Source organism: Carettochelys insculpta, chromosome 24, assembly GCF_033958435.1.
Source record: "Carettochelys insculpta isolate YL-2023 chromosome 24, ASM3395843v1, whole genome shotgun sequence".
In the NCBI taxonomy this organism is placed as follows: Eukaryota; Metazoa; Chordata; order Testudines; family Carettochelyidae; genus Carettochelys; species Carettochelys insculpta.
Window position 1 is genome coordinate 15,823,091 of NC_134160.1, and position 287,642 is coordinate 16,110,732.

A 287,642-nucleotide genomic window follows, 5' to 3' on the forward strand; every position below is an offset into this window, starting at 1 on the left:
AGATCTCTAAATGGCCTCCTCAAGGGCCAACCTCACAGCCCCAGGGTTAACAGGCCAATGTGCCCACCACTGAGCTATCTCTCCTCACTGCGTTTAAAGCTTCGATGGCAGCATCACGACAATCAGGGACATGAGGATGTCCAAGGACAGTTTGCTGAGGGACACAGTGAAAACCAATTCTATTTTTTGTCCGGTGTTCATGGGGCACTTACAGATGGAGGAATAAGCACACAGAGTGGGATCACATCAGAATGCACATTTGGGATGATGGGCAGTGACTGCAGAACTTTCAGGTGAGAAAAGACCACATTCCTAGAGCTGTCTGCCAAGCTGAAGCTCAAATTGCATTGGCAGTGGAGAAGCAACTGGCGATTGCAATGTGGAACCCTGAAATGCTGGGTTGCTAGTTGTCAGTGAGAAATCATTTTTAAGTTGAAAAATCCACTGTGGGGTCTATACTGCAAATGCATAGGGCCTTTAATCATCTCCTACTGTGCAAGACTATAATTCTCTGCTGTATGAAGGGCATAGTGGAAGGATGTGCAGCAATGAGGTTCCCAAATTATGGTACAACAATAGACAGCAGGCATATCCCTATCTTGACATCAGTCCACTTTGCCATAGAGTACATCAAAAGGAAGAGCTCCTTGTCTCTGGTTATGCAAATGTTGGTGTATCAACAGGGACACTGCGTCGACATCACTGGGGCTAGCCAGAAAAAGGGCCAGATATTCTCATCTTTAAGAGCGCAGGACTTCTTCAATAAGATGCAAGAGTGGCCATTCTTTCATGACCAGCAGATTATCTCTGGCAATACTTACATGCCAATAGTGATTCTGGAGACATAGACTGACCACCTTGACAGTGCCATGGAAATATTCAGCTACTGACTCAGCAGTTGTAGGATGACACATGAATGTGATCCTGGTAGATTGAAGGGACTCAGGTAGTGTTCGCTCACTTGTTTGGATCTCAGTGAGAAAAACATCCCAATGGCAATAGCTGCCTGTTGCATCCTGAATAATATCTGCGAGGCAAAGTGGAAAAGCTGCCACCAAGGTGGAGGTGAAGCAGATGTCACTGACTTTGAACAACTAGACACAAGGGCCATTAGACGAGCTCAGTGTGGAGGTAGCCAACTGAGGAATAAATACATTAAGAGGCAGCCACAGGAGCATTCTCTCCTGGGGTTTCGCTAGGACCTTTGAGCATTGCTAAGAATTGTGTAGTGCTTGCAGTACAACTATAAATATGATTGAGTGTTTACCCAAAGCTATGAATTCTATGATGCTGGGTGTGGATTTACTAGTTCTATTTGCTTTGACTATCACTATGTATTTGGCAATATTTGTTGTAAGCTAATAAAGATAATTTAATTCTCCAAAAATAGAACTTTATTGAGTGGGAAACAACAGTGCAGAAAATCAATGTGCACAAAAACCAACAGACAATGGTACACATTTTTAACAAGCTTAATGGGGTGAAATTTTAAAGTTAGAAAGCAATAAACATTTCTGTCCCTCTGAGGACTAGTAGGGTTCACATAGGTTATGTAGTGTCTACACTCACGCAGCACCAACCACAGTCACTTGACTGTGGGTCTACAGCATTAGGGAGATGGTTTTACTACACACTGTAACTTATGCTTGGACAGAGACAAGTTTGAGCACAGACATATGTGTGAATAAGTTAACACAAGGCTGCCTATGTTGCCCTAACACTGTGGAGTAGACCAGGTTAAGTAGAAACGATTCTCCTTGTGAAAGGTGATGCACAGTGTGGAGGTCTCACAGGAGGAAGCAGCTTCCTAGCAGAGAGAGTTCATCAAAGCCAGCTAGCCACAGCTGGCCACAGTTAGCTTATTTCCACCTTATTTAAAACACTCAAGCTACTGAACAACTTTCTTTGCTCCGTTTTTTATTACTGTTTCACCTATCTGGAAACAGGAACTGCAGGCGCTTTGATAAATGGAGTGAAGGGTCATCTGGTCTCACTCTCTCTCTGGAAGTGCCTCTGGGTCTGACCATGAAATGTTGGTTTGTAACTTCTTACGGCCCAGTTCCCCCATAAATCACAGCAGCTATCCAGATGCCGCCTACAGCAAGAGGGCGATGGATGTGTGTGTCTCTGTGTGTGTGAAATGCAAACCATTTGCTGCTACGTGACACGTGAAGACAGAAACACACGGTCTGAGATGCTCTCACCTCACACATATCCACAACTCACAGAAACGCCCACTGCAGGAACCCAGGCAGAAACAGATGAACACACTGTCCCAGAGACACACATGTAGATGCACATCGCAGGGAGTCACACTGACACACAACACACACACAGACACACATAGGCATCCTCCCACCAGAACCATAGACCTAATGCACACAACACACCCTTTACATGTAATCACTCAGGCAGAGACCAATACAGCCCCCCACCTCCTACACCCAGATGACCATAAATAGAAGTCAGCTCTACGACCCTCACACAGGACTGGAGGCACATGCCAGACACACAAATAAACACTCCTGTTCACACGCAAACACACTCAGCATACACACACAGGTGTACACCAAATACTCAGTGACTTATTTCCTCCTGTCATTTTCAGCTGATATTAGTGAGTGAATTAACCAATCAGCAAAGTCAGTATAAAGGGGCGTGTGCATGTGAGTGTTTCTGTGTGGTGTAGCTGTTGTCACTGTGTGCATTTCTGTGTGATGTATCTCTTTCTCTGTGTGTGTATGTGTATTTCTGTGGGGTGTACTTCTATCATAGTGTGTGTGTGGGGGGGGACAACATCTATGCAGCAGAGGCTGTGCATGGCCTAGCCTACCTGAGCTGCTTGGTGAGGTTCACACTGGCCTGTCTACACTGCAGTCAAAGCCAGGCAGCCCACGTCTCAGCACCTGGGTAATCTGACTTGGACTCAAGCTATGGAGGTACCAATTGCTGGGTGGTGTTCAGGCTTGAGCTGCCCCTCAGCCTGAACCCTGCAGCCCAAGTCGGATGACGGGTCAGCCACAGCTGTTTGGTGGGTCTCTGGTGGCCACCTAGACACACTACAGAGCAGGGAGGGCTGTGCAGCTCCAGTTGCTGAGCGGGCTGGCAAGCTGAGGCCGCAGCAGAGCCTGTGCTGGGTCTGTGCTGCCTGCAGAGCTGGCGTTCCCAGTGCTGCATTTGGCCGAGCTCCGCCAGTGCCCAGCTAGTGCTGGGTGACTACTCCTCAGGGCCTCGGCCACCACACTTTGCTGGTGCCAGCACCTTGCCCACAGCCCAGTGGTACCAGCCCCTTCTCACTGCTAGCACAGCAGCCCCTGGCTAGCCTGTGGGTGATGGCTCAGCTGCTAGCAGGCAATCCATACAGCCAGGGTTCAGTGTGTGGAGCTCTCTGGAAATCAGGCCTGCGTGTGCTCTGTGTGCCCTGGCAGGGGATGCAGCGTGTATGGAGCCAGGTCCGAATGCCCAGTGAGCTGAGTGCTTGTGGGGCACCCCAGGAGACCCTGTGCTTCTGGCACAGCAGGGTAGCAGCCGCATTCCCGGGAGGGATGGACAAGTAGGGGGAGATTCTCGGGAGAGCCAGGCTGTGCATGGCAGCTGGTGGGCTCACTGGGAGCAGTGGCTCCTTTCTATCGGGATGGAGCAGTGCCCTGGTATGAGCCACCACAGGGAACGGCCTGCAGATGGGTGGCCCTGCAGTGGGGGGAGAAGGAAAGACAGGGAGGCACCAGTGCCTGTAGGACTCTCAGGCTCTGCGGGGAAGTGCTCCCACACTCCTGCCTTTAATCCAGCTACACTAATTGGGAACTACAAAAGAAGGTTTAATTTCACAGGCTATTAAGGCAGCCTCTGTTTGCCTGCAGGCTCTCCCCGGCTTCATTTTGCCTTAATAATTCCTGGGGGCACCATTTACCAGCCCTGCGGGTGGAAAGTGAATTAAGCAGCTTTGTAACTTTCATGTGTTGCATCTGTCAAGGGAGCTGAGATGCTCTCATTAAAAAGACAGAAGCTTCATAACCCCGGCCCTTCCTCTCACCCCCACTTCCTGCTGTGCCGCTGGAGGTGCCTCAGGGAGCCCGACTCTAGCAGGTGCTGCAGCCGTACACAGTGATCAGCTTTCATAGGCAACGACCTGCTTCATCAGATGCATGAGTGGGTGAGGGGTTCAGAGAGGGAGTCTCAGTCAAGGGGAGGGCCAGAGTTGACGACTCCCTCTTCAGATACAGACTAACTCGGGTCTCCCTCTGACACAGTGATCAGGCTATAGACCCTCACACAGCAGGGCCATAACCTCTCTCCAGGGCATACGCTTGGCAAGTCTGTGTAGCTGTGCACCACCCTGCTCACTCATTACAGCTGTCTCTGGGCTGGGTGCTCTGTAGTGCACTTAACTAGCTAGCGAGGAGATGAACGTTAATGCTCAGCAAGCTGCTAAAGACTGCCAGGTGGATCAGTAGCGAGAGCATTCCCTCTAGGAACAGAACCTGCTCTGCCATGCACATGCTGCTTCCAGCATTCAGAGTTATCAAGCCTCAAGCTTCAGGGCATTAACTTTGTCCCTGGAAGGGTCTGGAGGGATGCTCCACCACCCCTGCAGATGCGACATTGCTGAACTGGCTGGGTGCATGAATGGGGGTTGGGGAATGGGACCAACAGGGTGACAACTTCCTTTGACTCATCAAGGTTTGACCACAGGAAGAGGCAGGGTGCTGCTGGCCTGACCTGCATGGCAGGAAGACGGATATTGGACAGCATGTGGCAGGTGTGATTCCAGCTTGGATCACTGGCTGGGCCCATCTCCTGCACTTTCCAGACATCCTTCTAGGTTGGTCAGAGCCTCCTGGCTCTGGGGCTGTTGGTTAAGAGCCCTGCTCATGTGAGGAAGCAGCCTGTGACCCCAGGAGTCAAAAGTCGCTGCAGGGTGGAAAAGGAGAGACCTTCCTCACTGCGGAGAGAGGCTGCTTCTCTGCAGTGCCCACCAGAGAGATCCCCACACTGATTCCTCATCTTATTCAGGGCCTTGGGGTGCTCTGAGGCCCAGGCGAACAGGCAAACAGCCTGCAACACTCCTGGAATCAGCCCCTCTAGACAGTTACGCTGCTGCCTCCTCTGTGCCACTGGCCTTTCCCCAGCTACAGAGGAGCCGTGGGTTAGGAAAGACCTAGCCTAAGAGGACAGAGTCCAGAAGAGAGCAGCAAAGACGATAAATGTGTTTAGAAAACCTGCCATGGGAGGAAGGGTTAAGACCCCACCCCTCCAGGACGTGTTTTGTGTGGAGAGCAGAAGAGTGAAGGTGGACCTGATAAGTCTTCAAACAGGCTAAAGGCTGCCGGAGGGAGAATGGCGGCCACCTGTTCTCTAGTCAGGGGTGCGCAAAGGGGAGCGGGCCCCTTGGGGGCATGCAAGCTGCTAAGGGAGGCACAGCACGACCCCCTGCTGGTCTCAGGCTCATCCATCTCTCTACAACTGTGGAAATATGCTACTGGGTTTATGAATTTGTAGTCGCACGTATACACCGATGCAGAGCGATTCTGCACTCCAGGCACTTCCTCTCTTATGCATGTATACACCGATGCAGAGAGATTCTGCACTCCAGGCACTTCTTCTCTTACGCGTGTATACACTGATGCAGAGCGATTCTGCATTCCAGGCACTTCCTCTCTTACGCGTGTATACACCGATGCAGAGCGATTCTGCACTCCAGGCACTTCCTCTCTTACGCGTGTATACACCGATGCAGAGCGATTCTGCACTCCAGGCACTTCTTCTCTTACGCGTGTATACACCGATGCAGAGCGATTCTGCACTCCAGGCACTTCTTCTCTTACGCGTGTATACACCGATGCAGAGCGATTCTGCACTCCAGGCACTTCCTCTCTTACGCACGTATACACCGATGCAGAGCGATTCTGCACTCCAGGCACTTCCTCTCTTACGCGTGTATACACTGATGCAGAGCGATTCTGCATTCCAGGCACTTCCTCTCTTATGCACGTATACACCGACACAGAGCGATTCTGCACTCCAGGCACTTCTTCTCTTACACGTGTATGCACCGATGCAGAGCGATTCTGCATTCCAGGCACTTCCTCTCTTACGCATGTATACACCGATGCAGAGAGATTCTGCACTCCAGGCACTTCTTCTCTTACCCGTGTATACACCGATGCAGAGCGATTCTGCATTCCAGGCACTTCCTCTCTTACGCGTGTATACACCGATGCAGAGCGATTCTGCACTCCAGGCACTTCCTCTCTTATGCGTGTATACACTGATGCAGAGCGATTCTGCATTCCAGGCACTTCCTCTCTTACGCACGTATACACCGACACAGAGCGATTCTGCACTCCAGGCACTTCTTCTCTTACACGTGTATGCACCGATGCAGAGCAATTCTGCATTCCAGGCACTTCCTCTCTTACGCATGTATACACCGATGCAGAGAGATTCTGCACTCCAGGCACTTCTTCTCTTACCCGTGTATACACCGATGCAGAGCGATTCTGCATTCCAGGCACTTCCTCTCTTACGCGTGTATGCACCGATGCAGAGCGATTCTGCACTCCAGGCACTTCTTCTCTTACGCGTGTATACACCGATGCAGAGCGATTCTGCACTCCAGGCACTTCCTCTCTTACGCGTGTATACACCGATGCAGAGCGATTCTGCACTCCAGGCACTTCTTCTCTTACGCGTGTATACACCGATGCAGAGCGATTCTGCACTCCAGGCACTTCTTCTCTTACGCGTGTATACACCGATGCAGAGCGATTCTGCATTCCAGGCACTTCCTCTCTTACGCGTGTATACACCGATGCAGAGCGATTCTGCACTCCAGGCACTTCCTCTCTTACGCATGTATACACCGATGCAGAGCAATTCTGCACTCCAGGCACTTCCTCTCTTACGCGTGTATGCACCGATGCAGAGCGATTCTGCACTCCAGGCACTTCCTCTCTTACGCGTGTATGCACCGATGCAGAGCGATTCTGCACTCCAGGCACTTCCTCTCTTACGCGTGTATACACCGATGCAGAGCGATTCTGCACTCCAGGCACTTCCTCTCTTACGCACGCCAAAAGGGTTCCCCATATGAACGTAACCAAAATTTCGATCGGCTTGGATGACATTAGCCGGGTGAGGGGAGGGGCAGCTAACTGCAGGGATGAAAAGTGGGGCCCAACGTAAAATGTTTGCTCACCCCTGCTCTAAGTCCGCTGAAGGTGGAACAAGAAGTACTGGGCTCTGATCTGCAGCTGAGGAGATTTAGGTTAGATAGCAGGGAAAATGCTTTAGCTATGCGGGGAGTTAAGCTCTGGAACTGGCTTCCAAGATAGGCTGTGGAGTCCTTGTCATGAGAGGTTTTAAAGACAAAGCTGGCTGAACCTCTGTGGGATGGGAGGGGTGCTAGCCTCGGCACATGGGCTGGACTAGGTGACCTTTTGGTGTCTCTTCCAGCCCCATGTATCTGTGATTCCATGATTTCCTTGCACAAAGCCACGCCAGTTTTTGTTGCAGTTTTTTCCAGTGGCAGCGCGATGTAAGGGGTTTATGAAGCTGTTGCTGCTCCAGGTGACCGCGCTTATCCTTTAGCTGAAGCAATGACCTGTTCCTGTCTTTAGATCTATGGGTCCCACATGTAGCCTCTGCTCTTGATCCAGGCAGACAAGGACTGGCACCCTGCACTAGCCCCACAACTAAGAGCACCCAAGCCAGATCCCACTCAGTGGTGCTTCAGAGACCAGTCAAGAGGCAAAAGCTGTCTGTGTCTGCGTCTGCGTCTGTGCTGAGCAGCCTGGAGCTCACAGCTGCCAAGAGCTGCAGCTTCCTTCTTTCAGCACATGCTTTGAAGATGCCACTTGAAATACTCTCCACCTGCTCTTTGACACCCTGGGTGCCCCACAGAGGGGTGAGGATGTCAGCTGGCAGACAGTCAAAGACGAATGAAAGCTGCTTCCTCCAGTGCTCTGCCTGTGCAATTCAGCTCAGCTAAGGCTGTTCCCAGAGCCCCAAATCAGAATGAAGCTTCTCTCCCCACAGGGCAGGTGATTTATGGAGATTCTGGGTATGTGGCTCTATCTGCTAACCAGCTTAAAAATGGGCAATAACTCTCGTGTTCCCTCGAGGTTAGAGACTGGGTACAGTCCCCACAACACGTTGTTAATGCAAACCCAGAGCCATTGAGATTGAACTGTGAAGTCACCAGTGCTCTTTAGCTTATTGTCTTCTATATGCGTATGTCAGAGAATCAGAGAAACAAGGGATTGGAAGAGACCCCAGGAGGTCATCGAGTCCAGCCCCCAATGAAAGCAGGACCAACACCAACTAAATCATCCCAGCAGAGCTTTGTCAAGCCAAGACTTAAAAACATCCAGGGATGGAGATTCCACCACCTCTCTAGGCAACGTGCTTCACCACCCTCCTGGGGAAAAACCCTCCCTGACTACTTTTTTGTTTAGATAGTTTATAGACTAGCACGGCTTTTTCTCAGTTACTACTGGGGAAATAGTTTTTCCTAATATCCAACCTACACCTCCCGCTCTGTAACTTCAGACCATCACTCCTTGTTCTGCCATCTGTCATCACTGAGAACAGTTTCTCTCCATCTTTACAGCTTCCCTTCAGGAAGTTGAATGCTGCTACCAAATCGCCCCTCAGTCTTCTCTTGTGTAAACTAAATAAGCCTGGATCCCTCAGCCTCTCCTCATAGGTCATGTGCTCCAGACCCCTAATCATTTTTGTCACCTGTTGCTGGACTCTCTCCAGTGCAGCCACATCCTTTCTGCAATGGGGGGCCCAGAGCTGGATGCAATACTCCAGGTGTGGCATCACCAGTGCCGAATAAAGGGGAATAATAACTTCTCTAGAGCTGCTGGCAATGTTCCTCCTAATGCACCCCAGTATGTTGTTAGCCTCAGCTACAAGGGTACACTGTTGGCTCAAATCCAGCCTCTCAACCACTGTAATCCCCAGGTCCTTTCCTGCTGCACTGCCACTTAGCCAGTCGGTCCCCAGCCTGTAGTAGTGCTTGAGATTCCTCCATCCTAAGTGCAGGACTGAACTTGTCATTGTTGAACCTCCTCAGATGTGTATCTACAGCATCTCTTCACTTACAGATACCCTCCTGTGTCGCTGCAGCTGGCCCTGTATTTGGGAAGAGGCACATGTGGTCAGTGGTTATAGTAAGAGATGAGAAAATCAGGGTCATGGTAGTTCCTCTGCTTGAAGGACAGCCAGTGGCATGGCAGCCCACAGTCTGCAATAGCTCCGTGAGTGTAGTGTCCATACGCCCAAGGGAATTCTGCCAGGGAGCTGTGGGCAAGATTGATCAGAGGGACTTGTGACCAGGGTGTGCTTGGGAAAGGAGGACCGTGGCCTATGATGTGCTGAAGGATTGGCTCATTGCACAGCTCTCTGGACAGAACTCCAATGCCAAGAGTTCCTAAGAGCAGGTCTTGGAAGGGATTTTCTGCTTCATTTGCTGCCTAGTAAGGGTGAAGCAAAAATTCTCCCGGGGCAAATCATGCCACAGCTGCTTACGGCTGGCACAACACAGGTCTGATCCAGCATGCTCTGGGGAATAGTTTGGGGCTAAGGGGCAGCCTCCGAGACTCTCTGTGCCCTGTGGAGACAGCAGTGCCCAACCACATGCAGAAGGTACTGTATATGATTGTCCTGCACATGCCTGGGCCTGGAAGCACATTGGCACAGAGTCTGGAAAATGCCAGCAGCTGAGGGGTTAAATCTACTCAGTGCCTTTTTTGTGTCATTACTTTGTGCCATCACACCTTGGCAGCTCCATCCAGGGGATTGGCTAGGGGCGGAGGATGGAGAGCCAGATGAGTACCAGCTCCTCTTTTTTTAACAAAAAAAGGCACTGAACCTACTCCAGCCAGTTCTTCTGGGGTTGTTTTCAAGTTTTTAAGCCTCTGGCACAGCTTCTGCCCTGAGAGACAGCATTAAGAAACGCAGAGAGACCCCATGCATTGCAGCAGAGCTGCTTGGCTTTCCCAGCGGTGTCACTGAGAGAAGAAATTGGCTGTGTGTTACTAATCAGAGCTGATGGAAGTCCCTGCAGAGCCCTCACTTTGTCACCGATTGTTTCAGGCTGCAGCGGGAAGGCGGTTTAATGTAATTCATATCATGTAGTGGACGCCTTGTAAACTCCATGGATTTTCTTGGCTTGGCATTGTTTGCAGGCTGCTCTGATCAATCGTGTTTGCTAACTACGTGCTCAGTGGGTGTGTGAGAACATGGACTTGTGGTGAAAGCCCAGGATTGGGCCTCAAGAGACCAGGTTTCCCCTGCCAACTGTGCACCTCTGGCTTGAGGTGTGATTGCAGACAAGTCACTGGCCCTGTCTATGCTCGCTTCCCCACCTGTCGGATAACAAAGGAGGGCAGAATCATGATCCCTGTTTCACAGGTGAAGAAACGGAGGCATGGTGGGGGGGCTGTGACTTGAGCAGGCCAGTGGCTGTGACAGAAACAAAACCCAGGTTTCCCGGAGTATCAAGTCAGCGTGCAGCCCGCTATGTCACCCTGTCTCCCCAGGACAAAGGACTGCAGTGACTGGCCCTTGTCCCGACATGCTGGGAGTCCCTGGCAGCTCAGGGCAGGGGGAGCACTCTGCCCTGACCAATGCCCTTCGGCAGGGCTGCACCAGCCACGGGGGGAGGGATGAAGAGGCAAGTTGCCATGGCAGCCTTGAAGCAGATGGAGCCTGATTCAGCTCTTTTGTGCTTCTGAAGGAGCTTCTCCCACCACGGTGCTGGTGGGGGTGGTGTCTGGATGACAGAGGCCAGCTCCACCTGACTGCAGCTGTGCGTGGCAGCCTGGCCATCCAGAACAGGGCTACTTGGATGCAATGAGCATGAACCAGCTTGTGTCGGGATGATGGAAGTCAGACAGGCTGTGCTGTAAATAATACAAGGAGTAATTAGGTCTCGGGGCAGTAATGTGTTGGGTTGGCAGGGGCACATGAAAGCAACATGGTCCCGTGACCTGCAAGCAGGGCCCTTTCCCAGGCCACACTTGCAGGCATGCTCAGGCAGCTGCTTTATGATGCACCTGGATGGGATGTCTCGGAAAGCCCCGGACGCTCTGAGATGCTGCTTCAGGTGAGGCCGTGATGGCTTTGGAAAGACAGTATGTCCAACGGGCGAGCTTCCCAATGACAGCGTGTGTGTCTGTTCTAGGCAGGTTCTTAAACTGCCCTCGCCTCTGGAGTATGTTAGGCTGTTAGGTGGCATGCCCTCTAATTTCTTCCATTCATGTGTGGAATAAATTTTGTTCCATGCACTGAGACACACATATATGTGCCCCACCCACAGAAACACAGGCTGGCAGTTACAGGCATTGTGGGCACTCTGCTAATCAGCAGGGCGGCACTTGAATCTCTCCTGGGTGGTCACCTAAGTGCTCTGCTTACAGGGAACGCTGGTCTTAGGCCATTTGTAGGTAGCAGGTTATGAGTTTGGCGTTCTCAGTCTAGATTCAGGTGAATGGCTGCCAACATCATAAAGCAATCAGTGGATTCACCAGGATGGGCAGCCTGTACTTAAGAGAGGCCCAGGGCTGGCCTGGCTGGGAGATGCTGTAGGTTGGTGGATGGCAGAGCTGGGTGGAAGTCCAGGGCTGGTGTAGCAAGGGAGGCTGTGTTTGGGAACTGAAGGGCTTATAAAGTTTCTCTGCCCTACTCCTGATCTCCTCTCCCTTCCTGATTCACTAACAACATCCCAGAATTCACTGGTCCATGACATCTGTCGCTTGACAACCTGCGCAACCCTCCCTCTGCAGCCTCCGGCCCTGGCACGGTGCCAGCAAAGCAGCAAGAAGCAGGGAGAAAAAGGTGTCAGAATCTTCAGGAGGGTGAGACTTACCGGCCTATCCCCAGGCGTAGCCTGTCTGCTCCCTCGAGAGTCCCAGATTCAGCTCCTACCAAGGACAAGTCAGCCTGAATGCCTGGAGAGGAAGTGAGTTTTCAGTGCATCCCTGGTTCAGTCCAGGTTCTGGGTGGGCCTGGGTTAAAGATCTCCATGGAAGCTCTCAGAGATGGGGAGGAGACGGTCAAAATCTTTCACGGACGGGTTCGGCATTGACTGCCATTCTCCCGCTGCCAGAGTAAGCAGCAGCCTGTTCCATCCCTACAGAGTCCAGGCTGGTGCTGAAGGGGGAGAGGGGGCACGCAGTGCCAGAAGGAGACCCCGGGCACAGCAAACCCAGGGCTTACAGAGCAGAAGAAATCAGAATGTTGCCCATTTTAAAAGCACGGTCTTTGCAGCTGGCCTGCTCAGCAGAATCACATGGGCATATAGCTTGCTCCCGGTCATTTGCTTGAAACCTCAGAATGGTCCTGGCTCTGAGAAAACAGCACACGAGTAAGGGCTTGTCAGTTTCCACGGGCAGGTACTGCAGAGTGCAGGCCCAGGGAGGCAGTTATCATGGCCTACCACTGTACTTGCAGGATCGCAAGCTTTCAGTTTTGTGCAACATGGATCCATTAATGCGTGAGGAACGAATCTTCTCCCAGGAGACTTGCGAGAGGCGGTGTTTGTTTGAGGGGCACTTTAGGAAAACATTTCATGAGGTTGGGCTTTGTTTGTTTAGGAAGCCTGGGGCAGAATCCCAGCCAGCTCATCTGGGTGAGAAAGGTTAGGAATCTGATCGATCACTAATGCAGATGACTCGTGCCCTAATACCATGGCCAGTCCCTGCTGATTGTAGTAAACAATAGCTTTGGCCAGGCACGAAGACTTCCTTTGTGGGTTTGTCAGTTCCCTGATCTGCTCCAGGGCTCCTGCATGGCCTGGCGAAAAGTCTCTGAATCTCTGCAGGTGTGACCCAGCCTCTTTGCGCAGCGAGGCTGGTGCCGAGGGCTTCAGGGCAGTCCCGAGACCCTGCCCTTGCTCCGAGATGGCCCCCACAGCCTGGGGTGCAGGGGCAGCTCTGGGAAGAATGGAAGGCGAGAGAGGTTGTCCTGGAAGAGGGAGTAGCAGGAGCAGTGAAGGAAAGGGCTACAGGGCTAGGGACCTCAGCCATCTTCGACCAAGGCCAGCGCAGACACCAGCCCAGGGATGAATCCTGCCTCTGGGGCCTCCATTCTCCAGCCATACAGTGGCCACAGTAAGAATGAAATGGCCATTCTGGGTCAGACCACTGGTATCCTGTCTTCCAGCACTGGCCTTTGCCAGACGCTTCAACCAGCAGAGCAGGGTAATCGTTGAGAGATCCATCCCTGACCGTCCAGGCTCAGCTTCAGGCAAGCAAAGGCTCACCAGCACCTGGAGCGAGTTGCTCTGTCCCAGGGCACCAAGAGCTAAAGCCATTTGTGCATGAGAGGTGCTCAGGTACATCACCAATGATGGGATCTCAAGAAGCAGGGAAAGCTGAGGAATCCTGGAATCACCAGATGAGCAGCAAGTCCTCGGTCTGACCCTGACAGACACTCTACAGTGTTTGCTCTCACTGGGGATACCCACTTCGTGCTGTTGGCACCTGAGTGCACAAAGCCACCAGTGTGGCTGGAAAACCCTCGGGCTCCACAATCTTCTCAAGCAGCTCAGTGCAGATGAGGAGAAGAGAGTCACAAACAGAGCGAAGGATCATCTCTATCTAACTCCCACCGGCTTTCCCACAACCCAGGCACCTGATGTGTCAATGACAATGGGCAGAACCATTCACAGTAACACACAATTTGACTTCAAAACAGGGATTAGAACCAGGAGCCAAAGTTTTGCAGTGCACTGGGGGAGATAAAACTGAAATTAACCAAGGGCCACATGCAGCCTGGGGCTGATAGAAAGTTAAGGAAGTCAAACGTGTGGAGCTCATTCTTCGGTAGGCCTTGCTGAAGGCAGGGAGGGACATAGCCCAGCCCAGGACATGCAGCTCAGGCAACCTCTCACCTTCATGGAAAGGAGGAAGAAATTTAAGTGAGTCTGCACACCGATAAAGCGAGATCGCACCCAGCTGCTGCTTCTCTAGCGCAGAGAGCAGATAATGCGCATGGCCCCTCATTTCCCACCATGGGAGGGTCCTCGGGGCATGTGTCCTTGTTAGGGCAGTGCAACCAAGGGCCTGATTATTACAGATCCCATGGCACTTTGTTTAAGGGAAGGGATGATCTGGTTAAACTCTGTGTCCTGGTTAAAACCCCATCAGGACATGACATCCTGCCTGATGCTATCCTCCAGCGCTGTACAATCATTCCTGCATTCCACCCCGAATCACCAGCCTGCCTGCTTTGCCCAAAGGAGGAACGATTGGACAGAGAGTGGCATGACATGCCCAGCATCACATAAGTCAGTGCCAGAGCACAGACCATGTTCACACAGCCTACCTTCGCCTCTAGAAACTGGCCATCAAACTGGTTTTTAGTCCCAGTTCTGACTGGTGTTTTTTATTTAATCTCTTTGTTCCTCAGTTTCCTCGTCTGAAATACAGTGATAATGTTTAGCTGCCCCACAAGGCCTTTGCCTGAGGCTAGAGTCATTAACGTTTTGCAAGCGCTTTGGGGTTCAAAGATACAAGGTGTTAGAGGAAGGCAAAGTGTTAGTCTTGGCTGGTCTCGGCTGCTCCCTGGCTCAACCCGCCAGACCTCACAGCCTACCTTGAATCTGCAAATAATAATCTTCTTTGTGCCCAGCACTGCACTGTGAGCTGTTACACAGCTGCCATCTCCACCCCAGACACAGCCCCATTTCGTTGGCAGGCAAAACGCCCCCCCCGCCCACGTGGATTCTTTGGTTTGCTGCTGTGCATTCCCTGTCCCAAAGAAATTACAAGACAAGGGCAGGTGTGCAGGAGCCAGGGCAGGATGGAGGCACAGTCCCCTGGAGACTCTGTGCAGGATGAGAATCATCATCATCAATAACCGTGGGCTCAGCGCCCGTTGGTGTCTGATGCCTCTCTCACTATTTCCTTCCATCTTTCCCCATCCAGTGCGGAGTGGCTTAGTTTCTGTAGACTAGCTCCGCACCCATCTACTGTATCATCTATCCAGTGTCTGTGGGGTCTGCCTCTCCTAGCTGAGCCATCCATTAGGCCGAATACCAGGGTCTTGATTTTTCGTTCATCGTTCATTCTGCAAATATGTCCAAAAAGTTGTAGCTTCCGTTTTATAAACTTCTGCAACAGGTTCTCTTTCGGCTGTATCTTCCTGTATAATTTCTCATTGGTGACCTTCTGCATCCATCCTATTCTCCGAATCTTTCTATAACAACTCCTTTCGAACGCCCTTCGTATCTTTTGTTCTCATCCATGTCTCACATCTGTACAACATGCTGCTGAATACACATGTTTTCAAGACACTCAGCTTTGCTCTTAAGCTAATCACTTTGCTTTTCCAGATCTTATCCATTGCCTTCAAACTCACTCTTGCTTTTGCTATTCTAGTTGCTATTTCCTTCTTACAGTCTAGATCATATCATAGAATCATAGAATCATAGAACACTAGGACCGGAAGGGGCCTCGAGAGGCCATCGAGTCCGGTCCCCTGCCCCGACGGCAGGACCGACCACCATCTACACCATCCCTGATAGACATCTATCTAATCTGTTCTTAAATATCTCCAGCGAGGGAGATTCCACAACCTCCCTTGGCAACTTATTCCAGTACTTGACCACCCTGACAGTTAGGAACTTTTTCCTAATGTCCAACCTAAACTTCCCTTGCTGCAGTTTAAGTCCATTGCCTCTTGTTCTCTCCTCAGAGGCCAAGAAGAACAAGTTTTCTCCCTCCTCCTTATGACACCCTTTAAGATATCTGAAAACCGCTATCATGTCCCCCCTCAATCTTCTTTTTTCCAAGCTAAACAAGCCCAATTCTTTCAGCCTTTCTTCATAAGTCATGTTCTCCAGACCTTTTATCATTCTAGTTGCTCTTCTCTGGACCTTCTCTAATTTCTCCACATCTTTCTTGAATTGGGGTGCCCAGAACTGGACACAATATTCCAGCTGAGGTCTAACCAGCGCAGAGTAGAGCGGTAGAATGATTTCTCGTGTCTTGTTCACAACACACTTGCTAATGCATCCCAGAATCATGTTTGCTTTTTTTTGCAACAGCAACACACTGTTGACTCATATTTAACTTGTGATCTACTAGAACCCCTAGATCCCTTTCTGCTGTACTCCTTCCTAGACAGTCTTTTCCCACTCTGTAGCTGTGTCTACACGTGCACGCTACTTCGAAGTAGCGGCACTAACTTCGAAATAGCGCCCGTCGCGGCTACACGCGTCGGGCGCTATTTCGAAGTTAACTTCGACGTTAGGCGGCGAGACGTTGAAGTCGCTAACCTCATGAGGGGATCGGAATAGCGCCCTACTTCGACGTTCAACGTCGAAGTAGGGACCGTGTAGATGATCCGCGTCCCGCAACGTCGAAATTGCCGGGTCCTCCATGGCGGCCATCAGCTGGGGGGTTGAGAGATGCTCTCTCTCCAGCCCCTGCGGGGCTCTATGGTCACCGTGGGCAGCAGCCCTTAGCCCAGGGCTTCTGGCTGCTGCTGCTGCAGCTGGGGATCCATGCTGCAGGCACAGGGTCTGCAACCAGTTGTCGGCCCTGTGTATCTTGTGTTGTTTAGTGCAACTGTGTCTGGGAGGGGCCCTTTAAGGGAGCGGCTTGCTGTTGAGTCCGCCCTATGACCCTGTCTGCAGCTGTGCCTGGCACCCTTATTTTGATGTGTGCTACTTTGGCGTGTAGACGTACCCTCGCAGCACCTATTTCGATGTGGTGCCGCGCAACGTCGAAGTTGAACATCGACGTTGCCAGCCCTGGAGGATGTGTAGACGTTATTAATCGAAATAGCCTATTTCAAAATAAGCTATTTCGATGTTGGCTTCACGTGTAGATGTAGCCTGTATGTGTGAAACAGATTATTCCTTCCTAAGTGCAGCACCTTACATTTATCTTTATTAAACTTCATCCTGTTTACTTCAGACCATTTCTCTAATTTATCTAGATCATGTTTTGTTATGTTTTGTTGCTCCCCAGATATGTGAACTTCTCTACGTTTTCTAGTTCAATACCATCGACACTGATCTCCAAATACCATTGTTTTTGTTTTATCGATGTTCATAATCAGTCCATTCTGCTTCCCTTCTTTGTTTAATACCTGCACAGTTTTCTCTAGCTTCTCCTCATCTTCCTCAATGATAACTATATCATCTGCAAACACTCAAGTTGTTAATTCTTTTCCCAGGCACAGATACCCCTTCTACCTCTTCCTTGATCTTGTCCATCGCTCTGTCCAGGTGTGCGATGAAGATACTTGGCGATATTGGATCTCCTTGTCTCGTACCTCTACTTGTTTTAAACCAACTTCCCAACTCCCCACATATTCTCACCGCTGCCTCTGCATTGTCATTGATATCCTTCAACAACCGTATCAGTCTGCTATCCACTTCATATGACTCCAACACCACCCAAGTCACTTTCTGATCTATACTGTCAAATGCCTTTTGAAAATCGATGAAGCAAGTGTATACGTTCTTGTTCTTTCATCGAGCTTTCTCCGCTATCAGTTTTGGTGCCAATATCTGCTGTATGGTACTTCTATCTTTTCTAAACCTTGCTTGCTCATCTGCTATATGTTCCTCTATCTGTGATCTTAGTCTCTCAGTCAGTATCATCATCAGCACCTTGCCTAGACGACTCGTTAGGGCAATTGTTCTGTAGTTCTTGCACTTCAATGTACTTCCATTCTTGGGTATTGTCATTAGCACAGATCTTGCCCATTCCTTAGGCGCCTTCCCTTCTTTCCATGCTATCTTATATAGTCGGTGTATTTCTTGAATCATGCTTTCTCCGCCATATTTGATCATCTCTTCTGTGATCTTATCATTTCCAGGGCTCTTGTTCTTTAGTCGTTTCACTGCTTTTTCTACTTCCTCCTTCAAAATATTGGTCTTGCTCTCGATGCTTGGTGGAGATATCTCTTTCAGTTCTTCAATCAGTCCCTCTGAAACACTCGGGTCCAACTGTGCTTTGTACAGGTCAGTGCAGTATCTTATCCATCGCTGCACAGTCTTTTCCCTGTTCATGAGCACTTCTTTGTTCTCATCTTTGATCGACATCTGCTTCAGTTGCCATTTCCCATTGATATTTCTAATTGTCTTATACACCTCCCTGGTCTTACATTCGCCATAATAACTCTTCTACCTATATCTTCATAATACGTATATCTTCACACTGCTCCTCTAACCATTTCTCCTTATCCTTTCTGGCTGCTTTCCTTACCTCATCGCATTTCACCCTATATTGCTGTTCTGCCATCTCAGAAACATGCCTTCTGATCTTCAACACTCTCTTCTCTTGAACCAACTTCAGTGTCTCCTGGGTAATCCACTTCTTATTGATCTTCTTCTGGAACAGTCTGCTCAATTTTCTCTTCTATAGCGATGGCTGTCCCTCCGACTCTCTTATCTAGGTCTTTCTCTGTGGCGATATTCTTAATCTTCTCTTCAAGCACTGCTCTGTATGCATTCCCTGTTTCTTCCTCACATAGTCTCGCCACATCTCTTCTTTTCTTAAACTGTGTCTTACACTTTCTTTTGAGTTTTATCTTGATGTTTGCTATCACTAGACTGTGGTCTGAATATATATCTGCTCTTTGGAAAGTTCGGCACTGCTGTACTGATGTTATTCATCTTCTTCTTATCACAGTCATATTTATCATATTCTTGGACTTCCCATCATTCGATCACCACGTCCATTTCCTACAGTCCTTTTGTTGGAATCTCGTGTTGCAGATCACCATCTCATACTCTGCAGCAAACTCTAGCAGTTTCTCACCTCGTTTGTTTCTTTCTCCATATCCAAACTTTCCTTTGACTTTCTCCCTACCTTCGTTATCCGTTCCAACCTTTGCATTCCAATCTCCTCCGATGATCAACACAACTTTCTTTGGTATCTCCTCCACTGTCTTTGTCAAATCTTTATACAATAGGCCAATCTCTTCCTCCGTACTGTCCAACTGGGTGCATACACCTGAATGACTGAGATGTTGAACGGTTTTGCTTCGAATCTCACTACCATCATTTTTGCACTCACCAGTTTGTATCCTAATAATGCTCTTCTAGCTGTTTTGCTATGAAGGAATCTGACTCCTGCTTCATGCTTCATTTCGTTTCCTGACTAGATGACTTCACAACTGCAAATGTCTCCTAATCCCATCCAACGCATCTCTGCCAGTCCAAGTATATTGCATTGGTATCTCTCCATCTCCTTCCAAAGCAGCTCTAATTTTCCAGGTGTCCACAGTGTTTGGACGTTCCATGTTGCAATGGATAGCATATGTGGTAGTTGTAATTTTCTTGTGGTAGCCAATTTATCGACCCAACCCAGACCGCTCGATTGGTATCGCGGACCTTGTTTATCTGGGCGACGTCCGAGCCGGCATCTTTTATCATTTGGTTGTACTGGCATCAGATTTCATTCGTATTGTTGTTTGATGGTCAGTGCATCAACACACATCTGACCAACCCTCCCCCTTCATCCAGGCTTGGGACTGGCATGGAGCTCATAGAGGCTTCACGGCGGAGTTGCAGGATGAGAGGCGCAGTGTAAATCCTTTTTTCCAACGCTGCCATCTCAGGCCATTGAGGGACAGTGCAGCATGCCCTGCCACAGTTCCAGGGCTCAGAACAGTAAACCCAGCCCCACTGACATGGGCCAAATGGAGGGGTCTGAGAATCCTCTTGACATGCCTCATTTCCAGGCCCTAAACAGAGCAAAATCCTTTGCAGTAATGGGCCTGATTCTGGTTTCGGTGACTCCAGCATGAGTCAGGAGCTGTGCTGCTGAGGCCAGTGGAGTGGTGAGGTATAAGAAGGGCAAAGAAGAAGTGTGAGGCTTGGCGTGGCAGCACCACGAGCACCCAGCTGGTAGGACAGCTACGCTTTGCAGCTGAGGCATGAGCCTGTCCCTACAGGAGAACTGGGCTCCACCCTCAGCTATTCCTGGTGTCCCCTGGGTGATTCTACTATCCCTGGGTGTGTGGAAGAGCTAATGGGGCTTCTTAGCCTCCCATGGCTTTGTTCAAGCTTAATCCTTGGCAGGGACTCAGCTGGGCCCACACGGGGATCCATGTGGATTCTCCATGGTGCTTTTCTTTCCTGGCTCTCCAGGTGCTTCTTAAAGGTTGGCCGGGCGGGGGGACATGGGGGGGACTCTGTCAGGACCTCCAGTTTGCAAAGGGACATGAGAGGATGCACGTGTTTTGAACAAACTGAGGCAGGTGGTGGGTGTGCCAGGAAGAACCCCCAGCTCCCAGAACCAGGGCCCCCGTCGCGGTTAGCAGAGTACAGGTGTAGCAGAGTACATGTCGCCCTGAATGTCTGGCCACCGAGGGTATAATGGGAACAGTCACCAGCTGCAGAGGGTCGGATCTTCAGCTCAAGTTGTAGCAATGCAGGCTGAGGTCTCAAGACGATGGCCGTCAAAGAGTGACTTACTGTGACAGTCCCTATCTGCTATCCCTCCCTAGGCCACGCTGCTCCTGAAGCTCTCCTGGTCCTTGTTCCTGGGATACATGTCAGTGTCTTGTGGCATTTTCCTCTCTGTAGAAGCCTTTCCTGAGCACATGAGGGACCTGCCCTGCAGCTCAGACCTCTAGCATTAGCCTCTCTGTGATGCCCTGTCAACCTTTCTAGCACTTCCTCTACCATGTGGTTGTACCATCCCACAGCACACCCAACCTTCATGTTGGGGTGCTGCTTCCACAATCCCTCAGAGGGTGCAGCACCAACTGCCCCATTGCCAACCCCACATGGTGCTATATTTTAAGTGCTCATTGGTGCCTCCTACCTAGCTCAGCCCTGCTGAGTTTGTGAAACCTGACCTGCTCCCAGTGCCAGCAGGCACAGCTTACCCACCACACAGAAATGAACCCATAGTAAAACAGAATTAAAGCCTTCCCATCTAGCTGAGGTTTTTCTGCAGTGCCTATCGCCACAGCATCTAAGTGCTGAGTTCCCTTGTAATCATCTCTAGAGTGCCCTGTATCTCTCATGGCTTCAATAACTCTCATGAAACGCTGCTGCGGAAATCTCTGGCAGTGTTTCCAAACGCTGCAGCTCACAGCTCTGATTCAGCCGACTTTGGGCAATTACTGCAGCACACTGCTGATCTGGTATCTCGGGGAGTCTTACAGCAGGCTGCTTTTGGGTTGGGGTCATCGCTAAGTAATCAACCCATCAATGAGCAAGTGTAGCAAGAAAGAATCAACCTCCAAAACAATCCTCTACAGGGGGATGCAGGCGTCTGACTTTAGCCACTCCGACGAGCTGTGGAGAGCCCTAGTGCTCCCTGTTTGATGGCAGTGCAGCCTCCTGTCGAAGGAGAACCCCCTCGGGCTTTTAGCATCATCCCATGTTGAGAGAGTGGGACACGCTTGAGCTCCCTGCTCCATGCACTGCCGTTCTTCCCACAGGCTGTCACAAGAGGGGAAGGGCATTAGACGGCTGCAAGTGCATCTGGGCAAATTCCATTCACCACATGCTGCTGTAAGGCCCCATTCTGTTGACTGTGTGTCACTGGGGAATCTGGGCCTGTTCCAGCCACTCTACACTGTTGACTTCCCAGTCGGAATTCAGTGCATTAGGCTGGACTTAGAGGCTGTGCCCAATAACACTGTAATACACGAGGTAAAAGTACAAGAGGGGGCCATTACTAACATACTGGATCCTGAGCAGCTCAGCTGGTCCCTGGAGGCTAAAGGAAGCAGAATCCCAAGGTACCCTGTGAATCTGGGGTATGTGTTTGGTGCCTACCACCCTGAGGTCTTGATCCCCCTTTAGGGACCCCATGTGCTTCTCCAATACCATCCTCCCGCCAGTTGTGAGCCAGGCAGTGATCTGAGCTGCTTGGAAAGAAATCTGATCCTCATTACAATTCCAAGAAGTACATACGGAACTCCACAGTCAGCTGATGCCTGTTTGACTAACTGCCCCAAAGCCAAGGCAGAATCTGCTCTCAGCCACAACAGCTCATTGGCCTCCTCTGCCATCCTATGTGCTCTACCAGTGTCATGTACCTCTGCAGAACACCACATGGAGCTGGGTCAGTAACCCCAGAGACCTGTCCTCTACAACAGCCAGGCTGGTGGGATTACTTAGCCAGCAAAACCACGGCCAAGTGCTGAGATTCAGTGCCCCTGTGCAGAGGGTCTCTCATCTCTGCAGGCAGGGAGGGCAGCATGGGACCCTCTAGTGCCACGCTGGGCAGCTTTAAGGCCAATGTACTCCACACCTGTACCTGTACTTGTGTGGCTGCTCAGGAAATATTCAGCTGATTAGCAGAGTGCCCACGGCAGGTTTTGTGTTCCTATTGGTGGTGCACATTTACATATGCCTTGGTGCACATAAAATTTATTCTGCACATAGCCAGAGAAGATTAGCGGGACCATTGCTCCACACCAAAACATCGTGGATCTCTGCCCCTAGAGCTTGCAGCACACGGGGTGGAAGAGACAGGTGAGCGGCGAGTCTGCAGGCCTCCAAGTTATTTAACATTTTTGCTGCAGCTGTGCCTATGGTCAGCCAAGCTGGCTCCTGCTGGGCTACCACTGTATGGTCATAAAGTAAATAATGGGCCCTGCTCCAACGAGTTTGTCTGAAATAACATTGAGAGCAAAGCTGAGTCATTGCAGAAGCCAGGTAGCAGCCTTCATGTGGAACTTACGCGACAAAACACTTATCTGGTTCTCTGTCATCTCACCACTGGGAGCTGTGGACTAACTCAATCCTTGGCATAGCACCACTGGTTTCACACCGCACCGCAATACCTTCCCCCTCTTTGTAACAGCCAGGTCCCTAGTCATCTGCTATGGGCTGTTTCCCTTTCTAGCCAAGAGTGGGGCTCAGAAGAAAAGAGGCCTTAGTTCTGAAGGTGAGAAGGAGTCTTGGACAAAGTGTGGAGGAAGGATACAGCAGCCTTCTGGATGTATCTGTCTTAGGGCTGCCTTCTCTCTGCATATGTAATTGCACTGCATGCCCTTGGATTTACATACAAGACTTAAAACACAATTAATTATTGGCAGCCGGCAAAGCCTGAATGAGGCTAATCCCTTTAGATTTTGCATCGTTATCTCATTTTAGCATTTATCTAGTTAAGCTTAATGGGCAGGGAGAAAATGAGGTTGCACTTATCTGAAGAGATGCTGCTCCCACTGGCAAATCATCAGTATTTGGAAGGCCTATTGGCTGCCCAAGGTAGACTGGAAAGCCACAGAGAAGGAAATGGGATTTTCTGCACCATCCTCTTCCTCTTGGGGGCTCTCAGTGCAGAAGGGAATTGGGTGGCAGGTGAAAATGAAGGTGACAATTCTGCTTTTGTTTCTATTGATCAAAGGGCCTGCCCAGCCCCGATGCCACTGTCAGTCTCCAGGTGGCAGAAAGCACCCATGGTTAGCACCGCTGGGGAGGAGGCTAAAATTGCATGAGCTGGAAGTGTGGCAGTGGGGTGGGGGGTGCTCGGGACAAGAGGGTCATGGGTCAGGTTTGAACTGCGCTGGGACAGCTGCATGGGGACTCAGGATAGGAAGAGCTGAGGTCTTCCTGCAGGGAGCTGAGGTCGAGAGGGAGGTGGTCCCCCATTCATAGCAACCAGCTGATGCTCACTCCTAGGAGTGAGGTCTCAGTGTCTCTCTTCACACAGCACAACTCCCTGGTTCCGAGTCTGACACCCTCCCCCCAGCTCCTTAGTTTACTGCTAGGCCAGAGGATTCTCATTTGCAACAGGCTCCCATCCCCTGAGGAGTCAGTCTGCATTGAAGGACTAGACCCCCGGGGACATCACTGAAGCCCTGACAACCAATTAGCCATCTCACAGGGAAGCAGGAGGACCCATTGTCCCGCATGGGTCCCCCAGAGCTTGGCTGCATGACACATGAACTCTCCCACCAGCCGTTCCGCGCTGCCGTGGCATCATTGCAGGCTAGGCTGCAGCCCGTGTCCCTCCTCGTGCCTGGGCTTCTGGAACCACTGGGCCCCGCTGGTACGAGCCCCGCTAGGGGTGTGAGACAGGCCGGCATTGTGTGCACGGAAGGGAGCCGTGCTCGTGTGTGTGGGGGAGCCCACAGCTGCATCCCCAGTCACCATAGTGACCAGGTCTCCATGGGCTGCTCTGGAGACAGGCATCCTGGGTTTATGGAGCAGCCAGCCCAGGGCACCCTGCTCCCTGCCCTGCCCCTCCCTGATTCGTAGGGAGACCCTGTACAGCCATGAAGGCAGCTGGGCTGCCAAAGGCCCGTTCAGGACTCTGTGCTATGGGGGCCACTGGAAGCCAGATGTGCTGGTGGTTTGTGGCCTGCTAGGAGCCAGGCTCCACACCATTGCATACCCACTAAGTGGCAGCCCCAGTGCCATCCTGCCCCTCATGGGACAGTGGCCCCCACTCACCGCTCCCACCAGGCGAGACTCACGTGTACAAAGGCTGTAGCTGTAAGTGTGATGTCTTCTGTGGGGCCTGGTAGCCATAGGAATCAAAACCTCCAATGAAGTCAACTGGGGAGAGAAAAGACCAGGAGGGGGGGATCAGCAGCTGCTGCAAGGAGATGCGGCTGGAGCAGGATGGGGCTGTGGAGTTCAGGCTCCTTCCTTCTTCTCTCTCCTTCCCTCTCCCTCTCCACGATACCAGCCCAAGCTACAGCAACAGGGTGCTTCCTGTGGTAGGGAGCAGCAGGGCCCGTGTGGGGGTGGCTGAGCCGTGTGCCAGATTGTGTGAGTACATGACAGGCAGGACAGCGCGCTGGCACCCAAGCACGACCCCTTGGGCCTGCAGGAGGTGGAAATCCACAGTGACCCCCTCGGAAGCCAGTGCCACGTCCCAGCAGTAGAGTCCAGGTAAGCGAAAGGGGACCCAGCCCAGCACGGGAGCACATGGCTTGCGAGCTGAGCACATGCATCCCAGCCACCTTCCCACTGCCTGGGTGGAAGATAAATGCAGGAAAGGAGCCGGACTGACCTTAGAAATCCCTCCAGCTCTTTTCTACTCAATACACCAGAGCTCGCGCTTCATGCTGGACAAGTGGGTAGAATTACCCTCTTGTTGTATCCAAAGTAGGCATTTAAGGAGAATTATGGGTGACTTGAGTCTCATTCACAGTGTGTAATTTAGGGGAATTACAGACACTGATAGATCAGTTTTCATTTCTGTGATGGCTGTGATTTCCATCCGACAGCTTAATCCTCTTTTCAGCAGCATTAATACAAGGAGCTCGGTTATTGTTTTAAGAGTCCATTACTGGTCTACGAGCCCTGGGGGCCGCCCCAGAATACACGCATCTGCTCTGGAGAAAAAAGGAAATGCAAACATACTCCAGCACAGACCAGAGGCCATGCAGAGCACAAGTGCCCAGAGGCAGTGCAAGTTGGCTGTTCCCAGGGGAGAGGCTGCAGCTGGCTAAGTGGGCAGACAGCTACTCCCTCCTCCACAGAGCAGATCTTACAACCATAGAACATTAGAATGGGAAGGGACCTCGAGAGGTCATCAAGTCCTGTCCCCTGACCTCATGGCAGGACCAGGCACAGTTGAGATCATCCCCGATGGATGCCGAGCCAACCTGCTCTTAAATATCTCCAGAGGTGGAGATTTTACAACCTCCCTAGGCAATTTATTCCAGTGTTTAACCACCCTGACAGGAAGTTTTTCTTAATGTCCAACATAAACCCATTGCTCCTTATCCTGTCCTCAGAGGTCAGTAGAACAATTTTTCTCCCTCCTCCTTGTAACCCTCTTTTATGTACTTGAAAACTACTAACATGTCCCCTCCGTCTTCTCTTTTCTAAACTAAACAAGCCCGGTTCTTTCAGTCTTCTCTCGTAGCTCATGTTCTCTAGACCTTTACTCATTCTTGTTGCTCTTCTCTGGACCTTCTCCAGTTTCTCCACATCTTTCTTGAAATGTGGTGCCCAGAACTTGATTTGGTTATTCTGGTCCCCCTGCAATGTGGGTGTCTCTTACTAGGACAGCAAAATGTTGCAGTTGAGATCTTTCTTCGCTGCCCACTACTTGCAAGTATTGTTGGTTACAGGCTAGCAGTGCGTGCCTGCCTGCAGCCAGATACCTCCCCTCATGTCTCTTTCTCTCACTCCTACATAGGGATTACTGGAAGGTGTGAATCCCCAGCTGGGAAAGAGCCAAGTGAGTTCTGCTGATTTACCAAGGCAGTTGGCTTCTGATCCCACCTCGATACAGGGGAGGAGCTTTCTGGGGCAAGAGGATCGAAGGCATGGTTTCCCAAACTTGGGGGCGTGCCACCCTGAGGGTGTGAAGAAATTCCAGGAGGGGGTCATGAGGCAACCCACCCCCCATCATTTCCTCCCCCCAAAGGAAGAGCCGGCCTTTTCTTCTGGCTCTCAGCCCCTGCCATTTTACATGGGTGACCTGGGGCAGCTGCTCTAAAAAGCAGGCGGGGGCGAAGACCCACATGGAGCTAGCTGCCTCCTGCAAAGGGGAGTGAGTGTGGGTTGGGGAGGGGAGGGGAAGGAGAGGAGGATGGGGTTAGATGTGGGGCTGGGGTGCCTGGCTCGGGGGAGGGCGATAGGGTCAGAGTGGGAGGTTAGTGGTGCCTGGCTTTGGGGGAGGGGAGGGGCTCAGGCAGGGGAGCTCGCAGGGCTTGGGCAGCTGGCTTGCAGGGCTCAAGAGGCTTGGGGGGGCTGGCCCTGGCATCACGAGGCTTGGGTGGCTCAGGCTGGTGGGCAGATGGCTGGCCCCTGGAAGTGCAGGGCTTGGGCAGCTGCTGGGCAGGCGGCTGGCCCCGGCAGTGTCGGGCTCAGGAAGCTGGTCTGCGGCTGGTGGTTGGGCAGCTGGTGGGCAGGCGGCTGGCCCCGGCAGTGTCGGGCTCAGGAAGCTGGTCTGCGGCTGGTGGTTGGGCAGCTGGTGGGCAGGTGGCTGGCCCCGGCAGTGTCGGGCTCAGGCAGCTGGTTTGCGGCTGGTGGTTGGGCAGCTGGTGGTTGGGCAGCTGGTGGGCAGGCAGCTGGTGGGCAGGCAGCTGGCCCTGGCAGTGTGGGTCTCAGATTGAATTGAATTTTTTGTTAAAGGGGGGTTGGATGATGGTAAAGAAGAGATGGTGGGGCCTGAGGGTTTCTCAAAAATCAAAAGTGGGGGTGTGATGTGGAAAGGTTTGGGAACCGCTGATCCAGGGTATAAGCTGAGCTCTCAGGAGGGAAGAGTCCCTAGCAGCAGGTAAGACTGGGAGAAATTTGAACTGTACTTTCTTACCTGATTGTTGTCTAAATTAATAAAAGACAAATCCTAGGGCTGCGTGGATGTGGATACTGTCTGCGGGGGGGGTGCGTGTGCGTGTGCACGTGTATGTGTGTGCGCGCACGTGGATTCTGTCTACAGAGGTGTGTGTGTGTGCATGTGCATGCATGTGGATTCTGTTTGCAGAGGTGTGTGTGTGTGCATGTGTGGGTTCTGTCTGCAGAGGTGCGTGTGTGTGCACGTGTGCGCGTGTGTGGATTCGGTCTGCAGAACAGGCTGGCAAAGTGCTATCCTAGCAAAAACTCATTATTTGGTCATGCCCTTTTTCCTGCTCCTGACCATTAGTGTTTATCTAGCCACATCCAGGAACTGAAAGTGCTCTCCAGATGGTCCCTAACGAAGCTATGCCCACTCCCCAGATACAGGCTGGTATCCTAGGCCCATATTACACAGGGAGGGGAAGGATCTTCTCCAAGCTCATAAGGCAAGTTATGAGGACAGCCAGGAATCTTGTCTCCCATCCTTCTCCTGTCACCACCTCACTGATGGCAGGGATGTTGATGATTACCATTTACCATTTATACAGCAGGAGCACTGTGGGGAACCCCTGCCCCGAATCAGGCAACCCTTGTGTTAGGCAACTTGTAAACACCCGACAAAGGCAGTTCATAGAATCCAGGGTTGGAAGGAACCTCAGGAGGTCATTGAGTCCAGCCCCCTGCCCAAAGCAGGATCAACCCTAATTACTTCATCCCAGACAGGGCCGTGTCAAGCCTGCACTTAAAAACCTCTAGGGATGAATATCCCACCCACTCTCTGGCTAACGCATTCCAGTGCTTCACCACCCTCCTCGGGAAATAGTTTTTCCTAATATCCAGCCTACTTCTCCCACTCTGTAACATCAGACCATTGCTCCTTGTTCTGCCATCTGTCACCACTGAACACGGCCTCTCGCCATCCTCTTCAGAGCCCCCCCTTCAGGAAGTTGAAGGCTGCTATCAAATCACCCCTCACTCTTCTGCAAACTAAATAAGACCAGATCCCTCAGTGTCTCCTCATAGGTCTTGTGCTCCAGCCCCAAAACCCATTTGCCCCAGACGTTTAAGTGGCCCCATCAAGGTCTGAGCTCACCATCCTGGACTTAACAGGCCAATACACTAACCATCAAGCTATCCCCTCCTCACAGGTCTTACCTCAAAATACATACAGCTGAAGGCCTGACATGTGCCTCTGTGGTTGGCAAAGCTCTGGATATGTTTTGGTAGCTCGGTTAATGTTCTCTACTGACTACAGCAGCCCCAGTGGTGCCCAGGGATACTAGCATATCTGGGCTGGCGAGGATTCACCTCCACAGTGACACGTTCACAAGGGGCTCTGACTATTTCACAAATGTCATGCAGGGCAAATACTTGCATTTCCCACCCATGAAACTGCCTGCTCCATGGTGCACCTGTCTGTGTTACCCCCTGGGCAAAGCACTGTGGGTGGTGAAGGCAGGGTGTTAAATCATGGGTTATGGTGACTCTTTCTGCTTTTTGCTCTGGGCCAGCAGCCTTTCTGTCCATCTGTCCTGGGCTTCTGAGGCAAAGGGAGAAAAGGCTCATTTTCTGCAGAGCTTGCAAAAGCAGCTTCTGTGCGGTGTCTTGTCCCAGGATTAGCTCTTCCTGCTTCTCTGCCCTGGACCTGGGCTAGCGGGACCTCCCTCCACCCCTCGCATTGACTCACCACCCATTCTCCTCATCTTCCAGCAAGTTCGCCACCTGTCACCCTTTGTCCCCTCTTGTGGAACCTTCACTGCTTTCCTGTCCCTCTCTCCTGCCAGCCTCCTCCTCCCTCCCACTCTCCAACAACCCTTTCAGTGGCACCTTCTTCCTCCTCCACCCTCAGTGCCTCCTGGCCCACTCTGACTCTAGTGCAAACCGCCTGCTGGGTTTTCGGAACAGCCCAGGAGCTTGCACCTCCTGACGTCGGCCCCCACTCCCTCCCACCTGCTCCCCCAGCTGCTCACTGCAGCTCCAGCGATTCCCCCCAGCTGGGCCAAGGGGCAGGTGCTCCATCCCTGGCAGGGCTCCAGCCCTCTGGAGCTCCCTTCCCACTGCTGCTTCTGAACCACTGAGTTGCTTCACCCCTCTAAATCTCCCTTGGCAAGTTCCCTTTCCCCTCATGTCCACGATTGTCTGCCAGGGCCAATTGCCAGCTGATGACGCCTGCTGGTGGCACCGCAGCAAACTAAGCTGCATTGTGCCACTTCTCTAATTGCTCTCAGCGTTGCCACTTAATTCTTCCACTGAAATGCTGGGAAGGGATTGTACTCTACTGTCCTCTCTGCATGTGAGGGCTAAGCCCTTCTACAGACTTCGCTGGCAAGAAATAAGTGATGAGATGCCTGTGACTCTCTGCAGGGACACCAGGCAGATTTTGGACAGGAAAACTATTTAACCAAATGAGATTCTCTCCCATCTTTACCTGCACAGAGGAGTCTCCAAGACTCTCTGGTCTCCTGGATATATATAGGGTTAGGGTTACATATAATCACAGAAGCATTGATTCCCATGAAGTCAGGGGGCCATCTACCAGGTCTATTTGTCTTTCTAACTTAATATTCAACAAGCTCTCAGTTTTTACAGCATCATCCATTTCCTAGTCTAATAAGATATTGCATTAGAAAGAAGCATTTGAATTTCAGCCACAGTGGCATTAATATTAAAAGTGTATTGAATGCTTCAGTTTGTTTGAATGCTGTGTGCTCTGTGGAATGCAAACAGAGTTCAAAGACAGCTGAGGCAGATAAGCTGCTTGCCAGATTCCAATACCCATAAGCAACTTATTGCAACAGGCGGTGTCCAATTTCGCACCGAGATTTTTATTTTCTGCTATGTGGGTTGGAACGCTGGCAGAAGGGAAATGGAGAGCGGGAGCTGGCATGTAGATGGCTTTCCTCCCCTAAGGAAAGCCAGGAAGCAATTCCCTCTCAGGCTGATACTAAGGCAGAAGTGGCCTAAGGGGGGGTCAGGGTCGAGTTGCACTGGGATGTGGCTGGTGGCTGCCCAATGCAGGTGTCACCCTCTGTGACTACCGGGCTGCCTGCTTGCCAGCACACTGCCTCCTGGGACCCATAGTTGCCTCTGGACACCACTTTGTAATGAAAAAGGAGGGCAGCTGCAGTCTACTCCCTTTTTGTAAGTGACACCCAGCAAGGCGTCAGTGTGCCTCTCTTTGCCTTGGTGTAGACACTTCTCTCCAAAGCGGATGTCAGAGGCCAGATGAGGCAGCTCATCCTGCACTGCTGGGTTCCAGCTCACTCCTTGTACTGCACATCTAATTTAGGCAAGGCTAGACTTGAAATGCTACAGCACTGTTGTGCTTCAGGGCAGACACTTGATGCCAATGGGAAAGACCATTTCATTGGAGTAGGTAGGGTATGGTAGCTAGGTCACTGGAAGAATTTTTCAGTCAACTTACTGCTGTCTGCATGGGGACTTAGGACTTGACTACATTGCTTGGGGTGAGGAACATAGTTAAGCCAACCTAATTTTCTAGTGTACACCAGGCCTTAGACACCACTGTTAGTAACTGATGCCCAGGTACATAACTAGCCTGGAAAGAGAGCCACCACCAAACCACACATGAGACATGCACACTTCCTGGGAAATGTGGGAATTGCATGTGCCATCTGGGCAGCCATTTTGGAACCCAGGCTCTCCCAAGGCGGCCATTTTAGAACCACAGAAATGTGGGTCTGGAAGGGATCTCAAGAAATCATCTAGACCAGTGATTCTCAAAATCTAGGTCAGGATCCCAAAGTGGGGCTGCAGCTCCATTTTGATGGGGTCACCAGGGCTGGTGTTAGACATGCTGGGGCACAGAGCCAAAGCCCGAGCTCCAATGCCTGGGGCCAAAGTCCAAGGCTTCAGCATGGGTGCTGGGCTCAATTTACAAGCCCCTGCCTTGGCTGGAAGCCCTTGTGTTCTGGCTTTGGCCCTCCCCCCCGACACAGGATGGCAAGGCTCTGGCAGGCTCAAACTTTGGTCCTGCTGCTGGGGTCATGCAGAAATTGTCCTTGTCAGAAGGCATTACAGTGCAATGAGTGTGGCAACCTTGGGGGCTGAGGTTGGGTGTAGAAAACCTAGACCATCCCTAACAGGTGTTTGTCCAAGTGGTCTTAGGAACAGCCATGGATTGCAATGCCACAACCTCCCTTGGAAGCCTATTCCAGAGCTATCTACCCTTGGTGTTAGGCAGGTTTCCAATTATCTAACCTCCCTTGCTGCAGATTAATCACATTACTTCTTGTCCTGCCTTCCTTGGACATGAAGAACAACTGATCACCGTCCTCTCTGCAACAGCACTTAATATATCTGAGGATTCTTGTCAGGTCTCCAGTTGGTCTGCTCTTCTCCAGACTAAACATGCCCAGATTTTTTTAACCTTTTCTCATAAGGTCAAGTTTTCTCAACTTATCATTTTTGCTGCATTCCACTGGATTCATTCCAATTTATCCAACTCCCTCCTGACATGCAGCCCCTAGAATTAGACCCATTACTCCAGCTGAGACCTCACCTGGGATGAGTAGAGCTGGACAATTCCCTCCCACACTTTTACATATGACACTCCTGCTATTACACCTCAGAATGACATTAGACTTTTTCACAACCTCCTCACACTGGTGACTCATATTCAGTTTGTGACCCACTACAACTCCACACCTGTCTCAGCAATGTTACTGCCTTGCTAGTTTTTCCCTCATTTGTAGTTGTGCTTTTGATTTGCCTTTTGCATTTGTCTTTATTGTGTTTCATCCACTTGATTACAGACCAATCATAAATCTGGCAATGTCATTTCAAATTCAAACCCTGTCCTCCAAAGTGTTTGCAACCCCTCTCCTCTTGGTGTCATCTACAAGCTTTATAAGCCTACTCTACACTCCATTATTAAGTCATAGAATCATGGAATCCTAAGGCTAGAAGGGACCTCAGGAGATCATCTAGTCCAGCCCCCTGCTTCAGGCAGGATCAACCCCAAATAAGTTATGCCAGCCAGGACCTTGTCAAGCCGGGACTTGAGGGATGGAGAATCCACCACCTCGCTAGGCAACGCATTCCAATGCGTAACAACCCTCTTAGTGAAGTAGTTTTTCCTAATATCTAACCTACACCTCTCCCTCTTTAACTTCAGACCATTGCTCCTTGTTCTGCTATCTGACACCACTGAAAGCAGTTTCTCACCATCCTCTTTAGAGCTCCCCTTCAGGAAGTTGAAGGCTGCTACTAAATCACCCCTCAGTCTTCTCTTCTGTAAACTAAACAAGCCCAAATCCCTCAGCCTCTCCTCATAGGTCTTGTGCTCCAGACCCCTAATCATTTTTGTTGCCCTCCGCTGAACTTGCTCCAGCACATCCACATCCTTTTTATACTGGGGGGCCCAAAACTGGACACAGTATTCGAGATGTGGCCTCACCAGAGCCAAATAGAGGGGAACAATGGAAATATTGAATTGTACTGGACCCAGGACTGAGTCCTCCCAGTATGACTACCTCTTAGTTACCAGTGCCTACCCCTGCGTAGGTGCCAAGTGCTTCCTTTCCCCATTGCTTTCCTGCCCAGCATGCTGCAGACAGGGGCTCAGGACCATTTGGGGATGCTGCAATGGAGCAGCTAAAGTGTGGAAGCCCAAACACAAAGTGCCAATGTCAAAACACAATGTGAAACGAGTGCACCACGGTGTGAATGATTGAACCATTTAGCGGCATCAGCTGTCGTGGCGGTCGTGCCGGGGAAAAGCATTCCCACCAGGATTCTTCCTGGCTTATTCACCCTAGGCAGGCCTGCACCTGGGACATTTACCATGCCCAGACTCTGGAGAGCAGAGACAGGAACTTATCCCCTAGAGAAAATCTGGTTACAAACTGGGGTGAGCTCAGAATCCAGTGACTGAGTCTGGCTGCAGTGGCAGCTGTGGGTGAGGAAAGGAAGGTAGATAAAGCAGGGGGAAGGCTGGCCCCCAAGCCTGTGCATCAGCTTCAGGGTGCGAATTGTGGTTTATGTCCCGGCTCCTTCTCTTTCTTCTCCTGGGGCCTTTTGCAAGTCACGTGGCCTTTCCGTGCCCCCACTTCCCATCTGCGGGCCCATCGATGGGGAGCGCAAAGGGGACAATTGCCCCAAAGCCCAGCTGCTGCCATAGCTAGAGCAGCCGTGGCTGGAGCCGCAGGGCCCCTGGGACTGCTGAGGAAGCACTGCGGAGCACCCTGAGGGTCGTGCTGGCTGCCCCAGCCCCACCCCTTGTGGCTGAGGCTCCCCCACTTCCAAGTGCATGAAGCCCCCGCCCACACATTGCCCAGGGGCCCAGTCATCCTGTCAGCTCCCCTGCCTATCGGTATAATGGGGACAAGGACACTGCCCTGCCTCCCAGAGCTGGGTGAGGCCAAATAGCTGGGAGGCCTTGTGGCAATGGGAGCTCTGCAAGTTCGTGAAACAGAAGGGAGCTATTAGTGGCTCAGCAGCCACTCCACCCAAGTCCCTTATTTGGTGCAGCCTGGGGGTGGGTGTTCCTGGCTGGGGCTTTTTAGCTGTTTTACTGGCAGGCTATGGTAGCCCCCGGGCTCCGTTTGGTTACTCCGTGCTGCCAGCTGCTGCTATTAATTATTTGCAGATGAGCAGTAAATGCTGCTGGATGGTTATCGGTGTGACCATACGGTTAATTAGTGGCTGTGCACTTAGCACTTGCGTGTGGCTGTCGGCAGCATTGTTCAATGGAAATAAATGACATTGATTGTTTTAAATTCGCCCTGAGCTGCGCTTACATTTCCTTTCCTCTGCCAGGTTACAACAAACGGAGTAGGCTGGATCAGTAACCACGTGTGATTAGGGCTCTGTGGGTACCTGTCTTTCTGCACAGCACACTGCAACCCCCAGGTTATCCCGCCTGCTGGTGCGGCTGCCACCATTTCAAAAGCAAGTGCAGGAGGTAATATTTCATATTGTAACTGAGTGTTGCCTGGAAGGGAGAAGCAGGGTAAAAAGCCCATTCCAGAGGAAGCTGGAAGAGAGGAAGGATTGCTCAGTGGTTAGAGCACTGACTTGCATTCAATTCTTGCTCCGCCATAAACATCTCGGCCATATCATCTTACGCCACGCCTCTAACATGGGGAGAATGTGTCAAAGATGGGGGCCTTGCTGATGCTTAGAGAACTGGGAGTGGTGTAAGTGACAGGACAGTGCGTCTAAGGCTGGGGGGGACAATAAATTCTGAAGGCGGCCAGTCCAAGAATTTGGAAAGTGGTCAAGGGCTGCACTCATCCATGGTATTAATGGAGGAGGTGTGGGCTCTGGGATGGAGGTGGGGTGCAGGAGGGTATAGTGCCCAGGAGGGGGTTTGGGTGAAGGAGGTGGCTGTGACCTAGGGCAGGGGACTGGGGTGCAGGGACCAGGAGGGGATATGGGTGCACAAGATTATTCTGGCCTGGGGGAAGAATGCTGTAGGGGTGGAGGGTCTGGTGGGGAGTTGGGGTGCTGGAGGAATTGGGGTGTCAGAAGCTAGGTCTGGCTGGAAGGTGCTTACCTAAGCAGCTCCTGACCAGCAGCACTCTCAGGCAGGCTTCCCAGCCAACCAGCATCCCCAGCCCACTGGCTGTTCCATGCAGCTTCAAGTGCTGGTTTCTGGCCAATAGGAGCTGAGAGATTTTGCTGTGGGTAGGAGCAGCAGGTGAAACAAGCCAATGGGAGCTAGGGGATTTTGCTGCAGGGAGCGCCCAACACTCTCCCCTCCTCCACAACCCCAGGGGCCAGACACCGGCTGTATGAAAAGGCTTGCTGGGCCAGATCCAGCCCATGGAATAAGGGTTGCTTATTCCAGGGCTTCCCTGTCATGCAGACACATTATCCTGGAATATCCGATTTTGGAGTAATAACTCCGGAATAACTCTGCTACGTAGACAGGCCCTGACTGTCTGTCCTCTTCATAGATGCTGGAAGTAGATGTGAGGGCAGGGCAGGTGCTGCTGCACCTCTGGCCCAAAGTGGTTTCCATTATATCAAGGGCGTAAGGCGCTCAGTGCCCCACTCTTCACATTGTTCCAGCCCCCAGACCCACCCCCCCGCCGGTCGTCTTCAAGGCAGAGACCTCTTGTATTCCATGTGTAGGAAGCACTCAGCGCTGCAGACTCCCAGCCTTGCTGGGGCTTTTAGAGGTGACCAAAACAGAAGGAACCACTTCCTCACTGGGCACAGGCCCTGGTGTGGGCTAGGCCCTGGCCTTCTGGCATCATTTATTAGCTAAAAAACTGTTCAGTGAAATACAGTCATTGCTGGGGTCTAGTGTAGCATTGGTGGGGTAGTGATGAGCATGGCTGCCTTCCCCGCAGTTGACCTGGTTTCGTTCCCCACCAGTGCAATGTTGTGTTTGAGCGCTTCTGTAGCGCAGTGGTTATGACGTTTGCCTAACAAGCAAAAGGTCTCCAGCTCCGATGCATGATATCTACAAGGAGGGGTTTGGGTTTATATAGTTTGCAGAGGGGTGGTTTGATAGCAGCCTTCAACTTGCTGAAGGGGGCTCCAAAGAGGATGCAGAGAGGCTGTTCTCAGTAGTGAAGGATGGCAGAACAAGCACCAATGGTCTCAAGTTGCAGTGTGGGAGGTGTAAGTTGGATATTAGGAAAAACTATTTCAGGAGAGTTCTGGAACGTGTTACCTAGAGAGGTGGTGGCATCTCCATCCCTGGAGGTTTTTAAGTTCTGACTGGGATGATTTAATTGGGGTTGATCCTGCTTTGGGCAGAGTGCTGGACTCGATAACCTCCTGAAGTACCTTCCAGCCCTAGGATTCTATGACTCTCTGCCTGCCGCTGGCCGCTAATTCTGGGCTGGGTCTACACTTGCCTCAGAAGATCAAACGCTTAGGTTTGATCTTCTGGGGTGCTGTTTCGTGCATGTGTAAAATTGCACATTCTGGGGTCAACGTTTAACCCCAGAACCCCTTGTGAGCCACAAGGATTAAGGAATGCCGGCAGGAGGAGCATTCCCGTCAGCATTCTGCAGGGACAGGGACCAATATCAACGGCTGCAAAATCCATTTTTGATAATGCAATTGGTGTACCTAAAATTGTGCAGCAACCGTCGATATTCAAAGTAAGTGTAGACCCAGCCCCAGAGGGTTTTCCAGGATTAACCACAGGAGTCTTACTGTCCCCTGCAGTTCTCACACTCCAGCCATCTAACAGCTCGGCTCTTTCCCCTGCAGCTCCAGATAACCAGTGGCCACTAGTCCTGTTTTGCTGGCCCCTATAGGGGCAGGATCTCTTCAGGCTATCAGGTACCCTTAGGCTAGGAGGCAGCTGATCAATCATAGTGTGGGGCCCAACCCATCTCCCCTTAAAGGGGCCAGTCACCCATTAAAATGGAGTGGTCTGGGAAAGGTCTGGATGGGAAGGACCCTGGATTTTGTCTTTGGATGGATTAGATTTCAGTGCTGCCACTGGGACTTCCTGGGAAATGGAGCCCAGAGGAGCAAGGAGCATGGTGAATTTCCCTTCACAATTCCCGACACTTTGCTGTGCCCAGTGCTGGCTGTGCAAAGCAGCGTACCATGTTAGCCCCAATGATTGTGAAACGCTGCCACCCCCGCCCTGTGACTAATAGCAAAAGCACTTACAGCTGTCTTCTTCCTCCAGAAATACTTTGCTGACATAGCAGGCATAGACGAATCCAAAGAGCTTCAAAACAAAAAGACAGAAAAGCCTGTTATTTGGAACTGGAGAAATGTGAAACCAGAAGGAAAGCCAGGGTCGGGAGTTGCAGCAGTGGCGGCTGGCAGACTATCCAGAGTGAACAATCTATCAAGTCAATTTAATCTCCTTATCTTGCTCACCAGTCACCTGCAAACAGATCTAGAAGGTTACAAATTCCTTGGGAAATTTCAATTTCAGAAGCTCTTGGTGTTGTCTGAAATTCACAGACCTATGCTTCCTTAACACTGTGGGCTAAAGTGAGATTAGCTATTATTAACTGTGTTTATTACAGCCATGGCCTGGGACCAGCTGAAAATGGTGCCCTACTGCTAGGGACAGCCTTAGGATTTATAGGGCCCTGTGCAGTATTATTAAACTTTAAATTAACTTTTAGAGCAGCGATTTTATAATCTTCAGCAACACACCGATAGAATATTTATAAAGCAAATTTTAAACAAAGGTCCTGAAGCCCAACACAGTAAATTCAGAAACTAACAGCATGTACCTGGGGTCAGTAAATGCCTGTTAAGTGGGTTCATTATCACTCGACTGGCTATTTCACAGGTTCCGTGTTCTACTAGTAGCTCCGGCAGGTGTTTTAAGTTAGCCAGATCCTCTCCTGAGGAAGCAGAGCCACCGAACAGGAAAAGGAAGAGGCAGATGAGTGGACACTGAGATCCCCAGACTTACAGATGCCCTACACAGCTGTGCATGCTGCATATGGCAAGGACGGCCCCGCCCACTGTGCTAGGCACTGTACTAAGGTGCATGTGGTGCACAGGAGTGATGCAGGTTCTTTGCAAGGGAGAAAGTTTTACTCTTTGGCCTGTTTGCAGCTCTGTTCACGGTGACTAACAGGTGACCTATGTCACAGAGCATCAGCCCGGTGTCCAGAAACCATTCCACACAAACCAGCACACGCTGCACGTTTAGACAAACCCACAGCATGTGAGTGGCCAGGACTTGTCCTAGACCTTGGCTAGCCGGGCTCCGTGCCATCTGTCCACATTGGTGGTGGCAGCCTTGGGGGTGTTCTTCTGGGAAACGATTGTGGGGCTCTGTTGGATCGGGAGGGGCTCTGCACCTGCCCTTCGCTCTGAAGGACACACCCCTCATTTGTCCTATGGAACTGGAGAACAAGGGTGGAACTCTCTGTAGTTCCAATATTCACTTGTCCGAGGCTCTGTCTGGAGGAGACCCCACTGCCTGAGTCACTGACACCTAGGCTGGACCAAGCACTAGGGTTCTGCACATCTCATCATTAACCCCAGGGTCTTCCCAGTGGCTCGCAGCCCAGACATGCTTTACTCCACGGCCTGACGAAGGCAGGAGTAGATTTTCTCAAGCAGCGCCAGGTTACTATGCAGGGGAAGTTATCTCTGTCCTTGCTCCCCTGGCAGACCCGGTCAGGTCACACACCTGCCTCCATAGGGGAGACCAGTTGACCCAACAGGACGCCTGCTATGAAAGCTCCCACTGCTGTTATCCCAGAGACATCAAACTCCAGATGCTGGTGGGAAGCAGGTTCTTCTCAAAGCCCACATGCCTGGTTCCCATTCCTGCCCCATCCTGGCCCCACCCTGAATCAAACACTGCTGCTGTCAAGGCTGGGAGGAGCCATCCCAGGTAATGTTTGATGGCTCTTGAGTGTTCCACTTAGCGTGAGTCAGCCCTGTTGCCAGAGCCCATTGGCTCTCCTTTGCCAGGCGGCGTCTTAATTCAGTGCTTGAGGCCCTCAACTTTTTTTTAATCGAGTTGTCAGTCAGTCCCGGGGCTGCCCCAGGGAGCACTGGGGTTATTTATTGGGATGCGCAGGGTGACAATGTAACCGCTCACAGGCGGACCTAAACCTGGGACCTCTGGAGCTAAGTGCGGGCACCTCTACAGTCTGTGCCAAAAGCCAGCAGGCTCACAGCAAAGGCTGTAAAGGACACTCTTTCTGGGAGTGGGCTTGGTGCCACTCCATAGAACAGTAATAGGTGCGTGGGTTACTCACTTCCTGTAGCTAAGCAAGGGCCTCCCAAGCTTCAGTGACCCAGCTGAAATCCCATACAAGCCCCCAGTTGTAACTGCTCACAGGTGGACTAGAACCTGGGACCTCTGGAGCTTAGTGTAGGAGCCTCTCTAGTTTGAGCTAAAAACCAGCTGCCCCTCAGCTAAGGCTGTGGAAAAAAGCTCTTTCTTTCTCTCTGTAAGCAGCCTGGGTGCCACTCCATGGGACAGTGACCCACACCCAGGTGTGTGGGTTACAACTGCATGCACACGTTCAATAAAAGTGCACCTGGGATTTTAAACCCTGCCTTGCAGCTCTCTGTTAAAACCTACCTGCTCCAGCATCTCCTGAGCAGAGAGCGTTACACTGGCAGTTATTTCTGCTTTCAGCCCAGCCGAGGACACAGTCCCAATTCCTTAAACTCCGGACACCTTTCTGCCCGCCAACAGTCACTAGCAGCCTCTGGTGCAGATAGCTACCAGACAGGGAGGTGAGTCCACACGGCTCAGCTCTTTTGCTGGCTCACATTGTGAGCATGATTTCTGAGTCAATATCTCACACACACGAAGCAGCTGCTCTCTGGGGGGCGCTTCCAGGAGCGGAGTCTGTCTGCTCTGCTCCTCAGCTGTTCACACCTCCAGCAACGCCAGCCCAGAGATGAGCTGATGTGACACATTCTATTAGCAGCACCTCCTCTGCAGCACAAGGCGCTAATGTACGATAAGGCACTGGGAAGTCAGCGGCTGGAATGTGCCAGCTTCACTCCCCCAGACATATTAGTGCCTCAGCTGCCCCCTTTTCTTCCACTCATTTCACAGCTCAGACCCATGGGAAAGGGGCCAAGCTGGTGTTTTACAGCCCTTGAAGCTGAATGCTCACGGCTCCGGCATCTGCCAGGGTGAAATTCCCGGGGTGCAGAGGACTTCCATGCGCTTTGTGATGGTTGCCTACCGGGCGGTGAATTTCACCCTACATCTTCAAGTGATTCCCCCACCCCTCGAATACTGATCATTCTGTTATTGATTTAAAAACTGGAGGTCAATGTACCCGATCAACACTCCCCGGGTTTGTGTTTTACTCTTTCCCCACAACTCCCCATCTGTCCTTTGAAAGTAACATGGTTCTCAGAGCCTCTAATCAGTGGCTTTGGGGAGCAGCAAGTCATTGGAATAACTTTGTCCAGTGCTGCTGGCCTGGAGTACAGGCACTGACGCTGGGTGCTGCCAGCCTCCAGCATCCATGGAAAAAATATAGTGGGCGCTCAGCATGCACTGGCCACAGCTGTTCAGCAGGGCTGCTGCTCCGCTGTTTGAGAGTTAGGGCAGGTTCTTGGGAGGGCAGAGAGCAGGCAGCCAGGGGCGGGTCTGGATAGGGGCCAGGAAGAGGTAGAGTGAGGGCGGAGCCTTGGGGTGGGGGCGGAGCGCCCTGGAGAAAAATGAAAGTCAGCGCCTATAGCCCAGATCCTCAAAGGTAGGTGGGTGCCGAGCTCCTCCTGATCCCCATGGGAGGGAGACGCCTAAGTACAGCTGAGGTTATGGACTGAGGGCTCTGCAGCATTTTCAGCTCCTCGAGTGGGTTCTGTGGGTGCCACAGATGCCAGGGTATCTACAACAGCCAGTGCCCCAAAGGTACGTCGCAGCGGAGAGGAAATGGGGGGTTTATATTTTTTTAAATAAAAAGACGAGTTTTGAAAGAATGCACAAGGCTTCTCTTGATTTTACTGGACATCCATTAAGAGCGCAGCCCCTCTTGGCCATCCCGGGGCATTGAGCTTTGCTGGGTTGGTCTGTATTGACTGGAATCGCAGCTGCATGGTGCACATGTGAGTAGGGATCAAGAGAGACAGGCACAGAGTCCCAAAGCTGGAGGAAAAGGTCTCCTCAGGTCTGATCCAGACTTGGCTTCAGCACAGACCGGAACTGCAACCCATGGAATCCAAGCACTCCAGAACTTTGGGGAAAATTTGGATTTGGACCCAAATCCCATATCTCAGCCTCCTCCACCTTCATAACTAACACTAACCTTGTGTTTCCATAGGGGCCCCTCTCCCGTCCACAGGGAACGCCGGAAATGCAGCTGGCTCCGGGCTGCCGTGTGATGGGCATTCGGTGCTAGTGATGGTGCACAACAATGGCTAGGACAGGCAGTAACAGGCCACTGGCCGGAAGATGCTCTCAATCGGCGGCTCCGTCTCCCCTTTGCCCTGCACTGCAGGTAGCAATCTAGGAACACAGGAATTTCCCTGTGTGTGGAGTCTGGGACGGGGTTCGCTTTGCAGTAGTGTGCAAGCACAGGGGAACAAAGGGCCGGGCCACTTGGGGCACGTCTACACTGCAGTTAGAGGTGAGAATGCAGCACATGTACACAGACCTGTGCTAGCTCTGAGCAGCTGGCTGGAGTAACAACAGCAGTGCAGCTATGGGCCCAGGCTAGCCTCGCCCACTCCTGCACCCAGAGCTTCACTGCTAGTGGGGTCGGAGCTTGTGAGATCAAAGCTCTCACAGGCCGAGCCCCACATGCTGTAGTTGCACCAGGACAAGCCCTTATGCTGGTGTGCTCTGGGATTCTCTTCTCACTTGAAACTAGGAGCGAAGCCTGTGGCATCAAAGCTTGCACATCAGGCCCAGTATCTTCACTATTCCCCACCCCAGCACCCTCAGAAGTCCCATGGAGGGACGTGGAATCTAAGACAAACTGGGCTGCCCTTACCGCAAGGAATATCTGCATGGCGCTGCTCACCACCTCAATGTACTGGTAATCAACCAGGCATCCCGTGACTGTGATGACGTGGTGGTCCTCGGGGGCCAGGTTGGAATTCACCACTGGCGTCACCAAGCAGCCAGGCCCATTCTCCATCCACCATGAGCGGTGCAGTGAGGTATTGAAGGTCATGATGAAGTCCCGGTCCTAGGGGAGAGGAACAGGGGAACACAAGCACAGAATAAGGCATTGCCTGTGTGTAGGAACTGTTCCCCAGTAGAGGGTGTTCCTGAGTCCCAGGACATGGCAGTGTTCGTTGTGAATGTTTAGAACCACTATTCAGGGTGGCCACTAGGAGACACACAGCAAGGAATTAAGGGTCTCTGAAAACAGAAAATAATGAGAATCCAGCATTTGCCTTGACCCTGGATCCCAGGTCTCTGTGACCTCTAGTGGTGTGAGCAGTGGGATGCAAGCCCCTGTCTCCAGACGGAGACCATGTCATCCAAATCAAACCATTTTCAGAGGTGTAGCACCCTCCCAACTCTTGGTGAAGTGCATGGGAGCTGCAGGTGCTCAGGACCTCTTAAAGCCAGGTTGTCTGCTCCACAGGGCAGCAACAAGAGCAAGCAGGCTTCACAGTGAAAGGGACATGTAATTCACTCAGTGTAGCACTCTGTCCTCTCCTGCAGTGGCTGGGACTCAGATGGGCTGATAAGCCTGCAGCAGCGTCAGCCTGCAGGCAGGGGCCTTTGAGGCCAGGCAATAATGCCTCAGCATTCAGATCAGAAATCTCACTTTCCTACCCCAGAGATGTCTCACACACACACACACACACACACACACTCCCAGAGTGTGGCATTGCATTAGAGATCTCAAAGCATTGGAGAGGGGCTGGAGTTTAGCCTTGTAACCCCTGTCAGATGAGGAAACTGGCCATGTTCTGCTCTCTGTCCCATCAACAAAAATCTAGTTACTACCCCAGAGTGACTCCACATACAAAGATGTTAATGAGAGTAGAGCTGGTCTAGAGGGGTTCCCTGACTTGCCCAAGACACACCAGGGCACAGCAGAAATGAGAGCCAGGGACCCCAGCTTGTAGGGAGGCCAACCCACCCAGTTTGGCCAAAAGCCTCCCAGAATCAGGCTCTATCTCCCAGAGGCCACTGAAGCCACGCCAGGAAATTAGACCACTAAAAGTGCAGGTCATGTGGAGGGGCTAAGGTGGGCTCCCTGCCTGCTCTGGTCCGTGCCACTCCCAGAAGCGGCCAGCATGTCCCTGGGGCATGTAGGCTCCCTGTTCTGCCGCGTCCCTGGCCAATGGGAGCTGCGGAGCTGGCACTTGGGGTGGGGGCAGCGCGGGGCACATGCCTGCCTGGACACTGTGGGCAGGAGGGGCAGAGGGCTGCCCAGCAGCCAGCAGGGCCAGTGTCTCCTCACTGGGCAATCGGGCACATGGAACGTGGGGTTTTTTGTGGGGATTGGATCGCACTTGTGCCCCCAGTTGATTTTTCCCAGGCTCAGTTGCCACTCACCCTACGAAGGTTCCCCACCCTGATGTGGAGCTTTCCTATAGCCTAGCTTCCATTTCTGCTGAGCTTCTGCACAGCCTGACTGATCCACCACAAAGGCTGCAAGGGCTGGACCAAGGCCATCCTTAAGCATACGCAGTGTGTAGGGCACTGCTACATCTGGGGCACTGGGGCTCCAACGCTAGTAAAGCCCTGTGCTGCGTATGCCTGGGGCCACCCCCACCCTCGGGCAGCCCCCAGTCCGCTGTCCCCCCACCAGCTCAGCCACCTGACCCCGTCAACCCCAATCTTCCTGCCTCCCAGACCCATCAGACCCAATCCTCCAGCCCCCTGGGCCTGCTCTGCCTCCCAGCCCCGTGGGACCCAGTCCCCTGGCACCCGGCTCCCTGCCCTGCCCCACCCCAACCCACCCCACCCCGATTCTCTGCTCCCCCAGCCCCCCCTCCACTTGCTGGCCCACAGCAGCAGATGGCTGTGCCACTCAGTCCGCCTGTTCTCCACCAGCCTCCCTGTCCTACTCCCCCACCTCCACAGCTCCTGCCCTCTCAGCCCCACCCCATGGAGTGGATGCCCCTCCTCCCCAACCCCACAGGGGATGGAGGGTGCAGGTTCATGGGCTGCACAGGGCACCAAAAATCTTAAGGGCGGCCCTGAGATGAACTATGCCCAGAAGGCAACAGAGACGAGGGAGAGTGCCCCAGCCAAGCACAAGGGGAAACAGTAGAAACCTCTTTACCCGAACGGGTTAACAGCCCAGCTGTGCAGACTCAAGAGGCTCAGAGAGTTTCAAACAAGCCTCCCACGTCCACGTCCTCCCACGTCCACGCGCCAGTGCAGCCCTACAAGAACAAACAAGCCCGTGTACTTCCAGAGGCTCATGGGCAGCCAGTCCACCTGAGGGAGAGAAGCTATCCCACACAGAGAAAAATCGCACCTCCCTTTCTCTAAGGGGCACGGACGGAACACCTGGAGCGTAACAACATCGACATGTGAGCTTGGCAGCATCTTCTAGCCACTGCCAAAGGAGAGGAAGGCTCAAGCGGTGCCCACCCTTGTGGGGTAGGGGAGCAAAGCTGCTTCCCTGAACACTCCCTTCCTGGCCACGTGCCTATTTCGCTGCATTCCGGCACTTTGGCAGCACTTTGGCGGCTCACCACTTTACAGCTCTCCCTGCTGCCATTAATTTGAACAACAAACTTTTATTCGTAATTTAATGTTCTCATAACGTTTGTGCTGAGATTTATTGCTCCAGCCCTGGGAGCCTTCTTGGGAACAACAGCAGGGCCATGTCTTTGCACAGTACGCGCTTTTATGTTGCTCCTTTGCCTCTTTGTGAGCTCCCAGGGCCTGATTCGCCTCTGCCTTGTGCCTTGTGCTGTCATTTAAAGCAGAGCAAAATGTTACCATTGTGACCCGGTTGCACGCCCACTTTGCACTGATGTGAATAAGGACAGTAGGGTCAATACACTAGAGAATCAGGCCCTTGGAGCCGGAGGCTCACAATGTTCCAATCTCCCTCATCCCACTACAAGTGCCTTTCCTACTTTTAGACCAAAGTCATTTTAACGCGAGACTGCATCAGCCTTAACTCTGCCTCTGTCAGACCTACAGCTGTGAGCTTCCTGGGTTCCGTCTCCCCATTCCGTTGTGGCCCTGGTCTGATCTCTTCAGTCACTCAAAGGGCCGCTCGCTTGCCTGGTTTTCACTAAGCACTGCTCTCTGCGTTGCTCACTCCCCCCTCTGACTGTCCTCCCAGCATTGCTCATCAGCTCCAGGCCTCGCTCCTGGTACCGGACCCTTCCATGATCACCAGTCCCCCCAACCTGCCCTCAGCTCCACAGGTGCCAACCTCCTCCTGGCTGCGTAAGTGCTCCACCCCATTGTGTCATGAGGCCCCAATCCTCCTCCCATTCCTTGAAAGCTCTACCCTTGTTCCCCCACTGCCCTCCGCTTGCATCTCCCTCCCGTTGTGGCTAGCGGGGGATCTTCAGTTGGAGCCCCAACGGATTCAGCACCTGTGTTCAGCCCTCTCTTCCCTCCTCTCTCTTCCACTGCGAGGGCTGGCAATTTTATCCAGGTCTTACTCTCCTGCAGCCTTGACTCCCCTTTTCTGCCCCGACCTGTCTCCTGACGGCCACCCTGAAGTCTAGGCCCGATAGCTCCTCTCGATGTGTCCAGCCATCTGCTCGAGCTGAGCGGATAAACCAGAACTGCTAATCTCCCCACCAAGATCTCCCATCCCTGCCTGCCTTGGAAACTGCAGACAATGCCATCATCTGCCTCTCACTCAGGCCCACAGTCAGGGCACCATCTTCCACTCAGTCAGTTTGCTAGGTCTTCCCAGCCAGCTATGCCTAAGTCTTGCCAATTCTTGCTGCTTAATGACACCTAGATGTGTCCTCTCCTAGCTATCCACACATAAAACTCTTGTCATCCGCGGTCTCAGGGCAGCTCCCTCCTCTCCAGGCTGGACCAAGGCCACCTTGCACAGCTCACAGCCACTCAGAATGATTCTGAAAGATCATTCTCCTGTTGCTTTGTCCCACACCACATCTCTCTTTGTAGCCCTCCCTTTCTGCAGTACATCAAACACGAGCTACAGGCTCTTTTTGTGACATTTCCCCACCCGTCCTCCCATCTCTCAGTCACTAGCTGGTCTCCAATCAACCTCTGACCTCAGCCTCCATTTCTGACTTGCCACGTTTTCAACTGAGCCCCTTGGTGTATCCACACTCAGAAAGGAATTCGTTTTGACTCTGGTACCCCTGGAAGACTGTATGACTAACTGGAAATCTGGTAGAACCAGGGCATGAGAAATACCATGCAAGTGGATAAACTAAGACAAGTTATTCTTGTTCAGTCTGTTTAAAACTCTTTGGAGTAGAGTGGCCTTGACTGTAAATGCATACTTAATTCCAGTGCCTAAGAAACTCTGAGGAGGATTTGCTAAAGTGTCGGTACTACTGCCATTTCTGATAAGGACTGGAGAATCTTAGAATCACATCCCCAAGGTCTTGACTCTATGAAAAACCAAGGAAGATTTTACTTGAGATTCCTGATATTTAGGTAACACTGCGGGGGAGGAAATATTTTTACTGGATCAACTTTTGTTAGGAGCCAGAGACAGGCTTTTGAGATTACAGTGGGGTGGGGAACCTTTCCTGGGTTGGGGGGTCACTGACCCCCAGAGGAATCAGTCAGAGGCCACACAACTGAGAAAAAAAAAAAGAAAAAAGAAAAACCTCCAAACCTCCCCTTTGAGGTGGTCCCCAACTGAAAAAACAGATAAAAAAGACACTCCCTTCATTCCCCTCTCATACTAGCCCCAGAGCCTGGGGGACCACAGCTAGGCGATTTTGTGAGCCCCCTAGGTTCTGGAATGAGGCTAAATCACAGAATCCTAGGGCTGGAAGGGACCTCAGGAGGTCATCAAGTCCAGCCCCCTGCCCAAAGCAGGACCAACCCCAGCTAAATCATCCCAGCCAGGACTATGTGAAGACGGGACCTAAAAACTGAAGAGTTCAGTGTGGGAGGGGCCTGCCAGGAAGCAGGCTTGAGACTTGAGGTTTGGGCAGGAGGGAGGGTGCAAGAGCAGACTGTGAGTTGGGTCTGGATGTAAGGGGGTGCATGGATGTTTTGGGGGTGCAGCATCTTGGTGATGGGGAATGGAAGCAGCAGGGACCTCGGCAGCAGCCTGCAAAATTGCTTCTCCGCTCTGCTGCCAAGCAGAGCCCGTGGGCTGGATCTGGTCCCAGCTTGCCTGAGTCCAGATCCAGATGGCAGACCAAGAAGCAATGGTCTGAAGTTACAGCGGGGAGAGAGAGGGGGAGGTTGGATATTAGGAAAAACTATTTCTCCAGGAGAGTTACGTCTCATGCATTACCAGGCCTGCTTTGCTTCCTTTGATGTTTGCAATTATCTCAGACAAGATACTTAACATGCACCACCCTTCACCCGCCTCCTTCAGTCCTACGTATTTGATTTGTCAGTTTTTATTGCAAATTGGTTTTGGACCTCTGTACTATGTAATTTTCAGTCTGTACTGGAAATGCTATTGATCTGAAAAAGTGGGTCTGTCCCACGAAAGCTCATCACCTAATAAATCATTTTGTTAATCTTCAAAATGTTACCTGACTGCTGGCCTTTTTTTTTTTTCCTCACCGGGAGGGTGGTGAAGCACTGGAATGAGTTACCGAGAGAGGTGGTGGAATCTCCATCCCCAGAGGTTTTTAAATCCTGGCTTGACAAAGGCTGGCTAGGATGATTTAGTTGGGGTTGATTCTGCTTCAGGTAGCAGGGGGCTGGACTTGATGACCTCCTGAGGTCCCTTCCAGCCTTAGGATTCTATCATTCTACGAAACAGTGACAGAATGTCCCAGCAGAAAGAAGCAGAAATGTAGCACTTTAATGACTAACAAAATGATTTATTTGGTGATGAGCTTTCATGGGACAGACCCACTTCTTCAGATCAATTTCCAGCAGAAAGGGTTAACAAATGCTACAAGAAACTACTTCAAATGAAGTGTGCAATTAACACCTCTGCAGCTGCAGGACAAAGGACAATTAGCAGGTTACAAATTGTTGTAATGAGGCAAAAGCCAATTCTACTTAAACCCTTGTACTCCGAGTGGAGCATAGGTCACCCACAAGTCCCCTCCACTTCACTCTGTCCAGGAAAAAACCTCCGGCTGGCTCCATGAGCACCCCATTTGTTGTCCTTCAGTCTCAGTATATCTTCTCCACGTTGTCTGAGGTTTCCTCTTCTGCGGTTTCCTTGAGGATTCCATTTGAGAGCTGGACAGACTCAAGCCAATTCAGAGTAAGACTATTAGTGTCTACCAGAGTTCTGAATTTAAATTCCCACTCTCGAAGTAAACTGGCCACCAGCAAGCTCCAGCTTACGATTAGACAAAGGTTTCTAACCAGGAGAGGCGTGGAGGTCAGAGCAGCCTTCCAAGGGGAGCAGTGGGGAAAGCTCCCCGATTTCATGAGCTTGACAGGTTTATGGAGTCGGTGGTATGATCAGACTCCCTACCATGGCATCTTGCCAGTCTGCTACTGCTTGGAACAAACATCGTCAGAGCCAGAGATGGGACTCCAGATGAGGGAGGGTGCTGTGAGTTCCTACCAGGAATTCTACCCCAGGGGCCTGGTGGGTGAGTCTTGCCCAGGTGCTCGAGGTCTAACTAATCACTTATTTTGTGTTGAGAAGACACTTTCATAGTTCAGCTTGCCAGAGAGGCTAGGTGTGGGTCGGGGGGGCGCAGGTGGCAGGATGGTCCTTCCTTCCTTCCTCTGCAGCATAGTGCAGGAGATCATGGATCCCTTGCTAGTTTAAACTAGTGGTATATGGTGGAGTGTCTGTAACCTGAAGTCCTTAAAACATGACCTGCGACTTCAGTAACTCAGCCAGAGGAACATAGTGTCAGAGGGGCAGCTGTGCTAGTCTGCAGCTTCACAGGAGTGGGATGGGTCTGTGGCCTGCAATAAGCAGAAAGTCAGATGACCACGATGGTCCCTTCTGCCCTTAAAATCTCTGAGTTCTTTGAAGGGGTCACGCAGGTTCCCTTTGAGGATGAGGTCAGACACAGAGTGATCGCTGTGAGAAAAGTGCTGGCCCATGGCTGAGCGAGCGCTCTGTGTGATCATTTTCCTAGGTGAGCCCCTCCAAGGGTGCAGTGACTGGTTTCATCCACACAGCACTTTGCGGGGATCTGATGCACTGAATGTAGGACCAGAGATCTTGACCGCGGAATTGGGGAGTGAGAGTTGATCATTGTGGCAATGGAAACATGTTGGCCAGTTTTACATCTGCTTTTCTGGCAGGGACTGGTGCTGCTTTGAGCTGGGGTGCACGCTGGGCACCTTGCTTCAGCTGATGAGCTTGGCAAGGCTGGGGGTTGGTTGAGGCCAAAAGGGGAGGCTCCCCAGTCCCCCAGTTTCATCACCAGAAGCACAGTGCCCTCTGTTGGAGAACCCCTGCTCTGCCCTGCTGCTCTGCTCTGTGCTCCCAGCAGTCTCCTTTGCGGTTGCAGAATCCCTGAGCTTTTCCACCTGTCAGGATGTGTCTGACATGCACCCAGCTGCAAGCCAGGCAGCAGCACTCCAAAGCTTCACATAAGCCCATGGCCTGGATCTGGCCCCAGTGTGCCTGAGAGCTGTCGTGCCAGGGGAGGCTGGCCATAGATCTGTGACAGGCACCAACACACAGCAATGACTGCAGCTGGCTGCTGGAAATGGGCCCGGCAAGCTACTAGCTGCTGGTTTCTCAAACCCATTAAGATACCCAAAATTAATGTACCGCTGATGCTGCCAACTCTCCAGGCTGCTGCCTTGTCGTGTCTACCAGTGCTACCAGAGGGCTGTGAATGTTCAGCTCTCCACGTGCTCAATTCCCTCAGCTGCTCTTCTACAGCACCAGCACAAACTGGGTAATTACTGAGTATTAATTAACTGGTTCTTTATGATGGTCAGTGTAAGTAACCAAGATCTAAGGGTGCCTCTCCCTGCAAACAGAAACCTCCTCTGGGCCCACAGGAAATGTCAGCATGCGTAGGATCTCCCTGGGGCAGGGCTGGGCAAGGATTTTGGGAGGTGGCCGCTCACTCCACGCTGCTGGCAAGTGGCCAAGAGCTGCACTGTCCTATGGAGGGGTGCAGGATCTGGGACGGAGGCTGGGTGCAGAAGGGAGCTCGGGGCAGGGACTCGGTTGCAGGAGAGGCTGTGAGGTCTGAGAGGGAGTGTTGGGGAGGAAGGGGTTGGTGATCTGGGGCAGGAGATTGGAGCCAACAGCCACCGTGAGCCTGGGGATAAGGTGTGCGTGTGGGGCCCACTTGGTGCCCCAGAAGGGGGGCGCCTCAGGTGGAAGGGGTGGGTGGGGCTGAGGGCGGTGAGGCCTTAGCCTGCGGTGGAGCACAGTGCTGGGCCCTTCCGCAGCCCACAGAGCAGTGAACTGCACTTCAGTCTGTTTCGAAGGGGCCTGTGTATCCAGCTCCAGCTGCTGCTGCACGAGCAGGGGCGGTGACCAGGAGGTCTAGGCCCCTTTGAAATGCCAGGCCCTGTGCAACTGCCTGCCTTGCCACACCCTCCCACCACCAGCCAGTCTGCGGCAGAGTATTGGGGTGCAGGGTTTGGGAGGGGGATGGGCTCAGGAGGAATCCGGCCTGGGGGAGGGGCTCAGGAGAGGAATCTGGCCCGGGGGAGGGGCACAGGAATCGGTGCAGGCTCTGGGAGCGGGGTGGGATGCGGTGCCAGATGCAGGCTCTGGCGTGGAGGCACAGGTATCTCTTGGGCAGGTAGCCCAGCCCAAAGGCTCTCTGCCCTGAGGGAGGGAGGGAGGGAGGGCTTTGCCCGCTGCCCAGCCCTCAGCAAAATCTCTCAGCTCTTGTTGACTGGAAAATGGCCAATGGGAACTGAGAAACTGTCCTGTGCTATCCCTGTCCTCAGCAAAATCTCAGTTCCTATTGGCTGGAGGCGGCGACAGCACGGGAAGATAGCCAATCGGAGCAGAGAGATTTTGCAGGGGGTTGGGCAGCACAAAAGCTCTCCCCACTCCACAGCAGCCATGGGGTCTGGCCATGGGCCAGATTGCCCGGCTTGTGAGCCATCTCTTGCCTGTCCCTGCCCAGGGGGCTCTCCTGTGCTCCCTCCAGCTCTCACTCATCTCAAAGAGTCTCATCACAGCTCTTCTGATTCCTGCCTGCACATACGCTAGTGAGACCACCTGTTCTGACTGCTGGATAAGTCAGCTGAGTGGCCTTGCATGGTCCTAAACACTGACACCTGCTATATCAAGATCAAGCCTTAGTAAAAGTTGTACATACAGCATCTTAGGTGCATGCATGGTACATTGCAGGGGGAATTAAGACCCATCCCACATCCCAAAGGGTTTTGTCCCACTGCTTGCACAAGAGGCACAGCCCGAGGTCTGAAATTCCAAGCTCAGTTCATGCCATTTCCCCTCTGGAGGCAGCATCAACACTGACAAAGGGGTCAATCTTCACTGCACTGCAACCTCATTCACACCAAAACCACTGCCATTCTGACGGATTCCCACCCCCTTGAGCTCACTCTGCCCTCAGGTAAATGATGGTACAAAGCTCAGGGTGAGGGAGAATTGAGCCCAGGGTCTGGGCACATTGAACAGCATGGATCAGTCTAGACTAACCGATGTATTTTTATAAGATCTAAAGGTGGCCTCTCCCTACAAACAGAGGCCTCCCCTGGGCTCTAAGGAAATGACAGCACCCGTCACTAGCTCTAAACAAATAAATATATGATGAAGTGGGTCTTTGCCCCTGAAAGCTTATGCTACAAATATATCTGTTATTCTATAAGGTGCAACAGGACTTCTTGTTGTTTTTGCAGAGCCAGACTAACACAGTGACCCCTCTGTTACATGTACTATTCTCTGGCTGCTGGCGTGCATGGCACAAGAGACTCCCATGCCACTTGGCGTAGACTGTGACCACACTGGTCAAATGAGAGGCGTTTGTCTACCCTAGAAATGGTTTGTGGGTATAACTGTACAGCGGGTTCTACCAATATAGTGAAACTGGCACAGCCAGCTAGGGGAGAAGGAGTTTATATCAGCAAAAGGGCAATTTTGCCAGGATCGTTTAGACAAGATCTGCAAAGAAATAAGCTCTTCCAGGCAGCTAAAGGGTTTTGGTTGCCAGCACAGCTGCGTTTACACCGGGGTTTTGCTGCCATAGCTATAAAGATTGGTGGCAGTTTTTTTCACACTCAAAGTCCGCTCTACACTTCAAATTTTGATGGATGTAGCTGGGTCAGTCCAGGGTGTGAAAAATCCACCGCCCGAGGGACATAGGTGTGCTGATCTAATTCCCAGTGTAGCACAACTGGGTCAATAGATGACTGATTCCCTGGATGTAGCTACCACCATTCAGGGTGGTGGTGTCCCCCCACCCACTTCCCTCGCTGCAGGTTGTGTCCACACTAAGAGGTTATGCTGGCATAGCTCCAGCTCTCTGGTCACATCCCACTGATGGAGCTGTGCCAGATAAGGAGCTAGAAGTAGCCCTGGCCTCAGAGCTGGCCAGGGAGTCATTCTGCCGAGTGACAAGGCGGGAGAGTGACAGACCCTTTTCTAGCGGTAACCGCTTAAAAGCCTGCTTCTTGCTGCTGTAACACACAGCTGAATCCTGCAGCAGCAGCACTGGTGTCCCTGCAAACAGCAGTCATGAGAACCTCAACCTCAGCTCATGAAATTGTGTTGTCTGATTTCTGCAGTCCATAAACAGAGGCAGACTAAGTGAGAGCATGTGATTAACGAGCACCCTGCAATTCCCAATTAATCAGTCCCATTAATTTTGCTCTCCTGCGCTCCACTTTAGAATCAGCAGTCTCATTCCCTTCCGAGCCACCCACTCCTTTGCTCTCACCTCCCTGCCCTTCCCGGGACGCTGATGGATCTGAGTAGCCAAATGGAAAGCCAGCAGCACCATCCATCTCTGTCTGGTGGGTAAATGGAGCTGGTGTTTCACAGGGTGATTTTGCCATTGCCGCTAAATGTGCACATCCCTTCAGATTTAGTGAAAGTGTCACTCGCTTTCTTTCAGGAGAGGCTGAGAAGGGGGCGCCACAGTTGTTCCGAAGAGATAAGGAAGCAACAGTGGCTGTACAAGGTGTACATGGAAGATTTCTCTTTTTGCCTCCCTCCATGCACGCTGCCAGCCAATGTGTAGGTGTTGTGCTGTCAGACTAGCACAACGCTGCCGTGTTGGTGGCAAGCAGGTTTCCTTGGGGCCCTTCTAAATCTACTGAGTTGCCTCCAGGCTTCCCTGAGACCCAGAAATGAGGGCCCACAGAATACCATGCGAGTCACCCCATTGGGTGTGGCTCTCCAGATGTCATTAGACAAGGCATCAATGAGTACTGAAGAACAGCATGTCCCAGTTGCTCTTTCTGAGGTGTGAGCTCTTTGGTCATCTCAGTGTGGGGTGGAAATAACCAGTGGCTACGTCTACACTAGCTGGCTACTTCAAAGTAGCTGGCACAACGTCGAAATAGCACCCGTCGCGTCTACACGCGCCGGGTGCTATTTCGACGTTGAAATCGACGTTAAGCGGCGAGACATCGAAATTGCTATTCCCATCAGAAGATGGGACGTTCAACGTCGAAGTAGGGTGTGTGTAGATGATCTGCGTCCTGCTACTTCGAAATAGCGGAGTCCTCCATGGCACCAATCAGCTGAGGGGTTGAGACGCTCTGTCCAGCCCCTGCGGGGCTCTATGGTCTCTGCACTCAGTGGCTCTTAAAGCCGCAGGGACCCAGAAACCCCATAGCAGGAAGCTGGCAGCGTGCATGCAGCAGCCCTGCCACGTGGTGTCCCTGCACTGCCAGAGGGACATCATGGCAGCCAGCCAGCCTCACGAACGCCCTCAGAGCTCCCCCTCTGGGCCATCCCAGGGATCCCAGGCCTCCAGCCGGCGGGGTAGGAAGCGGGGCCCCTCCTGGACAGACCCTGAACTCCGAGACCTGCTGGGGCTCTGGGGGGAGGAGGAGGTGCTGCATGTCATGGGGAGCAAGCGGCGGAACGCGGAGGCGTTCGCCTGGCTGGCCAAGGGCCTGGCTGCCCGGGGTCACCCTGCCCGCACTCCTGACCATGTCAGGAGCAAGGTCAAGGAGTTGCGGCAGGGTTACGCCCAGGCCCGGGAATTGGTCAGCCGGTCTGGGGCTGCCCCTGCCGCTTGCCCCTATTACCGGGAGCTCAGGGCTATCCTGGGCCCCCGGGGCACCTCCTCCCGCCCCAGCCACCCTTGACACCACGGCTGATGAACCCCAGCTGGCCTCGGAGACAGGGTCAGGACCAGAGGGCAGCTCTGCCCCCCCAAGCCTACAGCTGGGACCCTCCACCCCAGCCACAGAGTCGTCCAGTGAGGAGGGGGAGCTGGTGCTGGACATGCCGTGCTGCAGCTCCAGCCGGGTGTGTGCCTCATGGGCATCTCTGCAGCCTGGCAGTGCACCATCACGTACGTACCCCACAGGGCACAGACTCCCTGAGCATGGGGTGGGGGCACCACTTGACCGGGGGGCCCCCCACATCCCCACAACACCCCAGCCTGACATGGCCCGGGCAATCCACAGCACGGGGATGCTGCCACAGCCACCAGTGCCCAGCAGCACCTCCACCCATGGACAGTGCCGTGCCCCAGCCCTGGTGGGAGGGGAGAGGGGAGGACCACTGGAGGGGGCCACCCACAGGATCACTGCACGCACCAATGGGGGATGGATGGGGTGGAGACACAGGCCCTTGGGGGGATGGGGGGGTGGGCCACGGGTCAAGGCTGGGTACTCATGGCCTCCCTTCCCCCTTTCCCCCTATTTCTGCAGCTGCACCATCTGTCGTCCCCAACAGCCCTCCCAGACCACCGGAGCACCAGCTGTCGGGAACACCGCCTGCTCCAGTCCGGGTCCACTCCCGGAGATGACACCGCCGCACCACCACCACCTATGACCCAGAGGTGGCTGCCGCCCTCTGGCGCCAGGAGGACCTCATGGAGTGGAGGCTCCAATTCGAGGAGCGGGAGGCCGCCTGGCGCCGGGAGGCCTGGTGCGAGTTCATGGCCACCTTTAACCAGGTGGCCGATACCCCTGAGGAGCTGGTGTCCCGTCTGCCTCCCCCCAATGTCCTCCGTCCTGCCCTCCCCGCTGCCCCACCCGCTGATGTCCCGCCCACTGTTGTCCCCCCTGCTGTCGTCCTGCCCGCTGTCGTTTTACCTGGTGTCGTCCCGCCTGCTGCCCCACCCACCAGCTCCTCAGAGCAGGAGCCACCCGGGGCCATGGACCCACGTCGGCCATACCTCCCCATGCTCCCGGCCCCCAGCCAGCCTCGCCAGGGACCCCGGCTGAAAGGGGGACCTGCCAGCTGAACACGGCGGGGGTCGCGCCCTTCCACCCCCACCCCAGAATGATGGGCCGATGGGTAGCCTGCCCACATCTCCCCCCCTGTAAATAGTTGTCCCCACCCTTGTATATAGTTATTTATAGTTGACCCCCCCCATTATAGTTTGTAGAGATGTCCCCACTTGTACATAGTCATTATTTTCATTAATCTGTTCTTTTTGCTAATATTATTATTTATTTGCCAAAAAGAGGTGACATTTTTGTTTCTCTTGTAAATAATGACAGTTTTATTTTTCCCAAAACCTGTGTCCCGTGTGCTTTTGGTGAGGGTGAGGTGTGGGTACTGCGGCAGGGTGCAGGGATGGCCGGGGGTGTCGCTCACTGGGCCCCCTGGTGAAAGTACTCCCTTAGGGCCTCCCGGACCTGGACCCCGTCCTGGTGGGCCTGGTGGCTCGGGGCGGCGGCTGGCTGGGGGGTAGCCTGTTGCAGCCTCCTGTGCCCAGCCCTGCACGAAGGCCTCCTCCTTGCTTTCCACCAGGTTGTGGAGTGTGCAGCAGGCCCCCACAACCTGGGGGATGTTTGGGAGACCCAGATCTAGGCGTGCCAGGAGGCAACGCCAGCAGCCTTTCAGGCCCCCGAAGGCTCGCTCGACCACTTGTCGGGCATGGTTGAGGCGGGTGTTGTAGCGCTCCTGGCTGTCAGAGAGGTGGCCTGTATAGGGCCACGTAAGCCAGGGCTGGAGTGGGTATGCCGCATCCTCCACAAGGCAGAGGGATACGGTGGTGGTATCCCCCAGAGGCCACGTAGATGTCCTGGAAGCAGCCACGGCTGTTGACCATGGCCTGCAGGACCACAGAGTGGTAGCCTTTCCTGTTGACATAGCGGCCACCACTGTGGTCTGGGGTGTGGATGGGGATATGGGTCCCATCAAGAGCTCTGAAGCAGTTGGGGAATCCCATGGTGACGAATCCCTCCACGGCCAAGTCCAGGTCCCCAGCTCAGATGACCCTCTTCAGCAGCAGGGCATTGAGTGCACGCACCACCTGTGGAGAGGGAACACGGGTGCCTGTGAGGGTTTGCAGAGTGTGACCCCCTCACCCAGGCCCCCCTCCTGAGGCCCCCCTCACCCAAGCCCCCTCCTGAGGCCCTCCTCACCCAGGCCCTGCTCACCCAGGCCCCCCTCCCCAGCAGGGAGTTCAGCCCCAGGCCTCCTTACCTCCATGAGGACAGCCCCGACTGTGGCCTTTCCCACTCCAAACTGCTGTCCCACAGAGCGGTAGCTGTCTGGAGTGGCCAGCTTCCAGACAGCTATTGTGACCCTCTTCTCGACGGGGAGGGCGTGCCGCATCTGGGTGTCGTGGTGCCTGAGTGCAGGGGTTAGCCACTGGCAGAGCTCCATGAAGGTCTACCGGCTCATGCGGAAGTTCCACAGCCACTGGTCATCATTCCATTCCCCCATAACCAGGTGCTCCCACCACTCGGTGCTGGAGGGGTAGCTCCAGAGTCGGCGGGGCACCCGGCAGGGGAGGGCGATGAGGGCCCGATGGTCGGGGGCATCTCCTGGTGCTCCTGGGGAGGGCTCCCATTCCAGGAGCTGGTGGGCGGCTGCCCAGGCAGCATCTAGAAGGGTGCCTGCTCTGCAGGAGACAGCTTGTAGGGCTTCCAGCTGCTGCTGGAGGTCCATGTCTGCGGGCTCGAGGTCTGCGAGGCTTGTCTCACCAACGCAGGGCTGCTCGTGCAGTGCAGGCTGAGTGTGTCTGGGAGGGGCCCTTTAAGGGAGCGGCTTGCAGCTGCCCCAGAAGGGCTAGTGTGCTCTGTGACCCGGTTTGTGGGCTTTCCTGGCCCCTTATTTCGAAATAGGGGGCTTATGTGTGTGGACGCGCCGCGTTTCCCTGTGGGGCGGCTCTTTTCGATGTTCCCCAGTGCTACTTCGACGTTGGATGTCGACGTTTGCCAGCCCTGGAGGACGTGTAGACGATAATCGTCGAAGTAGCCTATTTCGAAGTTCTTACTTCGAAATAGGCTACTTCGACGTTGTGTCCTAGTGTAGACATAGCCAGTGTGTGGCAAAATGAGGAGGAGAGGCTGAGAGATTTGGGCTTAGTTCGTCTGCAGAAGAGAAGAGTGAGGTGGGATTTGATAGCAGCCTTCAACTACCTGAAGGGGGCTCTAAAGAAGATGGAGAGAGGCTGTTCTCAGTGGTGACAGATGACAGCAATGCTCTCAAGTTACAATGTGGGAGGTGTAGCTTGGATGTTAGGAAAAACTATTTCACCAAGAGGATGGGGAAGCACTGGAATGCATTGCCTAGAGAGGTGGTGGACTCTCCATTTCTAGAGGTTTTTAAATCCTGGCTTGACAAAGTCATGGCTGGGTTGATTTAGTTGGTCTCGGTCCTCCTTTCAGCAGGGGGTTGGACTCGAAGACTTTCTGAGGTCTCTTCCCACCCTAGGATTCTGTGATTCTATTCTTTGATTCTATATTCTGTAGACTGAATCCTCATGAGCAGAAGCCATCACTGGCCTAAAAAAATCACAGAATGGATGGTCCGAGGAGAAACTATTGCAAGACAAAAGGTATAATAAGCAGAACACTCCAAAGAGAAAGAGTTACAAGGAACAGGCATTGTGAGAAAAATACAGTGCATACAAATCACTGGGAGGAGAAATCATTGTCCTCTGCATGTCAGGAGATCAACGTACCGTAGGGAGAGACATCATGCCCAAACCTCTGAGGAGAAAAATGGTGACCAAAACAACACCCATGAGCAATCCTTGAGCCAAGACCACTGCCTATCATACCATCCACTATCATCTCATTGTTCCCAGGCACTCCCCGTCTGTCATCTGTTGTCTTAGAGTGAAAACTCTTTGGAGTGGAGACCAGCTTTTTGTTCTGTTTGCACAGCACCTGGCACAATGGAGTGCTGGTCTGTAGCTAAGCCTCCCAGCATCTACACTAATAATAACCATCCAGTAAACTCTTTCGTATTCGGCAGCCCTGAGACCAGGAGGTTGCCAAATATTCCAACATTCTGAATCATACAGAAGTGTATCTAGCAATGTGTAGCACTAAAGAAAAATAAGATCAGATATTGAGACAAACAAAAATGTATGCAGAGTACTTTAGTTGCCTACAACAGCAGTACTGCGCACTGTACACTGTTACTGTATTTGCTGTATTTATTTGTATTTACTTTCACTATACTGTACTTACGGAAAATGTAATTAAATTTTACTTGGGGTTAAAATGCCAATTCTTTGAGAGTTCTGGATTATAGAATGCTGGATAGGAAAGAGTTTCCTGTCATTAATAATAACATCAGAGGGCACTGCCCAGCCCTTACAGCCAGCTCAACAAACACAAACCAGCGTGTGCTACCCAGTCTACATGAGCTACCCCAAAAATTAGTGTATGCAGCTCTGTGCTCAGGAGAAACCCTGCAATAACAAGCCAGTGTATGCAATCTCCTCTGCTGCATAGCGGGCCAAGGGCTTAGCACGCATTCCTGTACAAAGACTGAACCTTCAAGTGGCAGAGACTTTCCAGCCCTGTGATGGGAAACTCTAGCCAATCTGCCCAAGACTTGCCCATTGCTCTGAAGTCTGCCATTTTCACAGGTCACCATAAGAAGACGGGGCGCACTGAAGATAAAAGGGTGTAAATGAGAGGCGAGGAAGGAGGGGAAACACACCAGCTCTTCATTTCTGAAGAACTGTATTGAAATCTGGTCTCCTTTGAAGTAAGTGGCCACACTCCTTTTGACTTCAGTGGAGGGAGGAGTTCAGCCAGCCTTTGTAAATCCGGGCAAAGTTAACAGCAGAAACCAAGTGTGGAGCCTTGGCACATTCTCTCCTCCCCCCAGCACAACACCCATCCACCTCCTCACAGCCAGAAAGCTCTGCTGAGAGTGACTCGGAACACAGCTGGCAAAACCCAGAATTCCCAACCCTCCGGACATTCCAAGAGCATGAAATTCACCCCAAAGAAAATACGAAATCTCTGAGGCTGTGGGCACACTTGGCCAAAACTTCGAAATGGCCATGCAAATGGCCATTTCGAAGATTACTAATGAGGTGCTGAATTGAATATTCAGCACCTCATTAGCATTAGGACACTTCTGGCTGTGGCACTTCAAAAGTGCCACTTTTGAAAGCGCGTGGCTTGGCGTGGCTACACGGGGGTCCTTTTCAAAAAGGAAGTCAAGTCACGCGCTTTTGAAAGCGGCACTTTTGAAGTGCCGCAGCCAGAAGCATCCTAATGCTAATGAGGCGCTGAATATTCAATTCACCTCATTAGTAATCTTCAAAATGGCCATATGCACGGCCATTTCAAAGTTTTGGCCAAGTGTGGCCACAGCCTGACTGTTTTACAAAAGGAAATATTTTGTGCCGACCTGCTCAAAATCTAAACAGTTTTGACTTTATTGTTGTGCCTGATGTGATATGAAATGACATTGAAACAAAACATTTTATGTTGAAATGAAACATTTTGTTCCCACAAAATTTCTGACACAATCACTTCATTCCCATCAAATGTTTCAAATCAATTGACTCCCCATTTGCCAACTGCCATTTGCAGCATTGTTGCAGCTGTGCTAGGGCCAGGATCTGAGGGAAGTGAAGTGGCTGAAGAAGTATCATTTATTGGGCCAACATTGGCTGGTGAAAGAGTGCCAGGATGTTCTTCAGGTTTCCCAGACTGGAAAAAGAGTCCTGTGTAGTTTGAACGCTTGTCTCAGGATATTTCCTCCCCCACCATGTCCTTCTCATTTTCCAGCAGAAATACGTTCTGCTGGAAATGTTTTGACCAGTTGCAATGGAGGGCTGGGCCAGCTGGCAGTGCACCAAGGGACACCAGCAGAGCTGTGTGAGAGGAGGCCAGGTGATGTTGTAGGGAACAACTGAGGTTCAGCTAAACCTCATCCCAACCTAGTCTGAACACATCCCCACCGTCAGCGGACCTTTATCCTCCCAACACTGCGTGTGGTAAGGAAGTCCTCTCACACTCTACAGACTGGGACCCGAGGGACAGAGCAGATTCAGTGACTTCCCCTAGGTCCCACAGGAGTGCGTGGCTCACGCAAGAGCCTAGGTCTGCAGTCTCAATGGCCAATTCATTACAGGTTGAACCTCTCTAACCCAGAACTCTCTTGTCCAACAGTATCCATAATCCAGCATGATTTTAGTTAGCCAGATGATGGTTTATACTGGGTGTGGCCAAGTTTCCTGTGGTCCCATAAAGTTTGCTTACATCCACGAGTCTTGGCTCCCTATGTTTTGTGCTGTTATTGAGCTGTAATTTACCCCTAAAAGTCTTCTAAGAGCCCAGTAAGCAGGGGAAGTGTTAATGTGCTAGACAATATTAACCTCCCATGGTCCAGCAGATTCCATCACTCAGAACCAGTCAGGTCCCAATGGTGTCGGATGAGAGAGGTTCAACCTGTGCACCATCCTTTGAACAGCATGACAGCTGCATTTGGGGGAAGCCTGCAGACCACTAAGCCACGCTACCTCCCGGGAAGGAAGGAAGGGTTGCAAACAAGCACCAGGAGTGGAGATGCCCTGTGATCTCTCACGCCAGTGCTGCTCCTTCCTGGCACTGTGACCTCCATCTGCATGAAGAATGAGAGCAGTGATGGGACGGATGTCAGGCAAGGATGCTAGGCTGAGGAATGGCTCTGGAGGAGGCGGTGCTCAGTGTCATTACAGAGGTAATTACCTGTGACAGGTGTCCAACTTCCAGGTAAAAGCAGATGATGAACGCGTTCCATCCAACCCACAGCACTAGCCACACTGCGTACTGGGGAGAGAAAGAGAGAGGCTCAGAAATGCCTTTAGCAGCAGGATAGAGAAGCAGGGGGATGGCATAGGGATTTGCAGGAGGGCTCTGCACTCAGGAAGAGTGCTCAAAAAATGTAGCAGATTTGAGATGCCTTCTGCACCCACTGACCCAAATCTCATGCAGGTCAATGGGAGTCTGTCTGATGACTTCAAGGGGGTTTGGATAAGGCCCTATACATGTTGGCCTCACAGAAAGAGACAGCATGCATTTGGACATGCAGAACCTGGCTAGGTGCATGAGCTCCCATGCAGATACCCAGCACACACAAGCAAATGCATTGTTTAATGAGTAACAGACCCAGCTCTCCTTCCATGGACACCAGAATCACGCCACACTTGAGTGAGGTTACTCCTGATTTAAACCAGCCACAGGGACAAAGTGATCAGGCTCGGTGTTTGTAATCTGTTGGCCCCCAAAACATACGGGCTCTGGAAATGAAAATCTCTTCCCATTCATCACATACCTGCAGCACCTTATAAATATGAGCTAATTAACCCTATAATGCCACACACACTCCCAGGAGATGGGTGCACAGCAATTAAGAGCTTCATATTATAGATGGAGAAAGAGAGGCACAAAAGCAGAGACTTGATCAGGGCCATGCAATGAGCCGGTATCAGTCATCACATTTACTGGTTCCCTAATCTGCTAGACCAATGGTTCCCAAACTTTTCACCATCACACCCCTTTTCTGATTTTTGAGAAACCTTCATGCCCCTGCCTCTTCTTTACTAGCATCCAACCCCGCCTTTAACAAAAACTTTAATTTGTAATTGAAAATTTAAAATAAACACAAAAACTTGGTAAAAAAATGTTGTTTAAAATTAAAAAATAAGCACAAGTAGTTTTTTCTGGCTCAAAAATTTAACACAGCAGTGGTCTGCAATCTTTTTACCCCCAAGATCACTTTTAAAATGTCAGGGCAAGCCCCAAGACCCCATCCTGTTCTTGAGGCCCCACCCTCTCTGTTCCCCTCCTCTCCATCATTTGCTTTCCCCAGCCCTTACTCACTCTCACTGGGTTGAGACAGGCGGTATGGGCTCTGCGTGGGAAAGAGGGATCTGGGTGTGGCAAAGAGTGAAAGGTGCAGCTCTGGGAGGGAATTTGGGTGCAGGAAGAGGTGGAGAAGGGGCTGCTAGGACGGGGGTGCTGAGCAAACCACAGGCTTGTGGAAGTGGGGGTGCAGGAGTTCAGGTTGGGGTGTATGAGGGGCTCAGGACACAGAGTTGCAGTGTGTGGATTGTGCAGTGGGGATGTGACAGGCTCAGGACAGGGGGTTCCGGTGTATGACAGGCTCAGGACTGAGGCGTGTGTGGGGTTGCAGGGGTGTTACGATGCTGTGGCCAGATGGGGGCTTGGCCCCAATATCAGGCTTGTTGGGCAGGCTTCGTTTTCAAATAAAGTATGTCCAACACAAACGTTTCAGCATTGTCTTTATTTACGGGAGGGCGGGGAACCTGTACTCATGGGCGTCTGGGCAAGGGAAGGGGACAGCTCAGCCGGTACCTGGGGGTCCCGCAGCTGTGTGCCAGGTCCAGGTGTCAGGAAGTGCGTGCGCTGCTTCGCCTCCCCAGACAGCCAGTGTGTTCCTGGAACGCCGGGTCTGCTGCCTGCCAGTGACTTCCTCCTGCCGGCTGCTTTCCTGCGGGGGGGGTGGGAGTCCCAGGTCCACGCCCGCTCCAACTGCTCAGGCAGTGCGCAGCCTGCTCCTTGCTCCCACAGCAGCCACACACTGCCTGAGCAGCTGGAGCTGGCGCAGATCTGGGACTCCCACTCCCCCACGCCCCCCCGTGCAGGAAGGCAGCAGGTGGAAGGAAGTTGCTGGCAGGTAACAAACCCGGCTTTTCAGGAAACGCACTGGCTGTTTGGGGAGGGGATGCAGCACACGTGCTTCCTGGGATGCCGGCTCTGGCGGGTAGCTGTGGGACTCCCCCCGATGCTGCAGGAAGCCGGCGCTGCCTCCATTTTTGAAGGAGGTCATGCCAGCCTGGGCTTTCTTGGGATGGGGTGGATTGACTGGGGGGAACTGGGTCGCCTCACTCCCCACCTCCAGAATTTCTTCACACACCCCCATTGGTCCACGGCCCCCCATTTGGGAACCTTTGCACGAGACTAAGCCACTTGCTATATGCCAATAAACTGTGATGGAATCAACCAGAGAAGAGTTCTGGGACAGTTCTTTCCCCCAGCATTGGCCTCTGTCCCATTTAAACATGCCCAGACTTCAGGAAAACCTGAGTGGGGTCTGAATGTAGAAGCTCAGCCCATTTCTGAAAGGACGGAAACCAGACAAGGTCAAACCAAACACTCTCCTCCATCCGTCCCTCCGTCCCTGGTGCGAGGTGATCACAGGCAGGGTCTAAAATGGGTTAAAGCAGAAAATCCCAAAAAGACGAAGTGATGCCAGTGGGTAAAGTTGATGCTGAAGCCCGGTTTTTGCCAACCTTGCCCTTGTAGAGCACAGTGCCACATGACAGCATTTATGGTGCTGTCATTTGGACCACCAGCAAAGGATGGCAGTGCCACAAATGGCCTAGATCGACAGCTTTGTTCTCATCAGGGTGGGCTACAGATTTTGGGACCTTGGGTGAGTCGCTTCAGTTTCCCCATCTGCAAAGCGGAAAAATAAATCCTACCTCCCTTGATAAAGTGTGTTGAGATTGACAGCTTATGAGACCTAAGCGTGCTATTATTCCCAGCTGTGCTTGAATGCTTCCCCAGAGGAAATCGTCTAGTAGCAATTGCAGCTGAGAACAGAATTTGTTCTACAAAACTTCCTTGCATGTCTATAGCATCTGCCGGCTTATGATGTTGGAGCACTTCAAGAGCATTGGCAAGATCCTCACTTTTCCCCCTGGGCATCAGAGCAGGACAGTTCTCCCTGTCTTGTAGATGGAGAAAAGATTCACAGAGCATTGTCTGTCAAGATGATGCAGGAAGCCAGGGTAGCGCTGTAACTTGACCCAGGAGTCCCCCATCCCAGCACCTGCACCCTGTGTAGTCATTCATTCAGTAGTAAGCATCCTTCAGTCTGCAAAGACTATGGATCGCGCCCTTTATAGTTTCAATTGAGGACTTCATTTACAGCATCTACTGTGACTATGAAGACCCACACGAGAGTGACAGTCCTTGCTGCATCTCTTGCAGATGTGGTGGGTGTCTGGCAAGTCCTTATTGTGCTTTCTGTGCGCTCGCTTCTCCTCTGCTAGCTGTCTGATCCTCATCTCGCCCTTCTGAAGGCCCTTGTGTAACCCCTGCCACCATCTGCTGCAGTCGTCTGCTAGTTCTTCCCAGTTGTCCAGCTCGATGTCCACCTCTCTGAGGTCTCGCTTGCAGACATCTTTGTAACGCAACTGGGGGCGTCCAGGAGGTCTTTTGCCAGAGGCTAGCTCACCATACAGGATGTCTTTTGGAATCCTTCCATCATTCATCCTGTGGACGTGGCCAAGCCAGCAGAGCCGACGCTGCCTGAGGAGGAGAGAGTAAGCCGTGCTAGTCTATATACTATCAAAACAAAAAGCAGTCAAGTAGCACTTTAAAGACTAGCAAAGTAGTTTATTAGGTGAGCTTTCGTGGGACAGTCTTTAAAGTGCTACTTGACTGCTTTTTGTTTTGCCTGAGGAGGGTGTGCATGGTTGGGATTCCAGCTTGCTCAAGGACGGCAGTGTTGGTCACTCTGTCCTTCCACGATATTCCAAGGATGCGCCTGAGGCAGCGCAAGTGGAAGACATTCAACCTCTTTTCCTGGCGGGCACACAGGGTCCAAGTCTCGCTGCCATAAAGGAGGGTGCTGAGGATGCAGGCTCTGTAGACTTGCATTTTGGTGTGAGTGTACAGCTTGTTGTTATTCCACTCTCTTGCTGAGTCTGGACAGATTTGTGGCTGCTTTTCTGATCCTCCTGTTTTGCTCAGTGTCCAATGACAGGTGTCAGTCATGGTGGACCCAAGGTAAACGAACTCGTGGACGACCTCTAATGTATAGTTGTCAATGCTGATTGATGGGGATTCAGCAACATCCTGACCAAGTATATTTGTCTTCTTTAGGCTGATGGTAAGCCCAAAGTCCTTGCACGCTTTGGAGAACTGATCCAGCAGTTTTTGAAGCTGGTCTTCTGTGTGAGACACTACAGCAGCATCGTCTGCGAACAGCATGTCTCTGATGAGGACTTCCCGCACCTTAGACTTAGCTTTCAGCCTTGCAAGAGTAAACAGTTTCCTATCAGATCTTGTGTGCAGCAAGATGCCCTCTGTTGAAGATCCAAAGACATGCTTCAGGAGGAGTGCAAAGAAGATCCCGAACAATGTCGGAGCAAGCACGCATCCTTGTTTGACGCCGCTCCTGATTCTGAAAGCATCCGATAATGCGCCGTCATATTGGATGGTTCCTCTCATGTCTTCGTGGAACGACTGGATCATCTTGAGTAACCGTGGAGGACAGCCTGTCTTGTGGAGCAGTTTGAACAGACCATCCCTGCTGACCAAGTCAAAGGCCTTGGTCAGGTCGATGAAGGCTATGTAGAGTGGCTTCCTCTGCTCCCTGCACTTCTCCTGCAGCTGCCTTAGAGAGAAGACCATGTCAACAGTAGACCTCTCTGCGCGGAATCCGCACTGCGATTCGGGGTACACCCTCTCAGCAATCTTCTGGAGTCTGCCAAGGATGACGTGAGCGAACAGTTTACCAGTGATGCTTAGGAGGGAGATTCCACGGTAGTTGTTGCAGTCGCTTCTGTCTCCTTTGTTCTTATACAACGTTACAATGTTAGCATTGTGCATATCCTGTGGAACCTCACACTCTTTCCAGCACAGGCACAGTAGCTCATGTAGGGGTTCCAGGAGTGTGTCCGCGGCACATTTGATTACCTCTGGTGGTATACCATCCTGGCCAGGGGCCTTTCCTGCTGCACTGCTGTCGATGGCTCTCTTCTGTTCATCCACAGTCGGTTCTTGATCCAGTTCATCCATTACTGGTAGGAGCTCGACAGCATCGAGGGCTGCGTCAACCACAACGTTCTTGCGTGAGTACAGCTCGGAGTAGTGCTCAACCCAGCGCTCCATCTGTTTGGCTTTGTCAGCGTTGACTTCACCAGATTTGGATTTCAGAGGTGCCATCTTGTTCTGGGTGGCTCCTAATGCCTTCTTCATACCCTCGTACATTCCTCTGAGATTACCAAAGTCAGCACAGGTCTGGATGCTGCTGCATAGCTGGAGCCAGTGGTTGTTGGCACAGCATCTGGCTGTCTGCTGTACTGTTCTTTTGGCCGCTGTAAGTGCTTGCTGGGTACTCTGGCTCGGTGAGCATTTGTACTCCAGGAGTGCAGCGCGCTTCTTTTCAATGACTGGAATCATCTCATCGGAGTTAGCTTCGAACCAAAGCATCCTAGAGGAGGTTGGGTGAGTGTGGGATTTGGGGGGCTATGTGGTGAGCTGGTGGGTGAATGTCTGTCTGTGCAGCGAGGTTACTTTGCAGAGAAGGGCAGTTTGATCATCTGCCTGTGTGCCTGAGCTTGTGTTGTGCAGAGAGGAGCAGTTTGCAAGGTGTGAACTGGGGGAGTTCCCTGCCAGGTGAGCCTTCAAGGGCTGATTAGACTGGAGGCAAGGCTTTGAGCCAGGCCTAACCAGCTAGCAGCTCTCTCTATAAGAAGGGAGCTCCCAGCGAACACTGTGAGCAGCGAACAAGGGGCAGCAGCTAACAGGGAAGGGAGTTTGCCTCTGGGAGTTCGCCGAGGGAGGAGCCCCGTGTTTGTTGTCCTTTTCAGGTATGGTGTTCCACCTGTGCCCTGCAAGGCAGCACTATCAGTAAAAGGAGTCTCTGAAGAGAAGAGCCTGAAGAGTGATGGGGGAAGGTGGACCTGGGGGCACTGAGAGCAGCTGGGGGGAGAGGGGCCAGTGCAGTGAGGAGGGCGGACATGGGAGCAGATGGGGGTAGTGGGCTGGGGAAGGTCCTATGGTGAAGGTAGCTGGGGGGGGGCGAAAGGTGGGGAGGAGGGTCCCAGGGATATGAGGTCATTGCTCCACAGGGAGCTATGGTGACTCATGGTGACAGGGAGGTATGAAGTAGTGGGATCCTTAACCACATTCTCCACACCCCACTGCCTTGTGGGTTATCCTGGGAAGGAGAAAGGCTAAGGGAGTAAACCCTGACAGAAAATCCGGAGTGGAGTCCGAACGCGGTTCGGTGTCAACTTCTGGCACTGTTTCGGCAACTCCTGCAGCTGAGCTGGTGCCAGACGTGGAGGTTATCCTCTCCTTTGGACTATATCAGTAAAGCCGAGAGGGGGACACTGGTGTCTGGGCAGCCCAGAGTCTCCATAATAAGTGCCCAGGCTCGCGCCCGGAGAGGTACTCCGGCATCGCTGAACAGTGTTGCATCAACACAGGAGGCAACAGATACCGGTTATAAGCCTTGCTCGATTGGCGTAGAAAATGAACACCAGGGGTTGCCTTCGACTGTGGGAGAGACCCTTGCATCTCACTGGACAGTCACCGCCTGCCTCAAGCTGGGCAGCCCCCAGCCAATAGGGTACTGTCCCTCCACAGTTCACCTGCCTCGCTGGGTGCGTGAGGCTTAAGGTTCCTGAACCTGACAAGTGACTGAAATTTGAGCATCAGGCAAACCAATAAGAAAATCAACAAGAAATGAGAAACATTAACAATTTAAGCATGCTTGCTGGAATGTGCGGACCATGCTGACCGGCTTGACTGAAGATCTTCAGACCATCAGTGACATCCGAAAGACCACTGTCATCAATGAGGAACTGAAGAGGCTCAGAGTTGACATCGCTGCACTGCAAGAGACGGGACTTGCAGATTCGGGATCTCTAAAGGAAAAGGACTACACCTTTTTCTGGCAGGGTAAAGCCCAAGAAGAACCCAGAGAGCATGGTGTTGGCTTTGCTGTCAGAAACACCCTTCTACAAATGGTGGAATTAGTCATGGGCGGATCAGAAAGACTTCTTCGGATCACGCTTCAAACTTGCGCCGGTCCCGTCCACCTGATCAGCGCTTATGCTCCAACCCTGTACGCCACACCAGAAGTAAAAGACAAGTTCTACGACGTGCTTAGTGCTGCTGTAGCACAAATATCTGCTCGTGAACAACTGTACATCTTGGGTGACTTCAGTGCAAGAGTTGGAGCTGATTGGGCCTCATGGCCTTCCCGCTTAGGACACTTCGGTGTGGGAAAAATGAATGACAATGGACAGCGTCTCCTTGAACTGTGCAACTACCACGATCTGTGCATCACAAACACATTCTTCCAAACGAAGCCACAGCACAGAATGTCGTGGAGACACCCACGCTCGAAGCACTGGCATCAACTAGACATGGTCATCACTAGGCGTAATAACCTCAAAAACGTCCTTCTGACACACAGCTATCATAGTGCTGACTGTGATACAGATCACTCGCTAGTTTGCTCCAAGCTCAAGCTGAGACCCAAGAAGCTGCACCGCTCTAAACCCGCTGGAAGGCCCTGCATTGACGCCAGAAAGACGGCAAACTAGGAGAAAGCTGAAAAGTTCAGAGAGACCCTCCAGGAAAATCTGCGCAGCGGCCCTGGGGGCGCCGATGTGACATCCAAATGGCAACATCTGAGGGATACAGTTTACAACACAGCCTTGTCGGTGTTTGGAAGAAGAGCTAGAAACACAAACGACTGGTTCAAAGCTAACTCGAAGTCATTCATTCACACAATGAATAATAATGGTGGTTGACCTGTCCCTGAGGACAGACAAATGGGAGATACAGAATGACTTAGCTCCTTCTATAGTCTTTTCACCAGATAACTGGCTGGGACTTACAGCATCACTGAGAAAGGCTGGGGGCTTGTCAGAGCTGAGATTGTGGATACAGGGCCTTGCCTACACTCGAAAAAGTTTGCTGGTACAGCGATGCCAGTTACCCCACTAGGGTAGATGCAATTTACATCAGCAAAAGAATTGTTGTGCTGGCCTAGCTTAAATCATGTCCCTGAACCTGTCTGGACCAGGTACTTTTCCCCTTTTCAGATGGGCAACAGCTTTTCTGATTTCTTTCTCTGTACCTGCTGCTGTTAATTTGCAGCGGTACATTTGCAGGTGTTAACTTGGGAGGTTCCATGTGGGCAGGGCGGTTCAGTAGCTCTTCAAAGTGTTCCTTCCATCTACTGAGCTGCTCACTTGGGCTTGTTAGCACACACCCCTCCTTATCCCGTACTGGCTGATCCACTGTATGCCACAACTCAGCTAGCTCCTGGGTGATGTCATAGAGCGCTTTCATGTTTCTCTGTCCATCAGCTTGTTGTGCAAAGCTTTCCACAAAGTTCTTCTTGTCCCATTTTACAGCCCTTTAAATGTCTCTGTTGGCTTCTGAATACAGTCTCTGAGCTTACACTTTGGATGTTCTTGTTTTGCTGTTGTTGACTGCTGCTTTTCTGTCCTTTCGTTCCCTCACTTTTCTCAGAGTTTCTGCTGTGATCCATTCTTTGTGATGCCTTGTTCTCTTTCCCAATGTTTTATCACAGGTTCCAAGCTGTTTTGGCATCTTCCCAAATTTGTTCCATGGTGGCATCTTCTGGGATAGGATTTGTCAGAAGTGCGTATCTGTTGGACAGCTCCACTTGGAAACTGGCTCTTGTCTCTGTATATTTCAGCTGCTCCTTGTCGAATCTCAGTCCTGGCTTGGTCACTTCTGTGGCGTACCTCTTGAGCTTGAACTTGAGTTTTATCATGACCAGATGGTGGTCTGAACCTACATCTGCTCCTCTTCTAGCACACATGGCCTGCATTGATCTGAAAGAACTGCTGACACTGATGTGATCAGTCTGGTTTTCTGACTGGTGGTCTGATGGAACTCAAGCGATCTTATGAATTCTTTTGTGTGGAAAAACACTACCCATCGCTAATCTGTTGAAAGAACAAAAGTCACTGAAACACTGTCCATTTTCATTCATTTTGCCTAGGCCTTCTTTTCCCATGATCTGTTCTCCGCCTGTATTTATGCTTCCAATTTTCACATTGACGGTGCCTATCAAAATCAACATATCCTTTGCTTTCTGGTTCACCACACTTTGTAGTTGCTCATAGATATCTGTGTTACATTCCTCAGCTGCTTCACTGGTTGGTGCAGAATCTGGCTGTGATGACCTGTGATGATACTGCTGCCCACTCCATTCAAACACGAGATGCGTCTCCCTTGATAACATCAAGCCCTCACCTCCTGTGTGGGGTGCGCCCTCTTCTCCATGTCCTGATAGATGAGGGTTTCACTTATTGCCAGGTGTAGCTGCCCAGATTGTGTCCATCTTGTGTCATACAAGCCCCAAACTGCAAGTTTGTAGTGTTTCATCTCCACTGCAATCTGTGCTGTCTTCCCCACTTACCGAACTGTGTGGTTGTCCTGGGTAAGAGAAGAGTCATCTGTGGGGCAGCTTCTTTTTGGCTTTCCCTATGGCGCTTCGTACTCAATCCGTACAGATTGCCAACTCCTTCCAAGACTTGTGTAGATTTCTTTGTAGATGTTCCTGTAACTTTCAGGGTTTTTTTTCATGGATTGGCTTGTTAACCCTAAGCCAACCCCTTTTGCCTCGGGAAGAGGTGATCCAGATTGGTCTGGGCTCTACCATTTGACCTGGCTGGTTCGGGTGACCCTTCCAGGAGCTGTAGTTCCCATTGGCATAGCTCTCTGGGTCATTGAGACACACAAGCCACCTCACCATGACAAGGAATGGACCGGTTAGGGGCATGAAAAATCACACCCCAGACCAGCCTAGCTGTGGTATCATCATTATTAGGTGTAGACCAGGCCTGAGGTAGCTCTGCCTATGCAGCTGCACTGGTGTAAATCCTTTGGCTAAACGCAGGCCCATATGCAGGAATTCCTGCGGGGGGAGTGGTGGTGGTGATGTTTCTTGCAAATGTGGACAACTCCTCTCCACAGCGGACCCTGCCTTTCACCTGCCCACACCAGCTGTCCAGCTCACTCTGTTCCGCCCCCCAACTCCCCCGCTGTCCCTACGGCTGGTCCGGCCCTGCTCCTCTCCCTTAGAATCCCTGCTGTCAGCCACCATGCCTATGCACGCAGGGGCCCCTGCTGCCCTCACGCTCCCCCCACCTGCCCCACGCACTAGCGTCCTGGCTGCAGCACATCTGGTGCTCTGCTAGCAGAACCCAAGGCCATGCATGCCCTGGTCCCTCCTAACAGCATGCAGGGCAGGGGAGGGGTGTTCCCGCTACGGTTTTCCATCCTTGGATGGGTTGAATTTTCTTTTGGATGGGGTAAAATTTCTTTCGCACCACACCAGTACCAAGGGAGTGCATAGCTGTGCACCCCCAGTACAGACAAAACACTGAGTTTAAATACATAGTGGAAACAGTCTGAAGGTGGGGAAGAAAATATATTAAAATAAGGGCAATTAACAAGGAGCAATGCTGATGATGGCTATTTAATGTGAAATCAAATAAAAAGAAAATGACCACTGCTCTTGGAGTACCCGTATAATCATCCTTATAACAACCCAAGCTAATGAACACACCAAAATGCACATATGCCACAGGTAGCTCAGCTTCAAGACGCTAAACAAATCTATGAGTCAATTTGAAATACTCCAGAGATTATGGGCTGGGGTGTGGGAGGCTCAGGGCAGCAGGCTGGGGATGTGGGCGTCCAGGAGTCAGGGTTGGGGTATGTGAGGAGCTCAGGGTGTGGAATGTGTATTGGTGCAGAAGTTAGGGCAGGGTGCTGGGGTCACGGAGGTGCAGGAAACAGGGTTGGAGTTCAAGAGCGGCTCAGCGGAGGGGGTGCAACGCGCGGGATGCAGAAATTAGGGTAGGATACGGGGGATGTCGGGGTTCAGGAGTAAGGGTTGGGGTGTGGGAGGGGCCCAGAGCAAGACACCAGTGTTCATGAGGGGCTCAGGTCAGGGCACTGTGGGGATGGGGTTAGCAGGCAGGGCTGTGGGGGTTAGAGTACAGTGGGGTGGGGGTGGGGATGACCTGGGCCTGGGTTATCTTACTTGGCCACTGATTGTAGATCAGGGTGGCATTTGAAGAGTTATTTTAAAAAAGCCGTCTGAAGGCCCCGGCACTTAAGGCTAAAGCTGAATACGCAGATTGTGCATCTAAATATTGATGAGGTTGAGTGCTAAGAGCCGGGGACGCACGGCCTGGGGGCCGGGGGGAGGATCACTCGCAGCCTGCCTAGGGGCCTGAGATGTGCTGCACCAGTGTGCAAAGTGGCTTGTGGTGCAGTGGGCTGGCTGCCCCCAGCCCAGACAGAAAGAAGAACATTGTTGCACCCTGGTGGGCCGAGCCAGGTCGCACTCAAGCCGTCCCTGGGAACCAAGGGCGAGGCCGGGACTCTGACAGGTGGAGTAGGAGGCTCAGTTGGAGCCCAGGCGTTGAAGGAGGCAGACACATCCTCTGAGCTCCTGTGCTGGGCAATAGCAGTAGACCCAGAGGAAGGTGGTGACTGGCCTGGACCACCCAGGCCCCCAACCCACCTGCCCTCAGAAGAAGCTGACAACTGCCCTGGATTGCCCATGTAACAGCAGCAGGCTTAGTGCAGGCACAGCTAGAGGGACACAGGTGACCTGCATGGGTCTGTGCTGTTATCTGGGCCGGCCTGAGATTATGACACACCTCTGCTCCTATGCAGAGAGCAGCCAGGCCACTAGTGGTGCTCAGGAAACAACAAGCCCTTACAGCTCATTCTCTTTGCCTCATCCCCTTTCCTCCTGTCTGTAGTGCCTCCACCACCTCCTCCCACAGCCCCGAACTTCTGCCCAGTTTCTGGCCAAAGGGAGGTGGGAAGATGTCAAACAAACCCCCAGGCTTAGGCGGGTGAGGCGACGAGGTTCCTGGGGAAGGAGGAGGTGGAGTGGTTCATAAGCACAGGCCAGATCCCTGTCTCCCTGGACCCATCAGAGGCTGAGCAGCTGGGGGTGAGGCTGGGCCTGGGCACAGCACTAAGGGGGTCAGTAACACGTTAAGGTCCCTGTCACTATTGATCCGCAGCTGGAGTTGCCCCAGGAACCGAGCACGCTGGCAGGAGAAGCCAAAGACAGCCACACAGAGCCAGCAGAAGTGCAAACCGGCCAGTCCTCCAGACTGGAAGGAAACATCGGCATTTTGAAATTTCCCACCAAACATCAAAAAGAGCATGTTAAAATGAAAGAGTCAGAATGCGTCTCCGTGGCCCGCTTGGGGGTCAGTGTCATAGGGTACGGGAGCCCAAACCATCCAGGGGAACCGGAGCCCTGGGACTTTAACAAAACAAAAAGCTTTCGATATATTTTTTGTCAAAAATTTCAGCAAATTCAGCCAGTGCCCGGGAAAGGTTTTGATTTTGTTGCATCAGACATTCCGCCAGCAGCTTCTCAACCATCAGCTCTGCTGCATGGCTGCTTCCTCAGCTGCCTCTGTGTCTGCCACCCCCTCCCAAGGAGGGTTGCAGGAAGGAAAACCCCACCCCCACCATTTTATTCCCACCCTGCTCCACATTCACCCAGCCTCCCCTGGCTGTCGCCTGTCCCAAACCTCTCCCTCCCACTCCTCTCTCTTTCCTCATTTTCTTTGTGGCACTTCACAAGGGGTCACACTCCCTGAGTTTCAAAGGAGCCTCCAAACCTCAGAAGAAGACCATTCAATGAGCTGGTTTCACCCACTTTTCTGTCTATAGCAAATGAAACAGGCGGTCTCACTTGGAGCCTGTGGCTCACTTGAAACATCACTATCACTCAGCTTGGGGTCACTTGAAACCACACCCTAACTTGACATGGAGTCACTGGAAACTGCCCCCTACCTCAGCCTGAAACCACCTGAAACTGCCTCTAACTCACACTGTGGTTACCTGAAACCGCACCATAACACAGTGTGGAGTTACTGGAAGCGGCCTCGTACCGTGGCCAATGGTCACTCAGAACTTCTCATTAAATCATCTGGGAGTCCCCCAGAACTGCATCTATGGCCACTGGAAGGACTGGAAAGTCTTAATGAGGTTGCTAATGACCTGGCCTGAGCCCTGAATGTGCAGTGAAACTCCAAATCAGGCTGCCCATCTCTGCTGCCCGCTCTGCTCTCTCCAGTGCGGACACCAGAGCCAGGTGACGTGGCCCAGCTCTTCCTCATCCCAGAGGAGGCCGGCCTGGGGGAAACCGTTAGACTGAGACCCTTCTTGCTGCCTCTGTGACCCAGTGAGGGAGATCTTCCTGTGGCTTGTGACCAGTCTCTCCAGGATCATGCAGGCTCCCTGGCCTGTCCCCCCGTTTCACCCTCTACCCTTGTTGGGAGGCCAGGAGGAGGGAACTGGGGAAAGAGTAATCTGACTGACTTCCCTGTTTCTCATGGGGCACGCAGGACACTCTCCAGGCATGGATCTCCTTGGCACAACCTGCTCGTCATTCCTGCTGGTGCCATCTGGTACCAGCCAATAGCCCCTGAGCAGTAACGCCCTTCGTCGCTCTGCTCACTACAGTATTAGCAGGGAGTCTGGCGGAGTCCACAGTGCTGGAAGTGAAAGAGCTGCTTTAGCAGGCAGGGTGCACGGGCCTCTTGGGACCTACCATTATGAGGTATTTGGATCGGTACTGGATGGTCCCAAAGATGCCCAGGATGACGGCCATAATGTGTAAAAAATTGGCCAGGATGGGCACCCACTGATAGCCCAGGAAGTCAAAGATCTGCCTCTCCAGCGCTGCTATCTGGAAAAGAACAAAGGGGAGAGAGCAGAGAATGAGTCATTGCACGGCAGCTCGCGGGACATTACAGGCAAAGTGTGTCGTGTAATTAATGGGAAATCCCATGGACAATTAGTTACAATAGACTGAAATGTCTGCATGATTCATTGTTCAGCATCAGGCAGATACATCACGGCAGGGAGGATTTATTAGGAAAAATCACCAGCTGGAGTTGGAGAAGGAGGGACTTGAGCCGGGAGTGGGGAGCCAGCTGCTGGGGCAGCAGATAGGGATCTCTCTCCATGCTGAAGTGCAGGTCTCAGGCACCTACTTTGTTAACGGAGACCCTGAGCAAGGGCCTCCCTCGCAAAACTGCAACAGCAAAACCAGTGGACTAATTTACACAGGGCCATGGCAAATGCTCCATCACTGGCTATTTAAACTCAGGACTGCGAGAGTTGCTGAAAGCTCAGCTCCAGCAGGGGCTTGGGGCAGTTCTCTGGACCATGTTGTACAGGTGGTTGGGCTAGGGAAGTGATCTCAAATTTCATTGCACTGCAGTCCCCTTCTGACAATAACAATTGCCACATGATGCCAGGTCAGGAGCTTGAGTCCTACCGCCCCACCCAGAGCCCAAGCCCAAGGTGGGGTCTGTAACCTGCTCCCTGCTACCCAGAGCCACTGCCCATGGCCTTGGGCTTGGCCCCAGGACCCAGTAAGTCTAACCCCAGCCCTGACAACCCTTTAAAATGGAGTTGTGACCCACTTTAGGGCCCCAACCCACAGGCTGAGAATCCTTGGACTAGATGACTGCGACGGTCCCTTCTGGGCCTGGAGTCTCGGAATCTATACGAATAAACTGCAGGGAGTCTGTGCACCTTCCCTGGGGAGTCATTCTCCCTGGCAACAAGCCAGGTGCACAGCCACACTGAGCTGACGGCAAAGACGGATGCTCCAGAGTGCCCTCTGGTCTGCCTGGAGAGGAGCTGGAGCTTGCCCCAGCCAGTGAGAGCAGAGGGATGGGCTGGAGCTTGGCCGTGCATGCCTGGGTCCAAACTTGCCCAACACTGGGAGGCTCAGGTCCAATGTTCTGACTGCAGTTTGCCTGCAGTGAATTGCACTGAACAGCAATGGGTCCTTGCAAAGAAAGATGCTCACTCTCCATGGGGCGGAGGTTTGTAAGGAGGCCTGGAATCTGCGTTCCATCTCAGAGCCAACACATCCCTGCTCCTATGGGTGCCAATGGCAAAGCTGCCTTGGGAGCAGGCCCGGGCCCGCAGGGGCTCAGGGAGCAAAAAAGCAGCATAGACAGAGAACAGAGGTTTGGGCTTTGCCTGTGACTTTGCCTGTAAGCTGACCACTTAGATTCAAAGGCTGCCCAGCCGATTTGCAGAGCGCCCACAGGCAGCAGCCTGTGTTTCTACTGCTGGTGCGCATCTGCACGTGCCTCAGTGAACGTAACAAAATTTATTCTGCACATGGGTAAAACACTCAAGGGAACATTAGTCAGGAGTAGGGCTGGGCTTTGGGTCAGCACTGGAGACTCAAGCAAGGGGATAGTAATAGGAATGAAACTTGGCACGGTAAACTCAGTTAATTCTTCTATTTAAATAACCTTCAATTTGACACCTCTCCACACCCCTGGCGGAGCAGCTGCTCTCCCCAGCATCCTCCAGTGCACCGGGACTAGGGTGTCTCACTGAACTCACCTTTTTGGCGCAAAGGAATGGCAGACCCCTGAAAAAACAGCCATGGCCAGATTCATCCCTGAGTTTAATTTGCTTCAGGGACAATTTCCTAGGCCAGACTGAGAGAAACTCTGTGAAATCAATACAGCAGAATAGATGATATTTTTCAAATGGCTTTCCTGGAGTCTTTTACAGACGTGTGGGAAATTCAAGCTGTGCCACATTTACCTCTAAATGAGTCTGTTATCAGATCCGTTGTGGATCCATGACTGGATATGATTTGATCCGCACCCATTTTTTATAAATCTTTTACCCTTATGTCCAAAATTCTCTTCGTTTACTGCCATGACTTTTTAAAGGCAGTTGTCTTCCACAATCTGTAAATAAGGCTTTGGTGAAGTTTTAAATAGTGCACAGTGATTCCTGTATCCACGTAAAATTAAAGACCACTTCTGTATTTGTTTCTCTGTCTGCAGTCCCATTCTTTATTTCACTCTGTAGTTGTTATTGGCTTCAGGCCTACTATCCTTAATTACAGAATTCATTTTAGAAAAGGTTTAAGAAAGATGTGAAAGCTTTGTCAACTCCCTCACAAGATATTTAGTGTGTTCTTAAAGCACCAGCATCTGGAGTCATAGGACTAGAAGCAAATCACGTTTCATAGACAGACAGACATAGGTGCACAGAAAAATGTGAAAACATGGTCCCTAAAAGATCAAATACCAGCGGGCAAGAAAAATACACACTTTGCTAATCTTAAGACAGTCTCACGTCTTTTGCTTAATGATTTCTGATGCTTGGTGTTGGGTATGTGTCTCTATCTCTCGCTCCCAGTGTGCCCACTGGAGCTTGTACATGTTCGCAGCAATGCTGGAACTCCTGACCCTGCAATGTCTTACATCCTAGAGGAGCGCTGTGCCTGCATGCAAAAAGTGACAGGAGTGGGACCTTATTCTTCAGCTGTGGGGCAGGAATCGGGCGCCAATGCTCTCGACCTCGACTGTGGTATGGAGAAAAGGACATTTGGAAATGTGTTTCCCTGAGCTCCATCCTGAGATTTTGAAATGCTAGACCCTGGATCAACCCCATCACCTGGGGACGCAGCTGCACAGCACCAACCAGTGCCTCAGTTTCCCCAGCTGTAAAATGGAGACACTGGGGCTGCCTCTTTTATGGAACCCTGTGAGATCTACTGATGCACCATGCCAGATAAGAGCTAGCGATTATTATCATTAATCTACAACTGTCCGTGGGGAAGCTAGCTCTGTGTACAGGGCCCAATGCTGCACAAGCTCTGCTAGCCAGTTGGAAAGACGTCTCCACTTCCCACACCCTGCAGGGCCGGTGCTTTCTCGCATGAGGAGAGCTTAGAGCAGGTTGAAACTGTGTGGACAAAGATGTTTCCCCCTCAGAAAAAGGGACGTTGTCACAAGCGAAAGTTACACACACCTCCCCTCATGTTCTTGAAAAACGTGTTGGGATTGTCACTCCATTTTTGAGCATGGGGGCAGGGATTCATCCTCTGGAAAATACACTTCAGACATAAAGTGGACTTAGCAATTGTGGATCTAACGGTGAGTGAAGTGTACAGACAATGTAAAATGCACACAGAGGCACTCCCGCCTGCCCAGACACAGCCCTGGATTCCATCAGAGCTGCACTGAACTTACTGGAGACCTGCCTTGTTCCATAAATGACATATAGCACCTGGTAGCAGGGACACACAGGGAGCTGACTCTCCAAGCCCAGCTCTTCTGGTTCTGCGTTTGTGTGGGTCTTAGCTCAGCTAGGCCCTGGGCCACGACCAACGTGCTCATCTCAGGGATGGAGTAACAGGGGGCGAAGATGGTCCCACTACAAAAACCTGTTGCGGTGAACAAGCTGCATGCGGCTGTGCAGGGCACTTGCCAGGTCTGCTCAGGAAATGGAACCAGGAAGGCTTCTGCCCAGGGCCTCTGTTCAGACAGGTTTTGTTACCGTGTCCAGGAACTAACTGGAGCTTGATGCTTAGAATCAACCAGACAGATTAAATAAACTACCAGGATCTCTCACGCCCCCTAGCGGCTGGCTAGAGACCCCGCCCAGCTCTAGTCCAACCTCCTTAACACTGTCACTAACATTCACTGTTTTATCACAAGTGTTGTATTAGGAGTTGTTCTTCAAGAACCGGCTTTGGGCTTTGTTGGTAAGACACGTTCTGTTTCATTGCAAAGGTAATCAAGCAGATGGTCCATTGAGGACAGGCACCTGGTCAGATTTGCAGAAGGGCACCTAGTGAAATTTACAAATGTATAAACCAGTTGGGGACTTATTTCTCATTGAAAGTCGATTAAAAGTAGGTGCCTAACTCATATAGGCACATCTGTAACTCCCACTAGGCTCCCGGCGGACATGGCTGTTTCACAGAAATCAAAACAACCAGCAGGAATGTGGCAATTTCAACAAAAAAAAATTGATTTTTTTAAAGCATTTCAAACATTCCATTTGGATATTTTTGACAAGGCCCATTTCAACTATTCATTTCAAAATGACATTTTGTTTTAAACATGCCATGGCAAAAAACAAAATTTCTTGATTGACCTAAAAGGCTCTTTTCCCCCCATTTCACTTTACAAGGAGCTTCAAAATTCTTTGTAGTTTGTTCTGCTCAGAATCGGAAACAAATTTAGCAACGGCAGAATTCCCCCTGAAACAGCAATTCCATTTTCTGTCTAGCTCGACTATACCCCTTTGTGGACCTGACCCCAAGTTTCTAGCCCTTGTGGCTTCAGAGTAAAACTGTCAACTATGAATGTTAAAGGTTCAGAAACTGAAAAGCAAATACACATACTTAGAGAGAAACATATTAATCTTACGATTTTAAGCCAATTTCAGGGATGTCTGGGGCCAGACCTGATGTCTGTATGACCGGAGCTGGCGACACAGCAAAGGATTTCCCTCTGCCTTTCTCTGCTGCCACTTTGGAAAGACAAAGTACCCTGGGGTCACTAGATGCTGCTCTGTGACTTTCCTTCATACCAAATCCATCTCTTGCCTGTGGTAGAGTGTTCCCATCACAGAGAGTCCAGGCCAGAAGGGTGGGTCACCCTGTGAGGTGAGGGAGAACCACAGGATCTAACTATGTCCAGCAGCCTCATTAAAAAATCCTCTCTACATTTCTATGTATCCATCTTTTCACTTTCTCAAGTACATCTCACTGCAGCTCATTTCACCCTGCTCTGTATCTCAAGCTTTGATCTGTCTCAGTATGGAGCTATATCACATCTGTATAGCAAGCTATGCATGGAGGCAGTACTGCCTGGTGGTCAGCACACTGTCCTAGGACTCTTGGGATCGATTTCCAATAGACGGTCTTGGACAAATCACTTCCTTGCTCTGTGACTCAGTTTTCTCAATGGTAAAATCAGATGTACCTCCTTTACAACGTGTTTGCAGCACTCTCGATGAATAGCCAGGGATTCTTGTTGCTCTGCACCACATGTAACTTCTCAAACCAACCCTTCCAACCTCCCCAGCTCTTGGATCGTGCTTGGCTGGAGTGAGCATTTTCTATACATGAATTACAACCTTGCAGTAAACAACAAGTTTATCCTGAAAAACCCAGTAGGCCATGGGCTGCCAAATCTCCATCAGCCTCTCAGTGGCCCCACCAGGATGTCTTTATTTAACTGCAATTGCTCCCAGCTCAGTCAAGCTAAGCAGAGGAATGATCAGGGATGGTGCTGCTGAGCAGAATTTATTGCAAACTAGAACAACTCAGACAACCCCACCCCTCAGAATCTTGGCCAGTTTCCTGAGCTGGAGGGGAGCAGGATTGCTGCAGTTAAGGGGCTGAGTGAAATGTGCACGTCACCATCTAACAAGAGTTATTTATGCTCAGGTTGGCGGTACCTTTATCTGCTCGGCTGCTGGGATGTAGCCCTGCTCCTGGGCCCCAGCAGCCAGCGCACACCCATCCAAGCCACTGGAGTGTGTGGGAAACAAAGTCATCTGGGAGGCCCCCGTTAATTTGCAGTCATTGGTGAGGAAGGAAGATTGCCTGGCGTGCGGGGGGAGGTTGCTACCTTTCTAGGGGTGGGTAAAGGAACCCTCCAGACCCATCCCTCTCCTCTACCCATTCTCCACCTCCTCCCTCAAGGTCTTGCCCCTTTTCCAGCCCCTCCACCCCCGGGCTCTGTCCCATTCGCCACCTCTCCCCCCACCACCGATAAAAAAAGACATGTGGGCTTGTCAAATGGCCCACAGATACACGAGCCAAACCCTGACTGTCCGGGTGGAACCCGCCTGAGGTAGGGGAGGAAACTCGCATGCCTGTAATGGTGACTCCCAGCTGGGAAGAGAGCCTGGTGGGTGGAGCCTGGCACTTTGAGCAGCTGGGTTCTGTTCCTGGCTCTTTGCTGGCCTGTTCTGTGACCCTGGGCAAAGCACATCACAGTCTTGTGTCTCTGTCTCCTCAGAGGATGTCCTCTTGGGTGCAGGGACAGGCTCCCATTCAGGGCTGGCCTTTGGGATAACAGTGCTCTGGGTGAACATGTATTGTGACGCCCAGACCCCCATGGGCATGTTACCCCCTTATCTCTCCTGCCCCCCAGGGGCTCCCCAACCGCTGCACCCCATCCTGCACCCCTTGGCCACTGACCACTACACTGTGCTCCCTACACTTTGCCCCAACCTCTGCATAGAGCCTCCTTCACCCCAACACCTGCAGTTCCTTCCCGGCTGTGCCCGCAACTGCAGTCCTGCACTGCCAGCATGCCCTGCCCCCTCCAGTGCCACCCCACCCCTTATGCTCAGCAACCCCTCGTCCAGAGATCTCCACTTCAGGGCTTATGACCAGTGCCCTCATACCACAGCCCCACACTTCCCAGCCCCCCAACTGCCCAGCACCCCATATTCTTGAGACCATTCCACACCAAACACTGAAACTTTGTGCAGCCAGTATTTTAAACTTCTGCAAAATTCTGCCAATTTTGTCAACACAGAAATGCAGAAGCTTTAGTACAGCAGCAGCAAGCAGAGGCCACTTCTGGCAGGAAGATGGGAGATCCCCTGCCTCCTTCCCCTCCCCTTGCCTCCTAGAGCAAAGACTTGGCAGTGAGGCTACATCTCCCCTACAACAGAAAGGCGACACCGTATGCATCTCCTCCTCCCTGCCTTAAGCTGAGTGACTGTGGGGTCTGCACCATGGCAGGATGACGGGAGAAACGCTCCTGTTGACTTCCCTCACTCTTTTCAGCTGGGTGAGAGTAACAGGGATGACTGGAGTGTTATCTGCAGTCAGTTTGACAGGTCTTCACTAGACCAACTAATTCAACTACCAGTGAATCAAACTCAGACTGTCAATCTGTGCTGTATTATAACCACAGCCTCAGATACTCTGTGTGTGGCAAAGGTCACGGGGAGGCTTTTACATGATGGCTGGGCTGCTAGCCATGACCCCAAATCCATTTGAATGACCAAAAAAAAAAAAATTGCTGTACCCAGAGGTACTGAGACCTCATCTGGGGTGAGTGAATTCTCTGCTCTACAGCCTCGGCTGAAAGCAACCTGGTCTTTAGCTCATGTGGTAAAGTGCAGAGCTTTAGACCTTATGATCACAGGTTCTATCCCTGGTGCCAGCAACCTGGGTCTATCAGCATTACAAAAGAAAGAAATAGGAGATACCAGGTGAGTCCAGCACTCATGAAGTCTCTGTCCTGCCATAGGTCTGTGCCATCACCTCCCAAATGGTCTTCCACTCACCCTAAAACAACATTTCCCTCTGAAGTAAGGTGTAAGTAAAGAGGAGCTTTGGGTGTGCAGTTTAAAAGGAACTAATTCTTGACTTGCTGATGTGCTCCTTAAGTTAAAAGGGTCAGTACCTTCACAGCCCCACCCACCTGGCTGTGGCTCCAATCATTGCTGCCAGTTTCTCCTTTTTCCCCACAATAACAAGCTTGGAGACTTCCTAGTAGCCTAGAATATCCAAGGAGCTGATTGAGGAGATACATGAACCATTAGCTATTCTCTTTGAAAAGTTATGGAAGATGGAAGAGAGTCCAGAAGACTGGAAGAGGGCAAATCTGGTGCCCAACTATAAAACAAAAATAAGGGCAACTGAGGGAATTACAGACAGCTTAACTTCTGTACTAGGAAAGATACAGGAGTGAAAAATTAAGGAATCCATTGGCAAACATCTGGAAGATGATAAGGTAATAAGTAATAGCCAGCATGGCTTTGTCAGGAACAAATCATGTCAAGCTGACCTGAGAGCTTTCTTTGATAGGCTAATTGGGGAGTGGTAGATGTGGTACAGCTAGACTTTAGTAAAGTATTTGATACAGTGTTGCATGGCTTTCTCCTTAAGAAAATAAGAAAATACAATCAAGATGGGGCTGCTATAAGGAGGATGCAACTTCCACATTAGCGGTTGGAAGTGGGCCACATCCTCCCTGACTCAACTGACCTTGTCAACAATGGCCTTCCTCCTGACTGGGACTCCCTCCTTTTCATGAGCCTGTATGATTAGACCTGCCTCTGGTATTTCCACTATATGCACCTGATGAAGCAGGTCTTTGCTCATGAAAGCTTATGCTCCAAAAGAGCTGTTAGCGTAGAAGGTGCCACAGGACTTCTTGCTGTTGTTCCCAGAGGGTAGGTCTACACCACAAAGTTATTTTGAAATAACTTTGCTAACAGCTACGCAATGCAACCAGTACTCCAAAATGATTTTGACATAGTGGTTGGCTTATTTCAAAGTAGGTAAACCTCATTGCACAAGGAATAGCACCTCTTTCAAAATTGCTGTTTCAAAAGTGGTGCTGTAGAGCCTATTTCAAAATAAGCCATAGCGTGTCCGATGGCTTTATTTCAAAATAAGTTCTATTCTGAGTAGATGCTCTAGTTCAAAATAGCTGAGAGCTACTTCAAAATGCATTTTGTCTGTAGCAGCACTAAAAATCTCTGTCAGGAGGGGTCTAGACCAGCGGTTCCCAAACTTTTCGGCATCACGCCCCCCTTTTGATTTTTGAGAAACCCTCGTGCCCCACCTCTTCTTTACCATCATCCAACCCCCCTTTAACAAAAAAATTCAATTCATAATTTAAAATAAACACAAAAGCTTGACATAAAAATAGTATTTAAAATTAAAAATAAGCACACATAATTTTTCTTGGCCCTTTGTGGTTGCCTGGTGCAGCCCCAGCTGGCCAGCTGCCTGAGCCCCATGCCAGCCTCCAGAGCTGCCCGTGTCAGCTGCCTGCCCACCTGAGACCTGTGCTGCCAGAGCTGCCTGACTGAGCCCCACACTGCCAGGGCCACCCATTCACCTGCCAGCTGCCAGGGCAAGCTGGCCACCTGCCTGCCAACCACCCAAGTCCCATGCTGCCGGGACCAGCCACCCACCCCAGCTGTAGGCCAGCTTCCTGAACCGCCTGCCCAAGACCCATGCTGCCAGGGCCAGCTGCCCACATGCCATCCCAAGTCACCTGAGCCCCATGCTGCCAGGGACAACAACCTGCCCACCAGCCCGAGCTGCCCAAGCCCTGTTCTGCCTGGGCCAGCTGCCTGAGCCCCATGAGTCCCACAAGCTGGCCGGCTGCCTGAGCCCCACAAGCCCTGTGAGCCTCCCACCGAAGCCCCTCCCCTGCCTTCCTACAAAGCCAGGTACCCCCAGCCTCCCATCTCACCCCATCCTCCTCCTCCTCCCTCCTGCCCCCCCAACCCACATTCACTCTTATTTGCAGAGGCAGCTACTCCACATGGGTCTTTGCCGGCTCTCTGCTTTTTATAGCGGCTGCACCAGGCCACTCATGTAAAATGGCAGGGGATGAGAGTCAGAAGCAAAGGCCGGCCCTTTCCTCAAGTGCAGGGAATGATGGGGGGGCGCCGGGTCACCTCATGCCCCCCCCCGGAATTGCTTCACATCTCCCCCATGGGGGCATGTCCCCCAGTTTGGGAAACCACGGACTAGACAATGCTTGGACCTGCTGTGCGTGCCAGGGACTGGACTTAGTGGCCTCTAGAGGGTTCTTCCAGTTCTCTGATTCCCAAATTCACCACCCTGCCTTTCTCTCTTGCTCTCTTTTTTGGGTTATATCTCCCTCTTCCCCACATACACACACACACACACGTGCGCGCGCGCTCCCTGGGTTCACCCAATCTGCTATCACATTTTGAAACCACACCAGATTTCATTAATGTGTTTATTAGCAGGGGTCAGCTAAAAAGCAGTGAAAAAATATTGTGTTGTCTGTGAGAAACAAGGCGAGGCATTTGCTCTGAAACAGTCACACGTGGCCGGCCACTGCTATTTATTCTGTACAGGTTTCTATACCAAGCTCATTGCCCCAGTTTCTGAGCATCTTCCAGTACCACAGTAAACAGCTGGGACTAACATCTATCTCATTTTATTTGTTCTCTCTGGGTTCTCTAACCTGGGCAAATCCCCAGTGCAGAGAAAAGAGGAATTACCCACTTACTCCCAGGTCCAGACTGAAGCATGAAGTGCTGGAACTTATGCCTGCAGGGCATCTTTCACCAAAGCCAAACACATACAAGCAACAGTACAAGGAGAATTTTGTATCAACATTTCCTTGAAAAGTTTTCTTCTTTGAATGGGGCAAATACTGGCTGCAGAATATTGGAAATAATAAAACCACATGCACTGCATTTCGTAAAAGTTTTAAAGAAAAATGCGTACAAGTTTGTATCATTCCAAAACCTCAGTAACATGTATGTGGTTAACCTATTTGATCCCATGACTTCCCATTGCCCCTGCCGTGCTCTCGTTTATTTTGTTACGTCTGAGATTAGCTGGCTTACTGCTGGACAGAGAAATAACGCAACCAAACTTCACAGTTTCACCCGTCATTTTCAGTCCCCTTCTCTTTTAGACTTCACTGCCCAGCCTGGCTCTCCCCAGCTGCCCCAGCCTACTTCCTCCTCTGTCCCCCCACAACTCCAGGAAGTCCCATGCCCAGCTCAACCCCCCCATGCTTGGCTCTCCAACCTCCTTCCCAGCCTGCAACTATCCCTCCCACACCCCAGCTCTGTTCCCAGTCTTACCCAGCTCCCTCCCTCCCATCATCCCCTTGCTCACTCACATGGTCCTGGCCTGGCCCTGCTGGTCCCTGCCCTTCCAAGCAGCCCATAGTTCAGCCTGTTCTGTGCAGAGCGTGATCCAGAGCCCATGGAAAGGTTGGTCAGAGATATTCACTCAGTTGTCTTAACCTGGCTTTGGATCAGGGCCTTTGCAAACTCTTCAGGGCAGAACCTGTCTCTCACTATGTGCCCACACAGCCCCTGGCACAACGGGCCTGATCTCACAGGGAGTGTCTGGCCCTCGTGGAGTAGATAAGAAAATAAGTGTCAGCTGCCTTGCTCAGCCAGGAGGGTTTATCCCCTCTGACCAAACCCGGCTTCCCTGCCTTCTCCCCTTTCACTCACCACAGCTCTCCTGTGTTCTCCCCTCACCGCAAAACCAGCTTCCCTGCCTCATCCCCTTTCCCCAAATCCGGCTCTCCTCCCTTGTCCCCTCTCTCCTGCCCCAGCTCCCCTGCCTTGTCCCCTCCCTCTCTCTAAATCCAGCTCCCCTCCTTTACCCTCTCCCCAAACCCGGCTCCCTGCCTTATGCCCTGTTCCCAGTCCCTGCTCCCCTGCCTGTCTCCAGCCATGTCTCTCACCTTGTTTGTAAAATCCTTGAGCTGCATCCTCCGCTCTGCCTGTCCTTGCAGCGTGTCAGCAAGCATGCCAGCGACCCGCTTGTCTTCAGCTTCTCTCATCTTGTCCACTAGGGCACTGTCCTTTGGCTCTGGACACACATCCACGTGCCCTGCCCCTGCCCATGCTGTGGTGCCCCTCCCTTTCCCCAGAGGCTCCTGGCATGCTCCCTTCCCTGTATGCAGCTCCCCAAGAGGGGCCAGGCCCCAGCTGCAGGAAGCCCCTCCCGCTGAGAGTCCAATGTTTACGGGGAGTGGAGAACGGGTCAGAGAAGGAGTCCCCTGATTCCATATCTCACACCCAGGTGAGCTGAGGGGTTAATACTGCTGCCTGCCCAGCCTGGCTCATGCAGGGAGGGGGCAGAGCGTTGGTACCTGCCAGGGGAGCAGAGAGCCACACATGTGCAGCCAAGCAGCTCTCAGAGAGGGTGACAGCTCAGTGCTGTCCCCACAAGCATCCAGCTAGTGCAGAGACAACAGGATTCCTCCAGCCTGGCAAACCAGCCCAGCGCTGGTCTTTGCATCTCCTCGGGGTGCCAGGCTGCTGCTCATGACTCTTCCTTTCATGGTCAAAGTGCACCTGTCACTGAGGCTCTTGCTAGGAATGACTCAGTGCTCGTGGGTCCCGGAGCTGGGCCAGCCTGGCACAGACCGGCTGTAGGGAGAACAATGCAATTCCCCCAGTAGCTCACCTCTATCCCGGCTGTCCCTAAGCCAGTTCCTATCATAACACACTGGGGATCACTGCTACCGGCTAGAGGAGGATGCAGGAAGTGGGGACTCCTGGGGTCTCGTCCTACTCCTGCCTGTGACTTGCACTGGCCACTTCACTTCTCCAGGCTGCAGCTTCCCCATCCACACAAGGTAATTCTCCCTGTCTCACACGGGGCAAGGCAGAGTAACTGTTATTGCCTGAGAGTTACTAAATGCCTCAGTTTATTGGTATCTGAGACTGTCAAGCCATGGGACAGGGCCTGGCTCGGTGCTAAGTCCTGTTCAGCATTATCCAGACAGTCGGCTCTTGACCAAGTGTAGTAGGTCCTGGTCAGAGGCATGGGCGTAGGAGTCCCATTTACAGTGAGAAACAGGGAAGTGAGGTGACTTTCCCAAGGCCAAAGAGGAAGCCCATATCAGAGAAAGGAACATTACACCGCCTCCCCGCCCCCCCACCCGCTCCATAAGCAGGAGTGCTGGCTTCCCTAGCTATCAGGCAGCCCAGTCTTCCCAGGTATGGCACGTGCCTTGTGCATTGCGCCTGTATTGCCTTGCAGGGGCGACGGAGATTGCAAGTAAATGGCTGCTGAGCCAGCTTGCAGGCAGCATCCCAAACCAGTGTTCTTGTTCTGCCTGGGCTGTTTGTGCTGTACCAAATTCACATCTGCCCTGGTTAAGCTTGCAGCAGAAGGGGCCGTCGGATACACTTACAAATGGGCTGTAAATCTTTTCAATTGAGGAATGTAAATAATAAATGATACAAGGAGTGTGGCGCTCACCGGTTTATAGCCATCCATCCATCTGGGGGCTGCTGACTGTGCTGCTTACAAGCAGCTAGAGCAAAAGGCTGCCAGCTTTTGGGGAGCATGTCAGCCTCCAAGGCTGCGGATGGAGCTGGGAGGTGCTTCCGAGGGAGCACGCTATGATCAGCTAGGCTAGGTGAGCATGTTTACATGGCGCTGGTACAGGCTCCTTTCCAGCAGAACTGCTTAATTCCAGCCTGTCAAGCTGAGATAGTTCAAAGGAGGCAGAATGAGATTCCTAGGGAGATTGGAAGCATCTAATTGAAACTTGCAGCAAAAATCCCTCTTCATTACAGGGAGAGGCAAAATTACCAGCTAATGAGACCGTCTCCCAGTGGATGGGTGAAGGCTCTTAATTGCATCTACAAATTTTTCCAGTGTATCTGCCTGGCAGGTAAATGCTGAGTGGTATGCAGTGCAGTTACTTGGGGTTATTGCGCAAATCATATGTCTTTCAGGCTGGATAAATTCTGTTTAAGATTAAGGAAACTAACAGAGGAAGAAAAAAATATAAAGTCTTCATTAGAGACTGTGCCTGGGTTGCTCCGTAATAGGCTTCATAACAAAAGGAGTAATCAGCTCCTCTATGACATTTTTCACCCATAGGTCTCCGAGCATTTTTCAAAGATGAGGGCGCAGCATCACCCTCATTTTACAGATGACAAAACTGTGGCATAGACACAGACAGCAAATTGTCTACCACCAGTCAACAAGCCAGCAGCATGGCTGGGAATACAATGGAGGGAGGCCCCCTGAGGTGCATTCTAGTGCCCCGTTCCCATCCATCAGCTGCCATGGCATCCTGCACAGGGTGAAGCAAAATAAAACATGGCCACAGGCCCAGCCAAGCCCTTGGCAATGTGCAGGCCTGGCTCACAGCGATCAGAGGCAGGGCAGTTCTGTGGCTAGCTCCACCATGCTCTAGAGACAGGAGCTTCCTGGCTGGAAATCCCCTACCCTGCAGAATCTGTGGGATTTCACCCCTGAGCAGAGTGGAGCTGCCCAGCCAACAGCTGCCTGCAGCTCAGGTGCTCTGGGGCTGGTCTGATCTCTGCAGGGGCCCATGCAGGAATAGAGAGAAGGGAGATGGGGCTCTCTGCCAGGGGCACCTGCCCTTATTGCTTTCCCTGACTATCTGCAGTTCAGGGTGGGTCACGAGCACTGGCCTGGTCCAGGCCAGCACATACAAGCTGGTGCTGCCGTGGGACTTGAGCACAGGAGCATGTGCTGATAGGAACCTCCCAGCTGCTGCCTGGCTGGGACCAGCTCCCATTCCCCAGCAGCACTCAGCTCTCCAGCCCTGCCAACCGATGCCGACCTGGCTCAGAATCAGACATTGGTGTCCCCTCCATGTCCCCAAGATGCCAGGGGAAAGATGGAAATCTAACCTGCTGCGGGGGGAAGAACGCAGTGAGGGGCAGGAAGCCCCAGGAGTTGGCTGAATCAGCCTCTGAACACAGCCAAATCTGGGGTCAGGGAGGGGCAGCAGCTGCAGCGGGGGAAGAGGTGGTGGCAGGGAGCTGGTGATCTTCTGCAGCACAAGCCGTGCCTCAGGGACTGTCCTCCACTGCCAAATGTCAGCCTGGGCAAGGGTAAGCCTCAGCACCCACCTAGCCAGACATGAGCCCCAGGGTGCTGCTCTGCAGGGCTGGGGTGTGGCTGCCTCTCCAGGACCACGGAATTCAGGCTGTGCAATGAACTCTTCTGCTTCCCTAAGCTTGAACACCCAGCGCTCAGTGAGCACCAGCCTGGGAATGGCTTGGAGCCAAGTCAGCACTGCCCTATTGCTGGCTAATGGGGCATCGGGTGAGTCTGCTCCAGGGTGCTGGAGCACGAGTTCCCAGTAAAAGTGACTTCATGCCAGAGTGATCATTCAGCTTGTAATTGTGCTGGGCAATTTCCCCGTGTGGACAAGCCCCAGGTAACACCGACAGGCAGGAGACGGCGGCAGCCTTCTGAGCATCCAGTGCAGGGTTTTCAAAGCTGGACTAGTTAAGCAACTGAGGCACTAATGAGTCTCAGGGTCCCCTGTCCCTTCCCCCTCCCTCTCCTCACCATTTATCACTCTCTCCCACTTTTTGGAGTGCCCAGTTTAAGACACCTTAAAGGGGCCCATGAAAATCATCAGTCCCTTCTAGAGTGTCTGAAACCAGGCCCCCAGAACCAGGAGTCACTTTTGCAGCCAGTAGTTTGTATCTATACACACGATACCCCACACTGCAAGGACCCCACGCTGCAAGGGGCCAATACCCGCCACTGCGAGGCAGGCTAGGCTGGGAAAAATTCCTGCCAGACGGAGCAGACCGGATGCCAAAGCCATAACCCGACCGTCATAATCAAAAGCTCCGATTTCACCTAGGACTTCTGTGTCATGTGAGTGTCACTCTCCAATCACAGTTCAGCAGCCCTCAATGGCACATCTCCTGGCACTCTCTGCATAGGTTCCACTCGTGGCGTACTTCCTCCTTTCGAGGGATACATGCAGTGAGCCACATTTCTAAGCGCTACGCACCTCCCATCCTGCCGATTGTGGCCCAACCTTCTCCCACTAGGCGGCGCTTTTGAAATCTGGCCCAGGGTGTCAAATCTATCGCTAGCACACGTATCATTTCATTTGACTGCAGTTCCCTCCGCACCCACTCCTCCCGGCTTGAATGCTGGGCAGTCAGTAGAACTCATTCTTTTCCAAAATTGAGCTCATTTATCTTGAACAGCCTTGTTCTTTAACAGAGATTTCCACTAGTAAATTACCCTCTATCTCCCCGTGAGATCCCTTCTTCCTAGTGACAGCCTGCATCCTCACACATATATGCACTCAGGCTAAACGCACTGATGCTCCCAGGCAGCCTTCAACTCATCTCCCTGTTTATGGATTTTAAAGATGGAGGTGGCAGATGCTGGGGTGATGCTGTACATTGGAGACAATGTCCTGTAATTTCTGGAATGGGTGCTAACATTTTCTCCTTGCAGCAGAAACCAGAGGCACATGGGTGGGAAGCAAAACACATCCCTATGTCATGTCTGGCTGGATGGGATGTGCTTGCCTGTGCTACTATCAAGAGCAACTCATCCAGGGGCCTTCGGGGGCAAACCTCCCCACTGCAGCAGACTTGGGAAATGTGCGGTTTTTCCATTGTGCTCCCTTTGCTAGTCCTGGAGAGATGAGTCTTCGGAGAAGAAATGGGTGAGGTTAATAACTGAATGCACAATGTAGAGTTCCTGTACTTTGCACGTCCACAGGGTTAGATTTTCCATTGCCTTGTGCTGGGTGTCATCACGGGTATCCATGAAAAGTGCACATCAACTATTTCCAGTCTGCCAGAGGAGCGTGTTGCATTGGCGTAAATGATGACATGGGGCAATGGAGCATCAGGGTCAAAATGTTTTTCCTCGGTAAATCTCAATGTACTCTCCAAAGGTGGGGAAAGGATCATTATCTTTGTTTAACCAATAGGGAACCAGAGGCACACAACACCATCTGGCCTAAGGATACACAACAAAGTCATGGAGGAATGGTCTGCACTAGGAGATTATATCAAATTTAGGTGACTTTGGTCGCTTTTCTAAGCAATCCGTCCACACTACAGGTCCATTCTGCTGACTTTAAGGGCTCCTAATGTCGACTTTTGTACTCTTGTGTGGTCGACTTTACAGTAGTACAAATGGGGTGTTGTGAAATTTGACCTTCTTGGCCTCCTGGAGGTGTCCTGGGAAAATTTGAATTTCATTTCCTTTTTGGCCAGCATGGGCTACGTCTACACATGAAGCCTACATCGAAGGAGCTTATTTCGATGTAGCGACATCGAAATAGGCTATTTCGATGAATAATGTCTACACGTCCTCCAGGGCTGGCAACGTCGACGTTCAACATCGATGTTGCGCAGCACCACATCGAAATAGGCGCTGCGAGGGAACGTCTACACGCCAAAGTAGCACACATCGAAATAAGGGTGCCAGGCACAGCTGCAGACAGGGTCACAGGGCGGACTCAACAGCAAGCTGCTCCCTTAAAGGGCCCCTCCCAGACACACTTGCACTAAACAACACAAGATCCACAGAGCCGACAACTGGTTGCAGACCCTGTGCATGCAGCATGGATCCCCAGCTGCAGCAGCAGCAGCCAGAAGCCCTGGGCTAAGGGCTGCTGAACACAGTGACCATAGAGCCCCGCAGGGGCTGGAGAGAGAGCGTCTCTCAACCCCTCAGCTGATGGCCGCCATGGCGGACCCTGCTATTTCGAAGTTGCAGGACGCGGATCGGCTACACGTGCCCTACTTCGATGTTCAACTTCGAAGTAGGGCGCTATTCCCATCCCCTCATGGGGTTAGCGGCTTCGACGTCTCGCCGCCTAACGTCGATGTTAACATTGAAATAGCGCCCAACACGTGTAGCCGTGACGGGCGCTATTTCGAAGTTAGTGCCGCTACTTTGAAGTAGCGTGCACGTGTAGACACGGCTATGGTGAGTGGAGCAGGCAGCAAACCTCAGCAGCACATCTGGCCATGAATACCCAGGGTCGCAGATGAGCTTCAGCATGGAGTGTGCAGGAGATCCAGGACCTTATTGCTGTGTTGAGGTATGAAGCTGTTCTGGCAGAGCTACGAAACAGCAAAAGAAATGCAGACATCTATAGCACGATCTCCAGGGCATGGTGGCAAAAGGATACAGCAGGGATGCCCAGCAGTGCCATGTGAAAATAAAGATGCTCAGGCAGGCATATCATAAAACGAAAGAAGCAAATGGGTGTTCTGGGTCGTCGCTGAAGACATGCTGCTCCTATGAGTAGCTGCAAGGGATTCTAGTGGGAGACCCAACCGCTGTCTCCAAACAATCCACTGATACCTCCCAAGCGATTTCTCAGGCAGCCTCTGGCAACAGCTGGGAAAACTGGCTAGAGGAGGAAAACAATGGTCAGCAGGTGAAGGGAGCATCTGATCTCACAAATAGCCAGGAACTTTTTTTAACTTTCAGTCTCATCCCCTTCACCGGACGTTTTCAGCTGGACCCTGACCACAGGGAGGGCGCCTCTATTTTTAATCATGCTCGAGTAGGTTAAGGCAATTAGGTGTGATCTGCAGCAGACTCTGTAGCTACACAGCCCAGGCCCAAAAGAACAACATGTTAATGTATCTGGGCACGGAGTGCTGGTCCTTCTTGCGCGGCTCTATAGAGCTCTCAGATAGGTGCTCTTTAATGCTTCCCACAAGGTTTCTGGGGAGGCGCCTTATTCCGACCTCCTCGGTAGGACACCTTTCCTCGCCAAGCCGTCAGTAAATGATCTGGTGTCACTGCACCACAGAGCAGTGAAGCACACAGACCAGCCTTGTGCCCACATTCAGTCAGCCACATCTGTTCCTTCCAATGTTTGTTCTCCTAAGCAGGCTGATATTGCACATACAACTAGAAGAAGCGGGGAAGGAGCATTAAGCTGTTAAGATAGCACAGGCTGTTCTGCCAGGTCCAGACCACTCCCTTCCCTTCCCTTCCCTTCCCTTCCTTAGGCTCCAGGGAAAAGAGAAACTTTCAATGCACCAGCTGGAGGGGCGGGACACGTGACAGCCTTGAGAGGCATACCCCTAGCCACAAGGAGGAAAACACAAGCCACACGGCTATGCCCTGTCTCCCTCCCACCTCTCTGTGTGACTGGGAGAAGGGAAACTTTCACTGTCCCAGCAGAGCAGGGAGGAGAAGCAGGCGGTGACCACAAGAGCCACACATCCCCTATAGTGCAAGCTGCACTGCCATTCCTTGCCCTCCCTCTTCCCTTCCTTTCCTCAGGCCCCTGGGAGAAGGGAAACGCTCAACATCCAGTAAAGTGGGGAGGAGAAGCACAAAGTGACCACCACTACCACAGCCCTGACCCCTTTCCTCCCTCCATACCTGCATGTAGCATGCACAGCTGCAAAAAGTGCTTTTGGAATCACAGGCTTGGAAGCTTGCCCCAATCTGTGCCTTACCATGATGGGAAGTGAACTGAGTCGAGCAGGTCCCTTAAGATCTCTGTGTAGTACCTGCTACACAGAGGATGCTTAAAAGGCAAAATTTGTCCTTGCACAGAACACATCCCTATTGTGTTCCACAGAGGTTCTTTCATGGAATTCCTCTGCGTGTTGTAAAACTTTTCTAATCTACTGTAAATGTATCTCCCTAATGTCTAGCGTTCACTTCTGTTTTGTTGCAGTTAGCTCAACAGCGAGCTTATTGACTTCTGCTCCATACACCACCCCCGCCCAACCTGTTAGATTGGCACAGATCTGAAGGAGAAAACAAACATGGGAATATATGTTCCTGGAGCACATGCTAGCTGCCACACATCATAGAATCAGAGAATTCTAGGGTTGAAAGGGACCTCAGGAGGTCATGTAGTTCAGCCCCCTGCCTAAAGTAGGATCAGCTTCCTCTAAATCATCCCAGCCAGGACTATGTCAAGCCAGGACTTAAAAACTTCTAGGGATGGAGATTCCACCACCCTCTCTGGGTAATGCATTCCAGTGCTTCACCACCATCCTGAGGAAATAGTTTTTCCTAATATCCAATGTACACCTCCCCCTGTGTACCTTCAGAGCATTGCTCCTTTTTCTGTCATCTGTCACATTCTCTCTCCACCCTCTTTAGAGCCCCCTTTCAGGAAGTTGAAGGCTGCTATCAAATCACCCCTCAGTCTTCTCTTCTGCAAACTAAATAAGCCCAAATCCCTCAGCCTCACCTCATAGGTCATGTGCTCCAGACCCCTAATCATTTTCGTTGCCCTCTACTGAACCGTTTCCAATGTGTCCACATCCTTTCTATAGTGGGGGTGGGGTGGGGCGAGAACTGCATGCAATGGTCCAGATGAGGCCTCACCAGAGCCGAGCAGAGGGGAATAATAACTTAGCTAGATCTGCTGGAAATGCTTCTCTTAATGAACCCTAATATGCTATTAGCCTTCTTGGCTACAAGGACACACTGTTGACTCTTATACAGCCTCTCATCCACTATAATCCCCAGATCCTTTTCTGCTGCACTGCTACTTAGCGAGTCAGTCCCCAGCCTGTAACAATGCTTGGGATTCTTCCATCCCACGCACAGGACTCTACACGTCTCCTTGTTGAACCTCATCATATTTCTTTTGGCCCAGTCCTCCAATGTGTCTCGTTCACTCTGGACCCGATCCCTACCTTCCAATGTATCTACCTGATCCCCTACCTTAATGTCATCTGCAAATTTCCTGAGGGTGCAATCCATCCCCTTATCCAGGTCATTAATAAAGATGTTGAATAGTACTGGCCCCAAAACTGATCCTTGGGGCACTCCACTTGAAACCCACCGCCAACCAGACACTGAGCCATTGACCACGTTGGGCCTGTCTCTCATGCCAGTTGTCTATCCATCTTACAGTCCATGTATACGATCCACGCATCCTTAACTTATGAAAAAGAATGAGGTGGGAGACTGTATCAAAAGCTTTTCTAAAGTCAAGGTATATCACATCCATTGACTTCCCCATGGCCACAGAGCCACTTACCTCATCATAGAAGCTAATCAGATTGGTTAGGCATGACTTGCCCTCAGTGAATCCGTGTTGACTACTCTTGATCACTTTCCCCTCTTTCAAGTGCTCTAAATGGATTCCTTGAGGATTCCCTCCATGATTTTTTGGGGGACTGAGGTGATGCTGACTGGTCTATAGTTCCCTCGATTGCCCTTCTTTCCTTTTTTAAAGATGGGCACTACATTTGCCATTTTTCAATCATCTAGCACCTCTTCTGATGTCCAAGAGTTTTCAAAGATAACAGCCAAAGGCTCTGCAATGACATCTGCTAATTCCCTCAGCACCCTTGGATGCATTAAATCCAGATCCACGGATCTGTGTGTGTCTAGCTTTTGTAAATAGCTCTAAACCTGTTCTTTCCCCACATCCTTCCCATATGTCATTGCCTAGTGTCGTAGTTGGGGAGCTGACCTTGTTTGTGAAGACTGAAACAAAAAAAGCATTGAGTACTTCAGCCTTCCCACATCATCTGTCACCAGGTTACCTCCCTCATCCAGTAACAGCCCCACACCCTCCCTGATAATCCTCTTTTTATTAACATACCTGCAGAAGCCCTTCTTGTTACCCTTCACATCCCTTGCTATCAGCAGGTCCAATTGTGCTTTCGCTTTCCTAATTACCCCCTGGCATTTTCCAGCCATATATGTATACTCCTCCTTACTCATCTGTCCAAGTTTCCAATTCTTATGTGCATCCTTTTTGAGTTTAAGCTCACAAAGGATTTCCCTTGTAAGCCAAACTGGTTGCCTACCATGTTTGCATTTCTTACTGCGCATCAGGATGGTTTGTTCCTGTGCCTTCCATAAGACCTCTTTAAAATACTGCCAGTTCTCCTCAACTCCTTTCCCCTTCATATTAGCTTCCCAGGGGATCCTGCCCATCAGTTCTCTCAGGGAGTCAGTCTGCTCTTTTGAAATCAAGGGTCTGTATATTACTGCTCACCTTTCTTCCTTTTGTTAGAATCCTGAAATCTACCATCTCACGATCACTGCAGCCCAGGTTGCCACTCACTTCTATTTCTCCTTCTATTTCTTCCCTGTTCATGAGCAGCAGGTCAAGCTGTGCGCGGCCCCTGGTTGGGTCTTTCAGCACGTGTACCATGAAGTCATCCCCAACATTCTCTAAAAACTTCCTGGATTGTTTGTGTGCTGCTGTGTTGGTCTCCCAACAAATGTGTGTGGGTGAATAAAGTCTCCCATGAGGACCAGCACCTGTGATTTGGAAGCTTCTCTTGGTTGTCTGAAGAAATTCTTGTCTACCTCATCTCCCTGATCTGGTGGCCTAGAGCAGACACCAAACACTACATTGCCTCTGCTGCTTCCGCCTCTAAGCTTAACCCAACTGTCTCTTCTTCCTCCATAAACTAGAGCTCAGAACTATCATATTGCTGTCTGACATAAATCGCAACTCCTCTTCTTCTCCTCTGCTTGTCCTTTCTGAACAGTTTATACCCTTCCATGACAGTGCTCCAGTTATGTGAGTCATCCCACCAAGTCTCCATTATTCCAGTCACCTCATACTCCTTTCACTGTGCCAGGGCCTCTAATTTCACCTATTTGTTTCCCAGGATCTTTAGATAATAAGCTGATTGGCTGCGTTCTCCTTTCGAATGAGTGGTCCTCCTTTGTTGTACCTTCCTCCTTCCCCACTTACCTCAGGTCTTGGGTCACCATCCCCTGATGAACCTAGTTTAAAGCCCTCCTCACAGGTTTGCAAGCCTGCCCACAAAGATTCTCTCTCCTTTCTTCGTAAGGTGGATCCCGTTACTTCCTAGAAATCCTTGCTCTTGAAACAGAATCCCATGGCTGAAGAAACCAAATCCCTCTCTCTGACACCACCTGTGCAACCCTGCATTTACTTCCAGGATTTGACGATCTCTACCTGGACCCCTTCCTTCAACAGGGAGGATGGACAAGAATACCACTTGCGTTCCATAATCTTTGATCTTCCTTCCCAGAGTTACATAATCTGTAATGACGCGCTCAGGGTTGTTCTTTGATGTGTGTTGGTTCCTACATGGAGAAGTAGGAAAGGGCAATAATCCACAGGTCTGATGATTTCTGGAAGTCTTTCTGTCACATCCTTGATTCTAGCTCCTGGTAAGCAGCAAACTTCCCGAGATTCCAGGACTGGATGGCAGATGGATGACTCATTCCCTCATTCCCATCTTCTTCACTTGGTGGTGGTGGTCGTAGAACTACCATCCCTAGGACTACTCATCCTACGCCTTTCAGCCAGTAGGATCGTCTTCTGATCCCTTCTCTCAGAAGTCTCTGCCACAGAATTCTCCACTGTATTACCCATGCAGAGAGCTTGAAAGCGGTTGCTTACCTCTACAAGAATTGGAGATAATTGGATTGGCTTTTGTCTCCTGGAGGTTACATGCTTCCAGTTTTCTTCCTCAGTTTCTACTGCCCTCATCGGTTGCTCAACCTGCTGTGCCTGCAGTACTAAATGATGCCTTCTATCTACGAAGTCTTCACCTTCTGTGATGGACCAAAGGGTTGATATTTGTGCCTCAAGTTCTCTAACCTTTTCTTCCAAGATGGTGACCAGTTTGCACTTGGTACATATGAAATCCTGTCTATTTTCCAGGAGGAAAACAAACGTAGTACATGCGGTGCAGGTCACAACAGCTGACTTGTCAATAGAATTGTCACTATCCATTTTCCCCCTTTCTTCACAGAATTTGCTCAGTAGATATTAGAGCTGATTTGAAGGGCAGAAAAGAAACAAAACTATGAAAAAAGAAATCAAGTAATAATATGGAGCTCCCCCCAGGTCTGACTCCCAGGGAAACTGCCCTGTTAGCAGCCTCTGTTTGCAGCTCCCAGTTGGTCACTCTCCTGCTGGTCACTAGCCTCTGGCTTGTGAAGCTTTCTTTCCTTTGGTCCCTCGTACCCCTGGTGAGTCACAGGGAGAGGGGCTCTCACACACACACACACACACACACACACACACACACACACACACACACACACACACACACACACACACACACAACTGCCACCTACCAGGCACAGTTAAATGAGTGGAGGTGAACTTAAATATTGAGTCTGTTCTGGTCTCGCTATGGTCTGAAGAAGTGGGTCTGTCCCACGAAAGCTCATCACCTAATAAACTATTTTGCTAGTCTTTAACGTGCTACTTGACTGCTTTTTGTTTTGATAGTGTATAGACTAGCACGGCTTCCTCTCTGTTACTATGTTGGAGGAGAGGAGGAAAGATTGGAAAGACAGGAGGTGGATTGGGATGGCTGGAGTGCACTTGGAGAGCATGAAGTCCAGACCGGGGTCAGCAACTGAAGTAGCAAGAAGAGCTGTTTTTTTCCAATTTAATAAAAAACTCAGTAATTCAAGAGCTGCAATGCATGTGAATATGAGACGGTCCTTAATAAATAATGTCAAACCGTACTTTTTGTAACCCTATTTTAAGAACAGCGCACACATGATTTGTGACGTGATACATATTTACTGCAGGACGGCCACAAGCTTTTAACATATTCTATTTCCTCACACTTTACATGTATGTTTTTATCACTGTCTTCCTGGCTTTCACTCCCAAACCTTCTCTCTATCTGGAGGATGCTAAGGGAGTTATTCAATGTTTCAAGGCCACATATTGCTTGCTATTTAGATATGAGCTGTTCATTGTAGGGGTTTTAGATGGTCACCATTTATCAAAAATAATCAGGAGGATTTTTTACTTTGCAATTATAGCACTGGGAATCACAAATAAGTCTTTAAAGAGCTGCAGCTCTGGAACTGCAGGTTGAAGACTCCTAGTCCTGACCCAGGAGGAGATATTGCTGCTGATGATGCAGTAAACAGCTCCTGAGATTCATGGTACAAGAGCACAGAGCCCCACTGCAGCCCATGATGAACTTCATGCCATCTTAAGTATGTGAGGGTGGGCGAAAGTCAAAGGCAGCCTTGCATTCTACTTCCAGGGATGCTTCTCAGAGCAGAAGGCTGACATTCCCCTATCTGTGATGGCAAAATGCCTCTGCCCTTGCTTACCCATCCCCAGAAGCTTCTGCCATGAAGGCCTTTACGGCCCCCTGGATAAAAACAATTAAGCTCACACAAACAGTGTCTTTATTGCTTGTGTTGCATGGGGGGGGCACTTTAAAAGTTTACAGATCAGCACACCTCATGCATTGGGCATCGCCTTAAGAGCAACAGACATAACTGTCATATCACTGTCTGATCATTCATAAAGCTGTTTTTCAAAGCCTCCCTGATTAGCAGTGCCCCTTCCTGTGCTCTCCTTATTGCCCCAGTGTGATCTGCCTCTACCCTCCAGCCTGGCGTGAGAATTTCCCTCTTGCTCTCACATAAGATATGGAGCACACAGCAGGTTTCCATCACAAGGGGAATGTTGTCTCTTTTAAGGTCTAACTGAGTCAGGAGGCTCCTGAACCTGGCTTTTAAATGGTCAAAAGCACATTCTACTACAATTCTGCACCTGCTCAGCCTGTAGCTGAACTGCTCCTTTCTGCGGTCCAGGCTGCCTTCACGAGCCAAGGGAGCAAGGGGTAAGCTGGATCACCCAGAATTACTACTGGCATCTCCATTTTTCCACTGGTGATTTTCTGGTCTGGGAAGAAAGTCCCATTCTGCAGCTTTCTGAACAGGCCAGAGCTCCTAAAGGTGCACACGTGTCATGCCCCTTGCCTGACCATCCCACACGGATGTCAGTAAAATTACCCTTATGATCCACCAACATCTGCAACACCACAGAGAAGTATCTTTTGAAGTTTATGTATTCTGTGGCAAGGTGGTCCGGTGCCAAAACAGGGATGTGCATTCCACCTACTGCCCAGCTGTGGAAATAACATCCACTATGTCCTGCACATTTCCCAGAGCCATTGTCCATCATAGCAAAAGGGTATCGATTGCTTTCACTATATGAACCACAGCAGCCCTCTCTGTAGATTCGCCCATTCTGAATTGATTGCCCACTGAGCAGTAGCTGTCTGGCATTGCAAATTTCCACAGAACTATTGCCACTTTCTTCCGAATTATCAGGAAGGTCTCATTTTAGTGTTGCTATGCTTCAGGGTGGGGCAAAACAATTCACAAAGTTCCATGAAAGTGGTCTTATGCACGTGGAAGTTTTGCTGATCATCCCATACCTGCCAAACCATATGGTCCTCCGACTCTGAGCTTGTTTCACAGAACCAGAACCGGCGCTCCACTGTGTCCAAAGCACCGAGTGGAGCCAGCACCTCCCCGTTCCTCCTCTCCAGTATCTCACATTCCTGTATGTCTGTGTCCTACTCAAAGTCTTCATCATCTGAAGGTCACTTAGGCTCTGCGCATACTGCAGCACTATGTGTGAGGTGCTCACAATACTTGCCACAACAGTTTGATGCTGGCCAGGGTCCATGCAAGCCTTGCAATGTTATTGGCACAGATATGAAAAAAGGGCTCAAAAACACTTTTTGCTGTTGCTTTCCAAAGGGGAGGAGGTGGAGAGAACTGCACTATGGAAGGCTGATGGAGCCAGAACCACTAGTGGCAATTTTTTTACCTGTCAGATGCTGGGATCTTAACCCACAATGCAAGGGGGCAGAAGGAACTGTGGGATAGGTACCCACAATGCCCTGCTGATAAAGTCAAAGCTGCTCACCCTAATGCGGATGCATTCCATCAACTGCAAGTGCCAGTATAGACACACACCCTTGACTTTACAAAAATTGGGTGCTACAAAATCAACTTTAACAACGTCGACCTAATTTCCTAATTTAGATGTACCCTAAGATTCTTCCTTGCCCAGCTCAGTGATCACTCTGCTGTAGTGTGCAGCAGAGCAACTGAAGTTTATCTAGTGTGGCAAAATAAGTCTTGCCCACCCAAGTTCTGAGCTGCAGGTTAGGGGCATAACACAGCAGTAAAATGGCTGATTTGGTTTCATCTGCATTCCATTGTTATCATGGCAGCACATAAAGATCCCTCCTGAGAGCAGAATTCATCATGCTGGATGCTGTAAAGATATACAAGGTAGCTGGCAGTCCCTGCCCCACAGAGCTAATCATGGCAAAATACAGGCAGCAGGACTCAGTGGAAGAGTTGGGAAGAGACTACACAGCTGCAGATGGCTAAGCCAGTGTGCTAAGCAACAGCACATGCTACTAAAATGTGTTGCCTTGCAACAGCTAAGGAAGAGGAGGGCACTTGCTAAGCAGATAGGCTCTCACTGGACATGGCTGTGATTGCAGAGTCACATATAAACTTCATTGCTCTGTTCAGGGTGACTGAGGTGGGAAGTGACACCATGGGTTTGAATACAGCAATGGTAAATCCAGGCCAAAACCCAAGAAAACCATCCCAGCAGTGAGTCTGGGAAAGCAGAGGGTGGGAGCCTGGGACCTGCCACATCTGGCTGGAGCGAACACTTGACTATGGTCAATGACTGCAGCACACTTTTTGGCTGGCTGCAGGACTCAGAGGGTGGCATTCGCCAGACTGTGCTCTGCAGGAGGTCAGATGAAAGGACCTTAATGGTCCCTTCTGGCCTTAGTGTCTAGTCATCCGCTTGGTTTGGTCCTCATGGATCAGAGCACCTGGGACAGTGAAGGGCAACCTAGGCTAGTGAGTGGACCGTCGGAGAGGCCCTCCTTCACCTCAATGGGCTGCAAGACTGTTGTAACCCAGCCTCTGGGTGTTGTTGTAACCAAGACGTTCGCCTGATGTCCACCCCCCAGCACACTGGGGAGCCCTGCCTCATCCCCTAGTGGAGCTCAGTAGGCCTGGGGCTACACTGGCCGACAGTGCCAGGTTTCCTAGCTTGGGCAGGAGGGGCTTGGACCTGGGGTGCCTAGATTTCGTTCCTGTGGTGGAGGGCCCCCTTCAGGGGTAACTTGACACCCCTGCCTGCTCTAGTTTCCTGTCTACCTAATGGCAGCCTCTCTGGTTGTGCTGCGCAGAGCTCTGCACATGAGTGGGACATGCTGAGTCTGGAAAAGGCAGCTGGGGATCTTCTACCAAACCCAGGGCTGGATTAACATTTTGTGGGCCCAAACATTGCCCCCGCTCCGAGTGTGGCAGTGCTATAGTGTCCCTGGCACTGAGTCTCAGAGGCATTTTTTCATTTTGATCACACTTCTGCAAGATTGTGTGTCTGGCCACACGCAGCTTCCTCAGCCCCCAGTTTATCTCACTGAGCCGTACATCGAGGTGGGCTTGCCAGTGTCCCCGGTGAGCAGAAATTTCAGCGGAAACTCCCCACAGATTTGTCTCCTTCTGTATCCAGACATTTTATAGCCATGTCTCCAGGACCCTGTTTCACCAGTCACTGGATGTAGGCCTGGTCTCAGCTCAGTTAAGCCCCGCAGCCAGCAGCTACCTGGTCATTCTGAGAGATCCCTGTCAGGGCTGATCTGATGGGTTTGGTCCTGCCTCGGGCAGGGGGCTGGACGTGATGGCTTTTTTAGGTCTCTTCCAGCTCTATCGTTCTATGATTCTATGACCCCTACACCAGCCCTAACTAAAGTGGAACCCTTTTCAGGTGGTGTGACGGGAGGAGATGGGAGATTGGGATCTGTATTTGAAGACTGTCCAACAGAATGAGGAAACATTGAGGAGCCTTTGTTGTTCTTTTATTCCACTCTGTGTCTGTGGGGAAATCACCTGTGCAATATTACTGTCTGTTTTTTAAAAGAAGAAAGCCTGACAATGGTGGTTGAAAATAGCACCTCCAGTCCCAGTTAGGCCTGGGAAGAGGCTGGCATTTGTTGCTCAGTTTTAACCTACTTTTTCCTACAACAAATCGCAGTGCTGGATTTTGGAGAAATGATGCAATTTGAGCACTTCTGTTCAAAGCTAGAAGGCAGGTGCTCCAGTCGCTCTCTCAGTACTGGGTAACCCTGGGAAGGAAAGGACCATTTCTGCTTCCTTGGCTGTGGAAACAGACTCAGATCCTCCTGCACGCCTGGCATTGTACCTACAGTGCCCAGGGCCCCCACAAGAGCCTTCCCTACCTTACATATCATATTAACCTCTCTCGCTGGGGTCCACATAGCCCCTTGCCAGGCTGCACCTGAGGTGCACTGTCCACTCAGTCCACTCCATTCCTTCTTTGGAGGCCAGGAACCAAGGCCACTAGCAACCCTAACACAGTCTGGGGAAGGCCTCTGAGTGTGACATCTGGGCCAAAGCCGCCTACTCTTGCGCACACGTTCCCCCACTCACTCGCCCTCCCTTTCCTGGTGCTAGTGGCCAAGGGTAATGCTGGGAAATGTAGTCCTCTCCCTGCTCCACAGTCAGCTCTCTTCCCAGGGAGCTGACCAACAACTTAGAGAACTGCAGACAGGGCCCATCTGAGCTTGGCTCTGCTGCCAGGGAACAATTGGCCCAGTGGTAAATCCACCACTGAAAAACCCATTTTCCCTTCACAGGCTATTAATGGCCTATTCACACAGCACTGCCCCCGCCTTATGAAAGCCCCAAGTTACGACCCACTGTCCATCTTCTGCCTTTACTGCAGCTCTGACAGTTAAGGTGATCTCCCGGGTCCACACAGGACTCCAGAGCAGCCAGGCAGTTGCTAATTAAGATAATCCTGCAGTTGATCAATGCAGTAAGTTTTAGGGCTCCCTCTTAATTAAATGCTCCATAGTGTATCGATTGGCCCAAAAGTTCTCCTTGCAGCAAATCATATCAATTAGTCAGGACCAACGTGCATTGAGGTCATGCTAATTGAAATGCATTTGCTGCAATGATTTTATTTTAATCAAGAAATGGAATCAGACAAGAACAAAGCCCACATGCTGGGAGTCTCTGCTGTCTATTACCAGGACTGAGGGAACTGCAGAAAACACAATGAGCAACCAGTGTCTCAGATTCTGTCACTGGCCTAGACAGCTGGTAAATGTTATAGCTGGGCTTTAAAGGGACAAGATAAGTTTAATCACAGAGGATAAAACCCTAAGCACCTGCCCTGTCTACTGGCATTCACAGAAGCTAAGCACAGATCCAGCCCATTTGTAGGTCTACAGGCTCAGTTCAAGGAGAGTCAAAACTTAGGATGCAGAATGTAAATGGAACATGGCAGCTTGTTAAGAATATGTGGCAACTCTGCAGAAAAGTTAGATAAGGCCAGGAAATTAGTGTTTCACCCAATCCAAACTGGAAAGGGAATTCTAGGTAGTTGGAATTAAATTAACCAACCTGAGCTTGAGCAGAATATTTGTTTTAAAGGACTGCTCAAGCCAAAATATAATCAAAAGCTGTTCCTGTAATGACACTTGCCCTCAAGATCCCCTACCAAATGTTGTGGTTTTTTCTTCCTATGTGCCTATGATTGAGAATGTTTTTCTCTTTCTTGGGGCACAGATATCACTTATAAACTAATGACACAGGAAATACAGTGAAATTGACTCTATGCAAAATTTGTCAGCTACAGGGGGTGAGAACAAAGATTTTCTCTTCTTTCTGACCCCTTCCAGTTAAAGCTATTGGAGGTTACAAAAGTCACAGACATAAGTAAATTTGCAGCTGACACTCTCCCATTAATACCCTGCTAGTGCCATGGCTGTCAGGCAGTGTTTAAAGGCCACAGGTGGCCAGACCTTCAGTTTTACAGAGCCTCCTCAGAGGGAGTATAGTGTCCTCCTAAGCCACAGATTCAAGACTAGGGACAGGATTTTTAAAAGCACTGAAGTCCTATTTTCAAACGAGACCAGGCATGTGGAACTCCAAGACCTTTGCTAGTAAGAGCAATACAACCCCATCTGCAAACACAATTTCAACTCCCATTTCTAGGCTGCAGACTCACAGCTCTACCTCTCTGTTCCAGACCCGTCTCCTGTTCCAAACTAGAATTGCAGCCCTTCTCTCTGACAGCTCCTTCAGGGGGGTTAAGCCATCAGCTCAAGCAGAGCTTGGCTAAAACACAGCTTGCAATCTTTCTGGCAAGCCATCCCAGCTAATAACTTTCCTTTATCAGAGACAACATCAGGCTCCTGCCTGTCACTAAGGCCGGTAACTTGGGCATTGTCTGCCATTTGCATCTCTTTCTAGATCTTCCCAGCCAGGCTGTGCCTCAGCCTCACAGACCCTGTCTCCCTCAGATCTCTCAGAGAAAGCTTTCTTATCCATCACCCAGCTACAACTCTTATCCATGCTGTCATCATCGTGAGGCTCAGTCACTGCAATATTTTCTGTGGCCTTGACCAAAGCTCCTCCCCATCCTGCGACCTGCTGCAGGGATCATTTCCCCAGCCCTGTGCTCTGACTCTCACTCCTCTTTTCCCTTGCTCCACTGGCCTCCTTCTCCAGCACGTCAGACATAAGCGTCTTGTCTTCACTTTCAAGGCCTCTCCTCAGCCCCCTCTCTTGCCTCTCATTCACTAGCGAAGTGTAGCTCGCGCCTCTGACTGGCCAGTGATGCCAGCCGCCTTTCCCCCCGCTAAACTTTCAGACAAGTGCCTTGCTGGTCCACATGTGTGGGATGAGTGCAGCCCAGAAGGGGCAGGGCCTCAGGTGGAAGGGGCGGGGCCTGTGGCAGCCAGCCCTTAGCACCAACGGGAGCACAGCGCTGGTCCATCCCCTCGTTGATGCTCCTGCAGCATTTCAAATGGCAGCATCCAGGAGCTCAGGGCCCCTTTGAAACACCAGACCTCTGTGCAGCTGTCCCTCTCCCTCTTACCCTGTCAGCAGGCCTGGACCCTGTAGCCAGCTGCAGAGTGGCCACATTATCGTCCTTCAAATCTCTTCTTAAATCCTTCCTTTGCTGCAAGGGCAACGGGAAGCTGGAGAACAGTTTGCCCAGTAGTGCTCTGAGACCAGCGCCTGTCATGCCAACCAACACGGCCTCACTGTTTCCTTATGCTCCACCTTAGTCTGTTTGTCTGTCTCTGCCTGGTGAGTCTTTGTCTTTTCTACAAGGTCTGTAAGCTCCTTAGGCAGAGACCATCTTGTGTCCTGTGTCTGCACAAATCCTTGCACAATAGGGCCCTGGTGCAGGACCAGTTACACAATACACCTGGGGCAGGGCTGCACTAGGCAAGTCAAATGGACATCACTAGTTCAGTTACAGCAGGGGTCTCACACTGGGGGTTGTGACTCTCAGGGGATGTACAGGTTATTTCATAAACGGGTGGGGGGTGGGGGGTGGGGGAACCTGTCAGTCTCTACCCTGAAGCCTCTAGAATTTATAATAGTGTTAAACATTTTCAGTTGTACGGTGGCTGACACTCAGAGTCCTGCAGTGTGGAAAGGGTCCTGCCCCAGAACCAATGTTTGAGAACTGCTGAATTAGAGGTTTGATTTTTACCAGGACAGCTGTACTGTCTCTGGCATGGACCCAGCCATACTGGTATGAAGGGGCCTCCTTAAACCAGTCGAGCTATTCCCCTTCCCAAACAAGAATACCACTCTGGGCAGTACCCACCTTTATACCCACATAACCATGGGGACACAATGGGGTTTTACTATGTTAACAGTATGAATCTAGTTAAAGCAGCGAAATTTACTACATTGGCAAATCCAGTGTGAATCCCACTGGTAACCGGACGTTATCCTGGTGTGACTCTGTGTGGAGCTGAGTTCTAAGTCTCACTCGCTTTCAAAGTGGCTTTGAATAAGTGACCCTGCAGCTAGGAGACTACAACACGGTTGGAAATATCCCCTGAAACAAATCCCAGGCCCCCGACTCAGGCACCTTTAGTCTCTGCTTCCTGGGAACATGCTGCTAAGGAACAAGCAGTCCTGTAGCACCATAGACTAACAAATGTCTTAGGTCCTGAGCTTTCATGGGTAAGACCCACTTCTGCAGCACTGCTTGCTATTTGTGAAGCTACGGACTAACGCTACCATGCCGGGCGCTGCTATAAGTGAGGTTGCTGACAAGGGTCCTTGTCGAAACAATAAACTTGGAGAAAAGGCTGGGGGAGTCGCAGGTTGATCTCATAAATGCCAGTGCTGCTCCCCTTGGAAACCAGATGCTGCTCTTCCTGTGGGATGGGTGGAGGGTGGGAACATGACATGTGACCATCATATCCAACCCAGACTAAGCACTGCAGCTTGAACAGTGAATACTTGCAATGAGAAGCTCACATTCAATGCACAGACTGAGCCTAGTTCATAGGAACCATTTGGCCAACACCATCCAGTAACCAGCACCCTGGAGATAGCCCTCTATTGCTTCTGATCAAATCCCACTCTGTAGCAAAGCCTTCCCATGCAGAGGGCAGCAGAAGGACTTCAGCGGTGCACAGGACCCGTGCTGCCCCTCTGCCCAAGGGGGATTTCACTCATGAGAGAACAAGAACCTAAATTTACAACACAGACATTGGCTCTTCGCACACCAGCTGCATTTGCCTGCTCCTGTTCAGGGGAAAGGCACCACCTACAGAAGCTGCGTCTTCCTGGCTTTTCCCTGGAGCCTTCCCAGTGCAGATGGGTTTGGAAAGAGCCAGGCTGAGACGTAACTGCAGCAGGGGAATAGGTTCTTCAGGACCACCCGTCCTTTACTCCCAACGGAGCCACTTCATTAAACCCCAGTTCATTTTGCCCACCAGCTGCAATTGTTGCTGTTTTATTGGCTTTGACCCTCTGTTTTTGAGATAAATGAAAATACCAGCCTGCTAGGTAATAACACGCCAGACAGACATCTCACTACAGGGGTGCAGATTCTAACGTGGAAGGATTGAATCCTTCCCGACTGCCGAATGCCACCGTGGTGCCTGCCAGCACAAAATGCCACGGAAAGGGAGAACCAGATCATTTCAATGGGGCAGGAAAATTAGAGAACAATTCTGCAGCCATCTCCAGCTCAAGCTGAGGTCAGACTAGATCACAGGCACTGACCAGAGTTCCCCGTAAACCGAGCACTTGGGCGGCTGCCCAGGAGGGATTCAGGTGCTGCCCAGCTGATTAGCAGAGTGCCCCCAGCCGGCAGCCTGTGTTTCTATTGGTGGTGCACATCCCCACATGCCTCGGTGCAAATAACAAAATTGATTCTGCCCATGGATGGAAAAAATTAGAGTGAACCCAGGTGCTACCTTCTGTTTTGGCCCCTCGCTCCCACTGTGAGCACAGCCTTGAGGGAAAGTGGCAGACCAGGCAGAGGGGGCTTTGAGCTCTGCATTGTTCTGACTGCCAGGCTGAGCAATGGGGCTGCAGGAGTGCCAGGTCACAGCTCTTGAGCTAACAGGGAGAACTCAGAGAGGTGCTAGCCTATCTGTGCCTGCACACTGGAGGACAGCCTCTCTTGTACGTGCACAACGCACCACGGACGGCCCAGCTTTTGAGCCCCTGCCCATTAGAGCTGCCAGACATCCCACAATCTGCAGGACAGTCATGAATTTCCACGTCCTGCATTGCTACAAAAATGTCCCGCGGGGCTGCTGAGGTGTCCCTGCCCCGGGGACCCAGTTGTCAAGGACTCCTGACCCTGGGTCCCCTGTTACTGAAGGTCCCCGGGGGAGTGGGGACCTCCGCAGCCCTGAGGGACATTTGTGCGTAAATGCAGGACATGGGACTTTTCCTAGAAATTCCCCAGCTGGGGACCCCGTGGTGGGGGCTGCCAGTCAGGCATAAATTTTCAAAAAAATCTGGTAACCTTAGACAAGCAGTTGGCCCAGAATGACCCCCAAGGCCAGAGCCTTGCAACCTTGTCTGTTTCAGCCCCACTGCGCTCACGACTCCCCTCCCACCTCGCCATAAGGGGAGGACAAGTCCCACCCCTCCTCCTCACAGCCTTTGCACTGCCCAACAGCAGCTGCCTCTCACGCCCATCCACCACCATTCAGGGGCTGCTTTTTTTTGCCTGGGGCACCTGAGATTGAACTGGGAGCTGAGAGACAACCAATAGGAGTGGCTACAGGTGGGCCCTCACCCAGCCCCTGGCTAGGCCTGTAGCAGCTCCCAGCCCCTTTCCCTGGTGACCTGTCTGTGAGCTCTCTAGTGAGCCCTGTGTACAGTAGTTGCTGAGGCCTGTGATTCAATCAGCGCGAAAGAATGCGACAGGTCTGGGTGCGACATGAAAATGCAGGTGCCGCCCCAGCAGAGCGGCAGTCATCCAACATCATGACAGGGTGACCAGCCTTCTAACGGGACATAATAGAACAGCCTGGGCCTGCCCCGCCCCTGCGCAGCCCCAAGGCCCTATCCCCCGCTCACGCCACCCCCTTGCTCACTTGCCTCCACCCTCACTCAAACTTTTTAATGGGGGTGGGGCAGGGATTTGGGATCCAGGAGTAGATGAGGGCACCAGCTGGGGGTCTGGGGTGGGGCAAGAAATGAAGCCTCCAGGGTGTGGTGGGGGGCTCCAGGCTGGAGCAGGCATGTGGGGTGTGGGGGGCGGGTTCCAGGCTGGAGAAGGTGTGTGGGGTGGAGCGGGGGTTCCAGGCTGGAGCAGGCATGTGGGGTGTGGGGGAGGGTTCCAGGCTGGAGCAGGTGTGGTGGGGGGTTCCAGGCTGGAGCAGGTGTGGGGGGGGTTCCAGGCTGGAGCAGGTGGGGGGGGGTCCAGGTGGAGGTTTGGATATAGGAGGGGCCCCACACTGGGGCAGGGAGTGAGGGAGGAGGGTAAGCGTGCAGGATCCAGGCAGCACTTGCCTGGCTGGCGTGGGGCGGGGTGATGCGCTATCTGGGACCAGTGACACGTCTCTCAGCTCCTGAGCATAGCTGCAGCCGGGAGGCTGTGCATGGGGCTGCCTCAGTGCCCAGGCACTGCCCCACTAGGTCCTATTGGCTGTGGTTCCTAACCAATGGGAGCTGCAGAGCTGATGTATGGGGGAGGGGAAGTGCACAGAGCCCCCTGGTCAGCCTGTGGGGAGCCTGCCAGCCTCGCCAACTGGTCATTACTGGCCCAGTCAGCAGTTCTGCTGGCCAGAACCAGCCGAGTCCCTTTCTGACCAGCTGTTCCAGGTGAAACTGAGCACTTGGCAGCCTGACTCAGGTGCCTGTTGGCATCAGGACTTAGAAAGGGGAGCTGCTCTCTGGAGAGCTGTCCACAAGCCCCAGCAGAGACCTGGGGTCACTTGGTCCCCTTGGCATCCCACTGCAGGTGCTGTCGGAGAGTCAGAAGGGGGGAGCTCTCTGAATACAGAACCAAAGCCCCAGTGGGATGCCCAAGGCTCCTGTGCTAGGGATCTATCCTTGAGCTAATCAGCACCTGACCTCCTTGGGTTGGTCACACACACACACACACACACGCACGCACACACACAGAAACGAATCAGCTCAGAAAAATTAGCAGTTACGGAGGGGCCAATTGTTCCCAGCCCTGCTGTGCTCCGGGAACATTTTGGAGGAGATCTGAACTTATCCCAAACGCCTTCCAGCTCAAGTGGCGACACTTCCTGCCTCCTTGCATTTCCCCTACACTTCCAGTGGTGCTCTGCAGCTAACAAACCACTGCTGTGTCCTAGCCCAGAGGTGGCTGCATTTCTGTGCTGGGATGTGATGCCTAGTTGCTACCTACCCACCTCACAGGTTTCCATGGACTCCATTCCCCAAGTGCGCTGAAGTCCCTGGGGCAGGAAATGAAGCGCATTATTATCCATTATGTATTAGTGCTCTTGTCCTCTGCGGGGGGTGTCTCTCTGTTCTGGAGGACCTCGCTTCGGCCAGCTGCACAACAGACACTTCTGCCCTGCCTCTGGCAGAGATGCATCTGCAATACACTGCTCCCCCTCCCCTCAGAAGCTGCGTTCCTAAGAGGGTGGTTGGGCAGCAGGACCCCTCGCCTGCCCTGAGGCAACACCCGCCCCTGCCCCCAGTGAGCTCCCATCTCGCCTGAGCTGTGATTGAGACGACACAGGTGCCAGCAGAGACACATTAATATATGATCACAGCCTGGGAGCCTCAATAATTAACCAGCAGCCATGAGATGGGCACTTTCCCTTCCGGGGCAAAGCATCTGAGCAGTTGCCCACAAGGGAGGCGGGAAACGGAGCAGTCTCCTGTAATCAGCATACCAGGGAGCGCCAATCGTCCCCACGTCCGTTGTGTTCATTTGCATACATTTTTAATGATGAGCATAACTCACCACTGGAACAATTTCCCAGGGGCCGTGGTGCCAACTGGCTGCTTTTCTGCCAGCTCTGCTCTGGGGATTGTCTGAGCCAGGTCTGAGCTGTCCTGGACTCTTGCGCAGACAGGTCTGTTTGTGTGTGCAAATCTGGAGGGTGTCAGCAGGTGCTTTGCGGGGTGGTGTGTGAAGGCGGCAATGCTGCCTGGGAGAGGGCTGGGCTGCTCAGCTCTCCAGAGGCCCAACAGAGCCCAGGCTACCCGGGGCACACGGTGGTCGGGACATTGCACAGCTATGGCCTGAACTGGGACAGAGTGTTCACCTTCCCTGCCTATTGCCCTTGTGTTAAACTGCCCAGGTGACTCACTTCCCGGCCTGGCTGAGAGACCAGCTGGCTGCTGCAGGAAAGGTGGGGGTGAGTCCATGCTGTGAGCCTGAGCTGAGCTTAATGCCCCAGCATGATACCTGGAAGTGGGTCTTACCCACCAAAGCTCATTCCTGAATAACGAAATAAATGCGTTAATCTTTAAGGTGCTACAGGACTGCTTGCACCGTGCAGATGAGATGCACACCTTCAGCCTGGGGAGCAAAAAATCCACTTTGCCCTAATACACAAATGTCACTTGTGAACAATTACAGCCCTGTGATCTCAAGCATCCGCCCGCTCATCTACCACCCCGATTCTCCTTCACCCCCATCCTAACTGGCATTATTACCTGCTGTTAGAGGGGTGCTGTGTTTCACTGCAGCAGTGGCTGCCTTTCCCTGGGGCGTAGGAGTCCATGTCATTCGTGATGCTCTTTGTGACCCTTCTGCTCCTGAGCAACGTAACTCATTGCTGACCGGCCTGTGCCAGTCATGGGAAGGCGGCGCTATGCTTCACCCAGATAAATAACATGCTGGTTCTTTCTCCACCCGCAGTCAATGGGTTTAAATTTGCCTGCCTGTCTTTATTCCAGTTCCAAGGAAAATGGCAGCTACAGAGAAAATAGCAACAATTTTGAAGTTGTGTAATTCTGTATTTATGTACTTCTTAAATAAAGGAGCAAACAAACTGCCACAGTCTGACGGCTGTTAAATCCCAGCTTGCTTGGCTCTGCTCATCTGCCTGAAGCTGCCATGCCCCCTTCCCGCTGATGTGCTCCCTGCTCACCCAGCTCTTCCCCTCCTGGGAAGTAATTGATCAGAGCGGAATTTGTGCAGGACATTGGGTCTAATGCTTCCCATCCCCGCAGGTAACCTTATTGCTCTTGCAGCTGGGCTAGCTGCATGGCTACCTCCTAGGACTTGCAGGCAGGACTCCTGGGTTTGGCAACTGAGAGCAGCCTACGGCAAGTGTCTGCCTCAGTTTCCCCACTTGTAGAATTAACCTAGGGACAGTGACCCACATTAGCAAAATGGTTGTGATCTCCCAATAGGCAGCAGGTTTGGAGTAGATTTTCTGGCCCTCCCAGCTCTTGTGCAGCTCTGGCCAGGTAACTGTGCAGCACCATTATCACGGGAAGAGGGGAAGAGTCTGGCCCCAACCACCCACTGAAACACCATCAGAGCTGGGAACAGGAGCCATCCCCCCTACCCCCCTGGCCACCATTCTCCGTCCTCTGTTTTCATTCTTCCTTGCTCTTCTCCCTATGTCCCCCCGCCCCCGCCCTGCCAAGCTCCCTTTTTTGCCCACCTCCCTCATTTTTCTCTTATTCTTCGGTTGTTTCTCAGGATCTCCGTGGTGGAAAGGTGCTTGTTTCCATAAAGAACCACTGGAGTGGCCCACACAGCAGAGGAAGGCCAACCTGGAGCACCCCATGCTGCAGTGGTGCCATCAGGTACTTGGCCTCGCCAAGGGTCAGCACATGGAAAGCTCCCCAACCTCTGAACCTGTGATGCTGGGGATGGGGCCTTAGGACTCTGTCCAGAAGGGCTGGTCCCACCAGCTCCCGGCCAGGAAATACTCAGGTTGCCCTGGCTCCAGCAGACTTGAAGGGCTGAGCATTGGCTGACATAAGCGAAATGCAATTGAATTTAAATGGAGTGAATAATTTAGGCCTTTTCCCAGCATGGCCCCTTTGGGACACTTAAGTGAGTAAATTCTAGGTCAGCTGCTTCCCAGCTCTGTGGTGTTCCCCAGCCCTGGCTTACCCAGGAAAGGGCCTGGGACATACAGAAGGTGTGGCTGGCTGGAAGAGCTGCACATGGGCTGGAGCTCGGGCTAGCAGTGGCCCATGGGACAGTGAGCTGGAAAGCAGCACAGAAGGAAGTGAGCAAGGCAGACTGGCTCCATTCTTGTCAGCCTCTCAAAGCAGCTCCCCTTTGGGGTGCTGAGCATCTCCATTTTACAGGTGTGGAAACTGAGGCATGGAGAGAGGCAGTGACCTTCTAACGGTCACCCAGCAAATCGGCAACTGGGGCCCTGGTCCAGCAAATCACTTCAGCATGGGCCTAACTTCAGCCCTACCAAGGTGAATCACACTCCTGTGGCACTCAGGTACCTTACTGACACAGTGCCCAAGACGGACGGGCACCCAAGAGTCCTGGCTCCCAGGCCTCTGTTGTAACTGCTGGGCAATGCTGCTTCCACTTCCCTTAGCAGCTAGAAAGATTAGAAACCAGCACCTCTGGCTGCAAGAAAGCCGACCGACAGTTCCCTGCTTCAAACTCCCTGGCCTGCACTGGCCAAACCCTGGGTACATGCAGCTGTGGGAGGCAGATGGTTTAATGACAATGGAGAAACCTCTTCCCTCAATGTAAATGCACAGATGCCACAATGTCCAGCTGCAGCCCCAGAGCACCTGGTCTCTGCTCCAGCTACGAGACAGTGCTCCCGTTCAGGGCCGAAGGGAGAATCCCGGAGTGCTGACGCCAGCCCTGCTCTAACACACACGGTCACGTGAGCCACGCAGAAGAGAGGGACGTTAGGGGCTCTAGTTTTGCACGGGGCGGTGATGACGAAAGGAGCGGGTTGCACTGTGGTGTGGCTGAGGACAAGCCACTGCAGCCAGCGCTCCAGTCCCTGCTGAGAAGACCAAGTTGTCCCCTCCTGCAACCTGCCCTCCCTGGAAGCTGAGCCCTTGGGCAGCTGTCCAGGAGAGAGTCAAATGCCGCCCAGCTGATGAGCAGCGCCCACATTCAGCAGCCTGTGTTTCTATTGGTGGTGCACATTTGCACATGACTGGGTGCACAGAACTCCACTCATTCGGCACACAGGTGGAAAAACTAGAGGGAACACTGCTCCAGTAGGAGGGGTGTGGCCTGGGGAACCCCTCTTGCACAGCGCCCCAGAGGTGAGGCCTGGGCCGAACCCCCATGCTGCAGGCCCCTCCCCTGCTCCACGCACACACTGCCTGCTTATCCCCTCCCAACCAGACGGGCCGGGGATTACCTGTGGTAGGGCACAGCGATGGGTGGTGATGGCAACAGGGGGGTCACCTCCCACTGCTGGCGTTTTCCACACGGGCAGCATGAGTGGCAGCCTGCCCCTCTCCACTGGGCCCTCCCAGCCTGCTGAGCCAGCCCCCCAGCACCTTCCTGCTTCATTGGTATTCTCCAGGCTAACCCAGAGTGCACTCATTTGTGCTTAATTGGCCAGCTACTAAAGAGCTTTATGCCTGAACAATCCCTCGGCTCTGTTAGCATTTGAGCATGGCCAGGAGCTCTCGTAATGCTGCAGCCAGGACCATTCCATGCCACAGCCCGGATGTCTGGTCTCCTCCCAAGCGGGCCCATTCAGGAGAGACAAGAAAGGTGGCTGCTGGCATGTGCCACTCATATTTCTGGACCGGTAAGTCTGCCTCCACCTGGCTGACTGCAGGTGAACTGCATCATTGAACCCGTTGTTGGCAAGGGAGGAGCAGGCCTGGGTACCCCCATTCCTGCTGTGCTTTGGGAGGGTTCCCACATCTGGGCAGACCTGTGGTCACATGATCAGAAGGTCACATTCAAACTCAGACAACCACCATGTGTCACAAGGGATGTTTCCCTGGGGAAGACACTGTTTCCGCAAAGCAGGCGTTTTTCCCGGGAAAGTGCCAGTGATTTTTCTCATCAGAGGGGAAATTCCCCTGGCAGGTCTGAAGATTGCTGCTTCGGTTTTTTACACCGACCCGGCAGCTGCAGTCAAACCAGAAGTTTCCCTTTCCCTTTTGATTTGTCAGTTCCAGTGTCCCCCAGGGAAACCAGAAACATGCAATTGTCCTTCGGAACATCCCATGGGGCGAGGTTTGGGCACTGGACCAGCCCTTGGCTCCAGCCAGCACCTCGCTTTGTGGGGCCTGGGCCATGTCCTACTGCAGTAAAACCATGTTCATGTTCAGAGCCGGCCCAATGATCCCTAAATGCCCGTGAGGCTACGGGGTCCGGCAGCTGCGCACTTTGGCTTCCACCTGAGAGAGGCAATGGGATTCCAAAGCTGGGAGCAGATCCAGTTCCATAGGCACATCCTCAGTGCGTTGTGCTTCAGCCTCACTGGGCTGCCCTGCCGTCCCTCTTCACCCCCCATTCTATCGTAGGGTCTTGTCTGGCCCCTGCACTCCGGCATCTGAGCATCCCACCAGCTTTAATGTGCTGCTCTTCAGAAGCCCCCCGGAGGCAGGGCAGTGATGTTATCCCCATTGCCCCACAGCTGAGACCGGCCCCGTGCCACACAGGGCCTGAATGCAGGTCTCCCATGCAGCACCTGGCCCCTGTGCCAGCCCTGCCTTGCGGCTCGTCAGAAGTCAGTGGAACGAGCTGTTCACACATTGCACCGTGCTCCCCCGCGCTGCTGGAGATTCCCTCTGTATCAAACAGTCGTCTGCTGCTGCCACACACACAGGGCACCCCTCCAGAGCCCACGGCTCCGGCAATATTGGCACACAGGAGGCAGGCAATGGATCCCACAGCAGGATGGCGGGGGAGGGAAGAGCAGTTTCCTGGCCATTTACGGGAGCTGCAATGCTTGGATCAAAGGCTGGTCAAGCAAGATCCAGAAATATCAGCGAAACCTGCTGACAAAAGCAAAGCAGCAGCTGCGAGGAGCCAGCAGGCTCATTAAATTGCAGAGGGCAACAAAGCAATCCTCAGGCAGACACCACACACGCAGGCGTCCTGCTGCACCCTCCCAGCTTGGGCTGCTGATGAATAACCAGCTGCCTCGGACCAGCACTGAACTGCTCTGTGGAGGAGCTGGGCAGGACATCTCCTGTGCTCCCCCCTGGGTAAGAATGTAAGAATGGCCATACTGGGTCAGACCGAAGGTCCATCCAGCCCAGCATCCCGTCTGCCGACAGTGGCCAATGCCAGGTGCCCCAGAGAAGGAGAACAGAAGACAATGATCAAGTGATTTATCTCCTGCCATCCATCTCCTGCCCTTGTTCTGAAGGCTAGGGCGCCATACTTTACCCCTGGCTAATAGCCATTATGGACCTAACCTGCAAAAATTTATCAAGCTCTTTTTTAAACCCTAATAGAGTCCTGGCCTTCACAGCCTCCTCCGGCAAGGAGTTCCACAGGTAGACTGTGCGCTGTGTGAAGAAAAATTTCCTTTTATTAGTTTTGAACCTACTACCCATCAATTTCATTTGGTGTCCCCTAGTTCGTGTATTATGGGAAAAGGTAAATAATTTTTCTATATTCACTTTCTCCACACCATTCATGATTTTATATACCTCTATCATATCGCCCCTCAATCGCCTCTTTTCCAGACCGAAAAGTCCCAGTCTCTCTAGCCTCTCCCCATATGGGATCCGTTCCAAACCCCTAATCATCTTAGTCGTCCTTTTCTGAACCTTTTCTAATGCCAATATATCTTTTTTGAGGTGAGGAGACCTCATCTGCACGCAGTACTCAAGATGTGGGCGTACCATAGTTTTATATAGGGGAAGTATGATATCTTTTGTCTTATTCTCTATCCCTTTTTTAATAATTCCTAACATCCTATTTGCTTTACTAACTGCCGCTGCACACTGCGTGGATGTCTTCAGAGAACTATCCACTATCACTGTAATTCCAGCCTGAGCCAGGGTGAGGGTCTGGATGCTCCCTGCCTTGGGGATCCACACTGAGTTGGGGTGGCTCCAGGGACGGGCTTTCCCCTGAGCAGTGGCAAGCCAAGCAGCCACCAATACACTCCTCTGAGACATGGGGGGACCCTGTCCAGACAGCATGGCAGGGAGAGCTGTGAGTGCACATTCAGGCCCCAGCCTCTGCTGAGCCTGCCCACAGGGGAGCCAATCAACCTCGGCTGCAGTGGAGTTGGGGTGTCCTGGGCATTGTCCCCTCAGAAAGGGGATTGTGACAGCCCAATGGGCAGTGCTGAGCCGCTGCCAGCCAGGACAGACTTCCAGTCAGAGCTGGGTGAGCCAGGAGCCACCCCTCAGAACCACGGGGCTCCTTCTCCCCTTTGCTTCCCAGGACTCCTCCAGCCCACCCAGGCTGGCTGGGGTGGGGGCAGGGGCTGCTTTGCATAATCAGGCTGGATGGTCTTTCTGGAGGTGGCAAGTGGCACAGAGCAGCCCTATTCCTAGGCCCAGGCATGTCTATCACTCACCCAGCCAGGGCTGCTGCTTTCTGCTCCAGGCTCATGAGAGAACCCACCTGCGGCCTGGTCCAGAGCCCAGAGTCAATAGCAAGACACAGTAGCGCCTGGGATGGGCCTGGGCTCTGCTTCCCACACCAGTACCCCTTGCGGCGTGCAGCACCATGCACTGACATCTTGACCTCCAGCCATGCACAGCCAGAGCCTCGCACCTCTCAGGGGCTGACAGAGAGTGGCCCTGGGTGTCCCAAAGGGCCATTATTGGAGTCTCACTCCAACTCCCACCTCCGGAATCACCAGGGATGGGGATTGTCCCCTGGCAAGAAACAAACCTCCCACATACTGAACCAGCCCCCACTTCCTGCCCCAGGCTCCTGAGCTCAGCCAAGGGGCACTGAGGCACCGACACAGGAAATGTCCAGAGCAATGAGGCAGAGGGGCTGGTCTCCAAGCCCTGGAAGGCCTAGAAGAGCCTTGGACTTTGTCTGCACATCAGGGTGGCAGAACAGCTCCCTAGACTCTGGGGCCTGGTCTCCTGAGCACTGGTGGGCCAGAGACGAGTGAGTCAGCTCAGCTTACAGCCACGCATTCATCCAAGGGCAGTACTGGAGACAGCCAGTCCCAAAGCAGCTTCTCAGCCTGAACTCAAATCTGGGTCACCCCAACCAGCCCAGGTGCAAATGGCCCCACTCGTGGGCAGAGTGAAAACCCAGCCTTGGGCGTGTTTGAAACCTGAGTCCCCAGGTGGATCTACACTTTGCGTGTCTGTGTAATGTGTGGGAGTATGTGGCCCTGTGTGTGAGTGTAGCTCTGTGCGTGTGTACGTGCACATCTGAACAAGTGTGAGCACCCCTCCCTGAACACGTGCACGATAGTGGGGTCCAGATTTTGCACCCCCAAATCCCAGGAACGCAGATGCCTGGGAAATCTCTCTGGTCTAGTTTAAGGCCCATTTCCAGCTGCATGTGTGTACGGATACATAACCGGCGCACACACAGCGGCACAGGCACACGCAGATGTACCGACACACACACACGCCTGGCAAAATCTGCCCGGAGTGACCACTGACGGGACCTGTGGAGATCACACGTCAGAGAGGTGGGTGATCTGCCAAAGAGTGGAGCAAACTGTGCCCAGAACCACAATGGCACCTCCCAGGACAGGACAGGACAGGTCTGACTCTGCCCGGCCCCAGGGTGGAAGCCTGGGTAGATACAGGCAGGGGAGCAGCCCCTGGGCAAAGCGTCTCCCACCTTACAGTGATGCTGCCCTTGATCTCTGAGGCACCGGGTGCTTGTCAGGGGCTGCGGGGTAATTGCCCAGATCTCTCCCGAATCCCTCAGAACGATGCAGCTTCACGGGAGCCCATCTGTATCCAAGCAGCTCGTTCGCCTCCGCATTGTCTCTGCCGTACGGCATAAGAAGAGCGCACAGATTAATAGCCCCCCGATGGGCCATTATCCTTCAGTTGGGCTATTTCATTTGCAGCACCATATGCCTGGAGCTCACTGGGGACTTGCTTTCATTTAGCCGCTTCTGAATAGAGGTTTCGTAGACTCTAGGAGCCAGGGCAGGAAGGGACCTCAGGAGGTCGTCAAGGTTTGTCCACAGAGACGAAAGGGCCCATGTGTGGCGCTCTCTCAGGCTCCAGACTGCGGCGCCTTTGGGGTTAGCCCTCAAACTGCCAGGGGCTGGGAGAAAGTCCTTGGTGGGCCAGGTGGGTCTCTAGCAGGAATTCCCCTGCCCAAAGCACGGAGGCTTTCAAAGCAGGCTGAAATCTGGCAGCTTGGCTTGGCATGCCACAGCCAGGAGAGGGGGCTGGCCAGCTGCCAAGGACTCTCCTCTGTTGCTGAGCAGACAGGAAGGGGGATTTGTGTGTACAGAGCAGATGGCAGGGGCTGAGTGTCTGTGGAGCTAATGAAGTGAGCGCTGCTCCACAGCCATCCTGAGCGGAGCTGGGTCTGTGCCACTGACTGCCAGCACTGCCCCTGGGCCTGTGCCCTCCCAGCAGCTGGGGAGGTGGCTGGGAAGAGTCATGTCACTTTAGGCTGGGCTGGGGCACTGACAGAGTTAAAGCCCCTTTGGTGGCTGGAATGAGCCCAGCACAGGCTGTTGCCTCGGGGCTTGCTGCCTGCCCCAAGAATCCAGCCAGCCTCCCCACCACCCCGCAGTCTGGGAGAGGAGAAGCTGGCTCATGCAGTTTTGCCCATTAGACATGGGTCCAGCGCTGAGCAGGCCTGAGCCCTGGAGAGTCCAAGACCTGGTTGAGCTACAAGAACCAGAATCTTAGGGCCAAAGGCCCCGATGCACAGCAATGTTCCAATCACCTTCCAGGTCCAAACACAGCCCAGCCTCTGGCGCTCCTGCCTTCCCCTCTGCACTGCAGCAGGGAACAGGTCTATGGGTTGGTTGTCCTGGTGGTGTAACCCTGTGTCAGCAGAGGAGCCACTGGGTGTCTGAGAATATTAGAAATATTCACTAAGCCGTGCTGGATAACATGGTCGGGTCCCCTCACTGAAACAGTGCAAGACAAGAGTGTTTTTCTACAGTGGCATAATACTTTGAGCTTCAGAAAAGTGGGTGAGCTTTACTGACCATGTTTTACAGAGGACAAGACTGAGGCAAGGAGTCAGGACATGAATGTGATGTGCCCAAGCCCACTCAGTGAGTCAGTGGCAGAGTCAGAAATGGAATCGAGGAATCCTGTACTTTGCTCCCTGAGCTGTGCTACCTGTTGTTGTAGAAAGCTTCTAATCCGTCCAGTCATCACTGGGTTAAAATCCTGTAACTTCCTGTAAGCTTTGTTTTGTAGCAGCTGCTAGGTCTATATTAACTGTTATAAGTTAGCAAGAAATTGTTTACAGTGACCATAAGTCTGGAAGAAATCCTGGCTGTTCCTTTGTAAAAGGAATTGCTTCCTCTGAAGTGAGCTTTCCTTTGTGGGAGCGAGGAAAGTTTGAATGTGGGGACATAAAACGGAACAAGTCCCTGAAGCCAGCCTGTTCAGACAGCCAGCTGCCAGCAGTACCTGGATGGCCAGAGAGTAATAGGAGCTGAACCTTGCAAAAGAATCCACCCACGAAAGAGAAAGAGGGTCCATCAAGAGAACATCAAAGGCCCATCTGCTGTTAGCTGATGACTCATGGTCATACTGCATCCTAGGCCAGTGGTGACGGCTCTTGGTCATACAACCTCCTGGAGCAGGGGTGATGACTTATGGTCATACAGCACCCTGGATCAGTGGGACAGGACAAGAGCTATGGACTGAAAAAAAAAAACCCAAAAAAGATAGGTGCAATACTGTATGGGGGTTCTTCTTGTGATCACCACTTAGCAGGAGTTAGTCTTGGCTGGGTGGGGAGGCAGATAGAGGCCCAGGGCCTTGGCTATGGCCCCGCTCATCCACAGGACAGATGGTACTGATTGCTCCTGGACAAGGAGGTCATACAATCAGCTGACTGCCCCGGATTCATGACTGTAGCCAGACACACTTGACCTGCTGTGCATTGGCTTCCTTGGCTGTCCCTATGCATCTCTTCACTTGCATGAGTTCACCTGTTTACGGTGAGAGAGCAGCAAGATATTAGTGTGGGAGGTGGGGTACCTGAAAGCTCGGTCCCCTTTTCCTTTAACCCAACAGTGACATTTAATAAAACACACAAGTCTAACCCTGGGCTGGTCATTGTGTACAATACGGTAACACTGCAGACGGTCTGAGGCACTGGTGCAAAGTGTGTTTTCTTCTGTCACCCCTCCAGCCTGCCAAGCCCCCTGCCTGCTGTGCCGTGCCCCGATCACAGCCTGTGCCTGTGATTCACCTCATGCTCTGCAGCGGGCAGCAAGTCTGTGCCAGCCAAGTCCCAGCTTCTGGCTGTCAGGAGTGCTGCTGAGATCAAAGCAGGACACACAAAGGGACTCCTGGGGACTCCCTTTAGCTCCGAGAGAAGAGGACTGGCAGCCCATGGGCTCTGAGCATGCATGCCCCTCTGCCATTTGTGGCTGGCTGCAGAGGCCAGGGACAGGGGAGGCGGGATGCAGAGGGAGGAGGAAGGGGCTGTTGAGAGAGGCAAATCTCCCGCCAGGCTCCAGGCTGTTCTCCCACGCTGCCTGGCCCTCTGGCTGAGACAGCAAGTGGCAAAGGCAGGAGTCCTGGCTCAGCTAGCGACACCACGAGCCAAAGGCTGCATCCCTACCACACAGCCCAGGAGGCTTCACATGGAGCTCACTAGCTCGCTGTCAGAACGGACAGGCAGTAGCTGAGGTCAGCCCTGGCTGTGGGGGGATTGGTGCTGAGCTGCCTCATTATGGCGTGGTGGGCGTACCAGGCAGTTGGAGAAATGCTGTCGCCTGTGGCAGTAAAATTAAGAGCTCGCTTCAGTTGGCCAATAAAATCCATGCGTGCCACGGATTTTGCAGCTGTCACCCTGCTGCACCCCACAATTCCATAGCAGCAGTGGGACTAGAACTCTGGTTCTTGTGTGCTGGAAGCCCAGGACTGAGCTACAGAAGAAGTGCTGTGATTGTTTAGCAGTATAGGGCCTATGAGGCACAGGTGAGTGGAAAATAGAAAGGACCATAAACTCTGCCAAGTGAAGTGCAAAAATATAATTAGGAAGGCCAAAAAAGAATTTGAAGAACAGCTAGCCAGAGAGTCAAAAAGTAATAGCAAAAAAAAATAAAAAAATTAAGTACATCAGAAGCAGGAAGCCTGCTAAACAACCAGTGTGGCCACTGGATGGTCGAAATGCTAAAGGAGCACTCAAGGATGATAAGGCCATTGCAGAGAAACTAAATGATTTCCTTGCATCAGTCTTCACAGCTGAGAATGTGAGGGAAGATTCCCAAACCCGAGCAATTCTTTTCAGGTAACAAATCTGGTGAACTGTCTCAAATTGAGGTGTTATTAGAAGAGGTTTGGAACAAATAGTAATGTCACCAGGACCAGATGGAATTCAAAAAGTGAAATTGCAGAACTACTAACTGTAGTTTGTAACCTGTTGTTTAAATCAGCGCCTATTCCAAGTGACTGAAAGATAGCTAACGTGACACCAATTTTTAAAAAGGGCTCCGGAGGTGATTCTGGCAACTACAGGCCAGTCAGCCTGACTTCAGTATTGGGCAAACTGGTTGAAACCCTAGTAAAGAACAGAATTGTCAGATACGCTGATGAACATAATTTGTTGGGGAAGAGTCAATAGGGCTTTTGTAAGGGGAAGTCGTGCCTCACCAATCGAGTAGAATTTTTTGAAAGGGTCAACAAGCATGTGGGCAACGGGGAATAGTGTACTTGGATTTTCAGAAAGCCTTTGACAAGGTCCTTCACCAAACGCTGTTAAGCAAAGTTAACTGTCATGGGCTAAGAGGGAATGCCCGCTCTTGGATTGGTGGTTGGTTAAAAGATCAGCAACAACGGGTAGGAATAAACTGTCAGTCTTTAGAATGGAGAAAGGTAAATAGGGGTGTCCCCCAGGGGTCTGTACTGGGCCCAGTCCTATTCAACATATTTATAAATGATCTGGATAAAGGGATAAACAGTGAGGTGGCAAAATTTGCAGATGTCACAAAACTACTCAAAATAATTAATGCAAAGTAATGCACATTGGGAAATATAATCCCAAAGATACATATAAAATGATGGGATCTGATTTAGGTGTTACCACTCAAGAAAAAGATCTTGGAGTCGTGGATAGTTCTCTGAAAACATCCACTCAATGTGCAGCAGCAGTCAAAAAAGCTAACAAAAGTTGTGAGTCATTAAGACAGGAATAGATAATAAACCAGAAAATGTCATGTTATCTCTATATAAATCCATCGTACATCCACACCAGGAACATTGTCGCCCCATATCAAAAAAGATATATTGAAATTGGAAAAGGTTCAGAAAACGGCAACAGAAATGATTAAGGGTATGTACCGTCTGCCACATGAGGAGAGATTAATAAGACTGGGACTCTTTAGCTTGGAAAAAAGACAACTGGGGGGCTATGACAGAGGTCTATAAAATCATGACTGGTGTGCAGAAAATAAATAAGGAAATGTTATTTACTCCTTCTCACAACACAAGAGCTAGGGGGTCACCAAATGAAATTAAAAGGCAGCAGGTTTAAAACAAACAATAGGAAGTATTTTTTCACACAATGCACAGTTAACCTGTGGAACTCCTTGCCGGAGAATATTGTGAAGGCCACGACTATAGTGGAGTTTAAAAAAGAACTAGATAAATTCATGGAGGGTAGGTCCATCAATGGCTATTAGCCAGGCTGGAAATGGGTGACAGGGAATTGATCACTTGATGATTGCCTGTTCTGTTCATTCCCTCTGGGGCACCTGCCATTGGCTACTGTCAGAAGACAGGATACTAGGTTTGATGGACCTCCGGTCTGACCCAGTATGGCCGTTCTTATGCTGCTGAGTGGCAGGATGCATACACAGATGCACATACATGTGGTGGCTGGTGTGCCAAGACCATCATGCTCCAGCAGCACACAGCATCATTTATTGCTAAGACATTTCAAAGCACAGCAGAGAACAACCTTACACTACAATGAGGCCTGAGCCTTAGTCCAGGAACGAGGGCTGAATGTTAAAGAGCAATGCAGCTGGGACAGGTTTGGTCACAGAAATCCTCAGGAGGCTGTCACCTGATGGGCCAATCATACACTGAGCCCTTCATACCTGCCCTCTGGGGTGCCTCACCACCCTGCCTTGCTGAGCCACAGCTTCTGGTCTCCCCCAGCAAAGGCACAGAGTTGGGGTCACAGCCCAGAGCAAAGCAACACACAGGTACTGAGCTCAGCTCTAGCAAGGCTCAATGAAAAGGACTTGCCACAGATCCCAGGTGCACAGCCCAGTGGGAGCAGAGCCCCGGAGAAATCCATCTTCTGCTGCGTAACAGGTTTATACAGAGCGGGTTCGGAAGTTGTGTGCTCCCTTTCAGCACACAAAGACAGGAGTTGCAGCCCTCTCCATACATCCCACATGCCCTGCTCCAGAGCTGGAGAACCTCTCCTCTAGTGGCTAGCACTTAGGAGTGGCTATTTTGGCTGCCTACCACTTTTGATTATAAAAGGCTCTTCGGACCTCTTTTGACCCGGGAGCTCTACAGCACTGCCACTAGTATGGTGGGGGTGTGCGTGGGGGTGTGAGCCCATGTAGTCTGGGAGCCCCATTCAATAGGAATCAAGAGCCTCACCCCAGGGTAAAAGGAGCAGGGTTTGGGGGCTGGGCTCACAGACCCAGTGTGCTCTGCAGAGCAGAAAGGCTGAGAATGTACCAAATTCAATTTCCTTCACTCCTTGGTCATGAGAGCCTTTCTCTGCAACCGCCTCAAGTCAGGGGTTGCTAGGTGGGGAGAGTTAGACATTCCAGCCTCCCAAGGACTCTTCTACCAGGGCCCCAAGCAGCCTTCCCCAGAATGGCCACATCCCCATGAAGGGAAATTGACTGCTATCTAAATGAATGGCGAGTGAGAGAATTGGCTATTAACAAGGCGAAAACAGCGCTGTCATCTCAGGGGCTTCAGTTAATGACTTGGAAACAAATTCTTGACCCACTTCCAATTTGCAAAAGCATTTGCAGACTGTCACCCTTAATTGCACAGCCTAATTAAAAGGAAGCACCCATCCAGCTCCCCAGGACAAGAGGGGTGGGGAGGGCAGGAGAAACAGCCCTGCTTTCACAGTTGCAGGCAAATTGCTTTCTAGCTGCTCAGTCACTGTGCAGCAAAAGGGTGAGGAGGAGGGTGTGAAAGCCTTGCAGGTCTGTGAGTCAGGCCAGCTACGGGGGCGGGGGGGTGCTTGCGCATCACAGACTGTGGGGAAATGAGGGGCCATGCTGAGCTGTAATGACAATAACGGGGATGCTTTGCTGAGGCTATTGCTTTTAGATGCACCCTGCAGTTTTGCACCCTGGAGACGATACCTGCTTGGCTGCAGTGGTGCAGCTAAGCCAGCATAGCCCTGCAGTGTAGGGACACCGTCTCCCTGCACAACGGAGGCTCTGCTGATGGACGCATTCGTCCGTTGCTGCATCTGCGCCAGGCACTGGGTCAGCATCTGTCTGTCATCTCTGACCAACACAGCTCTGCCAATGGGACTTTCAAGGGGGGGACTAAGCCTGCGATCAGGGCCAGGGCCACACCTGGTGTGCATGACTACTCTGTACGCCCAGCAAAGGGCTCTTAGTGCAGACACAGGTTACAGCAGCAATGCTGTGATTCCTTGGGTATAGCCCTGTCACTCCAGCCCTCTCCAGGTCAGGTCAATGGAGGGCCAGTTCCAGAGACTGATGCCCCAGATTCAGTCTGCCCCAGGGCAGCCACTGGAAACTGGCAGCTGTGCCATTGCTTCTGCACGTTGCTTGAAATAACATGGTGCCTCCGAGGAGCTGCATTGCCCAGCCAGCGTTGGGCTCCTTGCACTCCCCCTAGCACCCCCATCCCCCCGACAGAGCTCACCTCACAACACAGCCTCTGCTCTGCACACGGGGTCCCTGCGATTGCCCTGGGTCTGGGGAAGTAACTCCACTGCAGTTCTCATTTCTGGCCACTAAAGGTTGCTGCTTATGAGGCTGGTAAAGGCTTTTGTCTTCCTCAGCCACCAAAGGGTTTGGGCGGGGTGAGGGGCACCCCCCAGACACTAGAGGAGGGGGCTAAGATGGGGGCCCCTTCTCCAGTGCCATGCACTAGTATAACCACCAGCGCACTCAAGGAATGGAACATGACTAAAAGCTTCACCCTGCAGCTCCATAGTCCAAGCCTGTAGCCCAGGAATGGGACAGGACCACCTCTGCAGCGCCTGCTCCAGGGCTAGGCTGGCTACCCCGCAGCCCTGCACACCAAGCTGGCACAGGCTCCCAGGGCACAGCCAGAGGGCTGCCAGTCCTGTGTGCCTCCATAGTGCCAGCTAAGCAAACACATAGGACGTGACACAGAGCAAGCCGTTGGGGTTCTCCCGTTATAGGGCTGGTGGCTGCTGCTCATGGACAGGTTTGCACTGGGGCTATTGATCTGTACCTGCCCTGGCAGCTATGATACATTGTGCTCGTTTTCCAGGCGATTCCACTGGCACCGGCTGGGGCTGCAAGATGCTGCCCTTAGGCCCTGGTGGCGGATTTTTAGAAGAGGCACAGAGGGAGCCTTGGCCTTTGATGGGCTTGGCTGGTTCCAGGGCTAACCTCGGCCTCTGGCTTGCGAGCAGTCTGGCCTCTCGACCATTTTCCTTAATCTCTCCCATTGCGTCTGACATTCCCCTCCCAGGGCTCCAGCTCCCTGGCAGCATGTGGGCAGTGAGTGCCTGTCTCTTGCTTGTTCCGGCGTCCCTCCCCTGGGCATAAGCCTGGGGTGTTCTGGGCAGGAACTGCTGGGTACCTTGTCCATTACGAACAATCAGGCCCACACGCTGCAGGAGGACCAGCTGCCCCTGCGCCCAGGAAGGCTCTGCTGCAATGCCTGGAACTACGTGCAGTGCCAGCGGTGGGAGGCCAGCAGAATCGGGCCTTTCATGATGAGATACGCAGGCTGGCCATGCCCACACATGCTCTCACTGAACTCCTCTCACCCTCCTTCCTCTCCCTCACTGGGCACTCTGACCCCTCCCACGTGTGGTTCCCCACAAAGGGGATGCAAGCAATCAGTGCGGGATTCTAGTCCTGGCTCCAGGAGAAGGGGTGTTTGCTAATTAGAGCAGGGGCTGGGAGTCAAGGCTGCTGGCTGCTACTGATTCACTGCCTGGCATTGGCTCAGTCTTTTTACCACCCTGTGCCTCAGTCTCCCCTTCTGTAAACCTAGGCTGATCTGCTGCCCTCTGCGCCCAGGGATGTTACAATGCTGAATTTGTTAGCATCTCTGAGGTGCAGAGTGCTATAACTGGTAACACATCAAGTGAGGTGGGTGTGTTTGCCCAGTTTTTTGCAATGACACCCTCTGACAAGCTGCAGCAGCAAGGCCAGCCACTCTGGCACTGAGATGGCTCCTCCTGATGCATGAAGGGAACAAATGGGGGCTTGGCAGGGCCCTCCCCACTTGCCTGCTCCCTCCTGTACTGCTGTCAGACATGGGGCTTCTGGCCATGAGAGCATCCTCTGCCCCTGCTTACTCACTCTGTGCCATGTGGCCTGATGCTCGGAATCAATCTGCCGTGTGGCACAGTGTCAAGCCATCTCCCCAAGACCTGGGCTAATTCCACACATCACCCACCCTGGAAACAATCTGGGAAGGGGAGCAAATTCGTGGGCCTCGCAGGCTGAGCTGCAGATGTCATGTGAGGCCTTAACCCTCTGCAGTGCCCTGATCCCTTTCCTCCTGGACAAGCTCCCATTCTCCAGAGCTGAAGCTGCCCAGGAGCTCACAGGGAAAATAGGAGTGAGCCATTTCCAGGCATCCAGGCACTAGAGTGAAGCTGGGGAAACTGGCTAGCAGAAGGGATGGGAGAATCACATGGTAACCACATCACCCTTCAAACCTTTTCCTCACTCCTGCACCTTGTCACTGATTTCTCACTAGTCATCAGAGAAGCACTAGGCTCAGACACTGAAGCCCAGCTGAGAGTTTCACCTAAAGAAGGACGTCAGCCTCTGTCCTGTGCAAAGAATCCCAAACGGGCGGCACAGGGTGGGTTTCCTGAGAAGCCACCAGGAAAGCAGCCACCCAGGTCAGGTGTTACTGGGAACTACGGAACACGCTATTGTTCCCCCAGCAGCATGCTGCGACCCAGAAGACAGGGGTGGTTCTGGCCCTGACTGGTGAAGAAGCTAAACAGTCAGAGGCAGGCCCTATTATCCTGCTACAACCAGAGCCAGATCCAACGTGTTCTCCGGAGCATATTCTGTAGAGCTCTCCCGCATCTGCTCTGAAGCAGCCCTCGGCCTGGACCCTGCCCTCTGAGGGGACCATTCCATTGTCCAATGGAGCTGGTCATCAGAAGGCTTTGCCTGGGTTTTTGTGCTACTTAGCTGGATGCAGGGTGCTTCGCCTTCCAGGCTCAGGAGTGGGCACCTGCGTTGTGTGTCCCTGTGTCACTGGCTCAGACCCTGCTGAGGCTCGCTGTTAGGTGCTGGCAGTGCAGGAGGTGGGGCGCTGTGACACATTTGGCTTCTGCCTGACTCCCAGGAGATATGACAAGAGGCTCCCTGCCGCTTGGCCCAAAGAACCCTGGCGGCTGACTGTCCCATGGACGGTGGCTCTGGGCGAGGCTTGCCCTGCTATTGGCCACGCATACGGCTGTCAGCCTGGTACAGCTGCTGAACCCACTGTTAGGGCACACGGGGGTCATTGCACTTGTGTTGCCAGCTGTGCTGGGGGAAGGGCTGGGCTCTGAGATGCGAGGGAACAAAGGCCACGGTGCTCCAGGACAGGATGATCTTTCCTTTTATTGCTGCTGCGGAAGGACATCTTGGTGCCAGAAGGCTGCGCTGCAGCCAGCCTGACGCCTCTCTAGGCTGGTGCCACAGGACCAGCAGGCCTAGAACTGCACTGGCCCTAGCAGTCATTACTGGGGGGGCTGGGGCGGGAGTGAGGAATACCCCTGGGGGGGCAGGGGCTGAGGGTGGAGTGCTGGGAGGGGGAAGGAGGGTTTGAGGAGGGAGTACTGGGGGAGGCTGGGGTCAAGAGAGCCCTGGCGCTGAGAGCAGGGAAGAAGGTGAGGGTGTGAAGTCCTGGGATAGGCCAATACCCTGCGTGGCCCACTGGACTGTGACACCCCAGAGCTGAGCGCAGGGGCAGGACCCAGCTCCGTCTGGAGGGCGATTGTGTCCTGAGCCAGCGGGCCTGCACTGCCACACCAGTGTGCACAATAGCCAATCTCACCATTCGCTCTGAATGCCACAGCTGGTGAGCCGGGGTCCCCGCTTCTTCCTGCGCCTCAGCTGTCACAGTGTAACTGAGCCCCACAGCCTGGGGCAGAGGAGCTCGCAGGGCTTTCATCTGCCCTTGCCATTTATTCACAAAAGCTGGTGACAGCTCAGCCTACTCCCTGTCCCCAGCACAGGCTCCTTGCACGCGTCCCTGTTCACCCGCCCTGGCATTGCAGCAGAGTGGGCCGGGCCTTTAGCAATGGGTGTGTCATACACACTGGGTTTGGTGCAAACTTACATCCCTTGCTGGTGTTCACTGTGCTGTTAACTTCAGTGCAACCAAACCCTCCTGCCTGAGCTGTCTCGTGAGCGTGGACTTCCTAGGCACTCCCACAGCAGGGCCTGTCTCAGCCCCTCAGTTGCAAAGGCACAAGCCACCTCTGTAAGCTGCCTCATCAGAGTGAACAAGCAAAGATAAATTTGTAGCTCTGCTCCGGGGCCCAGTGTCTGATGTTCAGGACAGGCGACAGAGGAGTGCTGCATTTCTTCCCAAGGCCCTCTCCCCATTGCTTGAGGGCTGGTTCTCAGATCAGGATGCAGCATCATCAGCCGGGAGCAGCACCTTTAGCCACACCACTCAGGGGAGCCTTGTTTTCCTAAAATCCTGGTTTCCAAGTGAGGTCTCCTGGGGGCTGGTTCCTGTTCCTGGGCAGGGCCTTTTTCCTCCTGGGCTGTGGCCACACGTGGCCAAAGCTTCAAAATGGCCATACTAATGGCCAAATCAAAGGATACTAATGAGGCGCTGAAATTAATAGTCAGCACTTCATTAGCATGCTGCCAGTTGCAGCACTTCGAAATTGCTACGTTTCGCCCGCGCGTGGCTTGGCTATGTGGAGGTCCTTTTTGAAAGGACTCCGCAGACTTTGAAATCCCCTTACTCCTGCCAGCTGATAGGAATAAGGGGATTTCAATGTTTGCAGGGTCCTTTAGAAAAGGACCCCAGTGTAGCCAAGCCGCTCACAAGCAAAACGTGGCACTTTGAAAGTGCTGCAAGCAGCAGCATGCTAATAAGGCGCTGAATATTAATTTCAGTGTCTCACTAGTATCCTCTGATTTGGCCATTAGCATGGCCATTTTTAAAGTTTTGGTCAAGTGTGGCCACAGCCCTGGTGTTTGAGGCATGCTTTTTCTGGCATTAATAGGGAGACTGGCCAACCTCGTATGTGTGTGTGTGTGTGTGCACGCGCGCGTGCCCGAGGGTGGCCGTGCACAAGGGAAGGTTTATTTGCAAAATTCTATGAGCTCCATGAATTAAGGCCCTACGTAAACACAGAGGAGGGCCAGATCCTCAGCTGGCATCAATTGGCACGTCTCTAGCTTTGAGCTGACTGACACCAGCTGAGATCCTGGCCCAGTGCAGCCCAGACTGGCCTTACTCGGTCATTCTGCACCCACAGACTTTGTCAGGAGAACATCTCGTCTGTCGCCAGGGCTGGTCAAGCACCAAGGCCATGGAAAACGTATCACTGCCCCTCTACTAGAAAGCAGGCCACCTGCCTTCCCAGCCTATGGGCATCCCCATGGGCAAGGCCTGTCCAGCAGAGAGAGGGACAGACCCCAGCCACCCAGAGCCAGACCCACTTCTCCTTGCACCAGCATCTGCAGCCCAAGTGAGAGCCATCCACTCGGACCCATGGCCCCAGCAAGCCCACAAATGAGACCTCACCACTGAATTTCACTGCTTGAGCTGGACAGACCCCTCACTGCTGCCTCCCCACCAAAGCCTGCGGGCAAGAAGCCTTCAGCAGCAGTAGAATCGTGGGTCCATTTGGTCTACCTAGCCCCGCACACTCCATATCTAAATCTGTCTGTCTGTCTGTCTGATCACTGGACAGCTCTTTGTCTCCCTCCCTCCCTTGTATCCCCGGCATGTCTAAGGGCCCCACTGCCACATGAGGGACAAAACACTGCCTCTCCTGGCAAGGGACTGCGCTAGGGCTCATGAGCCCCATGCCAGAGCTCTAGGGCTGGTGGGATTAGCTGCTTGGCGGCTCTGGAGCCCTGCTGGGTAATCCCCAGTCCCTCCTGCTCTTCACCAGCAGCCCCCTCCTCCTCTGGTATTACTATTTTTTTTTCTCACTGGCTGCTTGGTCTGCCGACCGTTGCCATGGGGATGACAGCAGCCTGGAGCTCCAGCCAGGCGGCCCACTCAGTAGGATGCTCTGTCTGTCTAGACGCTGAGCCCCAGGAGCCAGGGTAGGGCTCACATTAATTATGCAGATTGCGGCTCCGTGGGAGCAGGGAGCATTCTGCCATGGCGCAGAGCCGCCCCAGCTCCTCCTGGCCCCGCCAAGCCAGGCCCCCGTGGACCTGCCACCAGCTCCTCCACTTGGCCTGATGCTCCAGGCAGCCCCTCCCCTCTTCCCAGGGCTCCCAGGTTAGCTCAGGGAGCAGCTGGCTGGGGTCATCCAGAGACCTTTGCCAGCCATTTCTGCATGCTCAGTGCCCCATGGCAGCTACTGTGCCACCAGGACAGCTGCTCCCAGGGCTCCAGCACCTTGTGTCAGCTGTACCTGTGTGATCTGGGCCCCCGATCTCAGTGCCCTGGGCCAGCTACTCCTGGGTGCCCTGGGCTTGCTGTTTGCAAGTACTCGCAAGCATGTCAGCTGCTCGTGTGCACGCAAAGCCAGTCTCCTCTCTGGGCTCAGAACCATACCAGCCATTCCATCACCAGCCCCATCCCTGCCCAGCCCCACACCGGCCATCCCACCACCCTGCCCCCATGCCGGCCATCCCACCACCCTGCACCCACGCTGGTCCAGCCCTGCCACCCTGTCCCCACACCGGCCATCCCACCACCCAGCCCCCATGCCGGCCATCCCACCACCCTGCACCCACGCCGGCCATCCCACCACCCTGTCCCCACACCAGCCATCCCCACCACCCAGCCCAGCCCCACGCCGGCCATCCCACCACCCTGCACCCACACCGGCCATCCCACCACCCAGCCCCCATGCCGGCCATCCCACCACCCTGCACCCACGCCGGCCATCCCACCACCCTGTCCCCACACCAGCCATCCCCACCACCCAGCCCAGCCCCACGCCGGCCATCCCACCACCCTGCCCCCACACCGGCCATCCCCACCACCCTGCCCAGCCCCACGCTGGCCATCCCACCACCCTGCCCCCACACTGGCCATCCCCACCACCCTGCCCCCACAGCGGCCATCCCCACCACCCTGCCCAGCCCCATGCCGGCCATCCCACCACCCTGCCCCCATACCGGCCATCCCCACCACCCTGCACCCACACCGGTCCAGCCCTGCCACCCTGTCCCCACACCAGCCATCCCCACCGCCCAGCCCCACGCCGGCCATCCCACCATCCTGCCCCGACACCGGCCATCCCCACCACCCTGCCCAGCCCCACGCTGGCCATCCCACCACCCTGCCCCCACACTGGCCATCCCCACCACCCTGCCCCCACAGCAGCCATCCCCACCACGCTGCCCAACCCCATGCCGGCCATCCCACCACCCTGCCCCCATACCGGCCATCCCCACCACCCTGCACCCACGCCGGTCCAGCCCTGCCACCCTGTTCCCACACCAGCCATCCCCACCGCCCAGCCCCACGCTGGCCATCCCACCATCCTGCCCCGACACCGGCCATCCCCACCACCCTGCCCCCACAGCGGCCATCCCCACCACCCTGCCCAGCCCCATGCCGGCCATCCCACCACCCTGCCCCCATACCGGCCATCCCCACCACCCTGCACCCACGCCGGTCCAGCCCTGCCACCCTGTCCCCACACCAGCCATCCCCACCGCCCAGCCCCACGCCGGCCATCCCACCACCCTGCCCCCACACTGGCCATCCCCACCACCCTGCCCCCACAGCGGCCATCCCCACCACCCTGCCCAGCCCCATGCCGGCCATCCCACCACCCTGCCCCCATACCGGCCATCCCCACCACCCTGCACCCACGCTGGTCCAGCCCTGCCACCCTGTCCCCACACCAGCCATCCCCACCGCCCAGCCCAGCCCCACGCTGGCCATCCCACCATCCTGCCCCGACACCGGCCATCCCCACCACCCTGCCCCCACACTGGCCATCCCCACCACCCTGCCCAGCCCCATGCCGGCCATCCCACCACCCTGCCCCCATACCGGCCATCCCCACCACCCTGCACCCACGCCGGTCCAGCCCTGCCACCCTGTCCCCACACCAGCCATCCCCACCACCCAGCCCAGCCCCACGCCGGCCATCCCACCACCCTGCCCCCATACCGGCCATCCCCACCACTCTGCCCCCACACTGGCCATCCCCACCACTCTGCCCCTACACCGGCCATGCCCACCACCCTGCCGCCACACCAGCCATCCCCACCACCCTGCCCCAATGCCGGTCCATCCCCACCACCCGGCCCCCCCTTGCCGGTCCATCCTCACCACCCTAATCCCACGCCAGCCATCCCCACCACCCTGCCCCCCAGGCTGGCCAGCCCCACCACCCTGCCCCAATGCCGGTCCATCCCTGCCCCCAATGCCGGTCCATCCCTGCCACCCTGCCCCCACACCGGCCATCCTCACCACCCTGCCCCGACGCCAGCCCAGCCCCGCCATCCTGTCCCCACGCCAGCCCAGCCCCTCCACCCTATCCTCACACCAGCCATCCCAACCACCCTGCCCCGACACCAGCCCATTCCCACCACCCTGCCCCACAGCGGTCCATCCCAGCCACACAGCCCCATGCCAGGCCATCCTAACCCCCCAGCTCCCCAAGCCAGCCATCCCAACCACCCTGCCCCATGCCAGCCCATGCCACACACCCATACCTAGTCACTCATCTCATGGAAGTCATGACAGAGTCCTGGCAGACGCAGCTATCCCCAGTTAAACACCTACTCCATGACCACTACCACACAACCAGGAGCACTCCACCCTCCCGTTATCCATGCTACCCCCCTGATGTCCCATGCACAGGGTCTGAGACACTGGGTCTCCCAGACAGCGTAGAAATCAGCCTGGTCCAATCAGCGTGTGTTCGGGATGCTGCTGGTTTCATTTCTTACATTGGGAATCCAGTGCCACAATGGCAGCCCCAGAGACTCAGCTGCAGCATGAGGGTGGCAGTGCCAGCAATGCCCACACGGAGCCACCGGCATCGTGTGCCAGGCTGGCACAGCCCCATTTCCAAGTCTCTGCGGCCTCGTCACTGAAAGCCACCAGCAGCAGGTGCTGGGGAGAGACACACCCGGTGCTTGATTGTAGTGAAAGAAGTGTGGTGCTCAAGGAGTTAAGTGCCAGGCCTATGAAGTGCCAGGCCAAGAGGTTTGGGGGTCTGAACTGCTGGGCCCAGAGGTGCTGGGACTCAGCCCTGGCAAACCCTGGTGCAAATTAAATACTGGGCCCATGGTAATGTCAACCCCTTTGTCTGCTGGGACTGAGATCCCACCAGCTGCTTTCATGCCGTGCCCCTTCCAATAGCTATCTGATCTCACTGGGACAGACACCATCTTAGCCAACGTGCAGGAGAAGGACCGGTTTGGAGCCGGGTAGGCTAGTTTCCCTTTGTTGTATTCACTGCTACTGTAACCCAGCTCCATTACATTCACTGCTACATTGTACTTTGATTTGCATTCGATTCAGCAGGAAGGCAAATAACCACGAACCCTGCAAGACATTAGCTTTGGCCAGTTCATATAAATCTTCTGGCCAGGCCTATAATCTTCAAACAAATGAGCTTTGCACTGACTAACAGCCCACCAGAAACACCCCTGTATTTTGTATTTCGGGAGCTGAAAAAAGAGGGGAACTACAGCTGTCAATGTAATGTCTGGGACAGGCACTGTGATGTGAGAACTACAAGGAGAGGAGTAAGGAATAAGTCACTCCTGATGAGGCTGACCAAGGGGGGCACTTCAATGGAGTGAGTGACCTAAGAAGAAAAGAGCCATTTGAATGGGAACTTACCAAAAGGTACAAGTAAGATCCCTAGGAGTGTCCTGTCCTCAAGTTTGTTTTACTCCAAGACAACCGCCTTTGATAGGAAATCCCGTAATTTGCCCTATTCCCACTTTTGAACACATCACCACCATCCAGTCAGAACCAGACTGTCAGGGTTTAATTATCTAAAGTACATCCATGTTTCTTGTTTATGTTCCCCTGCTAGGATTACAATTAAAGTCATTGTTAACTCATAAAGGCTACGTCTACACGTGCCCCAAACTTCGAAATGGCCACGCAAATGGCCATTTCGAAGTTTACTAATGAAGCGCTGAAATGCATATTCAGCGCTTCATTAGCATGCGGGCGGCCGCGGCACTTCGAAATTGACGCGCCTCGCCGCCGCGTGGCGCGTCCAGACGGGGCTCCTTTTCGAAAGGGCCCCGCCTACTTCGAAGGCCCCTTATGCCCATCAGCTCATGGGAATAGGGCAAATCAGCTCATGGGAATAAGGGGACTTTGAAGTAGGCGGCGTCCTTTCGAAAAGGAGCCCTGTCCGGACGCGCCGCGCAGCGGCGAGGCGCGTCAATTTCGAAGCGCCGCTGCCGCCCGCATGCTAATGAAGCGCTGAATATGCATTTCAGCGCTTCATTAGTAAACTTCGAAATGGCCATTTGCGTGGCCATTTCGAAGTTTGGGGCACGTATAGACACGGCCAAAGAGAGCCACCTCTCAGAAGTTAATGATGGGGATAAAGGCAAACAAGCTATTCCCCAGTTAATGAAGGAAGGTGATATGTCTTTAATGATCCCCCATATGGACATTGGATTAAAAGTCTAGGGTATAGCCTAGGGAATTGCTATTGGAATTAGTTTCATTATTCTAGGATACTCATTGTCTAAACCTAACAGGTACAAGCAGAGACCCAGACAGGTACTGAAAGCTGATGATAATGAATGCGCGTATATAGTGCACATCCCAGAAACTCATCAGGGCCCAGAGGATCATCTTTATGATACTCTTCCTCTACCCTGTGTGGGGGAAAATAGCGTTGAAACCATCCCTACAAATGCCTGACCATTTACCTCTGTAACCCTGTGATGTGACCCACTTTACAAATCACCTCATCAAAGGGGCGTGCAGCCTTTAGCAGTAACCAGCTTTCTTGCCCATACATATATTTTGATATAGATTTCTTATTTCCTTATGGTTTGATTATGTGTTTATTATAACAGGTTCTAATAGGTTTATATTAAAGTAGTTTGGCGGTAACACAAGTGATGTAAAGGCCACATTCTGTTTGCTGAGCTAAAGCAAAGTTGGCATCTCTGTCTGGGACTGTTTATCCAGGTAACACAGATTGCTTATGTATGTCTGGGACCTTTCACCTAGATAGCAAAGTCAAAGAGCCTATATTATGTACTTCACCTACATAGAAAGTGATAAAATAAAGCAACCTTTAATAGCATCAGGGCTCCCAAGTATACTCTCAAATGTAACAGGTACACCACAACCTGGAAAACCCCCAAATAACTGGTTAGGACCAGACCAAATAGCCAGTTAGGACAGAAATAATAACTGTAATACAGAACTGTGAAAGGAGACATGGTAATGAATTGATGTATGTGACAATACCTGGAGATCAATAATATATTGACCCATTGAAAAAAAAAGACATTTAATCACTAGTAAGGTGACAAATGAGGAGAAAAGGAAACATCCCTACTGAATATGCATCAAACGCAACACCACCAATGTAATGTGTGATAAAACTGGCATCCCAGTCTCAGGGCAGTCGGAGAAGGAGATGTAGTCCTTGGGAGGGGCCAGAAGGAGGGCCACTGATGATGAGGAGGAAGATGATAGATAACACTTCAGGTTGTTCCGCAAGGGATGGTGAGAATGCAGGGCGGAGGAGAGCTACTTCCCTGTCTAGCTTAAGTTGGGCTGGCTTTGACTGTGCTGAAAGTATCAATAAACTATATTTGTAAAAATACAAGCATTCCAGTGGTGTGAGTGTTGTGACTGTGCACATGAGGGTTCCTAGCCACAGAATCATTTAAATGCTGGGCCTGATCCTGGGATAGGAGCCCAACAACTCTCAAAGTAATAACTGGACACACGGGCAATCGATATAATTAATATGCAAACTGAGGATCAGGCGAGAAAGCTCAAACCACAAGTAGCTACAGTGTGACCTAACGCACTGCGATTCCACAGCTGGGGGCTGTAACAGGCTGGGATGCTCTGTGCACTGGCACGGTGGGGAGCTGTAACACACACTGACCAGGGACTACTCAACAGCTCCCAACCCTCACCTGCCTGGGCAGGACTTGAGCCAGGTTCCTGCAGGGAAGGGGTCCAGTGCCCAGCCCCTCCCTGAGCCCCCAGTGCTCCTGAGGCAGGAGTTGAGTCCATAAAATTACAAAGCAGGGGCGCAGCCTGTTGCTGGCAACTCCAGGAGTGCTGGGGCCTGGGGAAGTAGAATCCCAGAGCAGGAGTGGGGCCACTCCAAGGCAAAGGCTGTGAGAAAGCCAGCAGAGAGGGAGGCCTGAGGGGATGGTGACAGCTACTAGCCACCCTTGCCAGACACAGGGTAGCAACAGGCCACATGACCACCCCTGCAGCACTGAACCCCTTTGTTAAGGTGACCATCCACCCCATATTGGGTGGGACCCATCCCGGCGTCCAGATTCCGTTTGCCAAAGGGGCTAATTGCCCCATATTCCACTATTTTACTAGCTCTCGGCTACAGGAAGCCGGAGCCGGAGCTGGACCTGCACAGTGGTACATTTGCTGCCAGCTTCCACCGGCTGTGTGGGAGCCAGAGCTGGAACCGTGCGGCGGTGCGGCTGCTGTCCGGCATCCCCCAGCTGGGGGCCAGCCAGGAGCTGCGCCGACCCAAGTCACCCCCAGCACAGGGCATCCACCGCCTGACTCTCAAGGGGTGACCAGCTGTCCCACTTTGGCCAGTATGCCATCATTACCCTGTGTCCCATATTTGGCCAGGGGAGATATGGTCACCCTACCCTTTGGGGACAATACGAAATACAGGTACTCAGCTTGTCCCTGGCGTTGGCCCTGGCTCAGGCTCTGAGTGAGGCACCAAGCACTCTTCAGCCAGGCTCAGAGAGCATCTGCTGTGGTGGGCCAATTACAGGGAGCATGGGTGGCTTAGGGGCTAGTTAACAGGCTGTGAGCCCTTTCACCTCTAGGTCAGTGGATCTAATGCAGGGCTGGTGATTAGGCAGGTAGTGCATTCCAGTGCTTGTGCAGACAATGCTCTTCAGAGGAGCTATATATCTATAAGCAGGTGTCCACAACCAAAATAGCAAGAAGCACCATTTTTTTTCAAATTCAGTAAAAAAAAAATCAGTAATTTAAGAGCCACAATCCATGTGAATATGAGATGCTCCTTAATAAATAATATCAGACCATACTTTTTGTAAATTCTATTTTAAAAGCAGCACACACACGATTCGTATTGTGATACACGTTTACTGTAGAATGTTCCAAAACTTTTTACATATTCTATTTCCTCACACTTTATATGTGTGTTTGTGTTACTGTCTTCCTGATTTTCATTCCCAAATCCATTTTAATGCTGACAATTTTACTTCACATTCAATTTCAGTTTTTTTCCAGAAAATGTGTGCTGCCTTCCCAGCAGGAATACCTCCAGCTTCCTTTTCCTCTCTGAAATCAAGACTTTATTAGCAACACAATCAAAACACGGATACAGTATCATATTGGACAATGCACTGCACATATTAAAAGGGGAGTTATCCAGCGTTTTGAGATCACATGTCATTTGCTGTTTAGATATGAGTTGTTCATTGGGCTTTTCGAAGTTTGCTGCTTGTGTAAATTAATCAGGCGGGCTTTTTTTTTTTTTTTTTTACTTTGAAATTATAGCATCAGGAGCCACAAAGAAGTCCTTAAAGATCTGCATGCAGCTCTGAAGCTGCAGGTTGCAGACCCCTGCCTGTAAGGAATGTGGAAGCAGGAGCTGAAGGAATTTAAGGAATGGATTCTTTACAGATCATTTACATGGAAGTGGGAAGAGTTTCAGGGTGTGTCTATGCAAATAATTACTTTGTTTGCAAGACCTGCCAGGTAGTCAAATGAAGCAGTGGTGTTTTGCCTATTATAACCAACTTTGTTGTAAAGTCACAAATTATATAGGGCAGTCACCATTACTGCACAGCCTTCCTTCAGCAAACCACTGTTGAAGGGGGTTGAGTTAGTTGGACAGGAGCTTAGTGGTGCTACAGTTGCAAATCTACCCCCCCCTTCAGCTCCTGTTTGAAAACAGACTTAACCCCTCGATCAGTTCTGGGGTCTAATTATTCTGTGAAAATCCACCTGCTTGGCTATTGAGAGTCTCTGGGGGTGGGTACAGAGCTGAACCTACTGAGAGATGAAATTACAAGCACCCAAAGCAGCAGGTGGGTAACTGGCAGAGCAGCCGGTGGCCCCGTATGGCAAGAGCCTGCGTGCTGACGTACCAGTGAGCTCAGGGTTGGCTGGAGCCAGACTGCACTGTGAGTGGGGTATTGAAGCGTAGGTATGCTCCATAAGTGGGTGTGTGCAGATAAAGAGCTCTAAGCAAGGCACTGGGCTCAGCAGACTCTGGGGACAGTGCCTTGCTTCACAGGACTTTTCCTTTCCTTTGTTTAGGAATACTGCATGCAATGCTGTGCAAATTTAGGTTAGGTTACTGTTATCAAACCGACTTTCTATCTCAGACTCTGTGCTTGTGGGAGGGGAAGAACCGCCTTCACAGACACCCAGCAGGTAAGGTGAGATTGTCCCAGGTTACTGGGTGGGGACTTGAGCCAGTTTGGTTGCATTATTGATGGAATCCCCTAGGAACTGAACCTGGCCCTTCTTGCAGTCACCTGCCATTAGTAGAAGGGTTACACACCTATCCACCAAGAGCAGAAATACTGGGTTCTCATAAATCTAACCAGTTGCTGTCTAAACACACAGGCCCCTCTCAAGGGGCTATTCCAAAGACAAATTGCATTAGCCGAGAGGCACACACAGAAGAAGCCCTGGGGGAAGAGTTTCAATAGGCAGGTCAGCCAGGTTTGCAAAGGTCCAGAACAGGCAGACAGGGACCCTGGGCCCAGGTGTTTAAAGGTGTTTGGGCCTTGCAGTGCACAGCACTGCCACACCTAACGGAGCCAGGCACCTAAATCTATTTTCAAAAGTGACGGAGACGCTTATGAGCCTAAATCCCACTGGTGGTCAGGGAGAATTAGGCTCCTGAATGCTTAAATTGCTTTTGAAATCAGGGCATAAATGACACTGAAAATCTTACCCCAGATCTGCCCCTCTCCTAACAGAAGGCAAAGGTCTGATAGCCTCTGGGTAAGTCTGTCCCTCCCTAGCAGGAACACTGTCCATAGCTCCAGCTGCTCTCCTGCAATGTCCTTGACCATCTCCACAGCTAGGAGCTCCTCACTGCTAAGGCAGTTTACTGAAGGGGCTCTGAGAAGCCAAGCCCAGGGATAATCCCAGCATTGCACCTTCCACCTCCACAGCAGCACCGCAGGCGGGATCTCAACATTCCAGGCAAGCAGTGACTCAAACCTCCTCATGAACGTCCTCCGCCGTAGGACAGTGTTTTCCCCACGACGCAGGGGAGGTGAAATGATGTAGCCGAGGTGTCGTGTGCCCTGATTTTCCAAAGAGGGGTGCCGAGCCCTTTGTGAAAGCCAACGCCTGTGCTGGAGCCCCAAATCACCTGGTCAAGAGTTTTCAAAAGCTCTTCTGAGTGGCTCCTGGCGCCATCATCTCAAAGTTAAAACAAAGCAATCGCCCGTGACAGGGGCCCTGCCCCCTTACTCCCCTCAATCTGCTGGGACTGGGGATTACCTGGGGCAGGATGCGGCAGCTGTGGTGACCGCAGTGGGAAGTCGCCTCCCCTCACCCCTCAGCACTGCACCCTCCCAGGCCCCGAGGCCTGCTTCTCCACAGCTGGCAGGGAGTGGGGGCCACTTCCCACTGCCGCAGAGAGTCAGGGCTCAGCAGGCCGGGAGGCCGTGGCTTGGCAGAGCGCGTGCAGTGAGTGAGTGAGTTCAGGGGGCCTTGGAGGGAGGCAACCCCTTGCTGCTGCTATTGTTGCCCATGGCTGCTCCCTGCCCCAGGTAATCCTTGCTTATCCCATCCATTGGACAGCTGAGGCAGCCACCACGGGGCCCCCAAAAACATAGGACTTGGGGCAGCCGCCCCACATCATCCCACCACCAGAGCACAGGCAGTGCAATGCCCAGCATGCCCAGCCCAGCCTCTGGCATCACAACAATAGGCTGAGGGAAGGGTCTGGGGGGCGCCAGTGGAGCATAGGCCGGGTGAGGTAGTTTGGGAAAACATTACCTTCCCCTCACTATGGCTACGTCTACACGTGCCCCAAACTTCGAAATGGCCACGCAAATGGCCATTTCGAAGTTTACTAATGAAGCGCTGAAATGCATATTCAACGCCTCATTAGCATGCGGGCGGCCGCGGCGCTTCGAAATTGACGCGCCTCGCTGCCGCGCGGCTCGTCCACACAGGGCTCCTTTTTGAAAGGACCCCGCCTACTTCGAAGTCCCCTTATTCCCATGAGCTGATGGCACCAGCAGGCCAAGACTGCCAGCTTTTCAGGGGCATCAGGCATTCATTTAACTCCTAACCGTTTATGAAATACCAGACTATGAACTGCCAGTCCAGGGCCACTTCCTGCACACTGGCCAAGGACTCAGTATCCAAGTCACAGACTCTTAATCAGTGAAATTTCTATTTCTTGGAGTTTTCATGTGTAACCCCAACACCTATTAGCTGTGGGTCACTGGCCCATGGAATGGCACCCAGACCACCTGCACAAAGAGCAAGAATGAGTCTCCTCTGCAGCCCTAGCTGAGAGCAAGCTGGCTTGTAGCCTGAACTATAGAGGTGCTAGAGGTCCCAGGTTCAAGCCTGCCTGTGGGCATTTGTACATGCAAGTAATAACTTTCCCATCTGTGTATTGGAGGGGTAGCCATGTTAGTCTGGATCTGTAACAGCAATGAAGGGTCCTGTGGCACCTTATAGACTAACAGAAAAGTTTTGAGCATGAGCTTTCGTGAGCACAGACTCACTTCATCAGATGCTGGTCTTGGAAATCTGCAGGGCCAGCTATAAATAAGCCAGAGCAAGGGTGGGGATAACAAGGTTGTTAGCTCAGTCAGCAAGGGTGAGGCTTGCTACCAGCAGTTGATCTGGAGGTGTGAACACCAAGGGAGGGGAAGCTGCTTCTGTATTTCCTATCTCTGAAACTCAGTTGCCCCTGGCTGTTCTGGGCCAGCACTAGCAGCCTCTGTGAACTGCACTTCAGTCCTGGGAATAGTTTAGCTGTCCCAGACAACATGTGCCGCCACACAGTTATTGCAGAGCCCTGGCTGTACCTGGATTACTGTGCGGGGTTTCTCCAAGAACTCCACCATGAAGCCTCTAGGGGTTCCATGCCAGTCCCAAGCCTGGATAAAGGAGGAGGGTTGTGCTGATCATAAAACAATAATATGAATGAAATCTGATGCCAGTAAAACTAACCGATAAAAGATGTCAGTTTGGACGTTGCCCAGACAAACAAGGTCTACGATACCGATCGGGATTGGGTTGATAGGTTGGCTACTGAAGGAGAATTACAACTAATGCATATACTATCAGGTGGAACATCTGAAAACTGTGGGCAACTGGAAAGTTAGGGCTGCTTTGAAAAGAGATGGAGAGATACTGATGTGATATATTTGGACTGGCAGAGATGCGTTGGATGGCATCGGGAGAGATATGCAGTTGTGAAGTCATTGGGTCAAGGAACGACATGAGGCAGGAGTTGGCATCCTTCTTAGCAAAAGAGTTAGAGGAGCATTGTGAGGATACAAACTGGTGAGTCTGAGAATGATGGTAGCAAGATTCGAAGTGAAACCATTCAATGTCTCAGTTGTTCAGCTGTATGCATCCACATTGGAAGCATGGAGAAAGAGATTGAGCTATTCTATAAAGACTTGACAAAGACACCGGAGGAGATACTGAAGAGAGATGTGTTGATCATCGGCGGAGACTGGAATGCGAATGTTGGAACAGATAATGAAGATTGGGAGACAGTCGTGGGAAGGTTTGGAAACAGTGAAAGAAACAAACAAGGCAAGAAACTGTTAGTTTGCTACAGAGCACGAGATGGTGAGCTGCAACAAGAGATTCCAACAAAAGGACTGTAGGCAGTGGACATGGTGATTGAACAACAGGAAGTCCAAGTCCAAGAACACGACAAACATGATTTTGATAGGAAGATTGGTAACATCAGTACAGCAGTGCCGAACTTTCCAAGGAACAGATATGGACTCAGACCACAGTCTAGTGATTGGGAACATCAAAATGAAACTCAAGAGAAAGTATGAGACACAGTTCAAGAAACTAAGAGACGTTGTGAGGCTAGGTGAGGAATCAAAAAGGAATGTGTACATAGCAGCACTCAAAGGGAAGATGAGGAATGCAGGCACAGAGAAAGATCTAGATAAGAGAGCCAAAGGGACAGCCACAGCGATAGAAGGGGCAATTGAGCAGATGGTGCTGGAAGAAGAGAAGATCAATGAGAAGTGGCTTACATAGGAGACAGTGAAGTCGGTTCAAGCGAAGAGCACATCGAAGATCAGAAGGGATGTTTCCGAGATGGTGGAACAGCAATATAGGATGAAATTCAATGAGGTAAGGAAAGCAGCCAGAATGGATAAGGCAAAGTGGTTAGAGGAGCAGTGTGAAGATATAGACAGGTATTACAGTGAGAGTAAGACCAGGGAGGTGTATAAGATGATCATGAATATTAATAGGAAGTGGCAGCCAAAGCAGATGGCAATCAAAGACAAGAATGATGAGGTGCTCATGAACAAGGAGAAGATTGTGCAGCGATGGATGAGTTATTGCACCGATCTGTACAAAGCACAATTGAACCTGAGTGTCTTGGAGAGACTAATCAAAGAATTGAAAGAGATATCTCCTCCGAGCATCAAGAGCAAGACTGATATTTTGAAGGAGGAGGTAGAAAGAACGGTGAAACAACTAAAGAACAACAAGAGCCCTGGAAATGATAAGATCACTGGGGAGATGATCAAATATGGTGGAAAAAGTATGATTCAGGGAATACACTGACTATGTTATATAGTATGGAAAGAAGAGAAGGCACATAACGAATGGACAAGATCCGTGCTAGTGACAATAAACCAGAGAGGAAGTGCACTGGAGTGCAAGAACTACAGAACGATTACCCTAATACACCATCTAGGCAAGGTGCTGCTGCTCTTGATGCTGACAGAGAGACTGAGACTGCAGATTGAACAGCATCTAGCAGATGAGCAATCGGGGTTCAGGAAAGATACAAGTACCATACAGCAGATAATGGCACTAAGGTTGATAGTGGAGAAAGCTCAACAGAAGAACAAGAACATCCACACTTATGTCATCAATTTTCAGAAGGCATTTGACAGTATAGATCAGAAAGTGACTCTGGCAGTGCTGGAATTGTACAGAGTGGATAACAGACTGATATGGTTGTTGAAGGATATCAGTGATAATGCACAGACAGTGGTGAGAACATGGGGAGAGCTGGGAAGTTGGTTTAGAACGAGTAGAGGTACGAGACAAGGAGATCCAATATTGCTGAGTATCTTCATCACACACCTAGAGAGAGCGATGGACAAGATCAAGGAAGAGGTAGAAAGGATACTGGTGCACAGGATGAGAATTAACAATCTGAGTGTAGACAGGCTCAAACATAGAGAAGTTCACATATCTGTGGAGCAACACGATGTATGATCCAGACTGCAAGAAGGAAATAGTGACTAGAATAGCAAAAGAAAAAGCAAGTTTGAAGGTGATGGATAAGATCTGGAAAAGCGATTAGCTTAGGAATGAAGCCGATCAGCTTGAAAATGTGTGTATTCAACAGCATGTTGTATGGCTGTGAGACAGGGTGATAAAGATTTGAAGAGAAGGATATTGGCATTCAAGAGGAGTTGATATAGAGAGATCCTGAGAGTAGGATGGATGCAGGAGGTCACCAATGAGGAATTATATAGGAAGATACAGCCGAAAGAGAACCTATTGAAGAAGATTATACAACGGAAGTTACAGCCTTTCAGGCATATCTGCAGAATGAACAATGAGCAAAAAGTCAAGACCCTGGTATTCAGCATAATGGATGGTTTGAATAGGAGAGGCAGACCCCACAGAGAATGGGTAGATGGTATAGTAGGTTGGTGCGGAGCTAGTCTACAGAAACTAAGCCACTCCACACTGGACAGGGAAATGTGGAAGGAAATAGTGAGGGTGGATGATGATGATGTTTCTCTGGGCAATCTGGACCCTCCTTACAAACACTTGAGCAAAAGGACACAGTCCACTAGAAAGAAAATGAGGCAGCTGCACTGTCCACACACCTTTCCATCAACTATCTTCCCCTCTCTAGACACTACTGTTCCTGTAGAGTTCTTCGCTGAACTCTGCCAAGAAAGTCTCGAATGAGCACAGCCCCAAGGAGCCAGGCAACCGCTGAGAGACAACGGTGTTTGCAGGAAGAATTGAATTTAAAAGAGGAGAGCACTGCCATCATCTCTCCGGCATGCACCCACCTACGATTGCTCTGCCACAAGACCCAGGTGTGATGGAGCTGCTTGTTTCTTCTCTCGTGTCCACTCTACCACAGTGTACCAGCACTGCTAGCAATGGGGATTGTTGCTGGTGCGCTGGTCAACAGAAGCAGGCCCACGCAAGTTACATGGGCAGAAAATTTGCATTGAAAATAATTTCCCAAACTCACAAAGCAAACCAGGGAAAGAAGGAAATCAGGTAAGGACACAGTGACCATTTGAATAGAAAATTTGCTCAGTTTTCCAAGCAGGTACACATATGAAGCTCTTTCAATGTCAGATCCAGGCCCTGGTTCCCCTGGGTTCTTGCCTCTTGCAAAGGTCCTTATATTCCTGAAATCATATCGCAGCTCTAGAAAGGCCATGGAGAAAAGCTGTGTCTGGGACCCCAGCCGCCTAAACTGTCATCTCCAGAGCCCGCTGCAGGACTCAACTCTTGTCAAACTGTCTCCTAAGGTGTGTGCTGGAGAACAGCCCTGGCTCTTGGGAATACATCCCCTACGTTTGGTTCCTTAAATCCACAGGAAACGCTGCACTCGTAATTGTATAGACCACACCTAAATCCTGCTGGGTGACCCCGCAGGGCTGCATAGCTGAGCCTAGTCACCAGGAGGGCTCTCCTGGGCTAGCAGCCAAACAGCCATCTCATTTACCATTTAGGAATGTCCTCACAGTAAAAGAAGACCCATGACAGCCAGTCTCAGAGCCTGGGTCAACTGACGGGCCTGCAGGGCTCCCGCTGCCGGGCTTCAGATAGCAGTGTATAGGCTTGGGCTGGTGCCTGAGTGCTGCAACCTGGCAAGTGGGGAGCTCACTCCATACCTCGAGCCCTGGGGGCCCAAGTCAGTTGACGCAGGCACCAAGACTTGCTGTTGGAAGTTTTTGGCTATACAGCTTGGTTCTGTTTGTACAGCGCCTAGCACAACCGTTCTGGCTCTACAGCCTGGTGCAGCCAGGGAGAAAGCTGTGGCCAGAGGTAGTATCTGCATGCCTGCCACAATAAGCTACAGGGACTGCAGGGAAACAGCCCCCACTCTAGAGTGGCCATAGGGCCTGATCCTGCCCAATGTCGGTGCCTCCAGGAGAGATGTGGCTGAGCTCTGCAGGAACTATGGCACTGTAATGTTAACTAGAAATAAGGCCAGCTAGGTTGCTACTGCTCTCTCACCAAGTTCTTTCTCACTGGCACAAACTGTAAGCGTAACTCAGCTGGTATGCAGCAGTCCCCTTGGGTGTACATGGGTCTGTGTAAGGGTGCCAGAGCTGGAGCAGCTCAGAAATTGGAATTTCCACTCCCCTGGAGATGCCAACGCTTCAAAATCTGCTTTTATTTGAATTGGAAGAGGAAGACAAAATGTCAGAGCTGACCCCAGAATAAAAATTCAGAAAAATAATTTATTCAGAAGCACTGAAATGTTTTGGTTGAAGAATGCTGAATCCTTTTGTTTTGATGTCCAAACGTGATAATACAGAATCTAGACTGCAGTGTTGTTATAGTTATTCAAATGGTGCGGGAGGCATCCCAAACGTTCAGGCTACTGGGTGCTAAGATAACAGTCAGTGATTAATTAGCCTAGGGCTACATGGGCCATGCAGGAGTCATAAGATTAGGATTTTTGGATGAAGAAAATTTAGGTTACTAGAATTATCCAGTATTAAATCCAAATCTGATATATACATGGCACAATGTTAAATTTAATGTCCCTCATATAAAAGATTAAACTTTTTATCTAAATGAGAAAGTCAAAGTGATTCATTTAATCATCTAAAATTTAGCAGAGATTTTGTAAATCATTTTGATTTCAACAAAACTGCAGTTTTCTGACAAAAAACTGTTCCCCCGGAAATCTTTCCAGCAGCTCTAGTTCTATCTATTGAGTTGAAGTCCGAGATGAATCAACTTAAGCTAAATCAATTGAAAGCTCTCACAAACTGATGGAATTGTCCCACAAGGGCACTGTGCTGATTTAATGTGACAGGTGTGGGCAGGCTCTCTGCCTCCCTAGAAGGCTCTGTCCTCTCCATAGCAAGCTTATTCCGTGAGAATAGCCATGAAATGGCTCTGACATGGGGGGAGATGCTGCCAGGCAGAAGTGAATCAGTGACTCAGGCTCTGCTGAGCTGTCCCCTGACCAATCTGTCAGAAGACTCTGTGCACTCTGAAAGGACAGGCGGTTCTCCCTCAGCTGGGGCGCTGCCCTGCCCTCTCACGCAGCAAAGATGCTAAGCATCCCTAGGCCTGGGTGCACGCACTCAGAAGGCCACCTGCGGTGCAGCCAGCCATTGCAGGAGCATCCACCTCTTCTGCTCTGAGCATCTGTCTCCATAAACCAAGGGTCCTGCCCTTCCTTGTTGCTTGTGGTTAAGCTCAGGGATTGTGGCTAATGGAAGAAGAACAGGTGTGATGAGGGTCCCACAGCAAATGGGGTGAGAACAATCTCCCATCACACAGACCCCAGAGCCCTTGGCAGGTGGGGCATGGCAGGACCATGCTGAGGGCACAGGTGATGGATGCTGGGTGGGAGGGCAGCTGCCAATCAGTATTGTCTGGCCTGGGGCCTACCCCTGCACAGGCCCTGCCACTTTGCGCAGCCCTGGGTTTGTCTGAGGCAGGCAGGCTGCGGCTGCGGCTGCGGTTGGGGGAAGCTATGGAGGCATGTGCAGAGACAGATAATCCCCAGCACGTTGGGCTCTTTTCTCTCTCTGCAAAGGTCCTTCTCTGCCTCCCTGTAGGACAGGATCTGACTCTCCCAGAGGCCAGCGTTCTAACTGCACAAACCCAAACCCCCTTGTCACCCATGTCCAGCACCTTCTCTGAGCCTGGCCCCTTCTCACTCCAGCCCCCTCCCTCCATCGTCCTTATGGCCTCTCGCTGGGCAGGGCCAGGCGCTGGGACGCAGGAGGGGTGAACACTCAGCTGGGGGGCTGGGCTCTGGCGTGGGGCTGGACATGGGTGGTTCAGCGTGTGAGGGGGCTCCAGGCTGTGGCAGGGGCTTGGGGTGCAGGAGAGGTGGGTCCAGGGCCCAATGGTTTGGACTGTGTGAGGACTTAGGGCTGGGGCAGGGGTTGTGGTGCAACCAGGGGGTTACATGCAGACTCCGGGGGCAGTTTGGGTGCTGAAAGAGGCTCAGGGCTGGGGAAGAGGGTGGTGATGTAGGAGGCAGGTCCAACTGGGGCGGGGGATCAGGCTGTGGGCTCCAGCCAGTCGGTGCTTACTGGTGGGTGGTGCAGCAGGGCTAAGCAAGTTCTCTCCCTGCTAAAAGTCAAGTAAACACAGTTTGTTGGTGCTTTTTCAGACAAAAAAATTCCTTCCCCTCTGAGAGACACACATCTCATAGAACTGGAAGGACCTTGGGAAGTCATCAAGTTCAGGCCTGTGCCCTCTTGGCAGGGCCAAGCACCATCCCCTTCCCCACCATTTTTTTTCCATCTTTTTCAAATTTGTCCCAGATGGTCCCCTCAAGGATTGGCCTCGAAGCCCTAGGTTTAGCAGGCCAGTGCACAACCCACTGAGCTATCTCTCCCTGCTTTGCTGAGAGGAGAGCACAAGAAGGGGTGGGGCAGGGGAGAAGGTTGGGCAGATCTTCGTGGAAGGGGTGGGGCAGGAGGGCGCCGGGCTGGGGGCATAGCAGGGGCAGGGAGAGCTGAGGCCTAGAGTGGAGCCGTGGGATTGTCCTGGGCCCTGCATCCCACTAGGGATGGAATGTCCCAGCACAGTACACCACGTTTTTGCCTTAAAAGGTGCAGGGATTTTTTTAATACTTAGAAAAAGTAAGTTGTTAAAAAGCCCTGGAATTTGTTAAACTGCTCAAGCACCGATTTTAGAATTTGAAACCTGACATTGACATTATTTATGTGCAAGGATTATTACTGCTTTTTGAAAGAGATTTGATGGAAAAACTGCTCACAGCACTAGGTTTTTGACAGAAATTAATTTTAAAAAGCAGTTCAGATTAAGTGATCGATAGTAAGGTCACTGGAAACAGCTGGTGTCACTAAATTTGCATTTTGTTTCCCTGCACATTCCTGCAGTGTGATTATTTATTTCTTTTGGCTCACCCAGTCCCTCTTGCAACAAGGTACCCATTACCTACTCCCTCTGTGAGGCAGTGGGCTGCGGAGCACGCAGGGTCTCCCAGGCGTCCCACTGCTGGGCTCTACTCCCAGGCCAGATGTGAGGAGAGATGTTCAAACTGCGGTAGCCAATTTGGGCTGCCTGTAAATCAACTGAGGAAGCACAGAGGGGGCTGACCAAGCTCTACTAGCCTGGGACAGTCTGGGTCCAGATACCCCAACAGAAGAACAGAACCCATCAAGAACTAAATGAGTCAACTGGTTGAGGAGACTGTGATTGTGTATATACAATACTACAAACAAGGCCTGTTATGAAAATTGTAATGTCCTGAACTTGATGGCCGTTGGGAGGTCTGTATCCAGGTTATGGCTAGGGATGCACACCTATGTGGAGGTGTAGCAAATTGTAATTGTAACTGGGTGTGGGGAGGCAGTCAGGTGATCACATGCAGCCAAGCTCCACACTCCTAGCATTCACCAGTCAGGAGGAGACAATGGTGGGCCTTCAGATTAAAGGGAAAACACTGAAACAGCGTGAAAGGCAAGTGAAACCCTAGCCTGGAAAACCCACCTGGCCAACACAGCCAGGAATGAGCACAGCTGGAGGAAAGGGGCAGGGGCTGCAAACCCAGTTAAGAGGGGAGGGGCTTGGAGTGAAAGCTATTTAGGGCCAGCGTCTGAGCAGGGTGCTAGATCCCCTCTGCGACAAAGGCCAGGCTGGGAAACCATCCCGAGGCAACGGACTGTAGCTACAGCAGATGTGGGGAGTCTGAGATGGCGTCTTTCTGTTCATAGGAAATAAACTGTTTCTTTCCTCATCAAGCCGGTTGTGCAAACTGTACAGTGTGGGTGTGCCCAAAGGAGCAGTTAGCTGGGGGCGCAGCTCACACCTTGGGGGCCGAGTCTTCGGTAGTTCAGAACTCCAGGTGGTGACTCTGGGGAGCTCGGGATGAAGGGGGACTGTTGAGGCTGCTCCCCCCCCCCCCCCGCAGGACGTAACTAGCTGCAGGAAGCCAGGGCAGGACCTTGTACTTGTTGGCTGGCTGCTGGTCTGTGAGCACAGAGCCATGGCGGCACAGCATCCAGCCACCCCAAGTGTTGAGGCAAGTGGTGACAGAACCTCTTATTTACCTGGGTGATCCCTGAAATGTCACACCAGCACCCTAGGACATAAGACAGACTGCGTGTTGGGTGAGCACGCTCCTCTGACGCACAGCTGCGCTGCCCTGGCTCGACCATCACAGAGGCACAGAACATGGGCTGGAGGGGAATCACCAGGGGTGGGCTGCAGATGGGAGAACCACACAGTGGCTTAGAAGCAAAGGCAGTGGAGCTGGTTGGGACCTGTGGTGAGAGGTGCAGCTCCCAGCTCTTGTTCCTTTCCTGGAGTAGCCATGAAAGGGAAGCAAGTCAGACTCTGCTCCAGAGCCAGCTTACTTCCCCACCTGCCGCTCCTATCCCACAGGGGGTAGCCTGGCCTAGTGGAGAGGGGCACTGCATGGCACACCGGGGCTGCTGGGTCCCAGTCATGGCTTTGTCACTAGCCCATTGCGAGAGCTTGTCTGAGATGTTCCCCTTGTCCTCTCTGCTAAGGGAACTAATGGCTGATCCCAGTGACATGGCTTATCTCAGTGTTAACCATGCGATGTGACAAGCAGCTTCTGACTCAGTGTGATGGCAGAGGTGGCAGGAGCTGGCCAAGCTGACTCCCAGGAATAAGCAGCCTCACTTCCCTCTCCTACCCACGGCTTCATCCAACAGGAGGAAGGTCACTGCTATGATCACCCACACTGTGCTGCTGGGAAAGTGAGGCGAGCCCATCCCCCTGCAATATCTTAGAGCAGAGCTAAGAACAGGCCCCAGAAGCCCTCCTGCAAGCTCCACCTCAGCCATGAGGCAGCAGGCCCACTGCAGGGGCAGGACTAGAACCCAGGAACCCCGGCAGCCAGTCTCTCATTCACACCCCACTCACATACCCCTTCAGCTGGCCACAAAGCCACTTTATTAGCCTGACAGACCAAGGGCTAAATCTTGCCCAGACCGCATGAGCATGGCCCTGCATGTGTCACTTTCTTTCTGCAGCCAGCCCAGTGCCTGTTTTCGGCTGGCCTGGGGACCAGGGAGGCTGCCAGCTGAGGTTGTCTCGCTGTCCAGTGTGAGGCACACTGATGAGGCTAGAGAACGGGTGGTCAGCACTGTCTGGAATCCAGGCGTTGCTAATGGCCCTCGCCTGCGGTGCCTAACAACAGAGGCGCCCAGACTCATTAGTCACTTGTGAACATGTCAGTCTGCAGAGACACCACATCCAGGAAGACAGTGAATGGACAGAACCTGCAGTCAGCTTGGCTTTGCTAATCCTCCCTGGTGCAGCTCAAAACGGGAGCTGTCTCCACTTGAGCTCCAGGACCAGCATGGGAGGCTCCTTGTTCTTCTGCACGCCCACCTTCCCTCCTGCCCACTGTGTGGTTGGGAGCAAGGCAGGGGAGAAGCATTTGAGGGGGCAGGGAACCGATCACACATCCACAACGTGAAACAGGCATCTATCTGCTGGTGGAACCAGCTCCACTCCCAAGGCAGGAAACTTAGGCGGAGATTCCACTCTCCAGGGTAAAGCCAGTGCCAGACAAATGAGATTCCATGTAAATAAGGTTGTGACTATTCAAGGGCTTCAATTAAGTACGATGAGCTGCAGCACATGCTGAAAGCAGAAACTCACAGTGGAAAGCACATTAACAGCGCAAGCACTCAGATGCTGGGAATTAATTAAGAAGTAGCTAAAACCTTTAAAAGTTGCTAACACAGGAGTTGTTTAGCTCTTCTGTGCTTCCTCTCTTTGCAAGCAGGGGATGGCAAGTGCCTGGCTCTGATTCCAGTGGCTCTTGCCCCAGGAAAGAGATTTGCACCAAGCAAAGTGGGTATGAAATGGCAGCCCCAGAGTGGGTGGAGAGGCCTAGCTTGGCAGCCTTTCACTCCTTCACTGCACAGGTGTAAGTGCTGACCCAAAGGTGAGGCACGGAGGCGTCCGCAATGGAGTCAGACCAGTGCGTAAGAGATGAGAATCAGGCTCTCCCATGCCACTGTGAGAGTTTCCTTTGTGAGCTGGAAATTAGTTCTTTGACCAAATGCTCTTCTGGGCACTTTCCCTCTTCAAAGATCTCTTCCCCCCCCCCGTGCATAGGGCACTAGAGCAATTCAGCAAAGGCTTCGCCTTCAGCTGCAGGCCGCACGCAGGAATTTCTGCAGCTGGGGGAGGGGAGTGCTTTTTTTTTCAAATGTGGACTACGATTTTGTAAGTTTAAAGGAGTTCAAAATAGTCGTGCAATGAATGTGCATAAGGGAGGGGAATGAAAAATTAGAGTGGACACTGTGATTGGTAAAATGATTTTGTTATAACAAACTAAAAGTTTATACAATACTAAAGGTTTCATGGAAATTACCTTCCGGGATCTTCTGTAATGTCATAAGTAAAAAAGCAGTAACCCAAAATATTCAGCCTCCTCCCTTTCCTGTTACTAGCAGCCATGGGCATGCTGGGAAATGTAGTCCCTTCCCTGCACCGGGGCCAGCTCTCTAGGCAGGGAGCTGGCCAAGCAACTACAGCTGCCAAGGTGCCCTGAGTTCCCTTATCAGACTCAGTCCCATGCGTGCACCACCACTGCCTGCTGGGAGAGTGGGTCAAAGCTCACAGGCTTTAAAGGCAGACAGGGCCATTCAGGATCAGGTACTCTGACCTGCCCATTGCAGACCACACAGCCTCACCCCCCACTCCCGCCATAGACCCAGCACGTCTGGCTGAGCTACTGATTTAAAGATGTCAGTGTGCAGAGAATTCACCATTTACATCACTTTAAACCTGCAAGGGACCTGTGCCCCATGCTGCAGAGAAAGGGGAATTCCCCACCCACGGGGTGTCTGCCAATCTGCCCTCTATTGAGATAACCCGGAAAAGTCTACGGGGCAGCTTTCATTTCCAGCGGCTGTGCCCTATCCTAGCTCTTGCATGAAGGGCTCCCTTTGGGTCTCCCTGTAGTCAGTCACTAATATTTAGTCTAAGCCCACACCTACATTACCTGGAAGATCGACCTGCTCAGGGCCTATCTTCTGGGGTTCAATTTTCACGTGTCTGACGGGGTGTGGGAAATCAACATATCAGGGGTCAGCCATTGACCCCTGTACTCCTCGCTATCATGAGCAGTAAGGGGCGTTGATGGGAGAAACTCTCCCATCAACCTTCCTCAGTGAGGATGGCCAGGAAGTCGATTTCAGATAAGTCAATTCTAGCTACACAATTGCCACCAGCCTCATGAAATCAAACCCTGGAAGATAAACCCTAAGCGGGTCGATCGTCCATGTAATGGCAACACACCCATAGCTTTGCTCAGGTTAGTTTGGGTAGTTGGGTACTGAAGCCACAGCAGAGAGCTGTCCAAACTGCCTGTAACCCTGTATAAGTGCTCAAACGTAGTCCATGCTGAAGCACATGCTGTTGCAATTTCAGTCTTCTGGTACCTAAGCTGACTGGGCTAGAGCTAACTGGAGTTTATCTACATGATCTGCAGTTAGACCCTGTGATTATAATCAGGCCTAAATGGGACTTCGGGCTGCTAACAGACATGGCTGGAAAATGGAATCTCCATCTCTTGATTTTTTTGTGATTTCTCTCAAATTTAAAACTAGCAAGACAATTTTTGCTGGTTTATTGGACAAAAATGCCAGGAAGATTTTGTTTCAGATACTTCAAAATGTTGCACATTTTGGAACCAAAATGTTTTGCTGCTTTTGAAACATTTGGAGACAGAAATATCCAACTGAAATGTTCAGGGACATTTTAAACCTGATCTTGGAAGTCCACTTGTTCCAGTTTGGAAGTCTAATTTTACTGTGCTGCTTCAGGGCTAGACCTGAGGGGGGAGTGGGTGGAGTACGCCAGGAAAAAAGGACATAGAACATGAAAGTTCAAATGAATTGGGGAAGTTGAGTGAACTTCTAAACCAGAACGAAGCATCGATGTTAAAACTCAATAAACTGATTGATACTTTTGTCAAATTGTTCTGAAAGATTTTCATGAAAATTTGATTCAAGTCAACACCAGTGCGTAAGAATGTCTGGCTCAATGAATCAGAATTTTCTAATGTCAGAAGCTTCTGATATAAAATTCCTAACCAGCCTTGGAGCTGACACCTTTAGAACCTGGTCCTGCTAGTCTGAGCCCTGCTTCCACCATCAATGGCCCAGAGACAAGTCTTAAAGGCTACGTCTACACGTGCACACTACATCGAAATAGCTTATTTCGATGTAGCGACATCAAAATAGTCTATTTCAATGAATAACGTCTACACGTCCTCCAGGGCTGGCAATGTCGACGTTCAACTTCGACCTTGGGCAGCACCATATTGAAATAGGCGCCGTGAGGGAACATCTACACGCCAAAGTAGCACACATCGAAATAAGGGTGCCAGGAACAGCTGCAGACAGGGTCACAGGGCGGACTCAACAGCAAGCCACTCCCTTAAAGGGCCCCTCCCAGACACAGTTGCACTAAACAACATAAGATCCACAGAGCCGACAACTGGTTGCAGACCCTGTGCATGCAGCATGGATCCCCAGCTGCGGCAGCAGCAGCCAGAAGCCCTGGGCTAAGGGCTGCTGCACACGATGACCATAGAGCCCCGCAGGGGCTGGAAAGAGAGCGTCTCTCAACCCCTCAGCTGATGGCCGCCATGGCGGACCCCGCTATTTCGATGGTGCAGGACGCAGATCGTCTACACGTGCCCTACTTCGACGTTCAGCTTCGAAGTAGGGCGCTATTCCCATCCCCTCATGGGGTTAGCGACTTCGACGTCTTGCCGCCTAACGTCGATTTCAACTTCGAAATAGCGCCCAACACGTGTAGCCGTGACGGGTGCTATTTCGAAGTTGGCGCCGCTACTTCAAAGTAGTGTGCACGTGTAGACACGGCCAAAATGTCCCACATGAAGCCGAGGCCTGGCAGAAGGATGCTGAGTGTGAGGCTAGTTGGATGTGGCAAAGGCCCAGGAGGGAGCTTCAGAAGATGCAGTGCCAGGACATGGCTGGAGAATTCATCCTGCTGCGACTGCTGAGGGGCAGCTCAACTGAGCCAAGCGTGCCAAGAAATGAAGCTGTTGTTTGCAGCTGCCCTCTGCCCCTTGATTCCCTGCTTCCGGCTGTCTTTATCAGGCCAGCACCACACAAAGTCCTGCAGCTGCCAGAGCTGGTCTAACCAGGGTCACAGGAGGATGAGGCAGGCAGGGTTGATTCCAATCAGGCCTCCCCTGCCTATTGCCTGGACCAGTCTAAGTGGCTGTGAATGACCTTTGACTCATGGGAACGGCAATGAGCCCATTCACCCTCATTCCAGCCCATTCACCAGCTAGTCACATTTCAAGGGGCTCCGTTGAGCTGGGCTCTGTGGACTGCTTTGGCTCATCTTAGGTGAGATTCAATCTCTGGATTGTGGGCATTAGGGATTCTCCTGGCCTGGAATCCATTAACTGTGCACTGATCCCCACCCATTTGGAAAGGGAGCCTGTTTCAAAGCCCTGGGAGCCATCTGCCCTGCAGAGCCCAGCACTGAATAGCAAGGGGGAGATTTCCCACTCACTTCTGGCTGGTAATAAAAGGGGCCTTTTGGACAAGGATTAAGCTGCAGACAATTTTGATGCTAATTCTTCTGGTTAAATTCCTTAGTCCAACCTCTGCAAGCCACGCAAGGTAATTTCTCCTCGCTCTTGAACAGCACCTCAGAGTCAAAGCCACCGTTAATATAATCCGATGGCGGGGGGCAGGGAATCCAATTTACTGACTTATTTAGTGACACCTTTTGCAATCAATTCTCCCAGGAAAGAAATACTGATTAAAGGCAACCTTATCGCTATGGAAACTGGCAGTCCCTCCTCCTATGATCAGAAGGCTGAAAAGAAAATTGGGTGAGGAATCTGCCTAGTAACAAGGGTGCTAATGAGAATGGGAAATGGAAAAAAACAAAACAAAACAAAACAAAAACCTAAACCCAACCTTCCCTTGCCGAGGAGCTGTGAGACAGTGCAACCTGGGCTGCTGGGCCACAACTGGCAGTGAGAATCCCAGCCTGGCCTGGGGGGCTCTGCAAATATTTGTTTTACTCAGGAGGAATGAGCTCGATGGAAATGGAGGAAGTAGTACCATCATAGAACCCTAGGGGTGGAAGGGACCTCAGGAGATCTAGTCTAGCCCCCTGCCCAAAGCAGGATCAACCCCAACTAAATCATCCCAGCCAGGACTTCATCAAGCAGGGACTTAAAAACCTCTAGGGATGGAGATTCCACCACCTCTCTAGGTAACCTTGTTATCATCTTGGCCTTCACAACATCCTCTGGCCAGGAGTTCCACAGGTTAACTGTACATTGTGTGAAGAAATACTTCCTTTTGTTTATTGCCTATTAATTTCACTTGATGATCCCTACTTCTTGTGTTAAGAGAAGGAGTAAATAGCACTTCTTTATCTACTGTTTCTACATCAGTCATGATTTTATAGACCTCAGTCATATCTCCCCTTAGTCATCTCTTTTCCCAGTCTTATTAATCGCTTCTCATTCAGAAGCTATTCCAAACCTCTCGACATTTTAGTTGCTCTTTTCCGAACCTTTTCTAATATCTCTTTTTTGAGATGGGTCAACCAGATTTGCATGCAGTATTCAAGATATGGGCATATGGTAGATTTATATAGAGATAATGTGATAGTTTATATGTTATATATTACTTTCTTCTTTAATGATTCCAAACATTCTGTTTGCTTTTTTGACTGCCGCTAAACATTGAGCAGATGTTATAAGAAACTAACCACAATGGCTCCAAAAACTCTTTCTTAAGTGCTAACAACTAATTTAGACCCCATCATTTTATATGTATACTTATGATTATGTTTGCCAATATATACTACTTTGCATTTATCAACATTACATTTTCTTCTGCCATTTTGTTGCCCAGTTACCCAGTTTTGAGAAACCCTTTTGTAGCTCTTTGCTGTCTCCCTGGGACTTAACTATCTTGAGAAGTTTTGTTTCATTCGCCATCTCTTTATTTACCCTTTTTCCAGATAATTTATGAATATTTTGAACAGTCCTGATACATCCCTCCACTATGAGAACTGTTTATTCCTATCTTTTGTTTCCTATCTTTCAACCAATTTTCAACCCATGCCCGCTTTCTTTGCTTAAGAGCCTTTGGTGAAGAACACTGTCAAAGGCTTTCTGAAAATCCAAGCATACTATATCCATTGAATCCCCCTTGTCCATATGCTTATTGACCTCCTCCCACTTAAAGAATTCTAGTAGATTGGTGAGGCATGACTTTCCTTTACCAAAACTATGTTGACTCTTTCCCGCAATAAATCATGTTCATCTATGTGCCTGACAGTACACTTCTCTACTATAGTTTTAACCAGTTTGCCCAGTACTGAAGTCAGTAACTGTAATTGGCCTGTAATTACCAGGATCACCTCTCTAGACCTTTTTAAAAACTGGTGTCACATTTACTATCTTCCAGTCATTTGGTATAGAAGCTGATTTAAATGATAGGTTACAAACCACAGAAGTTCTGCACTTTCACATTTGAGTTCCTTCAGAACTCTTGGGTAAATCTCATCTGTCCTAGGTGACTTATTACTGTTTCATTTACAAATTTGTTCCAAAACTTTCTTTAATGACACCTCAGTCTGGGACAGTTCCTCAGATTTGTCACCTAAAAAGAATAGCTCTGCATTTGGAATCTCCTAAGCTGTGATAACTGATGCAAAGAATTAATTTAATTTCTCTACAATGGCCTTATCATCCTTGTGTGCTCCTTCAGCATCTTGATTGTCCAGTGGCACCACTGGTTGTTTAGCAGGCCTTCTGTTTCTGATATATTCACTTTTTTTTCCTATTACTCTGAATTTTTGGCTAGCTGTTCTTCAGATTTTTTGGCATTCCTAATTATATATTTACACTTAATCTGTTAGAGTTTATGTTTTTTTCTATTTTCCTCAAGGGATTTAACTTACACGTTTTAAAGGATGCCTTTTTGCCTCTCACTGCTACTTTTCCTTTGTTGCTTAGCCACAACAGTCCTTTCTTGGATAGCCGCATTTTTTAATTTGGGGTATACATTTATTCTGAGCCTCTATTATGGTGTCTTTTAAAAGTTTCCATGCAACTTGCAGAGATTTCATTTTTGGCACTATAACTTTTAATTTCTATTTATCTAACCTCATTTTTGTGTTGTTCCTCTTTCTGAAATTAAATCTTACAGTGTTGGGCTGCTACGGTATTTTTAGTGTCTCAGGAATGTTACATTTAATTTTATTACGGTCACTGTTACCAAGCTGTCCAACTATATTCACCTCTTACACCAGATCCTGCATGCCACTTAGGACTTAAGGTAGGTCTACACAACAAAGTTATTTTGAAATAACAGACATTATTTTGAAATAACTATCCTAGCGTCTCAGCAATGCAACCACTATTTCAAAATAATTTCAAATTAGCAGTTGGCTTATTTTAAAATTGGTAAAACTCATTCTTGCTGTGTCTACACATGCCCCTCCATTTTGGGATATGCATATTCAGAACCTCATTAGCATAACAGAAGCCAGCCGCGCATCGAAAGTGCTGCTTTTGAAATGGAGACTGGCTGTATAGATGTGGATGCTTCAAAATAAACGCGACTTCAAAATTCCCTTCTTCCCAAAACTAATTGGGAGGAAGGGATTTTCGAAGTTGGGTACATATTTCAAAGCACCCATGTCTTGACTTCCTGTCAGCACTTTGAAGTTAGCAGCTTTGAAATTCATGCAGCCACCATTATGCTAATGAGGTGCTGCATATGCATGGCAGCACCTCATTGGTATTCTCTGGTCTGTGTCATTTCTATGCCCCCTTCGAAGAAGGGGTCTAGTGTAGACACGGCCCATGTGTGTAGCAGACTTATTCTGAAATAAGCTCTTCTGGAATAGCTTATTTCAAAATTAGTATGCTATGTAGACATTACCCTAAATCAAAACTTGTCTCTCCTCTTATGGGTTCCAGGACCAGCTGCTCCTAGAAGCAGCCATTTAAGGTGTCAAGAAACTTTATATCTGAATCCCAGCCTGAGGTGATATGTACCCAGTCAATCCACCATTATTACTGAATTTTTTATTTTATTAGCATAATTTCCCTAAGCATTTCATGGTCACCATCACCATCCAGGTCAGGTGGTCAGTCATATATCCCTACTGCTATATTCTTATTATTAGAACATGGAATTATTATCCACAGCAATAACATGGTGCAGTTTAGTGCTTTTAAGAGTTTCCACACTTCCTTTCATGTGCAGTTGCACTCTCCTACCAACACGAACTGTTCTGTTTTTCCAACACATTTTCCCTTAATATTACTTCATCTAATTGATTATCCTTATTTCAACAAGTGTCTATGATGCCTATTATATCAATATCCCCACTCAATACCAGGCACTGTAGTTCACCCACATGATTTTTGGACTTCCAGAATTGGTATATAAGCACTTTAAAAACTTGCCACATCTTTAGCTGCTTTCTGTAATTGAAATGGGCTCTTTTCTTTTCATTTGACTGTTTCTGATTAGCTCCCGCCTGTGTTTTATCATCTTCCATCCTCTTCTCCTTACTAAAACATAGCTAATCTCCATTAATAGAGACTCCCTTAGGGATATTTCTGTCCAAATCATGTGCACTTCTGCACCTGTCAGCTTTCCCTCAGCTCTTAGTTTAAGAACTGCTCTGTGAGTTTGTAACAGGGTCCACCCACTCCTGAGCACCCCTCTACGGCCAAGGGTACCACGTAAGGTCTTGTCTGGTTGTCTTCAGGGTTCTGAGGATAGGATCTGACTAGCCCTGTCCAAGGTGCTGTCAGTTCATATATTATTGTGGCCAATCTCCAACCACAGGGCCTGGGTCTTGCCCAGCTATAGGTTCTGCTCACACTCAGAGCTTTCCATAGGGCTGCTAGTCTCCCAGACAGTATACAGACCTGCCCAGCTCAAGCTCCTTTGAAGAACTACCAGGCTGTAGCCCAGCAGTTTCTTTTATATTGGCCTGCTGGGCTCTGATTGGCTTCAGCAGAGACAGATGCTCCATCCTGCCTGGAGGACCTCTTGTCTGCTCCTCTCACTGGAATGGGGTGTGGCAAAGCCTCTGGCCTCCTGTAGGGGACATTGGGTCTTAGTCCACCCGATCACAGAGCTTTTTAATTTTAAAGGTCAGCAGTCTGGTTCCATTTTGGTTTAGGTGCAACCCATCTTTCCTGTATTGGCTCACCCTTTCCCAAAAGTTTCCCCAGTTCATAATAAATCCGAACTCTTCTGTTCTACACCATCGTTTCTTTCACAGATTGAGACCTGCAGTTCTGAGGCCTTGCACATGGAGTTGGAGAACACTATCATGGAGGTTCTGGACTAGCAGCATAAATTTGGCCTCCAGAACCTCTCTCCTGTACTTCCCTATGTCATTGGTATGACCACCAGCTTCTCCCCAGCACTACACATTATCTAGCTCTCTCAAGAGATCTGCAACCTTCACACTAAGCAGGCAAGTCACCATGCTGTTCTCCCAGTCATTGCAAACCCAGCTATGCTGCTCATGATCGAATCCCCCTTAACTACAGCTGTCCCTTCCTAATACCCGGCGTTCCCTCTCATGGGCAAGGGGCGGTGCCAGGCACGGGATTGTTTCCCTCTGCTCCAGTTGACAATAGATACCAGGCCCTCAGGTACCACAGGAATAAGTTATAGATCTCAGACTCTTGGGTACTGTAGCAGTGGGCATGGGAGAAACCTGAACAGAATAGAGCATCTCCCCTCACTATCCCGTAACTGCACACAAGAGACATGTCAAAGGCCAAATCCCCTCCCAGATCATGTCCCTACTACGCCTATCACACCTAAGGCAATGCAGCTCTGTGGCTGCAGTACTGCTGTGTAGATGCTCCCTCCAGCCACAGAAGTGGGTTTTCCATCACTGTAGTCAGGGCATTTTCTGGACGTCGCCGTTTTGGAAGCTGGCTGGGAGATGCAGCTCTGAGCTGCATGTGGCTCCTACTCCCCACGCTTCTGGCTCCCTGCCCTGCCTGCTGTACTGAAAGACTAGCACTCGATTTAATTGGTTTAATGGCCAAGAAGAGGGATCTGCAGTGGAGTTCCTGTGAAAGACAGTAAGTGGCTTGGGGTTGGTAGTTTTCAGGCCATGGGGGGGAGGGGGTTAAACCCTGGGCATTGGTGGAGGGGCTGGAATGGTCCCCACACATGGAGGGCTGGTAGGGCCCCACGTGGAGGCAGCTCGGGCCTCATCAGGGCTGGCTGGACCTGATGGAGGGTGGCTCAGGGGCCACACAGGGAAGCTCAGATCCCATTGGGCTGGCTGGGCCCCACGCAGGGAGCAGATTGGCCCCCGGGGGGTGGGTAAGCCACCGGGGACAGCTTGGACCCCATGCAGGGCAGTTTGCACCCCCTGGGAGTGGTTAAGCCTTGGGGGCAGCTTGGGCCCTGCTGGTGGTTGGCAGAGCCTCGCATGGTGGGTGGCAAAGTGGTCGGGGGGCAGATTGGGCCCCCCCAGGGGGTGGTTAAGCCTTTGGCGGGGCAGCTTGGGCCCTGCAAGTGAGGGGTTAATGGGCTGGGGAGGCTGGGCCTTGGAGCAGAGGGCGACAGTTTGGGGCTAGAGTTCCACCACCTTTCTCTCTCGAAAAAAAGCACTGCCTGTGGTCAATCCACCTCTCTGAGATGCCATAGCAAGGTCACTGCAGGAACCTACCACTGCCCTAGCTGTGTCTGCACTGGAAACCAACCTGATCTAGCTGCCGTGCGTGGGGTGCAAAATCCTTCACAGCCCTGAGTGACGTGGCTGGGCTGAGCTAATTATTGCATATAGACCAGGCCACGGACGGTGGTCAGTCGGTCACTGGTCTGAGGTGTTCCCAGCACAGGGTGTGCAATTGTGAAGCAGGAACATGCAGAGTCCAGCAGCTGCCCCAAGCCCCCCCACCACCCATGGTTCTGCAAACCTCCTACCGAGCGCTGGGCACTGAGCTGCTGCGCTGCACCAGTGAGTCCAGCCCCACTATGTGCTCGTGTTCCCACCAGCATTTATCCCACTTTCAGCATTAAAATACAGGATAAAACTCCTCTTCCACATGGGCTTAAGAGATTAACTCACCCAATCCCAGCACAGGTCTCTGTTACGGCCGGCTGCAGGAAAGGAACACACACTATAAACCCCAGCAGCTTTCGCGCTGCTCAGGGCGATTGCGTACAAAGCAGGGGCTCAGACGGGCTAGCAGAGGGCATTTCTACCAGGCTGGATCGCTCAGGCACCTCCACTTTGTATTTCAGCTTTCAGACATGCAAGGTCCTCAAGGGGCTTTCCCGGCTCTGCCCCAGGATTCCTGCAGTGTAGCTGCTGTGGGGCCAGCACAGGGCCTGGCCAGCTCTTCCCAGCTGCCTCACCTGTCCCTGGAAAGGTGCTCTCAGTTGCTCCAGGCCAGCCCCGGGCTCAGCTGGCCTGGACTAAGCAAGCACAAGGAGACCCCTATGTCCAAGCTGCCCAGAGCACTCTGCAGCCTCAGGATTTGGACACTGGGTGCCAGCCCCACTGCCCTCTTTGTGGGACCCTTACCGGGCTCTTGGGTTGGATGGATGCAGCCATTGAGCATTTCCTGCCCCCGTCTGGGCCTCAGTTTGCCGATCTGTACAACAGGGATAACTGTAACCCCAAACTCTTTGTGGACGTCTGGCACAGGCCATACAACTGCCTAGAGCCAGAGGCCATCTTACACCTTGTGTCATTCACAGCCGGGGCACATGGGGAGGACACTTCCCCCTGACAGCCCACTGGGCACAGCCCCAGGCTGGGGCATCTCACACGCAGGTAGACAGCCACCCACAGCACTGATGGGAAGGGCAGGAACCCAGGCCTGCCCGTGCACCTCTTGGGAACCTGCCACGCTCTCGGGCAGCACACTTGGATTGAGCTGGGGCTCTGGAGCGACACCCCACGCTGCAGCAGCGCGGGGGCATTGCAACGCCGCACCAGCATGTTACAATGCACACGGCCAGCACTCCCGTTCACCGGGTACGACTTCACCAGGGCGGTCCAGGCAGAGCTATTTTTCATTTATCATCTTGCCGCTGGGAACCTCAGAGGAGCCAAACACCCTCCACAGAGGGCTGAGGAGGTTCTAGCTGGGTATACGCGGCCGCTGAAAACCTGTGGCTGCTCCGTACCAGCTGGCTCAGCGAAAGGGCTGGTTAATTGTGCCACAAGCCGGGAAACTCCCCGAGCGGGCGGCCCCCTTACCCCAGCTCATGGGCGGTTACAAGCAGGCCTCTGGAGCTCAGCGTGGGAGCCTCTCTCATTGGAACTACAAGCCAGCTGGCGCTCAGCTATAGCTGCAGAGGAGCCTCCTTCTTGCTCCTCCCTTTCAAGGCGAGGTGCTGCTCTGTGGCACAGTGAACCTCCCCAGGTGTGTGGGCTGCACGGTGATGTCCCTGTGCGTACTGAAGCTGGTACAGATGCTGGCGTTGCCCCAAGACCACGGTGGCACTGGACGGAGTCCCCTGCCCTGCCCATGGTTATCACGTGACTGGACACAACGGGGGCGGGTGTCTCTGCTAATGACTCACCTCAGAGACCTCAAAACCAGCTGGAGTGGCCCAGGCACATGGCGCTGGTGCCTTGCAAGGGGCAGCTGTGCAGGGCACCTCCACATGTCAGTGGCAGGAGGACTGTCTGCAACAATCCACCCTTGATTAGCCAGGAGGGTTGTCCTCCAGGCTTGCCCTGGCATCCCCAGGAATTACAGGTTAAATTTTCATTCACAAAACTGAAAAAGTCCGAAGAGTCTGTGCACAAACCATCCCCCTCTTGATAATTTCAGCGGTCTGCTTCCAGGCCTGATTCAGCCCAGGTGGCTTGTTACAGCCAGCATGGGGTGCTGGTGTTTCTGCCTGATCCCAGCTGGTTGCCAGTTTTGCTTCCTGAAGCATGAGGGCTGTCAGACAGACAGGCAAAGAAGAGAGTTATCTGACTGAGCCTTATGACACCACAACCAACCAGAAGGAGGAGGTAAAGCACAGCTGGGAAATCCACCCAGGCCCAGAGGGAGAATGACTGACTGCCACCTCTGAGACAAGGGGGATGAGGTGCACCTCCCAGCTGAACATCCACCACCAAGTCCCATGGATCCCAGCTGTTAACAGAAGAGACTTACAAAACCTGAGCCACAGAAGCAGCAGTGTCAAAAGAGCCTAGGACACACAGACTGCTCAACTCTCTGACACTCTGTGTGTCCTACTCACACCCCTACAAAAGCCCCAGACAATGCTCGGCTGCAGTTTTCATTCCACGAAGAGGTACCTTGAAGCTTCTGGTCACTGGCTTCTGGCTGGGAGCCTGCCAGCCAATCTGCACACAAGACGGTAGTCTTGAAGGCTCATCAGCCGATTGCTTTAGATGCCTCTGTTCATCACTTCTTTCTTTGGTACAACCACATCTGGAATACTATGTACAGATGTGGTCGCCCCATCTCAAAAAAGATATATTGGAATTGGAAAAGGTTCAGAAAAGGGCAGCAGAAATGATTAAGGGTATGGACCATCTGCCATATCAGGAGAGATTAATAAGACTGGGACTTTTTAGCTTGGAAAAAAGACAATTGAGGGAGGGTTATGACAGAGGTGTATAAATTCATGACCAGTGTGGAGAAAGTAAATAAGGATACGTTATTTACTCCTTTTCATAACACGAGAGCTAGGGGGTCACCAAATGCATTAATAGGCAGCAGGTTTAAAACAAATAATAGGAAATATTTTTTCACACAACGCACAGTTAACCAGTGGAACTCCTTGCCGGAGAATGTTGTGAAGGCCAAGACTATAGAAGAGTTTAAAAAAAAACTAGATAAATTTATGGGGGATAGGTTCATCAATGGCTATTAGTCAGGCTGGCATGGAGGGTGTCCCTGGCCTCTATTTGCCCGAGGCTGGAAATGGGTGATAGGGGATTGATCACTTGATGATTGCCTGTTCTGTTCATTCCCTCTGGGGCACCTGGCATTGGCCACAGTCAGAAGACAGGATGCTGGGCTTGATGGGCCTGTGGTCTGACCCAGTGTGGCTGTTCTTATGTTCTTAGATGGAATCCAGCATCAGATGGCTGGGACTAGTCTAGGTGAGCTGCTCTCCTGCTGGGGAGGAGACCTGCACAGGGAACTCTGGAGCGCCTTAAAGCTCTCCTGTGCCAGCGTGCTGCTCTTCTACAGGCAGGCAGTGGATGACAGAGGATGGCTCACTCAGTAGCTGCCCCGTTCTGTCCGTTCCCTCTGAAGCATCTGGCAGCATCTGCTGTTGGAAGCCGGACTATTGGGCTGGATGCACCATTGTTCTGACCCAATTTGGCTGTCCTCCTGTTTACCTGCCGCCCAGGTACTGCCATGGCCACCAGGAGCAGATGGTGGGACACAGGGGGAAGCTTTTGCTGGATCATGCCCTTGCATAGGGTGACCATATTTCTCCTGCCAAATATGGGACACGGGGGAATGATGCCTTCCTGGCTAAAATGGGACAGATGGTCACCCTTCCTGGGAGTCGGGTGGTGGCTGCTCTGTGGGGGCTGCTACCCTGCCGGGTGGGTGCAGGGGACAGTTGCGACTGGTAGCTGTCCCATGACTTGGGGCACTGGGAACTAGGCTGCCACCCTGCCAGCAAAGCTCCTGGCTCCCCGCAGATGGGGGAAGCGGGGCAACGGCCACCTGCGCTAGTAAAAAAGTGGAATATGGGGCAATTAGCCCCTTTGGCAAAATAAATCGGGACGCTGGGATGGTGCCTGAAATATGAAGTTGCCCCATCCAGAACGGGATGGATGGTCACCCTATCTAAAAGTTAGCCCCAGTGCTCAGGGCTGGGGAAAATGCCCTGGCTTACGTGACGCAGCTGGGGTCACCTGCCTCCCTGCTGTCAGCGTAGCTTGGCGGAAAGATCAAGCTCCTGCTTCGCAGGGGATGGATTAACGACCTCTCTGGAAAACCCCATTGGTTACTGGAGGCAGCGCCTGCACCAGGACGCTACAGCAACCCCAGAGCAGAGCAAAAGCTGTGCTGCAGCGCGGCTGTCATGTAGATTTCAGTGACCTTACTCAGATTTGCACCAGGGTAATGGAGTGTGAGATCCGGCCCCTGGTCTGACCCCGCTCCTCTACTCAGCGCACTCCCCTGCAACACCCCACGGGCCCTCCGGGTTCCTCTGCCAGGTTTTCCTTCAGCCCAGAGGCACGACATGCGTCCTGCTTGTGCATGGGACCCCAGAAGGCCCTTCCAGCTGTTGTGGTATTCACACATCACTCTGCTGTTACCTCTTTGGTCTGAGGGCATCTCAGACACCCAGGGCCACATCTAGACCAGTGCCCAGAACTAGCCTCTCCCCCCGGCACAGCACAGCCTCCTGCGGACAGGCTCTGGCCCATCAACTGGGCAACAGGACAGGTCAGTGTCATCCCCCTTATTCCACCGATGGGGAAATGGAGACACAGAATAGTGAGGGGACTTGCCCCAGGGCTCCGAGCGATACAATGGCAGAACCAGGAAGAGGACTCGGGACTCCTGGCTCTCCCTCTCCCCCTGATTACCAATAGTGAGGCCATTCCCAAGGAGTGCTGACTTACCAGCCCCTCCCCCCCACTACCCACTCTCCCACCCATTGGCAGGAAACGACCCAGAGCCCTGACTCCCAGGCGTTGCTGCATCACCTCCAGCTGCCTGGCCAGTGCAACATTTCCTCCACAGCTGCTAGCTCAGCTGTCGAGTCCTCCCCCTTAGGCCATTGCAGCCACAACCAAGTGGATGGTTTGTTCTGCCACTAACCTGTCAGCTCAGCCCTCCTACTATGGCCCAGCCGCCTTCCCTGCAGCCTGTTCCCGGAGCTGAGCTGCCAAGCACCCGAGCTCTCAGCAGAACCCCTGCCCCGGCACGACACGCACAGGCACGTTCTCCAGTGCTGCTGTGCTCTGCCCTTTCTGGCAGCATGGGATCATTTGGTGAACGCGGGAAGAGGCTCACTTTTAACCCAGGATTCCTTCCCCCCACCTCCTTTTGACTGGCCATTGCCCTGCACCAGTCCCCAGCAACGTGACCAGGAATGCCACAACACATCCAGCACAGCACAGCACAGCACAGCACCCGAAGTCCCAGCTTCCCTGCCCAAGCAAAGGGCATCTACCCTTATGAGATGTGCTGAATCCACAGCGAGATGCAACAATCACATCCATACCCACACACAGACACATGTCCAACAGGAGGGACCAACCGCCGAGAAGCATGCAAGTCCCCCACAAGCCAGACAATGCCAGGCCTTACCATCCAGACCGCAGAGGTAAACTCCAGGGCCTGCAGGTAGCACTCCCAAAAAGGCATTAAATTCTAGCCACTCTTGGGCCAACTCCGACATTGTTACTTTGTTACTGGGGGAGACAGACTGAGCCAGCCTATTACCCTGTCCCTATCAGCTTTGGAACCATTGAGCTGAACCATCATCGGTCATGTACCCAGGCACTGAGCCTTATACTAGGGGCATGGGCCATGTACCCAGGCCATGAGCGATGTACCTGGGCCATGCAGGGCTCTACCAAGTCACAGTCCATTTTGATCAATTTACACAAATTGTAAATTTGGTGGTTGCAGCTATTTAAGACTGAAATGTGTCGGTGTTATAATTGAGCGGTCCTGACATAAAACGGTCTCACTGCTACCCTTACTTGTGAGCTGCTGCTGGCAATGGCGTTGCCTTCAGAGCTGGGCTGCTGGAGAGCAGCAGCTTCTAGCTGGGAGCCCAGCTCTGAAGGCAGCGCTATTGCCAGCATGAATACAGAAGTAAAGGCGACATGAGTATGGTAGTACCACTTACTTCTGCACTGCTGCTGGCAGGGTGCTGCCTTCCGAGCTGGGTGTCTGGCCATCAGTCACTGCTCTCTGGCTGCCCAACTCTGAAGGCAGTGCAGAGTAAAGTTGGCAATACTGCAACCCCCCTAAAATAATCTTGTGACCTCTTGCAGCTCCCTTTTGGCTCAGGCCCCCCAGTTGATGAAACGCTGGTCTCTCCCACCAAAGCTGTAAAGGGTAAAGGCACACAAAAGATCTGATCTCTTGGGGGAGACCAGATTCCATGGTTCACAACACATTTTTATCGCTTTGAATTTGGTAGGTCCAACCTATGCGGGTTTCAGTTTCTAGAAGGCAAATTAAAGCAATGCTCAGAGATGTAGCCCTTCTACCTTCCCTTTCCATCCAGCAGAGGGCAGAAGTGTGCGTGCGCGCACGCACGCACGCACGCACGCACACCCCTTGAGCCTCATCAGTCATTTGCATTAACAAGGCATTTCTTTACAGCTGTGTTCCTGTCTCCAGGGCCTCTCTTGGGGAGCACAAAGAACCTGCTTTGGGAACTCAGCCAGACCTTGCAACTGTTCTCTGGAAGATCAGCTTTGGAAACACAAAGTGTGTGTCCAGCATCCAGCACCATCTGCCTGAGTCTGCAGAGCGTCTGAACCAATAGATCTGAAGGGTGGGCACTGTCCCATCCATTGCATCACTGCCCAACGCCTGTGGGAGGGAGGCAAGGGCCAGGCACAAAGGGCCACACCAGCCTTCCCCACACGGAGAGGCAGGCCCCCCAGGAGGGAAAACATGAAACACTTGCTGGCTTTGCTACGATGGCTAACAAGGGGCCCCTCTCCTGTGGGGGGTGTGGAGGGCACATACAGCTGGCACCCCTTTAACGACCCCTGGCAGGGCTGCGGGGGGGTGCTGCTGAGTTCAGCTTCTGAAGCAGGGGCTCCACGGAAGCATGGGAAACACAGCACTACAAACTCCTCCGCTCAGAAGTGGCTGCACCGTGCTGGAGCCCTGCGACTCTGGGGAACTGGTGTGAGACACAAGGGGCAGGGCTGGTGGATACAAGCCCTAAACCTCCTCCCCTCAAAAAGGTTTCCTGCCTTCCAAGGCACTGAAAGACATCATCCACCAGCCCTGCCCACTGGCTCCCTCCTTCACTAGCTCTGCGCCCAGGGCAACGCACCCCAATCTGCAGCCTGGGCTGGGGTTTGCACTTGCCTTTCCCTGACACAGCAGCTCACATCGGAGGCTCAAGGCTGCAGTTTGCAGAGGTGCATCGGGGTGCGTGAGTCCCCAAACCCCTTTGGATTCCAATAGAAAGCAGACCCCCTCACTGCCCTCTCTTGCTTTGAAAACAGCAGCCTGAGTGGCTTGCCCTTTAAAACAATCTGACACAGCTGCACAAAAGAGACGAGTGTGCTGGGAGAGCTGCACGTGCTGATGAGCTTGGCTTCTCAGACGCTCACAGCTGGGACATGACGGGATGGCTTCTTTTTCTTTCCATTCACCTACCTGCCTTGCCAGTGAGAGCCACTGCCCCCCCCCGCTCACCAAGCGCACACCCCTCTGACGGGCGCCCATCTGGCATGCAAGTACGTGAGCGCTCCGGGAGGACGGTGAGGGCAGGCCGCTTGGGCGCCCGCGACACAGTTCCCTAATTAGCGCTGAAGCAGGAAGATCTGTGTGTTTGTCTTCCTCCACCTGTCCCGGGGGAGCAGCGCAAGGGTGCAGCCAGGCATGAGGCAAACAGCACCGGGCGGAAGGCATGCTCCTGACAGGGCATTCCCTCGGCTCGTCTGAGGGGCACATTCCTGCTCACGGGTGTGGATGAACCCGAGCCTGCGGAGGGAAATATATGGGGCTTGCTTGTGTCCTGCTCCTTCGGGAGGTGGGGAGAAGGGGTAGGAGGGCATGCGAGGCAAGGGATGATTTTAGGGCTGGGGGGAGGGGTGTTTTCTGCTTGCCATCTCCACCAGCAGTTCAGCTCTTACTGAGCCTGGTTTTCCTGGAAGACTGAAAGGGCTTGTGTACACTGGGTGGTGTTTTTGCGGAATAACCCCTTTTCCCCAGAAGCAACCCCCGTGCGTCCACACTGTGAAGCTGGTTATTCTGGAATAACAGGGCATTTCACTCAGAATAGTAACTCCACCAAAATGAAGGACTTTTGCCAACACCCCCCCCCACCGCCCAGCTTTCAGTTTCAAAACTGACTCCATGTGTGCTAAGCAGAGGAAACGACAGCTTAGTTGGCCTCCAGGAAGGCTCACATCTTTGCTCTTATTTCGAAATTGGGCTTTCTAGTGTGAACGCTCCATTTCGAAATGCTCTGGCAGTGTGAACGCTCGTTTCAGAAATAAATTACTTAGACGTTAGAACATCATTAAAAGCTCTCTCTGAAAACCCCTGCCGTGTGGGCATAGCCTCAATAAAAGACGCTGGGTGGTAACACTGCGATGGCCAGGGAGGTGTGACCGGATTGCTCCAGAAAAGGAGAGGCTTTCGGTCAGATGCAGCATCACCAGCCCCAAGCGTTCGCATGTCAGCTGTCAGGCCTCAGCGTCAGGAGCCTGGCTTGCCCATCACGAGGTTTTTGAAAACCGATCCCTTCTGCATTCAGCTTTGGGGCCTGTATGACGTACGCACATCACAATTTCCAGCATTTCCAGGCCAGCGGGACAGCTGAAAACTTCTTTACTTCCTGGGGGAAGTCAGGTTCTCACGCAGCCTCGCCCCTGCCCCATGCCCAAAGATGGTGAGACTCAAGAGAAAGTCACCAGTGTGGGCAATATAGACTGGTTGGTTCAGGCTCTGGTTTTGTTGACACCCATGTACCTTAACCACCTGGAAGTTGGGAGTAGATCTCTTCTCTTACGGCTCCAGCCCTCCCCAGGAAGCCTGAGGTTACTCACAACCCCTGATCTCTAGAGCCGCCAGTGAGTCCTCCAGCAGCGCCAGCCTGGGGATTGATGGGAAGGGATCGCCTTGTCCATCTAATTGGACATCTTGCAGAACACAGGCCAGAACATAAGGCCTTACATACCTGCAAAAGCCACCCGCCAGAAACACATCCCCTTCCTACAGGGGTGCAAGAAGCACTGAGAAGCCCACATCTGTTCTTATTCCATTGCAGGCACTGGTAGGGGTTCCCAGAGGCGGAGGGTGGTTGCAGAGGTGCCATTTAGGGTAGGGCAAACGGGGGGCCCTCAAGAACCCTGCCATGACAGGACATTGGCTCCTGCCTCCCCTCTGCCCAGGGGCATGAGGAATGCAGGACAATTTCTTCATGCACCTTGGGTGCTGCCATTTCTCTGAGGGTCGCCCCCCCACCCCCGCCGTCCCAGCTTCCCCATAGCCACAGCCATTGAAAAGCCAATTCACTCGTCTCTCTGCTCCCACACTCCCTGGGCTGGCTATTCTTTGCTCTGTCACCTAGGAATGCTTCACTGTCAAAGCGGCAGAGCTGAAGAATGACCCCCGGCTGGGCTCTGTCCCTGCTGTCACACCACAAACATTGCTTCAATGACACCTAAAACTTTCCTCATTTTTCCAGCTCTCCAACATGGGGGGAATGGCAGTACCCCCATCTGGCCTTCCATCCAGTCCCACTGAGCACTTCTCTGAGAGACCATTTCCTTTACAATGAGCTGGGGCAAATTAGCAGGTGGGGCCCAGGCTGTCACACACAAACGGTGGCTCCTCAGCAGGGGAGCCAGTGCACTGTTGAATTCTAAGGACTTTTCCCCAGAACACCTTTGCTGCTGGTTAACGGTCTGGTGGAGGTTACCATGCAGACACTCCGAACCTTTGCCATAAGCAGCCAGCCTTTTTATAGCCGGGTGTCCCCTGTATTCTCCTTCTCTGCCAGCTGGTGAGGAATCTTCACGCTTGTTGATTTTTTAATATTGCTGTGGGTAGCAGAGTGTCTCAGACTCGAGTTCCTTCAGTGACTGTTCCAGAGGCAATATTTATACTCTCAAATCCTTAGAGGAACACTGGGGTTGCACCTGCCTTCCAACTCTTTGGATTTATGCATAACCTGGGTGAAAATAGCACATTTCTGATAGGTAGGGGCCTATCACAACCTATCCCTCCTCTTTGGGGGGCATTGCCTGTGTGAAGCGTTGGGCAGAGTGGGGGGTTCCGGGAAGAAGGATGGGATGGGGGGCAGGTCAGGAGGCAAGGGTTGGGGTTGGGGTTGGGGTGTGGGGCTCTGATGCCGCTAAGATTTTTCATGTGTGAATGGAGTAAGTTTTGCCTGGTGTACCAATACTGAGCTCATGTGTGTGTGTTCAGATGTGTGCTACCACAGCACCGCACCCATCAGTTACTAAGGGGGGTGTTTTTAAAGCAGGTGTGCACATACCCCCCAGAGGGACAGGGGGCAGTCCACACACACACACACACACACACACACACACACTGGGGAAGGGGGAGCCCAGCCCCACACACAGGGAAGTGCAGAGCTGAGCCATGCACCCCCCCACCACACACACACACCGGTGAAGGGGGGAGCCCATCCCCACACACATACTAGGGACGGGGGGAGCTCAGCCATGCACACACACACACCCACACACACTGGGGATGTGGGGAGCCCAGCACCCCCCACACACACATTGACTGCAGGGTCAAGGGGGGAAATTACCCCTACCAGCCCTCCGGGGTGGCTGGGATCGCTGAGCCCATGGGAACTGCTGCATGGAGCAGTTTGCAGTGGCTGGAGTGGCACTGTGCCTCTGCCACTCCTCCAACTTGGCAGGGGGCTTCAGGACTCGCCTGCCCCCAGCCCTGCCCCTTCTGCTCTCAGCCCCACACTTTCTAGGGGCAGGGAGCTAGGCCTCCTCCCACCTTGCCCTGGGGCCCAGCTAAGATGTCAGCCCCACTGCCCTGCCCCCAGACCAGTGGGTGGTGATGCCCTGCTGTGGCTTCACCTGACGGTAATAAGTGGCTCAGGACCACAGGGCTTGCCAGACTGGACCCGAGCTGAGAGCTGACTCTGACGGTGGCCAGCCTAGGTACTGCAGAGGAGGGGTCAGCACGTGGCAGGCAAGTGGAAAAACCTGCTCCTCACATGGGGACTCATCCCACCTCTGACTGGAGAACGTGGCTAGTTCTGCCAGCAGGAGGGCCAATACCCCTGCCAGACGTGATGTGATGAATTGTGACTGGGATATGCTTCATGTCCATGTAACTATCCAGTCCCTTTGGAGCCCTGCTAGGGTCTCAGCCTCGGCCTCAAGGGCTTCCAGTGGCAGTGAGTTCCACAGCCTCATCACACGGGAGGTAAAAGAGAATTCTCCTTGATCAGTTTTGAGTCTCCCACGTTCCAACTGCACAGACTGTGGCTTTCCTTGCTAGGTGAGGAGAGCGGCAGTGCAGAAGGCCCCCATCCCTCATGGCATCACCCCACACATTCCGCTCCACTTTCAATAACAGCCCCAGTCGTTTCTGTCTCACTTCAGCAAAGATTTTCCAGCCTCTGGGTTATCTTTATTGCCCTCTCTGACCACCTCCCCGCTTCTGCAGTGTCTTGTGAGAGATGGGTGCTCAGCCCAGCACAGGAACCAGTGAGGTTCCACCATTGGTTTCTGTAAAGATATTTGAACAGTCTCCAACCTGTCTCTTGTGCTTCCCTGTATCTTACTAGCCTTTGGGGCCCCTGCTGCCCATTGAGTGACAGGATCCATTGGGCCAGATACATGGTGCCCAGTTCCTTTCCCAAGAGGCTACCAGGGATTTAACCCCCTGTGAGGTACATGAGCAGCTGAAATTGTTATCAAGAGCCATCACCCAGTCCCCACAGGGTAACCAAAACTGGGGGCCAGTAGCAACTTAAAGCACCCTCTGCAGCCAGCTAAAAGACCAACATCTCTATGTTCACCTGCCAGGACCTAAGCTCCCACCTGCTAGAGCTGCCACTGGCCTGGCAGTCACAGGCACTGCAGGGGACTGATCTGCTCAGGTGCCGCTGAGGCATTGCCAAGGCAGCGAAGAACTCAGCAGTCAGGCCTGACAGTGCCTTGGTGGCCGGGGGGGCGGCACACAGAGGCCAAGGGCTCCCAGCCACTCCTGGAGGCATGCAGCAGGCTGGAGGCTGAGGGGAAAGCTGATTTCTCTTCCTGCCTGGGCTGTGACCCAATTTATTCAAGCTGGGTGCCAGGAATGGGCCACAGGAGGCACCTGGGACTGCTGATGGATTTCTCCTAATGACCCCATCAATAACCCCTGCACCCCATCTGCTCCCTGTCAGCCGCAATCCACCGGCATCTCGTCTCTCCCGCTCAGGCTCAGCTGCTTTGGCTCATTTTTCACATCTCTAATTCAACCCACTTAATAGACGGTGTGACAGTCGTTACTGGTTTCATATGCATGTATTAAGTGCGAGTTACTGTCAGCAGGGGAGATGGATGGCCCCAGTAGGGAGAGCCTGTGCTGGTGGGTCCATAAATCTTGATATGGGCAGAACACAAATGGATAATTCAGTGGGAAGTGGTTAAATGGGGAACCTGACAGCACCAGGATTCTCCTGGTGCCACAGATGCCGGGGACTTAAGAACATAAGGATGGCCATTATTGGGTCAGACCAAAGGTCCGTCTAGCCCAGCATCCCGTCTGATGACAGTGGCCAGTGCCAGATGCCCCAGAGGGGGTGGACCAAAGACAATGATCAAGCGACTTGTCTCCTGACATCCGTCTCCAGCCTCTGACAGAGGCCAGGGACACCATCCCTACCCCCTGGCTAATAGCCATTAATGGACCTAACCTGCATGAATTTATCTAGCTCTTCCTTGAACTCTCTTATAGTCCTAGCCTTCACAGCTCCTCTGGCGAGGAGTTCCATGGGTTAACCATGCATTGTGTGGAAAGGACCTTTCTTTATTAGTTTTAAACCTGCTACCCATTAATTTCACTTGGTGTCCTCTAGTTCTTATAGTGTGGGAAAAAGTAAATAATTTCTTTTTATTCACCCTCTCCACACTGCTCATGATTTTATAGACCTCTATCATATCCCCCTCAGTCTCCTCTTCTCTAAACTGAAAAGTCCCACTCTCTTTAATGTCTCCTCATATGGGACCCGTTCCAAACCCCTAATCATTTTAGTTGCCCTTTTCTGAACCTTTTCCAATGCCAATATATCTTTTTGGAGGTGAGGAGACCTCATCTGTATGCTGTATTCAAGATGTGGGTATACCATAGTTTTATAAACGAGAAGTAAAATATTCTTTGTCTTATTTTCTATCCCTTTTTTAATAATTCCTAACATCCTATTTGCTTTTTTGACCGCCGCTGCACACTGTATGTGTGTTTTCAGAGAACTATCCATGATAACCCCAAGATCTCTTTACCAATTGGTTGTAGCTAAATTAGCCCCCATCATACTGAATGTACACTTGGGGTAATTTTTTCCAGTGTGCATTACTTTACACTTATCCCCATTAAATTTCATTTGACATTTTGTTGCCCAGTCACTCAGTTTGGTGAGATCTTTTTGAAGTTCTTGACAGTCTGCTTTTGTCTTGACTATTTTGAACAGTTTAGTAACGTCCACAAACTTTACCAGCTCACTACTTTCCCCTTTCTCTAGAATATTTATGAATATGTTGAATAAGATTGGTCCTAGGACTGACTCTTGAGAAAATTTACCATTTATTCCTACCCCTTGTTTCCTGTCTTTTAACCAGTTCTTAGTCCATAAAAGGATCTTCCCTCTTATCCCATGACAACCTAATTTACACAAGAGCCTTTGGTGACAAACATTGTCAAAGGCTTTCTGGAAATCTAAGTAAAGTATATCTACTGGGTCCCATTTGTCTGCATGTTTGTTAACCCCTTCAAAGAATTCCCATAGATTAGTAAGACATGATTTCCCTTTACACAAACCATGTTGATTTTTGCCCAACAAATTATATTCTTCTATGTGTCTGACAATTTTATTCTTTACTATTGTTTCAACTAATTTTCCCAGTACTGACATTAGACTTACCAGTCTGTAATTGCCAGGGTCACCTCTAGAGCCCTTTTTAAATATTGGCGTTATGTTAGCTGTCTTCCAGTCCTTGGGTACAGAAGCTGATTTAAAGGATAGGTTACAAACCACAGTTATCAGAGAGGTAGCTATGTTAGTCTGTATCTTCAAGAACAACAAGAAATCCTTTGGCAGCCTATAGACTAACAGATATTTTGGAGCATAAGCTTTTGTGGGCAAAGATCCATTTCATTAGATGCATGAGTCGGGGGGCATGGGTCTTCAGAGGAGTATTTAAAGAGTGGGGTCCCAGTAAAAGGGAGGGCCAGAGTTGACAGGGTCTATTCAGTCAGGGTGGAAATGGCCCCCTATCAGTAGTATACATCAAGAGAGGAGAAAACAAGTCAGATCAGTCGGGGGATGTGGCCCATTGTCAGATTCTAATGTGGAGATGTTAACACCCAGAGCAGAGAACCTGCTTTCGTAAGGTGCCAGCCACTGCCAGCCTGTTTAATCCTTGGTTGATGGAGTCAAATTAGGAACAGATTTAAAAGTTGCAGTCCTACAACAACAACAAAATTTAAAAATAAAATGGAGAGAGAAATCTCTCAGCTGCAATTCATTTGCAAATTGGACTCCATCAACCAAGGATTAAACAGAGACTGGGAGTGGCTGGCCGCTTACAAAAGCAGCTTCTCTGCTCTCGATGTTCACACCTCCACATTAGAATCTGACAATGGGCCACACACCCCCGACTGATCTGACTTGTTTTTTCTCCTCTCTTGATGTATACTACTGATAATGGGCCATTTCCACCCTGACTGAATAGACCTTGTCAGGTCTGGCTCCCCCTTTTCCTGGGACCCCACTCTTTAAATACTCCTCTGAACACCCCCACACCCCGCCCCATGTATCTGACGAAGCAGGTCTTTGCCCACAAAAGCTTATGCTCCAAAATATCTGTTAGTCCATAAGGTGCCACAGGATTTCTTGTTATCCTCAAAAATCACAGTTAATAATTCCACACTTTCACATTTGAGTTCTTTCAGAACCCCTGGGTGAATGCCATCTGGTCCCGGTGATTTGTTACTGTTAAGTTTTTCTATTTGTTCCAAAACCTCCTCTAATGACACTTCAATCCAGTACAGTTCCTCAGATTCATCACCCACAAAGGATGGTGCAGGTTTGGGAATCACCCTAACATTCTCAGCTGTGAAGACTGAAGCAAAGAAATCATTTAGTCTCTCCGCAATGGCTTAATCATCCTCGATTGCTCCTTTTGTATCTCGATCGTCTAGGGGCCTGACTGGTTGGTTAGCAGGCTTCCTGCTTCTAATATACTTAAAAACATTTTGCTATTACTTTTTGAATTTTTGGCTGGCTGTTCCTCGAAATCTTTTTTGGCTTTTCTTATTACATTTTTACACCTAGTACTGCAGTGTTTATGTTTTTTCTTATTTACCTCACTAGGATTGGACTTCCACTTTTTAAAAGATGCCTTTTTATCCCTCACTGCTTCTTTTACATGCTTGTCAAGTCATGGTGGCTCTTTTTAGATCTCTCACTATGTTTTTTTAATTTGGGGTATACATTTAAGTTAGGCCTCTATTATAGTGTCCTTGAAAAATTTCCATGCAGGTTGCAGAGATTTTACTCTGTTCACTGCACCTTTTAATTTCTGTTTAACTAACCTCCTCATTTTTGTGTAATTCCCATTTTTTAAATTAAATGCCAGAGTGTTGGACTGCTGAGGTGTTCTTGCCACCACAGGAATGCTAAATGTTATTATATTATGATCACTATTCCCAAGCAGTCCTGTAATAGCTACTTCCTGGACCAGATTTTGTGCTCCACTCAGTACTAAATTGAGAATTGCCTCTCCCCGGTGGGTTCCTGTACTAGCTGCTCCAAGAACCAGTCGTTTAAGGAATCGAGAAATTTTATCTCTGCATCTTGTCCTGAGGTGACATGTACCCAGTCAATATGGGGATAACTGAAATCCCCTATTATTATTGAGTTTTTTATTTTGATAGTCTCTCTAATCTCCCTTAACATTTCAACATCACTATCACTGTCCTGGTCAGGTGGTCAGTAATATATGCCTACTGCTATATTCTTACTAGAGAATGGAATTACTATCCATAGTGATTCTATGGAACAGTTTGATTCATTTAAGATTTTTACTTCGATTCTACACTATCGTTCACATAGGCTGGGTCTACATGAGCCCCTTTCTTTCTGAAGGGGCATGTTAATGAGTGGGTTCGAAAGATGCTAATGAGGCACTTGCATGAATATGCAGCATCTCATTAGCATAATCGTGCACTGCACATGGAGACGGGGACCTTCTGAAAGGACCCCCCAGTTTTCGAAAGCCCTTTCTTCGTAACACCAAACAGGAAGAAGGGGTTTTCAAAAACTGGGGAGGGGTCCTTTCGGAAAGTCCCTGTCGCCACAGGAGGCAGGCGATTCGAAAGCCACACTTTCGAATCACTGCGGCTGTCATCATGCTAATGAGGTACTGCATATTCATGGCAGTGCCTCATTAGCATATTTCAAACCCGCTCATTAACACGCCCCTTCCAAAAGGAAGGGGCTCATGTAGACACAGGGATACAGCGTCATTCCACCACCCGCACCACCTATTCTGACCTTCTGATATATTTTATATCTCTGTAGGATTGTGTCGCACTGATTGTCCTCATTCCACCAGGTTTCTGTGATGCCTATTATGTCAATCTCCTTCTTTAATACAAGATACTCTAGTTCACCCATCTTATTAGTTAGACTTCTAGCATTTGTGTACAAGCACTTTAAAAAATTGCCACTGTTTATTCGTCTGCCCTTCCCTGATGTATTAGATTCTTTTATATGTGTGTGTTTCCTGTCTGATCTGGTGCATATGATATCATCCCCACTCCTCTCTTACCTTAAAAGTAAAGGCAAGATGGTGACACTCCCTTGATGCCCAGGATAGAGGGAGAATACAGGCTATGTTCTTCCGGGGCTCTGGGATGGTGCCATGTGCTCCTTGGAACTGTGCCTTTACCACCCCTTGGAGACAGCCTGCATCCTGGATCATACAGAGCCTCTGCTATCATCTCTGTCCCATACACAGGGCAGGCCAGGTGGGTTGAAGGCTCTCCCCACCCTCAGCTCAGGTGCTTGGGAGATGACCCCACCCAGCAGGGCTCTGGTTAGGTGCCCTGGGGCTGGTCATTTTCTTTCTTGGGTCTGTATGGTTTTGCTGCAGGTCAGCTCCACTGTATGAGTGGCCTGGCTGCATCACCCACCCTGCGTGAGTCTCCTCCTGTGCTGGCCCCAGTTGGTGTCTGGCACCCGGAGGAGGTGGCGTTGCTATGTATCTACCCTTCCTTTGCTAACCCTCTGTGCAGGCCAGGACTCCAGCCCCAAGCTGGTGACCCTACCCTGCCGTACCACACAGGGGGCTGTGAGATCCAGGGCAAAGGGACTACTGTGTAGTGGGATTGAACACAGGATGGGGGATCTATAAGACCTCACCCTGCAAATTCTGCCAGCAGCCAGGCACAGGGAGGGGTGTGTGCCATGAGTAATACCAAGATTCCAGTTGTCTGCAAGTGGAATTGAACCCAGGACCTTTGCAGCTTTTAACAGGAGCTAAAAGCCAGCTGGCCAGTAGCTAAGGCTGTAACACAGACTCATTGCTCTCTCTGCCGTTAAATGGGACAGTCACCCTCAGCAGGTGTGTGGGTTATCCACACATTGGGAAGCCCCCGGCGGGGCTGTTGTGAGGATCTGCAAGAGGCCCAGTCCTGGAACCCCAGACCCCGCTCCTCCCCTGCCCAGCACAGTGGGGCACACAGCATCTCCCTGCACCTGCACACAGCTCTGCGGCATAAACACCTTTGCTCCTCACCCTAATAGCCCACTGCCTCCATGACATGAATCTCTCTGGAGACCCCAAAGTCACCCCTCCCCCTTTGCTGCCATTAGAACCAGACAGGCTGGTGGGACAGAGATCCTCGGCTGGTATCAAGGAGGAGGCTGGAAAGCATCTAGCCAAAGTACCATTAGCATTAATGATTATTGTTTAATAGATTAGCAAAGATTCCAGCTGGCTTTTCCCCCTAAATCTGCCCCCTGTATTCTGTCCAAATGCCAATGCAGGTAATTGCTGCCACCCGTCTCTTTGTATCCCTGGGGGACCCGCTCTTCTCTAGCTCTTTGGAATTGTTGTGGAGCATTGCAGCTGCCATGTCCCACTCCAGAGAGGGCTGCACTTCATTGCCGTGGGGCCTGACCTCTAGCCGGCATTGCCATGTGGCTGTTAACTGGCTGCTCTATTCCGCTCCAGGAAGGGCTGCATTTCAGTGACCCCCAACCACCACTGCTGTGTGCCTGTTTGTCAGCAGCCGTGTTCCACCCAGCAGGGGCTGCAGAAGTGGTGGTTGGTCAGTAAGTTTCACTGGGCTAAGAGGCCTTGTAGAGCCCTGACTGCTACCTAGAGCACATGTGTTTGACCACCTTCCACAGAGATCAGCACAACTGCAGTCTCCAGAGCCTGGAACCACGCTGGTCTGAAAGGGGAGACCTGTCCCACAGCGGGGCAGGAAGAGGAGCAGGGAGAGTATTCCACTCTAGGTGTCATGGAGTTACTGCATCCCTGACAGAAACCTGCATTCCCCCGAACCCATGCACCCCCCGGCCCACCGCAGCACTAACCACATATGAGTCCCACACACCCCTCCCCCGGCCTGCGCTAGCAGTAACACAACAGGCTCCGGCCAGGGAAAGGAGCTTTCGGTCTCCCTGCCCCTTCCCCAGTCACGGCGTTTGGGATGTGCCTGGCACAGTACCAACTCTGCAGGGCCCCATCCCACCAGGGGCTGAGCTTCCCCCAAGCCATGGGGAGGAAGCAGCATTTTCCCCCACGTTAGCCAAGGGCACAAAGAGATTAAGGCCCAGACGCGGAGAAGAATTCTGGCATTGCCCTTTGCCTTCCAGTGGGGGAGAGGAGCCTGCCCTGCTTAGGTGTGTTGTATATCCCAGGAGCAGCCTCGGAGCTGCGCTGGCTGCTGAAGGGTTTTCCCACCTGGCGTGGTGACAGGAGCCATGGGGATGGTCTCGGAAGTGCACCAGAGTGTTGCATGTTCCTCGGCTCCCTGCTGGTGTGCACTACCCGTTCACTCGTGCTCTAAAGTTCACCAGCAGGGGCTACGCAGGCCAATGAATGCATCACCTGCTAGAACGCCGGCGGTGTGCACTGCCCCTGTGCGTCAAGCCCCACGCGCCTTCGGGAACCCGGCTCTTGGGAGCCGAAAGGGGATGTCTCTGCTATCAGCACCGGTGCGTGGAGGCCTACTACAGCAATGGGAGGGCTGTGCACCTCGCCGTGGTAAATCCACCTCCCCTAGGGTGCCAGAACTCTTCCATTGCCTTCACATGACTGTGGGGCCTCATGACTTTTGGTGCACCTCACAGCCTGGGGAACTGCACTCCCCACCCCCACCAGCCATGAGCGGGCTGTTCTGTGGGCAGTGGGGCTGCGATCAGGGCTGAGAGGCAGGACAAGGCAGGGAGGCTGGAAGGGGAGCAGAGGGAGCAGGACAGCCAGCTGGAGCTGTTAGCTGGGATGTGGAGCAGGATGCCAGGGGACTGGGGCCAGCTCAGCTGGGAGGCAGAGCAGGAAGCGGGGGATGTGGAACTGGGGTAGTGAAGTGCTTGACTCCCAGGAGATGGCTTGAGCCCCTGAGATGCTGAGTGGGGTGCTGCTCCTCTGCAGTCCTGGACCAAAGAGCAACCTGCCCAGCAGACCCTAGGGGTGGGTCACTGTACCTGGCCCTGCAGACTTCCAAGACCAGCATCTGCTGAAGTGAGTCTGTGCTCACGAAAGCTCATGCTCAAAACTCTTCTGTTAGTCTGTAAGGTGCCATAGGCCCCTTCGTCGCTGTTACAGATCCAGACTGACACGGCTGCCCTCCGGTACTTGTCCCGTGGAGCGGCACCACCACTTACACAGAGAACAAAAGAGTCTCCTCTCCCACCTTGGCTGAGCAGCAGCTGACTTTTAGCTCTAACTGTAGCAGCTCCTACACTGAGCTCTAGAGCTCCCAGGTTCAAGACTGGCTGGGGGCAGCTGCACACCCTGCCTGTGACAGCACCAGGTTTTGAGCCCACATCTCCTGACACCTCAGCTGCTGCCCAGGCCGTGAGAATAACCATTACAACTAAAGAGACCCTTTCGCGTCAGCCGAGCTCCTACATAGCCCAGGTCCTGCGGAGTCCTGTGTCCAGCTGTGACTTCTAAGAGAGGGGGTCTCTTGTGACTTGTCTGCTTTGCTGCCTGGTCCATGTGCCCTAGAACAGGCTGCAGTGTGGGGTGGCAGCACTGGAAGGGGCTGTCTGTGTACAGAGCATCCCTTCCATAGGACGAATCAGGGCAGCCGCCCCAGTCCCTGTGCTTTTGGGGGTTCTGTGTTAGCCACTGCAACCATCCTATGGGAGGGACCCAGGAGATTACAGAGACTGACACAGGGGGCCACAGGTGTTGCCCCCCCACACACACTCACACACGGGTGGCAGGAGCCAGAGTGGCCCAACAGCCTGTTCTGCTCCACTCTGCTGTGCCCGTCTCTCCCGGCCCTGCGCCTCGCTTCTCAGCTGCAGTGGGGGGCAGAGTGCTCCTGCCCCAGGACACTCCGCTTCCCAACGCTGCGGAGAAGCTGGTCGGGAGGCCAGCAGGGCAGAGTGGAGCAGAGCAGGATGCTGGGCCACACCAGATCCCACTGCCCACATGGTCAGTGTGGGGGCAGACCCCCGCTGCCAGTGTGCTGGGCCCCTGAGGGGGAAAGGGCCAGGGTTTGGGCCAGGGCTGGAGCAGAAGAGGGGCCTGTGGTGGGAGGGATTGCCATGGGCCCAGTGCCTGAGGCGGTGGTTGCCCAAGGTCCCACAGCCCCCTCTGTATAGAAAGAAAACCACTGGCATGATAACTACAATTATTTGTGAGGCCGATGGTCTCAGGTTGTCGGCAGGAGGAATTGAACCTGTGAACTCAGGGGCTAAAGCCATGTGCCCTTCCACGTGAGCTAAAAGCCAGTACCTGCACAAACAGAGAATTCACTCTCCCTTGTCAGGGGGCTCAGTGCCTCTGGAGGTACACACGAAGGACAACTGGTCTAATGAAACTTGAGACCATGTTTATAGTAGTTACTGCAGGCCCACAAACCAGCCACTGCCTATTAAAAGTGATGCTACCTTCCACATTAATAAGAGCACAGATTTAATAAGGTGTGCTAAGCAGAATGCCATGTAACTATCAACAGGTTACTAAAAACCCCAATTAATAGTGCAATGGATGAGAGCTCATTAAGGACTCGTCCGAAGTCCAGAAACATTGCTTTTATTAATCATGGATTTCTTTTTTTAACCATGTTAGGTAAAGCCAACACAGTCACTGCAGAGCTTTACAAAGCGCCAAAAAACCTCACAATGCATTCTTCAACCAGGGTCTGTCTGACCTTCGGCTGGGAGCTGATTGTCAGCAAATGGATTTTCTTATGAATGTCTTGCTTATTCCAGGCCATTCAGAATGCCGAGCGCTTCTGTGTTCTGTGTTTGTACAGAGGTCAGCACCCGGCTCCCAGTCCAGGACTGTGGCTCTCAGAGGCTAGAGTAGTACAATTAAGGAATATTGATGATAACGTGCAGACTCTCACAGATCACGTATACATCCCTGCTGGAATCCAGGAGCCAGAGCAAGCGCCTAATGCGGGGTTCTCAAACTTAGTTTACCTTAGGGCCAGGGACCAGTCCTCAAATTCCCATAGTGGACTGAGCCCCGCTCTGTGGCAAGGCTCGTGGGGGAGTCCATTAATTCCCCCCCCCACGTCTCCCAGCCCCACCCAGGGATAATTTAACACCCTCCCCGGGGCCCCTGCACAGCACCTAGCTCTGTACCTCTGCCAGCACATCCCTGTGACCAGGGCAGGTATGTCCCTGGGACAGTTTGAGGCAGCCACCCCATACTCCCAGCAGCAGCAGGAGCTACATGAAGCAGATACGCAGCAGCCGTCTCCCACTCTCGTTGGCTGGGCTCGAGGGAAGGAGGACGCTGTGGGGAGAGGGCAGAGGGCAGAGGCAGGGCCGCAAGAGGCAGGGCAGGAAAAGTGCAAGGAGTGGACTCAGGGAAGTGGTGCAGACACCTCTCCAGGGCCACAGGGACCCATGTGCCAGCAGTGGTGTGCTGGCCAGACTGTGATACCGCTCAGGCTGCAGATGGCTCCGGGTTGTGAGTTTGAGACCCCATTTTAATGGGTGAGATTCACTGCAGCACACAGGCAATACAATGTGCTGGCCTCATAAACACCAGGCTGGCTCCCTGCACTGGTTAGTGGCTTCAGAGTCCAGCTGCTAAGCGTCCGACCAGAAAGTCCAGTCGAAAAGAGAACCTGGCGACGCTAAATGGCAGCAGTTAATGCAAGCTGGGGAGGGGTGCTGGGTCAACGGGGGCCAGCCCCGACCTACAGACAGGCTCCCTAAGATGACCCAGTGAGCAACTGGGGGTGAGGAGGATCATGCAAGGGGGTGTGGCCTCAGGGGAAGGCAGAGCAGCGGGTATGGCCTGGGGGAGCTGGTCACCTGCAGTTCAGAAGGTGGCAATCTGATGTCTCTGCACGGGGGTGAATTTCACCCGTCAGAGCTTTGTGAGGGCTCATCGATATCACATGACCCTGCCTCATTGTTCCCTGACTGCAGGGCACTGAGCAGGCCAAAGTGCACACTTCCTAAACTAGCGTTCATCAGGAGTGAGGCTCCACAGGTCGATTGCATGAGCCACAGCATGGGCCCCCCAGTTAGCTTCAGCGGCGGCTTCCTGCAAGCAAAGTCCTGATCACACCAGGCACACTGCGCTGGGAGCAGGCTAGAATCCACAGCTGCTTTGTGATCCAGCAGGTTGCTTGGGAACAGCTTTCTCAGCTGTTCAGCCAGTTCTAGGAACTGTCCTCCCAGTCCCATGAGGCAGGGAATCTTTATTCCTATTTATACCACAGTAGCGTTAGGAGCCCCCGTCATGGACCAGAACCATTCTGCTAGTTTTTCCATCCATGTGTGGAATGAGTTTTGTTATGTGCATCAAGGTTAAAGCCACGCGCAGATGTGCCAAAACAAAAGCTCTAGCTACAATTCATATCTTTAAAAAGTTACCAGAGAGGTAAGTATTCTGGCCAGGACAGCTCAGGCATTTGAGAACTCGCTACTCAAAGAATTAAATTTACGCATATGAAAGAAATCAAAACTGGAATGCACGGACCAGTCGAACACTAAAACAACAGCACTTTGAAATTGTACAACTATAGGGACTGCCTGTGCACTGCAGGAAGTACCAAGGAGTAACAACAACAACAATAGAAGGGTGTGCCTTCACTAAGCAGAAGATTGAGCTGGTCAAGTTGACAAGCCTAGTCAGGATGTGCAACATCAAACTACCTGGGTTTGACAGTGGACCCCTGTGCTCCTCAATGTCACAAGTTTCTCCCGTCGACCTCCCGCAGTGAGGGCAGCCAGGTAAGTCCATTGCAGATAAGTCAATTCTAGCTACGCAGTTGCTGTAGCTAGAACCGCTTTTCTAGAATTACCTTTACTGCCTTGTGTAGACCCAAGTATGTGTTAGGAGGCACGTGTGAAAGAGAAAGAATGTGTGTGTATGTGAGGGGTGGGAGAGTGTGTGTGTGTGAGAGACAGAGTGTGTGCATTGGGGAAGTGTACGTGAGACCAGGAGCTCTCACTTTCAGCTGGGCAGAACTCACCAGTCTCAGGCTGGTTCACACACAGTAGCAGCAGCCAGCAGCTCTGTCTCCCTCCTGAGCCCTGCACCCTTTTGCCTACACACCTCAGGGACATACCCACCTTTACCCAGCCCTGAGGGCTCAAGGCGTGACCCTGTTAATTTAAACTCCCACCCTCACCCAGTTCCTACAGCTCAGGGCGTAATGCCCTCTGGGTGTGCAGGAGCTGTGCCACAGAAAAAGCCTTACCCCATAATATTCTCATTCTCTACTGACTATTACCAAGAAAGAGAATAAGAATAGGTGACAGTGGGTGGCATTAGGATGTGTTCTCCCTCCTCACAGCCTGATGTGACACTACTGTAATGCATTATCCAGAACCTATTTTCCATTCATTTACTACCTGGAATAGGATTAGCTATGGGGTAACACCCCCACCTCCCCACATTCGGCAGAGATGGGGCACGTGGGCAGAGGGAGGGGACATCTGACAACCGCACGACCCCTCCCCACCTCCTGCACAGCAAGCAGGAGACTCCCAGGAGCAGCTGGCCCAGGGCTCAGAGGCAGGGGCAGCTTGGCAGCAGAGCAACAGGGATGGGGGTGGGGGATCCGAACACGAGCTGCTGTCACTGAGGCTGTGTGCGGCTGTAACAATCGTGTGCAGCACTGAATGGAGGGATGTGCACACATGCACCTGCGCAGCTCAGAAGGGCACCGACCAGGGATGCTGCTGTGCCAGGTGCTCCACATACACACAACAAGATAAAGTCTCTGACCCCACCAGCCAACAATCTAAGGCTAAGGCAAGAAGCAGCAGGTGGCTACAGGCAGATGAGGGATCACAAAAAAAGACATACTAGAGATTATCCTCCCCCTCCTACAGATAAAACCAGTTGTCTCTACATAGCTGCATATCAGCTTCCGGTGCAAGTCTGGAACCACATAGACCAAGTGTTTCAGGTCAGCTTCAAGCAGAGACATTTTAAAATGTTCAGCAAATGGAACAGCCAAAGTGTTTCGTTTCACGTTATCTGAAACCATTCACTCAGCACAACCCCAAAACCTTTCCACCCCCAAGCTGGCAAAAGCCTCAGGAACTCACTTTTGGAAGCAAATGGAGGAAAATTCCAAGCTCAAGTGCAACCTACAAACATAGAATTACAGAATCACAGGGCTGGAAGGGACCTCAGGAGGTCACCGCGTCCAGCCCCCTGCTTCAAGCAGGATCCACCCCCACTTTGTCAAGCTGGGACTTAAAAACCTCTAGGGAGGGAGATGCCACCACCTCTCTAAGAAACCCATTCCAGTGCTTCACCACCCACCTGGGGAAGTAGTTTTTCCTAATATCCAACCTCCACCTCTCCCTCTGTAACTTCAGACCGTTGCTTCTTCTTCTGCCATCTGACAATGAGAACAGTTTCTCACCATCCTCTTTAGAGCTCCCCTTCAGGAAGTTGAGGGCTGCTACTATATCACCCCTCAGTCTTCTCTTCTGTAAACTAAATAAGCCTGAATCCCTCAGCCTCTCCTCATAGGTCTTGTGCTCCAGCCCCTTAATCATTTTTGTTGCCCTCTGCTGAACCTGCTCCAGCCCATGGAGTGGCATCTAGAATACCTTCAGAGAGAAAGAACAAGTCTCCCCTCCAGCCGCAGCAGAACTCAGGATAGCATTTAGCTCAAACTGTGGAGGCTCCTGTAGGGGGCTCCAGTGGTCCCCAGTTTGAGTCCTGCCCCTGAAAAGGTGATATGCCATTTTGGAAATGCTCAGACAAACCTTTTGGACTTCACTGAATTTTTTTTTCTTTTTATCCCAATGGGAATAATTTGCTAAAAGAAGCCAAAGCTGCAAATTGTTTCAGTCAACATGAATCTGCAGTTTTTGCCCCCCTGCCCCACCCCCCCAAAAAAAGGATTTTATTTGAATAAAACAAGTCATTCCAGTCTAGAAGAGACAGAGAGGTAAAGGGATGTACCCAACAGGACACAGCCACAGCACACTGTGCTGGGCCATGGGTCTGATATTACATGCCCCTTCTGTAAACTGAGCTACACAAGAGGCTAAGAGCCTTCTGTAACTACCAGCTAGGAGACAATGGCTACGTCTACACGTGAAGCCTACATCGAAGTAGCTTATTTCGATGTAGCAACATCAAAACAGGCTATTTCGATGAATAACGTCTACACGTCCTCCAGGGCTGGCAATGTCGATGGTCAACTTCGACGTTGCGCAGCACCACATCGAAATAGGCGCTGCGAGGGAACGTCTACACGCCAAAGTAGCACACATCGAAATAAGGGTGCCAGGCACAGCTGCAGACAGGGTCACAGGGCGGACTCAACAGCCAGCCGCTCCCTTAAAGGGCCCCTCCCAGACACAGTTGCACTAAACAACACAAGATCCACAGAGCCGACAACTGGTTGCAGACCCTGTGCCTGCAGCATGGATCCCCAGCTGCAGCAGCAGCAGCCAGAAGCCCTGGGCTAAGGGCTGCTGCCCACGGTGACCATAGAGCCCCGCAGGGGCTGGAGAGACAGCGTCTCTCAACCCCTCAGCTGATGGCCGCCATGGCGGACCCCACTATTTCGAAGTTGCGGGACGCGCAATGACTACACGGTCCCTACTTCGACGTTGAACGTCGAAGTAGGGCGCTATTCCTATCCCCTCATGGGGATAGCGACTTCGACGTCTCGCCGCCTAACGTCGAAGTTAACTTCGAAATAGCGCCCGACGCGTGTAGCCGTGACGGGCGCTATTTCGAAGTTAGTGCCGCTACTTCGAAGTAGCGTGCACGTGTAGACACGGCTATAATCAAATCAAGGTCAGGGGAAGCGCTAGCTCTGCAGGGTGGTCCTGTCAAACTCGAAGCCTCCGTGTGTTTCCTTGTAAAGGCCTTTATGGCAAGGTGGGAACATGCAAAGGGCACCCGCTGGGATCCTAATCTCTCAGGAGGGGGGCCACAAGTGCAATCATGTGATTTCAGTGCAGCTCCTCATTTCCCAAAAGCTGGTGACTCACATGCTGGGCCCAGCAGGGACTCTCTGAGCAACCTGGTCTCAGAAAGGGAGTAAGGAACCTTCTAGTAAGCATGCAAGTGACTCCGGGTGCCTGGGCTTCCCAGCCAGCCATTAGGCTTGCTTGTCTTTACAGGAACCTCACGCACTGCCGGGAAAGGTTCCATTTGCAACACAGGAGTCTGGGAATTACAAACATCAGTTATTCCACTAACCAACAGGCAAAGCCTTCAGGTGGCTGCTACTAATAAATAACCTTGAGTGGGCTGGTTTATAGATCCCTAAGTGCCTCACAAAGAATAGTCAGCACCATTAGGCCCTATTACATTGGCACATGGCTGTTAATCAGCTGCCGCTGCACCCCAAAAGTGGCTGATTTCAGTGCTGGCTGAGGGAAGAAGAGCATAGCACAGCCCCTATCTATTTGCTAGCTTTCCCTAGGGATAAATGGGTTCACCTCTTGTTCTGCCTCATGACCTCACTGCTGCTGATGTATGCAGTGTTAGGAGTGTGCTGGCTGACCAGCCAACTGGAGAGATGCCAGGATGCTTCAGGATGGCTGTTGCCCTGGCTCCATAGCTACTGGATCATTACCTTTACCTGGTGCAGGATAGGAACCTGCCCTCTGCTCTCAGTGGCATTACACAGTGAAGGGCCAGGAGGCCGTTAAAACCACAGCAAGCAAACGCACCACCTGTTTGCCAGCCCGCTGCAGGGGGGAGGGATAGCTCAGTGGGTTTGAGCATTTGGCCTGCTTAAACCCAGGGTTGTGAGCTCAGTCCTTGAGGAGGCCATTTAGGCAGCAGACAAATAGATGCCAGAGATGGTGCTTAGTCCTGTCAAGAGGGCAGGGGACTGGACTAGATGACCTCCTGAGGTCCCTTCAAGTTCTAGGAGATGTGTAGCTCCACTTACTTACATTGTGTTCCCGGGCGCCCGGGTGGGGAAGTGCAGAGCAGTCCAATAAAATGTCAACAACACATCCACAGATCTCCTGCAGCTGGGGTCCTCATGTTACAGCTGGGGAAACTGAGGGGCAGAGGGATGTGATGACCTGTCTAGGTCACAGGAGGGTTAAAGATAAGATCCCAGCACTCCCTCTCAGGGCACATAGTGTAGAAATTTCTGAGAACTTGTCATTTCTCTAGCTGTTCTCCAGGGACTTGCCCTCTATGTGGGCTGCCACTTGTGCAGCAGGCATGGGTCCTGGGTGGCCTCTGGGGCCCAGCCATGGGGCTGGCTAGATCACCTACCAATATCTGATGTCTTCTTTAGCAGTGGACTCAGAGAAACACCTGCAGAGCCCTGGGCAGGACTCCTGGGTTCTCTTCTGAACCTTCCTGGCAATTGGCTCCTGGCCCTGCTCCATGACAGAGCTTGGCTCAGTCCCCTTGTTCTGAGGAGGTGTGGGGCTCTGACTTCCAGCTTCTGCCTTGGGCTCCAGCAAGTCTAACGCTGGCCCTGGCGAGCCCATTGCAATGAACGCGCAGCCCACTCTGGGGTAGTGATCCGCTGCTCGTTAAGTTCTGAAAATGCCAAACAGTCATTGACAGTTCTGTGCAAAGCCTGGGGGTCCACGTACCCCTGGGAGAATCACCACTGCTCTGGGCTGTGCCATCAGGAGCGCAGGGCAGGGCACCCACTCTGTCTTGGGCTGTTATTGTAGGGTGTCTGCAGGTCACTTGGCTGTGGAAAGTGGTTTGTTCTTGTTGGGCAGACCACATCCCTCAATCAGTTTTTAAATACACTGGAGCATTAGTTTTAAAAGCACAGAGAGCAGCCAGATCCAAAGGATGGAGACAGGGAAGGTGAGGTGGGGTCCCCACCCAGCTGGGCCGACAGCCAGAATGGACCCCGGGGCAAGGTGAGAAGAGGTCCCTGCTCTGCACCCAGAAGGGGCATGTCTCTACAAAGGTGGAAGGGGCATGGCCTAGATGGAATTCCCCCTTCTCCAACAGCCGAGTGGAGTGACCCCGGGGCGGCCGTCCCCTTTGTCCCACCCTCCTCCCCATCGATGAGCCTCCCTAGCCCCCACCCTTTAAATAAACGCAAGCTGGCAGCTGCACTCTGCCTGGGGGCCATTCAGTGGCACTGCACATGGGTAACTGCTGGGGGGAGTCTGTTTAGAGCCCAGGACGTGGTCCTGCACTCCAGGGTTGCCCACGTGCCCCAGCCTCCAGTGCAACTGTTGGGTGGCTGAGGGACAGGCCAGGCCTGCAGCTGCGGGAAAGCCCTGACTGGCACTCAGGGTGGCCTGCCAATAACAATCTTTTGGTTTCTCTGGCAGTTCCAATATAGTCACTTATACCTTTTGTTTCTCCAGCAATTCCAATTACACATATATATATATAACTGCAGTTTGCTCATTCTCATTTTGGCACAAACTGAAATTTATTTTTTTTCAGGAAATCAAAAAGATCTTCAAAATATGCGTTTCAGGCCAACCCAACCATTATGGCTTAATTCTGAGCACTTCAAAATGTTTAAAACATGAAACTAAATGAAATGCTCAAATATCAAGTTGAATTAAAAACCTGCAATGTTCTGTTCTGAAAACATTCGGCTCTGTTTCTTTGCCCAGGACAGCTTCTGCTCCAAAATATCTGCTAGTCTATAAGGTGCCACAGAACTTCTCGGTTTTGTTCTGAAAATGTTGAACTGACCACTGAATTTTTTTCGGACTTTTTTTTTCTTTTTTCTGTGACTGAGGCCAGGTTTACATTAGACCTTAAAGTTGGTCGCAGACACAATTCCAGCTTCGGCAATTGCATAGCTTGAATCGATGTGTCTATGACTGACTTACCTGGCTGTCTTCTCTGAGGGAGGTCAATGGGAGACCTCCCTTACTCCTCACAAGACTGAGGAGTACAGGAGTCGACTGTCAACCCCAAATAGTTCGACTTCATGTTTCCCAATAAGCACACAGAATCGAACCCCAGAATATCAACCCTGACTGAGTCGACCTCCCGAGTAGTGTAGATGAACCCTAAAACATTCTGGAAAATTTGGCACCAATTTGTGCTATCCTGGTGGGTCCTCAAATCTGCTCCAAAAATAAGTTCTCACTCAGGTCTACTCAAGAAAGCTGACTTCCCTTCCTGCCACTAGCACTGACTCCCTGGGGGCCCTTACCCACTTGGCCACCCTCCCCGCATTTTAGAGAAGGCTCCAAGTGGGCACGTGAGCACGGGGCAGTGATACAAACATGTTGCCATATGGGCCAGGAAACTGACCAGTGACTGCTTACAGCAGCTAGATTCTTCTAGTGTCATTCACTTTGGCATATTGTTAATGGATCGTCGGAGGAAATATGCTGGGTCAGGTGGCTGGAACTAGCCTGTGAAACTCATTGCCACCAGATCCCTAATGCCAGTAGCCCACCTGGCTTCAAAACAGGCCCCAACATTCAGAGCCACACCAGAGGAGAAAAAAGATTGAGAGGGCACAACTCCCCAGACTTCACGGCATGCGCAAACACTCAGTGCCAGGTCAAAGAGATGCTTCCCCCTGGACTCAGGGCTCCCCACAATGAGCCCAGTGGCAGCAGAGGCAGGTCTAAGGACTGGCCAGCCCAGCAGTGTGATGCAGTCTACCAGTCCCTAGCCTCCCATGTTTCCCAGGTGTGCAAACACTTCAGGACTCAGTTCGGGTTTGGGAATTGTATGCCAGGAAATACGCCAGCAGCAAGCTGAGAGCAAGGCAACCAGGGAGCCAAGAGGCCCCTACGGTCCTGTGAAGGGCAGCTTACATTGATGGCTTCTGCTCACGCGAGAGATGACCTGCCCCCAAGTCTGGCAAAGTACAAAAATGGCTTTAAAGGCTCTCTCAAGGAGGAAAGTATTGGGTGCGGGAGGCAGGGAGGGGAGGCACCCAGCACCCACTCTGTCACCACTGTGCAGAGATGCAGTGACCCCCCAGGGCAGGCATCCACCCTTAGCACCTCTCCCTCCCACTAGGGAGCTGCCTCCAGCTGCTCTTCCAGGCCAGGCCGGAGTGTGGGGGATGTGAGGAATGGGACCCTCCTGAGGAGCAGGTTCCAACCCAGCTCTGCCAGATGGCCTGGCTTTCAAGCTTCCCCGGCAAAGGCTGATTATTCCCCCTCACTGCCCAGCTCAGCTCCCCTCCTGCTCTCAGCCACATCATTAAGAGCCTCCCCGTGGAGCTGGGGGCAGCTGATGGCTTGCCCAGCTGGCTACAGATGCCTCTGTGGGGGAGGACGTCACCTGGAGGCGGGAGAGCATTACTACAGCCACCCTAGCCACTGCCTGGGAGCGGCAGCTGCTGTCCAGCCGATTGGCAGTGACCACAGCAACAAGCTGGCAGGAGGGTGCTGCAGGGCAGCAGGGGTCCCCAGCGACTGGCCTCTGGTGCCTGAGCCCCAGCCTGTTCCCTGCAGCACAAGCTGCTCACGTGCTGCCCCAAGAGGCCAGATTTCTCAGCGCTGTCCTGGAGGAACAAGCGGGGAAGTCACGGATCGGCCTCTTTGCTGTGGCTCCCCACAAGGGGTCGCTGAGCTCGGGCACATACTGACGCAGCCACAGCTATTTGCAGCCCACAGCCAGCTCCACGCCCAGGGCCCCCACTGAGAGGTCGGGGAGCCATTAGCCTCCCCCAGCCTGAGCTTCCCAGCTCCTCTGTCTTTTCAGTACCCTCCATAAGCCACAGTTGCTGCCACTCGCTCCTCCTTCCCCTGCCAGGGGGTGCTGCTGTTAGTGGGAAGTGAGCAGTGCAGACGGTGTGGGGCAGAGGGCTCAGCTGGTGCTGCAGCGATTACCTGGGGCCAGCTGGCTGCAGGGACCAGAACAGGGCAAGGAAGCAGGCGTAGGGAGCAGGGTTCTGGCCAGAGGGCACCTGGCGGGGACCAGCTTTCCAGCCTCTAACAGATGGTGCTGGCACAGGAGTGCCCAGGGGCCAGAGCGGCCAAGATGAAGGGGCCCCAGGCTGCAGGAATCAGGGGCAGGAAGAAGGGGAAATTCATCAGCAACAGCTCTGGAAAGGCAAGTGCCAAACGGCCGCAGCTGCACACATGGGCCTGGCTTGGATTCTGGGGAGCTGCTGAGAGTTCACCAAGCAGTCCTTTCAGGTGGGGCTCCCCAGGGCAAGGACACATAGTGAGGCCACGGGCATCCCTGGGCCGGGAGCTGTGGGGTTCCCCAGCCTGAGACCTTGCCTGATTACACCACGTCAGCGCCCACCAATCCCTCCTATCCCTGCCAAAGGCCCTTTCACTTGTCACTTGTGACACTCAAATCCCTGTCTGCTCAGCAGCGAACAAATCAGACGCTGCGCTCACTGCCACTCCCTGCTCCGTGTCACCCCATCGCCCTGGCTCTCTACCCTCCGTTCAACCGGCCGGCTGGGCTTTGCCCCTGCCTGAGCCCTGCAATTGCAGCATTGCAGAGGCCAAGCAGCAAATCCATGTGCCCCTGGGCCAGGGATCTGTGAGATGCCAGCAGAGCACCAGGAAGATTTTGGGATGAGCTGCCAGGTGCTTGGGCTGCTGTGCCAAGCTGTCACCCCTTCCCTGCCCCCACCCAGTGCATTTCTCTGGGGAGGGTGCGGCAGAGCAGAGGGAGGCACTAGTGGCAGAGGGAGAGAGGAGCTGGGAATTAACGAGGACAGGGGATAAAGCCTCCCAAGCTGACATTTACAGAGACTGTCTGAAGAGCACAATTAATCTGGGCCTTTATTAAACAGGAGCAGAGAGATGACGTGTGGGGCCCAGGCTCCCCTCCCCTCCCCTCCCCCACCTCACTAGTCCAGGCACTTGGCTGGGACTGTGTGTTCAAGGCACTGCCAGACGGGCGAGAGAAGCTCCAGGAACAGGAGGGAGACTGCTGCCCGGCAGAGTGACTTCGTGCCCGCGCACAGCGCTGCTACGCAGGCATTGTCACGGGAAGTGAAGCACTAGCTTGTCCCCGGCTGCAAGCAGAGAGGTGGGACGGACAGAGCACTTCTGAAAGGAGTTCCTCAGTATTACCCACACCTTACAGATGGGGAACCTGAGGCACCAGCCGCAGTACTGACAGCTGCTGCAACCCAGGGAGCAACATGGGAGGGGTGCCCAGCTCTCAGAAGGGCAGGGCTGAGGGCAGTCAGTCCTGGCTCCCCCCAGAGTGCATGTGGAGCAGTGGCACAGTGCTCCGTGGCAGGGCTGGGCGCCAGGCAAGGTGTTTGCTCTGTGTTGGCTCCCAGCAGCAGGGCAGGGAGTGGAAGCCAGGCCTCTGCGGTCCAAGGCCAGTGCTGTACCCGCTAGGCCCGCGGCTCTGAAACCCAGTCACACAGTGAGCTCTGAGCCTCCAATAAACTAAGAGCCCGTTTTGGTACACGAACGCCATTATCCGCGCTGGGGGCAGCAGGATGGGCAGTGGGGGCTGACGGCTCAAGACTCCCCCATCTAACAGTGTCCTGGCCACCCAGTGTGGTGACCCCCCACACTAACCCTCACAGCCTGGCTCCCTAAACTTCTGTGAGCCCAGGATCGATGCTGCCACCACCGCTTCTCAGCCAGGCTCTCTCCCCTTCCCACAGACAGCGTCTCCTGGGATAACAAGTACCTTAGCCCCAGGACACAGAGCTTAACCTCATTAACCCGGGCGGCTCGGGCGGCTCTCTGTGCCTCATCGTGATTTATTAGCGGTTCCCCCACCCCCTTCTCTGGCCCGCTTGATCCCGGCCTGTTTGCCAGTCACACCCTGCTGGCCACAGGGCCCTGACACGCCATGGCCGGGGCAGTTACTCTGCCCAAGTCCATTAGGAAGAGTTAGTCCTTGGCGTGTTCTCTTTCTTTGTGGTTATTTTTAAACCATACAGTTTATGGACCCTGTTGTTGCAATGGGCCGCAGTGCCTGGGAGTGGTGGGGGGCACAGTCCGGAGTGGGGGCCAGAAACGAACCGCACTACAGATAATTATTGCCAGAGGGTGAGGACTAGTGGCCAGGAACCAGGGCCTCATCCTGACCCTCTCTACAGCCAAGGCACTTCCTGCTGCATACCGCTCTGCACTACGCAGGCCCACTCCCAAGGGCTCAGCAGCCCCACCCACACCCCCAACCTGCAGTGCTCTTGGCTCAATCCACATAAGCTTTTGGAGCCAAAGAGACTTTACCTAAAGGTGTCGCGGGTCCTTCTGGGAAGGAAGGAAGGAGCACGAGCCCTGTTTGCGGGATGGGGAAAAAGAGGTACAGGAGCGCCGTGACTGGCTCAGGTTCACACCGAGTCACTGGCCACTAGACCGCACTGCCCAAGCTGCACAGAGCTCTCCCCTAGCACTTAGGCAGGAAGACTCTGGAGTGCTACGAAATGTACGGGGCCCTGCCGCACCCTAGAGCAGCACTTGGCCGTTTCCTTGCAAGCTCTACAGTCTGTCCCTGGCATGGAGGAGCAGGGCGGGAGCCCTGCCATGGACAGCCTGTGGAGCCAGCTACTTACAGGCACCACAACCACACAGACCAAGACAACTTCCTGAACACACCCAGGGCTGTCAGCCCTACAGCCACCTCAAGGGCCTGCTGGCTCCCATGAGCGGCTGGTGCCAAGAGACAGCGCTGTGCCATGGTTGGGAATGCCCCTTGTACTGCAGGGAGCACAGCCGGGCCAGCAAGGGAAGCAGAGCGCCCTGGGAGCCCGGCTCCTCCCACACTGTACTTGCTTGTCACCGTGGACCTCCTAGCTGTGAACTGGCTGGGCAGTCTGGGTGCTGTGGGGCGCTCCAGGTCAGTGCCGCCCCTAAGCACTGGCCTGCCCTGCAGAGCCGTTCTGCTAAGGAGGGAAGTTTAGTCTTGGCTCCGGGGGGTTAGGATGGGAGCTTGCCTTGGGTGAGGGGGGTCGCCAGGGATGGGCCAGGCTGCCACACCTGTTCAGTTTAGTATAGGCTGAACTAGGGATGTAAACAAATATACCAGTTAACCAGTAGGGGCTGGAGCAGCAGCCTTCAGCCCCGTGGGGGCCACTGCAGGTGAGGGGGTGGCACTCCAGCATGGCCAGAGCAGCCCCCATCTGTGGTGACCCAAGGGGCTGCTCTGGGCCAGCTGGAGTGCACCTACCTGGGCACTCCCGGGCTGGGATGCTGCAGAGAGAGGATACTCCGCCTGCACGGCGGTTCTCCCCGCCTGCAGCAGTGCCACAGGCAGGGACGCTGCAGCCAGGCTGGAGCAGCCTCAGTCCCCAGTGTGCCACAGGCAGGGCCGCTGCTGCCCAGCTGGAGCAGAGCTTGTCCTCGGTGTGGGAGGGGGGGCTCCCAAGCCCCTTGCATGCCTGTTTCATGGTTAACCAGTAAAACCTAGCAGTCAACCAGCTAACTCATTAAAGAGGATTTTACATCCCTAGGCTGAGCCCCACGCAGGGAGGTAAGGCCCCTTCTCAGGCTCTTGTGCAGCCTTCAAAGGGGTTGTTCTCCTGCTGCGTGCCCCTGACCGCCTGCTCCCCCTCCCCGCCACCCTCCTAGCCCAGGGAGTTCTCAGACTGGCTGCCCACCACCCATCCGCTCCCCATCCCCCACTCATTGGTGACTTCAGAAATCTGGACCTGCACCAGTAATAAATCAAGAGGCCCTGGGTCGGTGGGTGGGTGTGAGCACTCACTGGGATGGCTGTGTGTGCTCTGCCTACTCCATACGGGGTGGGGCAGTGTCTGGGGAAGCGCACTGGCACTGGCACTGGCAAGGTCTGGATAAATTGGAGGATTGAGCCAAAAGAAATCTGATGAAGTTCAACAACGAGAAGTGCAGAGTCCCGCACCTGGGGCGGAAGAATCCCGAGCATTGTTATAGGCTGGGGACCCACTGGCTAAACAGCAGTACAGTGGAAAGGGACCTGGGGGTTACGGTGGATGAAAGGCTGGATATGAGTAAACAGTGTGGCCTTGTAGCCAAGAAGGTTAGCAGTATAGTGGGGTGCATTAGGAGGAGTATTTCAAACAGATCTAGAGAAGTGGTTGTCCCCCTCTATTTGGCACTGGTGAGGCCACATCTACAATACTGTGTCCAGTTTTGGGCCTCCCAGTATAAAAAGGATGTGGATGTGCTAGAGCAGGTTCAGCGGAGGGCAACAAAAATGATTAAGGAGCTGGAGCACAAGACCTATGAGGAGAAGCTGAGGGATTTGGGCTTGTTCAGTTTACAGAAGAGAAGACTGAGGGGTGATTTAATAGCAGCCTTCAACTTCCTGAAGGGGAGCTCTAAAGAGGATGGTGAGAAACTGCTCTCAGTGGTGACAGATGGCAGAACAAGGAGTAACGGTCTGAAGTTAAAGAGGGAGAGGTGTAGGTTGGATATTAGGAAAAACTACTTCACCAGGCGGGTGGCGAAGCACTGGAATGCGTTGCCTAGAGAGGTGGCAGCATCTCCCTCCCTAGAGGTTTTTAAGTCACAGCTGGACAAGGTCCTGGCTGGGATGACTTAGTTGGGGTTGATCCTGCTTGAAGCAGGGGGCCTGGACTAGATGACCTCCTGAGATCCCTTTACAGCCCTGGATTCTGTAGTCTCCGGAGGGAGTGTAGATGTACCATGTGACAGATGTCATATTCATGCAGAGCCTTGGGTCGGATGGACATCACACGATGTGCGAACACCCCGTGGCTCCATGTGGCAGCGTGCCAGGCCATGTGCACTGCGCAGCCTGGGCATCTGCTGTCGGATCCCTGGCAGTGGAGCTTCCAGTGCAGATTCCTTCCCCGGTGTCTGTTGTGATCCTCCGATGGAGCAGACATCCAGCCCCCCTTAGCACTGTCTGGCCGGGGGGGGTCTCTCAGTACCGTGGGGCATGTGGCAATCCGGCCCTAGACCCAGGGGCAGAGGACACTGAAGCAAGCAGGGGAATAGAACTCCGACTAAAGACACAGCCCCACTGCTCTGAAGCATTCCCTGGGAATCCCTCTGAGTCCCACGGAAGAGATGAGATCTCCTGGATTCTAGTCCTGCTTAACAGCCCTTCAGCCCATCTGCAGCTGTGACCCCTCGCAGAGCAGCTTTGCCAAGCAGGGCCTGTCTTCTCCCCCCAGCACCAATCAACATGTGACTGTCAGAACCTTTCATATTAGATCTTATGCAGAGCTTCAGGCTCCCCTCCTTCAGTGGGGCTCCAGTGGCAACGGCCTCTCTCCCCAAGCTGGCGAAGCTCCCCACAGAGATGCAGCAAGGCTCCCAGGCAATGGCCCTGGGGTTTGGGATGACACGTGCAATCACTCCACGCTGCGGTGTGCTGTGTGCTAACCATGCACCCCAGAGCATGGGGCTCCCACCCCTGGGATATCTGCAAACTGCTCCATCGCCCTTAGCCAAGCTGCTCAGACCATCTCTTGTATCCCTCCCCCACGCCTCTGCCCCTCCGGCTCCTGATCTCCCTTGTTTCTCTCCCTGGCACTCCTTCCCATCTGCTGGTGACTGCCCAGGACCACATCACCCTGTCTGGAGTGAGGCAACCCAGGTGCTCTCTTCTTGGAGCTCGTGGACCACCAGCAGGCAACAGCAGCTCCCTGCAGCAGCTGCGGTTCAGTGGCTGAGCAGTGATGAGCCACTGACAGGTCGATAATCAGAAGCTGCCCTGACAAGATGGGCAGGCTGCTGACTCGTTTCCAACAGACGAAACCCCAGGCTGCTGCCAGGAAAACCTCAGCACAGTCAGACCTGATGCCTGCAAGCCTGGACCTAAATCTATCTCACTAAGGAGCCAGGGAACATATTAATTGATACTGCTGGGAAAGGACAGGAGCAGAACCCCCTGCAGTGGGGCTGCTTTTGTCTGTACATGGGGCAATTTAGAAAACAAAAGGTGAGAAATACTGTTACAAATTGTGTATGCCCACATAAGAGTGAGACCACTGCTCAGAACTCCTCAACTGTGTGTCCTAGTCCCCACAGTGGTGGTGACAGGGGGCTGAGCAAGAAATCGTGGTCTGTTCCTCCTGTTGCCATGGCGCTTGGAGGGACTAGGATGTGCAACTCAGTGACATCTGTGAAATCAAAGGAGGCCACAGATATTCCAATCACAGATGCATGGCTTGATAGGGAAGGTGCCTCATCTATTCTCAACAGAGAGAGGCAGCCAAACAGGACAGGGCCAGGTGGTTTTACCGCTCTCCTGTTCCTTTGGGAGCAGGGAAGGAACAGGGAATGATTATGCTCAACCAATCCAAGAGCTGGATTCAAGGAGAAAGCACCACCCATCCTATGCTCCCAGGTGACGGTCTCCACCTTGGAAGTGTTAGAGAGCCCAAGCAGGCCACAGCAGTTAGGCCTGTGCTAGATCTGCAGGTCTCCAGTGGTGAGCTGGGCGTGGGAGCAGCTTGGCACAGACAAACCCACCGGGCACTCAGATCCTGCTCTGGGTTTTCTGCCACCCACAGCAGAGCTGGGCAGACAACAACAAACCATTTCTCAGCCACAAACACTGGTTCATCCTGACCTACACTTTGTGGACAGGGTCAGTTTGGCCAAGGGGGATGTGGCTCAGCATTTACGCCGCATGCCCTGTCGGTGCCCTTTGGAGAAAGGGGGACACTTACTTTTGGCTGGTGGCCTGCAACATGCAGCGCTCCTTCTGACCACTCTCTTACTGGTGTGGCCAACCCCTGCAGTCACTGCGCAGTGTGCCTGTCCCCTGTGCTCACTGTCTCCCCCCCGTGGTCACTGCAGAGTATAAGTGCCCCTGCTATCAGCCCCTCCCATTCCGTGTAATGAGAAACAATCAGATTCCAAGTATCGGAGGGGTAGCTGTGTTAGTCTGGTTCTGTAACAGCAACGAAGGGTCCTGTGGCACCTTATAGACTAACAGAAAAGTTTTGAGCATGAGCTTGCTCACGAAAGCTCATGCTCAAAACTTTTCTGTTAGTCTATAAGGTGCCACAGGACCCTTCGTTGCTGAATCAGATTCCAGGCACATCCCATTGTCCTGGCCCAAACAAAGCCTGGCCTAGCCTTCAGCTACAATAAGAGAAAGCTGCATACAAAATGTGGAGCCCTAGATCTTAGCGTTCAGGAGGAGTTCTTGAACAAAAAGACTCGCAGTTGGGTGAACAGACAGGTGCACATTTCTAAAATACAGAGTAGAGACTGGTGTGTGTGTATATTATATTATCTACTGTATGTTTTAGTCAGTCTGTCTGTCAAGACCTCCTCCTAAACCGTCAGAGCTGCAGCCACGAAATTTGGTAGGCCACCTCCTCTTCCCCCAGCTTAAACCAGGGTAGGGTATGTTTGTGCCTAGAAAGTGGGAAATGCCTGAAATCCCAGGATTTCCCAGACCATGGAAAGGGAGAAGACCCAACAGCAGTGACGACACATCATACTCACCACTGGGGGCAGTGAGCACAGGGAACAGCCACACTGCAGAGCGACAGTTCTCCCCACACTGCTGCCAGCCAGGGCCGGGAAAAAAGACGCAGCAGCAGCCCCAGCTCCAGCTCAAGCCCCCCTGCTCCTGCTGGAATGAGGATGGGAAAAAAACCACAGCTGTGGCTCTGGCCCCCACCGTTCCTGCTTGGCCATGGCTGGGGAAAAAGTCATGTCCCAGGCTTCAAACCCAGCCCCAGCCCCCCCACTGCTGCGGTGCCTGGACTGGGGAAAAAGCTGTGGCCGTGCTCCGCGCACACACACACACAACATACCCCACTCCCTACCCCGGCGGCTGATGTGCCAGTGCCAGACAGAAAAGCCATGGCCCTGTCCCGTCCCCAGGCTGGAGTATGGGAAGGCGCCTTTCCCCCCAGCAGCTACAGCTGGGGCATCAGAAGCTGGCCCAGCCCAGCCCAGCCCAGCCCAGCCCAGGCCTCCCTCCTGGAGATGCTGGGGCCAGGAATCACAACCTGAATCACTGCACAGAGATGCCGGGGCCAGGCAGCACATCCCTGCTCTCTACGGCCCAGCTCCGCCTTCACCACTGTGGCTGCTCCCTGAGATCTCCCACCTCCCTGCTCTGCAACAACCCCACCCCCTGCCCTGACCACCCCATAGAATCACAGAACAATAGAGCTGGAAGAGACCTAAAATAGCCATCAAGTCCAGCCCCCTGCCTTAGGCAGGACCAAACCCATCAGATCAGCCCAGCCAGGGCTTTGTCAAGGCAAGACTTAAACACCTCCAGGGATGGAGACTCCACTACTTCCCCAGACAGACCACTCCAACGCTTCACCACCCATAACTCTCTGCCTGCGTGCCCGGCCACTGCCCCTCACTCCACTACCTTTCACCCCCTGCCCTGAGTCCCCCAACAAAACCCCTATTTGATGTCTGCACCCCCACCCTGTGCCCTGATCCTCCCCCCCACACTGAGCCCTCTGCCCTCACCAGCCCAACCCCACCCCTTCCACTAAGCCCCCACCCTCCCTGCATTCCTCCACCCTGGCCCCCCGGGCACAGCCCGCCCCCACACCCTGACACTGCTTCTAAGCCTCCCCCACCAAACCTGCAGTGCCCACCACCTGCCTCCCTCTGCCACACTTCACCCCACCCCAACCCGCCACCACTACAAAATCTCCATCTCTGCCCCCAACACCTACCCGGACCCCCTCACTCACAGCATACAGTGCTCTGAGTTCCCACCACCCTGCCCTCATTCCAGCACCCAACTCCCTGTCCTGAGCCCCCTACGACTCACCCCTGCCTCACGTCTCCACCTCACCCCTGCCCTCAGCCCCCCTGTGCCCACACTGCAGCACCCACCACCCCTGCCCTGATCTCCCAACTCTCACAGCCCCCATCTCCCACTCCTACACCACCCACCCCGACTGTCAGACCTCCCACACCCGGACACTCGCCCACCCCCTCTGCTTATTCTAGCAAAGGACAGAACCACTGGAAGTGCTGTCTACCCAGGAGCTCTGCATAATCTTTGACTCACTCGCATACTTTTATTAATACAAACTTCGTTTTTCCTCACTTGCCAAAACTCCAAACATTTGCATAAGCCGTAGACAGTTTCGTTTTATTCTTCAAAGGGGAAAAAACCCGATTTCACTTAGACACCCAAAATGCCGGTGTGGGTATGTGTATAAAGAGCGAGCACTGAACCCACGTGTATAGATAGTTCTAGAGGCACAACTCTGAGAATAATTATCATTACTAGTAGTGAAGATGCTGCGTTTTCCCCTGGGTAACTGGGCAGAAGCTGACCCCAGGCTCTCAGCTGCACTATCTCTGAAGAGGATCCTGGGATATTTCTGAAGACATAGTTGCCTTTGGCAGCTTGAACAAAGGACAGTTTCCCAATTAAGGACAATAAAGCAGCCAGCCAGTGCTTCACTATCCCCCACCATCTCTTCTTCGCTCTGGAGCATTCGGCCCCTTGCTCAGACGTTCGCCCCTCCAGCTCCCACAGCTGAGTGCAAACAGGGACCCCGCAGGCACCGTCTCTGCACTTACCCTCTAAAGATTCTGCAGAAATGGCTGCAAAGGGTCACAGCACCACAGGCAGAAAATAAAATACTCGAATGCCCCAAGAAGCTCTGGTGGGCAGGCTGGATGGTGCAGGGTTTCAGGGAATCACAGCTCCACATAGGGTATGCCTACAGTGTGACCAGGGGCTGCGATGGGAGCTCACGTTGGCATAGCCAAGCTAACAAGACCAAAGCTAGCTTGGGCCCCAGAGCAGTGGAGCTGCAGTAGCCATCTAGTGTGAAATGCTGAACTGTGTGGTATGTGACCTACCCTTTCAATCAGCCTCTGTATAGCTTATGTGGTACCAACTTTTTAAAAAGGCTCCAGAGATGATCCCAGCAATTAAAGGCCAGTAAATCCAACTTTAGTAGTGGGCAAACAGACTGAAACTACAGTCAAGGACAGAATTATCAGACACACGGCTATTGGAAAGGGACATCATGCCTCAGAATTCTTTGAGCAGGTCAGCAAGCATGTGGACAAGAGTGATCTGGTAGATACTGTGCACTTAGATTTTCAGAAAGCCTCTGACAAAATACCTTGCCAGTAGCTTTTAAGCAAAGTAATCTGTCATGAGAGAGAAGAGAGAGTGAGAGGGGACGTCCTCTCATGGATCAGTAACTCGTTAAAAATTAGGAAAGAAAGGTAGCAATAATTGGTCAATTTCCAGAATAGAGAGAGAGAGATCCCTAAAGATGTACTGGGATCAGTACTATTCAACATAGTCATATGTAAATGATATAACAAAAGGGACAGGCAGTAAGGAGGCACAATTTTCAGGCACAAAACTATTCGAGATAAGTTCAAAACAGACTTCAAATAGCTACTAAGGGACCTCACAATCCTGGGTAACTGGGCAACAAAACAGCAGATGAAATTCAATATTGATAAATGCGCAGTAATGCACAACGGAAAACATAACCCCAACTATACATATAAAAAGATGGGCACTCCATTAACTTACCGTGAAGAAAGAGATCTTGGCGTCATTGTGGTTAGTTCTCTGAAAACATCCCCTCAATGTGCCTCAGCAGTCAAAAAGCTAACAGAATACTGGGAATCACTACGAAAAGAATAGACAGAAATATCACATTGCCACTATATAAGTCTCTGGGAAGTCTGCATCTTGAATACCCTGTGCAGATCTGGCTGCACCATCTCAAAAAGATATATTGGAATGGGAAAAGGTTCAGAAAAGGGCAACAAAAACAATGAAGGTTTTGGAACGGCTGCCATAGGAGGGCAGATTAATAAGACTGGGACTTTTCATCTTGGAAAAGAAACAACTAAGGGGGGATATGATTGAGGTCAATAAAACCATGACTGATGTCGAAACATTAGATAAGGAAGTGTTATTTACTCCTTCCTATAACACAAGAACTAAGGGATCACTAAACGAAACTAATCGGCAGCAGGTTTAAAACAAACAAAAGAAATATTTCTTCACACAACACAGAGTCAACCTATACAACTTTTCATCAGAGGATATTGTAAAGGCCACAACTCCAACAGGGGTCAAAAAAGAGCGAGATAAATTCATGGAGGACAGGTCCGTCACTGGCTATTGGCCAGGATGGGCACAGGGATGGTTCCCCTAGCCACTGTTTGCCAGGAGCTGGGAATGAGCAAGAGGGGAGGGATCACTTGATGATTCTAGGTTCTCTTCATTTCCTCGGGGGCACCTGAATTGCCCACTGTCAGAAGACAGGATACTCGGGTGGATGGACCATAGTCTGACTGACTGTGGCTGTTCTCATGTTCAAGTATCAAGGGTCCCAGCCGGGTTTGCACAGCCTGAGTTGACATCTGTGGTGCTTTGCTCCTATTGCTACCTGCGCTAGCTAGCTGGCTGGACTCCCCAAGCTGCACACTCTTCGGCTACGAGTAGACACAACTTCAGGTATGAACTTTGCCTCATGCTCCCCACACGAGGTGGGTAAGAACTATTCTCCCCACTGTACAGATGGGGAAATCGAGGCACTGAGGAAGTGTCTATACTGAAATTAGACACTGATGGCTGGCCGCTGCCTGCTGACTCAGGCTAATGCAGGGTGGGCCTCAAGAAGTTGTTTAATTGGGTGTAGATGTTTGGGCTCTGGCTGCAACCAGAGCTCTGGCACCACACCCCCACAACAGGGCCCTAGAGCCCAGGCTGCAGCCCAAGCTCAAACAACTACACAGCCGCCCCGTGAGCCTGCATTAGCCTCCATGGGCCAGTTGCCGCGTCTAAGCCAGAGTTAGAGTGACTGGCCCTAGGTCACATGAGTCCAGGAAGAGAATCCAGATGACCTGCCTTCCAGTCCACTGGAGTCTGTTGCCACCTGTGATGCCTTGTTGCTGCAGGGCCATGGTGTCCAACACCTTAGCCACTAGCCACGTGGGGCTACGTGGCCGGCTGAGTGAGGCTAGTTGGCTTGAACAATAAATACATTTTCCGAACAAAGTGGCTAGCTCACTTTAGAAGTGGTTGGACACCGCAGCTGTCAGGAACCACCCTACACGTGCAGGGAGCTGACTCAATGGGAGCAAATGGGACTTTTCCACCCCAGCTGGCTGGCATTCTAAGCTACGCACAAGGGGAACCCGCACACACACACACACACACCCCGGCTGCAGAACTGGTCGTGTTCCTGGAGAGTTTTACTTCTCTGGGCCCCCTTGATGGAGAGTTCCCCAGGCCCCTGGAGTGTGAAGAGAAATGCAGTGACTGAGGCAGGTGCAGTGCAGCTGTCCTGGACCAAGATCCCTGAATCATTATAATAACTCCTCCCCGATCATCCCACAGGGCAGGACCCCAGGGGTGAAGGCCAGTCGGGACCAGCCAAGATTTAAACACACTTTCCCCCCATCCCGCCCCCACACACACTTAAGTAAGTATCAGAGGGGTAGCCGTGTTAGTCTGGATCTGTAGAGCAACGAAGGGTCCTGTGGCACCTTACAGACTAACAGAAAAGTTTAGAGCATGAGCTTTCGTGAGTTAACTCACTTCTTCAGATGCATCTGAAGCTAGCCCTTGATGCATCTGAAGAAGTGAGTTAACTCACGAAAGCCCTTGATGCATCTGAAGAAGTGAGTTAACTCACGAAAGCTCATGCTCTAAACTTTTCTGTTAGTCTATAAGGTGCCACAGGACCCTTCGTTGCTCTACACTTAAGTAAGGCTCCCTGCCCCTCCCAGAGCAGCATGCCCAGCCCCTGCGTGGGACATATGACAGAGACATGCTGATCTGCCCTGTGTTCCTCCTCAGCTGGCCCACGGAGCAATGCCTCTGTTACATTTGAGAATCCCCACGTCAACACAATGACTCTTGGACATGACAGTTCCCGCCAGCTCCCAGCCCATGTACAACACAGGAAACAAAAAGCTCGCAGGAGCCGAGGAAGCAGAATTCAATTGTTCAAACAGGCTCTGACAGGCCAAACGAGCATGTTGACAAGGGGACAAGCCTCAGCTCCACACACAAGTGACAGGCAGGCCCAGAGAAATACAGCGCCTGAGCCCAGGCTGCCTCAGAAAACTTTGGGGGCTAACGTTGCTTTGCTTTCTGCTCCAATGCATTCCCACCTGCCGCAGCAACGGGAGGGACCTGAGCAAACCAAAGCTGCAGTTAGCAGCAGCACTGGCTGCCAAAAGGAGCTGCCATGTGGGGAATGAGTCACAAGGGGAGATCTGGTGATTCTTTGCACCTTCTCAGTGCCTAGGGTGATGCTGTAACACAGACCAGCAGCAACCCCTCCTCCAGCGTCAGAAACCTGGCTCCCTCACGCCCGAGTTTTAGGCCTCCTTGGTTGACTGCATGAAGTGAACTAATTGCAATAACTTGTGCCTACTGAACTGGCCTCACCCCTGGGCATTGCCACAGGCTCCCTCTGGGCGAGGGCCCACACACCTCTCACGCTCTGCGTCAGTCACACAACCCTGAGCAGTGAGTTGCATGAGCAGAGTGCCTGATAACTGACTGAAACAGGCAATGTGCTGAGCTGGGTGAGTCTCACCCCAGCTGACAGGTTTTCTTAATTTTAAAGCACAAAACTGCCTGGCAAGGGGCTGTCAGAGGAAGAAAGCCTGGCACATTAGCCTGGAATCAGAAGCTTGATACATACGTAGCAGGACCTGCTCAAAGAATCTGGCAAGAACAAGGCTGATACTGCAGAAATAGGCATTCCTGAGAAGCGCTTGTTACAGAGCCACATCCCAATGTCAAGTGGTCCCAGAATGTGCTAGTATGAAGGGTGGTACAAACACTGGCTGAGTATCCTCGCCCATCTGCCTGGTGCTGTCACCAACCTTTGCTGACAATAAACCCTGCTTGCTGCCTTCATTCCTTAACAGCTCTGTTGGTTACTGGGCAGTTCACTTGAGATCTGCTGTGCCATCTGTCCGCTCAGAGCTGGGACAGCAGCATGCAGGGAGAACACACGCACACAGCCAAACGTCTGCCCAGAGAGGACTGTTTTCTAGGAACCAGGCTCTTCCACCCTTTTAGATCAGCAGCCAGAGTAGGGGGATGCTCCCGGACCTTCAGCTCCCTAACTTAGGCCTTGGTTATCTGAGCTGGTGGCATAAGACCTAGACCCCTTCTAAAGCAGCCACTGGAGTGGGTGTAAATCCTGCTCTCGCAGTAAGTGACTCCTGGAGGTCACTGGAGTCCTGTATGTTTTGGATCCTTTGACAAGCAGATTTCCAAAAGCAAGTGCAAGCCATATACCTCCTGGGTGGGACTGCTCCGTCTACATGCACCGAGACCACTTACAGAAGGAGCGACAACTTTGCTCTACAGCCTTAGCTGAGAGGCTTTCTGCTCATGCACTAAGCTCCAGAGGTCCAGATTCAATTCTACACACAGACGACTGGGGTTTGGTAACATGGCACTGGTCTTGGGCGTCCCATTTCCGAGCTGCGCTGAGCTTTACTGAGCCAAACCTTACATGCAACTGCCACACCCGCACAGAGCCACTCGCAGCAGGCGCAGGGCAGGACAGGCAAGTTGCTGAATAGGAGCTGTTCCCTCCTCTTCCCTGTCTGCATGACTGTCCTTGTTCCTAGAACAGCCAGCAGGCCTATGTCCCAGCCAACAGGTGACGAAAACACCACTCGTCTGATACGCCCCCACCAGGGAGGGACTGGGGTGAGGTTTGTGTGTGAAAAATTGGAGCACACGCTCTTCTGGGCCGAGGTTTTTGCACTGCCTCCCGCAGGAAGTGTAGGCTCAGTAAATAACCTGCACCATGAACATGACAGAACTGACCCTGTTGGGTGCCTGTACAGGAGGAGCTGGGGCGGGTGAGTCGCACAGCAAGGGGACGCACTGGGGCTAGCTCTGACTGCTCACACGAGTGCGGTGCAGCTGCCCTGAGCAGTCACCACGTCCCCGCAGGGATGTTTCCTCCAGTTGCGAATCACAGCCCTGCCCCCCCGTGCAGACAGACCTTACACCAGGCGTGTCCAACCTGCAGCCCACGGGCCGCATGCGGCCCTGGACAGCTAGTAATGCGGCCCCACAAGATCGTAAACTTTTAACATTATTATGTAATTTATATACATTAACTATATTATATATTTTATATGCGGCCCAAGACAATTCCTCTTCACTCAACGCGGCCCAGGCAAGCCAAATGGTTGGACACCCATGCCTTACACGGTGGGCTAGACTCCTCAAAGGTCAGGCTGGATACACTATGGCCTGGGATCAGACTTGTCCCACGGGGGGGGTTGGCCCAGGGCAAACCCCCCGCCCCCGCACGATAGACTCCCACCCCCGCATTATAGACCCCGCCCCTCAATTCCCTCCCTGACCAGCCTAGCTGGGGATTAACTGTGGCAGGATGTGATGCGGACGGCAGCAGTGTGAGGTCACCTCCCTGCCCGCTAAGCCCCACTTCTCTGCTGGTGGCGGGGAGGAGAGGGGCGCAGACGGCTGGGAGGCTGCAGCACAGTGACCAGGTGGCCACTGGCGCCACATGGTCAGTGGGGTGCGGAAGCAGGACGAGGGGTGGCAACCTTCTGCTGCTGCCTGGCCTGGCTCCTTCCTGCCTCGCCCCAGGTAATGCTTCCCGTCCCATCCGCAGGACGGCTGGGGCAGTTGCCGCAGGGCTCCCAAAACACAGGGCCTAGGGGGGGCCACCCCACCTTGTCCAGCGGATGGGCTGGCTCTGCTGAGGCTGGGTCAGAGGAAGCAAGGGGATGGCCTGAGGATGCAAACCTACATGGGGAAGAGCCTGGGGGCCATAGCCTCAGCTGGTCAAAACCAGCCCCGCCCCCGAATTCCCTGCTTGTTCCACTGCTCTCTGCCTGCAGTCCCCTCATGGGCTCATCCCAGCTGGTGCCCAGGCCTGTGTGCTAACTGCACCCCCGGTTCTGCGAAACCCCCTTCCGGGTTCTTACAACGGCAGGTGAGTGAGGCTGGGGAATCGTTAGCTCACAGCTGACGTTCCAACTGGGTCGGGAACACACCTCCGATCCCTGCTAGCGAAAGAGATGAGAGAAAACAGCGTCTTTGCCTCTCTCATTTGCCACCGTGTGTCTGACAACGCCTTGTGCCAGGGCCATTTCCCTGCACTATCCTTGAAGCCGGCCTGAGACAGGCACAGGTCTCCCTCCTGCCAGGCGAGGTCAGAGATCGTTATGCTAATGAGGACACAGGCTTCCTCTGTCGTGTCGCACGCCTGAAGGACGCCTTGAACCTCAGCATGCTTAGGAGAGAAGAGCAGCTGCGCACGACCTCTGCATATGAATCCATTTTTACCACGACAACAGCCTCGGCTGGTCTGGCGAAGCAACTGATGGCTTTCTGTGAGATAAGGGCACCCCCAAACCCTTTGCCTCCTCTGCATTGTCTGTGCTGCCTCTGCCTTTCATTTGTTCCCCTCCACCTTTTAAAGAGATACCATCCAACGGGCCAGGTCTGCATTATACACTTATTCAATAGAACTACCTTGCTCGGAGGTGCTAAAAATCCAGTGCCCTGAGCAACGCAGTCACCCCAGCCTGACCCTGGTGCAGACAGCGCTACATCAGCAGGAGAACTTCTCCCATGCACACAGCTATGGCCACACTGGGAGATGGATTAGCTAGGTGGTCAGGAAAGCTTCCCCCCTCCACAAAGGACCAGCGCCCCTCAAGTGCTACTGCAGCACAGCAGCACAGACGCAGAGTTTTAGTGCACAGGCTGGTTCCCTGGTGTCCTGCGGTCCTTTTTTGACACCTCATCTGGTCGAAAGGGGACAAGGTGGGAGGGACGACACACCACCCATCCCCAGAGAATACCACTGCATACAGAGTCCTCAGCACCAGCTCCTCCAGCGTGCTGGGTGCAGGGCACCCCGAGGCAGGCAACTATGTGATGTAACTGGGGTGTCACAGGACAGAGAAGGGAGGGGCATGGGCAGGGAAGGGACAAACTTGTGCCCTGCCATTTCTCTGTCCTGACAGAGCCCCAGAGGACAATTTGAAGCAGGCAGGCAGTCCTGAGACAAGGCTGGTCCCCCGACCCTTTGGCAGCCCTTGGACAGGGCAGATGCCAGCAGCCTTCCCTCTAGCCCTGCCAACGCCAGGACGAAATTGCCCCAGAGGGTCTGTAAAACCAAAGTAAACGTCTCCGGGATTGCCAGGAAAGCCCCGGAGGGCCTGGCAGCCTGGGGCGGGTGCGTAGGAACCAGCGCGTGAAGCTGACTAGGAACAAACATACAACTGAGGGGACCATTTCCCACACTTGAGGGGCTGGACAGACATCTCCACTCAAACCTCCTTCCCTGGCAGGCAGCTGGAGCATAGGTGGCGATGCAAGGAGCTGTCTCCAGGACGGATCTATCCATAAGAAATGACCCAGGCAGCTCACACAAAAGCCCTCATCGAAGGAGTCACTCGGCGCCTGTCAGTGCTCTGCCCTACAACAGATTCTTTTGAGCATCAATCAAACAGCTTATTCCTTCAGTGGGGCCTGATCCTGCTCCCACTGAAATCAGGCAATCCGCTCAGTAAGCATGGGGTGCCGCTCTTGCTCCCCCAGATACTCCTGCCAGTGAGGAGGAAACCAGTGGGGTGCCTCCAGTGCAAGTGATGGCAGACTCCTCTCTGATGCCTTTTAAACTTGGACAAGGCCACGTTTTGCAAAGAGCTCAGAACCAGACTTTCTAGGGCTCCACCACCACCACTGGGGCTCAGCCATGGGTGCCAACTTTGTTTTCCCCACCCCCACTCCACCCCTCTTCCCTCAGGCCCTAGACTTGTTCCACTTCTCCCCGCTCCCCTCCATCCTCTCCCCCGGGCCCATCAATTCACTGCTCTCACCTGGCAGCTGCCACTCGCTGCTTGGCCATATCTCTGAACAGCTGTTTGGCAGGTCCCTGTAGCACCACCAAACAGCTGACCAGGGATGGTGCTGCACACAGCTGTGGCTGGTGGGTGCTGAGCACCAACTGTTTTTTCCTGTGGGTGCTCTGGGGATGGAGCACCCATGTTGGCACCCATGGTCAGCACCCCATACTGGCACGCTGATTGCTCTCACTCTATTGTGTGGGCCCTCCTTTTTTATTCTTTATCTCCCTCAGCCATCAAGCCAACCTGCCACTCTCCATTGACAGAAGTCAGGACATCCAAGCCCAAACTCAGCCAAGGTTCTCTCCGGGCCAGCCAGAGAGAGGGGTGACGAGCCCAGAGACCCTTCTTTCCAAACCCCACCCAGACTGCCCCATGATTACCTTAGCAGGGCACAATCCAGCCAGGTACACATATAGGAAGAGTTGTACACATGATTTTTAAACCTTCTATTAACAAAAACCATATTCTGACTTTTAAGAACTATTTCCATAACAGAAGAGGGGTCTCCGGACTTGTGCAGCGCCCTGTAGCAGGAGACAATCAGCGAGCAGCACACTGACTGGGACAGGAGGACAAGAGAAGGAAACTGAGCTAGGGGGAAACTAGCCAGGATGGCATCACTGTCCCAGCTGGGTGAAATGGACAAAGAAAATAGATCCCATCAATGGCGAAATTCAGCACAGAACAAGGACCAAGCTCCATGTTAGATCCTGACAAAACATGGCAACTCTGCCTTGGGCAGGCCCCCTGAACTGGGGTGAATGTCACCTTGTCTGACAAAAAGCCCCTTCAGTTTTCTATTTGTTTCTGGTTGTGTTTCTGGTGAAGCTCAGGGCAGTCAGGAAAACAGGAGGAAATGTGCTCATACATTTGCTTCTGTTCCCAACAGCATCCTGCCCTGTGATGTGATTCATGAAACCTGGAGAGAATAGACCCTGTCTTCTCTCAAAATAGTCACCAAAGGCCCTGCTCCTGCAATCAGGATGGCTACTGTCACTCAGCCGGAACAGAGAGACCAACCTCTCAAGTCTACAGTCCAACTGTATCTCCTCCCCAGCAATCCCCAATTAAGGAACTGCTGAATTGGGACCCAAGACAATTATTTATTGCAAGGCAACAGAAATGGGTGCCCCAGGTTTATAATGCTAATAAGCCTCATGCCTCCAGCTCTGCTCCTGAGCTTGCACCCTAGCACCGACTGACTCCTGGGGCTGTTGTGGCATTATTCATCCCTGGGAAGAATTGGGCGAGCATGCATGGAGGAGTTCTCCCAACCCTCACCCCACAGTTTAATTATGGCGGCTAGGAATGTTGGCTGCAGCCCTCTGCTGCGACCCTTTCTGCCCTGGCTCCTCTAATTAACAGTAACATCTTCAAGTCCCATTTATCACCACCATGCAATGTCTCCTAAATCTGCTGGGCTGTCCCCTGCTGAGAGTTCAGCTGGCGCCTGGCTCATCAGCAGGTAGAATGGCAAGTACACTGAATCATTGATAGCTGCCGACCAAGGATGGGAGGGCTGCGGGGAAGGATGAGCTCGTCAGGCACCGAACACTGGAGAACAGACGACTGAGCTGTTCCATGGTAGGTTTTGGTACTTGCATCTCACCATCCTCGCTGAACTTGGCAGTACAGGAGCTTGCTAGGACGGGACTTGGTCACTCCTCAGTGCATTCCTCCTTCCTTGTAAATCACACCTAAAACCTGGTTTTGTCCCAAGATGGTTTTAAATGATGGCCACTATTACCTGACCTCTCGGCTCTGCTTGGATTAGTTCAGCATCTTGTCTACAGCACTGCTGAAGTCTGGCAGCTCTTTCGCTGAGGAATGGGTGAGCGTATTTTCCATGGCTGTTCAGAATCCCCAGGGGGATGTTTCTGGGCAGGGCAGGGGGATTTGGAAACAAAATGATTATCTTTTTATTTTCCTGCATCAGGCCGCCCTCACCATTCGCAACTGCTCCCTAGGGAGCACTGGAGGCCAGTTACACCAGCCGGAAGAAGCAGAGAAATAGTCAGGCTGTTGTGTGTGTGAGTGAATCCGAGGCCAGGCCAGCCACACGTGCCCTTGTCCGCACCAATCCATGGGCTCCCTGTCCTGTCCTGCCCCTGGTAAGCTGGGAACTTCCCTGGGCCAAGGGGAGGGGGCTGGCTGGACATTTCAGCAGGAATCAAGTTCCACTGGAGAGTCTTTATGGCTGTGGGGAAAAGGGTCCAAAGGGCCTGGGCCAGTGCAGTGCTGCCTGCCAGAGTCTGCAAACAGGCAGCTCCAGGGACAAAGGTGCAGGGAAGAGCAGAGGGGAGGAAACACCCCCTGTGCTCCCCCTGAGCCCAACACAGGCCCCTGTGTGTTATTACAGGGGATCTATGGCCCAGACACTCCCCAGCACGTGCTGCTCAGGGTAACCGTCCCCAGCCCATGGGGCTGCTGGGAGTCCCAGAGGCACCAAGCTCCCTTGGCTGTCTGCTAGCGCCAGGTAAACCTCACTGCAGTCCACAGGGCTGGTACCCCAGCTTCCCAACCCTGCCCTTCTCTCTCCCCATGGGCGGGAAGGGCTCAACTTGTCGTTCCCATGGTTGGGGCTCCCTGGTGTCTCTTTGTGCTGCCGTCCCTGGGCTGAATCTGAAGGTGACAAATTCCATCAGCTGCGGGTGGTGCCCCGCAGAGTACAACCCCTCCTCCGCCATCACCAATGCCCTGCTCCTGCCTGGGACTGTCACATGGTTTGATCAGACTGACCAGTCCCCAGGCTGTAACGCGGTCTCTGAAAGGGCCCCTTCTGAGAGCTGCCTGCTGTGGACCCCCCGCCATAGCTCCCCATTTCCTCTTGCTACTGGTGCCTGCCCAAGAAGCTCTCCGGCCACGCCCAGCCCATAGTTTGCCATCCCCTCAGCTTTCCCTCTGCAGCCAGCTCCCAGGCTGCTGAGCTCATGCCCAGAGCCCGGGATGGTGGCCAGAGCCCAGAGCCAAGCCAGCAGGTTCGCTCTAGGGCAGGGGCAACCGACACATGGCCTTAGGGCCGGAATCTGGTCTGCAAAGCCAGCAGTGGTGCCATTTCATCCAAGCCAGCAAAGTGAGTGTGGGGTACGGGGTCAGCAACCTGCTGCTCCAGAGCCGCATGCGGCTCTTTAAGGAGCACTTTGCAGCCCCAGAAGCTGACACTGCGGACTCCTCCTCTGCTCCCTGCCCTGCTGTTCTGAAGTAACGAAACTCAATTTAATTGGTTTAATGGCAGCGAGACGGATCTGGCCCTTAAACCAATTAAACTGAGTTCTATTATGTTGGCGTGGCAGGCAGGGAGTTGTCCACGCTGCAGTGGGGGAAGTGGGTAGGAGGGCTGGGGCAGCCACGCTGAGGAGGTGGCGGCAGAAGCTGCCATGAAAGAACAGCGGAGAGGAGCAGGCATCTCAGGTAGGTTACTCCTGGGTTTGGGGCTGAGAGGGTTAAGCCTGTGGATGGGGGGGAAGTTTTGGAGCTGAGAGGGGTTAAGCCTGGGGATGGGGGGTGGGTTTGGGGCTGAGAGGGGTTAAGCCTGGGGTCAGGGGGAAGTTCAGGGCTCTCTTGTGTTCGGCTCCCGGAACATGTAAAAAAATTGCCACGTGGCCCCCGATGAAAAAGGGCTGGTCAGCCCTGGCCTAGGGGCAGTGGATCTGGGCAAGAAGTGGAGTTTTCACTTCATGGGGAAATCTGGGATTTTGACATTTGGTTCTCTTCCTCTGCAGGATGAAAAACCACCTCACCCACAGGAGGAAGGGCTGGGCAAAGCTGTGGGGGGGCACTGGCCATGCTGCATTTCAATAGAAAAGTGGTATGAAAGTTCTTTTAAAATTGAAACAAAGCCTGTTGGAAAGGGAAACTCAAAATGTTACATTCCCAAGAAAAGGGCCCATTGGCAAAGGGCAAGGTGAGACGCTTTCATCTTCGTAAATCGTTTGAGTCCAGTTTTTCACAACAAAATTTTACCAAGCTTGACATGTTTCCGGGAAATGTTTCGTGTCACCAAACCTGCAGCTTCCAAACAGCTCAGTGTGCCAGTGTTTGGCTGGGAGCCTCTACGGGTGTGTCTATGTTGCATCACCAACACAGATGCATGGAAATGGACATGTTTTCAACCCTGCGTGTTAGCATCCATGCTGCATCGTAAATAGGGACTTACAAGTGCTTGGCTTTGGCCTTACAGCCAGCCATGCTAACGTATCCAGACTTGACTCAGGTCTGTGACCTGAGCTGCGCCCGCACCAAAGCAGCAGGTCCTATGTGCTTGCTGACCGAATCGGACGCATTGTGTGTGGATGGAAGAGGTGTTTGGGCTTAAGCTGGAATCAGGACACAGGCTCAGTGTGCAGTGTAGACGTGTTCTGAAGGAGATGCAGGATGCCAGTGATGCAGTAGGAGGTGCTTCTTCTTTCTCTTGAGCCCATTCTGAACCAGGGCAGGATGGTCTGTGGTATTAAATCCATGGTACAGCCACACCAGGAATACTGTGTACAGATGTGGTCGCCCCATCTCAGAAAAGATAAACTGGAATTGAAAAAAGTTCAGAAAAGGGCAACAGAAATGATTAAGGGTATGGACGGTCTGCCATATGAGGAGAGACTGATATGACTGGGACTTTTTAGCTTGGAAAAAAGACGACTGAGGGGGGATATGATAGAGGTATATGAAATTATGACTGGTGTGGAGAGAGTAAATAAGGAAATGTTATTGACTCCTTCTCACAACACAAGAACTAGGGGGTCACCAAATGAAATTAATAGGCAGCAGGTTTAAAACAAATAGTAAGTATTTTTTCACACAACACACAGGTAACCTGTGGAACTCCTTGCCAGAGGATGTTGTGAAGGCTGTAGTAGAGACTATAGTAGAGTTTAAAAAAAGAACTAGATAAATTCATGGGGGATAGGTCCATCAATGGCTATTAGCCAGGCTGGCATGGAGGGTGTCCCTGGCCTCTGTTTGCCAGAGGCTGGAAATGGGTGACAGGGGATTGATCACTTGATGATTGCAGGTTCTGTTCCTTCCCTCTGGGGCACCTGCCATTGGCCACTGTCAGAGGACAGGATACTGGGCTTGATGGACCTGTGCTCTGACCCAGTGTGGCTTGTCTTATGTTCTTTTGTTTTTAAAGGTCCTCAACACTTACATTGCCTTTGGTAAATGGGAGAGGATATTTTGTCTTTATTTCCTGTCCTACCCTCAATGTGTCAAGTCACTAATGAGGTTTTGACAGGCGCCTGCCCTTCTCCCCAGTCCCCAGAAACAGCTGCACCTCCCTGCTGAGCAAAGCAATCATTACAAATATGTACCTGGCACTCCTGGAAATCACCTGTCTGCTTGCAAAAGACACTGCAGCGATCAGTACATAACAATGGTCACTGCTCTGGTGGGCGTCACAGCCACTTTTTGAAGCATTGTAACAATCCATGCCACTTCTGGCAAGTGCTGGGGCAAGCTGGGTTGAGTATAGAGTTGGAAGGAACAGCACCGTCCCATGAAACAAACAACATGGTATTTGCCAGCACCCCTCACAAAACAGGGCAGGCACCCTCAAAAACCTCAGGAGGGAGATGTAAGACTCCCTCTTTCCCACCAAGATCTCCGAATGGGATCGCTTTGAGGATCTCAGCTCATCCCATGGGAGGGCTGGTATCATCCCCATTTTACAGCCGAGGAAACTGAGGAACAAAGACACCAGCTTGCCCAAGAATCACACAGCAAGTCAGCTCATGTATCCTAGGTGTAGCTGTGTTAGTCTGTATCTGCAAAAACAATGAGAAGTCCTATGACACCTTATAGACTGTGAGATATTCTGGAGCATAAGCTTTCATGGGCAAAGAATGCATCTGACGAAGTGGGCCCAAAAAGCTTATGGTCCAATATATCTGATAGTCTGTAAGGTGCCACAGGACTTCTCGTTTCTTCAGGTGAACTCTACGACTCAAGAAGTCCAGATTCTCAGTCCACTGTTTTAATGTCCAGTCCACGCTCCCTTCCAGACTCGAGAGAGAGCCAGGGCATCCTGGTTCTTTGCCTCCTGCTCTAACTTATAAACCACACTCCACCCTGCGAGCCAGGCCTCAGCCCCCAGCCACGCAATTCACAGTGCCTCCTCCTAATCACTAGACCAGCTCACACCTCCTTGCACGGTGTTGCCCTTGTGACAAAAAGTGACACACATACCCCCGCCCCAATGGAGGGACTGAAGCCTGAGTCTGCCAGAGTTCTGCTGCCCCAAGTAAAGGGAAGAACCAAAGCTCAAGGGTTCAGCCCAGGCAGGGGCCCTGTAATCTGAGCCCAGCCAGTCAGAACCAAATCTAAAGCCTGAGCGTTGCTGCCCTTGGCTAAAGGCCTTGAGCTTTGGCCCTGGGCAGTGGGGCTTGGGCTTAGCGCACTGCTATGCTAGAGCTCACTCCTCCCAGAGTCAGGAACAGAGCCCAGGAGTTCTGGGATTTCCTCCGCCCCCGCCCTAACCCCCAATAGTGCTGTTGCACTAGCTGTGCAAAGAGAAAAAATTTCTCCTCTGGCGTTTGGGAGCTCATTGACAATGAACTTTCGCAGCTCAGCTTGCCCCAATCTGGCCTCGCCTTGGGGGTTGCTTCTTATCTACTCGTTTTTTTAAGCAGTAATTATCTCCTTGCGGGAGTTTGTCAGGAAGCAGAGTTCAGAGTTGGTGAATAAATAAAATGTGGAGGATACAGGCCAAGATGTTTATTGATCCACAACCCTTTCAGTTCCTGCTTTACTCCACAACAAAACAAACCCAATAGCTGTTCTTCCATGCCAATAAATAATAAAATACATTTGTAATTGCTAAAACCCTTGCTCTTAACTTTCTCAGCAGTGTAACCGTGAGTCAGCTAGCCAGGCCCCTCCACCCTGCCACATAAGGACTAAGCAGTCAGCTCCGGACAAGTCTACCAAGTGGCATGTAGATTCGTAGATTTTAAAGTTAGAATGGAGCATTTCTGATCATCTTGTCCTGATCACCTGCAGAGCACAAGCCAGAAAATGTCATCCAAGCATTTCTGCATCAAGCCACACCACTGTCTGAATGGTGGCACGTATGCATTCAAGGAACTTAAGTGATGCGAGAACCCATTCTACCCCTAGGTGCACTGTGCTAGCTGGTAATTACCTGTAATATAAAATACCCTTAACCCCATCAACTGCCCCCTTTGCCCCTCCTCACCTCACCCCCCACTTGCGCCTCTTCACCCCTCCTCACCTCACCTGAGACAAGGCCTCAGCGTGGAAGAGGCAGAGAGGGGGTGAGGCTGTCAGGTGTCACATGGGCGGAGGGAGCAGGGCCTCAGTCCGAGTGAAGGGGAAGCAGGGCCCAGGAGGCGGGAGCAGGGCCAAGGCCCGCCACAGTTAAGCCAGCCGTTTCCAGGCTCCCCATCACTCTCCCTGGTTTTCCTTCCAAGGCGCTGCTAAGCAGGGTTGTGGAGAGACACACTGAGCCCCTCAGGTGGCTCTGGAGGTCCAGGAGGGGCAGGACTGAGGTCTAGTCTCCCCAGCCAGACCGTCCGTGTCCCCGGACTACACCGCCCATGGCTGCAGCAGCGCCTCAAAGTGGGGTGGTGTCATGGAGCCCCAAACGCACGTAAACCTCCAGGCACTACAGCAGCCACCCTCTGTCTGGGGTTCGCCCCTCAGGTACATCCCTGCCCCAGCTGTGGGTCCCGTTCCTCACAGAGCTGGACACTCCTGCCTCCAGCACTCCACTCTTGTGCTTTCTCCAGGCCGCCCATACCCAGGCACAGCCTCTTCCCATCGGGGGTTCGCTCCATGCAGCTGCTCAGCTCTCCTCCTGCTTCCTCACCCCGCAGCCTCCTTCCTGCTCCCAGATCCCCAGCACTCTCCTCCCTCTGGCCTGGGCCTCTAGCAGGCCACACCAGCGGGTAGTACCAAAGTCTCCTTCCCAGCTGCCTCTGGCAGGCCCCTCTATGCCCTCCTAGCGTGCCACTCCTGCCAGGCCTTGGGAGCCTGCCCTCTGCGTCAGACCTGGGACCCTTGCACCAGCAGCTCAGGGATTTACTCTCCCAGCCAGGACTGCTCCTTTCCTGGACTGCTTCCTACACCGCCTGCGACAGCTGCTCCTTGCACACCACAGCACCTCCCCGCTCCTGTTGCTGGGTCCCTGGCTCCACAACAGCCACGCCTGTTTCTGCCCAGGTGAGCTTCTTCACCAGTTAACCCTCAGTCACTGCACCCCAGCTCCTCCCCTCCAGGCACAGCTTATGTCTGCCTGGCCTCTTGCCCATACGGACTCTTCCAGGGCAAGTGTGTCCTGAGCACAGACCCCAGGAGCCCTGACAGTCTCCATCTGTCTGTATCCCGAACACGGCAAAGGCTCCCTAAGGCAAAGTGACTTACGTTTTCCTTGCAAAGTCACTTACTTAAACATCAATCCCTTTCACCCGGGACTGGTGTGAGAACAGTTTGTCCAGTGAGACTGTAAGGTCTGTGAGTCACGGACACTCTCTTGCTATGAGTTTTAGCACTGTGGAGACCCGACCTTGGATAAAGCTGCTAGCGCTGATGGTAATACAAATAACAGCCGCTTCCTTATTCCCTCAAAGGGTGGAATTTCCCCCAACCATCACCAGCCTCCTACTCCATCAAGCACCAGCAATAGATTTATACCCTGACATTGCATAGTGCCCAGAGCTACACACAGGAGCCTTCTACGACTCACAGGGAGGAGAGGTGATTCCTGGCTCCCCAGTGGTACACAGCGCTCAGAGACCCTCAAGCCATGGCAGCAACAGGCAGAGAAATGCTATTTTTGGTCATTTTGAAAGGTCTCTTAATAATACATTGCTCTGAATTGCTGCCTGGCCTCATAGGTGGAGGAGACAAAAACTGTGTCAATAAAGCAGGTTAAAACAGTGTTTCCAGAGCGTACGGCACACAGGCAGGGGTGGGGGAGCTACATATCCATTCAGACCTTCACTGTTCCGGGGTAATGAGCCCTTCTCAGACATATGCCAATAAAACCTTTACAGCAGGCCATCAAGCCATCTCCGTGCATCAAGTATCCAGAAGTGTGTGCTAGCTAGCTACCCTGTATCTATCTATCTATCCATCCATCCCCACACATCCCAGCTATCTGTCTGCCTATACACACATTGTAGTCCTGCCTACATTGCCCACTGTGCGTCTTCTGCGTGTTCTCTGGAGCACCTGGTTTTATCTTGGGCACTGTAACACCAACGGTGGCTAACCACTGCTGCCACTAGCACCTGCCCTCCTGCCACCCGGCTTCCTCCTGTCCAGAGCTTCCTGAGGAAACTGCCTTCTGGGCTGACCACACCATCAATCTCTCCAGCCTAAGCCTGCGTGCACTGCTTCCTGCCATGCCAGTCAATGTGGCACATGTCCTTCTCAGCCTCATGCAAAGTCTGGTGTCTTGATGGCCCTGAGCCTGCCTTGTCGTTGCTGTGGCTGCTGCGTCCCCCAGCCCGGCTGAAAATGTTTCGTGGAGAAATCTCGGGGCCATCCATCCATAATGCCATTTGTCAGCTCCCAACACAATTTCCATGGCAACAATGCAAATGTGAAAGCATTCCATAATCATTAGGGAGCGGAGCTGAGCAGTATAAACAGTGACTGCAGTAGATTACATGCCTATTATGAACAGTCGCGGCTCCTGAGCACTGGTAATTATACCTAATTGTGCATTTAATTGTGTAATTGAAAACCCACATATAAAGTTCAGCCTGGGCTTCTTCCCTGCTCCCCCTCCAAGATACAGGGAAAGGTGACTGGGACAGAGCCTGAAGCCACAGGGCAGTGCTAGGCCTGTGCCTCTTTGCAATCATTCACGCCCCACAATTATGCACTGGCTGCCACAGAAACTGGGCCTGGCCAAAAGCTTCCTGGGGATGGGAGAAGGGTCTCCTCCCTCATGGAACGTCAGCCATAACAACATGGCAGGCGCTTGCAGCTGCCCAGGGCGGCAAGCAGCTGATGTTCACTAGGTGAAAGTGGGAGCATTGTCCAGGCCCAGAGTGTGGAGGCAAAGCCTGATGGGCCTGAATCAGGAGTGACCTCAGTGCAATCAGTGCCAGCAAGCCAGGGCAAGTGGAAGCAGGAAGAGGCCTGCAGAGAGGAAGAGGAAGCGGGGGACACACCCACATGGACAGTGCAGTGCAGGCTTGCTGGTACCCGGACTGTTCTCAGGCTGCCTGCCTTGAATCCAGACAATGTAACGCAAGCTGATACCTGCAGTGTGCCCTGACCATACTTTCTCCTTAGCAACAAAGGCCTGATTAGCTCCCGATTATGGCCCCATCCTGCTCTCGCACTCATGTTTTATGCCTGTGGATCCCTGCTGACTCTGGTGGAATTATTACAGATTTGAACCTTTGTGTGCGAGATCAGAACCTGGCCCAAGGGGCAACCAGCGGGTTCAGAAAAGTACCAAGTGATTGCAGCTCCCAGCCGCCTGCAGCCCTTGCTGACCACCGTCTGTACAGGAAGCAACTTGACCCAGGCACAGGCCCCCTCCTCCAGGGAGTGCCATGGGAATGTCCGACAGGAGATGCACACAGTGATTGTACTGCACTCCTCCCTGCGGCGGCTGGGCCTTGCTGAGGGACGGCGGCGGGGAGCTGGCCACACTACGTGATATTACCGCTCACAGCCTCCTCGTGTGGGCACTGGTGGGAGTGACCTAGCCAGAATGTGGCTCTCAAAGTGTTGCCTGATTTAGACTTCTTCCAGAAACAACTGACAGAAGTTCCCTGGTCTATTAGATCTGCAAACCCGACTGGTCAGATCTGTCCTGGAGCCTTGAGCCTAGAACTCCAGAAAAAGGCAAGACCTAGTCCTGATGCCAGAGATTCACTGACGTCACTGGGAGTTTGGGGGTCACTGGGGTCCACCTGCTTCTAGCCATGGGGCTACTTCAGAGGAAGATAAAAGCCTTCATCTCACATACCTGGCTAGCCACACAGTGCAGCACATGGGCAAGTGGAGAAGCAGCTGGAACAGCTGTGAACAGGACAGATCCAGAAGCGAGAGATTCAATTCCTTTACCTGAACTGGCAAATCTGCCAATATGTGAAAAGTTCATCATGATCCTAACATTTCCCAGGCCTTTCTGAATTCCAGCCACAGCAGGGGACTCAACGGTATTGCATTTGCATATGAGAGGGGAAGTGACAGAACTCTTCCTAAACTCCGCCCACAACTCCCTTTCCAAGGCCTGGAGGCTGATCATTAACTGGGTTGACATTCAGTCATTACCACCAGGTGTTAGTCAACATACCGAGCTGCATGCTGAGCACACCGCAGAAGGGCAGGTTGAAGGTTTTCTTTTCACCCACAAGAGCTGAAAACTTTCTTCTTTTTTAAAGATAATTTAAATTCTCTAAATGCTGGTCCCGTGAACAGCAAAGAACCAGCAAAACCCAGGCCCAGCCTTGTCTGAATGAATTCAGCAGCACAGCTGCCATCAAGCAGTACTATTCCCACCTACCACGCACACCCCTTGGCAATTTTGAGACAGCATCCAAACAAGTTTTGATGTCACTACAATCGTCAGGATATAAACTCTTTGGAGCTAGTCCCCTCCAGGCCCATCTCCTCTTCAGGACAAACCTCCCTGGTGTGCATTTTAACTGTCTGTTTTCTTGCTCTGCTGCCTTTTAGTTAAACACACGTCTGGGAACATATCCTGGCTCTTGTTGCCTTTCCCCCGTGTGACAGAGCCTCATACTTTTCACCTCTCGATCTCCTAGTGGTTTGCAAAGATGGCAGAGCATCAATAGGTACTTATCAATGACAAGGAGAAAGCAAGTAGAAGTTACCCGAGGTTACACAGCAGGTGAGCAACAGTGCTAGGCACAGACCTGGATCCTAACTCCAATGGCTGTGCACCTCACCTGAGTCACAGTGCCTCTCTGTTCAGATTCAGTCAATAGCTTACGAACAGGTTTCAAAAGTGATGGCTCCTTTGGATGCCTCTGTTTTTCCTGTAGCCAATTTGAGGTCTTGCAGCCCTGCTTCTCAGATGTGCTAAGTGCCCCTGCTCCCAGTGACCGACTGTACAGATCATGTGCCCTCTCTGGGCCTCAGTTTCCCCATCTGCAAAATAGTCCTAATGATATTTACTCCCTTTGTAAAGCATTTGGAGATGCTGGGTGGAAGGTCCTCTGTAGTGTATGTTAGGACTTCCCCTTGGCGGAGAGCTGGCTACACTGCAGTTTGGAGGTATGGTCCAAGCAAAGGTAGACGGCTTTGAGCAGTCTGCACTCTCTCTGTTGGCACTCTCAGCTCAGAGGCCCACACCCCACTCCCAGGGAGGCGCTGTGCCCCAAGGACAGACTTTGTGCGGGAGGAGGAAGACAGAGAACAAGCTCCCCGCAGTTTGAATCAGCTCCCTGGGAGGAATCTATGACTCACAAAACCCATAACCCCTCAGCGTTTCCAAGCCCAGCCCCTGCCCGTATGGCCAAAGCAAAGAATGACAACAAATACCCACTGGTGACCTCTGCCATCACAGACACCCAGGGACAAAGCCGGGCAATCACTATCGCAGCCAGGGTGAATGCTCCCAGGGCATGGCCTCTGTCCCCAGCACACTCCATCTCCTCTCAGCCAGACAGACGCATGCACCGGATCGCACCCACCTCACCCTGAAAAAAGGCTGTGTTGAGACCTCCCCGATTGCTGAGCTGATCTAAATAAATGGAAAGTCCAATTCTCCCATGGCATTTGGAAAGCAAAAAGGGAGCAAAACGTTGTCCAGTAAAAACTCCCATCTAGTTCCAATAACAACACCCCGTATGTTACCATAGCGATAACAATCGGTTATGGAGTAAAATTTGAATAATAGCAGAGCACCAAGTGACGGAGTCTAAGGCCAGCCGAGCACCACCAACCCGAGCGCCTGTCCAACACAGACTGCTGCGCCGAACCCAGCCCAGAGAAACAAGGCAGGGCTTGAGACACAAGACAAGGAACCTCAGGGGAGTTTACCAATATCATAGGCAATAACGATGGGCGGGGGCAGATCAAAGGACAGTCAGGCGGGCCCTGTATTTCATTATTTTAAAAATGAACAAGCCACTCCTCATCCTCCAGTCGCTTGAGTGTATTTTCTACTTTAATTCCCCTCCTTTCTCCTGTCTCTGGCAAACCCCAATCACCAGCGTGCCACTCCGGTGTTCACAGAATACCCCTGTCCCCGACAGCAGTGAACTGAGCCCTGCCACAGCTCCCAGGAGCCGTCCGTGCAAATATCCCTTGTTTCATGGATGTTGCATGTTTCCCGCCCAGCTCTGTGCAAAGCCAGAAAGTAGTGACCTCAACACTTAAGCCTGGAGGAGCTGGAGTTGTAGAGAGAGCTCCATGCGAGGCAGGAAGGTATTCTGCAGCCTTCTGAGCATCCCACCTGTGTCGCGCCCTGAGCAGGTGGAGAGGCAGGAAGGAATTGATAGCCCCGTTTTATATCTGGAGACCGACAGCCCAGAGCCGGGAGCAGCAGAGGGTTTACAGGCTGCGTTAGCATGTGCTCACACGTGTGCTTTCAAAGGCTACCCCAGACGTGTGGTGCTGGAACATTTTTTACAGTGGGGTTTTGAAAGCCACCCTCAGCCCTTAGTCGGCAGCCAGAGCCCAGCACGAGGGGACAGGAGCAGAGCCCCAAGCGTGGGTCCAGTGCCCACGCACCAGACACACCACCCTTAAAGCAAGCTACACTGACTAAAGTGCAGCACTAGAGCCAGCCATGCTGACTCCTAGCCAGTCCAGGCCAGGCCCTGAAGGGGTAAGTGAATTGACCGTAGCACCTCAGGAAGTCTGTGGCAGAGTCAGGAGTTGAACTCAGCTCTTGGTTCAGAGCTTTATCCACAAGGCCGCCTGTCCTCCCTCCCCTCTGCCAGCTCATTGTCTGTGTGAGGCCATGTTTGGTGCTGGGTAACTGAGGGGCACCTTGTGCATGGCCAATCCCATCCCAAGGGTCTCACTCCTGAACCCCATCATGCTCGTCATGTCCCCAGTCTGACACTTGCCATTGGCTTTGCTTCATCCCCATGGCGAGGCAGGGTACAGCCAGCCAATCCATGATTACTATTTATTAGATATATGACCATATCACCTAGAAGCGTGAGCCATGGACTAGGCCCGATGGCGCTAGGTGCTGTACAAACACTGCATCTTTCATTCTGGGCCAGTCAGATGTCCTGTACGAGGCTAACACAACGAGGCCGTTTAATGTCTCATAATGCTCCCCTTTGAATTAGGTGAATGGAGTCCCTGGCATGGGGAGTAAAGGCGCAGCGGGGAGGGGGGCAAGGACAGGGGACCTCATTATCCTCCATCCATCTCCACAGTGCCGCTTGGTCTCCTCCATCTCTCCCTTGCTCAGGCTGGCTTGCTCCACGCTCCCACAGCCCGTAGCCCCAGGAGAGCAGAGCTGCCTCATCAGTGGCCATCTCTCTTTTTGCTTTCATCTTCAGTCCCGCTTCTCTTGGAAGCCTTTGATAATGAACGAACAAACGCAGTCAGATAATTAGCAATGAGGTCAGGCACCTGCCAGCACTCTGCGCGCCCTGACTCCCCCCTCCAATCACGGACCGCCTTTCACAAAACCAAACTCAGTTGTGCTTCACTAATCAAGTTGCCAGTCCACCTATTGGACAGCAAAGCTTCCCAGCCTCCTGTGCTGTTCCTTAGCTTGCACCCCTGGGCCCTGGTACCTCTGGGCCATTACTGAATCGCCAGGGGTGGTATGTAGGACACATTGGGGCATGGGGGTTTTTCACCTGCCTCTAGAGCACCACAGAGGTTAGCCACATAATTGTACCTTAGGTGGAGCTGGGCTCCCAACAAGAGCTGGACCAGAGGCTGTTTCTGTGGGCCAGAGGCCTCCAGCAAAGGACCGTTGCAATGGCCAGCGGTAGAGCCCGGCCCTTCCCATTTCAATGTGGGTGATTTAAGACCTCAGGAAGGAAGTTTCAACAGAGACAACACAGTCAATAAACATCATCTACTGCCCTTTTCTCAGCCCACCGTCCCTGAATGCTGCAGCTCCGAAAGGTCACTCTCCTGGGCCTTCTCCCGGGGTAGTTTTAATGCCATGTACCACCATGGTACGCACCATTCCGGTCTTGGTGTCTCTGACAATACCCAGTAAATGGCAGAGGTTGGTGGGTGGCCTGTTCCGCGGGTGAGGCAACCTCTTCTGAAGGGCTCTTTCTAAGGGATAGATGGATTTTCACCTCAAGCCATTGGGAGATACCTGGTTTCACTGGAGCAGAGTTTGGACACTTTCTCATTACATCTGCTGGAAACCTTGCTTCAAGTTTAGCCAAATAAAGTTTTTCTGTGAAGACTTGGCAACAGCTTTGCCAGCCCTGGGAGCCTTTCCCCCTCTAAAAGGGACAACCTCTTCTCCCTGTAACGACCTGCATGATTTGCCCTTAAAACAGACACCAGCGATGCTTTCTGGGGAATTCTGGATGGGTGTAACAGGGACGACTCCAGGACAGAGAAATCATCCAGGGTTCGTTTTACATCTTTGTCAGATTAACCTCCTGCAAACATACACGCGGGATTTTTATAACGAACATTCTCACACGCAGGCAAATCAAAGCTGAAGACTTGGAGGAACAAAATGCAGTCGGCGAGAGAGCCTCACGGCCTGGGGATCAAAAGGAGGTTTCTAGGGGACATGGCAGAACTTTAGTGGGAGCATCAATGGTAAGTTCCCCTCTAACAAGAAAGCCTTTTCCGGCTTACTGTGCGTCAATGCCAGGTAAGCCTCCCAGACAGTCACCAGCTATTACACATCATTGTTACATGATTCACTTTCATGTTTCCCACATCCTGCCGCGAAGACCCTGGTCCCCCCTGAAATTTGAAAATCATTAACTTCTTTGGTGTCTACTGAACAGCGCATTGGGCTGAAAAGCAAACTACGCAATCCGAATGCTAATGTGCCCTCACGACGTTCCCGTGTGGATATGAGTATTTGCTACATTGCCTTTGTATGCCAGGCTCTCTCTTAACCGTGATTACCACAACCCTGATATACAGCATCTTGCTGCTGCGATCAGCTCCTATGTTGCGGGCAGATTGGCCACAATCTCTGGAATGTACTTATTTTCCTAGGCCAGGCTCTGTGAACCCCTGGATTGCCAGAGAGGTGATCCAAATTCTAAGGTGTTTTGCTCCATGTGAGTTTCCCATCTATCCAGGAAAAGCGCCATGATAGCGAATTATTATCTTCCCGAGTCTCGCTGCCTCAGAAACCCTCCTGACAGCCCACACGCTGGCATCAGCTGGCCCCTGCTACTGTACCCTGTCACCAGGCTGAGCAAGATTGATCTGCGCGCAGCGAAAAGCAGGGCACACAATTATGGCAAATACCAACAGTCCTATTAAAAGGAGCTCTGTTTATCTGCTCTCTGGCTCTCCCCAGAACGCCTGTGCCTCCCAAGCTACCTGGCACTGCACGCACCCGACGGAGCCCCTCCGCAGCAGGAGAGTCCACAAAGTACTGGCGGAGCCCTAAGTTTTGCTGCTGTCATTGTCCTGGTCCCTAAAACCAGGAGGTTCTGCCCAGGGAGGCCTCGGCCACCCAGCCTCGGGGACAGCGTATTGGAGGCAGCTGGAAGCAAAGATCCCACCTGCTCCAAGGCACTGGCCACACAAATGCCGCTCCGGGGCGCCCCCTCTGACTGGGGCTGGGGGCATGGAACCGCCCCTCGCCCGGCCTGGCAGCAAGGTGACAGCCCGGCAGCGGTGCCACTGACGGCGCCGCCAGCCACCAAGCCCGCCCGGCCGGAGGAGCAGACACACTTACCAGCTGCAGGCAGCAGAATCCGACCAGCGTGCAGCGCCCGTTGCATCTCCCCATGGTTCCCCAGCCGGAGCCGGCCGCGTGCCCCGCACCGACCAGCGCTGCCTGCCCCCAGCCTCAGCAGCCCTGCCGCGGCCCGGAGCAGTCCCGCGCGGCGAGCATCAGGGTCCCCAGCCCTCTGCCAGAGCCAGCTCCGCCGTCACAGCCGCGCGCCCGGCTCGCGGGGGCCGCCCGGGGAGCACCGACGCTGCAGCGGCCCCCACCGGGGCATTTTTGTCCCCCCCCCGCCGCCGCCTGCTACAGCTCGGCCCGGGCTTGCCCCATTCCCAAGGCGCGGGGCCCGGCGCGGCCGCTCAGCTCCTGCTGCCCATCTCCCCGGCGCTGCTGTGCGATGGCTGAGCGGAGAGGAGCGGGGCGGGGAGGGGGACGGGCGGAGCAGCGCCCCTCGCTCCGCGCGGCGCTGCCCCTTTATCCTTACCCCGCCCCCGCCAGGGCTGTGCCGGGGGGGAGCGGGATCGGCACAAGCAAAGCTGGGGAAATAATGCAGCCAAGCGGCTTTCCCCAGCCCTGGCGCACGTGGCTGCGGCGCGTCTCGGGGCGTGGAGAGGCCAGAGCGGAGTTCTGCGCCTCTGCCCCAGGCTGGGCAACAAAAGCGTTGCGGGCTTTGAACTTCAGCCCCGTCTGCACCTGGGGGCTGGGCTGCGGAGGCGCCGCCTGGGGCGGAGAGGAGGGCGATGTGTTTGTTTAGCTCTCTTTGCCCTGTTAAGAGCAACCCAGAGGTCGCCCTGTTCGTCTGTACGCCAGCAAAACCAGCCCGCAGCCCTGTAGCGCTTCAGGGACTAACAGCATAATTTATTAGGCGATGAGCTGTCCCGCGGCAGACCCACTTCCTCAGATCAAGGGCATTTCCAGGCCAGACTGAAATGATATCGCACAGAGGTTAAAATAAAATAAAAACTGACCAATCAGATACGTGGACTTAAAGGTGGGGGAGGGGAGAGATACTAATAGTCTTGCCTGAGATCATGAGGAATACCAAAGAAAGGGACACAGGCCTCCTAACACCTGAGATAATTGCTATGTCTGTTGCGCCCTAGTGTTAACGTATAGAACGTGAGCATGAACTCCACTTCACACATCTCCCCTTGTAATCTGCTGTCAAAGTTTCTTTGTTCTAGGACACATATTATTGGGTTTTTAACAATATGGCCCAGTCCATTGAAATGATTGTTGACAGGTTTATGTGTGTTAAGGTTCCTAATGTCTGTTCTGTGTCCATTCATTCCTTGGCAAAGTGTTTGCCTGCTTTGTCCAGTGTACATAGCAGAAGGGGCATTCCTGGCACATGATGGCATAAATAACACTGATTGAGGTACAGGAGAATCAGCCCCTGATCTTGTAATTAACATGGTTAAGTCCAATGATGGTATTTCCAGAATAAATATGTAGACAAAGTTGGCAACGGGTTTTGTTGCAAGGAAAAGTTCCAAAAGTAACATTAGTATGGTAGGAGGTAAGAGAAATCCACTTAGCCCTTGAAATCTATGGAAATCCCCCTGGAAAATCCTGTCAACTTTACTTCCTTTCCCAGTCATCAGCTTGGCATTTGTAAAATTTCCCGGGGAGGATACAGAGCTCCCAAAGCTCACAGAGCAATGGTTTGCAAAACAATGCTCTTGATTTGTTATTCTCCCCTCCCTGCCCTACAAATTGCAGCACTATGGGGGTGGGGGGTAGGGGGGCAAGCCCAGTAGATCTGAGTGATGAGAGCTGTGCAGTCAGGGTGAATGTGGCATGGTGCTCGTACGCCTGATGCCCAGTTCTCCTGTCATTTGTCCTGTTTAAAAGGAAAGGATTTAGGGGGAAGTTTTCCAAGGCATCTGTTCAGTTTAGGGGTGCAGGTCTCACGAAGAGTCCATAGGACAGTGCTTCTAAATCCTCTTAGAAAACGCCCACTTCCACTTCACAGGGGATAAAGACTTCAGGGTTTAATTCAGTTTTCTGTCCACCTCAAACCATTCACTCCACATTTTCAACCCCTAAGGCACAATTCATCTGCTTCAGTGTTTGCAGGATAAGAGCCTAACATTTCACATGCAGGCTGGCAGGTGCAACACATAAGCAGAGTATGTGTTATATCACACTCTATTGACTGGCCTGCTAGAGGATAACAGTCTGCTAATGCTACAGGCTGATGGAGTTACTCTGATAGTTCAAGCAGGGATTGGCAAGAGCGGAGGTTCCCCGCGGACAGGTCATACCGAGGGCCATTACACATCCACACACCATCTACTTGAGGAACTACTTGCTTCTGCTCGGGACCTTATTCACTCAGATACACCATCTGATTCCCAACCTGGATTATTCTATTTACTTTCCAAAATCCACAAACCTGGAAACCCCAGATGCCCTATCATTTAGGGTATTGGCACCCTTAGTACTGGCCTATCCAGTTATGTAGACTCTCTCCTCAAACCCTATGCCACCAACACTCCCAGCTATCTCCGAGATACCTCTGACTTCCTGAGGAAATTACAAAACATCAGAAAACTTCTTGACAACTCCATCCTTGACACCACGAATGTAGAGGCTCTCTACACCAATAATCCACATGAAGATGGACTACAAGCAATCAGGAATATCATCCCTGATGGTACCACAGCTAATCTGGTGTCTGACCTCTGGAACTTTGTTCTCACCCACAATTATTCCCGATTTGGAGACAATTTATACCTCCAGATTAGTGGAACTGCTATGGGCACCGGCATGGCCCTACAATATGCTAATATATTTATGGCTGACTTGGAATAACAATCCCTCATCTTTTGTCCCCTATTACCCCTCTTTTACTTACGATACATTGATGACATCTTTATGATTTGGACACATGGTAAAGAGACTCTAGAAGAATTCCACAGAGACTTTAATGACTCCACCATCAACTTATGCCTTGACCACTCCACACAAGAGATACATTTCCTGGACATTACAGTACAAATCACTGATGGCCTGATCAATATCACTCTCTACTGGAAACCCACTGACTGCTACACTTACCTACATGCTTCTAGCTTCCATCCTGCACACACAATCACATCTGCTCTGATCCTGCTGACAGAGACCGAAAACTATAAAATCTCTACCAAACATTCATAAACCTAAATTAGCCACCCGGAGAAGTTAAAAAAAAAAAGACAAATTGACAGGGGCATATGAATACCCTGAAGCAAATTACTCCAACATAGGCCCAAAAAGCCAGTAACAGAACACCACTTGTCATTACCTACAGCCTCCAACTCAAACCACCGCAACGCATCATTAGAGACCTACAACCTATCCTAAATCATGATGCCACACTCCAGAAGGGCCTAGGTGACAACCTCCCAGCCTTATGAGGATTCTCACTAGCAACCACAGGCTATACCACAATATTACTAATCCTGGAACTTTTCTTTGCAACAAGCCCAATTGCCAGTTTTGTCCACATATCTATTCTGGAGGGACCTAACCACATTACTTACAGAATCAAGGGCACTTTCTCCTGTTCCTCAACTAACATCATATATGCCAACAATGCCCACATACCATGTATGTGGGACAGACTGCAAACACTCTTCAACAAAGAACGGACATAGAACAGACATCAAAAAACTCCAAATACACAAGCCTGTCAGCCAGCACTTTAATGGATGGGCCATTCGGTTAAAGGTCTGAAAGTTTGCATTCTACTGAAAAGGGACTTTAACAAGCGTCTGCAGAGGGAATGCTCAGAACTAATATTCATATTCAATAGTAACAGAGGGGTAGCCGTGTTCGTCTGTACTCCAACAAAACAAAGCAGCAAAAACGTAGCACTTTAAAGACTAACAAAATGATTTACCTGGTGATGAGCTTTCATGGAACAGACCCACTTCTTCAGATCAATTGAAGCTCATCACCAAATAAATAATTTTGTTAGTCTTTAAAATGCTACGTTTCTGCTGCTTTATTCATATTCAGTTTTGACACATTAACATGTGGTTTGAACAGGGACAGCTATTACCTGACCCATTATAAGGACTCTTTTACATACTTTGATGTTTTATCTAACTCTTAACTTCCCCGCTGCTGCCATCCCTCTGCTCTTCTGATTTGCCACCCTTGTTAACAATTTTTATGATTTGTCAACCTTGATAACAATTTTTGGACCTCTGTGCTGTATATACTGAGTCTGTTCTGGTATGGCTATGATATGAAGAAGTGGGCCTGTCCCGCAGAAGCCCATCACCTAATAAATTATTTTCTAGTCTTTAAAGTGCTACATGACTGCTTTTTTGTTCTGGTAGAATACAGACTAACACGACTGACACTTTTGCCTGTGTACTGGGAGTGCTTTAGCAGCCTGCTCTGCATGTGCAAATGCAGTTTGCATATATATGGCTCACTTTCTGCACGTGAATAAACTTGACTGCAAAAATGTCACATGGGCATCAACCCAAGAAAACATCACTAAACTGCGGATGGGACACGAATGTGCCAGGCCAGAGGGGTGGGGAGGGAGGTTGAAAATGCTGCCTCCTGCTCCATTTCCTGTGGGATGGGGAGGGGAGAGGAAATCTTTAGCTGTGAATGGATACACTTCTGAAAAATAACAACAGCTTCTTCACAACAGGATTCTGTCCAGTTCACAGCTGCTTTTTAAAATATGTCTATGGGCCATCCTACTTCCAGGATGGATAAATCAGAGAAACAGTGGTCAGATCTTCAGCTGGAGCCAGTGAAGTTCTTTCTGCTGATTTTCATGGGCGTCAACCTAAGAACACATCACTAACCTGCGGATGGAACACCTGTGCACCAGGCCAGGAGACTGGGGGGGTTGAAAAAACTGCCTCCCACTCCCTTTCCTGTGCGATGGGGAGAGGAGAGGAAATCTTTAGCTGTGAACAGATATGCTTTTGAAAAATAGCAACAGCTTCTTTACACCAAGATCCTGTCCAGTTCACAGGTGGTTAATTGAATTAGACCCCTGGTGTAAATCCATGAAACTCCACTGCGATCTACCGGATGGTTAACCGTGCTTGCCCTTATGCACTTGAGCCATCTCCTTGGCATCATGAAACTATTTGCACCATCAAGGAAAACTCAGAGAATGAAGCACTTGTGGGATCAGGCCTGCAAAGGATGGCTGATGCCTAAAGCAGGAGAACTATCCCTCTTCTTAGCAATCACCCAGCCACAAAACTGTTTAATTTGAACCCCATTCACCTACCTCTTCATTAAATACTGAAAATAGAATAAAGATTCTAGGTTTATTTCTGTCACCCCTACTCAGGAGGAATATCTGGAACCCACACTCAGATAGGCAAAGTGCTGTGTGGTGGAAACAGCACTAGAATGTGATGCAGGAGACCTGTCACAGCCACCAACAGGCCTCAGGCAAGTCACTTTAATCCCTCCATGCCTCAGTTTCCTCTTCTGTAAAATGGGAGCAGTGGTACTGACGTTCTTTGTAAAATACCTTGACAGCTCCTGACGAGAACATGAAGTATCATTATTGTTACTCTCAGGGATTTCAGTAGGGTGGGTGTAAGTTCTATTTCATACCCCAGGCCAAGGAACTTACACTCCAATGAAATATAAATGGTATGCAGGCCTCATACTAGTCCTCTGCGTGGGGGTGGAAAGGACTAAAGAGCTCATCCTCCTCTACCTCCTCAGTGATTGCCAGCCAGCCCTTCCCAGCCCACCCTGTCTCCTGCACTGAGAGGTTATGAAAGGTTCTAATCACCACCATCATCATCTAAAAGGCACTCAGATATTAAATAATGAAAGTGATAAATCCAGCACAATGGTGCTGGGGTTTCTGGCCAGCTCTCAAGCAGGTGGAGGGAGAAGAGAGCCTTGTAAGGAATCAATTTTAGATTAAAAAGGTCGATATACCACGACAAGCCACTTAACTGGGAGCCAAGGAGATTACTTCATTTGTAAATGGTGGGAAGGTGGGGAGAGAAAGGGTTCCAGGTTCTGTGGCTCATTTGCTTTTCGACTCCCAACCTCCTTCCAGCACTTACCCCTGTATATAAGTTGAGAAAAAGAAAATGGATGACATGCAAATTATGGGGGAAATAATGGGAGGAAATTAAATCAGGGTCACATTATTCATTCATGGAGATGGGAAGAAGCTGTGAAGATAAGAGCTTTGATGTACACAAGACACATTGTTTGGGGAAAGCTATTCTTTGTTAATATTGCTGGCTGTTTCAGATGGTAATGCGGCGCATAGGAGATGACAGCCCTGCTTCCAGCTGTCAGCTCGTTAGGGGAACAGTCACCCACTGCCACCAAAGGGACCCGAGAGTTTCAAGGCCCCGTCCTTTTGTGGAGGAATGGCAGTTTAAAGCAGGTAACCATAGCAAACAAGAATGCTTCATTTGCAGAAGGCCTTGAGAATGTCTGATTCAAGCGGAATTAAAGAAACCTAAAACCTTCAGACGAGTTGTTGGCTTCATTGATTTGTTTAATATTTAGGTAATGGGCATTTGCATTTCAGTGTGATGGATATGGCAATGCTTCCCACACAGGCCCACAGCTGAAGGGCAGCCACCTCTGGGGTGAAGCACAGAAACTGTTTAACAGCTCACAGCAATGCTACAGAAGAGTTTCAATGTACACGTCATGAGTGTGGGAAAAAAATTGTGGTGGTTGAGTGAGACAACCTATATATTAAGTTTTGGCCAAGACCCAAACTGCCTCTTTTGCTGCATTCTGACCACGGAGCATGGAGACACCATTAAACCAGCTGAGCAAGGGAAGAGAGGCCCTTCAGGGGGCCCTGGTCTGGTCAGATGCTAAGTACACTCTGCTCCTCACACCCCATGGCTGAGCCATAATTGTGGCCAAAGAGGTGTGAGGGGTAGGGAGTGTCCATTAGGCCCTGGTCAAATTTTGTACCTATCACCCATTGCCTGAGCACCTGGAAGGCCCCACAGCGCTGCCGGAATGACAAGCTTTGTTCAGCGAGAGTCAGGGCCTTGGCATCCTAGTCCTAGTTCAAACAGCTCGGCGTGGGATCTTGGGCGAACCATTCAACCCAAGATTTCAAGTGGCCTGTGTCATGTGGGGTTGCAGACCTGACTCAGAAGAACTCAGAGCTGGGGAGGAGCCTTTTAAGGTCACCCTTTGATACAAACAAATGACATTCCATCCCATGGCAATGACAAACCCAGCGTCATTGGAGAGCACAAAAACCCAGGCTCCCCTCCTCAGTGTCCACATTACCCCTCTCTAACATGGAGGTGTCAGTACCAGTGCTCTGTCTCCAAGGGAGGGTGGTGAGGTTGCTACATCTTCAGCACCATCATCATTCTTTATTATATAGGCATCCCAGTGTTAGACCAGAGCCCTGCTGTGCTCGGCCCTGTGCAAAGAGGGCCGGAAGAGCTGGTCCCTGCCCAAAGAGCTGAATCATTAACCACAGAGGGTGCTAGAGAAGAGTTGTTATTGCAAAGGACAAAAGAGCAGGGCAGTGGTCTAAGGCTGGCAGCTTCTACATTCACCCAAGGACTGGAGACTGTTGGAGAAGTTAGCCCACAGGACATTCGTCCTGCCACCTGCTATTCCTGGCATCTATTTATATTGCTCTTGTTTATTTCTCCTAACTGCTCACAGGCTAACTAGGTACACCTGCATCTTGGGGAGAAAAGCAGCGGCTCCGTGACCTTATTGCAAAGCCCCGTCTCCATGAAACAGGCTTATTGCTTTGCTCCATTGCTTTCCATTTCGAAGGCAAATACGTTCTCTGGATTCAATCTCCCTCTCTGGTTAAACAGGGTGTGGAGCTGAGCCTGTCTCACAGATGAAAGAAACTGAGATGAATTCTTCCCTGAATGAACCTGGGGGCGGGTGTGATGCAGTGAAGCCCAAGAAATTGGAATAGCTTCCCAATAGCATTTCCCATGCACACGTACGCGCACACACACACACATGCTCAATTGCACAGCCACACATGTTCACACATGAAAGTGGAGAGCACTTCCCTGTCTTTCTCTGCCAGCTTCAGCTGTCCCCCATTAGTTCTGATCAGGCTCTATGGACGGGGGAGGCTGCCTGGCTGTTTGTTTGCCTTTCTCCGGCGTGGGAGACAGGACGGATGAAATGTTGCACATCTGTGTAATTCCTCAGCAAAGGCACAGCTCAGCGTACAGCCAGGCTCACATCCTGAGTGGTGCGAGCTGCGCCGTACAATAGCATTAGTGACCTCTGGTGATTGAAAAGGAGAAGTTAATGCACAGGCTGAGCCTGGTGCTCATGCAATCCCTGGCCCTGTCGCCATGCAGACCTGGAGAGGAGCCCTACAGCGCCCAGTGAGGAGCCGCAGTGATGAATGTGCAGCCTGGGGTGGGGAGTGGGGGCTTTAAAGGTGAACTTCAAAGCTTTTAAGTGAAAACAAAGCATCGCTTGCAGCTCTTGCCCAGGTGGAGAGTTAAAGAACCGCAGGAACTGGGGATGAAATCGGCCTCTGGTCACATCCAGATGAGCCCTCCCAGGCAGGACTATCCCCAGCGCCAGAGGGAAGCACTTTGCCAGCGTGTGGCTTGCTTCAGAGGTGCTAGAACCGCTCCTCCCATTCCCAGCTACACAACGCACCTTGGCATGCAGGCAGCCATTGCTGCCATGGACAAACGGGAGTGTGATAGCAGCTGGGAATGAGGAGGAGGAGGAGGCAGCCACCCCATGCGAACAGCAGCTCTCAGCCAGCCACTGCAGGACTCAGCTACCTCCTGTCGCTACAGCTTCACCCCGCTCCCTTTAAAGCAAGGGGCTCCCCCTCTTGCAGCCGGTCTCATGGATCTTGCTCAGCTCCAATAAATATAAATTTTCCCTCCTGCAGGGCAGCCCCTGGCATTGGCCTAAACCATCCCTCTCCTGCCTGTGGATCTGTGCAGGCCACTGAGCCGCCTCTTTGCCAAACCCCCTGTGTCGCTCTTTTCCAGGCCCATCCAGTCCCATCATGGGCAAAACTCACTGATATCCAGGGTGAGAGGCCAGGCTCCAAAGCTGCTTTCAGCAATCACCCTCTCCAGGGCCTGGACCTTTCCAGAACTTTGTGAGTTCTCTCCTGTTTGTTGGGATCCCTGGTAGGGACCTGTCAGGGGCCAGATCCTCAGCAGGAGTAAATCAGCACAACCCCTGCTAGTCTATAAGGTGCCACAGGACTTCTTGTTGGTTTTGAACATACAGACTAACTCGGCTACCTCTTTGATATTGATCTCAGGCTATAGCTCTTACAGCTGTCTTTGAACAGCAGGCCCAGGGAAGGTCCCTTTCCTCAGCTCAGCAGACTCTGTGTGGGGCAAAGCATCAGTCTGGGGCTCTCCTGCTCTGTCCCAGCCTGGTGGCTCCCTAAAATGAATGAATCCTTTGGGCCCACAAAAACAAAGATAGGTTTGGCTGGAGAAGACCTTCCTTTAAGGCAAAGATGCAGGCACTCAACCAACGCCAGGTAGGGGGAACCATCTTAGTGCCCCAGAGTGAAAATTACGTGTGACTCTGGGAGCACACATTCAGCTCCCATGACATGCTCTCCTGACTGCCCCACACAGACAGTCACACACATTCAGCTCCCATGCCATGTCCTCTTGGCTGTCCTGCACGGAGCTGCCCACACCCAGTCTGCTCTGTGTCCTTTTTCAAAGGCATCTGGGATGATCCTCCCATCAGGCTGGAAAGCTTGTCTTGTGCACTCAGCACCGAGAGAGATTCCCCAAGACAAATAGCTCCACCAAGTCTCGTCCTAGGAAACCCTGGACAGGGGCAACCCTAATACACGCAGAGCAGTTTATTGAGTACATCAGATACCCTTGCTGCAGCATTGCATGACTTGATCTCCTAGAATTCCAAATGATAACACACAGGACCGGTGCATGCGAACAGGGTGGTTGCTAACAGGAGGGAGTTTTGAGAGGGGAGTTTAGAGGGGGAGCTTAGAGGGAGCTAGTTACTTCTTCAGGTGTAAGAGGCAGCATCATCCCCAACTGCTGGCTGGAGCTGAGGGACCTGCTGCAGCATGAGGAGCTGGGGGGGCGAGATCGAGGGATGTCAGTGGTGGGCAAGTGGTTTGGAGGCGTCTGGTACAGCTGTGAGGATGGGAGCACCCACGGAGGCTGCTTGCGCCGTGCTGGCCCAGATTGCATGGCTTCCAGTTCCAGTCCTGTGCTCCCTGCATGCATGCGCCGCACCAGATCTGTGGGGCTCCAGGGACAGCCGTAGCCAGATGAAGAGTTGGTAGCTTTGGCTGGGACCCAGGGTGTGGCTGGGCTGCAAGATCAGCGCCTTCGTGGAGGACGTGGGGCTGCAGCAGCATGTGGCCAGGTGCGGAGAGGCCAGGGGAAGGGGGACCTGGGGGCAATGAGAATTGATAGGGGGCAGTGTGGTGCAGTTGGGAGACATGGGAGTGGATGGGGGAAAAGGGGACGGGGAGGGAGGACCTGGGGGGTGATGGTAGCCGATGAGAGGCAGAGGGGTGTGGAGGAGGGTCCTGAGGAGGTGAGGTGGTCGTCACGAGGAGCTTTGGGGACATGTGGCGCCAGGGAGGTGCAAGAGGTAGTGGGACCATACCCATGTTCTCCATGCCCCACTGCCTTGTGGGTTATCCTGGAAAGGAGCAAGGCTAAGAGAGTAAACCCTGACAGAAAATCCGGAGGGGAGTCCTAAGGCGGTTCTGTGCCAACTTCTGGCATTGACCCGGCAACTCCTGCAGCTGAGCTGGTACCAGACGTAGAGGTTATCCTCTCCTTTGGACTATATCAGTAAAGCCGAGAGGGGAACACTGGCGTCTGGGCAGCCCAGGGTCCCAATAATCGCCCAAGCTCGCGCCTGGAGAGGTACTCCAGCATCGCTAACAGCGTTGAACCAATATGGGAGGTAACAGTCACCGGTTATAAGCTCTTGCTCAATTGGCGTAGAGAACGAGCGCCAGGGGTTGCCTCCGACGGTGGGAGAGATCATCGCATCTCACTGGACAGTCACCGCCAGCCTCAAGCTGGGCAGCCCCCAGCCAATAGGGTACTGTCCTGCCACAGTTCACCTGCCTCACTGGGTGCGTGAGGCTTAAGGTTCCCAAACCTGACAAGTGACCTGAAATCTGAGCACCAGGCAAACCAATAAGAAAATCAACAAAAGGAAACCATCAAAGTTTTAAGCTTGCTTGCTGGAATGCGCGGCCCATGCTGACAGGTCTGACTGAAGATCTTCAGGACATCAGCGACACCCGAAAGACCGCTGTCATCGACGAGGAACTGAAGAGGCTCCAAGCTGACATTGTTGCTCTGCAAGAGACACGTCTCGCAGATTCGGGATCTCTAAAGGAAAAGGACTACACCTTTTTCTGGCAGGGTAAAGCCCGAGAAGAACCCAGGGATCATGGTGTTGGCTTCGCCATCAGAAACACCCTTCTACAAATGGTGGAATTAGTCATGGGTGGATCAGAAAAACTCCTTCAGGTCATACTTCAAACTCGCGCCGGTCCTGTCCACCTGATCAGCGTTTACGCCGCAACCCTGTATGCTGCACCAGAAGTAAAAGACAAGTTTTATGAAGTGCTTAGTGCTGCCATAGCGCAAATACCTGCTCACGAACAACTGTACATTCTGGGTGACTTCAGTGCGAGAGTTGGAGCCGATCATGACTCGTGGCCTTCCTGCTTAGGCTGCTTCAGTGTGGGAAAAATGAATGACAATGGACAGCATCTTCTCGAACTTTGCACATACCACAATGTGCATCACAAACACATTTTTCCAAACGAAGCCACAGCACAGAGTGTCGTGGAGACACCCACGCTCGAAACACTGGCATCAACTAGACATGGTCATCGCTAGACGTGATAACCTCAAAAACGTCCTTCTGACATGCAGCTCTCATAGTGCTGACTGCGATACAGATCACTCGTTAGTTTGCTCCAAACTCAAGGTGATTCCCAAGAAGCTGCACCGCTCTGAACCAACTGGAAGGCCCCGCATCGATGCCAGAAAGACAGCTAACTCAGAGAGAGCTGAAAAGTTCAGAACGACCCTCGAGGAGAATCTGCGCAGCAACCCTGGGGGTGCCAATGTGACATCCAGATGGCAGCATCTGAGGGATACAATGTACAACACGGCCTTGTCAGTGTTTGGAAGAAGAGATAGAAACACAAATGACTGGTTCGAAGCTAACTCCGATGAGATGATTCCAGCCCTCGAAAAAAAGCACGCTGAGCTCCTGGAGTACAAACATTCGCCAAGCCAGAATACCCTGCAAGCGCTCAGAGCAGCCAGAAAAACAGTACAGCAGGGCTACGTCTACACGTGCACCCAACTTCGAAATAGCTTATTTCGATGTTGCGACATCGAAATAGGCTATTTCGATGAATAACGTCTACACGTCCTCCAGGGCTGGCAACGTCGATGTTCAACTTCGACGTTGCTCAGCCCAACATCGAAATAGGCACAGCGAGGGAACGTCTACACGCCAAAGTAGCACACATCGAAATAAGGGAGCCAGGCACAGCTGCAGACAGGGTCACGGGGCGGACTCAACAGCAAGTCGCTCCCTTAAAGGGCCCCTCCCAGACACACTTTCATTAAACAGTGCAAGATACACAGAGCCAACAACTAGTTGCAGACCCTGTATATGCAGCACGGACCCCCAGCTGCAGCAGCAGCAGCCAGAAGCCCTGGGCTAAGGGCTGCTGCCCACGGTGACCACAGAGCCCTGCAAGGGCTGGAGAGAGAGTATCTCTCAACCCCCCAGCTGATGGCCGCCATGGAGGACCCCGCTATTTCGATGTTGCGGGACGCGGATCGTCTACACGTCCCTACTTCGATGTTGAACGTCGAAGTAGGGCGCTATTCCCATCCGCTCATGGGGTTAGCGACTTCGACGTCTCGCCGCCTAACGTCGATTTCAACTTCGAAATAGCGCCCAACACGTGTAGACGTGACGGGCGCTATTTCGAAGTTACTGCCGCTACTTCGAAGTAGCGTGCACGTGTAGACGCAGCCCAGATGGCCAGGTGCTGTGTCAACAACTATTGGCTCAAGCTATGCGGTAGCATCCAGACCAGTGCTGACTTTGGTAACCTCAGGGGAATGTACGAGAGCATCAAGAAGGCATTAGGACCCACCCAGAACAAGATGGCACCTCTGAAATGCAAATCTGGTGAAGTCATCACTGACAAAGCCAAACAGATGGAGCGCTGGGTCGAGCACTACTCCGAGCTGTACTCACGCGAGAACATTGTGGTTGACTCAGCCCTCAATGCCGTCGAACTCCTACCAGTAATGGACAAACTGGACCAGGAACCAAATGTGGATGAACTGAAGAAAGCCATCGACAGCAGTGCAGTAGGAAAGGCCCCTGGCCAGGATGGTATACCACCAGAGGTAATCAAGTGTGCCACGGACACACTCCTGGAACCCCTACATGAGCTACTGTGCCTGTGCTGGAGAGAGGGAGAGGTTCCACAGGACATGCGCGATGCTAACATCATAACCCTGTATAAGAACAAAGGAGACAGAAGCGACTGCAACAATTACCGTGGACTCTCCCTTCTAAGCATCACTGGTAAACTGTTCGCTCGCGTCATCCTTGGCAGACTCCAGAAGATTGCTGAGAGGGTGTATCCTGAATCACAGTGCGGATTCCGCACAGAGAGATCGACCGTCGACATGGTCTTCTCGCTGAGGCAGCTGCAGGAGAAATGCAGGGAGCAGAGGAAGCCACTCTATATTGCCTTCATTGACCTAACTAAGGCCTTCGACTTGGTCAGCAGGGATGGACTGTTCAAACTGCTCCACAAGATAGGCTGTCCGCCACGGTTACTCAAGATGATCCAGTCTTTCCACGAAGACATGAGAGGAACCGTCCAATACGATGGCACATTATCGGATGCTTTCAGCATCAGGAGCGGCGTCAAACAAGGATGCGTCCTTGCTCCGACATTGTTCGGGATCTTCTTTGCACTCCTCCTTAAACACACCTTTGGATCTTCAACAGAAGGCATCTTTTTGCACACAAGATCTGACAGGAAACTGTTTAATCTTGCAAGGCTGAAAGCTAAATCTAAGGTGCAGGAAGTCCTCATCAGAGAGATGCTGTTCGCAGATGACACTGCTGTCGTGTCACACACAGAAGACCAGCTTCAGAAGCTTCTGGATTGGTTCTCCAAAGCATGTAAGGACTTTGGGCTCTCCATCAGCCTAAAGAAGACAAATGTACTTGCTCAGGACATTGCTGTTTCTCCATCAATCAGCACTGACAACTATATGTTAGAGGTCGTCCACGAGTTCGTTTACCTCGGGTCCACTATCACTGACACCCTGTCCTTGGAGACTGAGCTAAATAGGAGGATCGGTAAAGCAGCCACAACTCTGTCCAGACTCAGCGAGAGAGTGTGGAATAACAACAAGCTGTACAGTCACACCAAAATGCAAGTCTACACAGCCTGCATCCTCAGCACCCTCCTTTACGGCAGCGAGACTTGGACCCTGTACACCCGCCAGGAAAAGAGGCTGAACGTCTTCCACTTGCGCTGCCTCAGGCGCATCCTTGGAATATTGTGGAAGGACAGAGTGTCCAACGCTACCGTCCTTGAGCAAGCTGGAATCCCAGCTATGCACACCCTCCTCAGGCAGCGGTGGCTCCGCTGGCTTGGCCATGTCCACAGGATGAATGATGGAAGGATCCCAAAAGACATCCTGTATGGCGAGCTAGCCTCTGGCAAAAGACTTCCCGGATGCCCCCAGCTGTGCTACAAAGATGTTTGCAAGAGAGACCTCAGGGAAGTAGACATCAAGACAGACAGCTGGGAGGAGCTGGCAGACGATCACAGCAGATGGAGGCAGGAACTATACAAGGGCCTTCAGAAGGGTGAGTTGAAGATCAGACAGCTAGCAAAGGAGAAGCGAGGCCAGAGAAAACACAGCAAGGACCTTCCAGACACCCATGACATATGCAACAGATGCAGCAAGGACTGTCACTCTCGTGTGGGTCTTCACAGTCACAGCTGACACTGCAAATGAGGATGCCAAATGGAGCTACGAAGGGTGCGTTCCATAGTCTACGTAGACTGAAGGATGCTACTACTACTACTAACACACAGGAACCCAGATACAAGCCGCGTCTACACTACCGGCTATTTTGAAGTAGCCGTGCCAACTTTGAAATAGTGCCCGCCACGTCTACATGCACTGAGTGCTATTTCGAAGTTGAAATCGACGTAAGGCGGCGAGACGTTGAAGTCACTGTCCTCATCAGGAGATGGGAATAGCGCCCTACTTCAACGTTCAACGTTGAAGTAGGGCACGTGTAGACGATCCACGTCCACAACATCGAAATAACGGGGTCCTCCATGGCAGCCGTCAGCTGAGGGGTTGAGAGACGCTCTCTCCAGTCCCTGAGCTCTATGGTCGCCACGTGCAGCAGCCCCTTAAAGCTCCCCGCCCCCTTATTTCCAGTGCAGGAAGCTGAGAGCTTGTGCAGGCAGCAGCATAGCCATGTGCCCAGCCTGCACATCCCTCAGCAGCCCCAACCCACCACCCTGCACCCCATGGCATCCAGCCAGCCCCCCAAGCACCCACAGGGCACCCCCGCAAGGGGACCCAGGGCTCCCAGCCTGCCAGCCAGCAGGGGAAGAGGCAGCAGGGCCCCTCCTGGATGGAGGCTGAGATCCGGGACCTGCTGGGGCTCTGGGGCGAGGAGGAGGTGCTCCAGGTAATGGGAAGCAAGAGGCAGAATGCCGATGCGTTTGCTCGGCTGGCCAACGGCCTGGCTGCCGGGGTCACCCTGCCCGCACTCCTGATCACGTCAGTAGTAAGGTAAAGGAGCTGCGAAAGGGTTACGCCTGGGCCCGGGACACGGCCAGCCGATCTGGGGCCGCCCCCGCCGCTTGCCCCTTTTACAGGGAGCTCAGGGCCATCCTGGGACCCTGGTACACCTCCTCCCCCCCACAGCCACCCTTGACACAGAAGCCGATGAGCCCCAGCAGGTCCCGGAGACAGAGTCCACCCCGGAGGCCAGCCCTGCACCCCAGGGACCCCCCCAGGAGCCCACCCCGGGACACCGGAGGAGGAGGAGGGGGCCTCCAGCGATGGGGGGCTCCAGATTGACCTCCCTTCCTGCAGCTCCAGCAGGGCATCCACCTGATGTGTGTCCCCCGACCATGGGAGCGGAGCGTCAGTTATGTACCCCCCTGGTGCACACCCCCGGGGTTAAGGGGCGGGGACAAGAGACATGACCAGGGCCCTCCACACACCAGATGACCATGGCCCCGAGGACAGCAGTGGCATGTTCCTCAGAAGACTCATCAGCCGCTGCCCCCCAGCAGGCAGTGCCATGCCCCATCCCTGGGGATGGGGGGAGCGGAACCCAGGGTCCCCCGGGGGGCGGGGGTTGAACACCCATCATCATCAGCAGCAGCATCTCTGGGGGACGGGGATGGGGAACCAGCAGCAGAGGGGTGGGGGGACAAGGGCCACGCGTCAGGGCCCAGACTAACGGCTGTCTCCATTCTTCTTCCCCCCTCTGTTCCGCAGCTGCACCATCGGAGGGCCCGGAGACCACTGGCGCGCCGTCTGTGGTCCCGGAGAGCCCACCGGGGCCATCCCACCAGGCCAGCCCCTTGGCGGAGCATGGACTAGCCCCAGGACGAGCCCAACAGCAGCGGAGACATCTGCGGGCATCCACGGACCCCCAGCTGCTCGCCATCCTCCGGCGTCAGCTGGAGGTATCCGAGCGGCGCCTGCAGGTGGAGGAGCGGAGGCTCCATCTCCAGGAGCAAGCGCTGGCCTGGCACCAGGCGGCTTGGGGGCCTTCATGTGCACCTTCGATGTCATCGCATGGCACTTGACCCCTCCCCGCCGCTCCGCCTGCCATCCCTCCACCATCAGCCGTGCTGGGGCCTGCCACCAAGGGGGACCATGGGCCTCCGGACTCCGCCCGGCCCTATCTGCCGGTTCTCTCGGCCCCCAAACAGCCTCGACCGGGCCTCCGGCCGAGACGTGGGTCATGCCCCGCCCCCACACCAGGCGCAGGACAATAGGGGTGCGTGGCCGAGGACGTTGCCCCCCAAGGCCCCCTCCTTTGGACTTATTCCCCCCATCTTTGTAAATAGTTTTTGTTCTACCCTGTTTTGTACCTGCCCCCCCCATGTACATAGTTCCCCCCTTCTTCTTCTGTTTTAATAATTAATACAAGGTTGCGGGGTTTTGTTTAAAAAAAATTCCATTTTATTGCACACAAGTATGTGTGGGGGGGTGTGCTCTCGGGTGCTCTGTGGTGTGGGCATGGGGGCAAGGAGTGTTGTGGAGGATGGGGGGGTGTGCAGTGGGTGGCTCACCTGCAGCTGGCCCTGCCTGTGTTCACCCCTCAGCCTGGTCAAAATGGGCCCGCAGGGCCTCCCAGACCCGGATCCCCTCAGGGTTGACCCGGCGACTGGGGCAGCGGGTGGCTGGACGTTGGCCCTGCCAGCCTCCACAGCCCAGCCCTGGAAGAAGGCCTCTCCCTTGCTCTCCACCAGGTTGTGGAGTGCGCTGCATGCGCCCACAACCTGGGGGATGTTGGTGAGGCCTGCATCCAGGCGGGTGAGGAGACACCTCCAGCGCCCTTTGAGTCGGCGGAAAGTGCGCTTGACCACCTGGCGCGCATGGGTCAAGTGCGTGTTGAAGCGCTCCTGGCTGGCTGTGACATGGCCCGTGTAAGGGTGCATGAGCCAGGGCCGGAGGGGGTACACCGCGTCTGCAATGATGCAGCGGGGCATGGTGGTGTCCCCCACAGGGATCTCCCGCTGGGGGATGTAGGTCTCCTCCTTCAGCTGGCAGCACAGGCCTGAATTTCTGAACACCCGGGCGTCGTGGGTGCTGCCAGGCCAGCCCACATAAATGTCCAAGAGGCGGCCCAGGCTGTCCACCAAGGCCTGGAGGACCACAGAATGGTATCCCTTCCTATTGAGGAAGCGTCCTCTGCTGTGCTCCAGGGCACGGATGGGGATATGGGTCCCATCCAGAGCCCCAAAGCAATTTGGGAAGCCCAGGCTGGCAAACCCCGCGATGGCAGCATCCGGGTCCCCAAGCCGCATGAGCCTATGGAGGAGCAGGGCATTGACTGCGCGGACGACCTGCAGGGGAAGGACATGAGAGAGCACCGGTGAGGGGTGTGCAGGGTGTGCCTGGCCCTCCCCCCCGGGCTCCCCCCCACCCCCCTGGGTCCTCTTACCTCCATGAGGACAGCCCCGACGGTGGCCTTGCCCACGCCGAACTGCTGCCCTATGGATCGGTAGCTGTCTGGAGCGGCCAGCTTCCAGACAGCGATGCCGACCCGTTTCTCTACAGTGAGGGCACATCGCATGGGGGTGTCCTGGTGCTGCAAGGCAGGGGTGAGCCACTGGCAGAGCTCCAGGAATGTCTGCCGGCTCATGCGGAAGTTCCGGAGCCAGTGGTCGTTGTCCCACTCGCCGAGCACCAGCCGCTCCCACCAGTCCGTGCTCGTGGGGTATCTCCACAGCCGGCGGCGTGTGCGGCGGGGGCGGGGTGGGCTGAGAGGGCAGCAAGGTCTGGGGCTGCTCCCTCATCCCCTGAGGACAGCTCATCTTCCTCAAATAAAAGATGGTCAGCTGCCTCCTGCATGGCACTGAGCAGGGCAACCACTGCTTCTCCACGGTCAGGTGTGTGGGCCTCTGGCTGCTGCTGCTGCTGGGGGTCCATGCTGCTTACACGGGGTGTGTGTGCTTGTGGCTCTGCAGACCGCGTGCTGGGCAGGCTGAGTGTGTCTGGGAGGGGCCCTTTAAGGGAGCAGCTAGCTGTTGCCCCGGAAGTGCTAGTCCACCCTGTGACCCTGTCTGCAGCTGTTCCTGGCACCCTTATTTCAATTTGGGCCACTTTGGTGTGTAGACGCTCCCCTGCAGTGTCTACTTCGATGTAGTGCTGTCCAACGTCGATGTTCAACGTCGACGGCACCAGCCCTGGAGGATGTGTAGACGGTATTCGTCGAAATAGCTTATTTCAATTTAGCTACATTCAAATAAGCTATTTCGATGTAGCATCCCAGGGTAGACATAGCTACAGAGTACAGCAGGTTGCTTCCTTGAGCAGTGAGGCACAGCTCACCCTGCTCCTTTCAGCTGCTAGACCCAAATTAGATCCCTCCCTGCAGAGCCCCCAGCCCGCAAACAGGACTAGAACCCTTCTCTCCCCCAACTTGTTAAAGTGATCACTTGCAGTTCCAACCCAGTCTTCAATACAGCACATTGGCCTTTACCTCTCTGCACCTCAGTGTTGCTCTCTGTAAAATGGAGATAATGACATGACTGTGCTGTCCCTCCCAAGGAGGTTGTCAGACTTTCACACACAGCTATAAGGTGTGCACTCTGTGTATTTTGTACCTTGTTCAGCACCATGCATACTGGGAGGAGGGTTCATAGAATCACAGGGCTGGAAGGGACCTCAGGAGGTCATCTAGTCCAGGCCCCCTGCTTCAAGCAGGATCAACCCCAACTAAGTCATCCCAGCCAGGACCTTGTCCAGCCGGGACTTAAAAACCTCCAGGGATGGAGAATCCACCACCTCTCTAGGCAACGCATTCCAATGCTTCACCACCCGCCTGGTGAAGAAGTTTTTCCTAATATCTAACCTACACCTCTCCCTCTTCAACTTCTGACCATTTCTCCTTGTTCTGCCATCTGACACCACTGAGAACAGTTTCTCACCCTCCTCTTTAGAGCTCCCCTTCAGGAAGTTGAAGGCTGCTATTATATCACCTCTAAGTCTTCTCTTCTGTAAACTAAACAAGCCCAAATCCCTCAGCCTCTCCTCATAGGTCTTGTGCTCCAGCCCCTTAAGCATTTTTGTTACTACAGTTGGCTGATTGTGTCAAAAGACTGGGGTTTAAGGTGCCCCCAACAATAGAGGGGGAGATCCCACCTCAAACTCCCACCTCCCTGGTTCTCGTTGGTAAAATTTTTCCAAACATCAAACATTTTTGTTTGCGTGTTTGGCCAGAAAAAGGCTTTTTGACTGCATGGAAATTGACACTAAAGATGTCCAGTTTCGGTTGCTTCTCCATCGGGGGAGGGGCATGTGTTGGGGATGTTTCATGAAATGAAAAGCTGAAAAATATCAAAAAATGTAGAAAAGACCAGACTGATCTCAATCGGAATTGTTTTGCATGAAAGCCCCTCCCGGTCCCATTTTGCCCCCAAGCCTCACTGCCGTCTCGCCAGCACGATCTCATCCATGGCTCTAATTTGGAGAGGGCTCAGGAAAGCAGAAGAGAAGCAAGAGATATAGTACTGGGCTTGTGTAATGCCACCAGGCAGAACTGAACCTGGGCTCTCAGCAGGAGACCCTGGTGTCTGAGCGAACAGCCGGCTGGCACTCAGCAGAGGCTGCAGAGAAGACTAATTCTTTCTCTGTCAGTTGTCAAAGTGCCAATGCCATGGGACAGTGACCCCCCACCCAGATGAGTGTGTGTTACAGCTGCAGTCCCAAAATCCTGATTCTCCCCGAGCACGCAGAACCCTTCTGATACCAGCGCAAGCCAGTCCATGTGGCAGGCAGAGCAACTCCCCAGGAACCCTGGGAGCTCTTCCGTCAAGGGAAAGAATGAAGCCAGCAGCATCCTGCTCCACCCACTCTGGCCAGACCTCCTGGGCATGCCATCAAGCCTGACTCGTCCATCATATTGACAGAACACAATGGAACAGCCTAGGCCTGACCTTTGCCCTTGGGGAATGGTGGGAGATTGTGGACCAAGGAGTCTGGTGCAGTCACAACCAACCAGCAGCAGACTGAGGTCTCCAGGGGCACCACAGCTGTTTTATCTCAGCCATCTCCATCACACTTTTCCTGGAGAACCAACATGGTCCCAGGCAATAACTGGCCTGTGACAGAAGATGGTTTTCCTCCCACAGAGGACCTCTGCCCTTACCAGCTTCTGCCAGCCCCTGTGAGGTGTTAAGGCATAACAACAACTGGAAATAATCCAGGAGAAGGTCACGGGGTCAGACTACAAGGCCCCAGCTCTTGCAACCTTTCTCGCTCTAAGGGAGGCCAGACTGACCATGAAGAAGTGACTCCTCCACCCAGTGCCCCGCCTGGGCTGGATGCTGGGTGGAGGGAAAAGTGGCATGTGCAAAGGGTAACCCCTCCCAGGCCTTCCAGTGCTTGTGGATCTGTCACTGCTCAGTCCCAGTCTGACCCACACCTGCCAACTACCTGCAGGCTGAGCTCTGCACTGCACATGGGCTATTCTGCAGGGTCCACCAGACCCTGTCCCCTCCCTGAGCACTGGTCCCCCGACCCAAGAATCCTCTGGGGTTACAGAGGCAAAGCTGTGAAAGGGCACAAACCAAACACCTGTCTACATCCCACCGCAGGAGAGTCTGTTAACTTTCTGCCTTTGGGTCATAATGTCCCAACTTCCCATGATGATACTAGCAAGAGAAACAGCCACATCCCCACATCCTCCCTCTGCCCCTCACATCCAGCATCCTGGAGTCACTGGCACCCCTTCCCTGCAGCTGCCGAGCGCCTTATCATGCTGCCAGCAGCCAGGTACAGGGAAATCTTGCAGTCAGCAGGACAGAGGCCTGTTCTTAGAGGAAGGAAGTTGACTGGAAAGACAACAGCCAAGTGGCGGTTAGCAGCTGGGACTGGGTGTTTTTGTGACATAGATGTAATTCATAGCATTGAACAACCTATCAGAACAAGATGAAATAATCCTTTTAGCCCACTTATTGGCAAACCAACCTATGATGGGAAAGCAGCTCGCTGGGCTACAGGGACAGCAAAAGCTCTTTATTCCAAACCATGATGCAAATCGGCCTGGAGTAGCCATCTGCAAACCCCCATCCCTGCCTCTTACAGTGCAAGCAGAAAACAAAAGCAATTAAAACAGGCAGGTAGCTCCAGCCCTGCCACTGCCTGCAGTTCTTTGGGCAGCTGGTGAGAGCTCAGGCTGCTGCACTTCTTGGAGAGAAAGCAACTCGTTTATTCACAGCCAATTTCTAGGGCCTTGCCATATGGGAGGTACTGCCCAGGCCCACTCTGTGGCTTGGGTTGACTGTCTGTGTCCCAGCAGAGTGTTTAACCAACACTGTGCCAGGTCGGCTTTCTCACCCCCTCGCTGCCAGGCTGCTGCAGAGGTGTCTGAGGCTGTCGGTGACTTTGGACTTAGTACAAGCAGTACAGGCCGGTGTCATAAGATTTGTAGGTTCCCACCCCACAGGAGCATTGTTTCCGAGCCCTCAGATTTCTTGCAGATTGGAGCAGGTCAGGGAATTCGCTTTCTACATGGCTGAGTCAGGCAGTACACACGAATAGGCCTCTGGCCATAGTGATGATAGTGCGACGCAGCAAGGCCCCAGCAGAGAATGGGTTAACGAGGCTTTTCCTGGCCACCACCAATCCAGCTTTTAGGCAAGGTTCCCTCTAGGGTAGTAGGAGACACTGCAGGAACCAGCATCAAGGGAGGGGGTTTGGCCTCTCCCTGGACCCCATTCACTGCTCCAGAAGCCTAGAGGGGCCAGCAGCTGGTGCCAGGAATACTCCGCGGATGCTTTTGCAAGTCTCCACCAGGGTGTGCTGGGGGCAGGGCCAGAGGCACGTCAGGGCTGGTAGGCAACATCTCCACAGTACACTGCAATGGAGACTCAGAGACTTTCCTCAAAGGTGGCTGCAAATTACAGCACCCCTGGAGCCAATCTAATTTACAGCAGAAGTTGGCTTGGTCCCCAGAGCAACTCAGGATCCCAGGGCAGCTGAAAGTCTGCTTTGCCCCAGGCTGCACTTCCTATATGGCGGCCTGGGGGGCGCAGCATGGCGTCCCAGCCCAGCAGGAGGTAGGGGTGGGAAGAGCAGACACAGCAGAGATGCCAAAGAGCAGGAAGTACAAATTCCAGCACCACTGATAGGGTGACCAGACCTCCGCAGGCCAAATACAGGACAGGGGGATGAGCTGGTGTCCTGGCAAAAATGGGACGGATGGGCACCCTGCCAGTCAGGGGGCGACTGCCCTGTGGGGCTCCATGGCTGCGGGGGACAGCAGCAGCTCCCAGCTTCCCCAGGCTGTGGGCAGTTGGGAGCCAGGTGGCAGCTGCGCTGGTCCAGCTCCTGCTTGTCCGAGCCACAGGGAGCCGGATCCACGCCAGCAGTGTCTGTGCGCTCCTGGGTCCCCACAGCTCGGGAGCCAGGAGCCAGGTGGCAGCCATGCAGTGCAGAGCAGGATCCGGGCCAGCAGTGCAAGTTATCCTCCCAGCTTCCCTGAGGCACAGGGAGCTGGGAACCTGGCAGAAGCCATGCTGGTCAGCTCTGGCTCCCCAAGGCTCAGGGAGCCAGGAGCCAGCAAATATGGGGCAATTAGCCCCTTTTTAGAAATAAATCAGGACGCCTTCCTGGCGCCCGAAATGTGGGGGCTGTCCCACCCAATACGGGACAGATGGTCACTGGAACCACTGCTAACTTTTCCAGTGCTGTCTGGATAGGCATGTGGAACTGCACAGGTTCACCATGAATGAATAAGCAAATGTCTATTCCAGCTAATATTTCAGTGATTTCATAGAATTTGCTCCCCATCTTCTAATCAATGTGGAATTCACTGGGCCCTCATGAATGGACCATTATTCAGCATACTGCTATTGAATCAATACAAAAATTAAAATGCATTCACGCCTTCTTTCTTAGTTGCTTTCTTACCTCAGCCTATAGCTAAAAGCACTGCAGATTACAAAATCTATCATCATTTAACCTTTGTAGCTTGCAAACTTCAGAATTAACAAAAGTAGAAATCTATACAGTTTCTCTTGTAATTTAATTAGTTTTCAATTAAACAGAGACTAAATATAATCTAACCCTGGAATAGAGCAAATAATTGTTTTCCATTATTTTAGAAATTATCAGTTGCTCATAGTAGCTATCAGACTTCCTAATGTACCTTGTGAGCTCTATTCAAAGGGAGAAAAGAGAATGAATGCATCATTGTAATTAGTGATGGACAGGTATGAGGGAAGAGTGAGAATGGGAGTCAGTGAGACCTAGTAGATAGATGCTTGGACACCTGGTTTCTAGTCCTGGCTCTAGTGCAGGAAAATGACCTTTGGCTGGATCTGAATCTCTTTGCTTCAGACCCGAAAAGGTATTTGAAACTAGTGGAAGATAGGAGTCTAAAATACCTTTGAGAATTTGGTCCTTAATTTTCCTTCTGTAAAATGGGGTGATACTCACATAACCAGAGCAATTTAGGGCTGGATGGGACCCAAAGAAGTAATCTAATCGGGTATTCCTCAACCATTCCAAGATGTAGGCCTTGCAAGAGCCTGATTTTTCTTGCTCAGCCCAAGTTTCACATCACTTAAAAGGTATTTGCTTACAAAATCAGAAGTAAAAATAAAAAATTGTCATAGCACATTACTATGGAACAATGGCTTCCTTTCACTCTTTGTCTGCATGAGGTTGTAGTTTGAACTGACTTTGCTAGTACTTTTTATGCAGCCTGTTGTAAAACCAGGCAAATCTCTAGATGAGTTGATCTGTCCCCTGACATCTGCATATGCCTGGGGTATGTGGCATGTATTAAGAACCTCTCATCTAGTCCAGGCCCCAGCACTGAGGCAGGATTAAGTATAACTCTAATATTACCAGTCTGTCTTCCCAGCATTCACCACGATGTAGGCAAGAGAACTTGCCCTTGTCTTGCAGCTGAAGTGCAGAGATGAGGTCACACAACAAGCCAGAGAAAGGAAATTCACCCCAGATCTCTCTGTCCCTTGCTCTAGCCAGATCATTTCTCACCTCCTTTCCCCTGTTAAGCAATGGGAGAGGCAGAGTCTAATGGTTAGACCAGGGAAGCCAGAAGATCTGGATTCTACTCCTGGCCATGCTACCAACTCCTGATGGCCTTTTGCTTTGTGCTTGTGGGCAGAGTTGTGTCTTCCAAAGAGCAGGTAACAGCGCGTGTGCGCGCGTGTGAAGCTCTCAGATAGGTGTGTTACCTGCCTTTTTGATTTGTTATGATATAAGAAACTGCCTTCTTCTGTGCAGCATTCGGTGGTTTCCTTACAGCACGACGTTCGTCAGCAGTTCAATGATCGAGTGCCCGTTTGGCCTCTGAAAGGGGTGACGCCAGCCACTTGATGTGCAGCGTCCCCAGGCTGACTGGGCAGGCTTGGTTAGCTCTCAGACACAGCAGAAAAGAGCAGGGAGGAGGTTTTCATTGGTGTTTGCAGGAGACCCATGTGGGAGCTGTGTTGCATCTTTCATAAGCTGCCAACCTGATTTCATGGGGGCTTGGAAACTTGGCCTCTCTTGAGGGAGTGTCCGCAGCAGCCTGAGGTTGGGGGATGCTGATGTTTTCTTTGCAGCCTTTACAGTAGCGCAGTGGTTCCCGAATGGAGTTCTGCGGAGCCCCAGGGTTCCAGGAAGTAAAACTAAGGGTTCTGCGAGAAAATGAGGGGGGGCGGCAAGCTGCAGCTCCAGCCGTGCATGCAGTTTTAAGGAGACATTTGCGGCTCTGGATGCTGCCACTGCTGAGTCCTCTGCAGCTCCCTGCCCTGCCACCACTGAAACAGTAAAACTAAATTTAATTGGTTTAATTGACGGCAGGAGGGATCCAGCCATTGAACCAATTGAATTCAGTTCCATTATTTCAGCGGCGACAGGGCAGGAAGCTGCAGAGAGCCCCGCACTCACAGAGTAGCCGGCGCAAGTGCAATGGGAGCAGGGCGAGGGGAGCCAGTGGCTATCCAGAAGGGGAGCCAGATGGGACCTGTGGTTCCTGTGTTGTCCTCGCCTTTCATTAGCTGTGGCTGGCCTCTTGCGCTGCCATAGGGCGGCCAATGACATCGGGCCCTCAGGACTGGAGTCGGAGGAGCAGCAGCGGCTAAGGTAGGTTCGTCTGCCATGTTGGATGAGGTAGCGGGAGGAGCTACCCCTTGGATGGAGTTTGTTCATGTGGGGTTAGGTTGGGGGCCTCTTTGGGTGGATGTGTTAGTCCCAGAAGCCGGTGTGGGGCTGAGAAGGGTTAAACCTGGGGATGCAGCAGCAGGTTTGGGTCTGAGAGGGGCTAGGCTGTGTACAAGACTGTTGTTAGGGGTTCTGCAAATTTATTTCGAATTCAAAGGGGGTTCCGTGGCCAAACAAAATGTGAAATGCTGCCCTAGCGGGTCTCTCTGCAAGGACGTTTGCATCATCCATCCATCTGCACATCTTCCGTAGGTAAGGGGGCTGCTTGACGTCACTCACCCCTGCTCCCCCAGCCCTCAAATGTCTGGTGCTACAGGGTGAGGTCAGAGAAGAAGTCTGACTAAAGACTAAATTGAAATGAAAAGAAAGCACATAGGTAGTTCTAACTTCACTAGGAAACTTAACACAAATAGTTGTTCTCATGTCAGGCAAACTCTTCAACCCAGAGCTGTTATTTTTCTCAGATTTGGGACACCAGCCTTTCAGAGTTCTTCGCTCCTCTTAGGGTGTTTCAGGCAGTTTCCAAGGCAGGCTGAAGACAAAATTCAATGGCTTCCCATTGCTTCAACAGCCTTTTTCCCAGAGTGGGAAAAGCTGTTTTACAACCCCCCTTCCCAGGGAAAAACACTGGATCAAAATGGCTTTCAGTGCCAAATGGTATGGTCATGGCTTTCCAGCACCAATCATCTTCTAGACCAGGGGAGGGGAACCTTTTTGGGGTTGGGGGGCCAACGCCTCACAGAAAAATCAGTTGGGGGCCCCCTACAAGAGAAAAGAAGAAAACCCAACAAACCACAAACCCCTCACTGATGTGGTCTCTAACTGAGACGCCTCACGCCCCTCACTCTCCAGCACCACAGGCAGATTCAGGATTCAGTGTGTGCAAGGAGGCTGCCAAGGAGCAGGTGCGGTGTGTGCTTGGGTCGGAGGGTGCCGGAGTAAGCTGGGGGCAGTGCAGGGGGGTCAGGAGCAGGCTGTATGTGAGGACCTGGATGGGAGGGAGGATGCAGGAACAGGCTGAGCATGAGGTGTGGGCAGGAATGGACTGGGGATGGGAAAGTCTGGGCAGTGGGGAGGGTCACTTACCTCCACACGTCCATGTTGCCAACCCGCCCCCTAGCTTGTGGGGAACAGAGCAGTCGAGGAGCACTCCTGAGAGAGGCCAATCAGAACAGTGGAATTCCAGCCAATCAGAGCAGCAGCAGGCAGTGCCTGGGAGATATGGGAAGAAAAGCCTCTCCAGGGAGCTGGAAGCTCCTGTCCCACCGGGGGAGAAGAGGGAGCAGGAGTGGCGGTGGCAGCAGCGGTACTGTTCCTGTCCCCTCCAGACAGATCACGTGGGCTGGATCCAGCCCCGGCTTGCCTGATCTGGCCTGTGAGGCTCAGGGCTCCCCACCCTGTGGTTTGGATGCCAGGGTTGGGGAACCCCAAGCCTCAGGCGCCAGATCCAGAGAAGCTGTGGTCCACATCCAGAATGTGGTCTGGGGTTTCGCCAGCCCTGTGCTAGACTTATAGGACAAACAAGACTGTCTACAAGTTGTTATGTTGATCACCCAGTCATTAGGATTTCAGAGCAGGAGTAATGGCTCTCATCAGCACATTTATAATTAGACACAGACTTACATTTCATATTTCTAACTTCACACAGAGGAATGATACATGCACCAAAACAGAACATACAGATTCAGCAGATTGTGACGTTAAAATTGATAGGTTACAGGAGGCATTTTGTCCAAAGCATCTCTGAGTTACGCGTGTTTATATTCATGAGCCCATTCTCATAAAACATGGGTGGGGAGACCCATCACTGGGATAACTTTTCATCCTGGTGCAGCCTTCATTTAAGGCACGGCAAGGCAAGAGAAGCTGCAGTACAGAGGGATTCAAAACACACACTTTGGTGGGGCAGGGAAAAGCAGACTGCCAGGTTGCTCCAGATCCTGCTGCCAGGGTGAGTGGGGGAGCTGACCCCTGCTGCTGCCCCATGCCAGGCCCCTCTTACTGCCCTAGATCACTTTGCTCATGGAGCGGGCGTTTCAGGCAAAGGAGCAGAGGCAAAGCAGAGTCAGGGCTGGGGGGAAGGGATGGAGCTCCTGCTCTGCCTCTGCCCCCTTGCCCACAGCCCCTCCCCCAAGCAATGGAAGCTGGAGTATTGCCACTCAGGCTTGTGTGGAGGACCCAGAGGACCACCACAGAGCCACTGGCAATGGCCCCTGGCTGAATGTTGTTTCCCCAGTTACTGTGGCCCAGCAGGATGTGTTAACATCCATGCTCAGAGGCCGGCGGTTCCTTGCCAGGTGGTAACAGCAGAGCGTGTGAAAGGGAATACCGGCCACTGAGCTCTAGGAAAGTCTGTAGCAGAGACCAGCCCTCAGCCAATGGCAGAAAGTAGGAGGCCCATTCCCGTGTCGTTTGCCCCCTGCCCCTCAGGCAGGAGTGTGCTGCTTTCTGTTCCGCATCACGCGAGCCTATTGAGGGTTGTGGCAATGCCATGACGCTGACACCCCAGAGGGCTGTGAGTTACTAAGCAGCCAGCCAAGCACATATTTCTCCTCTGGGCCTGCTGTGTTTGGAGGAGAGAAACAGACATTCCTGTCTCAGGTGCATTATTCACTGCGTGACATGCAGGATGTCTCCTCTCTCAGAGCTGTTTGCTGAAGCCGGTAGGTAAAAAGCCTAGAAAATCTGAGATCAGAATGGTCCCCTTGAGCAGTTCACATGGCCTCATTCCAGGGGCTCGGGATTAATGGAGAAACACCATCCTCAGCCTAGCAGAGCACAGTGAATAGCCCGGGAGAAGGAAGGGGGGCGATGGTGGTCCGGATCCCAGAGCATGACTGACAACCCTGCTACAGTTCTTTAATTCAGGATAATCAGCTGCTCCAAACAGACCTTGTAAAGGGGCTGGGGCCATCTCAGTCTATGGATTTTACACGTAACTCCTCCACTCTTTCCCCTCCCAGGGAGCCATTTATTGGGGCAGCCCCATTCCTTCCCAAAAGGCAGTGTAAAGATGATAAAATACTGTGCTCCTTCCAGCCAGGAGCAGTCTGCTCCCTGCCCACCCCTGCTGCTGCTCCTTGACTGTGCACTGCTATTAGGAGCCTGTCAGCTCTCATAACCTCACCAGTGCCAGCGCAGGATACTGACTGGGTGGGAGTCCTGCAGGGGACGCCTCGGTATTGGTGGGGGCAGTGGCTCAGCAGATGGTACTTCAGCCTCTCTGACAATACTGAGTCAGGCCACCAGCCTGGGCCTCTCCACCACGGCAGGTGCCGTCTTTGCATGGGAGCTAAAGCCAGAGCCCTAACCCTGTGTTGTCACTAACGATGCTGCCGTACATCGTCAAGAGCCCTGGCTGAATTTCAACTTGAATCATTACATTCGGTCTCTGTCTCAGTCCCCCTGCGTTCCAAGACAGCAGTCAGTCTAACGCCAGGGCCCACGCTTCTGTGCAGTGTTGCCGGGCCCTGTTAATTGACCCTGTTCCACCCCAGAGGTGGCTGTATTTAGGGGATCACGCCAGTGGGGGTCCCAGTGCGTGGCAGGTTTCAGAGGAGTTTGTTGATGAGAAGTGTGGTATCATTTAATAATAAGGGCTATTTAAGCAGAGCACATTGTTAAATGCAGGAGAAGGCACAGGCGGCATGGTCTCAGACAGCCAGGGCTGAAGAGACAAAGTCCGGGCAGGGAAGGGCATGGAAGGCTTGTCGTTGTAAAGACCAGGGAGGGAAGGATTCATGGCAAACGTGCTGGAAGGAGGAGGGAGCTTGTTTGGTAGACGAGAGGCAGACTGCCTCTCTCAGGAGACAAAACCCCGGCTGCCTTGGGGCTGAGCCAGGATTCCTTGGCCATGGTCAGATCTTCTGACAGCCTCAGGGGCATTTTCAGGAGAGCAAGACGCACGAGGCCCAGCCCGCGGAGTAGCTGTGGTACTGGCTTGGCCTCCTGTACCCGGAGCACCTTCCTGGCTCATCAGCCTTAGGGTGTCTCCCCTCACACAACCCTGGGAAGTGCGTAGCGCAAATGCCCCATTGGTGCAGGCAGGAGCTGGGACGGTGACTTGCCCAAGTCGCACAGGAAGGCTGTGGCACAGGAATGCAATGAACTCAAGTCCTGGGCAAGCAGCCTAACCCCGGGAGCACCCTTCCCACTGTGCTGGGCCTGTTTCCGGCACACCTGGCAGAGTGCACAGCATATGGGACAGACTGTTGCCGCGGGCAACAGACGTCATACTCCCCTCTACAGGACTGCAGGGCCCATCAGCCCAGGAAAGGGAGGACTGCAGGGGGTGGCGGGGGCAAAGCCCTCGCTCTCCTATGTGGTGCCCAGCCGTGCCCCACATCAGCTGCTGGGCAGATGGGGAGGGAAGGGCAGGTGTGTGGCAAGTTGCAGTAAGGCCCCTTCCCCATTCCCACCGGTCCCGTTTCCACGTGACTCCCTGAGGCTGGGTCCAGCGCCAGGCTCTGGGTTCAGTCCCCTCAGAGTGGGCCCCAGGGCAGAGGAGCTGCTGCTTTCAGGGGCTATCAGGGCTGAGACACGAGGCTGCGGAGGGTCCCCCGGCTGAGCAGGAGCAGAGTGTCCCTGCAGCTCTGGGGGCGGCTGGGAGCCCTCACGCCCCAGACAGCGAGCGATCGCGCCAGCTATCAAGGCACAACAGGATCTCGGGGCTGGGGGGAAAATGCTGCTCATTGAGCTTCAAGGCCAGACAAGCTCTTCAGGCTGGTGCTATTGATCTGGCTGAGTGGCCCTGAGAGCAGGTGCTGCTGGCCAGGAGCCGTGGGTCTTGGCTGGGGCACTGCTGTCATTAACGCCAGGCAGAGTGAGGCAGGAGCCAGAGGCCTTGCTGCTCACCACGTAGCTCACTGACCCAGCCTCGAGTGCAACTCCCTGTGCAGGGTCCGTGCGCAGAGCCGGCCTTTGGGCACAGAGCTGGGACAGCCAAGGCACCAGCCCCGCAAGCTCCCCTGCATGTGCCCATTTCCCACACACCAGGAGGCAACCTCCCCTCCCCCCACGCCATCCCTTCCCCCGGCATTGCAACCTCCCCTCCCCCCACGCCATCCCTTCCCCCGGCAGTACAACCTCCCCTCCCCACCACGCCATCCCTTCCCCCGGCATTGCAACCTCCCCTCCCCCCACGCCATCCCTTCCCCCGGCATTGCAACCTCCCCTCCCCCCACGCCATCCCTTCCCCCGGCAGTACAACCTCCCCTCCCCACCACGCCATCCCTTCCCCCGGCATTGCAACCTCCCTTCCCCCCACACCATCCCTTCCCCCGGCATTGCAACCTCCCTTCCCCCCACACCATCCCTTCCCCCGGCAGTGCAACCTCCCCTCCCCCCCATGCCATCCCTTCCCCCGGCATTGCAACTTCCCCTCCCCCCACGCCATCCCTTCCCCCGGCAGTACAACTTCCCCTCCCCCCCCACCATCCCTTCCCCCAGCAGTACAGCTTCCCCTCTCCCCACGCCATCCCTTCCCCCGGCATTGCAACCTCCCTTCCCCCCACACCATCCCTTCCCCCGGCAGTGCAACCTCCCCTCCACCCACACCATCCCTTCCCCTGTCAGTGCAACCTCTCACCACACCCACACCACCTCCCAGGCAGCGCAAACGCCCGCTCCCCACACCACTGCCCTCCTGACAGCACAGCCTCTCCTTCCCAACAACACAGAATCGTAGCACCAGGGAACTCCAGAACTGCAAGGGGCCTCAAGAGGTCATTGAGCCCAGTTCCCTGCCCGCACGGTAGGTCAAGCACCATCTATATCTGTGGTGCCCAACACGCTTTACGTTTGCCACTTGTGGTGAACTAGACACTGCCTGGTGGCTAAATGTGGCTCCTTAGAGTGGCACACGTGGAGTGCCCTCCGCCCGCTCCGCACACGCGCCCACCACTCGGTGGGACAAGCGCGTGGAGGTGGCTGTGGCTTGCAGCGCGGCTTCACCCAAGGGCACGCACAGTGGCGGTTTGAGCATCACCAGCTCCAGATGCGGCAGCTCCAGTGAGTCACTGGCGGTTTGCATCGGGGGTGCCTGGCTCAAGGGGGTGGCACCTGGCTCAGGTGCTCGTGGCAATTGTTAAATTTCTTTTGAACACCACTGATCTTCATCATCCCTTTTAGGTATTTATCCAACCTGTTCTTAAATATCCCCAGTGATGGAGAGTCTACAGCCACTCTAGGCAACTTATTCCTGTACTTACCCACCCTGACAGTTGAGAAGTTTTTCCTAATGTCCCTTGCTGCAATTTAAGCCCATTGCTCCTTGTCCGATCATCAAGTTGGTTGATTTTCTTTTTTAGTGGTTTGGGTTCTGTAGTTTCTGCATCAGAGCGTTCTTCTTTAAAGACTTCTGAACACATGTTCCACAAGGCCTTCCTCTAAGATTTTGAAAAGTCTTTCAGATTCTTAAACCTTGGGTCAAGTACTGTGGCTATTTTTAGACATCTCAATTTCATAACTTCTTTGGTTTGTCAAATCTGCATTGAAAGTGTTCTTAAAATGAACATGTGGTGGGACATCACTCCGACTGCTGTAACATGAAATATATGGCAGAATGAGGGTAAAACAGAGCAGGAGACATACAATTCTCTCCAAGGCATTCAGTCTCAAATGTCATTAACGTATTTTTACAAGACTTATCTGCATTAACGTATGTCCTCTGGAATGTGGCCACAGTATGACGGGGCATATGAATATTTAACATATCTGGCAAGTAAATATCTTGCAGCACCAGCTACAACAGTGCTATGAGACTGCTGGGGTTCACTTTCAGCTGACAAATAAGAAGCAGACTGCATTATCGCCCATGAATGTAAACAAGCTTGTTTCCTAAGCAATTGGCTGAAAAAGAAGTAGGACTCTGTGGACTTGTGGTCTCTTAAGGTTGGCATTATTTTGTTTTCAAGTTCAATTATGAAACAAAATACCTACATTTGTAAGTTGTAAATTTACACTTGGACAATAAAAAGATCACGCTACTGTACTTGTACGAGGTGAACTGAAAAATAATATTTCTTTTGTGTTTTATTTTTGATGTCAAAATATTTATAATAAAATAATAATATAAAGTAAGCACAGTACACTTTGTATACTGTGTTTTAACTGAAATCAATATGTTTGAAAATGCAGAAAAACATGCAAAATATTTAATAATTTTAATTGATTTCTATTCTAACAGTGGGATTAAAATTATGATTAATCACAATGAATTTTAATCACAATCTTTTTGAGTTAATTGTGTGAGTTAACTGTGATTAATGAAAGCCCTAATTAAAATATGACAATGTAAATCATTGCTGCTACCACTGTTATATACTGATGACAAATCTTGTACAGAGTAAGTCAAGTAAGGTGTCTATGAAAAAGTTAAGATTTGCTTACTATAATTATCCTGTTTTCATGCATGCATAATTTTATATCTAAGTTATGAATATTGGCTTTCTACCTGTATTTCAAGTTTGTTTGCTCCTGGGTAATACCTACAAGGTATTTAGCCAGCACCCTGTGAAGGAACTGTTCAAGTTGAATGGCCCACCAAAGAGCACAGTTCACAGTGGATCATAAAAGAAGCTTATCCACACCTATTGGATCTTTCTGTGGATGTTCTGGCTAGAATATGAGTAGTTACTGATGCCATAACACAGTTAAGAACGCCAGGACATGTGAAGTACCCTTGTGACTCTAAACTACATCATATAAGCCATATTTTCTATTAAACTGGACTGAGGGCTTTATCTGAGATAATGGCTTTCCCTCCATACGGTAGAACTATAAAACACCTTGGAAATATCTACACTTTGCTTTCTCTGATCTCTGGACTGTGGACTTACATTAGTGAGAGCATTCTAACTAAGTGACTGAGAACTCTCCTATTACTGGAAGCATATAAAGACTTAACTAGCCTGCAATTTATTTCATTGCAGCTTAAAACCTGATCTAATAACTTTGAAATTGTCGTATGATTTCATTCCTTTCCTTTCTTGCTTGCTTTCGCTATGAAATACTAAAGGGTTGGCAACCGAGGGATTATTGGGTAAAATCTGAGGTATATATTGATCTGTGTATGTGGCTGGTCCTTTGGGATCAGAACAACCTTTGGTTGATTGAAACTGGTTTTAAATAACCACTCATCATTAAATGTAGTGTTTTTGGTGGTGATACAAAGCCTGAGATAACAAAAGAAAATGCTTTTCTATTTCTTAGCCAGTGTGAGGAAACAATTTACTTTTGTTACCGGTCTGTCATATCTTATGGGAGAATAACCACCAGTTCTGGGGGGGTGTCTGCCCTATTTCTCAGCAGTTTATCCTGAATTTGGTATCCTAACTCATGACCCACTGAGACACGACAGCAGGTTCCCACCATTCTGTTAGATTTTTGACTGCCACTGCATATTGAACAGATGTTTTCAAAGGTCTATCTGGGCTCACTCCAATATCTTTTTCTTGAACGGTGACAGCGATTTAGACTCCACCATTTTGAATGTATAACTGTGGTATGTATGTATGTATAGGGTGTTATGGAACGCCAACCCCACACAGGCATAGTTGACCAAGTCCTGCCCTGGAAGGAGCAATGGTGCTGAGTCCTCTGAGCAATCCACAGAGGTCGCATGAAGCACAACCAATCTGGAAGGAGTTGCAGCAAGCCACCAAGCTGGGCCTGGCATTCTCAGATAAAAGGGAGTTGCAGGGCAGAGTAGGGCAGTTTCTGCTGGACTGCTAGGGAGTAAGTACTGTGTCCTTGGAGGGCTGGGAGAACTTTAAGCCTCTTGGACAGGGCAGATGCTGGCAAGGACTGGGGGAGCAAAAAGGAGCTTCTGGTTGAGGGCTGGGGAAGCAGACGGGGGATAAATAGCAGTATCCAGAAAAGTTAGAGATGCAGCAGGAAGCTCCGATTTACAAGGTCACTGGGTCTGGACCCATAACTGTGGGTGAGCCCAGGCCTCTCCCTGCCCACCTGCCACTATTGAAATGGCTGGACAATAGGACAGTGATAGGCAGCCCTGGAAGGAGGAAACCCAGAGGATGACCTCACTGGAGAGCTGACCTGGGAAGAAGTTCCTGAAGCAGACAGAGGGCTTCTAGGCAGTCACAGGCAAAGTGATGGGTGTACAGAGTGCAGAGGAGGGTTTCAGCCTTGAGCTGTTCCCCAGAGGATGCCAGAGGAGGTGCCAGTCTGGCAGTGAGACCTGCATCTGTGACACCGGGATTATGCTTTCCCCTTTGCACTATCAGCAACGAATTTTATCTGCCATTTTGTTTCCCAATCGCCCAAGTTAGTGGGATCCTTTTGTAACTCTTCAGTCTGCTTTGGACTTAACTTTCTCAAGTAGCTTTGTATTGTCAGCAAATTCTGTCCCCTCACTGCTTATCCCTTTTTCTAGACCATTTATGGACGTTGAAGAGTGCTGGTCCCAGGACAGACGCTTGGAGGACCCTGCTATTTGCCTTTCTCCATTCTGAATACTGACCATGACTGTTTATGTTAAGTAAGAGGCTTTGGTCAAGGACATTGCCAAAGGCTTTCGGAAAGTCCACGTACACTGTATGCACCAGTCACTCTTCTCCATATGATTGCTGACATGCCCAAAGAGTTCTAATAGATCGGTGAGGTATGGCTTCCCTTTACAAAACCTGCTTTGATTCGTCCCCAACATGTTGTGTTCATCCATGTGTCTGACACTGCTGTTCTTTACTGTAATTGTACAGTATTTTACATGGCATGGAAGTTAGGTTTGTTTGCCTGTAATTGCCAGGTTTGCCTCTGGAGACTTTTTTAAAGATGGGTGTTACACTTGCTAACCACTAGTTATCTACTACAGTCTAATTTAAGTGGCAGGCTATATTTCCAGTTGGTAGTTCTGCAATTTCATATCTGAGTAACTTCAGAACTCTTGGGGGAGTAGCATCTGGTCCTGGTGACTTATTACTGTTTATCAATTAGTTCCAAAGCCTCCTCTAGTGCCACCATAGTCTGGGACAGTTCCTCATGTTTGTCATCTAGAAAGAACAATTAAGGCACGGGAATCTCCCTCAAATCCTCTGCAGTGGAGACAAGGGCTGTCCCTAGAGGGGTGCAGGGCCCAGGACAACTCCCAACCCGCCCCATGCTCCACTCCCATCCTGCCTCTTCCTGCCACTGTTCCACCCCACCCCCACTCCACTTCACTTCTTCCCCCCAAGATCTCACCCCTGCCCCACCCCTGCTCCACTTCCTCCTTGTCCCTGCTCTGCCCTTTCCCCCCCAAACACTTTCCCCAGTGATGGCCACCCAGGAGGACTGGGAGGGGCCCGGTGCCACAGCAGGGGTCATGCCCACCTCTGCACTCATCAGTGGCGGCAGGCAGTGAATTGGCCTGGCACCAGCCTGCTCTACTCTGCCAGCTCCCAAACATGTTACTCTGCTCCCTGCCGCTGGTGAGTGCGAGGGCAGCCTCCCCTCTTCCCCTGAGCAACAGCGGCTGGGAGTCTGGGGAGTGGAGCAGGCTGGTGCCAGGTTGTTCTGCTTCTCATCGCTGCCGGTGAGTGCAGGGCCTGTCCCCAGCTCCAGCCCTGGGCCCCACTGCACCCCCACAAACTGCCGGGCCCAGAGTGGTTGCCCTGAACCATCCAATGGGCAAAGACCAATGCAAGGAATTCATTTAGCTTCTCCACAACAGCTTTGTCCGCCATGAGTGACCCTTCAGCACCCTCGCGTGTGCAGTGGTCCCTGTGATTGCTTGGCAGAGATCCTGCTTCTGAAGCATTTTTGAAAATTGCTGTTATTTCTTGTGCTTTTTTCTAGCTACTCTCTAGATTTTTTCGGCCTGCCTAATTATACTTCTGCACTTGACTTGCCGGAGTTTGGGCTTTTCTAGTTTCCTCAGCAGGATTTGACTTCCAACCTTTAAAAGTGTCTTTTTGTCTCTCCTCAGTGCTTAGCCCTGGTGGCATTTTCTCGGTCTTTCACTTGGGGGTATTGTGCGGGGATGGACTGAGCCCAAAGCCCCCTTGCTGGAGACCTCAGGGCTCTGCCACATCCATCCCAGGAAAGGAGCAGGGGTGAGGTCCTCTCAGTGGGCTCAAGGGGCTGCACGGGATGCAACCAATCAGGCCCAAGGAGGCCATATAAAAAGAGTGGCAGAGCAGAGCAGTGGGAGTTGGTGAGGTATGCCAGGCTGGGCTGCTGCTAGGAGCTGAATGTGATGGACTGCACGCCCAGCTGCTGGAGGGAACTGCAGCATAGCCACAGCTGCATGGGGGCAGGGACCAGGGGAGCAACATGGCTGGCTGTTTGGACTGAGCTCAGGACAATTTGCAAGCAGGGACTGGGGGTGCACTGGCTGGCTGCAGGGGCTGGGTGAGGACTGAGCCTGGCTCGGCCCCAGGGCTGAGACTACTGAAAGACCAAGACCCAGGCGGAGCTAGAGAAACTGCCTGAGAACCACAAAAAAGGGGTCAAGTATCAGAGGGGTAGCCGTGTTAGTCTGGATCTGTAACAGCAACGAAGGGTCCTGTGGCACCTTATAGACTAACAGAAAAGTTTTGAGCATGAGCTTTCATGAGCACAGACTCACTTCATCAGATGCTGGTCTTGGAAATCTGCAGGGCCAGGTATAAATAAGCCAGAGCAAGGGTGGGGATAACAAGGTTAGCTCAGTCAGCAAGGGTGAGGCTTACTACGAGCAGTTGATCTGGAGGTGTGAACACCAACAGAGCGGAAGCTGCTTCTGTATTTAGCCAGCCATTCTCAGTCTTTGTTTAAGCCAGAGCTGAGAGCGTCGAATTTGCAGATGAATTGTAGCTCAGAAATTCCTCTTTGGAGTCTGGTCCTGGAATTTCTTGGCTGTAGGATAGCTACTTGTAAGTCTGCTACTGTGTGGCCTGGGAGATTGAAGTGCTCTCCTACAGGTTTTTGTATATTGCCATTTCTGATATCTGATTTGTGTGCGTTTAGTCTTGTACGTAGAGACTGTCCAGCTTGTCCGATGTATATAGCAAAGGGGCATTGCTGGCACATGATGGCATAAATTATATTGGTAGATGTGCAGCTGAATGAACCCACAAAAAAGGGGGTCACAGAGGATAAAGAATGCAGACACACACCACCAGATGGGCGCTCATGAGAGGTGGGTGTTGGCCTGTCGCTGGGATCTCACTTGGCTAAGTCTCCATTGTGGTATGTTTTAAACTTCCCATGCTGGTTGCTGGCATTTCACTCTTGTGATGGTTCCTTTTAACTAAACCAGTGTCCTTATTCTTGCGTAGTCTGCCTTTTTATGTGGCGGATTTCTTTGGGATTCTCCCCCCTCCCCAGGATGTTAAATTTAATTACATTGGGATCACTATGACTCAGCAGTTCAGCTGCAGTCACCTCTTGGAGCAGGTCCAGGGCACCACTTAGGACTACATCAAGAATTGTCTCTGCCCTCGTGGGTTCCGGGACTAGTTGCCCCAAGAAGCTTCCATTAATGGTGTCCAGAAATTTTCTGTCTGGCTCTGGTCCTGAGGGCACGTGTGCCCAATCAGTGTGGAGGGAGCTGAAATTCCTCCTTATTATCAGGCATTCCACACTCATTGTCACCAGTACATTCCTATTGCTGTGCACTAGCTTGCTGGATTCAGAGGGGAATGGCTGCTTTTATAACAGCACCGCACTGATGTATATAAATAATTGAAACAATCATAACTTCATCATTAAAGACTAAGCATTTGCCTACACCAGAAATGCTGCAGGGTTACATTTGCTGCTCTGTGTTTCCCCACTGTAGTGCTTTAGCGTGCACATTGAACAGCAACACAAGTGTTCTATCGCTGCAGTAAATCCACCTCCCCGAGAGGCAGTAGCTAGGTCAGCAGTAGAAGTCTTGAACTGACCTAGCACTGCCTACCTGGGGCTTATATTGGCTGAATTATATCTCTGTGATGTGAATTTTTCTCACTTCTGAGCAACATAGATCCATCAACCTGACTTTCGAGTGCAGACCCACTCTAGGATTTAAGAGACTGGGGATAATAATGGAAACGAATGGTTACACACAAAATAAAAGGCATCACATGCTTCCTGGAGTCTAAACTTAACGTTAACTGGCTAAATGCTTCTCTGCAACAGTTCATCTGGTCTCAGGCAGTTTCCTAACATTTCTGTGCACCATGGCTTGGATTCCTCTTTTTGGAAGGCATGAAGTATCATCCTTTTTGTTCACTCAATAAAGGGTGAAGACTTCAACTAGGCTGCTCATGATTCTGTGAAATCTGTAATAGTGTTGCCCTCCCTGATGATTTTTCTTAAATTGAGTCATGCTTCTTGTTTTCCTTAAAGCCCGAGCTCCTGGAGTCAAGGGATACGTGATGATTTCAGCCTTTTTTCTTAAAGAAAGAGTCTAGCCCTTGTGGCTGCGGAAGAAGCTTCAAAATGTGACTCCAGCGCTGCCTAAAGACTCAAAATGTGGAAAGTGAATAAAAAGCAAATCTCGTATTTTTATGTGACCTTGTGATTCTTCTTGGAAGCCAATCTCTGGAATTTTGGTGAACCCAACTCATGACTTTGAGCACTTGGGGCTGGCGATACCATAACAAGCTGTGTCACTCTCCAATTGGGCTTCTTAGGCATAAGTGGACTTGTGAGGTGTTCGACTTGACGTTTTATGTATACTCCGTCATCCACTAGATTGATTGTTGCCTATGTCTTCCCCTCACTGGGTAAAAGGAGTTAAAAGAGCCCTGGCGAGGGAAGGTTGCAGGAGCCAATCTGAGGAAGCCCATCAGGGCCTGTGTGGGCTGTATAAAAAGGGATGCAGGTCAGATGGACTCAGGCTTTTTCTCCAGACTTGATTGCCTTTGCAGGGAGGTACTGTGGATGGTCAGAGCAGAGCTGGGGAAAGTCAGGGGAACGAGGGGAGATCCATCTCAACTACCTCCCAAGCTGACACCCCAACCCAGGGGCTCCAGAGCACACTAGGGCTGTGGGAGGCAGTCAGGGAGAAAACAGGCAGCAAGTCCACCCTGCCCTGCCCCTTGCCAATGATACAAGTGGAAACCTAGACCGCAGCCTGCCCGGAGGGGTGGGGTAGGCAAAACATAGCCCACGTGCCAGATCCAGCCTGCCAAGCATTTACCTCCAGCCCACCAGTGCCCTCTGGGCAGCTAGAAGCCCTGTGGTGCACTGGAGCACTCTGGCCGGCTGCCTGCCGCAGCGCTGGCCACACCACTCCTGGAAGCACCCAGCTGCTGCTAGCAAGTGTGTTGCTGTACGCCCCTTGGGGGCTGTGGGTCTCTGTGTGCTGCTCCCACCCTGAGCATGATTCTCATAGCTCCCATTGTCCAGAAACAACCTGCCCCACCTCCCAAGAGGCACACAGAGGCACACTTGCCAGCAGCAGCCAGATGCTGTGAGTGATGTGGGGCCTCCATGGCCTACAGGCACCCTGCCTGCCCAAATCCCCACTGCGCCGCCAGCTGGGAGCCGCCTCTGGTAATGTCCCTTGGCAAGTGCCAGAGCATGCACCCTGCAACCCTCTGCCCCAGGTTGGAACCCCCTTGTGTGCCCTGCAAACCCCCCACCCCAGCTTGGAACCCCCTCGTGCACCCTGCAACCCCCCTGCCCCCGGTTGGAACCCCCTTGTGTGCCATGCAAACCCCCTGCCCCAGCTGGAACCCCCTCATGCACCCTGAAACCCCCCCTGCCCCAGATTGTAACCCCCTCCTGCACCCTAGCCCCCTCCTGCACCCTGAAAACCCCCTGCCCCAGCTCAGAACCTTCTCCTGCACCCCAGCCCCCTCCTGCACCCAAACTCCAGATAGACCTTACAATCCCTCCATTAATATGACAAGTGCAGCCCATGACCACTACCAATGTTCTGAGTGCCCCCTCCCCCAGAAAGAATTATTGCCCACCCTGGCCCATGACCTACATTGATGACATCTTCATCATCTGGACCCATGGGAAGGAGACTCTGGAGGAATTCCACCGGGACTTCAACAACTTTCACCCCAACATCAACCTCAGCCTGGAACAGTCCACACAGGAGATCCACTTCCTGGACACCACGGTGCTAATACACAATGGCCACATCAATACCACCCTGTACCATAAACCCACTGACCGCTACGCCTACCTTCATGCCTCCAGCTTCCGTCCCAGACACACCACACGATCCATTGTCTACAGCCAAGCACTAAGATATAACCGCATTTGCTCCAGCCCCTCCAACAGAGACAAACACCTACAGGATCTCTACCAAGCATTCTTGAAACTGCAATACCCACCTACGGAAGTGAAAAAACAGATCAACAGAGCCAAACGTGTGCCACGAAGCCTCTTACTACAGGACAAGCCCAAGAGAGAAACCAACAGAACACCACTAGCCATCACCTACAGTCCTCAGCTAAAACCTCTACAGCGCATCATCAGGGATTTACAACCCATCCTGGACAATGATACCCCATTTCACAGGCCTTGGGAGGCAGACCAGTCCCTGCCCACAGACAACCTGCCAACCTGAAGCAAATCCTAACCAGCAACTATACACCGTACCACAGTCACTCTATCTCAGGGACCCATCCATGCAACAAACCTCGTTGCCAGCTCTGCCCACATGTCTACACCAGCAACACCATTACAGGACCTAACCAGATCAGCCATACCATCGTGGGTTCATTCAGCTGCACAGCTACCAATATAATTTATGCCATCATGTGCCAGCAATGCCCCTCTGCTATGTACATCGGACAAACTGGACAGTCTCTATGTACAAGACTAAACGCACACAAATCAGATATCAGAAATGGCAATATACAAAAACCGGTAGGAGAGCACTTCAATCTCCCAGGCCACACAGTAGTAGACTTAAAAGTAGCTATCCCACAGCAAAGAAATTTCAGGACCAGACTCCAAAGAGAAATTTCTGAGCTACAATTCATCTGCAAATTCGACGCCCTCAGCTCAGGCTTAAACAAAGACTGAGAATGGCTGGCTAAATACAGAAGCAGCTTCCGCTCTGTTGGTGTTCACACCTCCAGATCAACTGCTGGTAGTAAGCCTTACCCTTGCTGACTGAGCTAACCTTGTTATCCCCACCCTTGCTCTGGCTTATTTATACCTGGCCCTGCAGATTTCCAAGACCAGCATCTGATGAAGTGAGTCTGTGCTCATGAAAGCTCATGCTCAAAACTTTTCTGTTAGTCTATAAGGTGCCACAGGACCCTTCGTTGCTGTTACAGATCCAAACTAACACCCCTCCGATACTTGTGGTGAGTGAGACTCTGTTAGAATAGCCACCAAACTGCATTGTCTGCTCCCAGCAGCAGCCTGGCCCTGGGGTTTGTTCCGTGGCCAGCTGGGTCCACGTTGAAGTCTTATGGAAAAGGGCTCCCACTGACTTGGTCGATGTGCATCACGTACACATCAGATAGGTGAATACACATCCTTTGTCTGGGGAAAACCCGTTTTGTTAGCCCTGCCTTGGACCCAGAGAACTCCTTAAAGCAGAGGTGGGGAACCTACGGCCCATGGGCAGGATCTGGCTCATGACGTTTCTGGATCTGCCCCCTCTGTGGAGAGGAACACACACTGGTGCTCCAACCCCGCAGCCCCCCGTATGGCTGAGGGAAAGCACCGGCTCCCCACTGCAGGAAGGAGTCCCAATCTTCACAGGCTGCAGACAGGCAAGAGAGGGCTGGACCTGTCCCCGGGGCTCTGCTGGGGGCAGTGGGGAGGAAGTGTGCACCCCACCTCAGTGTGTTCCTGTACTCTCCCTCTAACCTATACCCCACATCCCAACACGATCCTGCACCCTCCTTCCCACCCAGACCTCCACCCTCAGCCTATTCCTGCACCCTCCCTCCTAGCCAGATCCCTCACCCCCATCTGGCTCCCCAGTAGCTGCCTCCTGAACCCTTCATGTTTGGTCCCTCCCCAGGCCCCCAGAAGAGGTAATCAGGCCAGGGGGAAGCCTGATCCACGGCCCCTTTCTCCAGCTCCCCTCCATGGAGCAGGAGCGTGAGGGGAGTGAGGTGTCTCAGTCAGGAGCGACGTCAGTGAGGGATTTTTGGTTTTGCTTCTCATGTTTATGTGGCCCCCCTCGACTGATTTTTCTATGGGTCAGTGGCCCCTGAGCCACAAAAGTGCCCCCCCCAGCTTAAACATTCGTTCATGTATCGCACAGCAATTTCTGAGTGGGAGAGGCCATGCACCCCCCAAGTGAGTCCCCTGTGTCTGAGGGTCAGTGTGACCTGGGCTTTCACCAGAGACCTCACATGACATTACTGATGGATAAACCCCATGAAGGCAGTATGTTGGATGTAGTGAGTTTATGGGGCTGGATTGTCCCAGCTATTGCCTCTTCTTTGAGCCTCTTTCCTACATCCCAAGCATGTGGGGGAGGGGGCGGGAAATAAGAGGAAATGTCTGGATTTTTCAGAGCAGATGCTGCAGCTCAAAAAGACCCCTGATGTGTTCCTCCCCTGCAGGGACATGCTGACAGACAACTGACACTGAGCGCTGGACATATCAGCTGTCCTGCTACCATGACAGGCAGTAGCAGGGTACCCCACATCCAGCCACATGTAGCAGCCCTAAATCAATAGCTATATTTTAATAGAAACTTCGCATTCCATGTATCTTTGTATTTCCTGATATTATCCCATATCTTTTAACAGGAGCTTTGCACTACTTTGTATCTAACTCCATATTGTACCTAAGACTTCATTTTGTGGGATGCGCCCTTCTATATTAGCCTGTAAGCCTTGTGCTGTCTCTGTGTGAGGATGGGGGTGTGTGGGATGCATCCAGAAATGTGAATGTGGATGCTTAGAGAGTTACCCTCTGGGGCCAGCCTGTCTGCACCATAAAGATTTGGTGGCTGATGAACAATGGGAACTGGATTCTGCAGCAATGACCCACCTGAGGGGGAAGATTGTCCCATCTGCAGGTGATGAGTCACACAGAAACCTGGACCATGGGAAAGGATCATAGACTCATAGGGCTGGAAAGGACCTCATCAAGTCCAACCCCCCTGCTTCAAGCAGGATCAACCCCAACTAACAACAAGAAGTCTGTGGCACCTTATAGACTAAGAGATATTTTGGAGCATAAGCTTTCGTGGGCAAAGACCCGCTTCATCATTCTGCTGCTTTGTTTTGTCTGATGGCCGTTAATCCAGTTAAGAAGTTGAGAACCACTTCAAGAGTGTGAATGGCTTTTTAATAGCTACCTGTGGAGGGGCTCAGCCCACCCGGTGACCCTTTTGAAATGTAATGGTGACCCATGTTTGGGTCCCAACCCATAGGTTAGGAAACCCTGCTTTAGACCATTTCTCCTAGTTCTGCCGTCTGTCAACACTGTGAACAGTTTCTCTCCAGCCTGGCTAGAGCTCTCCGTCAAGAAGTTGACGGCTGCTATTAAATCACCCCTCAGTCTTCTCTTCTGCAAATTAAACAAACCCAAATCCCTCAGCTTCTCCTCATAGGTCTTGTGCTCCAGCCCCTGAATCATTTTTGTTGCCCTCTGCTGAACCTGCTCCAGCACATCCACATCCTTTTTATACTGGGGGGCCCAACACTGGATACAATATTCCAGATGTGGCCTCACCAGTGCCAAATAGAGGGGAACAACTACTTCTCTAGATCTGCTTGAAATGCTCCTCCTAATGCACCCTAGTATGCCATTAGCCTTCTTGGCTACAAGGGCACACTGTTTACTCATATCCTGCCTTTTATCCTGCAAATGTAGTGCCCATCTTTAAAAAAGGAAAGAAGAACAATCCAGGGAACTATAGACTGGTCAGCCTTACCTCAATCCCTGGGAAAATAATGGAGGGGCTCCTCAAGGAGTCCATTTTGGAGCACTTGGAAGAGGGGAAAGTGATCAAAAGTAACCAACACGGATTCACCAGGGGCAAGTCCTGCCTGACCATTCTGATTAGCTTCTATGATGAGGTAACAGGCTCTACAGACATGGGGAAGTCAGTGGATGGGATATACCTTGGCTTCAGCAAAGCTTTTGATACAGTCTCCCACGGCATTCTTGTCCATAAGTTAAGGAAATATGGATTGGATCCATGGACCATAAGATGGATAGAAAGCTGGCTTGACAGTCAGGCCTAATGAGTAGCGGTCAGTGGCTCAATATCTGGATGGCGGTCGGTTTCAAGCGGAGTGTCGCAAGGCTCAGTTCTGGGGCCAGTGTTGTTCAACATCTTTATTAATGACCTCGATGAGGGACTGGATTGCACCCTCAGCACGTTTGTGGATGACACAAATCTAGGGGGAGAGGTAGATACACTGGAGGGTAGAGAGAGAATCCAGAGAGACCTGTATAAATTGGAGGGTTGGGCCAAAAGAAATCTGATGTGGTTCAACAAGGAGAAGTGTAGAGTCCCGCACCTAAGGCAGAAGAATCCCAAGCGTTGTTATAGGCTGGGGACCGACTGGCTAAACAGCAGTACAGCGGCAAGGGACCTAGGGGTTATGGTGGATGAAAGGCTGGATATGAGTAAACACCGTGCCCTTGTAGCCAAGAAGACTAACGGCATACTAGGGTGCATTAGGAGGAGCATTTCAAGAAGATCTAGAGAAGTAGTTGTTCCCCTCTATTCGGCACTGGTGAGGTCACATCTGGAATACTGTGTCCAGTTTTGGGCCCCCCAGTATAAAAAGGATGTGGATGTGCTGGGGCAGGTTCAGCGGAGGGCAACAAAAATGATTAAGGGGCTGGAGCACAAGATCTATGAGGAGAAGCTGAGGGATTTGGGTTTGTTTAGTTTGCAGAAGAGAAGACTGAGGGGTGATTTGATAGCAGCCTTCAGCTTCCTGAAGGGGAGCTCTAAAGAGGATGGAGAGAAATTGTTCTCAGTGGTGTCAGATGGCAGAACAAGGAGCAATGGTCTGAAGTTACAGAGGGGGAGAAGTAGTTTGGGTGTTTGTTAAAACTACTTCACCAGGAGGGTGGTGAAGCACTGGAATGTGTTGCCTAGAGAGGTGGTGGATTCTCCATCCCTGGAGGTTTTTAAGTCTCGGCTTGACAAGGTCCTGGCTGGGATGACTTAGCGGGGTTTGATCCTGCTTGAAGCAGGGGGGCTGGACTAGATAACATCCTGAGGTCCCTTCCAGCTGTATGATTCTATGATTCATCTACTCTGATAAAGAAATGCAACTGCAGTCTGGCTCTGACGGAAAGCCTTTAGTAAGGCACTTAAAAGGATTAGCCAACTGTAAAAATAAAAATTCAAATGTACATGAGGAAGGAACTAGGAGGTGTGGGGGCTAGTTGAGAAAGCCGCTTTCCTTGAAAAACTGGCAGTAAAGAAAAGCCTGTGTCCATGGGAAAGACCAATTCAGCTAGGAAAGCAGGATCAGGGCCAGACAAGCAGGAAGGCAATAAATAAAGAAAAGGAACTGTTTGCTAAAAGCCCAGGGCATGAGCATTGTGACGGGGCAAGAGACACAGTGAATCCAGGCACAGAAGATTCAAACCCTTGGAATAACCCTTAAAACAGTGATACCTAATGGAAGTGTCTTTTTGGAGAATTAGCAAATGATTTCAGGAGAAAGTAAACTCTGGAGCAGCCCCTCTGACTAGACTTCCTGCCATCTGCCCCTTCCCCATGCAGTTCCCCTACCTGCCCCCAGGCAGGGTCTTCTTTTGGGGCCCTGAAGCGGGTAACCCTGGCCAGGCCTGAGCCCTCGGTCGGCAGCATTCAGTTCTGAGGGTCACAGGCAGGAGCGGATGAAAGGCGGGAGAGCAGCAGGAGAAGGGGCAGAGAGGGCTTGGGGCCTAACCAGAACTGCGTCCAGCAGCGACTGGGAAGCCTGTGGGGGCAGCAGAAGCAGGACAGGAGAGGGGAGTGTTCAGGTGGGGAAGTGGATGGGATACCCAGGAAGGTAATGGGGGTGTGGATCTGGGTGCCTGCAGGTGGTGGGCAGGGACAGGGATGATAGGGGCTGAAAGGGGGGCTGATGAAGGGGTGAGGGTGACACAGGGGCCCCTGGCTGGCATGGGCACAGTGGGCACTGTTTAGGCTCCAAGCCAGCATGGCTGAGATGGGCCTGGAGCAATGAGCAGTGCTCCCATGCTGTCCCTGAGAGCCCCATCTCCGGAGCGGGCAGCGGTGCCTGTCCCTGGAATTCTGGCTCCAGGTCCCCTTCAGAGCTGCCATGTTCCCAGGGTTGTCTCTGCCACTGGCCGGTTGGGCCCCACGACTGAAGGGAAAGGACAGGGAAACTGGGGCAGCGGAGCTGGAGCCCATTTCCACTTGGCAGTGGTGTGTCAGAGCTGGGCTGAGTACTTATCAAGCCCCACCCATTGCCCATATCCAGTTGTGGGCCACTGTGCAGCTGGCCAACATGGGCTCTCGTGTGACTTCTGGGCTCCTTGGCCTTGGTGCGTGGCTCCGTGGCTCAGGCACAGCACTGCCAGCTCTGCCCGCAAGGGGCTTTCAGCTGGAGGGAAGCTGGTCTGGCGCCGATCTGAGAAGCTCCCACCCTCCCCCGAGTTTCAGCCCTGGCTGGCGAAAGGACCTCAGATTGGCTGCTTTGCCCACTGCCCCACCTCCTGGGGACAAACAGCCAATCAGAGCTGCCACAGGAGGCAGGCAGCACTTTCTCTGCTGCCCCTGGAGCTGCCTGTCACCATTTGCGCTGGGGGGGGTGGGACTGAAAGAGCCCAGCAGCTCAGCCCCCAACTCCTGCGAGCAACGGGGGGCAGGATGGACCCTCTGCTTCTACCCCTCCCCTCCACCCTGTAACATGGCCTAGGAGCAGGGACTTAGCTGCCTGGGGTAAGGGGAGAAGCAGGGAGAGCCCCAGGAAGAACCGAGCTGAGGCTGAGGAGGGGGAGCAGAATTGATCTGCGGCTGGGAAGTGGAGTTATTGGCTTCAAACCCTTCCTGGGGAATCTTCTCTCTGGGTGCAGTCCAGAAGCACCACAGTCTGGGAAACACCCGTGTGCTGGCCCGGCTGCAGAGGGAATGGCGCAGATCTTGAAAAGGCCCAGGTTCTTAGTGATTGGTTTCCTCCAGCACTGCATCCGCCACCCCCTGCTTAGGCGTCTGTCTCACAAGGTCCGGCGCTTTTCCTTTAACCGGGAGCAGCAGCACAAGCTCCTCTCAGCTCTTCCTCCCCTCTCTGACGTGAGGGGCAGCAGCTGGAGCCATGCATCTGGGTCTGAAGGTCTGGGCTGTGGCTCCAGTGAGCAGGGCCTGTGCCTCTCGGGAGAACAGTCTCAGAGGGGTGTCCGTGTTAGGCTGTCTCAGCAAATGACAAGGAGTCCGGTGACACCTGAGAGACTAAGCGTGCTTCTACACTAGCCAGCTACTTCGAAGTAGCCGGCACAACGTCGAAATAGCACGTGTCACGTCTACACGCACTGTGTGCTATTTCGACATTGAAATCGACATTAGGCGGTGAGATGTTGAAATTGCTGTTCCCATCCAAAGATGGGAATAGCGCCCTACTTCAACCTCCAAAGTTGAAGTAGGGCATGTGTAAACAATCCGCGTCCCACTACTTCGAAATAGTGGGCTCCTCCATGGCAGCCATCAGCTGAGGAGTTGAGAGACGCTCTGTCCAGCCCCTGCGGGGCTCTATGGTCACCACGTGCAGTAGCCCTTAGCCCAGGGCTTCTGGCTGCTGCTGCTGCAGCTGGGGGGTCCATGCTGTGTGCACAGGGTCTGCAACCGGTTGTCAGCTCTGTGGATCTCATGCTGTGCAGGGTAAGTGTGTCTGGGAGGGGCCCTTTAAGGGAGCGGCTTGGGGCTTTGCTGGCCCCTTATTTCAACGGGGAGCGCTTGTGTGTGTGGATGCTCCACATTTCCTTCTGGGGTGGCTCCTTTTGACGTTCCCCATCACTACGTCAACGTTGAATGTCGATGGCACCAGCCCTGGAGGATGTGTAGATGATACGCGTCGAAGTAGCCAATTTCGATGTCCTTACTTCGAAATAGGCTATTTCAACGCAGTGTGCGAGTGTAGATGGAGCCTAACAGATTTATTTGGGTGCCAACTTTTGTGGGCTGGAACCGCTTCCTGAGATGCATGTGACAAAGTGGGGCCCAGGAAAGCTGCTGCCCAAATAAATCTATTGGTCTCTCAGGTGCGATAGGACTCCTCATTGGTTTCCCGGGGAGAACAATGGACAGCATGCAGCAGTTCCAATGGGAAGAATGGACAGTGCCTGGGAACTGCCACAGGCGAGCTGCAGCACCTCAGAGCCCATGGCATCTGACTGCAGTGGGAGCAATGAGCAGTCTGGAGCCATTCCATTGGGAGCAGTGGGCAAGACCATGCGGCTGCATGAAACCAACAGGCATGTTTCAGTCACTGCTCCACTGAGCTGGGAGGAGGGTTGAGCTGTTTGTACCACCTGCTCTGTGTCAAAAAGGGGGGCCACGTGATCTACAGAAGCCAGCTCCCCTTCCAGCTGTGACCCAAATGCAGTGTCTGCCTCAGACACAGCATTGGTGAGGGGGAAAAATACCAAAGGGAGGGGCTGTTTGGTGTGAAATGCCAGCTCAGCCTGTCCTAAGAGACAGCTCCTTGAAGCAGCAGGAAGATAAGAGGCAGTATCTTCAGGGACTAGCTCTATTTCACAAAGGCAGTTTATCTGGATCCCACGGCAGATTTAATTTATAGTGGAAAATCTCTTAAGCAAATACCTCCCTTCAAGGAATAAACCTGTTTAAGAAAACAATTTTCTCTGCATTGGATTATGCATTTAACAGTTTTCAGCTGTAATGCCCTGGAGATTTCTCTGCTGCTGTTTGGGATGACAGCCAAGACATATCTCTGCTCCCAGACAGCTTTGTGAGGCAGGCTGCTCCTACCAGCACATGCTCCGAGGGGTAACACAGGGAACTGGCACAACAGGGATCTGAATCTGAAAGAAACCAAGAGAGCAGGAAGAGAGGAGAAGCTGCAGTCAAGGGATTCTGGATGCTTCCCAGCTGGCTGTCAAAGAGACCCTGGAATACCAACAAGGGGTCTAACCAAACCCTGACCTACACCCAAGTCGCTTCTCCAGAACAGGTTCTGGAGGAATAATTCAGTGCAGGATTTATCCATTGTGATGTTGCGAGGCCCTTTGGTTTGCAAACCGGAAAGGGTGTTTAATACCTGAACAGTGTAAACTGATTTAGTTGAGTCCAGAGATGACACTAGTCCATAATATATTCAGCCCAAACCAAAACCATTTCTCAGAAGTGCCTGAACGTACTTATGTCTGTATCTGAGGGGAGGGGCTGTCAGATCAAATGCAGCCCACAGGAGAAGCTGTGGCCTTCCCCTCTCCAAACCATCACCCCTCACTCTTTGGCTTTGCAAAGCTAATTCCCACCTTGCAAGCTTTTGCAAAATCAAACCTACCCCAGTTGTACCCAACTCTGCTGCTCAGCCTTAGTGCTCTTGGTTTCCTTCAGTTTCCATGTGCCCTTTGAAGTGTCCAGTTTTGCTTTACTTCCAAGTCAGTATCACTTGCTGGCTCGCCTGTCACAGTGCTCTTGCATTGGCAAGCATCGTCAAGTCCCAGTGTTCAGAATCATGAGTCTGAGATTGCCTGAATGATCATTGGATTTTAAAAATAATACATGGGAGTCCTTTTCATTGGCCTTTTGGGCTTTGCACCTTTAAGGAGTTATGTTTTCAAAATCACACCATGGCAAGAAAATTTCTTTGAAAAGAATGAAAACTGAGATTCTCACTTGACTCCAGGGACTGGTGCTTTATGAAAACCAGTGAAAGCCACAAGTCTTAGGACAAAAAAAGCCACAAGAGTTGGCAACGGTGCAACAGCACAAGGGAAAATACACCAAAATGATGAAAAATAATTTTTCACTGAAATAGTATTTGTGAAAACACTTCTAAATCAAATCTTAGAAAACCTAAATAATATGCCCATGCCCCTAAATGACCTTGCAACTAGTCAGGTAATATGCTGCCCATCTGAGCTAATCTATCATTTACATTGGGCACAAATCTGTGTCAATAAAATTTGTCCTTGCCAGGTGGGTGAAGTGAAGCTCTCTCAAAGCTGGGAGAAGGGATCTTTCAGAGCTCTTCTCTGAGAAAGCTGCTCAGAGTGTTGCATATGCAGTAGCTGTGCGGCAACGTGTGTCTTTAGGATAGCTGGACGGAGAACGGCAATTCCACTGTCTGATAATGTCTGAGATTGCAACATCTGTTTTCATTCTGCATCAGGCTGAGAACAAAACCTTTCCAGTGTTTTCACAAAATGGAATTGTGTCGACATATTCGTTTGGGGCCGAAAAGGTCAGGTTGTCTGTCACTCTCTCTCTCTCTGCGAGTGACCAGAAGCCGTTCTGTCAAAAACTTAATTGAAATCAATACATGTTCACAAAACAGCAGATTTTGGTGAAAAACTTCAGTCGACACTGTTCCAACCGGCTCCATTAGCTCTTACTATATGTAGCAGAGTTTCTCAACCAGTGTGTCGTGACCCCCAGTGCAGGTCACAAAAGGCAATCAGAGGCATGGTCTGTATGAAGGAACAAAGTAGATCCCACATACACAATTCTAGCTACTCCGTTAGCAGAGCTAGAATCAATGTATCAGAATTGACTTTCTGCCCTAGTGTAGATTGGGCCTCTCTGAGCTCGAGCCGACGTCCCTTACTCCACACAATAGGAGGGAATAGCAGGGTTGAGGACCAAGCCCAGAGAGATTGATTTTGCCCTGTCTACACACATATGGTAAAATCAAACTCTGAAAGATCGATTGTGGCCCGTTGAATGCCAGGTAAATATAGAGGGTCACGAGGCACTGAACATCTTACTGTGTCTAAAGCAAAGCACATACCGGATGCAGAGAGGTATTTGCTTTGCTTTGATTGCAAAGTAAAACATGGAGCCAGACCCTTCCAACCCCAGTATTCCCTGTCAGCCCCTTGAAAAACACACCCATGGGCAAATGAAGGGAGCTAAGTGTTACCGCAAGTGACTTTTTTTTACGCTTGTATAGCAAATGCACAAGCTGCACACAGGCCATTGTGGACATTTTTGACTTCCAACAAGAAGTCACCAGCCTGGACAGATGGAGAGGCATCAGCTATATGAAGCTCCCCGCCTGGTGGCCCGGTGAAGGAATAGTAACTGGGGGACTGTTCACAAGTCAGTTGTCTCATTAAGCTTGCCCTTGCCACATCCTGCCTGCAAGGGGTTTGTTTCCCATGGGTGAGTGCTTCAGTCAGGGAGCAGGTGGAGGGGCTGGGCCAAGGAAAAGGAGGGCTGGAGACTACAGTGGAGGCCGAGTCATGGCTGCCTTTACGTCTGCATGCGTTGGCAGGGGACCGACAGCAGCTGCCCTTTGTGTCAGGTCACATGGGCTACGTCTACACGTGCCCCAAACTTCGAAATGGCCATGCAAATGGCCATTTCGAAGTTTACTAATGAAGCGCTGAAATGCGTATTCAGCGCTTCATTAGCATGCGGGCGGCAGCAGCGCTTCGAAATTGACGCGCCTTGCCGCCGCGTGGCGCATCCAGACGGGGTTCCTTTTCGAAAGGACGCCACCTTCTTCGAAGTCCCCTTATTCCCATGAGCTCATGGGAATAAGGGGACTTCGAAGTAGGCGGGGCCCTTTCGAAAAGGAGCCCCGTCTGGACGCGCCACGCGGCGGCAAGGCGCGTCAATTTCGAAGCGCCGCTGCCGCCCGCATGCTAATGAAGCGCTGAATATGCATTTCAGCACTTCATTAGTAAACTTCGAAATGGCCATTTGCATGGCCATTTCGAAGTTTGGGGCACGTGTAGACACAGCCATGAAATGCTGCAGCTGGTTTCAGGGGGAGCAGCTTCCAGCTCCTAAAATACAGCAGCCAGGATATTTTCAAAAGGCAGCCAGAGCTAAGCCCCTTTCCTGTCCCCGTCCCAGCCCCTCTGCATTGACACCTCTAAGACTGGAGGGGTGAAGCCCCTGCTGGCTCCTGGCTGTCCAAGGGAAATCTTCTGATATGGCTGGACGAGGACATCCAAGTGTGACTGAGGGTTCTGCACAGTGCAGCTGGGAGAACCCTAATCAAAGAGAAGGGACGTGCTTGGGAAACTGACACCTGGCCTGTAAAATAGCCCGTTCCCCTTTCCACATAGATTGCCCTGGGATTTGCACCATTCCCACTGGGGGCTGCTTGGCAGAGGTTGGGAGACAACTCTTCTGCTCTCCAAGTGGGAGAGTCACTGCCGGACGGTCACATGCATGGGCGGCATGGAGGGGCATTAAGCACTAAGCAGCTGAACAGCATGCCATCAGGAGCATGCTGCTGCCGGAGGAGACATCACTCAGGCATCCCCTCACCTGTGAGCATCAAAGATCCCGCAACACTTCCGTTATCTCAGTGCTTTCAGATTTCACTTTGGGTCATTACATACAGCCCACTACACTCGCCTGCAGCTCTGACGGGATACAGGTGCCAATGTCCTGCCCGTGCCTGGTGTGTAGTGATGCTGAGCGCTGTTACATGGCTGATGTGCTCCACAGGAGGGGTGGCCGCATTTCAGTAGTGGGTGAATGATCTCTGCACATCCTTCGCCTGTCTCACGAGGCTATTGGGGTTTAATGATCTTAGAAGGTTAGCTGCGTTAGTCTGTAGCTTCACATATAACCCGCAGTCCAGTTGCACCTTAAACACTGACAAATGAATTAGATCACGAGCTGTCATAGTGTCTCACTTCTTCATCTTATAGATAGATAATACATAAACTTTATATAGAGACAGATAATCTGAAGAAGTGGATCTTACCCATGAAAGCTCATTGACCTACCTTCTGCTCCCTGTGCTTTCCAGAGCTCTCAAACCTGCACTAACAGTCACATCAAATGTGTAACAGACTAAGTACATCAATCTGGAATTATTGTTAACCGCACAGTAACATGAGTCTTGGGATTGGAAAGCTGACTAACTAAATCAGCTCATTAAACCTCACAGATAACAAGCAGTCCTGTAGCACCTTAAAGGCCAACAAATTAATTAGGTCACGAGCTTTCCTGAGTAAGAGCCACTTCTTCAGATTATCTGTGTATAACAGAACAGTGATGATAATAACATGATTTCACTAGCTGGGTAGATGGATACAAGTTCCTGTCAGGGTGATTAAGTACTGGAATAAATTGGGGTGGTTGTGGAATCTCCCTCATTGGGGACATTTGAGAGCAGGTTGCTGGATCAGAGACTCCTGCATTTTACAGATTCCGCTTGTATTAGGTTGGGAAAGGTACAGTACAGGGGCAACTGCTAAAGACAGACATGGGGAGTGCTGGCCACACAACCATCCCCCACAGGACTCCTCCCCATGCCACCCCTAATCCAGGAGGGCAGGGACAATCCCCCAGCTGCCCCAGGCTCTGACCCCACCCCACCTATCTCATAGAGCTAGAAGGGGCCTTGAGAGGCCATTGAGTCCAGTCCCTGCCCTCACAGCAGGACCTAGCACCAGCCCTGGCTGATTTCTTTTCTTTAATCTATTTGGCCCAGATCCCCAAATGGCCCCCTTAAGGGCTGAGTTCACTACCCTGGGTTTAGCAGGCCAATGTCAAGCCACTGAGCTGTCCCTCTTCCCCTCAAGCCCTCTCCCCTGAGCAATGCAGCCTGGGCCTAGAGGGAGGGCCTGGCACCCACATATGGGGTTCCCCCCACCACTCACTGGCAGGAGCAATGAGGACCCTGGCTCTCAGCTGTGTCATCTGCTCCCCTCCCGCCACCCCAGGTGAATACAAGGCCAGTCCCACCTTGAGCAACATGACTGGGAACCAGGGAGCAGAATGAGCCAGGCCATGTCACTCTGTTTTCCCCCACGGCTACCACCCCCCTGCTGCCAGCGCCAGAACCCTGCTAGTCGCCTGGGCCTCCCAAAGGCCTGGCCCTTTACCCCATGCACCCCCCCACAGCATTTGGAGGTGCATGTGCCCCTCATCCCCCGTGCATCACCCCGGAAGGACAACAATAATTAAGTGTATGGAACAGTCTCTAGATGAGGAGCAGGAGCCTAGCCAGGGGAGGGATGAGTGGGCTGTGACTCACCCACACAGCATCCAGGCAGACCCAAATCAGGGCCAGAGCCCCCCTGACTCCACAGGCTGGGACTCCTGAGCCCAGCTCAGTGGCTATCAGCCTCACTGCCTCCCCCTCCTGCAGCTGCTGCAGGGAAGGAGTGGGTGTGGGCAGGGCTGCCCTGGGGCCGGCCTGGGCAGTAGCTCACTGCGCTGGCAGGAGGGAGCACGTCTGCGGTTAAGAGTGGGGACCAGAGCTCAAGCCGCCGCAGAGCCCGCCGCCACCCGTGGGTGTGTGTCAGAGCCAGCCGAGTGGTGAGAGAGATCTGGGGGTGGGCAGTGACCCCCATCCCTCCTGCCCCCTCCCACTGCTTAACGAGAGAAGATTGAGGGGTGGTGACCCCAGTCTGACGGTACCTGAAGAGAAAGAGAGATTTAACAATGGCCTGGTCAGTCTGGTGGGACAAGGTCTTCTGTGAGCCAATGGCAGGAAGCTGAACACACTCTGATGGAAATAAGGACAACCGACCACTGGGCCATGGGGGCTTCCCAGCACAGGCAGCTGGTGAAACAATCTGGGCTGTTTGTCTAAGAGCGCCACTCAGGTGTCTGGACTGTGTGAGATAGGAGCTCTGGCTGGATGGGCACCGAGGTCCCTGCTGGCCTTGGACTCAGCGACATTGGTGAGCTAATGCTGTGGGTGAGGAAAAAGCCGGAACAAGCGTTAAGTCTCTTCCCAGAGCTTGTGTAGCCTGGCCAGGCTGCCGGGAGTACAACCGCCTCGGGTCAGCCCATTGGGTGGGGCTATGCACTGGGGGCCGGTGAGCTGAGGAGGGAGGGACTCCTCTCCCATAGCTGCCCTACACAGAAGAGGGCAGTGTGTTAGATTTGGTTCATAAGGAGTTTTTAAGCTCTGTTAGTAACGGTGAGTCAGCAATGATGAGGTAGGTAGGTGTGCCTTGCCTGGGCAGTGTCCTGCTGTCTCCAGGGGAATGGACTGGCAGAGCCCTTTTAATCTAAGAACACAAGAACGGCCATAGTGGGTCACACCGAAGGTCCATCCAGCCCAGGATTCTGTCTTCCGACAGTGGCCAATGCCAGGTGTCCCAGAGGGAGGAACCAAACAGGTAACAATCAAGAGATCTCTCTCCTGCCATCCCTCTCCGGCCTCTGACAACCAAGGCTAGGGACACCATTCCTTCCCCAGCCTGGTTAGTAGCCATCAATGGACCTGACCTCTATGAATGTATCTAGCTCGTTTTTAAACGCTGTTATAGTCCTACCCTTCACAGCCTCCTCTGGCGAGGAGTTCCGCAGGTTGACTGTGCGCTGTGTGAAGAATTTTCTTATATTTTTTTAAAACCTGCTGCCCATTAATTTCATGTGGTGACCCCTATTTTTTATATTATGGGAACAAGTAAATAACTTTTCCTTATTCACTTTCTCCACATCACTCATGGTTTTATATACTACTATCATATCCCCCCTTAGCCTCCTCTCTTCTAAGATGAAGAGTCCCAGTCTTTTCAATCTCTTTTCATATGGGACCCTAATCATTTTAGTTGCCCTTTTCTGAACCTTTTCCAAGGCCATTATATCTTTTTTCAGATGAGGAGAGGGTTTTTTTTATGTTGATTGCCTCTCTAATCTCCCTTAGCATTTCATAGTCACTATCACTGTCCTGGCCAGGGGCTGTATAATATAGCCCTCCCACTACAGTCTTATTTGAGCATGGAATTGCCATAGAGCTTTTATGGAACATTTCGACTCATTTGAGATTTTTACTTCATTTGAGTCTGCATTTTCTTTCACATACAGTGCTACTCCCCCACCTGCATGACCTGTTCTGTCCTTCTGGTATGATTGTGTCCCATTGATTGTCCGCATTCAACCAGGTTTCTGTGATGCCTTTTATATCAATAGCCTCCTCTAATAAAAGGCGGCCTAGTTCTCTTCCTACAACTGCCCTGAACTGCAACCGATGATTTGCAGGAGGTGTGATTCAGTGCTGGGAGTTTTACTTCAAACTGTAGCAGCTCCTGCACTAAGCTCCTGAGGTCCCAGGTCCAAGCCCACCTTGGGCAGTTACATAGGTGCCTCATTCCTATTACAGCCAGCTGGCTGGTAGCTTAAACTAGCAGTTCAGACACTAAGCTCTAGAAGTTTGAGGCTCCAGCCCCACCTCTCGTGGTGGTTACAAGTGCCTGCCGTGTTAGTGAGCATTTTGGTCTTTAATGTCACTCCTCCTTGGCACTGAGCAATTACTGGACCAGCAGCTTCACCAATGGGGACTAAAGAGGCGAGACTTACCAGAAGTCACTGGAGGCTCTCATGCCCAGCTGTTCTCTAGCACCTGCCATCTCCTGAGAGCAAAGCTGTGCCTGGACCCGAGGGAGGAGGCACCTGGCTGAGTGGGGCTATCTCTGCTTCAGAGCCAGGATGTGGAGAAACACATCCCAAGGCTCAGTGACAGCACAGACAAGGGAACCCCGGAGGCCCAACCCTCATGCTCCTGATTTAGCCCCTAACCGGCGCAGTATCATACAGCTCACATTAAAGCATGGCTGCCTCCTTTGAGTGGCAGGAAATTTGCCGCTGGGCAGGTCAGGCTCTGCCCAGAGCAGACATCCCCGAGGCAGCGAGGTGTATGGTTGTGTGAGTGTGTAACCTACACACCCGTTTCCTGGGCAAGGACACTTCCAAATACCACCGGGGAACGTGCTTATGCAGAACACGCAGGTCAGGCATGGCTGCCTGCCCCATTGTGCCATTTCCCTCTCCCAGGAGTCCCAGTCTCCTCCTGGTGTGAGCAGAGAACAGACCCACTCTAGTGGGAAACTGACTTGGCTTATACACACCCCGCTGGAGTCTGATGTTACAAGGACCTGTACCCAGAGGCCAGCCTGACCTGGAGGATTTCCCTCCTTCCCCTGGTTGGCAGAGCCCTTGTAATTGTGAGAAGACAGGGGCCAGGATGCCAAGGAGAAGGGCTCAACCTTCAGCCTTGTTGTGGTCATGTAGGGTAGGGCTGGGGTGTCCCCACTCTGGTGTGCTCGCTCCACACTTGATGCTTTGGGCCCTCAACCCAGCCTCCCCACTTGCTCTCCCAGCTGCTCACCTGAGCTGACGGCTCCAGCTCCAGCCCCAGCCGCAGCCCCAGCACCTCTGCAGCTTTGCTCCCCAGCTGCTCCTCTCTGGCTCTGTTCTCACTCAGCTCAGGCCCCTGCCTTCCCCTTAACTCAGCCCACTCTGGCCCAGGCTGCTTCAGCTCTTGCAGAAGATATGATCCTGGACTCCTGACTCCCTCACTGGCTTGTCTGCCTTGTCACTCAGATTGACATGGAACATTGGCCTCTCCCGATTGGCCCTGAGGACAATCAGTCTCAGGGTCTTGATTTCTCATCAGTCCTTCCCCTTTCCTTGGTACTGGGGGAGGGCCAACCCAAAACCTCCTCCTGAATGTCAATGAGGGGTACACTTGAAGTGTGTCCTGCTGGTGCCCTGAGCATGCTGGCTGCAAACAACTGCCAGCAGAACAAGCATCAGTGGAGGAGGAGGCAGAGGCTCTCCCTGCGCTGTGGGTTATGGGTCATTTAGAGCTG

General features: G+C 52.3%; 1 protein-coding gene across 1 annotated transcript; it reads right to left on the reverse strand.

Annotated features, from left to right (window-relative positions):
• Positions 1 to 23,920: 23,920 nt before the first annotated feature.
• Positions 23,921 to 229,152, reverse strand: NKAIN1 (sodium/potassium transporting ATPase interacting 1). The gene is made up of 7 exons (XM_074976065.1): positions 229,099 to 229,152; positions 74,398 to 74,535; positions 60,738 to 60,818; positions 41,626 to 41,823; positions 36,848 to 36,908; positions 24,418 to 24,499; positions 23,921 to 24,002 (listed from the first exon to the last, which is right to left on the reverse strand). The coding sequence occupies exons 1-7, from the start codon at positions 229,150 to 229,152 to the stop codon at positions 23,921 to 23,923; spliced, it is 696 nt and encodes a 231-aa protein (XP_074832166.1).
• Positions 229,153 to 287,642: the final 58,490 nt, after the last annotated feature.

Coding starts and splice junctions, on each gene's coding strand:
- NKAIN1 (XM_074976065.1), bottom strand. CDS start 229,152: ATGGGGAGATGCAACGGGCGCTGCACGCTGGTCGGATTCTGCTGCCTG. Junction 24,500..36,847: donor TCTGGAGGAAGAAGACAGCT/GTAAGTGCTTTT, acceptor TTCTCTCCCCAG/TTGACTTCATTGGAGGTTTT. Junction 24,003..24,417: donor CAGCTACAGCCTTTGTACAC/GTGAGTCTCGCC, acceptor TCACACCCCTAG/CGGGGCTCGTACCAGCGGGG.